Source organism: Falco cherrug, chromosome Z (genome assembly GCF_023634085.1).
Source record: "Falco cherrug isolate bFalChe1 chromosome Z, bFalChe1.pri, whole genome shotgun sequence".
NCBI classification, from domain to species: domain Eukaryota; kingdom Metazoa; phylum Chordata; class Aves; order Falconiformes; family Falconidae; genus Falco; species Falco cherrug.
The window spans coordinates 27,861,753-28,150,110 of NC_073720.1; the positions used below are offsets into that span (position 1 = coordinate 27,861,753).

General features: G+C 43.0%; 5 protein-coding genes across 14 annotated transcripts; 2 read left to right on the forward strand and 3 right to left on the reverse strand.

Annotated features, from left to right (window-relative positions):
- Window positions 1-52,308: 52,308 nt before the first annotated feature.
- Window positions 52,309-178,832, reverse strand: ARHGEF28 (Rho guanine nucleotide exchange factor 28). Of its 5 annotated transcripts, XM_055699162.1 has the most exons (37): window positions 178,487-178,757; window positions 170,560-170,638; window positions 169,879-169,922; window positions 150,169-150,316; window positions 148,051-148,344; window positions 136,226-136,409; window positions 134,794-134,974; window positions 131,354-131,426; window positions 127,368-127,414; window positions 125,760-125,820; window positions 106,260-106,390; window positions 103,574-103,875; window positions 101,046-101,190; window positions 99,654-99,765; window positions 96,264-96,309; window positions 95,559-95,682; window positions 94,052-94,184; window positions 93,631-93,686; window positions 92,072-92,123; window positions 91,330-91,474; window positions 91,106-91,227; window positions 90,093-90,233; window positions 89,423-89,673; window positions 88,419-88,541; window positions 87,910-88,027; window positions 86,781-87,035; window positions 85,731-85,807; window positions 84,856-85,034; window positions 84,073-84,167; window positions 83,022-83,204; window positions 80,268-80,399; window positions 79,464-79,549; window positions 75,899-75,937; window positions 75,762-75,809; window positions 73,490-73,969; window positions 70,158-70,458; window positions 52,309-53,582 (listed from the first exon to the last, which is right to left on the reverse strand). In XM_055699162.1, the coding sequence occupies exons 3-37, from the start codon at window positions 169,909-169,911 to the stop codon at window positions 53,422-53,424; spliced, it is 5,058 nt and encodes a 1,685-aa protein (XP_055555137.1). In that variant the 5' UTR covers window positions 169,912-169,922; window positions 170,560-170,638; window positions 178,487-178,757; the 3' UTR covers window positions 52,309-53,421. The 5 variants fall into 5 exon arrangements, with proteins under 5 accessions (XP_055555137.1, XP_055555138.1, XP_055555139.1 ...); XM_055699163.1 differs by lacking the exon at window positions 170,560-170,638 and having other exon boundaries at window positions 178,487-178,832; XM_055699164.1 differs by lacking the exons at window positions 150,169-150,316; window positions 169,879-169,922; window positions 170,560-170,638; window positions 178,487-178,757 and adding an exon at window positions 149,118-149,230.
- Window positions 178,833-191,624: 12,792 nt separating this feature from the next.
- Window positions 191,625-201,037, reverse strand: UTP15 (UTP15 small subunit processome component). The gene is made up of 12 exons (XM_055699616.1): window positions 200,739-201,037; window positions 200,256-200,348; window positions 199,986-200,170; window positions 199,423-199,601; window positions 197,980-198,105; window positions 197,223-197,358; window positions 195,987-196,071; window positions 193,559-193,708; window positions 193,289-193,390; window positions 192,955-193,088; window positions 192,414-192,472; window positions 191,625-191,905 (listed from the first exon to the last, which is right to left on the reverse strand). The coding sequence occupies exons 1-12, from the start codon at window positions 200,826-200,828 to the stop codon at window positions 191,700-191,702; spliced, it is 1,545 nt and encodes a 514-aa protein (XP_055555591.1). The 5' UTR covers window positions 200,829-201,037; the 3' UTR covers window positions 191,625-191,699.
- A 55-nt stretch (window positions 201,038-201,092) lies between these two features.
- Window positions 201,093-209,846, forward strand: ANKRA2 (ankyrin repeat family A member 2). Of its 6 annotated transcripts, none has more exons than XM_055699569.1 (9): window positions 201,093-201,177; window positions 201,924-202,320; window positions 204,094-204,252; window positions 205,619-205,684; window positions 207,170-207,267; window positions 207,423-207,548; window positions 207,937-208,003; window positions 208,096-208,176; window positions 209,251-209,846. In XM_055699569.1, the coding sequence occupies exons 2-9, from the start codon at window positions 202,032-202,034 to the stop codon at window positions 209,304-209,306; spliced, it is 942 nt and encodes a 313-aa protein (XP_055555544.1). In that variant the 5' UTR covers window positions 201,093-201,177; window positions 201,924-202,031; the 3' UTR covers window positions 209,307-209,846. The 6 variants fall into 6 exon arrangements, with proteins under 6 accessions (XP_055555544.1, XP_055555545.1, XP_055555547.1 ...); XM_055699570.1 differs by having other exon boundaries at window positions 201,109-201,167; XM_055699572.1 differs by having other exon boundaries at window positions 201,134-201,162.
- Window positions 209,847-223,011: 13,165 nt separating this feature from the next.
- Window positions 223,012-230,564, reverse strand: BTF3 (basic transcription factor 3). Its single transcript, XM_005440783.4, has 6 exons — window positions 230,409-230,564; window positions 230,041-230,109; window positions 227,270-227,383; window positions 226,873-227,074; window positions 223,782-223,838; window positions 223,012-223,291 (listed from the first exon to the last, which is right to left on the reverse strand). The coding sequence occupies exons 2-6, from the start codon at window positions 230,107-230,109 to the stop codon at window positions 223,245-223,247; spliced, it is 489 nt and encodes a 162-aa protein (XP_005440840.1). The 5' UTR covers window positions 230,409-230,564; the 3' UTR covers window positions 223,012-223,244.
- Window positions 230,565-240,308: 9,744 nt separating this feature from the next.
- FOXD1 (forkhead box D1) lies at window positions 240,309-242,583 on the forward strand. Its single transcript, XM_055699441.1, has one exon. The coding sequence runs from the start codon at window positions 240,793-240,795 to the stop codon at window positions 242,056-242,058; it is 1,266 nt and encodes a 421-aa protein (XP_055555416.1). The 5' UTR covers window positions 240,309-240,792; the 3' UTR covers window positions 242,059-242,583.
- Window positions 242,584-288,358: the final 45,775 nt, after the last annotated feature.

A 288,358-nucleotide genomic window follows, 5' to 3' on the forward strand; every position in this document is an offset into this window, starting at 1 on the left:
TAAAAAGGAATTACATTGTCATATTTCTGGAATTATAGTTAATTTGCAGAATTTTTGGGTAAAGAAAGGCAGCTATTCTTATTCTTTGCAGAAGATTAGACTTTGATTTAGCAGAATGTTACTATGGTGACAATTGCTGAAAGAAACATTTTATAGACAGCTAAATAGTTTTTTAAAAGTGAACAAAATTTATCTTGCTGGGAGCAGGCATAACCATAGTAATTTAAATAGATTGTTGTTGTTTTCAAGTCTGTAACGTTGACCTAGCGAGCGAAAACTGTCTGACTCAGAATGCCCTCTTGCTGCTCATCCTCCATTACTTGCTGTCTGACTGAAAGGGTAGGATAATGTGAAAAATAATCAAATTATAAATACTAAAAAAAAATAGGATGAAAAGCATTCTCACCCCTACAGTCTTATGCGAAGCTTTTAAGGACTGCAATAGCCATGCCGGGATCCTTCCATGAAATTGTTCTTCACACCGTGCCTAGGGAAATTGCAGTCGAGATGACTCAAGAGTTCTTGCTGGATCTTTCCAAACTGCAGCTTTCTGGATATAGACAGCACCTTTTAATCACCTACCCTGTCACAAGCCTTAAAACTTTTAAGTGTAGCAGGAGACTAGGTATCAGTTTCACCAAGGTAGCACAGTTCATAGTTATATTTATTTTGTTTACTCAATTAAAAGTTTGGGTGTGAGTGAAAAATCATTGCCAGCAGCAGCAGCATTGCACTGCATATAATAGAAGATATGCAATTACTATGTCTGTCTGGAAGTTAAGAGGATATCAGCAATTGCTATCAAAACCAGAATTCACATGGAGATCATTACAATTCAAACAGCTATTTGACCTGACTTTTCAAAAGACCAGAATAAAGTAGCCTGATTGGATTCCCCAGGGAATCTGGTGTTCAGCTGGGAGAGACTTTAGCTTTGTTAACTGTCTAAGCACTGGCAAGTGTTTAAACTGGAATAATAAGGTTTGAATTCCCAGGGTCAGCAGGCCAATGCAGAGAGTGCGCTTTTAAAAGGAAAACATGTTTTATTAAGCAATTAATAAAACTCAGACCCTAAGGTGGCATCTGTTCCATTTATTTAAAGAAAAGCATTGCAGAGTATCAGCAAATTGCCTTATTTCTTTGTTTGAGTTTTTTGAAAATGTATCTAATTGTACAAGATTCTCCGGGGGACTGCCATCAAGTACAGTAGTCATATGTGATTCTCCTGGGCTTGACTTTGTATAAGAAATTGTAAGATAGATTTTACTGAAACTGAAAGCCAAACCTGCTGTATGAGGGTGACGGTCACACATTCCCACTTTTGGGTAGGTTGGCATGACCAGACAAAGTGAGCTCTTGTGTAGTCCTAATTTATAAAAAGAACCACTAAGTCTTTTTCTGTTATTATTTTCCTTTTCTTTGCTTTTTAGTTATATTAATCCAGTAAGTGAACAGAGAAGAAGTATTGCTGAAGATACTCTTCCAAGACATCTCAGTCTGGCAAGAACCATAATTACATGAATGTAAAATTTTCCAAATCGGCTGTGTCTTTTCCTCCTGTGTTTGAAACATTAATCTCTGGCTTGGGAGTTACACTGTGACTTTTTTACAACTACCTTTGGTCTAATCATACAGATCCACTGTAAGTCAAAGGCAGCTTTAGGTTACCACAGAGCAAACCTTGTCCTCTTACATGTGCTGTAAATGTCACATAGCTTATATAAATCAAATAAACTTCTGGACATCGCCAGGATTTAGGCTTGTGCTGCTGCTCTCACTCTTCCAGTCTTGCAAAGAATATTTCAATCTCAAGGACTCAGCAGTTAAAATAAACAACATTAACAAATCATTACAAACTTGCAATGAAAAGTACAAAGCAAAATAAATATACATTCTTCATTTTAGAAAACTTTTGCTTCAATTTCCCAACACAGTTTGATGCACTATGATCACTTCTATGACTAATTTCAGTCTCTGATGCAGATTTAGTTGCACTGTAAATTTGCAAGTAAATTAACAACATGCAGTTATAACCTGACCTCTACACCAGAGCTTGTGGAAAGCATTAACATGAGAATCCTGCATGTGGGATCTGAGGGTCTGCACAAGTGAAGATCAGGGAGCATTTTCAGTGTTCCAGATGCTGCCCGCAGGATCTTCTTTTAAAAAAGGCATGGGTACCCTTCCCCTGCTAAACTCCATGTAAAAATGTACCAGAATATCACCTCATGTTTACCTAGTTGCTATGGTGATAGAATAAGATCTAAGTATAAGACAGTTAACTTGAACTTGTTATGTTAATGAAAGTGTTTACCCTGTTCTCATGACTGAATCATATCCTTAAAGGAGAATCTGTGCAACCAAAAAGTGTTATCATGTCCAGTCAAAAATTTTGTATAATAATTGATGCTAATAACTCTGCAGCAAACATGCATCACATGGAACAAACTATGCCTGAAAACACAAACATAAGACCTTCACTTTGAGCTATTCTGTAAAGTATAGCTAGAATTCAAAAAACAAAGGCTTGTTTTTCAAAGCAATTGAGCAGTAAAATCCTACTCCAGTGAAAGTGCTGTCAGTGTCTCAAGACTGTCTTTTTCCTTTTTCACCCTTTGAAGATAATTCTACTAATCTTTGAAACATGTCCACCTTAGAAATTATGATAGTTCAGATGTGTGAGAGCCTTCCTGGAAGCTTTAGGTTTTACCTGCTAGTCATAACAGTCTTGCAGGAAGCTGAACTCAAATACCCAAAGAGTAGGGAAAAATGTGATTGTATTTTTTAGAGGTGAGATAAATTAAATCCAAAGTAAATAAGGGGCATGGCCTTTCCATTGGTAACTCACTTTGTATCAATAGTTATTTCTCTTGTAATAGAGGGCTAATCCTGTCAGTGATGTTCATAACTCATTATCAATAGTTATTTCTTTGGAAAAATTGAATGTAGAGGGTCAGCTTTGTTCAGCTGTTTTCAAAATCTCTCCCTCTGGGTTTAGTTGATCAAAGTTGCCTCTCGTTTAAGCTCTGTGTTCATAAGAAAGTACAGAATAGCCTCCTGACATGAAACACAAAAGTACTCAGTGTTTCTTCTCCCTGGGGAAACAAACAGCTCACGCTTTTAGAGTGACCCAAAGGCCAAAGCAGGAGAGGTGAACTTGCCTCCACGTAGTTTCAATAATAACTGCATAGCACCCTCCTCATCCTCCAAAGGCAGGAGGACAGGATGCTCCCCAGATGTATCTGTCAGAGCAGAAGGCTCTTACCCTTTTGTCATCTCAACCAGTCATGAGGAGGTAAAGCAAAGGGCGTTGGCTTGACATTAAGAGCTGTGATTTTCAATCGTTATCTTCAAAGCAGGCAGCACCTCGTCACCTGCTGTCTGTTTTACCTGTTAATTAAGGTAAAAGAACTTCACTTTGATGTGTAACATTGGCCAGCAGCATAGCTTCTTCATGGCATTGCTCACAGTGTGAGGAAATGTTTAATTCAAAGCTATGCAGTGTTTATTAATAGAACAAAGGAAAACACACCCATGTACACCATGTTCTCCATGTACCTAAAGCATTACCATGGCATTGCTGACCTGTAAATTGGCTTCTAAATAGTATCAGTCACCTGGCTTTGGGGATAGGGAAATGTCACTGCAACTTCAGATCCATTGCTTCTCATGACCCTAGATGGACCAGAAGGAAGATGACTTTCAGAACAAGTACCGATGCAAAATGGAAAAGCCACTAGTAGTTTATCCTTGTGTGTTTTCCAGATGGTACTGCAGCGTCAAGGTTGCAATTGATTTCACAGCACAGATCAGATCACATCCCATGTGATCTGCTGTTATCTCATGTGAGCTGCTGCTTGCTCAGCAGTTTCCCAGGCCGGTCACTTAGCCACCCAGATGAAAATATAGAATGGTAATTTAAAATGAAAATTTCTAGGCACATTAGTAATACTACTTAATGATTGGAACCTTATTTGTCCTGGCTTCAGCAGAATAACTGTATCCAAATATGGAAACCTTTGATGAAAAAATGGTGTTGTCCCTTAAAGGCATATCCCTACATAGATAGAGGAGCTTGCACAAGATCTGTAGCGCTCCCACAGGATTGAGCAATGACATTACTAATGCAGAATGAAATGAGCTTCTGAACTATCTTTTTTATCCTGCCTTTTCCATTAACCACATCCTACAGCCAATGCAAAAAAATCCAGGGTTTGGCATGGATTTTTGTGTTTAGAGGATTCCAAGGGCCAGCAGTGTTCAGGCCTTGGGGATACCAAAGCTTCAGCTGTGGGCAAACCTACATACATAAGTGCAAGGACAAAATTCTTCCCATGTCCACTTCCTCCTACACACATATGTGAAAGTTAACCAATCCTGACTTCAGTTGGTTGTTGGAAAACACCAAGCACCCAGTCTCAGTCTCACTGTGATTACAACTTCTAGGAGAACAATTATCCATCCTTCCCTGTGTCCCATCTGGGAGAGAGAAATGCCATGTTACTTTCTGGAATGAAGCCTCCCCAACATGCTGTAACCTCTCTAGGAAAGTTCATGCTGGGGTATTTACAACCTTGGCATCACTGTGATAACTTTTCCTTTGAAATCTTCAATTTAAAGGAAAGAAATTGATACTTCATGCCCTTCAGCTCTAAACAGCAGATTTATAAAATGAGTTCCAGTAAAATAACCTGATAGAAAGAATTTTACAGGATTTGCTACTTCTGCCATATTCTATTACAATTATCATAATTTGATGTGTTAGACTTCCAGTGGTCCATAAGGAGTCAAAACAAGGAAAAGGCACCTGCTGAGCTCCACAGCACTCTCCAGTATAGCACAAGGGTCTTTTCTGCTCCAAGTGTTCTATAATCTAAGTAATGTTTCAAAAAAAGTATAAACTCTGCTGCTGAAAATAATGGTGAGGCATCAATACCTATTGTGTTCTTCAGCAGACAGTAAAGAAAGATTACACTTGATCTGTACTTGTCTTATTTGTACTCCCTCACTCTGTTTTTCTACAGTTCCCACTCCCAGGTTCTGAACCCTTAGAGGAAGCAGCAGAGTTATCTGTGACCTTTAACTCACCTTCTGCATTGTATGACATGTTAAGATCTACCATTAAAAATATTGTCCAAATATGTCTTGTGTAAAAAATAATGGTAGCACTCAAGTATTACGTATGTGAACATAGCACCTCAGTTTCCAAAGTGCTGCACAATGTGGAGAGAAATGAAACTTTACAATACTAACAACATAGGTACAGCAGGTAAATATTGTCCCTTACTCAATTATGGAAGTGAAGACAAAGTTTTTTGCATGCTGCAGCGTTAACACTAGTGGTCTGCAGCTGGTCCACAGAACCACAGCTCTCACAGTTTTATGATAAAAATGTCTTATGACCTTGAAGGAATCATGATTCTTCTTCCAGAACTTTTGGGAACCACTGATTTGTATAAAATCACACAACACCATGATTACACACTGTCCTGAAATTTTTGCTGTCTTGTATTGAAGATACTTGACTGTCATGTTTGGGAGAAGGACCTGATTTTTGTTCAGAAAGAGTTCAAAGAAAAGACAATCTATGTCAAACTGCTGTAGCCAGTGCCACAAAGCAATGGTGTGGTTAGACTTATTCCCTCTGCTGTGTCATTGATGTGTGAGGACCTCTCCTGGGATGTCTACAGGACAGTAAGCAGATCTCCCTCATGGCATTTGCTGTGCATTTCCTCATAATGCATGTACAAAAGGACAGATATTTCACCAAGTGAAAACTGCATGACTCATCAGGACTAGGAGTTCATTATTATTATCTCTACAGCAAATCACACTGGATATCATTTAAATCCCACCTTTATCTGTATGTCTGTAGAGCATCTTGTGTTTTAATTGTAGGAAGAAATCAATTTCACTGCAAGTAGTTTGGATAGTGGATTTTATTTTTTCAATGTTGTTACATTTGTGAAATTGTCGGCGGTGTTGTCCTTATCACTCATACTAGCTAGAAAGACACCTCACAGTCAAAAAAACAAGTAGCTATGAGATACCCTGGGAACTTGCATGCAAATGGATGGACTGGGAGAAGCACGACACTCTGAATCTCTCCTCTTGCCATTGAGGCTACCTGTGGGGGCGTGAAAATGCTGGTTGGGAATGGGCTGACACAGACAACCTTCAGTTCAGCCAAAAGAAACTCTTTCACTAAAGGCAAAATCTCCTTCACTAGCATGTCATATCATTAGGCTCACATCAATCAGACTTTCTGGGATGTAAAAAGTACAAAATTCCTGCATAACGAAAGCTGAGTTCTGCAGATTAACATACCCATTCATCTGGGAGTCACAGTCGGATTGTAGTATGTGACCGTAAGGAGGGAGACAGGTACCAAGAGATTGCCTGCCTCTTGGGCAGCTAGTTGTCCCTTTTCTCTGATTTGTTGTTGGAGTTTTCTTAATCACATTTTGAACTTCTTTTGAGGAATTGCAATATTGCAGTGAGAGCCCTCTCAGTGGCCTAATGTTTTAGGATGGTGACAACAGAAGTAAGTCAATACCTCCTCCTTCAATCATTTACACAGTGCCATGCTTCAAGAAAATGAGACAGCCAACCCTCCAAGCTAGTGCCAAATTCAAGACAACCCATCATTTTTGTTCAGCTCTTCTCTCAACATGAAATGTTGCTTTCCTTCTGTGGCTTCTACAAAACAAAGACCCTGGCCAATAAATAAAGGGGCATCCTTAGCACTGTACCAGCAGCTGTTTCCCCAGTAATGATGCTACATGGAGCTGGGAGCAAAACACAGCTAGTCCAGATGGGTGAGACCCCTGTTGCAGGCCATGGCAAGACCCACTGTCCCCCTGCCTGTCCTCACCTCTGGTGGGTGGCAGGACAAATAAAGTGCTGCCAGTGACTGCCCTGGGATGCTTGCCCCAGCTCTTGGGGCACATGCCCGGCTCTGCAACATCACCCATTTCAAAGCCAGGGTGACACTGATGCACCATGATGCTTGCAAGCCTATTTAATGGTCTCATTTTTTACACTGTTCGTGGTTATTACCATCCTACAGCCCTTTCAATATTTCTGTTGACTCTTAGTAAGACAACTTATTGCTTCATTCTGGCTGTGAAAGCTCCAAAATGGGGAAGACAGAAGCCTTACAATTGGCTGCAGCTGCAGCACTGTTGGCTGCCCTTAATGCACAGGCCCCAGAATGGGACTTCCTCAGCCTCCCCAGAGTGTCAGTGGCACACACCCACCCCAGTGGGATTCCAGGTGTGTGCATCACAACAACTGTTTGGTTTAGCAGTGAGAAAACGTAAGAAGCTCGAGCATCTGGTTGTCATTGGCGACTCCACTCTGAGAGGAACAGAGGGGCCGTATGCCGGCCAGACCCAGCCTCTGGGCAGCCTGCTGCCTCCCTGGGGCTGGGTAAGGGACGTCACCAGGACACCCCCTGCCCGGTACGGCCCTCTGATCACTGCCCACTGCTGGGCTTCCAAGGGGCAGCGATGAACTCCAACGCCAAGAAGTCTGAGGGCGACGGAGAGAGACCTCGGGGCTGAGGGAGGGATCGGGAGCACAGGTGGTGCTTCCTTCTGTCCTGCCGGCCGCAGGGAGCGAGGGGCTGTGTCACCGCAAGGTCCCACAGATCAGCACTGGCTCTGGGCCTGGTGTCAATGGCCAGATCTCGGGGGGGCTGACGTGGGTCAGTTCACACGGCAGCAGGCCTGCTGGCCACAGCTGGGGTTCACCTGCCTCAGAGGGGGAAAAGGATCCCTGGTCAGGAGTTAGCAGGGCTCGTCGAGACAGCTTTAAACCCGACTCAAAGCGGGAAGGGAATAAACCCGAGCTCATCAGAGATGAGCCTGCGGGTGGGATGCCAGGCCTGGAGGTGAGATCGATGGCACAGCCGAAGTGCATCTATGCCAGTGCCCGAAGCACGGGCAACAAACAGGAGGAGCTGGAAGCCATCGTGCAGCAGGAAGACCATGACATAGTCGCCATCACGGAAACACGGGGGGAAACTCGCATGACTGGAGTGCTGCAAGGGATGGCTACAGACTCTTCAGAAGGGACAGGCAAGGAAGGAGAGGCGGTGGGGTAGCTCCGTATGTCAGGGACTGTTTCAACAGTTTGTCCTTGTGAGGAACTTAAACTTACCAAACGTCCACTGGAAATACAGCACAGCAGATAGGACACAGACCAGGAGGTTCCTGAGTGTGCGGCAGATGCCTGCCTGACACAGCTGTCAGTGAGCCAGCCAGGGGAGATGTCCCGCTGGGCCTGCTGTTTGCACACAGGGAAGCGCTGGTGGGGGATGTGGTGGTCACAGGACAACTTGCACTTAGCGAGCATGAGATGATAAGAGTTTTTGATTCTTGGTGAAGTAAGGAGGGAGTGTCAGCAGAATGGCTACCTTGGAATTCTGGAGGGGCAACTTCAGCTAGTTTAAGAGCCTGGTTGACAGAATCCCTTGGGGGGTAGTTCTGAAGGGCCAAGGGGTCCAGGAAGGCTGGGCATTCTTCAAGAGGGAATTCTTAAAGATGCAGGACCAGGCCATCCCCAAGTGCCAAAAGATGAGCTGGTGGGGGAGAAGACCAGCCTGATGAACAGAGAGCTTTGTCTGGAACTCAGGGGACAAAGGAGAGTTTAGCGCCTTTGGAAGAAGGGGCAGGCACTTGGGAGTACTATAAGGATGTCACAAGGTTATGCAGGTAAAAGATTACAAAGGTGAAAGCCCAGCTGGAACTCAGGTTGGCTGCTGCTGTAAAAGACAAAAAATGTTTTTACAAACACATCAGAAACAAAAGGAGGGCCAAGGATAATCTCCACCCTTTATTGGATGCAGGTGGGAACACTGCCACAACAGATGAGGTAAAGGCTGAGGTGCTTAATGCTGCCTTTGCCTCAGCCTTTAATAGTGAAACCAGTTACCCTCAGGGTACCCAGCCCCCTGAGCTGGGAGACAGGGATGAGGAGGAGCAGAATGAAGTCCCCACAGTCCAGGAGGAAACAATTAGTGACCTGCTGCTCCAATTAGACATGCACGGGTCTATGGGTCCGAATCAGACCCACCCCAGGGTACTGAGGGAGCTGGCGGAGGAGTGTGCCAAGCTGTTCTCCATCATGGATCAGCAGTCCTGGCTAACTGGGGAAATTCCAGAAGACTGGAGGTTAGCCAGTGTGTGATGCCTATCTACAGGAAGGGCAGGAAGGAGGATCCAGGGAACTACAGGCCTGTCAGCCTGACCTCAGTGCTGGCAAAGGTTATGGAGCAGATCATCCTGAGTGCCATCACACGGCACATGCAGGACAATAAGGGGATTAGGCCAAGCCAGCATGGGTTTATGAAGGACAGGTCCTGCTTAACACACCTGATCTCCTTCTATGACAAGATGACACACCTAGTGGATGAGGGAAAGGCTGTGGATGTCGTCTGCCTGGACCTTAGTAAAGCCTTTGACACCATCTCCCACAGCATTCTCCTGTAAAAACTGGCTGCTCCTGGCTTGGATGCGTTAAAAGCTGGGGTAAAACCTGGCTGGACAGCTAAACCCAAGGAGTGGTAGTAAATGGAGTTTCATCCAGCTGTTGACCTGTCACAAGTGGTGTTCTCTGGGGCTCAGTACTGGGGCCAGTTCTGCTTCGTATCTTTATCAATGTTCTGGATAAGGGATTGAGTGCACCCTCAGTAAGTTTCCAGATGACATCAAGCTGGGTAGAAGTGTTGACCTGCTTGACCATAGAAAGGCTTTGCAGAGGGATCTGGACATGCCGGACCGATGGGCCGAGGCCAGCTGGATGAGGTTCAAGAAGGCTCCGTGCCGGGTCCTGCACCTGGGTCACACCAGCCCCACACAGCGCTACAGGCTGGGGCAGAGCGGCTGGAAAGGGCCTGGTGGGAAAGGGCCTGGGGGTGCTGGTCGGCAGCCGGCTGGGCATGAGCCAGCAGTGTGCCCAGGTGGCCAAGGAGGCCAGCAGCACCCTGGCTTGTGTCAGAAGCAGTGTGGCCAGCAGGGCAAGGGAAGGGACTGTCCCCCTGCACTGGGCACTGGTGAGGCTGCACCTCGAACCCTGTGTTCAGGTCTGGGCCCCTCACTGCAGGAGGGACGTAGAGGGGCTGCAGCGTGTCCAGGGAAGGGCAATGGGGCTGGGGAAGGGTCTGGAGCACAAGTCCTATGGGGAGCAGTTGGGGGAACTGGGATTGTTTAGCCTGGAGAGGAGGAGACTTGGGGGGACCTTATTGCTCTTTACAGCTCCCTGAAAGGAGGGCATAGGCAGGTGGGTGTAGGTCTCTTCGCCTAAGTAACAAGCAATAGCACAAGAGGAAATGGCTTCAAATTGCTCCAGGGAAGGTTTGGGTTGGATATTAGGAAGATTTCATTCACTGAAAGGGTGGTCAAGCATTGGAAGAGGCTGTCCAGGGAGGCGTTGGAATCACCATCCCCAGAGGGGTTTAAAAACCACATAGATGTGGCGCCTAGGGACATGGTTTAGTGATGGACTTGGCAGTCCTGGGTTAACAGTTGGACCTGATGATCTCAAAGTTCTTTTCCAACTTAAATGGTTCTATAATTCAGAAAAAAATGAGCCAATTTTAACATGATAATCTCAATCCCACATCACACTGCTGGGATAAAATAAAGACCTCCATTCTTAATTCCTGAAGATAGTGCTGCAGAAGCATATGTTTCATCTTAAAGCACAGTCTCTGCCCCCCAGCAAAGCCCAGGGAAAAGAAAAGATATTTAAAAAGCTCTTTACAGTCAAATGATTCTCAAAACAGGCTATTATGGCCTGAGCCCCAGAGAGTCCTAGACCAATCTAGAAGATGAGCTAATCTATATCCACTACCTATGTTGACAGAAAAACTATTTGTGGTGGGTTAAAGCAAGGCACATGTGGTGCTCCTAACAGCTTTACCAGTATCCCATGAGCAGAGAGGTCCCTTCCCATGGGTGAGTGTCAGCGTTCAGTTGCAGCTCTGCTGAGATGGAGGTGATCCATCTGATGAAGCCATTACCTGGTGTTTGCATTAGCTTTGGCTGCCTGAAAAGGGAGGGGAGCTCAGAATTTTGTTTTCTTGAGTTTCTGGGGAGAAGAAATGAGAAAAAAAATATGAGCAAGAAGAACAAAGCTCTCCCTCAAATCTCCCAGCTGTCAAATTTGACAGGGTGGCTAAGGAAAGGCAGGAGAGCAATCAGGAACCAAAAATCCCAAGAGTAGAACTATAAAATGTCCAGAAAATATGCTATCTTGGCCTGAAGTGCTACTGCCTCCCACACTGGGTATAAAGGAGGGAAACCTGCCAAGATATGTCTGTGCTGGAGCAGGGCAGTGGAGAATTCAAGCTTAGCTACTCAGTGATGGGTAAGGAGGTTTCTGACCATCCCAGAGCTGCTGGTTTTAAACAGGCTGTTCACACAGCACTGCACCTGACTTTACCACGCTGAGTCTCAGGCTTTGCCACTGTGACTTTGATCCTCCCTCCTGTGCTCTCATGCGACACATTTTCTCTCACAATCCACCTATGAATAAAATATGAAAAGGTGACCCATTCTTCATGCTGCATTTCTTTGCTTGATGTAGATACTTCAACGCATATGCAGTGTTTGGTCTGAAAGAACAGCCAGGAGGAAGGAAATAGGAGCTGTAAGTAATAAACTACCGTGCCAATGGCCTTCAAAGTGCACATGAATGAGATTTAGAGATTTGCTGCTACACATTCACTCTCATGTCAACCTGCATTACTCTTTTATCAATATTCTGAAGGAACCTGCCCTTCGCTTTTGTATGTGTGTGCCTGCATTGAACATCACCATACCCTTCCCTGGGTATGGCTGTAGTCAAGCATAATTATGCAAAGCAAACATGTCACCTTGCACAACAACAGCCTCTGAAAAAAGAAATCCCCGCACTTGCATCTTAGCAGTAGGAAGATCACAACTCTTTGGTGTTTGATTCTGATCTCGCACTCATTCCCTGCTAATGGAATTTCCTTGACTTCAAAGCAGACACGATTTACAAGGGAGTTAGATGCTTGTACGGCCCTGTGAGTGTAAACTGCTGTCACGTAGTCACACATACTGGTCCAACAGAATAATAATCAGTCCAGGAGTGAGTTATTCCACTACTTGCATAGTTGACATCCCACTGAAGACTTGTTAACCGCAGTGAGTGTATGTGTATCCTTCATTTTCCAGTGTCTGACATCACATCAGCACCAGTGGGATTAACACAGCAAAAATTACTGTGATGTCAGATTTTAAAACTGACCTCAATGCTGTGAGCTTAGTGCTCATTTCTGGTGGTGAGCTGAAAGGACAAACAGTCTTAGACAACAGTCTAAGAAGGGCTTAATCATCACTAATATTAATTGCAGTTTCCAGCTTGGGAACTATGGCTCTGTTAAAGCATCATTATGTTCTTAATCTATAAATAAATAAATAAATAAACAAATAAATAAAGCCTGCATGAATTAGTAATGGCAGGAAAGATTGGAAGCTCCTCCAGGTACCAGCAGAATAGAAAGTGCACAGAATTTCCTTTTTGTGTACATCATTTACAACGCTGAAAGACATTGGTCTACTGAAAGAGCCAACACTTTCCAAGGAAAACCTTTTAACGCTTTATTTCAGACCTATGAATAAACACAGGGCCATTAAGGAGATGGATAGGAAATATTGGTTTATTACTACTTTTAGATGCTGTGTTTTCTACACTGGAATTAGGGACATAAGCAAATTTTAGAGTCATAATACCCTTCCTCATGATGAATACGGACATAAATAGAAACTTTTCCACATAAACTATTCCACAAGTGAGTAAAATCTGCATCTAAATATTTGTTTGTTCTTTTAAAAAACCTCTAGGAATAGATGCTGATTAAAATGAGGCACTGGAATACCAATTTGAGACAACAATCAAGATCGAGCCTGATAGCTGGAAGTTTCCACAATGAAATTCACACCAACACTAGTTGCTTAAAAAGCAATGTGACAACAACACTGCAAGCTATAGGAGAAGGACAATAAAGGACATCAGAGACTGATTGTGAGGCTTCAGACTGCCGTCAAGGCCAGATGAGCCTGCAGGCAGCTTTCCAGACCCCACATCATGACATACAAAGACAGGGAAGTGCCACGCTCCCCAGGGCAAGAAGCTACCTCCTGTTTGTTGCAGAGCCACCAGGTAAGTGTGCACTGTTTTTGCAGTGCAGCTGATGCACTGCAAGCTCACACTCTGCTTCACACTGCAGTGACTTGTTCCCACTCCAGGAACTGCTTCCGACTTTACAACAAGGAAAGCCATTTGCTGACCACATGAGCAGCACACCAGTATTTCCATGTCTTTGCAAGCCATAAGCAATTGTCTGAGGGGACAGTCCCAAAGTTGTTTACGGGCAGGAGATGACAGGAGTGAGCTAACGAGGACTCGCTACATTCTCCACCCAGCCTCTGCAGAAAGCACTGCCAGGGCCCATGGGCTCACTGCCTCCCAAGGCTAGTGGGAGGGGAAACCTCTCCCCAAAGCTTTCAGGGTAGCACAGTACAGCCATCGTCACTTGATGAGCCTCCAGCCTGGGAGATGTACTTGTTCTCCTTGAGACCTGTGTGTTTCTCTGACACCGCAGCTGGCATCAATGTGGGAAAATGAAGAACTGATGTATTTGTTCTGGCTGAAAAGCAGTGGGGAAAACACATGATAGCTGGTGGGGGACAGCCAGCACAGTACTAACCCCAGTGTCTTGTGCTGGCTTTTCCAAACTGGATTAAGCTAAATGGCAGCAGTTCATCAGATTAAACTCAATGCATACTATAGAATATGCATAAATATTACATGCATTAAAATATATGCAGATTACATGGCATAGCAGGGAAGAAGCACAGGATCAACGTAAACAGAAATAGCTATTAGGCTTTTAAATTCCCATTTTCAGCTCTTCCACATAACAGTCCCCTAAATAACTTGTGTTGCCAAACTCATAAACCCAACATATTAAGCAATAGATTTTGTCAAACTTTCCCACTATCCTAAATTATCTAGGTTCGATATACCCTGATGATATCACTTTCTCCATTTTCCCACAGTGTCTCTTGGTGAGGAAAGGAAAAACCTTAACTTTCAACTACAATAGCCTTCTCAGCTTTTACACAAGTTTTCCCCCACCCGAACAGGTTAGAATTCAGCTTTCTAATATTGCTGCAAAAACAGTGTCCAGAACCACAGAACACTGAAGCCTCAGTTTTGTACTGCTGCATAGTGCAGTGGGCATCTTTTTTACACTGAGAGCCCCAGAAACCCCAGGGAATCTGTGAATTACCTCTATGGAGTCTGCAGAAGGCAACTAAGAAAAGTGAGACCATGTCAGCAGTCTAAAATTTGCTATATAGGTGTCTGTGTCTTCACTGAAGAAAAAAAAACTACCAAACTTGAAAACTGATATAGGACAAACACAAACTGTGTATGCAGTGTGTATGCACCTGGGACTTTGATTTTTCCTCCAAAGAGGAAACAATGCTTCACACATAAAACATAAAAAGGGGGAGGGTTTGGGGTTTTTTTGCTTTTTAAGACCATTAATAATCTACAATCCATATCATAAATGGATGCAGTATAAAATACAGAGGATCAAGAAGCGTTTGAGTTTTGGTGACACTCTCCTATCTATTTGGAGTGTTTCCAGTGTTTAGAAAATTACATCTGACCTGTGCCTCAAGGAGTCAGCATATGCTAAGAAGGGATGGATCAGTTACTCGACTGCTGTTTAGCTTGGTGTTGGAGTGGTCCAGGTGCTTTGAGTTACACTAGCCTAACATTGAACTGGATTCAATGCTTAAAAGACAAATGATTTGGAGGGAACTAAAAAAGCAAAATGGACACATTTTTTAACTCAAGCATTTTTCTTCAATTCAGCCTCAGTTCTGTCCATGGTTATAGCAATGTTATCATCAAGCATGCAGTGAGTGTCAGTAGACATCCACCACTGAAAAGGTTGCACTTTCCTTTGAGGAACTAATTTTTGCCTCCTTTTTCTACCCCATGCTGCTGCCTCCAGCTGCCTCCTCCTGCCCTGCAGCAGTCAGAGGTATAAGCATTCCCCCTCCCCATCAGCACAGTGTCCAACAGTCAGGTTTGCAGACAGTGTGAAGTGGGCACTGTGTCAACCAGAGAGTTAAAAATAGGAAGGAGGCTGGTTTGTTTTCCTCAGTAGTCTATAATATCTGCCTAAAATGTAGTGGCTTGTTCTTAGGCTAGTGTTTGCCAGCCTGTGCTTCTGTACCAGGCAGGTAATCACTGAAACCCATGTTTGTTCCCTTCACTTACCTACGATGAATCAAGCAGCCTGTGATACAGTCGGTATGTATTTTAGAGCAGGTGTAGGTTGGGAGATGCATAAGGAAAGAGTAAGCTGAATGCTAAAATTCATGCCTCCCTTTGTTTAAATACTGGTACAGAGGAGCTACCCATGCAAATACTTCAAAGTACATCAAGTGTGAGCCGCTATTCAGGACCAGTTAATGCTGTATTATTACAGAATGAGTAACAACGCACTATCAGGCAATATTAGCATTGGGTGGTGGGTGGCAGAAAGCCATTACAGGCTTTGTTATTATTAGTGTGTGTTGAACAACTTCACCCTTAACCTTACAGAAATACATTATTTCTATATATAGGAAACAAAATGCCCTCAGAAGCAACTGACACATTTTACTTGTGCTACAGCCCTTTTGACTTCTCTGTCCTCCTCTCCTCCAGTGATAGGGATATAGAGAGGAAGGAGTTTTGAGGATCTAACACTCTCAGACTGTGTAATCTTGCTGTCCAATTCAGTGTGCTACCACAAAGTCAAACATTGATATGATAATTAACCTCTGGCCCCTTTGCAGCCTGCTCTGCTGAACTCACTGGAGATTTTGAAAATTGGTGCTAGTCTTTCCCTCCTCTCATTACGGCTGTTGCTGTCTGAATGCTGACTTGCAATCACTGCCAAGTAGGAGGATGAGGAGGGACTGGGCATGCAGAGATAAATCAACCCAAATATTTTTTGTATCGCGTTAAATTTTTCCTGCCATTTGCTATATACAACAAGAAGAAGCTCTCAAATGAGGTAATGCACATGGAAGGCATTGATAATATATTATGACAGGTATAGTAAATTAATTTGGAGACAGCTATAAACAGTGTGAGAACATAGAGTTTATTGCAGTTTCTTCTGTGGAAAGATGGCAAAAATATCTCTTTTCTTAGTAATTTAAGAGACTCTAGTTGCTTCCAAAATTCTTTGATGAAAACTTCAGCTTCTTAGACGAGGGAGACTCCACTTGACTGGCCAGAGTCCAGCAGAGCTTTAGCAATTTAAACCAGCTGAAACCATGGCCCATAATACTGTGTTTACACCCTCAGCCCTGGAGAACATTTAAACAGGACAGATCCAAGTTTCTGCAGCCAGTGGAAAGACTAACATTAATTTCAGAGCTAAACTGAGCCATTAGTCAAACTGAGTTGATTTGTTTTAGGTGAAAGGGAGGCAAAAATAAAAACAAGTCAGATTTTCAGCTTTGAAAGCAAAGATTTCAGAAAGTGAACTGGTTAGTGAGCCCAGTCAGGACAAATATTTGTAAGGTACTTCAGCTGAAGGAGACCTGTAATTTATTTTCAATAAGAGCTGCGAGGAACTCTCTGGAATTCACTCTATAAAGAGAGGAGGAAAACTTGCAGGAAGGGGCTACAGACTGAAGTGGATGGAGAACCACCTTAGGAAGTCAGACACAGCATCCATTTGGAAAGGAGGAAAGAGCTAATCAGCAAAGAAAACTTCATTTTGGAAGCCAGGAAGCACAGGGCTGGGGTAAACATTGCCAAAAATCAAACTGAGTTAGAAGTTTGCAAAGGAAATTAAATAGTAATAATAAAAGGAAATCATGAAAAGTTATTTAGCTATTGAAACACAAAGTTTTTAAAGGAGAAAAGAACTGATGTTTTTATACTGAGAGGATTAGAGCTGGAGTGTAAGTGTGTGAAAATGCTAAATGAAACTCATCTTTGGTTTTCTGTAAGAACATTAAGATCTGGAGAAAAAGAGACAGATATGGGATGAGTTTCAGGAAATTGAAAATACCTCCTCGAGGGAAAAGCAGAACTCTGAGAGCTGGATGTGCTCAGCCAGTGGGGAGCAGATCCCTCTCCACAGGACACTCAGAGACCTGGCAGCCACTCCAAGTCATTTTGTCAAGCTGTGAAGGAGAGGGATCCACATGACTTGAGAACAGTAAATATAATAACCATAATTAAGAAAGTGAACTTGCATCTAAAGGCATGTTAGCTTGATTGTAATAGTATGCAAGAGTACAGGGCAGATTTTAAAGGCAAGGAATAATTAATTATGTAACGATTAATGAAAAATCAAAGAACAACAGCCTGGGCCTGCCAGCTGGAGGGTACTCACGCAGCCTAATGCCTTTCCTTGCAAGAGAGCTGAATTATTGCTTCAAGGAAGGTAATTGCAGACAAGCAAAGCTGTATGGCCATCAGAGAAGCATTCACAATATGGGAAATCATTAGTTAAAATGGAGGGTGTGCGAGGAAAAGAAAAGCTTACAGTGAGCAAGAAAGTAAGGAATGGCTTTAAAGAGAGATGGCAATGGGTTGTGCTCAAGGAGAACTTGTGGCATTCCCCAGGGGAACCAGACTCTTTCCAGCTGTTTCCATCAAGGACTATAGTTGAAAAAGTAGGTGCAAGTTAATTAAATTTGCTCATTAGCCACTTGCAGGAGACAACTTGGCAAAGAAAGACAGCTGAACATAGTACAGGAAGAAACAGATAGTAACTACAAGTCTGAAATAATAGCAGTAGCGTGAAAGTTAACACCCATTTCAAGATCATGCGTTTAGTATCTAACAAGAAGATTTCTGCAGGAGTCTGGGGAAGTGACAGAGAAGGAAGAAGAACAAGGAATTTTATTCACTTACAGGAGTTACTGTGAGTCACCATGGTGATATGGCTGCACAAAACGCAAATGTCATCCTAAATTTTGTTAGGGAAAGTGCTTCCAGTAGACACAGGGAAGTGTTCACAGCCTTGCACAGCACACTAATCAGTGTTACTTGGTAATGAGAACAAGACCAGCAACCCACATTCAGGAGAAAGAAATTCATATGGAGGAGGTAAGAAGAAAAACCCTACTCTGTCAAGGTACCGGAGGAGTTTAACTTGCTTAGCAAATCAAGGGCCCTAGCGTGCTTGCAATACTAATGTCTTGGTTAAGCAGAGCACTGTCGTCGTTTAACCCTGGCTGGCAATGCAACACCATGCAGCCACTTTCTCACTCACTCAGAGGGATGGGGAGAAGAATCAGAAAGGAATGTAAAACTCGAAGGTTGAGATAAGAACAATTTAATAGGTAAAGCAAAAGCCACCCACACAAGCAAAACAAAACAAGGAATTCACTTCCCATGGGCAGGCAGGTGCTCAGCCATCCCCAGGAAAGCCGGGCTCCATCACACATAACAGTTACTTGGGAAGACAAACACCATAACCCCAAGTGTGTATCCCCCTTCCTTCTTCTTCCCCCAGCTTATATACTCAGCATGGTGTCATCTGGTATGGAATAGCTCCTGGGCTATCGCCTGTCCTGGCTGTGTCCCCTCCCAGTTCCCCGTGCCCCTCCAGCCCTCTGGCTGGCAGGCCCCAAGAAACCAGAAAGTCCTTGATTTAGTATAAATATCACCCAGCACCAACTAAAACCATCAGTGTGCTGTCAGCATTGTTCTCACACCAAATCCAAAACACAGCGCTGCACCAGCTACTAAGAAAATTAACTCTATGCCAGCTGAAACCAGGACAAACATATAGCCCAATGGGCCTTTTGTGTTCAAAAAACAGGTATCCTTGCACATATGTCTTCCCAGGGCTCAGTCCTCGTCTTCTAGTCCTAGTTTCCTCAGAAATCTCTGGGTTGGTACCTACCTGAGAGAAGGTCTATACCTGATGGTGCCTATCTCCACCTCTGGTAAGATATCTCCTGTTTTCTATCAAGTTTGGGCTTCCTCACCTATCATACCTGGGAGGGGATGAAGAGATACCCTTAAGACAAAAGGGCGCAGTAATAAGAGAGGGTTCTTTGAAATCTGTCATCATACCTGGATTTAGGTACCTAAAACATCCCACTCTGGGTACAGGTAACCAGAGGCCTGTCCTGTAGAAGGCTAAAAGATAGGAAACACAAATTCTATATTAAGGGCTAGATCCAAGGGTGTGCTTTCTTACTCTAAAAAACTGAAGTAGGGAAACTTTTAGGGAGTGTTTGACATAATAGTTCAGTATCTAAAGTAGTTTTCCGGGCAATGGGAGAGGTGAGCTGAGTACCCTGCTTAGCCTGGAAAACTCAGACATATATTTTTCTACATTTCATAAAGGAGGGTTCTAACCTATAAGCTGTAGGTGAACCTGCGGTAGGGAGATAGTCCACCTTTTGCGTTAAAACCATGCCACTGGGCATCTGAAAACTAAGTATTTGTAAGGCTATGGAGGGAACAAACAAATGGAAATGTCACTTAAGAGGGCTTGACTGAGAGAAAGATAGGCAGGCAGGTACAACAGCATGAGCTTTGTTCCCTTAAGAAACTGGGATAAATAGTAATTAAAGAGTTTGCCTTTTCCTGGAGACAGGAACGCAACGTGTCTCCTGATCTTTGTTATAAACAGATGATAATTCCGTGGAAGACATGCATAAGATCATGTGGTGAAATGATGCTTGGATCACATTCCTCAAAGGACTTGCATGTAAAGACATATAGCTAGCAAATCCCAGGCACACGTGGGTGCTGAAATGGGTGCCCATCTGGCTAGCTTATCTGTCCATCATCTGGGTCAGCCCATTGGGTGGAATTAATCTGAGCTGATCAACATGGGGCATCAGTGGCAGCTAGTTTTCCAGGTGCCCCCATGATCAGTGAAAGGAGACAGGTAGTTCAGCACTCCTAACTGGTGTGCTTATCCCACACCAAGGCAGACCAACCTACTGCCTTCACAGGTATCTCTGCTGGTTAAGGGAGAGCTCCATAGCCAGCTTAGATGACATACCCTGTGGTTGAAAGCTAACACCACGTAGGAAAAATCCCACTAGGTGGATCTTAGCACACAAAGATCCAAGTTGCAGGGACTTGGGCACCTCTCATGTTCAAATGCTTTTGGGAATTGTACCTGGCAAAAGGCAGGACAGAGAATGAAGATCAGTTTGCCTATGAGAGACTTCAGGTCAAACAGCTGTGGATCAAAGAGTTTAATAGCTCCATTGGCAAAGATGATAGATTTTTGCATGTTCAGCAAAACCGATCTCTTCATTTAACTTAGAAAATTTACAGGCTCTCCTGGTGCAGTTGGTGGAGCTAGTAATCTTTGTGATCAGATGAAGTCAATGGAACTTACGTGTTATGAGTGCCAAGTAGTTCAGATGTTCCTTTCCCTCCCTCTTCCTTTAAAACAGCAGAAAAATAAAAGTAAACAACTACCATTAAGATTAAAAAATAGAGCATTCAAATCCCAGGAAATCTCCCAAATCAGAGATCCCACTGCAGAAATAATTTTGTCCCATTTATCTTTCTACTTGCTGTGAGAAATGTTTATCATCAACATGTAGCAAGACCACAGGGATTAGCATTGTTCTGCAGTTGGCAACATTCATTTCAGGAATATCTTTCCTGTTTTAGGGCTTGATTTCTCAACGTGATTTTTTTCATTAACTTTAATGCTTTGCTTTTCATTACCCTCCCTTTGGGAAAAGATTTGACAAAATAATTAGGAATGACAGTTTGATGCAAGAGTTCACTTACCTCACACCTACTCATTTTCCTGTTTACATTTGTGTAACAGGGCTCTGCATGTGTAGGTAAACAAAGAAGAGACCTGCAGGTCCAGGAATAAGTCAAATATAATGAAAGAAGCAGGTAAGCCAAGCTAACTCCTTATTGCCAAATAATTCTGAGTTTGTTGGACACATCAGTGGGTTAGAAGGAGCTGAAGTACATTAACAGGAAAAAAATGCTAAGAGGGAGTGTTATGTTGGGGTTATGGCTACTCTGCATCCAGAGGGCAGCCTCAGCCACCCCAGGGTGTGCCAGACACAGCACGGTGCAGCAGTCCTGGGGGAGGGTGCAGCTAAAACAAGCCTCCTGGGCACTTGGGACCCATGTGCTCAGACATCCCCAGTAAGTGAGTCCACTGCCTACACACAGACCCCTAGGACAAGCTACCCAAAGGCAGTCTCTCAAGCTGCCACTGAGGTGGGGTGGGATGGGATAGGGTGGTAAAGAGCTTTTGAGTAGAGAGTTTGAAAAAGACCAGCCTCAGAACACTTCACAGGGAAAAGCAATAACAAAGGCTCAACAGCATTTAAGGTAGAAATTCTGGTACCAGCTTCAGAGTTTTCACACTGTGGGGAGTCTGACCCAACACTTGGAATGGGAAGAGATTAGCCACAATCCTTTCCCTGGGCACAGATGTACCTGGCATTGCAAAGGTGCCATCAGAAAATAAAGGTGTCTTTCACCTTTCATTCAAATTTTCACCCTGCAGTATTGGTGAGGTGTTAAGCAACAGAGCTCTTGTGCTTTCTCTGACTCTTGTGCCAAGGTGAAGCTTTTGCTACAGAAACAACACCCTGAAACAGCTCCAGTATTTACAGCGCATTGTTTAACTGAATGGGGCCCAGGGCCATGGCAGTTTCACAAATACCCTAATTTTTTCCTGAAGGAGTAGTAAATATTGGCTTCTAGGAGTCAAGATCTGTGAATGTTTTCTGGAAGTGCAGGTGTAAGACCAAGCAGGTCATTTTGAAAAAGGAGCCACAGCCTTAGTGTTGTGACTTTTAGCTTCTGTCTGGGGTGAAACATGAGGTTGTCTGCACATCGAGGATGAAAGGTCTGTAAGCCATGTTGAGTACATTACTAAATTAGGACACTTGAATCTGGATCTGGATCGGCATCATCTTTTCCATAAAGTCCAGGAAAGATTATAACCAGGACTCCAGTTTAAGCTTGCCTCTAGAAAGTTTGTTCTTTGTTTTCACTGTCTAAACTCAGTCTTGAAGTTATTCCACCATTTTTCCTATGTGCTTATGCATCCACATGCATATATATATATATATATATATATGTATTTCCACCTTTATTAAAGAACTGCCACCTTTTCATAAGTAAAAATCAGGATGTACACCTGCATTTGATAGCTCACAACTGAAGAGCAGGCGAACTGGTTATTTTTTATCCCTATTTTACCAACCTCCTAAGAAAGCAAGTTTTTACTGCCTTTCTCTTAGGCCATCTTTCCTCTGAGCTTTTGAGCTCACTGCCAATTACAATCACATTTGACAGAGGGACAGAAAGTCTTCATTCCTATTGTTAAAATCAGTAATTAGAGGAGAAGATTAATTTCTTCAGTGAAGACAAGTTTTCAGGGTACCTATTCCTCCACCAGCTGGCACACTTCACCTGAACACCAAGCCCCCCAGCTATCTGCTGGTAGGACAACACAAGGAGCTGAGGAGGGAGGACTTGGCAGGGAATGTGGAGGGCAGAGGAAGGAGCTGGAGTCTTTCTGGGGACCATGACTGCGAGGCACTGGTAGTGTTGCTCTGAGGTAAAAGTGGGCTGTTCTCATATGCTGAAACTTAAGTTTTACCATATGCTACTCTCTGAATTCAGTAAGAAACACGCAGCAACCTAGCCACATTGTAAACATGCAAAGAAAATGGTATCATGCTCCCTTCAAAGAGAGTGTTCATGTACCTAAACAGTTCCCAGACGCTCTTTCTATTCTGCCAAACTCACATTTATCTCAGTGTTAGTGGGAGCAGACCAAGAATGTAACATTTGGAAGGGATTTTTCTATTTCTGAATTAAGAGAAATTTTGCCCCTTTTGTCTTCTGTATCTTCCTGGTTGGTTGGATTTACATAGAAGTGCCTCATACCTATGGCTAAAATTGGAATTAACCTATATGCAGGCCAGAAATCTCTCTCTTTGTAATATATTTCTGCAGTGGAAGAATAATAAAGTTCTCACTAGTTCCCTGATTTTAGCTATTTTTAGAATGAAGTGCAAGTGTCTTTCATGCCCTTTTGAAATGGAAGGCAAGAGGATGTTGCTGCCTGGTAGATCAGCTCCAGGTCAAGTCTTACAAACAGTACAACCCAATGTTACAGGATCAAAACTGCTTTTTTCTTTCATTGTATGAAAGTGGGTGCATTCACACTTGTCGTTTCTGATTGCCAGGCTCAAATCTTCGCAGTTGCTGTTCATGATAAGTTTTGATACACATCTAGGCATCAGCTTTAGCATTAGGGCTTTGCCCACCTCAGCACAAAGTTATTCTATTCCCCATCATTTGGACCCTAAGCACTTTTGCTCTTAGTGACATGAGGTCCAGCACAGGCTTCAGTTTTGCTTTCTTTCAGCAGGACAGCATTTTTCTGTGGACACACACAATCCTCCTGTAGAGACATGGAGCACACCCCATGGCCAGCTGTAGCATTTCTGCTGTGATGTAATTAATGCTGATGATAGGTGCTTTTATTAGGCATTCAGCTGACCCTGCAGGGTGAACCTCTGAAAGGAAGGTGCAGAGATTTGATCACAGTCACAATATCACTATAATCCCTTTCCTATTTCTGCTGTCTCTCCACTCTAGTACAGTTTTGTTATGACTTTTGAAGTTCTACCATATGCAAGTTTGTAGCCCACTTGGTCTGAATCAGTGACAGCTATGTAACTTGTGTGACAACTTGTTTTATTCTTAGTATTGGCTAAAATTCACCACCTTTGTTCCTAGCTGTGTACTCACATCAGGTTCTAGGCAAACATCTTTCTGTAGCACCTCAGGACACCCAGCAAACACATCTCTGGCTGTTCCCTTACATGCTGCATCCTGCCAAGCAGGAGCGTTCACAGTCATGAGTCAGGCCTCAATGCTGTATGTGAGTCTCCTAAAAAAAAATAATTCTTGGTAACTTTACTCTTAAGGAACTTTTGGAATGCTAGGGCTTGCAGCTTGCTTACAGAAATGTATCAGGGTCGGTATTATGTTTCTGTGAATGAGGTTGCCCCATCCCCATGGAAGCCAAAGCATCCTACTGCTCTCATTGCAACCAGGGTGAAGGCAACAGAAAAGTGCTGAAACCTCCCACAGCACTTTTTGCTCTGGCCTGCTCTTAGGATGAAGGCAAGTGAGATGATATGGTTAATCTTTACCAGAAAAGGCTAGAGAGAGGGTCCTGAGCTATCTAGCTGCCAGCTAATGCTGCCTTGGCAACAGTTTAACGGGCAATGGCCTGCACTTGAATGATTTCAAGAAGAGATGTAATCATTGGCTATCTTTCTTCTTTCCATTAAGTTCAAAGTACTATATAATCACTTCAATTTTCTTTCAGTGGTGATAAGGCTCATGTATAAACCACGAAGCCTGAACTCTCAGTCAGCCTCCATGTTTTATCCTGGATTTATCTTCAGCCATCATCAGGTGCTGTCTTTCTGCCTGACCCCATATGGAAACTGGCCTCCAAGGAGGGTCAAGTACTCATTTTCATACTCTGTGCTGAAATGCTTTTCCTGGCAAGATTAGATAAAGCAATTGCATTTCATTTCAGGCCATCCCAAGTAGATGCCTTATAAAAAATCTGCTTTAAAGCAATTCTTTTTCTCATTTGCTGTAGCTTTTCAGATTGAGACTGCGGCCAGGCTATTTTTATATTCACTGTGCCAGGAACAAAGCCCAGTAATTTACTCTGCTTGTAGAAAAAAAATTATTTTTATCTTAAAAAGGCATTTAGAGGATATTGCCAAAGACTCCTCTCCCACTTACTACCTGGTCAGAATCTGCAATATGATTCAGAGCCAGATCCAGTAAAAGCATTTAGGGGTGCAGTTTAATTAAGTCCAAATTAAGCAAAGTTTGTATTATTCCTGCATTTTATATTGAACAAGTGTTGATGAAACATAGAAGCAGTGTTGGCAACAGAGGCTGGGATTTTCCCTTCCCTGAGCCTTCACCGTGCAATCTTTCTCTTGCTCACTAGGCGAAGCTCAGTTTCTTTGCCTTGCAGCAGCACCAGCCACAGGGGAGGGGAAAGTGAAACATGTTTTCCTATAGCCTAGAGCAGGGACATCAGCTTGGGCATCAGTCTTCTGAGATGTGGGAAATGAGGGTTCATACCTCTGTGAAGAAAGTATTAAATATCTCCCTTCACATGTGAATGTCCTTGCCACTTGGCTCTCAGAAAGTTCATCATTTAAAGGTGGGATCACACTTTCAGGTGGTTTCTACAATATGCCTGAAAGACTGGGGTGCCAACACCTTGCGGGGGCTCACCCACCTGGTGATGCTCTGCCTGCCCAGCTGCTCCTCAGACACCCAAGGATGTGGTTGCTGAACCCCACAGCTCCTGCCCCAGACCTGCACAGAGTGGCTGCTCCAGCCCCCAGACCCTAACAAGAGCTGAGGCCATGCAGGCAGGCACTGGGAGTCGTCCTTCACCCAACAACTAGACAACCACCAGCTGATGTACATAACTCATGTCCTTAGCTTGGCAGTGATCCTGCAATGCTTTGAATGATGCTGCTGTCCCGCCTTTCTTTCCTGCAGCCCATACAAGGGATTTCCACTTCTCTGCATCTCTGATGCAGGGGTTGTGATGGCAAAATGTGGTCCAGCTGCCTCCCTCTTCCATGGCAATCCTTCCCACACTGCCTAAACAGTAGCCAGCATGGAAGCAGGCTCTGCCACATGCAGTGCGCTGCTGTTTTGACCAGGCCAGGCCTCTGCTTGAGGGAAATATCTGGACCCTAAGGTCATGTCCCCACCTTTGGTGTGGGAGGCACTGAGAAGGAGCTGCCCTGCGCAGCCAAGGGTACATCATCACCAGGGAGTGGAAGAGTAGGGTGAGACCCTGTGCCTGCAAGTCACTGTCAAACAGCAGGACACAGTCATAGCTTTACAGTGAAATCAGTCCTGTGGTAAGCATCCTTGCACAGGTGTGTGCATGCACACACATGCACGCATTTACCTGCATACACACTCACAGGTTTCCTTCTGTGCACAGCTAGTGAACCCCAGCAGCCAGAGTACACTTCAAAAATTAAATTGTACACTCCAAAAATGAAAGTTGTAGTTCAGGCACTTAAAATTCCGGAACTAAGGAAGATACGTTGCTTTGCCTTCATTAAAAAAGTATTCTTCAAGCTTTTTCTCTGAGCATCTCAAGGTGTCCTGTCACCTTTGGGAAAGATTTGACAAGCTGAGTAAGATTGCTTTTGCCCTACGCGTCTGCCTTCTGCCATACTGTGAAATCATTCTGAAATTTGTCCAGCTTGTAAGTTTAAAAAATCACCCCTACTGACTGGGGACCTTGTTTTTATCAGCCAGAATTCTGAAGACTGTTTAAGCAACACCTGCCCTGCACACATCAGGGAGTGTTCACACCTACAGAGCTCTTGAGGACTCTGTCTGTCCACTTCCAGCAGCTGAGTGACCAAGTCTAATGGGGGAACAAAGCTCTCCCTTCAGCCTGCCATGATCAGGGACTCAGAGCCCTGAACACTAGATACAAGCCAAAAAAGCCAATTTCCACCCTTCTCTGCATGTGCTACACACACCCCAGCACCTCCCCTCACCCTGCTTGGGATGGAGAGGACCTGATGAGACCAGGGAACCTGCTCTGGCTGAAGCAGGAGCAAGGGATGAATGACAAAAAGGGACCCCAGGTCTTAGAGGCACCACATACATGCTTGCTGATCTGGAACCTCACTCACCTGCATCTTAAAAGTACCTTTATTTGCCCGTTCTCTGGGTGGAAGGCCACTGCATATTTCTCAGAAATTTAAGCATCTTCCTTTAAATTAGACCCTACATATCTTTGTGGGAAGTCTGTAACTATTTGTTCTCATGCCAGTTCTGTCTTTTAACAGTGGTTTTCTTGATTGGATATTTTTTCTTGGTTCTGTTTGTAGGCAGCAATAATGTTGGTAGACTGAGCAAAGACAGAGCCAGGCTGAGGAGCTCAAAGGGGGAGACTGGAGGTTCAGTATGGGGAAAAAGCCCTGACTCCAAAGTGGAGGTGGGATGAGTGGCTCGGGGTCTAAGCCCTAAGCTGGAAGTGCTTAGCGTTCATCCTATACTAATTACAAAACAACTTCATATTTACCTATAGGGGATAAAAACCCTCCAAATTTATAGAGGATTAAAAAAAACTAACCCAAAAGCACTGGACTATAAGGAACACACTATTGTCATCTCGGCAGCAAAAACAGCATAGTACAAAATTCAGTACGTAGTCACAATCTGCTTTTTTCAACAGCAACCAGTGTGCAAGATACACCTACCTCAAGAGTGAAACAAATGTTCTTTCAATAACAACACAAAAAGTAGCTATAAATAGTCTAGTATCCCATATACTCAAAAATAAGTGCCTAAATTTCTAGATCTAGGGAATCCTTCTGACCCTAATCATTCTGTGCTTTAAATTGCCAGCTCTAAGAAGGAGATAACTTTCACCATCATCCTACAGAGCTAGTGGGAGGATATATTCATTATTGTTTGTGAAACATTCAAGCTTCATAATAGTACGTACTACAGAAAAGCCTATAAAGTAGTTAATACCTTCATCCTCACAGCAGGATTTACAGGGGTGAGTAACAAATAAAGCATAAAACCTGATATTAAATAGCAAGGATGGAATAAAACACTGAATAATTGCTTACTAAGGGGACTCATCTGCACAGTGCACTCAATGAGGCATAGATATATGGGAAAATTAATGTGTGATCTTCTTCAAACTGTGCACGCTGCATAAAGTATAAGAGCAACAGAGGTAAAAAAGTACAGGCAGTCTTTATTCTGGCATTTCCTACATTTTGGTTCATCGATATAGCAACCTTAATAATGTGCTTTAGCATGGTTACTTCTGTGTGTGTGTGTTGTGATACAAACACAGAGGAAAAAAGATCCTCATGCATTCATCGTATTATTGGTACAGCCTCACCATTGCTACCCTTTTACTCTTCTGGGCATCATTATACAGGGTTGCTGTATAAGGCAGCTCAGGTTTCCAATACAATATCCTGGGTTTAGGTGCTTGTCCCAGAGAAAGAAATGTGCTAGACTGGGTCTCAGTCTGCTCAGCAAACCAGAGGGAGAGCTGCAAAGCTTTAGACTATTAAAATCCTTGCACACTGGTGAGACATCTGCCCACAATGTACTTTTCAAATGCTGCAAAAATGGATGAATTATTAAAATTAGCATTTTGTCACTGCTTTGTCAGCAATTTTTTGCTGAGCCAGCAACTTTCCCAACACCACCCCCACTCTCTGTCTGTGGTGGATTTGCCAACAATAACAACAGCATGTGCGCACCTCAGCTGTGAAATGACTGATTATTTTTTCCCCTGCCTGATTATGGAACTGAGATTGGACATGAGATTTCTTACCCATGAAAGACCTTTTCAGCCACTCACTCTGGGTGAAAAATCTATGAAGGATTCAGCAATGGAGGTAACCGAGCTTTGTTCCCTGCTGTGCTGGAACACATGTGCCCATCCCACAGATGAGCCCCAGTTGCTACCTTGCTGGAGCATGGCATCCCCTCCACCCAGTACCAGCACCAGCAGGAGTGTGTAACAAGACTGCAGGAGGGCTTCCGTGATGACTGCTGAGATTTGCAATATCTAAGGGATGTCCTGTAGCTGTATGATGTCTCCCGAGTATTGCTCATCTCATGAGAGCTAAATAAATTAATTAAATGAATTAAAATAAAAATTAAAACGGACTGTACATTTTCATTTTCCATTAATATAAAAAACTTGCATTAAACATCAAGAAGGCCATAAATATAATACTTCATGCATTCATATGTAGATTTACATACATACACAGGATCATTCATATATGTTTCCGTGTTTCATGTGTAGCACAATAATAGCATGCATCCCGTTAAAAAGGTGGCACAATGTGCCCATAGTCACACAACAGGCCAAAGCAGGCTCCCTGCTTCCCAGGTCAGCCTTGTCCTAAGGACTATGCTACTTAGTATCATGGGAAACCAGCTTGTTAACAATACTAGCAGTGTGCAACTCAAGCAGCCTGCTGTAATTAAATGACTGTCTCCTCTGCTGCAGAGAAGGACTGAGAACTTGATCAGTGTGCAAACAGGAGAATTTCACCCTCACTAGCACGCACTGGACGTCAGGAACAATGAGGTGGACACGGCTGTCCAAGTACATAACGCTAGCTCAGGTTTCCAAGGCAATATCCGGAGCTTAACGTGCTGATGTCTCAAAGTACAGGTCCCAAGCAACCTAGTGCAGTAGTATAGATTCAACATTATATTTAAGGTCATTTTTAATATATCTTCTTTATAGTTGTTCTTTCCCTTTTTATTTCTTCTTCTGTGCTGGAATAGGTATTTCATGTGGTTTCTTTGTTTTCATTCTGAATTTTATAGTTGTGGCTCCTATTTTTTTTTGTTGTTGTTGTTGTATTGTTGAACTTCCTGCTCTGTTGCAAGTTATTAATTTATTCTTTTTTTTTACAGGGCAGCTTGCATGGTTTCCTCTCTCTCTCCTCTCTCTGGAGATCGGGGTTTGAATAAATACATTTCACATGGCTCTTACAGTGTTTCTCCTTTTTTATTTTCTACCCCGGACATAAAGAAAAATAGATCTGGAAATCAAAGAACACATCCAAAAGAATAAGTGAATAAGGGGAAAAGCCTCATTTCCTCTGGAGCAACAGCATCACTTCCCAGCAGCCCCTGAGCAGATCCTTCAGAACCAACACAGGAGATGAGGCATTTATAGCTAGCATCCCTCTCCCTTCTTTCTTTATGAGTTGCTGTTTGTGGGCACTTATTCCCTTTATTTCTGAGCTAGTTCTTTCAGGCTTCCCTCTCCCTTCTTTTTTTATGAGTTGCTGTTTGTGGGCACTTATTCCCTTTATTTCTGAGCTAGTTCTTTCAGGCTTCTCAATAATTTATGTTTCAACAGTGAAAACTGCCGTCCGAAGTACTCTCATAAATTCAGTAATGACACCTCAGCTTTTGAAAGCTGAGACCACAAAATCCTCCCAGTGATACAATTTAATGCCAAACTCCTACTAACTTCTTGACAGCTTTCTGAGGCTTACATGTACAACTGTAATTGTTTAGCCTGGCTGACTGAGCCCTGGATGTGGAAACAAAGCTCCCTTTTAGAGCTGTTCAAAGTTTCTACTGAGAACTGCCATCTGTACCAGGATGCACTGCAAAAGTCTGCACTTCTGTGGGTCTCTCCTCAGTCCTTTTTTATTATCTCCACCTTGGTAAGAAGAGCTGGCCATTGCCAATACAGTACAATTTCATGTTGTCTTCCTTTCCCTCATGCTCAGACACTGGTGAGGCCATTCTTGCAGATGCCAATTCAGATGACAAAGCTTCTCTGACAGAATAAAACACATCATCTCTGCAACAAAAAGTTGTGAGCGAAATAAATCTTTGTCCCAACTGATTCAATCAGGTGTATGAGGGAGAGATACAGAGATATAAAGGTATGGCAGGCTTCATGTGAGATGTTCATGCTGCATATTGCATGCAGTGTCTAATAAAATATGAAACATTTAATTACAGTGAGTGATTACTCTCATTTCTTCAGGACCCCTAGAGCTGTGGTAATTTGATGAGGGAAGATTTGAAAAATGTGTGAGAGCAAAAAGGATGAAACACTCTTCTTGTGAAAATTGTGTTACCTAAACAAGGGCACTGCAGTGCTTTTAAAAGAAACATCCAAGTTTTGATCCAAAATAAAAGCAGCTCCTTTAAAAAGAATGACATGCTTCTGCACCAAGCTACAACAAACACTGCTGGTTACACTTACAGGCTTCTCTATGGATTTTTTTTTTCAGGATTAAAACAGAATCACTGGTAAAACCCAGTGGGATGTGATCTCTGTGTTTAAACAAAATTATTACTTACTTGAAAGTCTCCTAAAGGCAGCCTCACTGTTTCATCTCTCCTAAGCCCTGCTGATGCCTTTAGACCATCAGGTTTACAACAAATATTGTTCTATCACCCATGAACATATTTTAAAAGGGACTTAAGAAATAACCAACTTGTTTGGCTATTTTGTGGAAAAGTTACCTTGTTCATCAGGGCTCATAGAAGGGTACGGAGGGCTACAAGCTGGGAAGGACACGGAATACCACCTTATGGTCCTTTGCAGAGAATCCACACTGATGTGGCAGCTCTGAGGAGATGGCCCCAGGAGGAAGACCAGGAAATGGAGTCATGAAGGATGTTAATGTTGCATTCACCTCTCTCTTTGACGAGCTTTGTGTTTCAGTCTCCCCTCTCTTTCAAGCTACCACTAACTGACGACAGCTGTTGAACAGCAGCACAGTCCGTTTCTTCACAAGTGACCATTTGACTTGTGTACGTTAATCTATTGTTGGGTACACAGCGGCAGGGCAGGGTAAGAACAGGAGCAACAACAATTCCTTTCAAATGCCAGGTTGCTTATTTAAAGGGGTAAAGCTGTGCATGCTCCTGAAGTAGCCCCTTTTATAAATGAGACTGGTAATGACTCAGCTTTGGAAAGAATGATGCAGCTGTGATGACACCTGTCCAAATGTCCTTAATGCTCATCACCTCCCAGTGATATTTTTTAGTTTGCCTCTATTTGTCTTGAGTTTGATAATTTTTCATTTTCTCTAGTCCTTCAGACAACAGGAAGGGCCACCTCCTCCCAGCTCTGGCAAAACACCATCCCTCAGCCCCTCATTGCCTGTAGATGATGACAGAGTTCATGCCATCACCTCTGGCTCAGGTGCAGACCTGGCCTAGCTTGTCTGTCTGTACAGGTTGCTTAGGCAGTGACAAGTACAGCAGCTCCCAGGGCAAAAATCTCATTGTACCTGTCATGATCCACTGGCTGTACAAAAGGGCTCCCCAAACTGCTGCAGCAATCCTGGGATATTAACTGCATTTTTGCCTAAAAATGCCATAAGCTCCAGAAATGGATGGGATTTCTTAGCCTGCCTTTTTCATTTGCCTCTCGAGTGGGAATCACATAGCTTAACTGATACAACTAAAAGGTAAATAATTTTTTTTAAAAAAAAGATAGTATAGGTGTACATCACAGGCAGTTCAACAGCTAGCTGACCAAAAGATGCTATTACAGGAACCAGAATCTGGAGTCTGTTATCAGGGAAAAATACTGAAACCACTGCAATGTTTTCATCAGCTATTTGCATGGGATTTTTTCTTTTTAACAAGACCAAAATCATCTCTAAAACATCTGCCAGATTTGATTTGTGAAAATATATCTCATTTTTATTGCACAATGAAAAAAGGCAAAGGGAAAGCATTTAACTTCACTCTTGCATTAAGGTGAAATATTTCTGCCTATATGCCTGTGAGCATAATATAACATTCTGTATAGAGTAGGATTTTCAGGAATGAGTTTCAGTGAAAAGTACCTTCTCTTTTACATAAACATAGATCAACAAACTTACTCAGTGTGAGTTTGACATACAAATAAGATAAACACACTTCAACCATATTGTTATTATTACTCTATGGCTATTTGATTATTATAATTCTATGGTTATTACTCTGTGTTATTGTAGCCCTTGTAAGATGGAACCCTGAAACAAGAGCCGTTTGGTGGGCACAGACAGCACAGACAAGCCTGATCCCAAACATCCGGCAAGACAAATATAAAAACAGGAGGTAAGAGGCATTGGAATAGGTGATGGGTACGGAGAAACAGGAAGGCATTTTTGGTCAAGATCACATACATGTGTTGTGGCCCACTGGCAACCTAGTAGATGGGATGTCTTTGCAGGACACCAGGGAAAAAAGGAGTTTTAAAGAGGTCTAGCCAAAATTTTAACTTGGACTGAAGGAGGTGGTTCTGCAGCACAGTCGTAGCTCAGGAAACATTGCAGAACTGACAGGATTAAATTTATGTTCCTGGCTAGGACTACTCAGAGCTAAAAGGCAGGGAGAAGCAAGAAGGCAGCCAACAGCAGAGCTGAGCAGGGTACCGCAGAAAGTTGACAAGGCAGCATGAGCATCCCCTGAAGGATGTACCTCACTGGGTAATTAGAGGGTGACAAATTACAAGAGAATCAGAGGAGGACATTCTAGTTCCATCATTAGTGTTAAGATATTTTCTTAAAATGAAAAAAATTAGTTTAATGGTCTGTTAAGGTAGTTTGTTGTGAGTGTGATCTCCTCCTACAGCTCCACGCCAGCAGGCAGTACCATCAGATTCTCTCACAGTTTCAGGGCAATTACAAAACAGAGAACAACCTGCAGAGAAAGGCTGGTTACTTATTTTTAGCATTACTACTTAGACTGGTCAGAATGAAAGAACTACTTACCCTCTAAGAGGGATTTTTCTATCGATTAATCCCAAAACCAAACATCTAAGGCCATTATTGGCCACTATGACAATTTTTTTCCTGAGCCTGATAATGTTCTCTTTTCATCCAAACGTTACAAGCTTCATAAAAGCTTATCAACAAGTTTCAAGCTGTTGTGACTCTATAATTTGAGATCTTGAGTGCTTGTTATTTGTTAGTCATGGGCTTCATTGAGCTAAATTTGCCTTACCACGAGGAATGTACATACCCAGACAATTTCCTCCCACCGCTCCATCACACGTCTAGGCAGGCTCCCAGTTTTGTGAGATGCTGGATTAGTCATGTGACGCTGCCTGTGGCTATTAGGAAATAACTCTCACATCTGTTTTCTTGGCATCAGACAAAAAAATGCACTTACACATCTGAAACCCAGTTCTTAGGAACATTAAAGGTGTGTTCAGTGTTTAAATCTAACCGCTGCTGTTGAGGCAGGTTTTGATGCTTCTCTCCCTTGGACTTCATGTTCCAGCTGTGTTTTTTGTCTAGTGGAAGGAAGCCTCAATCCCAGCACCAGTGCCTGCTCCTATTGAACTCAGAAGGGAATACACCATTGTCTTGGGCTAGAATCTCAAAGAGTATAAATCAGCACAACTTCTGTCTCCATGATTCAGGAGATACACCAATGCACACTGGTTGCAGATCTACTCTTGCAGGTTCGTACATCACCTGCTCTGCACTTTGCTGATTCCCAGATTAAGAATGGGAAAACAGGAAGATGCTCTCAGAGGTGATGGGTACCATTCTAGCACTGCGAGGCATGGTTATATTTACCTTGCAGTGCTAGACAAGCTGCAAGCTGTCAGAGAGATGTCATCCAGGAGTGAAAATCTGTAGGAATTTGCCAGCTTTCTAGTACACCAGAAGGGTTTACACTTCTCTTTCAGGTTCATTCATTCTATGACATGCCAACATTGGTAGACTTCAAAGTTTTCCCATTTTTCTGTGGGGATCAGCAGTTTCTCAGCTCCGGGTGGGATGAGTAATCAAAGCTTTGTAAGCATGCTATAGCATTTTCAGGGAATATAATTAATACATAATAATGTATCTATTCAGGTATTTGATTTCTGAGCTCTCTGCAGTTCTTGTGCCATAAAAGGAAGAGAATTAATGTAAAACCTGACTGATCTGATGTGACGTTCTACAGTCAGAGCTCACTCTTCCCAGAAGCGTAAATAACTGTGTGATACAACCAGGTGAATGATTCAGGTATACTACTGCAGGACTAAGTCTTAATGAATGCCCCATGAATGAAGCAAATTATAGCTGGCTCTGAACAACTTACTGCCTGCTTCAGCAGCAATTGCAATATAACTTCCAATTTTTAAATACCATGCAATAAGACACTAGGGTAAATTAATCCAGCACAACTGAGAGACACAATCTGTTGGCCACACCTTTTCCTCAGACCCAATGCTTGGGGTTTTTTCCCCCTGCTTACTTCATGCCAGCTCTCAGTCTTTGCATTTCCCTCATAACAGTCCATCCTTTTCCACGGCACTGAGTGCTAGTACTGGCAGGAGAGAAAATGTTGCCCTTTCAGTAGCCCCTTTGTCAGCACATTTCCTCAATTCAAGCTGGCCAAGATGTTTCATTTTGAGAACTGTATTATGCTGTCCATCCAGTAATGGAATCTGAATAACAGCAAATCTTTGCAGACTTACTGCTTTCATTTTTTTTTCCTGAAGCAGAATATGTGTGGTGACAACAATTAAATTACTTCAGGCTGGCCCCAGAGAAAACTGTTAAACAGAGTTATGGTAAAAATAAAGACTCGTGTCCTAGTCCCTTACAATGATTTAACCATGTGCAGAGCACTAAACAGAGGTATTTGCCCTAAACATGTCTCTCCAATTTTTCCAGGCAGGATTACCATTTTCTCAATCTATCCACCTCATCTGGGAGTTCTTCTTGCTTGGAAAGCACTGTTCTGATTCAGTCCCGGCTCCCAAAGTAGCACAGAAAGGGACACTTACTTCCTCAGGCTGGAACAAAGCTGGCCTGGCTTGAGGGGCTGGAAGCTGGTTTGCAAAACCGGGAGCCAGTCGGACGCAGCTCAAAGCTTTGTCTCTCCCTTTCAGGCAGTGGCAAAGACTCGGTCCCCGTGGAAGTGAGTGACAATAGTTTTACTGGCAATCTGAAGCCACAGTTTTAACCCAGCAGCATCCTAACCAGCCATTCATTTTCTAGGCCAGCAATCGAATACAAACACTATGCCATTCTGTCATGCTTACACAAGAGGGGGAAAGCTGATAAATAGGTTTAAAGAGCACTCACCTATTTGGAAAGAAGATGCCAAGGTGCAGGGACAGGCAGGCATGCTGCAAGGAGGTGGGTCAGAAAATATTCAAGCCCTGCCAGTACATGCCAGCACTTTGGACTCAGCTCCTGGTGTGAGGCAAATCTTTGTTATGGACTGAGGAGAGTTGATTCCTGGAGGAAAGAGGCCTCTGAATCATCAAGGACCCTTCCTAAGGTTCTCACAGGATCTGCTCCACCTCAAGGATATCAAGAAAGTCACACATCGACAAAGCAAGAGAAGAGATGCCCTGAAGGCCCTATGATCATCAAATTAAGAGTTAGCATTTTCCAGGACTTTTTAGTCTCTTAAGTTATCCTGGTGAGCAGGGCAAACTGGTGCTGGGCTTCTTTGCTGCTGTGTTACTTGTTTGTAGGGCCATGCCAAGCCCTGCCTTATCAGACAGAAATGATCCCACAGCCAGAGGTTCTCAGCCCTGAGCAGAAACACAGCCTCACATCCTTGTGATCAAGGACTGCAAGCTTACTCAGCTCATCCCTGAACCCGTGCAGACCTACAGCCCTTGATGTGAGCCTCCCTTCCTGCCTTTCAGCTGAGCTGGAAGAGCCAAAGCCTCTGTCTCCTCTCTGTGCAGACAGGATTTGTAAGCTGCTTTTCACTTCCTTGAGGAGAGGCTGCTGCAAAGCATCTGGTGCACCCTCCCCTGAACACTCAGTATGCAGTCACAGCTCCAAGTCTGCAAGGCAAAGAAACATCCAGGCAGCAAATCTGCAAAAGTAGTTTGTGGGAATGGGACCCGAGCAGGGCAGTAGTCGCCTGTTGGCAGTGTTACAGTTTAGACCTTGGGGTGGCGTAGGGGGGGATGTCTGTGCTGCTTGTGCACCCAGGAACAGCCCCACAGCTGAAAGGGCACAGCCCTGCCCCTGACTTCTGCTTTTCTAGGTACTAGATGGAGGCATGCTGCAGCCCTCAACTCAAGCAATTAATCATGTTCCTTAAACATTGTCGACAGAGGCTTGTTTCTCATTAAACCACCTGAAAGCAGATCTACTGACAGTCCCAGGAGGAAAATAAAGAAGAAAGGTATTTGTTTCCAGACACAGTTCAAAGGCAACAAAACTAAGAACTGCTGAAACAGAAACAATTCTGTTAATTTTTTTTCCACAGTCTGAGATAAATTCCCCAGGCAATATCCTATGGAGGGAAAGCAACACGGCAGAAATACTACTCTACTATTTCATGTCTTCCACAAATGGTGCCAGGAGAAGTGGCAGATTAGTGGGACAAAAACCTCACTCTCAACTCAAGAGATGTAGATGGGCATGAACTCATTGAGGTCAAGGATATAGTCACGGACTTATACCAGCATAATCAAGATTCGTCCCACAGCTGTTCAGTGAAATATGGTCAGACAAGCAAATACAGATGTGTTCAGACATTGATAGATAGAGCAATGCATCTGAATTTTCATGCCCGCCCTCTGCCAGCAGGTCCAGCTGACCCAGTGCAATACTGATCTGAATTAGTAGAGTGGTGAACACTTAAGAGCCAGAAGTGTCAGTTCTCTGCTGCAAATAGCAGGTTAAAACCATTGCAGCTGCTGGAAGTACAGGAGGCTTGATGCTGGCTGCAAGACCATTTTTCTTCTGATTTTTTTTTGTTGTTGTTTGCATGTATTCCCTCTATACAAGTAAAACGCACCTGTTTTTGTGAGAGGACACAGCTGCACTTCCTCAGTCTGGACTTTGATTTCATTGTTTCCCAGAGCGTACCTTATCTCTGTGCTTCCTTAAAAACTGCTGCAGTCTGGCAGCCAAAGAGCTAGGCTGTGATCAGGCAGAGAGGAGAGTCTTGGGAAATCCATACAGAACACCTAGCTGTTAGCCTTCTGGTGGCCTCAGGAGTCCATTACAGCTTTCCCAGGCCCTTGCTTTTCTAGCATACAGCACTCATGGCCTCCCAGTGGATCTGTGCTTGGGAAGTGCTGGCTGCACTGCCATAGGATGAACATGATCAGACCTCTGACATCGGTCACGGGTCTGCTGAAAAGTTTGTCCGTGTTTGGTTTGGTAAATGAGTGCTTCTTCAACTCCCATTCATAAAATGGAAATGAACTTCCCTTACTTCTATGACTGCACCCAGTTTGGCTCTGCAGCAAGACACTGAGGTAACCCTGAAAGCTGAGGAGTACTGATCATACCCCCTATTTCCCACAGGTAGCAAGCACTGGTGATGGGAGAAGGGACACATGAGGAATGGCCAGGATGAGTCGGAAATGAGGCAGACACCTCCATTCCTGCCCTTGGGCAGCCACAGAAAGACTGAAACCATGAGGTCTTTCATTCCCCACCTAGCACACAGACAGTTGAATGCCAGCCCGTCACTAAACCAGTTTTGTACCTTTCTCCCTTTCTCATATCTTTAGCCCACTTGGGTTTGTTGGGGCAGACGTGTGCAGCTACATTAGCCAGATTCCCATTAATCATTAATGTTTGTAATTTGTTTTTGTTTTCTAAATCATTTTTCCTGGCTGTTGACAGGGAAAGTCACTCAGATCCTTATACTAGAATATTGAAAGAAACAGTGGCATTTAAGAAACTGAAGAAATGGGTACATCATCCTCAGATGTGACAGGCGCCAGACATGTCCCCCTTAGCCTTTACTCTTTCCTTAGCAAGGCTGGAAAGAAACAACCAACTTTCATGATTAATGAGAAACAACATATTGAAAATATCAAATAATACGTCATCTCAGATCACTGCAACACTGACATCCTGCTCTTCATAGCGACGTGTATCAGAGGTGATTTGATTTTCGAAGAAATTTTACTGATTGTTCTCAGTCTGTCAGAAAACTTATTATCTCCTCTCTGCCATTATTTACTTATCAGCTGCATCCATTCCTACAGCCTAACGTTAAACCATCAGCTAAGAACACTGCAGCACTCAGATGCTGGAGTCTTTGTTGGCACGTTCTGACCCTTAGCAACATTCCTCAATGCCCATGTGCTAACTCCCAGTCTAGAAGGTGCACACTGTGGCAGGAGCAGTCTGAAAAATTTCTCCCCAGAAACTGTCTTAACACTCAGCATGCAGGAACTGGCATTCCTTTCGCTGCGTGGTGCTAGATCCAGCTCTCGGGCTTTCTGTACCAGCCCTAGCAGCAGTGGCCAAACATTTTATCCTCCTTGAGAAAGGAATGCCTTGCACGCTGCCCAGCTGGTCATTAAATGATATGGTTCCATCCCCTTCTGCCAGATCCAGATGGGAGCTGCGGATCTCCGTGTCACTCTTGGGAGGCAGATGCTCACCTCCCCCTGAGCCATGGCTGTGGGCAGCAGTGCCAAAGCAGCCCCAGAGTGGTCAGCAGAAGAAGGACCAAACACCCCTACCCTCTTTGTCACCCCCATGGATGACATGCTGTGTGGTCTGGCAATGGCTTTTGCACCGTTAGCCCTTCTGTCCCTGCTAAATAAAGGAACACCTGCATGTCTGGCTGGCACCTTTCCCAAACGCTCACAAGGGCATTTGTCCTGAGCCCATTAAAGCCAATGCAAGTCTTCCCCTTTATTTCAAATGGTTTCTTAAAAAGCTTAAAGAAAACCCCACATAACCTCAAACTATGCATCAGTGCAAGTTAACTTGAAATTCAGTCCTCTGTGTTTTAAAAACAATTAGTAGGATTAAAATTATTAAAAAGACACATATTTCTTTGAGCACGTATCATAGGTTGTGTGCAAATGTACATGTTAATATCACAAGGTTTCAGTGGCAAATTCTGTGTTAGCTAAGATTTTACTCTGTAGCTTTGATAAACAGCTGAAACAATGTGGTCCGACGTTCATCATGTTTCAGATCCTTGGTTGCCTTAGGTTTTACTTCTAGACAGCACATGAAGCCAAGGCTTGTGCTCTTCAGCCCAAGAAGAATATTTTAAGATCCTGAACCTACCACCTGCAGAAGATCAGCTAAACTGAAGATGAAACAAAACTCCATTTTGGTGTTGTACTTAAGGTAACACAGTTACATACTGTCCCCTACAGAGAGAATTGTGTTGATAGAAATGTAGAATTTAGAATTGTATTGATAAAAAATAATTCCAAGTAATTGCAGAGTGTGAAATTTGAAATGAGTAGAAACTTGTCTGTCCACAGCAGTAATTACCTGTTACATGCCTTCTAAGTCAGAATCAGAATGAAGGAGGTGGTAAAACCCAAATGAAACACCAAGGCTGTAATGGAGCAATGCAGACAATTAAGTTTGTATATGCTGGTAGATGGGATAGAACAGGACAGATTTAATAGTAATTGTCACAAAATCAGAGAGTAATTTGAGTTGAAGGGGATCTCTAGAAGTAGCTTATCTAGCCAGCCTCCTTCTCAAAGCAGGGCTAACTCCAGGTTAAGTCAGGTTGTTCAGGGTCTTGGCTAGATAAATTTTGAAAATATCCAAGGATGCACATGCCACAGCCTCTCTGCACAACCTGTCCTAGCATGTGTCACCTGCCATGATGATGAGTTTTACCTTTAAATGCAGTAGGAATTCCCCTTGCTGCTATTCATATCTGCTGCCTCCTGTTCTTTCACTGGGCAACTCTGAAAAAAGTCTGGCTATATCTCCACTAAATCTCCCATTAGGCAGGTGAAGGAAGCAGTAAGGTCCCAGCTCAGGTCTCTCTTCCACAGATTAAGCCATAGTGGTTGCCTTAGACTCTCCTTGTATTGCCTGTACTCCATCTCCCTCTGGACACCCAAACTCAAGTTTCCAGTAATTGTCCTGTACTGAGTCCCCGAGCTGGACTCTATACTTGAAACAACCTCATGGTACCCAATGGAGTGAAATAATTGCTTCCCTTGACTGGCTGGCTATGCTTTTGCAGCTCTGCCTTCCCCACCACAAGTTGCTGACTCAACTGGTCCACTGGAGCCCACCACTCTTTTTCTAAGTCTCCAGATCCTTTGAGTCTGGATCGCCCAAATTCCAGCCTCTGCTGCTGTCTAGCATTGCTCCAGCACAGATGAAAAACTTTGAATTTATCTTTATTGGCAAATACCCTGCCCAATTTCATTTCAGGAGTGATAGAAGCCATATCAAAAGCCTTGCTAAAGAAGTTAAGTCATAAATTCAGTAGTAAGTGCTAGGGAAAGAAATTAAGGTATAAATACAGAACATGAATGCCTATTCATGCCCTATTCGACAGTTTTACCATCAAACTACTCCTGAGAAAGCCCTGGGCTTTTTTGACGTGGAAGATGTAAAATGCCTTAACAACGTTCAACCTCTATTTCAACAAGTTAGTTTGGATACTACTAACACTTTGGACACAGCTGTATGGCACTCACTTCAGCTCATTCTCCTTGCCAAGGAAGTTTAGCACTTGTGGGGCCTGATGTTGCCACAGCTACATTTTGTCTAGTGTCCCAGCTAGTCAATTAATACCTAGCTGAAGGCTCTTCATGGTGTTGGCTGGTGTAGGCATATTCCGAGAACCTTCAGATACAAAAAGATCATTTCAAGAACTATCATTCAGTTACCATTTCATTAAGGAAGAGAGGCAATGAAGGACCTCAGGGAAAATAAAGATTAAATTAAAGGCCAGGAAGGGAGAATGGTATGTGAAGATGATCTAATAAGGAATTGTAGGAGGGCTTTCATGTAAATATTATAAAAACATACCAACATTTCACTGTGTCTTACTAATGAAAGGGAAAAATAGTTCTTGACAGAGAAAGATAGGAAATAACTTTAGGATCAGCCAATAAAACCCCAAAGCCAAGGAGCAAAGGCCAGGGGCAAAATGATACTTGGGCATCTACCTAAAACTGAGAAAACATCCAAACTGCCATTGAAATCAAGTAGCTGGTAACTAAATATATGTGTTCAGAAACTATTTATATAAGGGAAGTCTGGAGTAGTGTATTAGGAAAGTATGCTCTGGTTGAAACTGTTCTACGTGTCCAAAGAGACAAGTCTACATTAGTACAGGTTTCATTTGCTTAAAAGTTCAGGACTGGGGCAGAGACAAGGGTAAATTTACTCGAACTGAATTCACTTGAGTTTGATCACGAATGTGGGGACACTCCTGCTAGATGGTTCATTTAATTTCTGACTTCTCCTAGTGACATGGTAGCTTAATCAATACCTCCAGTCTATTTCAATCCTTTCTATTTAAAGGTTATCTATGTTTAATTTAAGAATATTCATTTGAACAAAACCATTCAGCCATTTCTGTTGATTTTTCAACTTTTTCTCGAGATTTATTTTTTCACTTTGTGTACTAGATTGTAATTTTCTCTCTGCGAAAAGGTTTTCTAAATCAAAGAACAAGCAATTGCACCTCTCATTAGCAACACGAAAAACAGAAATAAATCTAGACTTATTCAAAAAGCAGGCTGTAATCTTTTCTAATTATTTCCATAACCCTAAGGAAGCCACATTTCCCAAAAGAGCATCCCAGATAATCCTTGAATATTAAGAAACGAGCAGAAAATGCAGCAGATTTAACAGGCAAATTGGAGAGAGAAAGAGAGGATTGAGCACCTGGAAGAGACATGCTTCAGCATTCATTAGACAGGCTGTTAGTCCTCACAATGTGGAAAAAAAATCCATCACTTTTCACTCAGTCACACAGACAGTTCAGAGTTCTACACTACAGAAAATTCTATTTAAAAAAATAAGCATTTCAAATACCTGATCATCATATGAGCAACAGACAGGTATGAAATTCTGTCAAAGAAATTTAAAAATAGGATCCAGGATGAGAATTGTGCCACAGAAATATTTTATTTAAGAGCTCTCAGCAAGTTAATACCCTGGCTCTTGTCCTTTACCTCTTTAGACAAAAATGCCTAGTTTTGTCTTACTGCTAGGAGTGGTAGGAAGACATTTTCTAATCAAGAAATGCTGGACACTTGTCCTCTTAAAACATGGAGCTGTTGGGCTTTTGCAAAATTTCACTTGGGAACACCGTGAAGATGTTTCTTCCACTGTAGAAAATGTGTGCAGTTCTGAGAAGCTGTTTTCTTTCCAATGAAATACTCCCAGAAAACTGTGAGCATTTTTTGCATTTCTTTTTCAGGCAGCTGAGTCCCAGTGCAACCAATCATTCACAAATCAAGAATGGCTGCTCTGGAGTACTGCATTCCCTTTCTAAAGGCTCAAAAAACCAAGTCCAGGTAATGTTTTTTCCATGGGACAGCTTATCACTTTTTTCCTCCCTCCTGCTTTTGAAAATTTGGGACTGTCCACCTCCTCATGCAAAGGTGGAGGGAGAAGGAGTGGCAGTGGAAGAGCAGATGCCCACCACCACATCCACCTCCCTCTTCAGAAGGTGCTGCTCCCATGTGTGCTCCCTTATGCCCCAAAAACATTCCCTGTGAAGCTCAGGGCACATGTTGAAGCACCAGGAGAGAACTGGGTGCTACTCCTTTACTGTTCAGCAAAGAGGAAAGAATTTAATGCCATCTTAAATATCTCAAGCCCTGCTATAGCAATAGGGTAAATGCTCATTGAGCACAGGGAAAGAAAAGGGGGTTGAAATGATGTTTCAGTGCTTCCTTTGAGCTCAGCAATACCCAACAGACTTCAGTAAAACAGTAAGGAGGCCTAAACATGCATGTGCATGTGTATAAGCTATCCCCTCCCCTCTCCCTTCACATGCATAAATTTATGTATGCATACAAATGCCCCCAAAAGCTATGATATGTTTGAGCTTTCTAGGCTAACATTAAATGCTACTCTTCAATCTCAATCTATTTCACAGGTGAACCAGCTCATCTGAATTCCTGAATTTTATAGGAACAAGGAGGGAAGCTTGTGTCTTTGACTCTGGCATTTCAATGCGAAACACAACGACACAGCTAGATGCTGTTTGATAGTCTCATTTTTCTTTCCTTTTTTCATCTGAATTTTTAGCATGTGTAGAGGCATCACTTTTCATATACCAATAATTATTTTTACCTGAAAAGCTGTCACACACAAATTAAGGTTGTTATCTTTCTCCTCCCTTGTTTCCCACCCCACACACATGCACGTTAATTACAAGCAGAAAGCACAAATGACACTACATACTCCACAGCATCTGCTCAGGACTTAATTAATCCAACCTTCATGCAGTCCCCATGGCAACCATGCTCAACAGATTCCTGACTTGGAATATTCAATAGGGCATCTTACACTACATATTTTATTCAAATTATGGCCGCAGAATTACTTCTGTATTAGCAATGTAGTGTCAGTGTTGACAGGAACAGAATGAGTCCTTGCTCTACTTGACCCCTCCTCATGTGCTAACTCATTAAAATGTATAATGGTGTTCAAGCTAAGTCACATTAAAGCAGACATGTTCTTTTTCAAAGCCTAGAAAGAAACTCATTACCTCTTTTTTGTGTTTAAAAGAAACTCTCGGGCTTCAGAAAATTAATAGGAATATTTTGCAGTGCTGTGCCTGCAACTTCTATCATAAAGACAATTATGAAAATACCAATAGCAAAAAGGTATTTCTTTGGTGTATTCCCTCTCTCTCCAGTCCTTTTATCGCGTCAGCTTAGGCTCCAAGCACATGTTTTGGCAAGGTGTGATCCTCATTATTTAAACCACAAGTACCATGGAATAACAGCAGCTGTTACAGCTAATGGAAGAGCAGCTTATTTTGGTTGTTGGGTGGGCGAGGGACCCCCATTCCTGGGTTTTGGCAGCACCCTCTCTAGCTACACTTAATGAGGCACCAGCCTGGATGTCTCCACCACAATGGTGTCAGGCTGCCCTGCCAGCCCAGCACAGGACCTCCTGCTTCTCAGGAATTAAAAGCTCATCTCAGCCCCTGCCCCTCCAGCAAAGGCAGTCCTGATGGCCAAAGGCCAGGAGCAGCTGAGCCTCTCCCATAGCCAGCATGGCACTGGGAGGCTATTTCGAGAAAACCTCTTAGGCCAGCCTCAGACTGGGAAGCCTGAGCTGTCCCTACCGTTTTCCATCTTGCACATGCTCAGCAGGTCCCTTCCCCAGGGACGGCTGTGGGAAAGGGCCAGCAGAGGACCCCTGGGTCCCCGGGCCAGGCTCCCTTCATGGGGCTGGAGCAGGGTGCTGCGTAGGGCCAGGATCACACCCACCAGTTACCATTCTGAAAACCCACAAATTATCCCTGTGTGGAGAACCCCCAAAAAACTGTGACAAAAGACTCGAGAAGGGATTTGGATATAACAGCGGGTGGGGAGGAGACAGGAACAGGCAGCTTCAGGTCATGGCTGTGCACCAGTGACAAGTGGATGGCGGGCACGGTGGCTTGGAAAACCTCTGAGTGTTCACATCTCATACATTGCCGTATCTTTCCTCTGGGTATTAAATTACAACTTTAAACACTGACAGCATACACACAGAGTTGAAAAGAATTATTTTGCTATTGTATGCAACGTTGCTCTGAAGGTATGTACAAATTAAATGTTAATCTGAGTCCAGGGATAATCTAATTATCGCTTCCTTTTGAAGTAAGAAGAACAGTATTTACTGAGTAGATTATGGACCTCTAAAAGTAAAATTTGCTTTGAAGATTAAACAACACACATGTTGTTAGTTATTATAACCACACCTGACCCTTGTTGCTTTGTAAAAATTTAAATTAATTTTGAATTTTCACAGAGATGTTGCGTTTCAGAAGACACTACTTCATATCCTTGTCAAATGTCTTGTAACTGTAGCTGAAATCACAACATAACAGAAAGCACCAAATACACGAGAAGCTGCTCGTGTGATCTGTGTAGCACACAGCTACTCCGCAACACAGCAGAAATCCCTAATTTAGCATGAAGGGGACACTGGCAGCATGGGGAAACCATCCTCACCACCATGGGCCAGGCTTGTGGGCCAGCTCCCCACATGCTCACATCTCTGCCCTTCGGGAGACAAGCCCTAGACTGCAAGCAAGGGCCCAGAACATCCTGGGTTTGTGCTGGGGGTGGTGGGCAGGGGGATCACAGCACGGCAATGGACATGGAGACAAGACCTGGCACCTCCAGAAGAGTTTAGCAGCTCTGGCAAGACCGTACAGTGCCATCTTACACTCCTCTGCGGGTTGTGGATCCTCAGTCCATGAAAAAAAGCCTTTCCATGGATGGAGATAACCTTCGTGCTACCTAGCTGTGAATTCTTGCACCGTGTTAAACCCAGTCCATCATATTCAGCTTTACTTTCAGCACTAGAGCTACCCAGTAATTTAATTATATACTAAACCCCAGTTAACAAAACCCCCAATCGAATAATAACAAATTATTATTATAATAAAGTAATTTCACAGAATGCCTATACGGATTTTTTCCATCAGTAACTCCCTGAACACTATGCAGAAGAAGTGGTTTCCACTACTTCTTTTGTTGTTTACTTCCCCAATCACTTCCTTTTGAGTCTATATCTCTTTGCGCGACAGTTCATAATCTGAGTTTGAAAAATACCATCGTGACGTGAAGCATTTTGTCTCAGTCTTTCAAGCCTGGATTCAGGTCTGCATTTTCCAAATATATGACAGCCTTCAGATCTCTTTTATATTCAGCCCCATCTCTGTAATTACCCCAGAATCGCTGACAGAAGTTGCAGAAATAATATGCTGGAAACATCTGAGCAACATTTAGGGAAATGTTTCTGCTTATCAGAAGACAATTGGGAAATTAAGTGGCAAGCACTAATTGAGTTACATTTAATTGAAATTATAGACGAAAGGACTGCATTCTGGGGGATTTCAGTTGCCCACATGTTCTGAGCTCTCAGTTTCCCAGAAGGAAGACTATTTTGAGTTTGGTGTCTGTAAACCATGCTCTGCTAGTCGTGCTCGGAACATTTGGGGATGTTGGAGTCCCAGCCATCTCACAGGGCTTTTAGTTTGTAAGACTCCAACGCGGTCCTGCATGCAGGACAAGCAGAAGTGATTAACCCCTTACAAATAAATTAAACTGCTTCCCCTGTTTGGTGGTCTCATGCAATGCTGATATATTCTCCTTGAAAGCTGTTATCCTGATCTCTTTGAAGAATTATGCTGTAAATCAAATGAGAACAGCTGGAGTCAGAATTAGAAATGAAACTGTTTCTAATTCTGTCCATAGGGCACACTGAGACTTCCAGTAAAACGCTGATGTGCCCTGCCTTTTGCCAATAATTACTTCGTATTGTGAAATACCCTTCAGAGCTCAGCATTCGTTTTACGTGACACCAAGAGAGGTTTCCCAGGGCTGTAAGCCACCTTTCACAACCTGCACACAACCATTCAGCCTCAAGACAGGTACTGGAGTGTTGGCAGCCTGACGGGGGGAAGCGACCTGACTGATGCGCAGGCTCCCCTGGGACCCCACCACCCTGCTGTGACGCAAAGGTTGAACACGCAGCCAGTTCCCAGCGCCACCTGTGGCATCAGCTCCAGTGGCACCAAAGGGCTTGGTCCTCCCACTGCTACATTTCCTGGATTGCCAAGCTGCCCGCACCGCCAGCTGACAGCCATGCACCAGCCCCACGGAACCCTTCCCTCCACACCCACCACGCCTGTTAAGGGCCATCCAGAGGAATGTACCTGAAAACCTGGGCAGCACCTGGAAGGTAGTCTGATGTGTGTGTAAGATGTGTTCCATAGCATTCAATGGCAGCAACAGGATTTCCTGCAGTCTCATGACTTACTGGCCAGACATTTTTCATGGCTGTAGTTTGGATATCAAATGAAGGTTAGTTGAGGCCAGGACATCATTTCCATGGTGGGATAGAGTCATCAAACCATCTGAAAGAAGTAAGGGAATCTTACTCACAGATACAGCTATTCTTCTGTCCATAGGGCATCTAGAAGCACTGCCAGATCTCAAAGTAAATGACTGATTTGATGCATACTTCAAAGGAGGTCACATCTTAGCTTTGGATCTTCAAAGTTCTTCCTTCACCTGCACCATTGACACTGTCCAGCCTTCATTGAGATACAAGCTGTTTTGATATTACTCAAGTATCAGGCACTTGGAGATAATTTTATGAAGTCTGTGCCGCCTTGTCAGTTCACCCGGTGGCTGCACACAGATACAAAATCAGACCACAGCTGGTTATGTGGGGCTCTGCAAAGGAAAGCAACATCCAAACAGCAAGAAGGGAGGCAATTTCAGTCCTTCTGATGCTTTCCTTTTCACAGACAATGTAAATGCATCATTCTGAAACCTTGCTCCTTACACATAGGGGACACCAGTAGCACACAATCAACAGCATCAAAAGCTGGAAAGAGGCACCAGAGGATGGGAACAGTTACCCGCCACTGCCTGAAACCAGGAGATGCTCAGCCAGTGCTATTAAAGCTGGTTTTGTTCTCTTGACTGCCTTTGTACCTGGACTGGACTTGCTTTGGTGAGTTTGTAACTGACCTACTATGGTTTGTTGCAGCGTTCATTCAGCAATGCACAACACTGTGCATGTAGGGAAAGAGGAAAACCTGAATTTCAAGTGAGGCGTTACTTACTTTAACGGGGAGTGACATCAATTTCCCATGTTTCTTGCTCCACTTGAGATGAGCATGAGCAGGTCTACAGCTTGACCTGAGCATCCTCAGTCAGCTGAACACAGGGAATCCAGGTGTCCTGTTTGTTCACCTGCACAGGAGAGCAGGGGGCTCATGCTGGTCTTGACAAGACATCTTCAGGGGATTGTTCATCCGTGCAGGGCTTTGTTGTTAGCAGTGGTAACGTAGGTCAGCAAAAGGTTCACACCTCTGCATGGCTCACGTAGGCAAGGTTTGGCACTTTTATAGAAAACCGGTAAGAAAGTTCCCTTGGGCCTCTTAAGCAGCTTCCATCGGAGAAATTCTTTGTTTCTTCTTGCATGCTTCACTGTCACTTTCATAAATATCTGATCCTCGCTCCATCTGGCACTGGATTTAAAAAATATGGCATCTAAGCAGTTTTTAGATTATCAGTCTAACAAACAATAAGAGATGTGATAATTACAGGGAGGGTTTCTCCAAGTAAAAAGGCTTGTTTCATGAAGAAGCCTAGAAAACATCCCACTCCAGGGGACACTCTTCCTGCCTTCTCCATATCCAGCATGCCTTTTTCATGTTTCTTTTTTCTCTTCCTGGTCTCCATTCAGGATATTTCAAGACCCAACCTCAGAATTCAGCAGGTGCTGCAGACCTCCCTGTGGCAGAGCCCCACCGTGTAACACCCTTAACTGAGCCTGAGCAAGCGAGGAAAAGAGGGAGAAACTTCTGCACAGCTGATCCCTAGGATAGGAAACATAGCTCTGCAAATCTGGGAGCCAACTACCAACCTGGATAGAGCTGCTGCCAGCACTGCTCTGCATGTCAGTGAAAAACACTGACATTCCCAGGTAACATACCTGGACCATTTCCTCACCATGGCGCACAAAACACTTGCAAGTTTCTCCACAAATCCTCTTAGTCTTTGGTAATCTCCTGATACCAGAAGCCTAGCAGCCTACCGTCTGATGCACTTTTGCAGGCCGAAGGGCTGTATTACTGAGAACAATTTACACTAATGCCAGCAAGGTTATCCTTTGAGGTTTTTCCTTTATACTGAAGAAATGAAACACTCTCGTTTCACGTCAGCCTGCTAAAGGGAGTCTTTACACAAAATTCAAGCCATTCAGTTCAGGCAGTCCTCACAGTCATCTCAGAACCTGGCAGCAAGTGAGACAGGAACACCTTTATGGAGGTTAACATGTAGCTGTTGTTATGACCAAGATTACCAAAAATATTCACAGCTACATTTGCAATGGGTCTACATACAGATCTTTACTAGGGACGAGAACACAACAGATACATCCATTCACCTTGGCAAAAAAAGTCACAAAGTGACTGCAACTCTGCAAGAAAGAGCAGACATCCAACCTGTTACAGTATGATAATGCCCCACAATCTATGCTGTTTCTACCTCTGTAATACAAATTAGGCACGGTGAAGGCTTTGGGGTTGCAATTATTTTCCAAACAGAATATTCATTAGAAGGTATCTGAGAGTCACGCCATTTCCCCATTTGTCATCAAACGCATAAGGAAAACTGCCTCATCTGCAACTCTCCTTTGCTTTTAAAATTTAGTCAAAGCAAATTGTACACATCACGTACCACAGCACAGCCTCTTTGTTTTCTCTGAATGAACAACACCATGAACATGATTTAACTGGCATTATGGCACATTACTACAGGATTTGCACCTACTTGATTAAGATGCAGTGAAAAATCTTACTCGCTTTTTTAACCTAAATGGGTGGTGCATAAATTAACGCAGCCCACAGGGCACTCTAGGTAAAATGATTCATGTTCTATACGTGGTAAACATTAACAGATATCTTTTTAATCACTTTAGTAAACAACCTTTGGGGAGTTTTGCTGAGAGCCTAATCTGTATTTAATTTAGTCATTTGAAAATTACATGGATGAGCTTTGTGAAAAATCTCTTAAAACTGCAGCCAAGTGTGCTGTTTACCTTAATAACAGCAGCCAAGTGAGGCATTTTCTCTACTCTGGCCTCATTCTGTAAATGACTGTGTAAATCCAAGGTTCTCGATCCAGCCTATTGTAAACTTGAGCCCTTCCTGAATTCCATGTTACCATTTTTATCAATTTGGGGAAAAAAACTGTTTTGTGAGTTTCCCTTAAAAATCTCTCAAAGTCGCTTGATACGACAGCTTCACTAGCATACAACACTGAGGAGAAAATGCTGGACAAGTATAGATATTACAGTAGTGAAAACCCCCCTTCGTTAAATGGTGGAAGAAAGTTTAAAAAAGAAAAAACAAAGAGAAAGCCCAGCCCGGTGGAGTGGTGATTTGTGGTACAGCAACTGCTCTTTTAATTTAAACACTGAAATTAATGACTGAATTAGATTTTGAGCTTTCAGAGGCAAGATGCCTTGAGAAGTGCGGCAAAAAGAAAACACAATATATGGGATGAGTTAAAAATAATGGCCTTGCAAATAAGTCCACTTCAAAATAATGTAATAAAGGCGAAGGGGAGAACTTCTAAATATATTTTTCTAATTAAAAAAGAAGATGAATCATTAATATATGCCTGACAATGACTGAAAATGCAGCCTGCTAAAATGGCAGAGTCTCATTGAGGCTGCATTTACATTCTGCTAAGTATTAAGAAACGCCTAAATAATGGACAGAGTTTAGGGGTGCATAATACATCTTGTTATAAAGAGCACCTGCTGAGGCCATACTGGCCTATAGTTTAAACATTTTCTACAATTAAAACACCTAAATCTAGAGGCCACCTGTTTCTTGCCTTTGCCTTCCTCGAGTGCCAGAAATTTTACTGTAAACACAGGTGAGCAAAATAAAATGCTGCCTGATGTTAGGGGACTCCAGGAATTTGCAGAACAGCTGAAGTCCCAGCCAGCCGCTTTTCAACTCCCAGCCCCTCAATTAAAACTGACGAGAGAAGCAGTATCCTCTCTTCCTCTCCCAGTGGCAAAGCACTTACAGGACAATTCCCACACCAGGCTGGGACAGCAACTATCCATCCAGCAGCTTGGATTTGACAGTAACCAGTACCAGATGTTTCAGCAAAGTCATAATGAAATGCAGAAAGAGCAATTGTGGAGAAAACTACTCAGTTTTTCCCAATTTCCTGCTGGTTCCTGGGCCATGCACAAATACTGGGGCATACTGCACCCCAAGAAACAGGTCTGGCTATTCAGAAATGTGCCAAAAAGCTGTCCACATGGCAACCCTGAATTCATTGCTGACTGGTAAAATCAAGAAGCTGTGGACTGTCCTTACTGCAGGACCTTTAAAAGAGGTGGGATTCCCATTTTACTTTTAGCCTAACTGTGAAAAGTAAAGAGGGTAAAACATTAACAGAAATTCTTAAGTTTTTTCCGTTATAAGGAGACATATTAAAGAAGTGCTGTCAAGTCAGCAGGAGTCTTGAACATTGGAAACAGAATCTGTAAAATACATCTGCAGGCCCAGTCTTTCCCTGACATGCCATACCAATTAATACCAGCTGGGAATCACATCCTGCTCAATGAGGTCAGGTGCTCAGTTGTTAGCCCAAGATACCAACTGAACAGCTACTCTTGGCAGCCCTGTAAGATGCAACTCAGAAAGCTCTGCTTTTGAATACTCCCAGCGGCACACCTCAAAATCCCTGGAAGAGAATCCTCCACATTAAGAAACCTTTGCTGACGAACATCTACTATCTAGAACTCTGCCCCCTGCAAAAGATTTCACACAACGCAAGGCTTAGGGTAAAATGAAAACCACATGACGCCTGGGGCTTATCCAGACAAACAGGCAGGGGCAACCCTTCGCTCCTCTGCCCCGTGAGCTGGGCAGATTTGAGGCAGCTCTGATCCAGGAGCTGTGCAGCTGCATCCCTGCTGTGCTGATGATGATCCACCATCAGCCATGCTAAGCAACACCTGGCCAGTCCAGAAGGCTCACTGCACCTGCTCAAATAGGCACATCCTTGGTTTTGCCAGCTGAGGTCCCTGGAGCACAGCTTTGGCTGTGCTGGACCAAGGCAGGTGTATCTGCAGCAGGGCAGAGTGCAAACCAGGCAAGGAGATTTTATTTTTTTTCTTCCTTATTTCAAACTTCTTTGGAGGACCTAACAATGAATCAAAGTCACAGTTTTGCAGAAATGCACAGAACATTTATTCAATTCAACAGAAGTGTACAAGTATTTCTGAAAGGCAAAAAGGCATAAAATAGGTCCTGCTTTCTTACTGCCTAACACACAGGTGGTCTGATGAGCCTGAAAGCAGGAAGACAGCTGACTCCTACATGGGAAAGCAGTGGAGTTTCAAAAAGGTTTAGTTAACTAAAAGCCTACGATTTATCCCCTTTCTTTTCTTTTTGACCAGTGAGACAGTTTCATCTGGTAAATTTTAATGTGTAAGGTATCCCCTTTCTTTTCTTTTGACCAGTGAGACAGTTTCATCTGGTAAATTTTAATGTGTAAGGTATCCCCTTTCTTTTCTTTTGACCAGTGAGACAGTTTCATCTGGTAAATTTTAATGTGTAAGGTATCCCCTTTCTTTTCTTTTGACCAGTGAGACAGTTTCATCTGGTAAATTTTAATGTGTAAGGGCACTTACAGAAATGAGGTACAGTTATAATACAAAAACTGATTTACAGCATCTTTGCCCTCTGGCAGTAGTACCAAAATGATGATAAGCTTTGGGACATGAACAAACACCTACAATTATGCAGTATATTGAGAACATAAAAAACATCATCTTCTGAGCAGCCCCTGAGCCCACAGATAAAGAAAATGACCCGATAGTTAAGGGTACATAGCACATTTCAACAAAGACTATAGCCATCGTTCTTACATTGCTGTCTTCTTACATCACAACTACCACAAGCTTACTGATCCATACTCTGAAATCTCAAATAGCAGGCCCACCTCTCTTACATTGCCCTTTTAAAAAGAGGACCCAGGAGAAAATCAAAACTAGCTTTCACAACTCTCAACAGCATCTTTACAATTCAAAAATGTTATGTCTCCCCTGCTACCCATTGCTTCTTGCACAGCATTTGAAATCATGTCATAAATTAAAAGATTATAAAACAAAGGCTGCAAAATAACTTAATTTTTGTATTTATTATGGGGAAAAGCTTGCACTGAATATTAAATGCTACCCTTAAAGCCATTTGGTCATATGGAGAGCAACTATAGACATTTAAAAAAGCAAACACCATTATATTTCCAAAGTGCTACTGAGATTAGAAAATGAGCCATCAGAGGTAAACAATCTTCTCCTCCACTCTGCCTCCACTTTCTGCATCCTGCAAGCTCTCAGGCTCTTGGTTCAGCAGCAATGCGTCTACCCGTGGTGGCTGGATGGATCCCTGGTTTGGAGTGCTTGCTTGGGGACCCTGGGTCTGTGACGCGTTCAGATCTGTAACACACAAGAGAAGGATATATGACAATGCATCTTCTGCCACGCCCATACCATCATGAAGAGCAAATTTTGACTTTTTCATTAGCACCATTTTCTAGTTTGCTGGATCCATCTTGAAAGGAAAACACTGCTGTATTCAAATTACAGCCTGGTGAGAGGTACCTTGAAGAGATTTCAGTAAATTTGGGTAAGTCTGTCCACTGTTATCCAGGGGATGACCACTGTCAATGTTTTTATAATAGAAGCAATTTATACCCATACTTCACTGACCAGACATACAATAATGGAAAGTCATAAATGCTGTCAAGAGTTGGGCTGGGGAAAACATACAGCATATAAATAGTACCTTTACTAGTAATAATACAATTTTAAAATTAATACAGTTTCCATCATTATGCAGAATTTTATTTGCAAGCCTTCCTTTTATGGATGAAAAAGAATCAACTGAGTAAACCCAGTTAAAAGACTACTTGACCGGCACTTGCAGTCTGTATCAGATGTATAACCATTCAGCTTTTTCTGCCAAGTTTATCTGTGTTTATTTGCACAAATTATCTAATCTATTCTTGTTTCAATCCTTTAGGTGTGACATGGAGATAATACTTGCACACAAACACAAAGAAATTATTCTGCAAGAATTTTCATTTGTCATTTTTCTAATTTTCTCCTGCAAATGCAAAGAATCGGGTACCTGTTTTGCAGCACTGAGCTCTGTGAGGCTTCTGTGACAACCTGCACACTACTTTAAAAAAATAAAAAATAATAACCATGGTTGGATTTTATCCCTAGTCAGCTTTCTGTCCCACTTCAGGCCCTCAGGAACTACACCTTAGTAGTTGGCTTTTCTACATCTGTATTTCTGAAAAGTGATTTTTACCATAAAACCAAGCTGCATTACAAGAAAGCATGTATGCTCGTACCTAGGGATGAGAAAAGTCTGCAACAGACAGGCTGCAATACTTTTCACTGTAATCTTGGCCCAACCATCCTCTGCTGTTACATCAGGAGCATTAACATTTCATTCTTCCCTCTGCAAAAAGGACTCCACAGGAAGAAGGGGAACTTGGCATCTCTCCCACAGTATGGGTAACACCAGAAGCAAGCAAACCCAGCACAGAGGTTCTCTGAGCCTTGGTCATTCATGCAGAGAGCTAAAAAGACATTTCATGCCTGCTCTGGTCCCTACCCCTTCTCACATGTATGTGCAATGACAATCTATTATAAAGGATATAGTTGCGTTTTTACACACCATGTTGCTCTAACTGGTGGCAATTTAAAATGACACCTGCCCACATCTGGCATTCCCCCAATGCATGCGGCTTTCACCCGTCTTGTTCACTGAAGCGGGAGTTCAAGGCAAAACAAGCTTGCTGGCACCCTGCAAAGCTAGGCTTCCCGGCTGCTCCCCGCCACGGGGCGTGTGGAGCGGTGGGAGATGATTATGCGATGGGCATGTGGAGACACGTTGTGTCACTGCCTCTGCCTTCAGCATCTTCTCCTCTTCGATATTCACACAGCTGGGGGGAGCAAACAGGCTTTGGGGCTTCAACTCCCAGCATAAGCCACATGTATGTTATATACCTTCTGCTGAGACTGCTGGGTCAGTGGCAGGGGCAAGGTATTTTTACACAAATAGTGCTTGGTCATAGTGGGATGACACAGAATGTTAAGAAAATTAATTCCAAATTCCCTTTCTTTTACTGTTTTTACACTAGATTTAAAGGATCAAGTTTCAGTTCTGGTGAAAATCCAACTTAAGTCTTGATTGCACCAAGTTGTTTGCAACACGTAACACAGCAGGATTTGACTCCCTAACTTACTCAAACAGCCCTGCTTTGTTGCCTTCATTTATTTTTTATAGCCATATTAGAAAAATATTACAATTTACAGCAGCAAAAAAAACCCAGAAATACTCTACATCTGCTATTCTTTATGGAAACTGGATACTTCAGTTATTTATTTATTAAAAAGCCCTACCCATGAAAGATCTTCAACCTCTAAACACTTATATTTTTGGGTAATTTTACCCACATTAATATTCCTTTTAAGTCCTGTGAGTCTATTCACCTTAACAAAGTTATGTGCATAAGAATAACAGGCAGTAAGCACTTATTTGAAAGATCTGTTTCCAACATTTATGAAGTACATAATTGGAGAAGTCTAATTACAAATTTGAAAAAACCCAGAAAAGAAAGAGAAACACCTTACATGCAGTTATTTTCCACCACCAAAACTAAACAGTAATTGCTTCACCAATTAAAACAGTAGCTGTTTCCAAACCATTTCTCATTAACTGTTAGAACTCAAAGCAGCAGGGCTGAGCAGTGGAAACTGCCAGCATTCTGGAAAAACAAATCAGATTCTGTCACTATCAAGATAAATTATTTATTGCTAGCCTAGCTGCTTTTTTATTTGCTTTTTGTTGTTGTTGTTGGGGTTGGGGGTTTGTTTGTTTGTTTGTGTGTTTTACATTCTGTTGCATCCAGAGAACCTGAACAGCAGGAGAGCACCCAGGAGGTGAAAGCCCAGCTGCTGCTGGGGTGATGAGTGGCTTCTCAGGCTGGAAGGGTTGCGCTTAATCCAACCAAGGAGAGAAGTGGCTGGGTTTGGCTGCACTTGGGGTGGCACTCAACACAGGCTCTGCCTAATAAAAGCACAATGTGTCCCTGGGGCCAACATACTCTGCCTGCCTGCAGGGAGGGCGCCTGCTGTCTCCCTGCCCAGTGCCATGCTGGAAGCAGCGGAACCAGGAGACCAGCTGGTACCACAGGCAGCAGCATGATGCACCCCAAGTGCAGCTGGCCAGGGAGGCTGGAAGAACTGCCAGAATTTTAACAGCCTCAGGTGAAGGGAGAGGGAGGAAAGGGGACTGATCTGCCAGCCAGCATTGGTTCTTGTCATGCAGAGTAGTGACAGCTGCCAAGAAGTCTCCACTGAGCTCCCTGGGTGCAGCACAGCAGAACCAGCTGCCCTTGACTCCGAGCAGGACAACGGTGGAAGAAATCCTCCTCTTTAAACGCTCTCCCAAAACAGGGAAGAAACCTCTGGAACCAGCTGTGAAAGCATCAGCTGCTACCTTACTAAAGAACTCTGAGAGCTGAGGATGCTCACAACACCAAAAAGAATAAAACCAAACCTACTGTCCATGCAGACAGCAAGACAGGGGGGCTAGCAAAGGGGGCTGCTACTGGAAAGCAACAGCTGGGAAGCTCTCCCGTGCTCCCCAGGCAGCCAGGGCACCCCTGGAACCTCCCCAGACCCTCCTCCAGGCCCACACTCTGCAGCCCTGTGGCTGACAGAACTTGGTATGGAACAACAGCCTGGTAAATAAGGACCATTGGCCTTTTACAAGCTGCCTTTGTTAGGATCGCAACTCACCTGCCAACGTCTGCCACAAAATCACTTTTGTATTGTTCCCTTTCTTTAAATTCAGCATTTACTTATCCTCTCTTCTGCTCCCTTCCGACCTGCCGAGTGATGCTCGGGCAGGCTGTGCTCAGCTCAACAGCGCGCCCACCAGACCAGCACCCACACACCAGCAACCAGCAACGCGTTCCCACCGCCCCTGCCCGCACCCCTCCTGCCTGTGCTGGGCTCTGCCCCTGCCTTGATCCTGCAGCCCTTGCGCAAGAAGGACAAGCAAAGGTGACTGTACCTGGCCACAGCCTTCCCCTTGCTCATTTACACCTAAGGTACACAATTTTCCCTTCATATTTATGTAAGTGCAGAAAATATTCTGAGATTTCCAAAGCTAAGCTGTAGCTTAAACCCTTCTGCAGGCTTTTCTATGAGATTCCCTAGGTCCCCACTCCCTCCCACTTCAGCAGCGGCCAAAGCTGTTGGCATCTCACTGCATCCTGGCCCCTGGAGCTTATGTGCAAACTGAAATATCCTTTAACTGCTTCTCAGTTACGCAAAATTTATTTCTCCTACAGCACTACAGGTAACTCTCTCCTAAAGAAACGGAGCCAAATCCACAGCTGCACCATGTATACCCTACACAAAACAGAACAGCAGACCAGAAAAATCATCTCTTTCAATGTTGAGCTGGTCAAACTCCCTGGCAAGGAGTTGAGGCTGGAGACCAAGTATTAGGTGACCTGTGGTAGCATTTTAACATTTTGGGGCTGTGTAGCCTATTCAGCCCAGCTGTGCCACGCTGCAGTACAAAATACCACGTAACTCCAGCTTTTCCTCCTTTTTATCTCAGCTGAGAGCATTCATGAAATAAAGAAAACCCAGGCACTCCCTGTTGTCTCCCCCATCAATTTTCTCAAAAGGGAGTTAGAGGCTGTTTCTAACAAGTTCTGGAAAAAAATCCCACATTGTCTCATGCACATGGCCACATACTGCCAAATCCAACATTAAAAACAAATCCGACTTGTTCCCCGATTTCCACGAGTTTAGCTCCAGTACCACGAGGACAGGTATCAGAAAACTGCAGAGAGAGACTGCCCCAAAATAAAAATTCTAGGCAACCTAAACACACCAGTAATGGCAGCCTGCAGTGCATGGCTTTTCATGGAAGTTTTTGAGGGGACCTCTGTTCTTCAAACCGGGTCTGGGTCCAAACTCAGAGAAATGACAACCCATTGGCTAAAAACATGCTAATGTATGGGAAAGGAAGAAAAGCAGCATTCCACATCCTAACTACCATCCCCTACCCTTCCTGTCACACCAAGAGACAGGATTAGTGGCATTGCAGAAACTGCTCAGAAGGTGAAGGACAAAGGATAGGGCATTTTCAGGAATCTGAGATTAAGAGATACCAAAACAAACACAGCCCATGCTCCAAAGGTGGGGGCGGGGGGGGGGGGGGGTGCGGGATACAAAAGCCAAATAAACAACTCATTAGTCACGCTGATTCTCACCTTCTGTCTGCTGTCATAGGATGTGCACACTTCCACACCAAATAAATGCCATGGATTTTCCCCTTCACCCCTTCTCTCCCCCCCCACTCAAGGATCACAGCTCTGCAGGTAAGCCTGGAGTGCCCAGAGATGATCATGGGAAGGACAGGAAGACTTTATCAAGGCACCAGGAAACACTCCAGGCAAAAAAAACCTTTCAGGTCTCTGTGCTTTTAACAGAAAGCCCTTAGTTTTCCTCCTTTAGCTCATACCCTAATTTCACAGCATCGCAGGATAATTCAAGCTGGAAGGGATCTTAGGAAGCCTCTGAGTCAAACTCCTCCTCAAAGCTGGGTCAGCTCTGAGGTCAAGCCAGGTTGGATACTCGAGATTTTTCCCTTCCCAGTCGTATTAAAAAAAAAAAGGAGGGGAGGTTTGGGGGGAACTACCATACGGATTTTGCAGAAACTACATATAATACACTGATTTAATTTGCTGTGATTTTCAGAGATCTGTGTCACATGTTGGCCCTCTTTACAAAATAAAATTTCATTAAATGATGAGAGATTTATGCCACTTTTAGCAACAAATAAGTTAAAGATTCTCAAAACCATTACTTTTCTGAAAAAATTATATAGAGTTAGGTTTGGTTTTACCATTTATTTATAATAGCTGGTACCAGTTTTTATACCAAGTTCATCTGGACTGACAGCTGACAAATCAACTTCAGGCCAAAGCTATCTGAAATGGCAGAGCTGCTGTATTTCATCCCCCCACTGGCACTCATGCATAATGCAAAGCATAAACAGACGCCTAAAAACTGATGCTAAATCTACCCGGCCTGGGATATTCAAAGAAATTCAAGGGTAACAGGCTCTCATTTGGCATTACAGTTCAATAGCAAACGGCAGCCTAACTCCCATCAGCTCCACTGGAAGTCCCCAGCGGCAAACCCCATGGTACCTCTTTGTCTCTAATGGCGTTCCCAGTGGTTTCAATGCAGATTGGTTAGCGACAGCCAGTTCCCCGGGGAACTTCAGGCACCTCTGCCTCTCTCCCTTTCCTCCCTGTGAAAGGTACTATGATCATTTTTGCTTGCTTTTTTTTTAGTGCCTACTAAGACCTTCCCAGTTTACAATGGATTTTCCACACCGCAGGTTCAGTTGTTTATGGACCTGATGGTTGGAGCGAGAAGGAGAACACCACCACCCAGCACCAGCCCTACCATAGCAGCATAGCCTTCACGTGGGAACAACCGGGACTCACTGCTGCCACACAGGTTCAGACCACCTGCTACATAAAAAGTTCTCACAAGCTTTGAGGATCCGAGGACAACTTCCAGCAGTTTCACTGGGAGTTGAGATAGAAAATACCACCAAGAAACCAGGCCTTCACACCTCAGTAAATCTGATTTCATAGCGGGAACTGATTTTGGCACCAGGTCTCAAAAAAACACTGGGAAAAATATTTTGACCCTGAAGCTACCAAGGAAAGAGGAGCCTAATCCATTTCCCAGCTGACTGAACAAGGCAGGAAATCAATCTGAGAATTTTAATGCTGCTATTTACTTTCACCCAGCCCAACCCTGTGAAAAAGCAGCAGCTGCATTTCTTAGGCAAATAAGCACCTTCATGAATAGCAGGTCTTTTCACAAAAAGCAGATGAGCAATTAGATCATAATAGATCCTACATTAATTAGTCTTATCAGCTTTTGGTGCCTTTTTTTTTATTTTTGGTTACAAGACAAGACAACAAAGAATTCAAAGTCTATGATGAATAAGGTCTGCAACATAACTCTTCTTCATGTCTGTACTTTGGATTTCAATCATGGTAAAATTACTGGAAATACCATCATTCTGCACGTTTCTGTTCTTTGTTTAGTTGTTGGCTTAGGTAAAACAATGCAATTCAGTTTTCAAGTTTTGCCTCATAACTCTTTAGAGAAGTTGGTCTAGAGAATTTGGACCAAATTCTTGGCTGAGACAAAATTCACATTTATTCCAACAAAACTGCTTTATCATAAAGCTCCACAGTGGTTCCAAGTAACTTCTTTGATACTAGTCTTAAAGCTTCAGGTTCCATAGTCACAATGATGATGCGGTTGCCTTTTCTTTCAGTAAATCCCAGTAAAAACACTGTTTCTAACACTGGTGTTATCAAATAAAAGATTTTAAAAACATCCCAAGCTGCAACACTGCCAGTGATACCACTCTAACATCAAGTTTAACATCAAGCATGCCCCTAGGTTGAAACAATTAAAAATTTTAACCTACATACATGGCTATGTTATCAGTTGTGTTGGCTTTAAAGCACACAGCTTCTAAGCTATTTTTGGCATACTGTTTTTTATTGCATATCAATGAGAGACTTAAAAATAGGTCTGACTTATTATCATAACTTGTCTATGCATTAAATACCCACAGTCTCACCTTGGCAAGGCATACTGCCTGCCAGCTGTCTGCTTCGGTTTAGTATTAATTTATTTAGGAATGAATTCCCTGTTAAATTGTCTTTGCACTAAGCTTTGAAGCTTTAGATGGTCAATTACAGACACACACATGGTTCAACAGGTATTCTGCTAACAATGAACACATGTTTTATTGACCTACTTCTTTTCCAGCTCATTAAACACAGCTGCACTCAAATGATCAAGAGAAAATAACCATAAAACCCCAAGAACACCCTTCCTACAAAGGATCACAAGGAACATGACCAGCTGCCGACGCAGGGCCACTGCTCCACCCAGCACAGCAGCGTGCCCATGCAGGGCACCTCTCCAGGGGCAGGGGTGACCCGTCTGTCTGTGGACAACAACAGGGGGGAAACTCAGGGAAACCTCCGCAGCCTCTTTGTTCTGGTGTCTAACCTGGGTGCATCTGAAGAGGGCTGCAACTCTTTCCCCCCAGCCCATAATCTGCAAGAAGGCACGTGGCCAGCAGGCTGAAGTCAAAACAAATTGCATGCAGTGGGTAATGCTCCTGCTTTAATGGTTGCTAGAGAAATGGAAATCCCATGAAGTTACAGACCCAAACAGCATTTCCAAAGGCTGCAGGGACAATGAAACCAGCCCCCCTTTCTGTCACCAGTCAGCACATCCCCACAATTTGCACCCTGAAGGTAAAACACTGCAGTGAAGCTTCCCCTCCTTCCCTCCCGAAGAGAGAAACAGCATTAACCCTGAAAAAAGTGTCTCTGGCACATTAATTCACTCCCTTTGAGACAACAGGGGACATTTACACATCAAAACTATTCTTTTGAGCTCTCTGTTACCACAGACAGACATTACTGTGTTGATTAACTTTGCTTCATATTTTATGGATGGTTTGGGGTTTGTTATTTTTAAATTACAATTTTACTTTGAAATAAGCATTAAATCAAAGACCTTGGCAAACAAACGGTTTAATCCCCAGCTTTTGGCCAGTCTTTCAGGTGCAACACAAAGGACCAGTGCTCTGGACTTTGGGAAACATTTTCTTGAATAGCAGAAGGACGTAACTCTGTTACAAAGCTGAAAGGGAGAGGTCATTTATAAAACACTCCCAAGTCTCCTCCTAGGCACCTTGGTTTTACGTGGTAGTTTCCCAACAACAGACAGATCCATCACCTCTTACTCATAAAAGCCGACAAGATCAAAACTCAAAGTTAAGTGGCTGAGGAATACTAAGCCAATGTATAGAATTGCTGCAGAAGCGAAAAATAAGGCAAAGCACCTGTTTCAAATCAATTACATGCTAGTCTTACACTTTAATAGAAGCTGCTGCTTGTTGATTAATGCAGGAAAAAATATGGGCGTTACTGTAAGTGTGAGAGCATCTGAGAGAAGCCTCTTCCTGATAGTCACAGAGATACTTGTTCTCCCCTGAGCTCAAAACACAGGGAAAGTGTCACTGATTTTTGACTGCAGTTTGAGGTTTGCACAGCCATTTTTATCCGGTTTTAGTCAGGTTGGCAGGAAGTATATGCACTGATGTTTTCTTCTTGCAGTCATCAAAAAAACCCAGCAAAAATGGAGAAGCTGCACATTCCCCAAGTTTTGCATCTAAGCACAGGAAGTTTCAAGGTGCAAGCGAGTATTTTGAAATGGGTGCCCTTTTTGGTTGCTAGATGCTCTGTGAACATAATAATGACTGTGAAAACAGTTTGCATACAGTCTAAAGGGAAAACTGTACATCAAAGCCAGAAAAAAGCACAATCATCAAATAAGCGTGTACCTCCATCCCTTCAGCTGAGTGCTTTCCTTGAGTGCACGGAACATACTTGGATCCAGTTTCTTCTGCTCCCAGTTCTTTTTGCTAGGGGCAACACTGGTTAGGTGTTAACCCTTAAGCTCAAATTCATCACCATTTCCTTCTGCCTTGCCTCTACTACAAGCTGTCTTTGTCTCCAGTCCCGCAGCTGTGCCTCTGTAGACCCTGGCTCCACTTTGGTATGACTCCCTCTGGTGCCTTCCACCCCCTCACTTCATGTGCTGCAGCTCTGCACCAGCCCCATCCCACGATTCCAGAGAGTGGGCCACTACCCCACAGCAGGAAAAAAAAAAGTGATGCTGTTTCAAAAAACCCTCCTGCACTCATTTTCACCTCCAGCTCAAAACTGCCTGTGTGGAATGCAGAAGCCTTTCTTAGACCCTCAGCCCCTTCCATTGCCGCTGGTGCTGTAATGACAGGTTCCTTTGCACAGGAGACAGCTTCTCTGCAGTTCTTGCTGTCAGGAACAACTATTCTGCCATTCTCAGCCTCAATTAAAACAAAACAAAACAAATCTCTTATCATCCTTGCCAAATATACTAGCTTCCCTGTCTGTCACGTGCTCTTGAATGCGAAACATATTCAATTACTTTTAAAGGCACAAGGGTTTCTTCGATTTTTCTGTGGCAGACCCTAAACAAATACAGCCAAATCACATTTATTTTTGTACCATTTATGTTCCAGCTCTATGTCAAACTTCCAAGGGACACTCAAATAATCTCAGCAGGTGACTGTTGGAAGCCTTCCTATTTGATTAAACTGAAAGCAACTTCCATACCAGCATCAAGGCTCCTGCCCTCTACTGCCCCACCAAAAATTTACAGTGGAAAGGAAGTTTTCTATAGCAGAAATAAGATACTCCATGAAATTTCCTCTAGCAGTTTGGCTACAGCCAATATAATTTATGTGGAAGGCAAGTGGGTGCTCCTGTGATGAATGCCAGTAAAAGACAGACAGACAATCTTCCCCAGTTTCTCAATAAATATTTAACAGCAGATGCTGCTGAGGAGGTTTCCTATTACTAAAGCTTCATTAGTTTTACACAACACGCTACAGGCCATTTCCTGGAATATGTAAGGTATTATACTAAATAATTAAAATGATACTGTACTTTTCAAAATAAGCCAGACAGATATACTTGGTGATTCAGCTACATGATTTTACAGGGTGTGTTTGCATACTCAGTATCTTGCAAAATTTGATCATCCATAAGCAGCTTCTCCCAGCCATTAGGCTGCATTATTTATTCACACTTGCGCATCTGTGTCAGGCTCTAACTCCATTACAAAACGTATACAAAACATTTTTCATGTACTAAAGCGGGGCATGTGACCAGGTCTCCAGCCACAGATCACGTTACCTGAGGAAAACACGGACCTCCCAAGGTATCCTCCTGACATCAAACAATTAGGAAGACTCTCGCTTTGTGACTGCTTCTCCTGAGAGATCACCTCTTCGCCTGTGGACCTGCTGCCAGTGTCACAGCTCTAAGAAACCTTAAGCCAGAGCTGCTTCACTACAAACCAGTTGCCTGGCAAATGACCCCCTGCCCAGGGTCTCTGCTTCGAAACGTGCTCCTTTCGTTCCTTCTACTTCCCTGAAACCCTTCTCTATTGGAACAACCTTACCTAAGTAAAGAATAAACCTGCGTGTAACAGATATGGTCCAAACACTAGAGTTTCATTGATGCCAGTAATTCCACCGATTTCAAAAACCACTGCACTGAAGTCGCTGAACCATAAATACAAGAAAAATGAGAAAGATTTGGCCATCAACCTGTCGTTGTTTAAGAAGTCTGCAGGCAACAAAACCCTGAGCAGAGATTTACAGCAACACCAGTGGTACCTCAAAAGACAGGGATGGACAATCTCTTCACACCATTCATCACCTTAAAGACGTGCATTATTTTGAACTTCTCTCCCAATGAATGAGCTCTAAATGAGAAGGTATTAGAAAGAATAAAGTGAGACAAGCATTACACAGGAAACTCTGTGCTTACATTTGCATACAAAACAAAACCAGAATATCATTAACTGCTTTAATTAAAAGTTATGTAATACTGCTGCATCTCCTGTGCTTATGTTCAGAAATGAGAAAAAATATTTTGAGATGAGAAAATCAGTAACAGAACTATAAAACCCTAGTGCTGCAGAGCTGAAAAGCAAGTGTTACTTGAAATACACTAACTGCAGATGACATACAATGGCATATTTTTCACTTTGGTAACACACTGCCCTGTGATTTAATCCCTTTTGCCATCTGCCTTAAACCAATGACAATGTTATTCCCAAGGCGAAAAAAATGCTTCCCCTGTGATTCACTTCCACCAAGTATCCCACAGACACTGATATCTTATGGCAGAGCACAAAACTCTGTGTTCTGTGGTACGTAGAGGAGACAAATTTGCTGTTTACTGCAGAGTTTAAAGTAAGATCTTACTTGTTCGAGTAAATCGATGCAATTTTGAACTTGGGAGATGTGGGTGTTGATATTATTCAACTTCATATTTTTATATGCTTCTATTTAATTTTATTCTCATTATAACTTATGTTGAGCACTGAATGGGCTCTGTGCTCACCTATGCAGCCATCCATGCTAGGTGTAGAAGGTGTATGTTGAACACTGAAAGGGCAATTTGGAATTGGTTGCATGTTCTCAATTTGGCATCCATTCAATTAAAAAAGACAAGAAGTTTAAAATAGCTCCAACTACCACATCTGCCCAGGAGGCTCCCTGACAAACTAGGAGCCCCATGGTCATGTCAACCTTTACTTTTAAGAGACTTCCCTCCTTCCATCTTCTCAAGTGAAAGAACAGAAATAATTTGCTCACTGCGCAGGGCAAACACTGAAAAAATGGCACTATTAAAAATACTGTGAAACACATCAGAAAAAGCCAAAACAGGCAGAAAAGCATCTTCACACACCATTCCACAGGTGGTAAGGGGTGGGCCTGCGATGCGGTTTAAACAGGAGACATGTAAAGTGTGTTCTGTACGGGGCACAACAACATTCCAGCTCAGAAGACTAGCAGGCTGATGTACGCGGTAGTTCATCCAGCAGCAATAGTACAGAGATTAACTTACAACAGTCACATATGCAGACCTGTGATGACTTTTTTTGTGGGAGCTAGTAATTATTTAACTGGTTCCAAGCAATGAAAGTGATCTTATTCAACAAAGTCCTTAATAAGAGATCCCATTAACCACCTCCAGCACTGGCAGCAGTAGCTATGCTTATTTGAATAAGGCCCCGAGTTACTGAGCTTTGCCCCTTGCCAAAATCCTGTTCTGACTTGGAACCACAAAAGGAAAGATCTTGTATGTCTTCAGATGGCTTTTTAACACTGCAGTACAAAGCATATTTCACCTAGGTTTTATCACACTTGCATCAGCTTTACATTGCATACCTCTTCTGACTGCAACAAATTCATCTTATACAAATATGAGAAAAGAGCCAGGCCCATACAGCACCATCCTCAATGTCCCTGATACAGACATATGCAGGTACTTCTTCCACATAATGTCATTAGGCCATAACGAATGTTAAGGTAGCCAAAAAAATAAACCTCATCTCTGTTATCAATTGGAAACTAAAACAAATGAATCTGATCTACAGTTTTAAGAAGTTCAACAGAGCAATGACCATTAGCACAATCTGCCATAAGGACCAGGAAGGAATTTCTTATAAAGAATAAGAGGAGGGGAGGGGAATGCATTATAGGATACTACACATTGTTTCTGAGGCTTTGCTTTTTTTATATTGCAAATCAAATATTTTGCATCTCTATAAATCACTTTCTTTGATGAAAACTACTATAAATGGATTCTTCTGCAAAAATGACACTATCTCATTTGCTTATATGCATATATGTACAAGTTTCTGTCCTTTAAAAAAGATTAAAATCAATTAGTCAAACAGCTCTGGTTTCGCTCCCTGGTTTTGCACTTGGCTGTTTACAGAGATCACAGTTTTTTCAATGTTCCTCAAAAAGATTTAAATATATTTTTCACTAGATCATACATAAAGATCCTTCATGCTACCACTGCAAATGTCTGCAGAAAAAAACCCTCCAACAATCAAGTTTCAGTGCAGTTTTCCAGATCTATCACTTTTCAACTCTATTCCTAGAGTTACAACATCTGAATAAAACAAACAACAAAAAAAGGCAGTACCAGTGAACAATGCTGTTCACTTCAAAGCTTAAAAGAACTAAAACTGCACTGATTCCTGAAATCAAAGAGGTGAATTGATAGGTAAAACCTTAGGCATCACTTCAGCTGGTTAACCTGACATGTCAATTAAACGCAGGAGTAATTTATTCAATTCTCAGTCTAGTCTGACACAAAACCTGTACTTCCTCTCATTCCTAATTAGCCAAAGTACTTGTTTTCTTTCATGCAGATAATTCCATAACCATTACTGTAAAGCATTAACACATTTTTGTTTCAATCATATTTTCCTCCTGCTGACTGACAGACATTTCCTAGTGAGTGTACTTGAGCCAGTTTCAGCTTTGTGGGAACTCGCCCCAAGGTCTTTAGTGAAGCTCCCTCCCATACACATAAAACGATATATAATCATGATGCTAGCTATGTCAAGAGACACATGTCTTACCTTAGAAAATAAGAATGGAAAATTATGCACTGGAGAAATGTAGCCATTTCCATTTCAGTATATTTATGAAGCTAAATTGCATAGTACTTAACATATGGTAGAATGCAGCATGATTAACTCCCTGACAAGGTGTTCAGGTGGCACTTCTCATTAATTAATTTAAGGAGTTTTTGACAGACCAGACTTCTTACAGGATGCCTAGTAATTCTAGGAAAATTAATGAAAACCAAGAAAATCCTTCTGTGTGCGCACAAAACTTACGATATGCAAGATCTGGCCATGTCTGTATCTGGTACATGGCTATTTCCAGTAAACCATGCTCAGTATTTGTTTCTTAGTTCTACTTTGACTTACTATTTAGGAATGTTTTTTGAATGATGATTATGAGACTTTATATATAAAGCTAGTTGAAAAATGGAGAAAAATGCCATGAAACATTAATCCACACAAAAATATTAAGAGTTTCAGTTAACTTTCAAATTCTTTCTAGTCTTTCTCTCATTGCATCTGTGTTGGTTTTCCTTCACAGTGATTGAAACTGGCTATACCCTGCAGAGGTGTCAGGAAATGGAGACAAAAGGTCAGAGATCTTCTTAAACTCTGCTAAACTCTCTGGTGGAAAAGCATAGCCAAAAAAAAAGCCCAACAAAAAGGAAATTAGCTTCCTTGTATGAAACATTCACACTGCTCAGCTTGATTCACATTGCTTAGGAACAAGTGATTTACATCATTTCCATGTGCAGAGGCATTTGCTGGGGCTTCAGATGCCATCTGTCTTTCAGAGGGAAGTTCGGTGTTCTTCTCATTCCCTGCTGCTCCCCATGCAGTGGCTCCTGATGCATGACCAAAGCAAGTCTGAATTGTGCAGACAGTCAGAGCATAAAATCCCAAATCACAAATGTGACTGTGGAATGTGATGGCACAACTCTCTAGGGGAAAGCTCCTAGCCCTGCACTGAGTGGCTTCACTGCACCACCTGCACCATTGGGATACTGCAAGGATCTGCTGCACTGCTTTGCCAAAGGTGCCTTGTGACTCAATTAAGGCAGGCTTTACGGACATGACTTAGCCAGACAGACTTATTATTACTCTACCTCTTGGGCAGACTTTGTAGCCAGTGCTGGTCCCCAGGCTGCTGGGTCTGAACTGATGCCCTAATTACCAGGGCAGATAAGGATGCCTACACAAGATGCAGTGACAGCAGCTGAACACAAAGCTGGCCTGCTGTAAGTGAACGGCATCTTTACATACAGAAGCTCCACCAGCTTATCTTAGAATCAGTACAATTAAACTGGTACAAGCCAGTTTAATTAAACCAGGTGCTCTCATGTGGGCTAAGTAGAAAGTATCCTGGTTAACTTGCATCTGAAAGTTTGCCAGTGCAAGCTAATCCACTTCTAAGAGGTTTAAACCCACATATGTGTTCCTTTTCAAATTTGCACTAGCTTAGCTAACCCATTAATAAAATTACAACTTCAGTCAAACTAGAACAAGTTTCACCAAGCTAATTATTTAGGCATTTTTAGAAATATTAATCTCTTTTACTAATCAGCTCGGTTTGCTGATTGTGGTGATGAGACTAGCCTGCCCTACCTTTGATTATAAAATGCTATTTTGGGAATCCATGTACCAAGGACTAGTAAGGCTGTACTGTATGCCTGTTTAATATATTACAAGCCCAACTAAGAAGCAAGTTCCTTAATCAAGGACATTTTTATTTGGACAACTTAAAGATTTGATCTAAGACAATTAAAAACCATTGTACCTGTGTATGTTTCCAACTTCTGATACTGCTGCCCACTGATCTTTGCTGTGACCTGACCTCCACACAGCTGGTGTGAGGACAGCAGTCATCCTGCACTGCCAGCTGCAGAAAAGTGGGAGATCAGGTACTGCTGCAGCATTGACTCACCATGTCTCACCTTCAGTTCACAACTGTGCAGGAAGACCCCACCAGATTACTTAATCTGTTATATCAAAAGCACACTACTGTCCCCCTAAAAAGCCTTTTTAGTTGTGTTTTCACATGATGCTCTACAACCCTCACAATAATGAAGGAAAGAGGACCCCAAATCAGATCAAAACTAGCATTGTGCAACACGACAAATAAAACCCAGATAGTTAACGAGTTTCTCATTAGCGTGTTTTCAAGTCCTTCAGGGAATTTTCAGTACAATGCAGTGTTCAAATAGGTGGCCTCTTATACCTATTTTGATAGCCACTATCAACAACTCCCATGCAATCTATGTATCTTTGGGGGTTCTGGTAAAATGCAAGAATAAAGAAAGGTAATGCAGTAAAAGCTATTTTTACTAACATGGAAACTTACTGTCAAATATTATATTAATCTTTAGAAGTGCTGTAATTTTCTTTCCACAACTACAGAGTCTTTCAAGATATTTTCATTTCATTCTCAATGAAGAAAGAAGGGGGTGTTTGACCACTGATTACCATTTTAAGATGGTAAATCAAAAGTTATTCTAACTAAAAATCATCAAGTAATGTGTATTTTCTAAAACAGCAAATAAAATGCACTTGAAACAGCAAGAGTAACTTCAGCTCACAAAAAAAAAACAACTCAAAAAGCATTGGGAAAATATTTGGAGAGAACAACAGAATTCTGAGTACTATTATTCAGACAAAACAAGGGGTTTTGTAGGTTTTTTCCAAAAGCTTCTTGTACTTCTGATCTGCTTATTTTCTCACCTACCCTCACCAAGTTTGCAAAGTGGCATGCAATTTTTTTAGCAAAATCTACTGCTTCCACCACTACCAAGCTGTCTTCATTCCTAGGACTATTCATTCTGAGAGGCAGCAAACTGCCCATACTAATTGTTAATTAAATAAAGTGTTAATTACCATTATTAAAGGCATCCTTGTTGCTTTTGCAGGAAAAAGACATCTGCTGGTAAGGACCAGTGGATTCCCACAGTGCACTGGTTAATGCTGGCTGACAAGAAGTGTCCATTTCGAGGTCCACCTGATTGTCAGTAGTCCTTGCTATATTAGAATTTGAGATGTTCAGCCCACACACACCATCCTCATAAATGAGAGAAGAATCTGATCTGTTGAGACTGCTTAGAGACACACACACTACAGCTTCATTTAAGTAGAATGTATTTTCACCATGTAAGCTGTCCGATTGATTATGTCCCATTATCTGCAGAAAGGAAAAAAAAGAACAAAAAACAAAACAAAAACACCAAAAAACCAGAGAGCAGCATTTTCACCTTTGTCCAGCACCAGTATCAGAATCACAGAATATCCTTGAGCTGGAAGGGACTATCAAGTCCAACTCCCTGCTTCTTGAAGAACTACCTAAAATTAAACTGTATGTCTATAAGCATCATCCTGAAGAATCCTTTTACCAGGATACATAAAATTAACTGTTAGACAGAATGGGCACTCATAGCAAATAGTCACCTAATTTCCCAAAAGTTAACCTCAAAACATGTTTGATTGGGTGTGCATCCAGGATTAAACAGCAATACATGTTCAATCAGATGTGCATCCAGGATTAAACAGCAATAATCTAGCACATTTTGCTTTAGCTCCCATCAAAACAAAGGAAAATTCAGTAATAACTGCAGAATAGCAAATAACAAAGGGCTGCTACCTGAGGTGCACTGAGCTCTGTTGAGTCCTTTCAGGGGCTTAATATTTTGCCCCACAGCTCAACAAGGTACCACTTCACACACGTGAATCTGTGAACAATGCAATCCAAAAATAACACTGTACCTCACGTAGGCAGGTATCCATAGAGAACAGGTCTGCGGCAGCCAAACTGGGGATGGCGAGCAGCATTCAGCAAGCAGCCATCTCTCCCAGGGGGTCAAAATCCCTGCCTGCAGGTGTTTATCAAGGCTGAGCTCACAAAAAAGCACGAGTAGCAGTGTGAGTTATGCACTGCTGCACAAACTGCACTGTTTGGCCATCCAGAACTAGCTAGTTTCAGTGTAACAGCAAAAACACTGGGCTGGGAGTATCCACTGACTGGCATCCACTCAGACAGCTCTGCTGCAGCCAGGAGTATGGTAGTGGAAAACACAGGACGAAGATGATCCCGAGGCCTGGAATGCATCCAAAGCCATGTAGTTTACTGGAATTAAAAATACAAGTAGTCTTACAGGTGAAATAATAGATTAAGAACTAGTACTCTTTGACAGTCAGCATTTTATTATTTTGCCTGTCTGTGCAGTCCTGGCCACCCCTGCATCAAGCTACTGTCCTTCAACTTTCTCTCCTCAAAAGATCTCAGAAGTCCCATCCGTTAAAGCTGATGGGCAAGTTCAGTTTTGGTTTTATCATCCACTTCTTCGGCACTGCCAAACATGTCAAAAATTGTACTGCAAACTATACTAGTAAGAAGTGCCTTTGGTTTTTGGGCTGGGCAAGCATATAGGGATGTCATGTTCACACGGTGTTCAAAAAAGCTGGGTGAAAAGGGGGAGGTCAGAGGCCAATCCTTCACCCCCTCGTGTAGACACAGGCTTAGACACCGAATGGTCACTGCCTGTTATGGGTCAGTTGTCAACTGAAAAACGAGGGAGGTGATGGCCTGAAGAAATGCCCTGCAGATTTTCTTCTGAAAACGAACACCTTGGGGGAAAAAAGCTGTTTGGGTCAGTGAGCTTTCAATATACGCAAAAAAGCAGGCAAGGTGTTTTGATTTTCAGGTGCTTTAGAGAACAGTAATGAAAACCAAAACCATACCCACCAAGGCAGGGACTGAGGCCAGGTCCCACCAGGCAGGTAAGTACCTAGACAGCTGAGTTCAGGGTTAGCCTCTATCCTTCACCCTCAACAAAAAAAAATAATCATTTTTAGTATTAAATGCTTAAGCAGCTTCAGAGCTATTTTAAATTGCATCCCCTAACAATGACCATCTCCAAGGAACTATGCTGTCAGGGATGGAGCCATACCACGACCTCCTTCCCTGTGGGACTGCTTGTTTCAGGGGAGCAGGACAGCAGGGCTTGACACATGGGGTTCATGGCAGCCTCGTGTTTCCCACTCCCGAAGCAGCCACTTTTCCTCACTGGAGACAGTGCTGTTGTCCAGGAACAAGGCCAGCAGCTGAAGATTTCACTAAAAGCTTTATATGCCTCAGGCATTACCGTAATTTAGCTTTCCTACAAGAGGCAGGAGACACAACGTATCCTGCAAACATAACAGCAAAGCAGAATAAAACACAAACTTTCACACTTAAAATTTCCATCTTCTCAATTTAACACCCATTGGTCTGAGTTTGGCTTGTGTCGGGTACCCAGCTTAAAATTCACAAATAGTTGAGACCGGAAGGGACCTCTGGAGGTCATCTGGTCCAACTCCTCTGCTCAGGCAGGGCTAACCTGAGCAAGTTGCCCAGGTCCATGTCCAGATAGCTTTTGAGTATCTCCAGCGATGGAGACTCACTCCACAACCTCCCTGGGTTGTGCAAATGCTCAGTCACCTTCACAGGAAACAGGTGTTCCCTGATGTTCCGAGGGAACCTCCTGTTTCCATCTGTGCCCATTGCCTCTGGTCCTGCCACTGGGCACCACTGAAAAGAGCCTGACTCTGCTTTACATCCTCCACTTATATATTTATACACATTAATAAGAACCTCCATTAGCCTTTTTTCTCTGGGGTGAATAGTTTCAGCCTCTCCTTACACAAGGGATGTCCCAGTCCCTCAAACATCCTTCTGGCCTTTTGCTGGACATCTATCCCTCCAACTACCTCTATCCCCCCCCAACACATAGCTGTACATCTGTCTTGTACTGAGCCGCCAGAACTGGACAGAGTACTCCAGGTGTGGCTGGAGTAGAGGGGAAGGATCACCTCCCTTGATCTACTAGCAATAGTAGTAATGCAGCCAGGAGACCATTAACCTTATTCGCAGCCAGGGCACATTGCTGGCTTACATTCAGCTTGGTGTCCCGCAGGTCCTTTTCTGCAAAGCTGCTTTCCAGCTGGGTGGTCCCAGCATATAGTGATGCATGGTGCTGTTCCCTCCCAGAGGTAGGACTTTGCACTTCCCCTGATTAAACTTCATGAGGGTTAAACAAGCCCTTAGATATGCCCAAACGTCAGCTTCCCACATGCCCACTCAACCAACAAACCAACTCTAGACATAACCAGTCTATTCATCAAGGAAAGTCCCTCTAGGTCTGCCGTCAGGGATATAATTATGACAAGGAACCACACACCTCATAGCTCCCTGTGGATGACAACAGGCTACTTTGTTGACCATGCTTCCAGTGCCAGAGGAACTGTTTCTGCATTTTCACACTGTCTTTTTCTCTCTCCACCATTTTCTGGCCCTCCTGGAGCCTCTCCAGGCTCTGCTGGTACTCCTGCAGCTGCAGCGCCAGTCCCTGTCGGCTCCTCTCCAGCAGTTCCTCCTGGCACCTGCATTCCCTCTCCCGCTGCCCCAGCTGGCCCTCCCTTGCCTCCTGCTCCCGCTGCCGCTGGTCGCATTCACGTAGCCACCGCTGCTGCTCTTGCTGAAACTGCTGCTTCAGTTTGTGTATGTTGGCCAGCTCCACCCGTTGTTTTTCCAGATTCCGGTATTTTTCTTGCTCCAGAAGGAGGTTTAGCCGAGAACCATGGCCTCGACCAATCTTCTCGTTCTCTTGCAGGAGTAACCTATGGAGCTCTCTGTGGCTGTCCTGGATAGTTAGTGCTGCCTAGACACCGCAACAAAATCAGACACAAATTAAATATTAGCAGTAATCCATTTCTGTATTTTTACATAGAAGCATTATATAAAAATGCTTCAACCTCCTTTAATATCGACACTTAATGCTTTTTGGGAGGTTGTTCTTCATGCAAGTAGAGAAAATTCTGCATTCATGCCTTTGCCAAGAGATGTTTCTAAAAACAAACCATTTTAAGCACTTCTAACATGGCATCTACCTTACACTTAGTAGTATTATATATGTTTATGTTACAGCTGTGCATATGCACTTCAGTTACAGCTGGGGTCCTGTTCTGTCAGAGGATTTTAAGTAACACAGGAAAAATGATTTTCCATGGTTAAAGAGGGCATTAAGGCACTGGGAATGCTACTCTCACCGAAGTATTCCTAACACATATGTGACTTACTCAGATAAAACTATACTGTTTCCATTACAGCTCACTCCAGCCCTAAGGCTCTCTTTGCTAACCTGCAACAGCACGGTCCTACTAACATCAGTCCTACAGACACCTGCCAGCGTAGCTGTGTCATCAGGACCATATTGCTACAAGCTGCTGACCAAGATACCTGTGCCAGGAGAAATCTGCAGTGTAGTAATGATTTCAGGTTTGATGTTTCAACAGTATATTTTACAACTGAGAGTGCTATATTCTGTCCTTTACAAGGATGCTGTGGCACTGTTTGCTTTAAAGATTGTAACATCCTCCAATAACACAAAAATAAATAGCTGGGATTAAGAAGAAAGAAAAGCAGGAAAGCCCTAGATCTGCTGAGGCACTTACTGCACAGCCTATCTTCAAGAGCTGACATGGGAATCTACTTCAGCAGACATTCCCAGAGAATTCCCACAGCCCTATTACCCCATGCTGTCCACCCCAGAAAGTTTTTAACTTTATACAACATGCAATTCCCACTCTTCTTGGCTATTCCTCCAGTATTGGGTCAGTTCTGCTGATTTGTAAACAGGGCAAGGACAGGAGCTTCTGCTTGTTTCTCTGCACCTTACTGCTAACTCATGGTCTGAATGATTAAGGCATGATCCCAAGCCTTACTTTACTGCCTCTCTGATGTTAAGCTATCTGTTTTTCAGTTTTTCAGAAATTTTTCCTGGATTAAAAGGTTTTAATTTTGCTTTTGCATTGCTGCAATACACTTAACTTGTAAACCTGAGGGTTCCAGAGTTATTATGGAATATGCTAATGTCAAAAGGGTCTAAAAAGTAAACACACTCAAATGAAACATTTTAAAATAAAACATAAAACTGCACCTAAATAAGAAAAAAATAAGTCATAACGTTCAAACTTTGCATGAAAGAGACAAAACATTCAGACTAAGGCCCTACAGAATTGACCAAGATTGAAATATCTAAAATGGATTGAGTTCACTACCTAACTGGCAGAGGCACTGTTTACTAGTAGCCAAGAGAATATTTTAAACAAAATGCTAATTTTTTCCAATATCTGAACTGTAATTTCAGAACTCTGTACATGAAATTACATCAGTTCAGAGACATCACTAGATTTCTGGACTCCACACACATCCTTCTGCCAGGGTGGGGAAGAATTGATCTCCAAGCAAGCAAGCAAGTTTTAGTTAGTTCTTAAAAGAAACCCACCACTGATGAAGAACAAAAATAATATTATATGACAACTTATGCAACAGTGGGTAGAGATAAGTATCCACTGACATAACATCTAAAAGTAGGGCAACATGAAAAAAGAAACTTAAGAAGGATATTATCAAGACTAATTACTCTACAAAGCTAGCAGTGGAGTAGTCACCTGTATGCTGTACAAGAGACGCGTTAAGTTCTGGATTGCTTGTACAATCTAGAAAATAAGAGAGAAAGATTTTCAAAGGTTGGACCACTGTTAACTAAATAGTTATTACATTCTGTCTGGGGTTTAAGTAAACTCACCTCTGTCCCTGTAGGTCCTGGGAAACTCACACTTCCTCCCTAAAATAAACACAGGCTGCTTTAAAAAGTAGTTTTTAACTTTAGAATTGTATCATCTAGGTTTGGGGGGCATTGTTTGTGGGTTGTTTTTTTTAAACTAGTGGAGACATTCATATCACTAACATATGCAGTGCTGAGTCAAACCTTTTCGTGGGTATGTGAAAAAAGACAGAAGCAATAACCTGCACAGTCTAATAATTGATCAACGCTGGAGTTTCCAGGGAAATTACTAGAGATTCTAAGCACAACTGTAAAAACAAAAATATTTCATCCACAATTTTATTCCTCTCATGACTAATACTACACAGAAAAGACATTTCCATTCATTCATTGTTTACCTGACAGTTTTGAAATACAGTAACCAGACTTCTGCATATACAGCACAGTGGGTTTATATTACTTATAGTAGGATGAAACAGTACAAGGCACTTCAAAAAGAGATATATTAATGTAGCAAGAAGCTAGCAGAAGTCATGTTAGTGGGTCACTGCAAACACTTTAGAAGCGCTGTGAGGTGCTGAGCAAAGGCCGCGTGCCAGTGTGGTTATTATTGTCCACTACAGTGACGCTCAGCCATTTCACGCTTTCCTTTTCCTAAGAAGCTTTGTAAATTTATGGGGTGAAGCCACCCATAATCCTTTCACCATGAAGAACAGCTCCTCTGAGAAAGATAAGGTGAAACGGTGGAGAAATAAAACACAATTTCTGAGGCTACACTGAAAAGACTTCCTGTATGATTCTTCTCTTCTTTTTTTTTTCTTCAGAGGAGCAGAGGAGGGTTTGGGTAATATTTGCTCTCTCTCTAAGTTCTCTACCGAGTCTCATTTTCCACCACAAGTGAGCAAAGCAGCTGCTCCATTTAGCTGCAATAACTAAAAATGAAGGTGAAAAAGGTCAGGCCCCAAAACGCAGCTCAATGCACACAAGCTAGGGGGAAAGGAAGCACTGGCTACAGCATTTCCTCCACTCCTTTCTCTCATTATCTCCCTTCAGTATTTCCCTCCATTCCCTTCCCACATCTTCACCTCCTCCTCTGCTTCTCACTGCACCCAGGAGCCGTGTAACTGCTTCACTCTGCTACGAGGAGCAGAGGACTTTGCACAGATGCCTCTGTGCAGCACAAGGACCAACACAAGGGAGATGTGCTTTCCCTTTGCTGGGTGGCCAAGACAAGCAGTGGGCAAGGAGGAAACAGCAGGGCCAAGAGGGAGACAGGGGAGAAGGGGATGCTGGCAGGGTGAGGAAAAATGAATGTTCAAAGAAGAGCCCACATGCTGAACAAGAGTGGGGTTTCTTTCAGTTCTGGAAGCCCTTTTTAAATTTAACGAAGGAGGTGTTGAGGGGGATTGAAGGCTTAGCTGGCTTTGGTACGGCCAAGGGGTAGCAAGTGACCAGCCCAAGCGCCTGTGGTCTCCCTGCTGCAGCACCACTTGGGAGATGAGTCCAAGGCAGGTTTAGTTGAGCTAGCTGGGGTGACAGCGGCATTGCAGCTGCACCGCTACAGCCTCAGCACAAGCCCTGTAAGAAGCCCAGCTAGATCCAAAGCAAAATATTCAACTGTTCAACCTGTGCTGCAGGCCACCGCCACCTCCCTGCCACTCTCCCCTATCACCTTGGTTCAGAACAACGAGCAGCAGTGGAGATGAAGTCAGTCAGATCCCAGGGCAGGCAGTGCGCACAGTGCCTCAGACAAGCCTCCGGAGATGCGATTACAAGGCAGGAGCAGGGGGGACAAGATGGGGACCACCTCTCACAGCTGCCCACTTGGGACTCCACGTGTTGCACAGGCAATGCTCTCCCTTCTGATGCTTGGTCAGCATCTAACCCCCACGCCGGGGGCTTTCGTTCGGGCTGTCCGGCTCTTTGTTTGCAGGCTAGCTGGCCAGGCGCGGTGCTGCCGCCCCACAGCCCCCGGACCGCACACGCGCCCGCGAAGCCCTTCCCTGCCGGCTTTGTTTGCTCCTTCTGCCACCTGCTGGTAAATCTGGTTATGACACGGTAAGATGTGACACGAGTCTTGCCCAACTAACAGGCCAGACCAGAAGAGTAACTTAGGGTGGAAGAGCTTGCTGCAGAACCCCCTAGCCCAGCTGCAGCTCAAAGCTGGGCTCGCTCCAAAGTCAGAGGAGGTTGCACAGAGTCTTCTCCAGTCAAATCCGGGAAACCTCCAAGGATGGAGATCCCACAACCTCTCTGGACAATCTGTTCCTGCTTGATCACCCTCACCGTGATTTTTACTTACACACAGTCAAGCATTTCCCTTGCTGCAACTTACAATTTTGGATACTCATCCTTTTGCTGTGCACCTCCGAGAAAAGCCTGGTCTCTGTCTTTGCTATAACCCCAATGGTAGTGTTTTCATGTGGAGCTACCAGAACTTCTAACGGGGGTTTGATCTGAACCCCTCTATCCTTTATTAGGTTATTTTATTTGCTCTCACATAGCTTCTGTGCTGCCCAACTTGGAATTTTGTTTTCATCCCATTTTTTCCACACATACAGTTTCTCCTGCTCCCTTCTAACACAACAGTCTTGGTAAGTAAGGTGACCTAGAGCTGAACGTGAGGCAAGGTTATAGGGAGATTAGTGTATTAGCAAGAGGTTTCCAGAAATAACTAGAAAAAAAACCCCAAGGTTTCAGGCACACAAGCCCTCTTTCAGAGCTGATGCAAACACAATATGCTAAGGCTAAGTATCTCCTTTTCTAGTGAACTTTGCTTTCTATTTCAAGTCATGTATCTTCTGTCCTCGTCTCTCCCCTTTATTCCTTTTGTGGTCCTGCTTCTTCCCCTAAGGACTCCACAATCACAGTTCACTTTATTTCCACACAGTAATTCATACTGCTCTTACTCTAACACTGCTGCTACATGAAATTTGCCATTCCTAATTTTGCCCAGAACTGACTTTTGATTCTGCTTTTCCCCCACATTTGCTTATGAGTTACAGAACTTTGAAAAATGGGCAGTTTCTCTTCTACTCTCTAATTGCTCCATTTTGTTTTAATTCAAGATTCTGAAGCAAGCTGGTGTAAGACAATCCATCCTATTTTATGTGCTTGTTCTCAGGACGAAGCTCTTCCAATGCAAAAGTCTTCCTCGCATTAGCTGAGGTCTCTGTCATTGCAGAAGACTTTCATCATCCTGTGAATAGGAGGAGGGGGTAGAGGGAATACTGTTGTCAGCTCCATAGACATGGATGCATTGAATGATGACAGCAGAGAACCAGGCTCTTAAGTGGCCCATACGTAGTACAAAGACACTGTGGCTGTTATTACAACCCACCAATCTGTAATCCTGGCAGGAAAATTGTTCTGCTTCTAAACTGTTTATGATTGCTTTTTAAAAATTCATTATAAATTGCAGTGACCTCTACTAAATTTAATTATGTGGATTTGGGTGAAATGTGCCTATCACATGCTTGGTGTTTTGGAACGGTCTTTAGACACCCCATACAAATTTGGACAGCATTTACATTCCCAGTGCCCACAGTGCTATGTGCAACACAGGAAGAAATACCAGTTACAATACCTTATCTTCTAGACTGGCACTTGCCATTTCCTTTTCAACACTGAGATCAACTTCAGATGATTCTTCAGTTTCTTTTATTTCTGCATCTAACAAATAGAGCCCCAATAAAATGCAAGAGAAAGGTTTCAAAGCATATTCAGACTAGAGAAACAAAGGGCACACTCTTTTACAGTTACTCACAGGATGCTGCAAATAGAGATTTACGTAATGTGAAGTCACATAATGGATTCTAGGCTCCGGAGAAACAAATTTGTAAGCCACAATGAAACAGACAGGACGATGAGGTTTTCCTACCTTAAAAATTAGTGTTTCACTTAGGAAAGCTCGGAAGTAAGTATAGCCATATCACTAAAAATGCTCTGCAGCAATGGATTACACAGGACTTTATTTGCGTATTTGTTGTAATAAATCCATGCTACCTTTTACAGCTGAAATCACTGGAGTGTCAGTCCTGGTTTTCAGGCCTTCTGACAAAAATTGGCTAACTTTGGAAATGGCGTATACTGCAATATAGATTTGCTGTGGAGCTGGACAAGAAAGCATACGGAGATACACAAATCTGACTCTACGTTGCTGAACGCAGACATGTACTACAGAAAAGGTGCAGTGGATGCAAACCATCCATTTACTTCAGTTAAGTTATATGACAATTTACACTATCTGAGTATTTGCCCAAAGACAATGTTTATTACACTATTTTCTATTAATTCTGCCACAGACTGAAAAAGCTTTCCAACAAACCAAAATAATCCAGTATCAATTATTTTAGTATTCTGAATATGTAAAAGCACCAAATTTACTCACCATGAGGAACAGATTCCAAGACTTCATTGGCACTAAATCTGTGCTTCAGACTTGATTCCTCAGTACTTTTCTCTGGCGGCCTGTCTGTCCCACTCACTTGTGATGTCGTTACAGCAACATGGAGACTTTCAACTACAGAGAAGAACATGCAGAATTAGAGATGCCCCTTAAATAGTTCCTTAATTCATAAAACAGTGACACAGAATCATAGAATAATCTAGATTGGAAGGGACTTTCAGAGGTCATCTAGTCTAATGCCCTATGCCAAGCTGGTTCAACTAAATTGGGTTGCCCAGCGCCTGGCACAGACAAGTTTTTAACATCTCCAAAGATGGAGACATCACAGCCTCTCTGGGCAACCTGCTCCAGTTTTTGACCACCCTCACAGCATGTAATTTTTCCTTTCATTTAATTGGAATTGCCTGTGTTCCAACTTGCACCTGTTACCTCTTATCCTATCACCATGTGCCTCCACAAAAATCTGGCTTCTCTGTATCCTCCTATCTGGCAGCTGAGGACAGCAATGAGATCCCACCAAGCTGCCTTCTCTCAAGGCTGAACAGCCCAACTATCTCAGCCTTTCCTTGGATGTCACGTGCTCCAGCCCCCTGGCCATCTTGGTGCCCTTCACTGGATTTGGTCCAGTTTGTCCATGTCTCTCTTGTCCAGGGGAGCCCAGCACTGGTCACAGCACTCCAGACAGAACTCGGCAGGAGTCAGTAAAGGAAAGATCACCTCCCTCAACCTTCTGGCAACTCTTCTTCTAATGTCTCCCTAACCCTTGTGGACGCCTTTGCCACAGGGGCACACAGCTGCCTCATGGTCAACCTGCTGTCAAGTAGGACTCCAAGGTCTACTTCTGCAAAGCTATTTTCTATCTAGCCAGTGTCCAGCCTGTACTAACACACACACTTACTCCATCCCAGATGCAGGACTTTGCTCTTGTCTTTATCAAACTTCTAGGGGTTTCTCTTAGCCCATTTTCCCAATCTGCAGAGGTTTCGCCAGCACGCTGACCACCCTGCCTCATTTGGTGACAGCCAAATTGAATGTACTCCATCCCTTAGTTAACTTCATTAGTAAATATTGTGAACAGTATTGGTGTCAGGATCCATCCTTAAGGGAAGCTGCCAGCTGGACATTGTATCAGTGATCACAATCCTTTCAGCCCAGCCGTTCAGCCCATTTTCCATCCAGTTATGTAGTCTATATCTCACCAGTTCAGCTGTAAGGATACTATAGCCAATGCAGACAGTGTTGAAGGCCTTGCAGATGTCAAGGTAAACAACATGCACTGCTCTCCTCTTATCATAAAATCCATCAGGCTGGTCAGACACAATTTGCCCTTGATAAATCAATGCTGGCTGTTCCCAGTCACCTTCTTGCCCTTCATGTTCTTGGAAACGGCTTCCAAGAGGATCTGCTCTATCACTGTCTCAGAGACAGCAGTGAGGCTGACTGTTTTGTAGCTCCCTATATATTCCTTCTTGAGGAGGGGTATGATGCTTGCCGCCTTCAAGTCATCATGAATTTTTCCTGATGACTGTGACCCTTCAAAGAAAGCAGCCTGATAGTGACATCGGCCGGCTCCCTGAGCAGCCTTGGGTTTATCCTGTCTTATCTCATGGATTTGTGTACATTCAATTTGCTTAAGCACTTCCTAATTCTATTTTTCTCTACTGTGAGCAATGCTTTATTCCTGTAGAGACTGCTATTAGCAATAGACTATTTCTGCTCTGGAAAATGATCCCCAAAAATTGCCTACAGTGTAAGCAACTGTAAATTCCTTACAGTGTGCTGAAGAGTCCTGAAATTCAGGACACCAACATTAGCATGGGGGAAAGTGAAAATCAGAAGTGGGTAGAATGAGGTGTGGAAGTACTGGCTGCCATTTTAGCTAAAATGACATTTACTATTGCTTCACTGACATTCCCTACCCAAGTTCTATCAGTTTAATCAATAAAATGCAGACCTCATAATGATGATGGAAACCAACTTTCGCTACTTTATCAGTTGAAATGTGATTATTAGCCCACAGCTCTGTGTCTAGGTGATGCTAAAATCTTGTAGTCCTTCTTGAATAGCATACAGCCCATGCTGGACATGGCTCAGTTTACCAGGATTCTCTTCAGCTGAATTTAGCAGGAGTTTAGCCGAACTTCCAACCAGACTAGGTATCCACAAACACCACTCCCTTCTTTCCTTTGGAGGACAGTGTTGTAGGTAGCACAAGGTTATCATCTCTCTGTTAGATAGTATGCAGAGAAACCACAGCTCCTACAGCAATTCTGGCAGGCATTTCTTGGCAAATCTGCCAAGACCATCTGCAGTTTGGCCTGTATATGAACCTACATGATTCTGATCAGTCATCAAAGCAACCAAGTTAGGTGAAGGTTGGGGACTAAATGTAATACCATACTGCATCCTATGATCTGCTTCACAGGGCTGTACTGCAAGGATGACAGCTAAGGAAACAATCCTCAGTCGCAACCTAACACCTTGTCCCTACCTGCCTGCATATGATGTTATGCAATAAACATATCCCTTACCTTACAGTATGGCAGGTATCATCCCGTGCATCTGACAACTATAAACTTCAGAGACTTCTCTTCAATGCCCTTTACCAAGTTTTAACACTGACAGTTCTTGACACTTGCCAGAATCACAGTACAAGGCAATACCGCTATACTTTGTTCCCTTGAATTATCCGCCCACATGAAGAGCCACCTGTCTGCTCTACCCATGCAAACTCACCTTCTCTGAGCGCTGCTGCCAACAATGAAGCAGCCTGTGGAGTTTCTCCAGAATCAGGTTTTATAAGAAGATGAGGTTCTACATGAACATCCTCAAACCCACTCATATCTCCCAGTTCTGCATAGATATGCAACTTCTCTTCCAAGTAACTACAGATCTGCTGGTCCTGGTTACTCAGTGATTCTGTCAACCAAAATTGAAGACTCTATTAATAATCATCCTGCAGGCAAAGCATGCCCCCCAGTCACCCTTCTAATCCTTACGTCACATAGACATTGCTGATTCGAGTCAGGCCTTTTTTAAGTGGCCAGGAACCAAACTAAACCCATAGTCTGTCCTAATGAAAGCTTGCACAGACCCCAGCAGAGGGCCAGGCCACTGCCCTACCCTGATGAGGTGGCCTTAGCTGCGCTGGGCCCTCAGCTACCTCCTGTTGCACCCACAATGATCAATGCTGGAAAAGCACTTTGTTCAGGCAGCCAAGATGTGCTGATGCAGTGTCTTAACATCAAAGAACAGCTACTCTCAGTAGAGGTTGTCCTTCCCTGTAGCTCCCTACAGGAAGGACACTGCTGGAATTTCTCTCCTTGCAGCAATACAACAATGTGGAATTTAGGCGTAGGGGAACCAAGGAAGCTGAATTTATCCCTATTGGCTACACTTTCAGATAAAAATAACAGCAGCAAAGGTTGAAATGCCATAAAAAAGCACAACGTCACACAATTACTTAAGATTTGACATATTTTCACAAACGTGGAACTACCTGGCCCTGAGAGTAATCTGGGAAATTCAGTGTTTATTCTGAAAGCATCCACTTTTCTTTTTCTTTTTTACTCACGGTAATGCATGAAAAATATAAAGTGTTTGGAAGAAAAATGGTTCTCTTTCAATAAACTCACATTATACCATCAGATCACCAGAGCCTTCTCTTCTGTGACTCTACTCTACTCATTATGCACTCTGAACCCACCAGCCACTATGGGCACATGATTCATTCATCCTGAACAGTAAGGATGCAGGAGCTCTCAGAGTAGCAGGAAATGTACCACACCTTGACATTTCTGAATTCTGGATGCTCTGGCCTCAGCAATACGTCTGTCCTCATCAGATTCACTCATTTTTCCTTCTTCTTCTTCCTCGGGACAACTTCATTGTTGAAGGAAGATGAAAAACAAAGGTGGATAAAAAGCAAAATCTGCACATCATATATTAATCTTCAGTAACAGTTTTGTGTTCATAACAAACAGAACACAGCATCAGCACCAACTTTTGCTACAATCCAAAAGCATGCCATTTGTTTCTTTAAAAAGCAGTAACTGGACATAAACCAGAGTGAAGGATTCCTTTTAATTCTGGTAAGGCTGCACTATGCAGCAAGTGGGTGGCTCGCCCTCACACAGGTTTGCTGTGCTAAGCGTAAGCTTAGGTCCCATAAGGAACAATGCATTCCTTGCCATTCTAAAGGAGCCAACACCAAGATAGCAGGCATGATTGGGGATTTCCCCAAAATGGTTGTAAGGACACCTGCAGGACTCTGGAAAGCATCCAGTGCCAAAGGCAAAGGTGAGGGAAGCTTACAATGGCTGGTAAGGACATCTAATGAGGAGTGGAAAGGGTCTGCTAATTTAGTGGGAAATCAGAAGTAACATGGGAAGTTTGGCAGAAGCAATAGTGAGGTTTTGGGATCTGTGAATCCTGAGTTCAGCAGAAAACTCAGCCTCACGGGATGGATCCAGTGCAACGGAGAACAGAGAGCATGCTGCCATGAAAATATCCAGCTGCCTCCTGTCTGCTTTTGACTGGCAGGATGAAAACCAAAAGCCTTTTCCTTTACCTTTCCACTGCATCTTGAATATGCCTCATCCAGTTGTTACGTTCCTCTCTGGAGTTGGTATGAATCTCATACATCTCAGGCCCTGCAGATGAAGCGCTAATCAGAAACATCCCCCTTTCTTCGTTGGCTACTTCTCTTACTATGAGCCTCTGAAGGGAGATAACGGAAGGCTTCTGGTCCTGGAGGAAACAGTCACAGCACATGTAAATGATAAATGACAAATGACTCCCTTATAGAACATTACACTTCCAGAAAAGCATGACTTTTCAATTAATTAGACTAATTCTAGTCCTGGTATAGTCAAACTACGTATGTTCTCACCATGTGCAAGAAGCTGAGAATTCTGAGTTGTCAGGCATCTTTTTAAATTATTCTTTAATTTTAAAGAATATTACGGTTTTTATGAACAAGTAAAGCACTGGGTATGTGCTAAAAAGCAAATCCCAGAGGCTCAATGATACTGAGGCACAGTGTTCATATAATGTTTACTTTTATATAGTGTGGGTACTTTTCTCCATGAACTTTCATACATTTTATGTGTTTTTACTATTACACTTGCAGTTAAAATTATTCTTCTGTTTTGTTTTACGGAACCAGGAGTTAAAATTATTTGAGAGAGCCTGCTCTGCTTCCCACCTTCATAATCAGATGAGGCATGACACTAAAAATATCATTCTGTTATTTTCATCTTTCTTCCTAAAAAGATGATTTAATTTTGAAAATAAATTTAATTTTCCATATACTGGCATATTAATGTCCTGAATACACTACCAGGATTTTAGGGGGGAAAAGGCATTATGCAAAGGACCTAATTGTCAAGAAATATACAAATAAATGTGCAATGTGTATATTCAAACATCTGATAATATACTTACAACAGCTGCAAAGATGTATTTTTGGTCTTTTTCTTGTAAGAACAGTAGTACATCAGTTAGAAGGAGAGCTAAGATGTCTTAAAATTAGAAAAGGAAAAGAACGTTTTGTAATTAAAGTTATTATGATTACAAATAATTTCTTCTTTTATCCTTAAAATGGAAAAAAGCCCTGATCTGTAAACATCCCATGGAATTCTACAGTAAACTAAATAGGAAATATTTGGATTAGCCTATGGTCTGCATGAAGCAACTGCATGCCATCACTTTGTATATCCCAAGAAAGACGACACTTCCTGCTGTCTGCCCTCCTGCAGCACTGTGCTGGAGCACTGGGCCAGGGAAAGAGGAAACCCTCACTCCAATGTCAGTGGAGTCACAGGCAACTCACAAGCAACCTGACAAAGACTACCCCACATAAATTTTGTTTTGCTTATGCTGTAACATATACTCACTGCACAGTATTACACTGGTAAAAGTATTTCTGGAATAACGATGAACAGATAGATTTATGAAGTTGCACAGCAAATGTTAGTAAACTCCAAAAAATCCCAATCCCTACATGTGATTAACACCACAAATCGAATTCTGGGCTTGCATTTAAAATTTGAGCTCAAGCCAAATATGACTTCAGGTCTTCTTTTCCACTGCAGATGTCCCAGTACCACTGAAGAACAGCACATGATTTTTCATGCATCATTTTCAGTGGCCAGTACTATGAACAACATAAATGTACAAGTCAAGATTCTGTTTTATGGGATAAAAACTGCAAATCAATCAAGTAAAAGGAGGGGACTGGAAGAAGAAATGCAGCTGATGGCTTTGTACACAAACTTGTCTTCTTACCCAGATACACAGTGTATTATCCACAAACCCTGGCAGCTTCTGGAACTACTCTTCTAGCAATTAGTGGCATATTCTCAATACCATTATCTCAGAGAATCATGTTTGCAATACAGCATAATAAAGTATTTTCATTCTTAAATAAAAAAAAATCTTCATATCTTATTTGCAAATAAAGGGTTAAAGGACTTTACAGCTTGGACGGAATACCTTTGAAACGACCAGTTGCTGTCTTCCAGTACACTAAACCTTCATGAAGAAGTATCCTCTCCTTCCTCGTCAGGTCTTGCTTCCTAAAAACATGCCCATTTTTCAGCTTTGTATATGTTTTGTTTTCAGTTCTACTGAGAATTTCCAATAGCTTTTGCTTCTTCTCATATTCATTCACTTTCAAATCTACCGCTGCAATCACATCCTTAATTAGACCAAGGGCTTTGCACAGGTCTTTTTGTTCTTCTGTTCCTTCTGTATGAAATAAAAAACCCCACAATATGATAGTAGTCAGCATATTCAAGAAAAGATATCATTCCTTACTTTCTGGGAACAATCAACGTGACTCAAAGTTGATAAATATGTCATTTTCAGTTGAACCTGGCAACCAATTTACCAGAAATATTAGAGGCATCTACCTTTGTTTTACTTGCCTATTAAAAGATGACACATAGTTCAGATTTATTCATTAGTCTAAACAACACACTGAATGATTTCTGACATATTTGTGAGCTGTTAGCATTCAAAAAAAATTACTGGCCAAGTAAATCATACAGTATATTACTCTTTTGGCTAAGTAAAAAAAACTCTTGAAACTGGATTGCAGGCACAAAGAGTTTGAATTTGGATATGCAACCGCCTACAATGCTCATTTATTGCCCATTTGGGGGGACAATATCTCTATGTTATTAGTATTTCTAAAATGCTCTATGGAATTCCAGAGGTCATTCAAGCTTTGTTTGAAAAACTGGAGAGTAATTTACGAAATGTTTCAAGGGACTCACAAGGGACTCCACCAGAATTAATTTCAAAGAAGGTGCAGGTGCATGCCTGAATTAGTTCACATCCTCTAGTCAAGATCTTTTCCTAAAACAAGTATGCTCTTCTGGACTTCTGTGGTTTACCCAGCTAGAATACTGGAAATCTTCACAGCCCAGCCTTGACAAAGACAACATACACCAGACACCCTGTTTAGGTGACATTTGCCTGAAGAGCAGACATTTACATTGCCCTGGTTCTCCACTGAGCAGTCAATTTCATCTTTTCTTATACTGTAGCAGTGCATACTCCTGAAGTTAGAAACACACTAGGATTCCAGACATGATGCAACACTTTAGCTTTTATTCACCTTTTGAGTATTGCAATATCCTTTCAACCAGAACAGGGTATTTGGTGATTCGCTGGGTGACGAGCAAAATGCACTCAGGGATTCCTCGCCGTCGGGCCAACAGGTTACTATTTCTCAGCTGCACAGATACAAATATATACTTTAAGTAGTAAATGCATATTAAGCCACCAATTGACTAATAAGAAATATGATCTAGATCCATTACAATAAGCTAAAATAAAATGCTGGGTTATCTGAACCATCCCTAAGGAACAGGTGTTGCTCTGAAGGATGAGGTGTACTATAACAGGAACATGTGTGTAATACACACTGGATGCCAAAGCTTTCTAAAATTTGAAAGAAAAATGTAATTCACCAGCTCACTGGTTAAGGAGGAAAAAACTTTGACATTTTTATTAGCTATTAAAAGTGAGTTACTGAATGTAATTTCAATCCTAAATCTAAATAAAGGCTAAATATCTTTTCCTGAGCATTTTGTCAATAGTGACCATGTTTTCACATAAACTTACTTTAATAAAATTCTGAAACTTCTTGTTTTGTTGCAACTCTTTGAAGAGATTAACAGCTTCTTTTTGATGGCTGCAAAACTCTCCGTATATTTTCTTCATTTTAGTTGCATTTTCCTCTGAAAACTGAAGAAATTAATAAGTGAATTGTGCTCAACATTGCACCTAACAGGAATGTGTATTCCTTTAGTGTATTCTGTACAAATACAGAGCTTGTATGCTACTTGTTTCTCAAGTCCTCTGAATTTCACTAATAGGGCCTGTCACTACAGGATGAAAACAGGCTAGCTGTTTTTAGGGAGCAGGAAGAGGAACGCAGGGTGGAGAGAGCACAAGCAACCTCCACTACAGTCTTGCCAGTAACAGCTAGAATAATTATTGTAACAGTGTTTCCTGCACCTCTTTGCAAACACAGTCCCTTTGAGGCATTTGTCTGATTTCCACTCTGCCTCTAGACAAGACAACGGTTCAGGTTCTTTATTTCAGTGGAGTGAAAACTGACTGACCAAAGTTTGCAAGGAGCTGAAGTGTGACCAGCAAGCTGTTAGTTAGCTGTTCTACGGCTGCTGTAAACATGCTGTGACCACCCCTTCTCTAGTGAGCAGCAAGTTGAATGTGCCATGCCACATCACCACAAGAAATGAACAGGTAGTCTCTTTTCCATCATCAGTCAATTCTTCACACATCCGCTCAGCTGTTAAAAAAGTGAATCTTGCAGTCCATAGTATGATGGCAGCAGCCTTCTACTGTGAACAGGACCAAGTCCATCACTTTCCTCATCACTTTTACTATATAGATAGAAGTTCATCCCAAGTTCATCACAGTTACCTGTTACTAGAGATTTTCTCTCATTGCTTTTTCACCCTGCAATGATCTGGAGGGAACAGTGCTTGAATTTTATGAGGCAACCATAGCCCTCTTCCTGCCCACAAAAGTTTTAAAGTCAATAAATTTTTTGATTTGGGAACCTTGAGTACAGAAAGGATTAACAGAGCTGATGCCTCTACCTGCTGCACAAGGATGTCTCCAATTCTGCTGATTACAAAATTACGTTCACTCCCCACATCACATGATTCCTGACGTCTCTCCTTCATTCTGCAGAAGAATTGCCTGTGCATCTCTAGTAGCTCATCTAAGCATGGGAATATTCTGTCCACTGTGCTGTGGTCCAGCTGCAGTTCTTCCTTCATCCCTTTCCTGAATATTTCAGACATAATGAACAGGGTATGGATGTGATGCACTTCTGTTTGCATCAGCTCTGCAGTATAAAAGAAAACAGACTTCAGCAACATTCAAATACATAGTCATAATTTTTTCTGTGTGAGCTTCAAACCTAATAGGTTCTGTCAGTACGAAGATTTAATCTATGTGGCTCTGTCATAGTTCTTTCAGCTGTACCCCACTGAAAAAATTGTGTTTGCAACCACTTCAGCTGGGGACTGAATGAGGTCCCCTCCAACCTCAGCCATTCTGTGAACAGTGTAGACATGTTTCTGGTAGTCACTACTATTTCCTTAGCTCTAAGTCACATTGTAATCTGTGAAAGAAATGTTCTTTGAACCTTTTTATTATTCTGAACTGAAGCATTCATTCTTCTGGACATAAAATGTGTAGGTTCCTTCTCTATTTTCTATACCAAATTGTTTTTAAACCTACACAGAGCTTTGAAATACTGACCAAAAATGACATCCTGCCTCTTGATGACATCCTTTTCTTGCTTGCTACAGAACACTGGATCCACAGCAAGACTCCAGGACTCTGCCTCAAACTCTTGTGCATCTGTGCGGAGATCAGCCCACTGAGGAAAATCCACATCATCTATGACAAAACATGTACCTCATTAACACCAGGCATATGCACAGTAAGAGAAGTCCCTTTGCACATGCAGATCTATACATATAGTAAGGGGAACACATCACAGGGATGAACCACTGGTAGTGCATTTACAACAGAGAAGCTTGCCAGATGTCAGTATCATGACCAACATGTTGAAATGCAATTGTGAGAGCAGGGGAGAAGAATAAAAAAGACCGTGGTTCTCTTCTCAGATTAAACCCTTTTTATACTTCTTTGCTTGAAGAAACTTTTTAAAATTTAAAAATAAAATCTAACATTTTTAAAGTAGATGTCCAGTGAGGTATCTTCACCATTCTTTGTGAGTGAATGCCCCTCAGCTTTGAAATTCAGTCTCACACCTAGCTACAGAAAAAGCCTATTTCTATTCACTTCACAAGAATATGTAGCCATTTTAGGAGGGCAGTTCACCAGTGGGAGGTAAGATTTCAGGGCTACTGAGGAAATAAAAAAAAAACCAGGTTTATATTTTGCAGTGTAGACTGTCAATGGAAATATTTATGCTGCTCTGGTTCTTGCAAGGATGCCAAATACATTTACCCTTGTTATTTTAAAACAGTAACACCATACAAAATATTCCAAAAGTTATCAAAATGTTTTAAAAGGAAGAAATGAAAAGTTGTATTTTAAGGCTAATGTGTCTGATCGTACCATTAGCATGAGGGACACAAATGTAATTATCAAAAATAGGTGCTTTTATTTTGGCAGATGAAGTGGTTTCCTGTATCAACTAAGCAGTTTTTCTATTTTCCACTTTCCAGTACAAGTTATAAAATGCAACAAGTTATAAAAAACAACTATAAAATGCAAAGTTATAATAGCGCAATACTTCTCACCTTCCATCATAAAAGGATCCATTGAAGAAAAGGTCCCTAATGCTTGTAACATCTCTTCAGACTGTGACTTGGACCTCCAGGTGCTAGCCTCAGAGTCTTGTTCAGAAAATGGTGTAGATCTTCTAAAGCAGAAAAGAAAAATCCCACGTTTATTTAATGGTTTCAATCTTCTTAGAAAAGCTGAATGATGTATTTAGTATAGTTCCCCAGCAGCTGCCCTCTACCTTTCCAAACTAGCACCAGGGACACTTCTGGACAAGTGGGGCTGTTGCAAGGCTTCCCTCCTTCCAGCAGACAGTCCAGCCAGCACAGAGGAAGAAGGATGCACTGAGGAAAGCACCATCTGTGAAATGTCTCCAGGCAGGGAATCTGTGAGGCAAAGCACAACACACCATTTTGACCAACAATGTAGATTATGTCATCAACAGCACACTTAAACTGAGATAGGCTATCTGGTGTTCATATTGACCTATACTGGGTATCAAGAACGTCTGCTTGCTATGGTACAAGACCATGATGCTCTCCCACAGAATATGAAGATAAGCCTGTAGGCAAAGTGGAATAGTTCCAGCATGGATATTACCAAGAAGAAAACAGTCTCAAATCATACATGCTCTAACATTGCAATTCGAACATAGAAGACCCAAATACCTGTGCAGATGGTAAATGACATGCTCAAATGCACAAGACAGAACTGATTACTTTTGATTTTCATTCTCACTGGAAACAAAACATAGAAACTCACTCCTTTTAGTAGAAGACAGTTAATTCAACAGTAATTTCTTGAAAATATCCTACTCTTTAGAGTAGGTAGAGTACTCCTACCATTACAGAGACACACACTGCCTTACACATATTAAAATGAAAAAATAAAAATACAGAAAGTTATTGGGGAAGTTCATGTTGTCAGTTCCATTTTAAACAAGGTTTAACTTGGAAGTGCTAGGTTTACACCTCCTAACTTACTTGTTACACCAGCTTGGAGTTTGTTTCTGTTCTGGTACCTCTCCTGGGATTTCTAAAAAAAGAAGAATTTTATGAAATTGCAATGAAATCATAGCCAATAACACACTGAGTAGTCAAGTCAGTAACTCACTTCCATACATCATCACACAAAAGGGCTTCAAGAAAGTGGTCCTAAATTTTGGTCCTAATTTCTACCAATAACTATATAAATCCAAATTTATTAGTTATTGGCAGATAACAATATTCAAAGTAGAATTGTATTATTTGTACTACAATACAAAACTGAATCTGTTTATTCTAAACTGAGTCACTGAGTTACAGCATTCTACCTTCTCCATATGAATATTGCCTATGAAGGCTGCAAGAAAAGGAGTTCAAATTCAGGGCTTTACATTCAAATAAGCTCAAAGCATTTGTGGCAGGGCACTACCTGAGGAAGCCTGAGTATCAAAGGCAGAATCAATCCCCCTTCTGAAGTGGACTTTTGTAAAACTTGCAGTAAAAGCCTGCTGTGCTTAGGCATGTATTTCACTTCAGGTGTGTCAGTGAATATTTTCTGCACCTTACTTGTGTTGAGATGAGTTGGGGGTGGTGGGGGCTCTTGTCTCCTCTTGACAAATAAATCATAAGTCCCAGTAACTAAAACTGCCAAGTTCAGCTGTCCTAATGCTCTAAAGTTGCCCAGAAATTTGTGCAAGGTTATGACATGACAGCTATAACCAAAATAAGTAAAACCATCTGATTTATGTCCAGTTTAAAGTTTGTTTACACTGAAGAGTCTGTATGGAAACACATCATCCTTACAAGCCACCCTGATGCAAAACCTAGCTACACCAGAAAGACACACTCCACTAATTTGAAAAACTACCTGTATCATTGTGGCATGCTTCTCTGCAAGTGCTGTTTTATTTCATGAGGGCAGAAGCCTTAGACATTTTTTAAAATTATGTCTTTGTCATGGCAACCTCACCATGCATGTATACCTACTTAAAGAAGGCAGTATCCATCAGCTCTAGCGCTGATTTTGTCCTGTCTGCAGTGGCAGCTGAACACTGGGAGCACCTGCTGAGGCAGGCTGTGGAGTCTCCTCCTCCAGATATTTTCCAGAATGGGTCAGATCAAATTGTTAGCTAGAAGTGAGCCTGCCTGAGGGTGAGGAGATAGACTAGGTCACCTCCCAAAGCCCCTTCCATATCTACTTTCCGTTATTCCAAACATACAGAATTCTACACAAGGGGTTGTCTGTGGTTTTGAGAAGCCTTTCTTTTTAATCCCTTTTCCACTGCTCCAAGAACACCATTTCACAATTTGAGCTTGCAACTCTTCAAAAAGAGAAGTATCTCTTTAAATTAATTTTTGACCCTCTTCTAAAAATTGTTGGTCATGCACATTGCTTGCTCCATTGCTCACAATAGATATCTGACACCCTTGCATCCCTCTGCATACAGATAGTGAGTCTGGGCAGGCTCTGTGTACTTGGTTTTTTTCATCCAGGATGTTTCCAGGCCCCTTGGAAAGCAGATATGCTCTAGTAAGAACAGTGCGGTATAGGAGGTTACCTTGGTGCACACAGGAGCACACTCCTTGCAGCTCTTATGCACAATCACACTGCAATCTGAAAGAGAAGGCATATTTCAAAGCCTGGCACCAAACAGGGTCCCCAGTCTGCAGAAGATACTACCTTTTTCCTTCCTCCAGGTCTACTTACTAAAGTAGCCTTGAGGATGCTCTGGTGTTACAACCCCTAGCTATTAAGAAGCTTTTGCCTAATGTGCTGGGGCTAGGAGATGGCCATGCTCCCTTCTGAAGTTGTCACCTGCTGTCCTTCCTCTCTTTCCCCTGCCAACCTCAGCTCGTTACATAAAGGAGGTACATCCAAACCTAGGCAACGTTTCTTTTTGAAACAATACACTGAACCAGGATCTCAAAGCAGGATTTGGAGCACTATAAACTCACACGTGAAAGCCAGCAACTACTTACAAGAGCACTGCAGTGACTCCTTTCCCAGGAGGGCCTTTTCACAGGCAATACATGGGATAACTCCTGAGAACGTTCCATTTGTAAAATTGTGCCTGTTCAGTTTCTCTTTATCTTTGGTATCTTTATTTTTTGTCTTCATCCCCAACAGCAAAGGCAAGAAAAAAGAAAGAAAAAAAAAGAAGAAAAAAAAAAGGGGGACAGTAGAACAGAAGATAAAGCAATTCAATCTTAAAAACACTAAAACATTCCCTTTTAAGAGCAAATTATTGTAAAACATTTATTCCCCGTCCTGAAAGCCTTGTAACAGTACACTATATTCCCACATCCAGCATTGCTGAGGTCCTAAAATGATGCAGGCATTGCTTTCACTGGCAGCTAAGCCAGCAAGCATTATCAAGGAAGACTGGCAGAAATACATTTATAAAGCTACAAAAAGGGAAGGGACAGAAAATTAAATGTTAGAAGCATTACTGAATCGCTGCACACACAAATATCAGTGCTTACATCTCCCTGAGGCATACATGTAAACTCATGCCTCTGCAGTTAAGAGCTGCAGTTATATAAATTTAGACAACTTGTCTCAGAAGGCATTAGAAATAACCTATTTTAATAAGTGTAAATTCTGTCTGTTTTTACAGTACTTCTGTTGGTGTGATTATACATTTCTCTGAGCAGCCCTGGTAGTTATTCTTTAGGAGACCACACAGACACAGGCTAACATATGGCTGCTGGACCAGACATATATGTTCACAGCCCGTTTTGCCACTTTTGAAGATACTGCCTCAGCCAACCATCTTCACATCCATGTACATTAAATATCCTGGGGCACAGGAAGATATGCAAAGCCTGAGAAACTGCTGAAAGGCCAGCTGGAAAGATCCTGTAGGCCAAATCCACCTCTCAAACTGCTGAGAGATGCCATCAATCTCAATTTCAGATGTCTCAAAATTAAACCACAAATTATCTGATTTACCTTCCATAGTATGTGTTTGGCTGCACAGGCCCTGAATCTGCAACTCTTTGCAGTGCTTACTCGTGCAAGAAGTCCCATTAACTTCAAATAAGGCAAATTCAATTGATTACCTGCCAGTCTAGAAGTTACAGATTCAATTATTTATTGAGAGCAACTGCAAGAACAGGCCCATACCGCTTGATCTTATTGAACAAAGACAATTATTTCTAAAAGGCAATTCATACATTTAAGCTTTGGCTAAACTGTCAAATGAGATTATTAATAACATCAAAAAAATGGCAAGGGAAACACCTGATATTGTTCAGCTAAGGCTATTCTTTAGATGAAAAGCTGGCTTTTAATATGACACCCATTTCAGAATATCCTGCATATGTTTTAAAATTAAAAAATAAAGCTGTATGTTTCTTCTTATTACTTATGTAGTTTTCTAATAAACAACTTATCTTTACATAAAAATTTAGGTTCTCATCTACAATTCATTTAATTACAGTGACATAATTATATATAATAATATAGGCATAAATTCCAAATTACCTTGCACTTATTCCGTGTGCTGGTCATTCTGTTCATCAGAAAGCTGAAAGTTCGACTCACTTTACATTTTTCAGACTCATTTTTTGAGGGTACAATATATTTATTCCATTCCTCCTCCTGAATCCTAAAACAGACACCAGTGGAAAAAAACTCATTATGGTGGGAACAGTCCCTTAAAACAGCAGAATCTAGACAGTGCTTGTTACACCTAACATTTACAATGACATGTTTTACATCGTGGGTTTAGCTGATGTTCCTTAAAAGGCTGCGATCCTTCTTTATAAAAAGCAGTAACACTAGCCTGAGGAGTGCTCTGAATGTGCTATGTGTTACAAGTTTGCCTAGACCACAGTCGGTATCAAAGGTCCCCTTGCTTTTATCACTGTATTTCGGATATTTCTACAGCAGGTGGGCGCTCCCATGGTGGACAGGAGTACATCCCTACCGTGCGCGTCCCACAGTGATGCATGCCAAATCCCCGCTGAAGGAGGTGCATGGTGAGGATTGCACAGAGCGTGCCAGGCTGCACTCAGCACGGGCTTGAAGCATGGGTTTACAGATCCCCTGGGCAGGGAGTGCTCCCCTAAATCGCTGCCAAACACCCCGCTGCGAGTGGTGCTGAGGCCTCTTCCCTGCTCTGCTCCCTAGATGGCATTCTTGCACAGACCTGCTCCGGGCGCCTCAAAACACGGGTGTAACACGTACCCATACCTTTTCCCTCGGGACTGCTCAGGCAGACTGTACGCTCGCTCTGCAAGACATAAAGAGTTACTGGGCACTCAGATTGCAAGGTCGTCAGGTTTATTTGAAACACACACGACCTCCACCAGGCCATAAGCTTGTCATTAAGCGCTTGCAATGTCATTTGAAAATTGGGAAAGCAAAAACATATATACATTAGAAGTGGCTTTTCCTAGGGTAAGAGCACTGCCTACTAAGCTCTATTCAGTTGACAGAATCTTCCAGAACTGAGATGGATATCAGTGAATGCCAGTCTCTGCAAACAATGTTTTTAAGAATAGCAAAAAATATTTATTTGTTTTTTCTTAACAACTCTGACTTGAATGATTCACGCTTCATTTTGCTTTCGCATAGGTTGTTGTAAAATATCTTAATGACATTCCTCAAACATTTGCAACTACCTGTCTTATGCAGCTTTATCTATGGTATTAAAAATTTTAAAACCCTCTACATGAAGAGGAATACTACTAGTCCATGTACTGCACAGGATGTGTAATGTGTTACAAGTTTACATCCTAGAACAGTGAAGAGTACTCAAGGTGGTATTTTTCAACAAACTGTCTAAAAAGCAAAACAAAAGATAAACAATTCAGTTGGGTTGCTTGGTAAAAGAAAACCCCAAACCACAATAGAGATACACTCTACTATTTCCAAACTAGAAGCCACTCTGTTTCGTAGCCATTTTTTACAAAGCTACCACAGGTGGTTCAGAAAGATACTTGAACACCTGCCTAAGTCAAAGCATCAGACTATGCCTTCTTTAAAGTCAGATACAAACTTCAGTACACTTTGCTGAATCAGCATGTATTCAGAAACACGTGAACTTCAGGTTAATGAGAGCTAGAATATCTACCAAAGAAGCAGTGTGTCCAAAAGGACATTTCATTTAGTTGCCAAGCACAACCTGTGCTAAAGGATGCTTTCAGAAGAAACAAAGGTCATGTACCCATGGGAGATGAAGAGAGCCTCATACAAAACAGTGCCGTGGGGTTCGTACTGAGGCACTTACTACAAGGATGGAGCAGAGACATTGACTTAGACAATGAAAGGGCCTGAAAGAGGGATCAACCACTGTTTATGAGCACCCCATCTACAGAGCAGGGATAAATCCTTCACTGTTAACAGTCTGTATTACCCTCTCCAATAAAAGCAGGCAGCTGTTTTAAACCTGAGCATACTGAAAAGCTTCTATGGACGGTGATTTCCCACTTCTTTCTTGTACTTTCTGTGAGAAAGATGATCCTGTTGCCATCCTGCATTCATCTGCTTTGGCTTACATTTCCTTGCAACATACAAGGTTAGCTGCACCTCCCTCCTGCATAGCTACACCCTAAGCAAGATGTTCAAAGCACTGGCAGCTGGGCAGAGGGGAAGGGGCAGGTTTTCAGTGCACAGACACCTGCACAGACTGGGTCACAATCCAACTACTGGCCACAGAAATCAGGATGAACTATGTGACCTAGCTTCTTTGACCAAGCTCTTGGGCTAGTCCCATACCCAGATGCAACTGCTCAAAGCGAGCGCAGCTGTGCCTGCCTCACACAGCAATCACCACTGCCAGCTGCCAAACACTCTGTTCAATGCTCCCATCCCTGCAAAATGCTGGTAAGGAAGAGGCGAGGCAGGAGGTGCTGGTGGCAGGGAAATGCCAGCAGCAACCTCAGCAGACCACTATTCTCCCTCCCAGCAGCACACAGCATCTGCAGTGCAGGATGCAGAACAGCCTGTTTCCAGAGCGTGGACAGGGAAGGGTTTCCACCTTCCCCACAAGACAAGTAAAGGTCCAGCACTGCCTGTTCCAGGAGGAAGAGGAGAGAAAATGCTGGACTGTCCCTGCTGGACATGGGCCCGAGCCCAGATCAAGTCAGAGCAGGTATGTCTGGATGAAGCATAATGGGCTGTGACACCAACAGTCTCTTAGCTGCGAGGTCAAATGAATTCTGACTTTAAGCACACACCACAGGGCTTTGCTGATCTGCCATCCTCTACCTCTGTGACATACTTCCCTCTGTCTCTTCTGCCATGTTTTGCCGAAGACTTCTCACCTAATCTGTTGAATACAAATGGTTACATTACATTAGGTGATGTGGAAAAATACAACACAGTCACCTGCCGAAGGCTGCAATACATACTCCTCCTTACAAGGGAACATGAAATCTTAAAAGTGAATTTGAGCAACCACAAACAAGTTATTTGCTGTACTGCTTCACACAGTTTCTTAAGTAAAACTGATGTCTGCAATCACTCTATGTCTGCCCAACAGCTTTCTCCATCTCACCTTCCCAACAGCTTTTGAATTTTTTAACTGATTTCAAAGTTAACAATAACATTTCCACAACATTTTTGTGTTTCCACATTCAGTGTCATAGAATCACAGGAGGGTTGGGGTTGGAAGAGACCTTCAAAGACCATGTAATGTAGTGCAACCCCGCTGCCACGGGCAGGGACACCTTTCACTAGATCAGGTTGCTCAAAGCCCCATCCAGCCTGACCTTGAACACTTCCAACTATGAGGCATCCCCAGCTTCTCTGGGTGTCCATCCCATCTGGTTCACTGCAACTCACATGTCCTGCCTCTTGCTCAGGACTAGATGAAAGCTAAAGGTACACTGCAGGCAGAGACAAGCTGGAAGTACGGCAGTGGATGGGGTTATAGGGACAGAGGTCAAGCCTCTTGAAATGCAAATGTTTTTTAAGTTACATGATCTATATGAAAAGCACAGTACATGTATTTAACACTTTGCATGGTTTTCAAATATAACCTGTACCCTCATTGTGAAAAGTGTGAGTTGTCTTCTAAATATGAAACGATGTGTCTAGAAATAAAGCATGTTAGAAACTATTTGTAAAAAATTACAAGCTTCTTGCAGAGACATCTCCGATCACTTGTGCTGGAGAAAGTGGGGTTTGCTCCCCAGCCTCTGAAGATGACACAGCTCATCCACGTTTCAGAGATTCCCTGGGAAGCTGGGGCCACTTGCCCCTTTGACGCCTCTTGTGTGTCATCCTGAGCTTTCTCACCAGCTCTGTCGGGCACCCAGCAGGAGGCTGGAGTAAGGATCTTTCAAAAAGGAGATTGCTGTCCTTGCCTGCATTACTTTTTCTGACTAACACTCTCCCAGTTTGCATGCCCTCCTGAGGATCAGTGGCTGTATCAGGGGAGGGCATGACAGGCCAGTAGATGGGAGAAGAGCAAGGGACGATGGCAGGGGTAGTCAAAGGCAACCCAATCTTGCTTTCATGCATGTGGATGAGGTCTGTGTACAGGATAGGCCTGAGTAAAGCTGTCAGCACTGGGTCTGAAGCAGACACGCATGGGACAAGGCTCTGCAGGTGCAAAGCCAGAGCACTGACCTTCACTGGAATCCCCAACTGCGAAGTCCCGAGGAATGTGAGGTCTTCCTAATAAACCTTTGGGCGAGGAGCAGGAATAGGAGCGTGACCGAATGCCAGACAGTGTGCATTCCTAACGAAATTGCAGCAAATTAAAATTTATGTCATATTAGCAACAGAAACAAACCAATGACAGAAATCCTGAAAGGCAGGCAGCTGACCACAAGCATATGTCTTTTTGGCTTCATTAAAGCTTTAAGTTGAAGTACAATTTTTGACAACTTCATTTGAATTCTTAGGAAGTCTGTCATACTTCCACCATGAGAAATTCTTGTATATTAAAGGGAAAAATTTGTGGGTGCAAGTTAGACTAAGAGAAAGCTTAAATTCTTCTCCATTTTGGTGGCAAGTGCCATCCAAACAGTGTTGTTATCCATTATATCTGATGACCAAGCCATTTTCTTTTACCAAAGGAGTCATAAATCTTAGTACTTTAATACTTTAAGAACATTTTATGGAGACTAATGCCCTACCTTGGTAATTATTGATGTCAGAGTTTCCAGAGAAAGGAGTTAGCCTCTTTCTCTCTTCTCTCTGTGTTTATTTTTGTTGTACGTGGAAAGACTTTCTGATCCCCAAATATGTCAATGATAAGGCTTGAAAGGAAACCCCCTGATTTTTTGATACATCATTTACATTTCAGTAGAGCCTACTCCTAAACTACCTTACTGTTTTTAAAAGTATCCCTAAGAGAATTCAGTGTTTGTGCTGGACTTTTTCTCCCTTCATGTAATCATTTGCTGTAACAAAGCTCTACAGTGGCAAGAAGTCTGCCTAATGAAAACATAAGAATCCCTACAAACAAAAAATAACTATGTATGTGTCTGAAGATCTCAGATATGGCACCATGGTCTAATGAAAATAAATGTAGCCACGGTACTTCAGAAAACCATAATCAAGAGGAGAGGTTTGTACTGGCCAATGCATAAAACCCAACTTAATTTCCTTGAGTCTAGCTATTGTTTTAAAATAGGCAGTAACCTGGTTTTATACTTTACAAAGCTGTTACCCTTTCATATAACTACAGCTGGTTAAACATTTCCTCGCTGAACGTATTTTGGTTAGAAAATGCTGATTCACTGAACCTGAGATACTTCCTTTGAAACACTTCTGATAAATGATACTTTTTTTCAAAGCTGACGCAAATCTCTGACAGACCCTTCCCATGGTTACCGCTAAGCCCAGCCACAACCAGTGAGCTCCAGCTCTACAACCCTGTGCCTGCTGCTCTCTGGAGGAACTAGTGTTGCCAACAGGGAACTCATTTTTCACCTTCAGATTCAGGTGCTTCTCACATGTTTTCAGTGTTTTACTTGAAAGGAAAACAATGCAAACCAAGATAGTATCAAATACCTTGGGCTGCAGACTTGTAGGTAAGTCTAATCCATCTCTGCTACAAGGCATGGCCTCTGAAGAGCTGAGGGGAGGGTAGTGAACGTGGGATCTGTCCGAAACACCTCCACTTCCACCATCTACTTCAAGGTCATCGAGACTTGAACTGAAGCAGACAATGAAGTCTTTAGCTTGCACAGATTCTAGTAATAATCCATCTCAACCGTAATGCAACAAGCAAAGATACTGCTGTATACGCTGGTCAATGACAACCCTAAACACCATAATTATGTTAGGTAGGTCACGCTCTGAGTCCCTCTCAGGTTTGCAGTCACCTGGTCAAGGTACTCAGTCACTTGTGCAGGACTCATCTGACACAACGCTGTGGATCTGCAGTACAGACGTCTGCATCACCTGCAGTCATGTAGGCTCCCACCACAGCCAGCCACCAATGAAGGATGATTTTCAGACCTATGTTCAGCACCTCCCTTAAAATTTTTTTGTTCCACACATGTGCCTGTCTATATAGATGATAACAGAGAACTGAGACAACTAGCTCAAATTTCAGTATTAAGTTATGTGGGTATATATGGATATTTTGTGCGAGTATTTGAAAGATATGATGTGGATATTCACAGGTATCTTTTTTTCTATATCTGTGACTTGATGCAGGATGGAAGAGAAAACTAAGAGAGATGGAGGGTATCAGAGAGTTTATGAGATTCATTTGGAAAGATATAAACTTAAAAACATACAGGACTATAAACACACCAAAAAATCTCTGGCTAAATCAATACTTCAAACACACAGAGCCTACTTGATTGGCAAGGGCTCCTGAGCAAGGGTGCAGTAAAGTTTCTAAGCAGTACCAGGGTTTCCCAGGATGGGTCCCATTAACTGCAACAGCAAGTTCAGAGTCTCTTCATCAGAGTGACTGGAAGGAATGGTTGACTGCTTGCAATAACATTCCAGCGTTACAACATAAAACTTTAAATTATGTGTGGTATTTCTAAGTAGCCAGAGTTCCTACTCACAATAAAAGCACACCAATTCCTTCACGCACCACAACAATTCACTTTGTCAGGGGGCAAATTTATCAAAACTGTCCAAAATTACTTCCTTAATACAATCTTGGAGACATCTTTCACAGCGTTTCCTAGTAATAGTTATCTCAGAAACAAGTTATTTAACTGCCATTATCAGTTACTGTCACATTTTAGAACTGGAAAAGCAATACATGTCTTTGTCAACAGACTAACTTACCCAGGGAATTTTTCTGACATAAAAAGCTCATTTAAAGATCTGTTAAAAAAAAGGTGCTGCTGGAATTACATACTGGTAGTCTTATTTTATTTATAATATTTGGATCACTTACAGTGGACACATTAAGGTCAATCACATCTCTCTGAAAATTCATATAAGCTTTTAAAGCTCATACAGGTACCTGAGCTAGGCCTTAAAACAGGTGGGGATATCTAAAAATGTATAGGAGAAAAATGTTTATGACAGAGAAGATTATTTATAGTACATATATACATAGTCCCATAGTTAGCAAAAGTAAGAGTTTGTGGAAAGAAAACTCAGTCTGACACTTGTTGTCGTATCTGTGTTAAGACTCCTCCTAGTGGGACTTTATAGTTGCATAAAAATCTCAAATTAAGGTACAGAAAATGCTATTGCCCACTTCAGTCGACAACAGACAGACACTACTGCTTCCTTCCTGTTTTGATATAGATCTGATGTCCTTCCTCCAAATAATCCAAACATTCTTGAAAGGTGGGAGACAGATTCAAATTTCTTTCTGTACAAGAGGGAACTGATTTCATGTCTCTTCTATCCAGAGAAGAAATAAAGCCTTTTTATCAGGGAAATTTAATAGGTGTTAAAAATAAAAGTTATGATTTCATCTGCAAAGCTCTCCACATTCCTGAAGCCAACCTGTTCCCAGTATAACCTAAAGCCAGCTGGAAGAGGGTCCTCAGATAACTGGCTCTGCTGGAAGCAAACCAGCACCAGCAAAAGAGCAAATATCAGTTTGCACCTACCAGAAGCTCACACTGTACTCTGCACTGTGTCTTTTGAGGTAAAAACCAATATGCAGCCAGGAATAAGTTGGTCCTTCTACAAGGCAGTGCAAAGACTGGAAATATTCCCAGAGTTCAACACATTTTGGACTATTTTCTTAATGGAAATTTAACTGAGGAAAACTCGGGTGAAATTCTGGTTTCTGACAAAAATGCCACAATGGAAACTCTTACACTGAAAAGCTGATTCTTTTTCTTTAAAGAATACATACAAGAAAAAAGGTGTAAACATATAAATTTACATTAAAAATTTATTTACTTAGACAACACCTTTTATTTGTTAAAAATGTCTTTATAAATGTTTTATGAAAACAGATCATTAGGACAATTTAAATATTAGTGATTGAAAACAGTGATTGTACCTCAGTAAAAATATTTATTATTACAGATTCTGCTTCATATTTTGAAATAAAAGTTTATCATAAATAATCCTCAATCTGGCCATATTATCAAGTCAATTCATACCTTCTTTTTCTCATGTCAGCATAAAGTTGGCCCCGGTCCTTAATAAATCCATGGGTCTTGAAGGGAAGGTATGAATCTGCTCCATACAGAGTAGAAGGTGAAACAGTATGTCTTAAACTTGCATTTTCTCCATTTTTCGCTGGCCTTTGATTTCCTTCATTTGGAACATACATATATTGGTCATTCTCCTCAAGGGAGGGAGAAGAAGAGCTCTTAGTTATTGGGACTGAGCTGGTGGGATTCAGACATCTTTCACTGCTGACACCATCCCCATGAACACAATCAGTCTTTACATCTCCAGCCTGCAGGAAAAAAAAAAAGAATGCTGGTAAGACGTAGTGTCAGGGAACAAGGATCAAATTAGTTTGCCATTTTGTTCATGGTTATGTGTTTTGCCTTTTTTCTCCCCCCTATTACTTTTTACATGAATTGAAGGCAAGTTATACAGCTAAGAGATTCTAGACCTTGCATCATTTTTTTCCATAACTGCAGTAGGAATGAATTGGTATTTGCAAGTCTACTGGATGTCTGTCTCACATTTATACCTTTTGTTAAATGTATCAATTCATATATTTATAGCTTTGATTAAAAAATATCCTTGAATCAAGCAAAAACTACGCGTAATACATTAGTGTGGGAGACATATGGAGGAGAATTCAAACATTGTGCAATCTGGAAAAATCAGCCTACACATCATGTACTTTTTATTTTCCAGTACCAATTTCCTAAGTTTTGAGATAAATATACATGACTTGGAACAGAGGTTCTCCAGGAGACACAGGGAAAGAAATCTTGATTTTTTAGCCATTATGCTATTATGGGCATGATTCACCCCTCCTCTTGCACAAAGAAGGAACGGAGTTTGGGAATTATGTTTTCTCAGGTACAGGTATCAGGATTTAGGCCCTCCTAACAAATAATTCTTTGTGCAACTGATTTGAACTCTCTCCGTCGACGCTGCAGAAAATACTAAAACACAGTTTATTGTCAGTCTTTTGGTTAGATGCTGTGCTGTCTATTTAGATGGTGAATTATACTGAAAGGTCACATGGCCAGTGAAAACACCCAGCCTCCAAAAAGCACCTGTATAAAAGCAAGCATCTCCAAAGCCCTGGTCTTTAATACTGCTGACCTCCTCTTGTTCAGCCCCAGGATGTGTTTTCATCCCCATTGTAATGATGTTTCTTTTACTAAAAGACAGAAAGAACTGTGGGCATTTTTACGGCAGCCCACATTTGCTTTCAAAGCAACGCATGCAAGTCTGGAATTACTTCTGTTGTGTTGTGTATATAAGATGCACAAAGGTAAAATGCTTTTCCCAGGTCTCACACAGCTGCTCCTTCCTTCAAAGTTATTCCTGCCTAGGCAGCGTTTTCCCTCAGCACCAGAAAGGCCGCCTCTGGTAGCCATTCCAGCTCCTGCTGTGTGATGCTTAAGGGAGAATATGGCCCCAATCAGCAATTTAACAAAAGTTGAATGTGGCTATGTATTGAGTAAAGGTTAATAATCCAAACTGAAGGACCCTCCAGTAATACACTCAGGTAATATCTGCATTTGTAATGGAGCTGCACTTCTGCAGCTCTGTCCTTTCAACCTGGGTATTGTTAAAATCAATGGTTCACCAACTACATATATCATCTCCTGCCAGTTGTTCACTCCTGTGTCATTATTTCATGCATCTCTCAGTAACTTAGGTGCATTTTGAACACGCTGGCCTCTGATTGAAAAGCTGTCACAACGAACTGGACTGCAGTGAATGCAGTGGGAGAAGTGTTTCAGGAAATGGGAAAAAAAAACCCACACAAAAGAGGGGGAAAAAATCACACTTGCAAAATCTCAGCCTTCTTCTAACATTATGATCTGATCATTTCTTAGTCGTGTTTTCCAACTTTCACCCCAGGAAAAGCCCACAGCAGGTTACAAATAAATAAATCACTTCAACCATCACTCAAACACAGCTGCACGCCCCAAGAATTCAGCAGCTCTTTAACTACATACAGCCGCTACAAATGACGTTGGACTAGTACCCCCTGCCCATGTTATGACATCTGAATGTGACCATGGGGGGAGAGATTTCAGATGCAACATGGTGATGTAAAATATAATTTGGTCTGGATGCTGTGGCTCATCTCCAGTGCTGGTGACAAATAAATCAGAAATATGAATACCGAGTCAGGATCTCCAGTATCAGAATGCTTCATGTCAGCTGTAGGACATCAACTTCATCTTTTCAGCAGTATCTCATTTTTGTTGAGACTATTAGCTTAGCTATGAGCATCTAATCAACTTCTGAAATTAGCCAGCATCAGCAAATTCATCTCTATGGTGAATGCACATAGAATTCAGAAAATATGAAGTGTACAGGAACAAAATACATTATGTTAATGTTTCTCAGAAATAGGCAAATACAATTTAGCTCACAAACACACAGAAAAGACAGTAAGAGCTCCCTTAGAGTTCTCCCTACAGGGTAGGGAGAATAATTCCTATCATCAATGAATCTGTTAAAGTGACTCAGAAATAAGTTACAAAATATAGCTAAGAAGAGTAAGGTATTACTGTTTTTATTTTAGAGCTTTACTAACTGGCCACACATCACAGATCTAGAAGATGCTACTATCACACAAGTAAGTGACTTTAACAGAAGATGATGAAATATTTGCCAAAAGTTAAAACATAACCTTACTCGGTCTACTACCATGCAGTTTGCATATACTTCATCACTTCCACTCAGCATCGCAGAAAGTCTGGTTGCAGCAAAGCAAGTAGGTGGAGCCTTGAGTTTTCTGAGAACATCAAGAGTAGAATGTTTCTGCTCTGGAAAAAAGAAATTGTGAAAAACATGCCATTAAATCTCAAACCACTTTCTTCTCATGTATGTACACTGTCATAAAAATGGCCAAGTTAAACATTAAGCACCAAATCTTAGGATTACAGTTTGAGTAATATTTGTGTGGTGTCTCAAAAATCTGCCCATTTTGTAATTGCCTAACACTTGCTACATGTTCCAAGAAGTTTACAGTTGACAAAACTCTAAGAGGTACTACAGATTCATTCATATAACTCGTATAACTTAAAAATAAGTGTTCCTGTATCTTGGTTAGCAGAACCTTCTATTTTCCATCTAACCTAGAACTTTGTAGAGATCTGTGGTTGCAGAAGTACATAGGACAAGATCTATGGGCTGGGATGAAATATGCGTTATTCTGGCCTATATATTAAATACGTAACACCTGATACGTTATATGAACAGAATACTGTTCAATTGCAGTCAAATAATGACTCTCCTAAAGCATTCTACCTACCAGGAGCCACACAAATACTAACCTTAAACCAATAAAGCAGACTACTGTTTTTAAAGCAAAAAGCAGCAACAAAATTGTAATAGGAAAATACCACTGATAGTGTCTTTTTACAGAGTGACAGCAATCAATCAAGACCTGACCCAGGAACAAGATGTTTGGGATGAAGACTGCATCTGGTCTGGTCTTGGTACTGAAAATAGAAATTATCAGATTCACCAGAAATCATTAACAGAATTTCAAAGTTTAGTTTTCAATAATGTGTTCATGATTGCAAATATTATTAAAAAAATGCACAGGGTGACTACTTCATGGCTTTGAGCTGCAGAAAACCTAATCAAGCGTTACAGAAACACTGTCAGTCTGTCCTGCAGGCTCACTTCTCTTAAAGCTGCTTGTAAATATGAAAAGTACGCACCAATCCAGCATATTATCCTCTGACTGTAAAAGGAGCAAAATCTGACAAAGTGTAACCCAGCCTTGTCCTAGACTGTGTGAAAACAAGCTCAAAGAAAATTACAGTTGTAATGCAATTTTCTTTATTTTAAGATGCTGTAAGTCAAACATTGCCATTGGAAGTGAACTGAGATAGACTAGCATAAGAATGATGTGATAAAGAATCATACCCAGCAAACTATCAGAAATCAGAACTCTCAATAAACTTAATTCCAGTTTGTCTATTGAATAACTGAAAATTATTCCAAAAATTATTCTCAGTATGCATCAGACATTCATCTTTTCTGAAAAGGCTGAAAGGAAAAGATGCCACTAAAGACTTTTCCCAGGCTATATTCCTAAAGCAATGTAACTGCTTTTGGAAGATCACAGAATCATCTAGCACAGTCTGGGTTGGAAGGGAACTTTAAAGATCACGTAGTCCAACCCCTCTGCCACGGGCAGCAACACCTTTCACTAGATCAGTTTGCTTAGAGCCCCATCCAAGATACCTATGGCCATCAGACAGAAAGAAAAGTTATAATGAAGAAATGGCACTGGACGAGAAACTACACTTGTCAAGGTCTGGGGCATTTGTTCTTTTGGGGAAAAAAAAAAAAAAAAAAAAAAAAAAAAGAAAAAAAACTCTCAGACCACTGCAGAAACTGCAATGCTACACCATAGCTTTTATTTAATTTTAAGGTGCCATTTCATGAAGCCCAAGAACCGGAAGCTCTACACTTACAGAAAACTGGAACTCCCCATTTAGAAATGGCACACTAAGAATTATTTGGTTTCTAGTCCTGGCAGGTTTTGCGGGATCTCATACAATCAAAACATCCTTATGCTTCTCATTTTGCTTCTTCCTCCTGCAAGATTTTAACATGATTTTAGTGACTGCCATCTTGAGAATTGTTAAAGATACAAACCATTTCCTTATGTCTGCCAAGGTCCCAAAGCCTTTGTTTATAAATGGTATAAAAGCATTGTTTTCTACAGCAGTTCATCAGACTCTGGCAGCTAAAATCATATGGAAATGTGATTTGGCAAAACTGGCCGTACTTTCTTGTGGCCTGTAAAGCTTTCCAAAGGCTGATCTTAAACCAACAACCAGGAAGGAAAAAAAAAACTCTCTTGGACAAAATCAAGATCCTCTTGTTTCTTGGATGCTTACTACCTTCCCCAGCATGCACTCCCTCTCATACATAAACCCACTGGGTACAACTGGCAAGGGTGGTATTTGGCTCCAGTGCTATGCTGCAAAGGTTCAACACATATCCCTGAAACACAGCCCAGGTGTTAGGGAATCCCAGATCATGGCATAAATCCAAGCTTATAGGCACAGCTTCTTGACTTCAGCGACAGGGACCAATGCTGGGGTCTCTACAGTCAGTTAATGGACTGCACTATGAATTAAATATCCCAAGCCAAAAAAAAAACCAAAATGCCACTATTCTTTCACATTTTTATTTATATAGCAATTTTTAATACCACATTTTACATTATTTTAAAATTCATTAAGAAAATAACAACCTAAGTAACAACTCCTGAAGAAAGCTGCTGCAAATACAGCAAGTTACTTCAGAATGTATTATCTGCAATACTTTCTGTAGCTAAATTTTTACTGCTAAAACATGATAAATGCCGTATGTTTTTCTGACAATGTTCCAGTCAGTCCGTTGTTAAAGGTGAGATATCTAAATAAATATTCATTGAGGTTTCAAATGAACAGACAAAAGGTACCAGATTGTTTTGGGCTTCAGGTTGCAACATGATGCCACTGTACCTTCCCTAATCCCACTCTGCCCCCCAGTTTCAAACATGGGTGAAGGGAGGACTACATCAAGCTTATTTTGTAACAAGAGAAATATTTAAAAGACTGCTGAATGCAGGGGAAAGCATTATTAATTACACATTGACTGTGCTAGTAACTTACTTCCACTGGACAGGCCTGCATAGTTTAAAAAGTGACAAAACCATTGCAAATGTCCACATCACACACTGCATTCCTACAGCCCCACTAACTGCCTCCAGCCTGTGTTGCCGGCTACAAGTCACCTCGGTCTTACAGGGACCATCAGCAGACCTGCCAGGTTGACATGGCAGCAGGTAATAGCTCACTGCATTGCGTACCAGTAGTAACATGCAGCAAGGCTGTCCTTGCCTGAAAGATGAGGACTATCAACAAAATGCATTTGCAGACTGTCTCAAATCTCTCTCCCACCCATTCACAATGCTTATTGTCACTGCAGATGCAAAACTTCAGCACAGCTTATGAAAGACAGATAAGATTGCCAGGGCCACTGACACTTCTTTTGAGTATGAGTGCATCCCAAAGATTTTTAGCTCTGTAAGGTGTTGGCAAGGGACTTAAAGATGCTTACTAAAGTAAAAACAACCTGAATACAACATAGCAGACTTGGCTCTGCTACTGAAACAAGTACTGAGCAAGCACAGAGCTGAACATTCTCTGCCAGAGCTGAACATTCTCTGACTGTATACTGTGCCATGACCACAGAAAAAGAACAAAATAAAGGCATGTCTCCTTTAGCAGAGCCTGTGGCTCTCTGCCATCTACCTGGTAAACAGTCAAGAAAGATGTATGTGTTATTGAGATGTAGGTGAACAAAAGCCACAGTGCTGGGAAGGAAAATCTCCAAACATGGATAAAACAAAAGACTTTGACCCATGAATAACTAGGCACAAGTTCTCTACATCTTCTGTAGTGTTGTCATCAAAGTTATACAGCAAAGGCTGCACATTTTACCAGGCACAAAAGCTTATAAAAATACTTTAAAAAACCCACACAATCATCATAGCAGTAATTCAAAACATGCTTTATGTTGGCAGAAGAAAACATATAGCCTTGAATGACCTGTGTCAGAAAATGGCAAGAACATAACACTGAGTGTTTTTCCACAAAAATCAAAACTACTTAAATCATTCTATGAGAGGGCACACAGCAAGAGAAATTAAATACATCAATGTGACCAAGCTGAGAGCCAGGAAAGAAATTACAAATTCCCTTCTCTAGATACAATGAATAGTTTTCAGACAGCTCATCACATTTACCCCCAGCAAACTTGAGCAGGGGTTAATGTGTAACTGGAAGTAACACAGCTAAGAAGTCAGCGAAAAATGCAGACAGCTAAGTGCATGGGTCACGCAGGACTGCAGAAATACTCCCCTAAATCCAGAAGTGGTCACCTCAATTTGGAGAAAGAAGTTCACACATTCCTGGCGAGAGGCCAACCGAAGTGACATGCACATCTGTAGATGTGGACTACACAACCAGTTTCGATGAGGGACCTGCATCCCTGTATCAGGTGCCTTAGCGCTTCATTCAGACAGTGCCACTACTCATGAGGGCAAACTTAAACAAGTACATAAAAATGGCATTAACAGAAGGTAAAGTGAGGTATGTTTTCAAGTGCTGTTGTCACAAACATTTAACTATCCTAAATCTACAGAGTGGAAACTAAAGCGCTGCCTTTTCTATATACTGCATGGAAAGGATCAGGCATCTGAATGCTAGAAATCATACCATCATGTTCAAGATGTGGTCCTAAAGTTGTCCCAAAGAAACACTGAAGATAAAGGCACTTGTCAATCATTGACTTTGATCTTTGTCACCTAAACACGGGGTACAAGAAAGCGACACTTTCTCACATGGTATTCACAGCCCTGACCTTCCCCCCTGAAGCAGGCACCTTACCTACTATACAAATGAATATACAAACAGAACTAAGTTGGTGTCTCACTTTTATACAACAGCACAACAGGCAAGTATTTTCCCAAGATACGGAACACTCACTTTCAATTCCCACCTCTGCCTGAGTGGAGTCAGCACGTAACTCCCACCTCCCAGCACAGTGGGACAGTCTTGTCAGCAACAGATATTCTCAGCCACCTGAAGGCTGTTAAAGCCTCCAAAAAAGCTGTGAGAGTCACTGCCCCTGAACAGGTGGGACTATGCAGTGCCAAGGGGAGGGGAGCAGAGTACCTGCCATATGGCCATTTCAAATAAAATAAATACCATTAGGGGTCTTGCAACAAGGAACAAAATCTAGACCCTCTCCTCAGCCCACTAAGGTACAGTCACATTCACATTCCCTGATGAGCCTAATTTAGTTATGCCATGCACACGCAGCCTCAGCAGGAGGGAGGGAGTCTGCAATACCTGGCCCTGAAGGCACACAGCCTGCACTTGGCTCCTGCTGGTCCCCAGGAATTCAGGGGGTGGGCTGGGGCTCCACTACCCAGTCTGAGAAGACCCCAAGCAGGGACAACAGCTGACCTTGGGGCAACAGGGAACTTAAAACTTGAAAACACTGGTGTGTATGGTGCAAAGTGGAGTGTTAAGACTTCCCACTTCGGATTCTCCCGCTGGAGGTCTGCACAGCTCCCCTGCCTCCCAGGGGGAACAAGCCCAGACTGGGAAATTAACAGCCTGCTGGTTCAGAGGGCAAGGGAGGAGGCTGACATGTCAATGCCCAGATCAGCTGGAGCACGCTGTGCTGGTACACAATGACTTTATGGCCTTCAGAGTGGGAAGGAAGAATCCCGTGCTGCTTGGCACCAGGCACTACAAGCCTCTTGTTCACTGAGACCTAAACTCCTGCATGAGGGAAATGCAGCTGCAAGGTACACACCCCACACCTGCGTGCCAGCATCAACTAGCCATGTTCGGCTACTACCAGAAAAAAAGCACAGATCACGAGCCTGCTGTCCCCCTGCAAAGGCATTTCTCCCACCCCATGGGCAGCCAGGATTTCAGCTCCCCAAGCACAGGTGAACCCTTCAACTTTAGCACTAGAACATGCACATGCACCCAAGAGCACCCTTCTGCTCCAGCAGCCCCACATACAGTCAGCTGTGTGTGCAAGCCATGCGTGTTGGCATACTATTAACATGGCGGGAAACAAGATGCAATACTGTTAACATGCAAACACCAGATCTGTATACAGTGCTTTACAACAGGTGAAGGATTTTTTTTAAAAAAAAAAAAAAAAAAAAAAAAAAAAAAAAGAGCAGCCATCTAAAGGTAAAATTAATAACAAAAGTGCCATGGAGGATGGGTGTGCAGCTACAGCATTTACAGATAAAATGAACCCTCATGAGAGATGGAAAAAAAGCATACACTGTGCAACTTGCAACCCATTTCATCTACTTTACAAATTGCATGTGCATCCATACACATCACAGAAATTCCTATGCACTTCAGACATACCGGATTTCCCCATGAATAAAAGTAAAAAGTTCAGAAAGCATTCTGCACATTAAGATGTGCATTCTGTACACATTTTTCACTCTAAAACTAGGTCAAAGTTTCAGCCTGTGTAAACATAATTCTCCTGGTTCATTGACTTTAATGACACTGGTAGATCTTTTACTTGTTTTTTTCCCTTTCTGAAACACAAAAAAACTATTTATGGAAGGAAGCACAGATTACATTTTTTGCCATTCTTTCTCCTCATTAAGTTTCTTTTAGATGTACTAAAAATTTATCTTTCCTCATTAAAGCTTTCAATGACAATTCTTCATCACATAAACTTGCTGGTCAGCGCCTTTCAACCTCCTTAAAACCCCCTTTACCATTCTGACATTTACAATGCTTACCTCCCAAAGACTACTCAACAAAGAAGGACAATGTCTAACTGTGCAAAGACAGTAACTGACCCTTTTGCTTTCCTTTACAAAAAGCAAAATATTTCCCTCTTCATTCTGACAAGACTTTTGTATGTAATTCAGGGGGGAAAAAAAGTCCTGTTAGTAGTTAAGGCATATTTGAATTATCAAATTCCCCCTAAATGAAAACAACTGTAACCAGCAGAGCTTTTTGCAGCCGCTGCTGCGCTATGAAGCTCCCAGGGTTTCAGAGCTGCTCACTGACAGACACACATGCAACCAGGAAAAAAAAAAAGCCCTTAGAGAGTAAAGAAATAAAAACAATTTTAAACAACAGTACATAATTTGGAGAAAACATTTTTTTCTCACTTAACAAATTCCAACACCATTATCTACAAAAGCATAATTAACAGCGAGGTAGAGTTTTGATAGAAAGAAAATATACCTCATGCAAGCTGTTTATAGTCACCTGCATACAACCAGACAATGAAAAGGAGGCAGAGCTATTAAGTAAGAGTCATTTGAAATAAGACAACTTTTTCTACCTGATTTGGATGCCCTTCTTCGAATCCTCATTTTAGGTAAGGAAGGCCAAGAGTAATTAAAAGGTGAATCAGAGTCTGAGTCCATTTTTGTGCTAAATAAACAGAGAGCAGATTCCTAAAGTTGCACTTTGTTGTTCTCAATAGCAAGTCAAGTCTAAGAGTGATGTAAAATAAAGGAATGGACGAAGAAGGATCAAATTGCCCACTAAACACAGGGGAGGGAGAAGCTGTAAATGTTTGCTCTCTTCAGGCGTCCAGGCATGTAGACAGATCAGGCTGCAAATATTAAGGCAGAAGCAAGGAGGCTAAAGTATGAGAGCTTCGAGTGGAGCTGTTGCATCGTGGTCCAGAGCTATTTGAAAGGTCACTGTGTGCCAATGAATCATTAACTCACCTTCCCATTTTGATATAAATGAAAACAATAGAAGCCAAGTAAGGAATGAGAAAATGCGTCTCAAAAGTAAACAAACTATTGCAAGCTTTTTCAAAGCTTTGTTTCCATGTTAAAAGTGGGGCTTACAAGGACTCACAAATTAAGAACAGGCAAAATGCTGGAATTAAAGAAGCCAAAGATTAACTGGAAGCTAACAGCACTAATCAATCTGCTGGACCCTGTACTACTGCAGAGCAATACCCCTCCTCTCAGCATTTACAACTTCGGCAGACCTTGGGATCTTGCAGCTGGAAAAGATGCAATAACCCACTCAAAATCTGTCACTCCCATCTTTCTAACTCAAACGAACTTTAAGTGTTACAAAGAAAGATTACACTGTCATTAGAGGAGCTCTCTTTCCAATAATATTTAGTCTGAATAGTATTTTCTCCTTCACACAGTCACCAAGTTAGGCAGCGAATCATAAAGATTTTGTAGAGCTGGCACCTTTACAGCTCTGGTCTAACCTCACAGCAATGCACAATACAGCTAGTGACTAATTTACAACAAATCCTCCATTCTTATACAGTCTCCCCGAACAACTCATAAGCAATTAGTATTCAGTAGGAACTCATTATCCCTTCCCCCAACATCTTTACACTATGCAAACTACATTTTTTTAAACAGGCTCAAATGTGGCTATACAAGAGCTAACACAAAAATAACATGTCCACTGTTTCTTAACCAACTCCACCAAACATTTCCTTTAGTTACCCCACAACGTATGTGGTTTTGTATTCCACATAAAGGAGGAGAGGGAATGTGGATCAGCTTAAATGTCAGTTTTTGGAAGATGATGACATTTGAGCTTGTTAACATTCCTTACTTCAATTATTTTTCAGGCTGCTAAGGTCTGCAGCACTACTTCTGTATTATGTTTCAAGTGATTCTTCAATCCACATTTCAGTCAGAGATAACAACATATTTGTTGAAAGAAAATAATGCAATTCACATGCAAATTTAATTCAAAACCCATTAGAAGAATACCTATCAGGTTTTCAGGGATAAAATAATTATTATACAAGCACTTCATAAAGTGCACAAATTACATAAAACACAGTTGAAACACATAATTGTTCTGCCCTTCCCTTAACTGAAGATCTGCCAGCTTTGTTAGGCCTGAAAAGAATAATGTGACCCAGACGCTGGAAGCCTTAGACTTTCACTTTAAAAACTAGTCACTCCCATAGACTTTGTTTGATTTATATATATAATTAACAGCCCCAGGGAATTACAACAAACAATGGATGACTGAAAATACAGAGAGGATATAAATCCATGCTTTAAGCATCCATTTCAAAATATCTCCACTCCCTGGAATGTCAGGTTCAAATTGCACTGATAAATCCCCCAGGCATTGAGGAACGCAGGTGCTGACGTACACCTTCCCACCTGCACACCATCCAGGGCACTTGCTTGCCTCCCATCATGGCCACAGCTTGAGAGAAAAGGAAAGAACAGAGCATATTTGTTGGATAACTTGTTCACTTAGGAAATGTCTTCCCAGCTGCTCCCACACAAAAGATTTCCCATCTGCAGAGTGATTTTCCCTACCCAGGTGTGCTCTCTTGCTCATCAGATGTATTTAATGTGGAATACAAGTCTTAAAGTCAGAAGGTAGTGCTTCATGAGCAAACAGCAGTTTACATTTAGAGAGTGCCATATGTTTTACACTGGCTGTAAAATTTCTCACCTTTCAGCGTTAGCAATTATTCCTGTGGTCTGCTTTATGAGAAACAGTAAATCATGCTTACTTCTGCGATATCTCCACTTCTGCATCTTTTCTCTGTATCGACCAATTCTGGCTTTTTTCACTTATAAATTCAGCTACAAGGCACTTACTTCCATTGGTCTTCCTGGGCTTCTGCTTCACCCAGGGAGGGATAACTAGAACTGACAAAACACTCACAATGCGGAACTACAGCTGATGTATTTAATGGCATTAAAATATTTTGCATGCCAAGACATTTACTTTCCTGAATGACCTCTGTACACTGCATAAATGTTTTCACTGACTGCTCAGTTATTGCCTGCTCCCTCCCATAAACTAGTGGAGTTCATTTAGAACATTCTAATACAAATGAGTAATTAAGTATTGTTAAATAGTTTTTCAATGGCAGCCCTATTACATAACACTCAGAGAATCCAGCAACTAAATTTCTGCTGTGATAAAACCCTCATCATTTCCTCCTGCCACTTACCCTCTGTTTCTTGGCCAATTTCTTAGGCGTTTCACCCACTTACGGCCATCTCCCCTGAATAGAATCTTGCACAGGAATTTGTCAATGGCAGTCTGAAAGTGCAGATAAATTATCAGCCTTAACCCCTATTTCTGAAGGGTTAATTGAATATCACTCACATTATTTGCTCTGTTTAGGCCCTGTGAAAAATATTTTTTTTCTAGTTTGTAAAACTCCTTTATGCAGCTGCGAAAGACCTCATGCTGGTTTTTGCCACAAAGAAGGTGTTTGCCTTACAGTCTTTTTGCTAAAAATATTTTTCTTCCCTATTCTTGCACTTTATGGGATAATCCAACCCACTTTTCACCTGACATTCTTTTTTTCCAAAGTGGTGGCATTTGCATGCAGCTGGCACAGAGAACTGGCAGCTTACGAGATAAAAGGTACTTTCTAGCTGGAAAATATTAACCTTGCTTTCCGCTGAAAAAAATGTTTTCAATTATGTATACCAAGGTGTAGATGTGAAGATAACAAACAAACGGAGGGGTTTATGTGCATTACCTAAGGCTAATGCTTTTGATAAATAATGTAATGCCTTAAATACTTTCACCCAACGCTTGCCAAAACACATCTGTATGATGCAAATGTTTTTCAGAGATACTACAGTCTATTGTCTGACCATTCCTGTGACTGGTGGCAAGACGGAAGGAAGCAGAGGAATGTCACTAGCATCCGCAGTCTCCATGAAACAGTTGCACTGTTGCCTCCCCAGCGCACCCAGAGGACAGCCCCCAGGCACAGGGCAGGTGAGCTCCCTCTCCCCACACACTGCTAAAACATGCAACCCCTTCGGGCTCAGCATGCTCTCCCCAGATGGAGAAAGGATGTATACGGGATGGGAAGTGGGGCTACTGACCCCAGAAACAGGGCTGGGGAGAGTCACGATTGGACACAGGTGAGATGAGAGCTACCTGAACAACAGCTCTGCCAAAAATACCCTGCCCAGTTTGCTCTGGGCAGAGTCTCCCCGACATTAGGGATGAAGTTGGTTCCCCCCAGGCTGGTTCTGCCCCAGGACCAGCAGAGCCTACAATCATTTCCCAAAGCTGCAGAGAAAGCTCTCATAAGGAGAGATGGTGTAGAAAGGGCTACATGATTGTCTCCACCAGCCTCCGTGATTCACAGGCACATGTGGCTCTCCCACCTTCTTCACTCAATTGTTTTGACTAATCAGAGTACATCTTCCCACAGAGAGGATCAGCCAACATACCTGGACAAAGTATCTGCAACACCTCACATTAGACTTAAAAATTGTGTTGAAAATTCAGCAAATGGGAATTAAAGGCAACCGAAAGCAAAATGCTACCAACGAGATCCCACACACCAAGCACGCTCCCACTCCAACACCCCTTCTACCTGCCCACAACGACGCGATGGCTGTGCAGACTGCTGTCAGCAACAGCCGCACAGGTCTCATGGGATGCCTTGTCACTCACATTACCTTTACCACCTCTCTTCTCAACCTGGGTCTTTCTTATGAAAGTTTACACTGGAATAATTAGAAAAACTCTGCCACATCACTGTTCTCCCCCTCTCCCTTTCCCAAACCATTGATGAATTGATCATTGAAAAACACAGAACTATGCCCAGATCCTTCAGATGTTGGCAGATGACCTCTTCCACTTGTTTTTATGATCTTCTTTATTGCTAGATTTCTGACGGGTGGTTCATGCACTTGGTTTAGGGAACTGGCCCATTTATTTCCTTATTTTGTGAGCAGAGATCCGCTGAGGCCTCCCACAAGTAACATAGCAATTTGGGATTTAAACTGCTCAGCATTGGACTCCAAAAGGTCCAGGCAGGCAGTCACTGCCCATCATCACTGCCTGATATATGACAGTATTTGGTAGATCCCACCTCTCTCACTAGTGCTGCATGGCAGGCTCCCCATCCCACATCACCCAGAGGGGGACACGGCTGGGGAGGGCAGGGAGAAGGGCAGGGGAAGGAGGAATGGGTAGTTTCTTGCACTGCACACTTTCCAATGCAAACATGCCTGCTTTCCACCATTTCAACCCCAAGGAAGCCACAAGGCCAAAAATCATTAGCATTGAGCATCCCTGAAACTCTTCTCCCACTACCAGTTTGAAGTGGCCGGCTTTGCTCTCCCAGAAAAGTGTAGTCCTGGATGAATTCAGGTATCAAATCTGACTTGATATTAAACGGCCCTGACCCCTCCCAGCCCCCAAAACGTCCTGCTCACACCTCCCTGGGTGCATACCTCCCCTTTTCACTCTTCCATTCAGACAGCTGGTAACAAAATCCACCCGCACTAGAGACCCCTTTTCTGTAACAAGTGTCTCCTCTAGATGTTGGGTAGACACAGATCAGAAATATTAATGAAAAATACAAAATAATAATACAGTATTAGAAATTTTGGAATTAGAATTAGAAATTAGAAATTTGGGTCAATTTTTTTGTTGACTTCTTTGTGCAGTTTCTTGGACACTAGACTGGAAATGAACACAGAACAGCTGCTGCCTTCACAGACACCCTGCTGAAAGTGGCAGACCACCCTATCTGTCTCCAAAAACTCTGATCTACACCGACCCTCACGTTTACTGAAACACTGCAGTCACAGCAGGCTGCAGGAGATGCAGAGTCAATTTGTGTGTGCCACTTTCTGGATTGCTTTAAGCTAACATGCCACTCGAAGAGGTTTTACACTCCACTGCATTTACTTCCACATGGGTATTTCCTTTTACCAGCCCCAGAAAGGGCACGTGGAATCACAGTGCTGCTGCAAACCCTCCAGACTGAGAGCAGACTGTGACATCCAAATTTATACCAAACTCCTCGTTATTTCCCTGCAGGTATATTTCTAACTACAATCTGAATTATGAAATCGATTAAGGCTGGTTTTTTAACATTTTCTTTGAAATCAAGGTGACAACTACAGTTAGAACAGCTATAATAACACTTTCATGTTAAAAATGTCATGTTCATGATATTCAATGAATGAAGCATTATTTTACAAGGAGCTATTAGCAATACCTACCTCTTTTGAAAAGCAACTGTTTGTAAGTGGTGGTACTTAAATCTTGTTCCTTTGATAAACTAAAGGAGCAATGCATCCTTAAAAATCTAAGAGAAACAGCTTTGCATAAACTGTACTAGTACTGCAAGATCCTTGGAGAATACCCAAAAGATTGGGATATAGAAGGGCTTAGAATTTTTACAAAACTGAAGCAAAAGCATGACCTCTGCCCAATCCTGACTCAATGTAGCTCCAAACACCAGTGGAGCTACAGTGGATAATATCTCTCTCAGGCTTTGTCCTAAACTCTTTGTGCTGTCCAGTTCACTGTCCTGCTGTCAGGATTTCACAGTGTTCCTGCCACTCAGACCTTTCTGACGTCTGCTTCATGACTGATAGCAGATTTATACTTTTTTTCCTTTTTCTACCACACCATTCACCTGATGTGGTTTGGGATAACAAGCTCAGTTTAGGATAACAAGCTCATTAATACTACTTTCACATGACAGCGGTCGGTATGCCCTGACTCTTGAAACAACTACTAAGCACTTCCAACAAAGTACACAGAGAGATAATTTGTCTAAATGTTCTCGTCCAGTGTCTATTCACACTATAAGACTAGCTGGGATGTGCAGTACAAACGTGGATGGCAAGCTCGTCACTTTTTGTCCCGTACTCTGATGAAAAGCTCCCTTGACTTATTTGCAGAAGTCTGAGAACTAAGGGCTAGAGTCAATAATCATCCCCTCGTTTCAGCTCCACAGAGGCCTGTGCGGGCCCCAGCAACAGAGCGCACACACGATCTCATGTGAAGACAAACCCAAGTTCAACTAGGACCTTGCTCCTACTGAAGTTTCACCAGTGGCTTGGCTGTCAAGTCTATACTTACACTGACAGCCGGCACAACTAGTAAGTTCACCACTAAGACTTATCTCATTAAAAATCCAGTATTCCATGTCTCAGGGAAGACTTCAAGGGAAGGGCTGCCTCTCAAGAAGGAAGAAAGCTGAAAAACTTGGTTCATGTGTGCACTTTCAAGCCTGCAACTGTTTTCTTCAACAATGTATTTTCTGGATTATATTTCACATTCAAAGAGTAACTTGACATTAGATATATCCCAGACTGTTTATTTATGTTAGCCTGAAATGAGACCAGGCGGAAGACAGGCAAAAGAGCTTATTTAAACATCAGGGGGGAAAAAGCCTCTTTTTGAAGGATTATTTTGCTAAGCAAATTTGTTTTGGATTTTAGGCAGAGGAGGAGGGACAAATTCTGGGAAGCCAGGCAGCACAAGTTTGTAACTTGTTAATTTTTCTTTCCGTCTTCCTTTTGAGGTTAAGTTGAATTATAACATCTCAGAAAATCAAGAGCAGAGGAAACTCCAAGAAACAAGAACAAGCCTGTTTTAGTGTCTAATGCTGCTTCTTCCAGATTTCTCCAGAGCTTTTTAATTAAGCTTAGTTCAGGCTCACATCCCAGGAAGATTTTACCTCCTACCTCTTCTGTAGCTCAAAACTAAATATTGAAGATTGCAGAACAGTTATTTATAGACACTCAAAACAAATGAGAATATGTTTTATCTACTGAAACAAACTACTGCCATGTTTAAATATCATTTAAAAGCTGTTTCTAGCAGGACTCTGACAGATCAACACCAAGTTAAGTCTCTCTTCTGCAAGGTGCAAGGAACCATGCTGAGCTTTTGCAAAAACAGAAGCAGCATCATAAAAATCTTCGAAAGCTGCAGCAGAAAAGGGCAGAATGCAATTGCCACAGTCATTAGCTGCAGCAATAACTCTGCAATTTTCTTCAGCTATTATTTTTCTCTGCAATTTTCAGATCACCTACCTTTTGAATAAAGATGAGTTTTTAAAAAAGCCTTCTTTACCACAAACTGACCTTTCAGAACTTCTTCAGCACCAGTCTCAGTATTTTTACAACTCTAATCATCCAAGTATTACAGTGCCTCTTTCTCACCTCACTCTCTATGATCTTCCTTGTTTTAGGGGAAAAAGTGAGACACAGGGAAAAGATAAGGGACATGCCCAAGGTCATACTGTAAATCCGTTCTGGAAAGATACTGAAGCTGCAGCTCCTGGGCTAGAGATGCTACAGCTGGATCACCCACCCTCCCTCAAAGTATACATAAGGGAAAGATAGGATTGAAAGCTGCCAGCAAAAGCAAAAATGACCACACACAGAAAAGATCTGCATAGCCTTAATCACAGGACTCCTGTAACAGCCTCAAATAGACAACACTTAACATGTAACTTTCACTTTTCTCTATCAACAACCATAAAATTGTGTTCCATAGTTCCAATGTCAAAACAGGCACACTTGACTCAAAATACTTCCAAATGCATATGTTCTGCTCACCCAAAACCAAAAGCAAATGAACACTAAAAAAGGAGCGAAAGATGTGACTGCAGTAAGTAGGAAAACTAATCATTCTACAGACCTAACAAAAACTGCGCAAAGGCAGGTCTCCAGAGAGCAGGACCATGCTTTTTTCTATCTTAAAATCCCCTACCTTTTTAAGTCTTACCATTTAAGGAAATCTTATTAAAAAAGAACAAAAGAGCAACACTGAAACCAGATTTTTCTGCAGATTACAGTACAGCCCTACTGGTTTACATAGAGAAGATCATTATGTTCTGTTCCTTAAACTGATCTGTGATTAAACTGAGATTTCTGTGGAACCATGAAAATCAAAGGACAGAATCTACTAAAATGTTTTGTAGCTGCATGGTCACACAGTGAACTGCCAAAAATTTGGCATCAGTATTTTTATCTCTTGCAAAATGTGGCTTGCAGAACTTTTTTCACCACCGGCAGAGCACACAGAATAGATTAGACAGACACCACTAGGTCACTGGCACAGTAACTAGGACAGCAGGGAAAATATTTTGAAAAATTAACATCATCCTGCCTTCCTGAAGTTGGGGGGGTAGGGGGAGCTACATTTCCTTGGAAGAAAAACTGGGGGTTAGATTTTCTTATTGAAAAAAGAAAATTTTGCAGCTTTATAATTGGCCTTGTGAACATCCTCCTTCCAAAGCAGCTATGCAAAACAGGAAGGAATTATGTTTAAAAACACATGCCCAGCTAACACTGTCACATGCCGAACAGCAACAGCATTCTGCCATCACCTAGACTCTCTCCCAAAATGTACAGCATTGCTGACTCTGAGGATGACAATGTCTGGCAATAATACATGTGCTTAATATTGAAAGGCAGGGGAAAAAAATCCTTTTTTTTTTGTTGCTTTCCATTTTCTTTCATTCATTCACTCTCCCCAACTGGATATTTTATTTCTCTCTCAATCTTTCCAGTATGTTTTCTTTCAATGAAGGAAAAAAAAAAAAAAAGGGGAAATAAAAAGGTTTGGGTTTTTTCGTCTCTTGGAAATACAAGACGACAGCTCTTTAACAGTTTTCAGGGGAGACAGAGAGAGGGGCAAGAAGATTAGCAGGTGTGACTAGCACTGAACTTAGGAGTCCCATTCAACTCCCTATTCAGCCTGGTCTAGCATCCTGCTGTGACTCACAGTTTCTTCTATTCCTTTAATTCTTTAATATGTCAAACCCCAAAAAAACATTGTCTTCTTGGCTTCTTACTGGCCCACCCCCACACTGGCACTCACAGTGTAGGATCCCAGGGGCTCTCCAGCAATCCTGGAAGGTGAGGAGCCTCTTGCACAAAAAAGACTGAACTACAATTCCCAAAATCAAACTACAAGACTCAAATGGTGCCCAAGGCAGCCAGGTCCCAAACCAAGGATGAAGACAGGGAGCAAGGAGAGTTGTTGCCCTTTTATTACCCCATCAACTGTTGCAAGCACCCTTGCAAAGATACCCTCAAAACTTTGTTGGGTGTGGGGAAAGAGCCAAAACAGTCAATATGCTTGAAAGGGCAGCCTAGGAAAGAAAACCGGAGCCACCACTTCTTGAAAGGTCCCTTCCAACCCAACCAATCCCATATTAAAGCAAATTTTTGGTAAAGGTTTCTAAAAGCAAGAACCACATGGAAAAATAAGATGCAGAAGTGGGAGAATCTGTACCCATTCAAAGAGCGCTCACATTCTTGCTTTTAGGACCCCTCTTTGATTTACAAATCCAGCCTCCTAGTGAGTATCCAGAGCCTGCTCATTTCTATTCATTCTTCTTCACTCAACCCCTGTTAGCTGTTTTCTCTCTTCCTCTCCCCCACTGACAACCATTTCCATTTCTCTCCTTATCCCCCACTGTGTGCCTTTCCTGCCAAAAACATCGCCATTTAACAACATTGCCAAGCAAACAATTTTTTAAAAAGCTGTTTAAAACAATCCAGGGTAATAAAACTACGATATTTACCAATATGGTTATATGAGTCGGGTTAGAACATACACTGATTTTTACATTCAAATAAACCAATAAAACCAGCTTAAGTCAACTTACAAACTTCTGGTTGTCACCAAACTCTTATTTCCATCCCTCCTCATCCTTCCCCACTACTACCTTTTACTGCACACTTGACAGCCCACTCTCTCCCCAGCCAGTACATCAGCCCCACCAGATCTCACACATGGTGCCGACTGGAAGCCCTCCAGGCCCTGCTGAGGTCAATGGCAAAATCCCACCAGATGTCTATGCTATGTGCTTTCAGCCAGCCTGAGTACACAACTGGGAGATGTGCAAGGAAAGCCCACAGTGCCGCCGGCAGCGACTCCATGCTCCACTCCTTACATAGGGCAACCAAATAATTCAGTTACAGTGGGCGACTTCTAGAACAAGCAGAACCAATTTTGCTGCAGCTTCTCCACAAACAATTCAACTTCTTAAACATACTATAAGGTGATTGGAATGTAGCGAAGAGACAGAGGGTTGGTTCTTTTTCAAGTAAGGGATACAACAGGGAAATTTTCTTAGTTTAATATAAGCTGAGCCTGTGCTTACAACAAAAGGTATTTATATACATGTGTTTATGTACAGATATGTGTATATATCTACATATTTATATCCATATTTATAGTTTTACTTTATGTATACATAAGATGCCTAAGAAAATACATTTAAATCAAATTTCAAGGACCTAAATCTTGTTCCAAGTTGTATGCACATTCACCATTGTTTTTACCCAAAACCTCCTCTAAGAATCTGCACTTCACCACTCCTAACAGTATGAACCATGGCCAAAGTCATTTGCTTGCTCCCTGCAGAGGACTCGGGATCTGCTACTGCTGACCATCCAAGCAACAGAGAAGAGACTGAGCTGGTCTGAAGCCAGAGAGCCTGGCTCCTGTTCTAGTTGTCACAAGCAGCACTGTGCAAATGATACCTTAGAAGGAAATAGCATTTCAGGGGTAAGAAAGAGAAATATCAGCTATAATTTCAGAGTAGAGAACTTCCACTGGGTCAGCTTTTAAGCTACCTTATGTTCCCTCCAGATGGTATAACTGGAGCAGAGACGGAAGCAGATGTGGCTTCAGATTAGCAAACTGCAATCACTCCCCAATGGTTCCACACCCTCCTACGCTGAGATACAGTCCAATACTTTGGTCCTGCTTGACAAAACAGATTTGATCATATGGGCACTCACAGCTCATGTACATGCAAAGCATTTTTTAGCAAAGCAAGAACTGCTATGCTGTCCTGTGCTCAAAAGCACTGAAGTCAGGGTAACTGTGGATACTAGTATTTTTGCTACTACTCCCAGGTGCCTTAAGCAGCTCCTGTATTCCTTGGATAGGAGTGTGAGACAAACATCATTAAATGGCTGAAGTACAGGCACTTGGCGTAACTATGACTAGAAAAATAGACAAACGGATGATCATTTTAATGAGAGGTTATTAAAATAACCTGCCGGCTTCTAATCTTACAACTGCGTCTCTGAGTTTATGCCAGCTTGTTTCCCTCTAACATATACTGTCCCCATTCATGCACACATTTCCCCTCCCTTTATACACACACAGAGCGACTCTTCATTTTGCAGCCACCAAAGTTTGCATACGGGCTGTCTGAATGCCATCATCTGGGCTGCTCTTTCTGACTTCAGCATTGGACCACAAGCATGTGATGCCAGCCTGGCAGCCTCTGCCTGGCACAGCAGCTCCCATTGGCACAGCTTAGTTACTGTCTTTTTCTGCTTTGCATGAGCCCATGTTTGCACATTGCTCTTGGAGCTTTTCCCAAACTTGAAAATGCTCACCTTTCCATCTGAGCCCCCGTCTCTAAATGTACTGTCCAGCGCAACTGGCTATATTCTCCTACCAGCCACACAACTTACCACTGTGGCACCTAAACATTTCTACGTGTTTCATTTAATCTTCAGTCACAGAAATTATTCATTTCATCTTCACTCCATCAGAAATTATTTGCAAAACTGTTGTCCCTACAACAGTTAATATACTACTGAAAAATCCTAGGGTATCATGATACTGTTGGATACACCACCTATCTATACTACAGACACTTTGAAAGAGGTTCCCTCACTGACAGACATAAAACTGATCGATCTTGACCTTTTGCCAACCTAGGCTGCAACATCAGTGACCTTCACCTTTTTTAAAGAAACTGCTTTGTGTGTATTTGGCATCACAGTGTATAACAATAGCTTTTAGGAAGTCAAAATTATTAAATATTTCTTACCTATGCCAAACAAGACATGATCTTCATTTTCTTTAGAAGGAACCACAGAGTCTCGAAAAGGCTAGAAACAGAAAACTTGAGCTATATCTTTGAAGACAAATAGCTGCATTTGAGCTTAGTTGCAAGCTATGCTATAGGCTTTCAGAATACAGTTCAAATTGCTATAAAGCAGCAGTCACTTCATTTTAGCCATTTTAATAAATGCCACAGATACAGCATGCCACCCCCAGACACTAAGATATGCACATGAACCCTATGGAGTGAAACTCTAAACTTGATCAAAGAAGAGACCAAACAATATCTCATTTTCCATGCAAACTCCAGTTTTCAGCTGCTTTTCTCTTACAAAGTTTAACTGTGCCCTGACTAGCCAATATACAGTGCTTTGGAGGAAAGAGCAATATGTTTCTAAGATGCCTCCTTGTCTAATGCCTATGTTCACACCCACCTGTTGAAACTGAAATAGGTCAGTTCATTCTTTATAGAATCAACTATGGCCTTTCTGCTAGATCAAAGCAAGAGACAGTGAATAGGGTACCAGAACCTTTTCCCTCCAAACAAGACTCGTGAGCTGCAACACTCTGCCCCAACATATATTCACCACATAGACTCCAAAATGCATGCATACTGCAAAGATGTAATTCTGAGATGACAGAAATTACAGCAACAACATGTGACTCCCAAACAAATGGTCATTTTCTGCACAGCTGGTAATTAAAAAAAATAGACCTAAAGACGTCATCACTTTTATAATAACGACCAAACAAAAGTGGCAGTCCAACAACATTCCATTAAATTCAAATGTTACTAAAAAAAAATCAATAGTCATTGGCTATTGAGAAGATACCACCTTTACCAGATTTGCCAGATTTTACCAGATTTTGTTTCTCCCAACCTAAAGAATTATTTTTGCTTTGTACCATGTTGAGCTAATAATCAAGCTCTTGCTTTAAAAGGTGATTAAAAAAAAACACTGGGACAAAGATTCCCTGGTTTTGTAAACAGATACATATAAATCAAAAGCAGAATATAAGACTAGAGATCAAATACACCTGACTAACCATAATGGGACTTGGGACAAATATTTGTCCCCCAAAAAAGCTGTTAGATACCTCCATGTAGAAGACAATGAGAAGTACCATATTTTTTTACATCGAGCGTTTTTCCCATTTAAGTCCAGTTAAGGACTCACAGTTGCCTACAAGGTCTATCTCAGGGACTAACTCCTCAGATGTAATGAAGCATGCCATCGCAAGGATGAAGCTTGTGCAAGACAGGTTGTGGTCCCCTCAGACTGGTAGCCAAGCTGCAAGCTCCCTGAAGACACTAAGGTTCACCATAAACACAAGAGCTTTCTGGCCCAATAGCAGACCTTGCTTCTCCAACCCAGCTTTCTGGTCCATAACCACGTAACAGGTTTGTTCAAATAGTAATCATCTATATATGTAACTATTCCCACAGGATAGGAATGGGCAGCAAATGTTGTCTGTCAGGCATTAGTCACCTTAGTTATTTGTTAGGTCTGGGAGGTGCTCAGACAGCCAAGCAGAAGCTGCTTCTTTTCAGCCTAAACATAGCCTAGCTATTGGTATAAGGAGAAATCTGTACCTTTGTATCATCCTGGGACAATTCATCACATGCCAAGTTCACAGGACCTGTAAAAGCAAAGATTTAATAATAAGCAAATGCAATTTGAGTCTGCTTTGGTTTCTGCTGCTGGTCTTTCTTCTTTTTTCCAACAGGAGCGGGGACACAAGGGAGCAGGCAAACAGACAGGCAAGCCAGAACAATGGACATTGGGCAGCCCATGCATATCCCCATAGCAGCCTTCCCATGGGCAGCGTGCAAGCTGGATGCACAAGTGCAATGTTATTGTCACAGTTATGTTCAGGCTAGGCAAGCACAGCAATTGTCAGCCAGCTGCTGATTAACCCCACACGCTCAGAAAATCAACAGTTCCAGCACTGTGCCTCACAGCAACTCTGCAGAGTAGCTGGGCTCCACTTCTCTTCTGCAGGGGTTTCATGTATTTGCTGATGTCCTTCTGATGACCCTGCATTTCCACCCCAAAAAGTAAAAAATAACTTAATTTCTGTCACTTTTTTTTTTTTTTTAATGGTTTCTTCACAGAGCTGTGGGGAAGGACACAGCACATGCAAAGCAAGGACCTACTTCGCAAGTTTTGCGCAGACATCAACAAAGAGGAATAATCTGGCTTCAGCAATGCAAATGAACACCAGCATCACCCAGGCTTGCAGGAACATTATTCTTTAGTAAAGATATTTTACATAATAATAATTATATAGCCAGAGCTATTCTGTAAATATGTTTCATTTTATATTGAATCTTTCAACTCAAGGTTCACATCTTTTCTCAGATACACAAATACCCCTCCATTCTCCAGCCCCTGCAAATAAACTAAGTCTGAGTCAGCAGCCACTATAGAGTAGTTTGGGGGACTGCCTAGAGGAATGCATGGTTTGGGGACCTCTGTCCTTTCTTAGCACTGCACAAATTCTGTACTTAAGGGTTTTTTTAAAAAAAGAGCTATATCAATGTATCTTTGGAAAAACAATTCAAAGATTATCTATATCACACAATCTCCAGCAACAATGGCTGTACATAACCTGCAGGTCGCTGTGAGATGAAGTTCTGGGATGCAATTACGGGCCCGCTGCAACCAGTATGCCTGTTATCCCTGACCTCAGCAGTGCCCCTAGACGCTGGCAGGAGTCAGGACTGGGTCTATGCTGATCTTGATTGTTAATTTTTAATGAATCTACCTTCTTTAATTAACCTTCTGCAGTAGTCACATATATACCTCCCCTTGCATTCAAACGGAGTGCAATCACAGCACAAAGTCACTAGTGCCATCAAAGCATCCCAGGCTTTACCTTTCAGCTAGAAGGAACAGACTATTTCTTCTGTAACTGCAGAAACTTACTTTAATTGCCTCAGTGAGAAGATTTTTCACACTACTGCCATGCAGTTGGCATTATTATTATTCAGTCTCACAATTCTCAGAAATAAAAAGCTGTTCACTCTACACATAGCAAATGGCTTACCCTCCAGTTAGCAGTATTCAGTCAATTCATGGGCATTGGAATTTCAAGGTCAGAAAACAGAAAAAAAGCAGAAACTACTGAATTAGCCAAAATACCTTCTATTTCTTCATCGTTCTGCATCGTATTTGAATTTAATTAAGCTGCTATGGGAGATCCACTTCTAAGCTAGTAGCATCACCTTACATTGACTCACTGCTTTCATATGATTGCGTTTCACAAGAAGCAACATACTGCTATAGCAACCCCTACTCAGTAATAGCTCAGGACTTCTGATAGCATTGTGTTTTAAAGGTCTGTTGATCTTGACTTTAGGCCCACCCAGAAGTCAGTGGTTACTACTTCTTGAAATGGCAGCAGTCTCAATATCTAAGGAGGATCCTTTCACTACATGAAAGCACCAAATTAATGTCCTAAGCTTAGAGTCACTTTATAAAGGAGTTCACTGAATGCAACTGAGAATTTAGTAAAAAGTACTCTGTCAATCATTTTGTGTCATTTCTGCTTGTAGCAGCAACAATGTTAACTCAATCTTGAAAAAAGATCTCTTAAGTCTCCTGAATGCTGGCAAATGAAGAGTGTAAGACAGGCTACTAGTCACCAGTAACGATCATCCGTGATCTTTCATTGTCTGGATGAGGTGGTGCTTAGCAAAAGAGGCAAATTAAAAAAAGAAAAAGGAAAAAAAAAAAAGGCTTGTTTACAGAAATGTGGTAACCAATGACAATAAAAAGACCCAAGAAGATTAAAAAACTTTGCTGCCCATCAGCTTACAAACAACAGGCCCTTCATGCCTACAAGCAGAGACCAGACATTTTAATGTGCGAACATGATTACTACCCATTTGTTTGTATAGGCTCTGGGTACTACCAAAATTTGGCATACTTTTCTTGCTGTTGAACTGAAATGAGGGTTTGTGTTGGTTTTTTTTTTTTAAAAAAAAAAAAAGAGTACAAAATAGCTCTGATGCATAAAGGCACAAAAGCATACAGCTTCCATTGAAAGCACAAATAGGTAGGTGTGCCTATGCCAATATCCATGCCAAATATCTTTTGCATAAAGAAAGGAAAAGGCACTTTACAACCAGAATAAAAAATGGGGCTAGACATCCTGAACTGGTGGTTCTCTATTTGGCCAATCGTATCTACTGATGCTCATTATCCAAGCAGATAATGCCAAGTCAGCCTGAATTAAAACTGCTTTTAGTGAAAAATAATCATCACCTAGTAATCATCAACTGTAAGTTGTATTGCCCAAGCTACTGCCGCATATAGCACTACCAATTCAGGCCATTCACTTTCTGTACCCAAGAGGCAGCATAAAGACCACACTGGTCAGAGTACAGTACTTACATGAATACCCAGAGTCAATGCATTTGCACACTGTGTCATTATTCACAAACTTGGTATGGTAAATTGCTGCTTACACTTACAGTAACAGATACATAGTTTGCAACTGCTACCAACTGCTTATCATTTCCCTGCAAATTTACCTTCTAACAGCAGAACACTTGTTGCCTGAATGGTGCTGGATAAGTTGAGCATAAAACTCCTTTTCCAGGACTAAGTGAAGCAGCCTACATGTTTAAACCCAAGCTACATGATAATTGTGTCCCCATTTTATCCATTCACTTGAAGTTACTAGCTGATATCACCTGGAACTGCAGTCCCATTACTCTCCCTCAGTCTAGTCCTGACCCTGTCAGCAGTTTATGCAGATGTTTGCATTTCTGCAGCTCTCAGTAAGGCTACCTCCAGGACAGCTGCTGACCAAGACTGAGCCTCTTGCAGAAGTCACAGTTTTCATCTTGTTGCTTCATCCAAATATACAGTGCCAGCCACATAAGCAAATGGCCAACTGATGAATACTTAATTCCTTACAATCTTATATAAACACCGGAAGTGTCAGACTTCTGATATTGAAGAATGATCTTTTTTTGTGATTTTCCATTCAGCCCTGAGAGATGCTCACTTCATGGTACACAGGGATATATTCTGCTAATGAAAGAGAGTTCTCATGAGCAAGCACAGTCCCTCAATCCTTACAGAGGTAAACTGCTCACCAAAATATTCTAACTGAAACATATGGGAATTTTGCTGTATTAAGAAGTCTGAGCTAGATCCCAAAACTATTAAGACAAAATGTTGCTCTGCTGCTATCATTACTAAGTTCAGCTATTTGGCTTTAAGGAAATTTGCAGTCTGGAGCGTTCATTCAGTTAAACAGTGCCATCTCCTGGAACATCCGGACATTTTTCTGGCTATTACTGTAAAATCAGTTAAGGCTTTTCCAGTCACTATAAATGTCGCCATATTTTGTGAACAATTTCAATCTGACATCAGAAAACTAATGCTCTGTAGGAAATATCACAATTTACACAACTCTCACACTGTATGATTTGTGTTCCACTGTTGTCTACTTAGAACTCTCTGTCATATGAAACATGATCTTTCTGAATAAATAGTGTATGAATCTGTGCCAACTTTCTAAAGCTTTTAAAGACTGCAACATTATGGAATAAAAAAACTGTACCTTCTACAGAGCTTGTTGGACTGCAGGGCATTTTTGGACTTTCCACTGTCTCAACTTCATTTGAATTAATACTCTATAAAAAAAAAAAAATCAAAATGACAGTAACTGTATTTGATGTCCATGACATTTATCTGAAAACTCAAAGCCAATGTCAAAGACTAGCAAACAAATATGTTACAAGCAATATTAAAATGTTTGATAGAGATTCCAGAGAGTATTTAATCAGTTACCCTCCAGAGGAAACCAATAGCAATTCCTCAAGAGGGAAATGGATAAAGTATTTTCAACTAGAGAGAAATTACCTCCTGCTTAAAATACACAAGGGATCTAAAGGATGAGATTTAACATTTGTACTTCATTGTTTATAACCTCCTTTTCTATGAGAAAAGCAGCACAGCAGCTTTGCACAACAGCTCTATTCAGAACCATTCTAGTTAACCTTGAAAGCATCCCTATAAAGCAAGCAGTTTTGATGGATAGGCAATACAAAGAGGCTAAACCAGGACTAAACACTGACTACATGGTAAACCCTGCCTGGAAAGCAGGAGCCGCTCCCTCCCTAAATCCATAGCCCCTGGCTGCACTGGCCCCTTGCTCAGATACACACACTGACTGTATCACTCCTGCCCAAAAGGAAGAGGGTGCTAAGATTCAGTCCCTTATTTTAGTAACTTTCAAAGATTATAAAGCAAAGAGTGTAGGACAGAATGTCTCCTTTTGCGTAGTTTCATCTACAACTCTGCTTGCTTCCAGTCTTTCCCTCTAGTTAAGATTGCCTGTGTATTTGTCATGTACAAGAGCAGCAGAGGGGAGGCGTGGCAACCTGAATAGAAAAGAAAAAGTCAAGGATTATTCTGGCTGAATATTGCAGCCAAACTGATTTCAAAGCCATGCAGCTGCAAAGCTAGCTATATCCCCCACCCCACTTCAGCAGGACTAGTTGCATTTTTTTCTGCTCATCTGTTGGTGTGTGAGACAACTACTCCTACACCCACCAGGCAGAAGTAAGTCAGCTCCTCCCTGGGAAATTACTAAATCTGTCCACCACCAGACACCAAAATTACTTAAATTACCATAAATTATCTTAATCATTTTGGATTATTATCCTGGCTTGGCCTTTGGTTTTTTTTCTTATTCTCCTGACACCATTTCATATATGTCCATTAGTCCACAGATTTCTTTTTCTCTTCTAGAGGACCTCTCACCTGCACTGGCTGTGCTGCTTCCAGCAACTGAGACAGCCAAACAGACCACCTCCACACGCTGCTCAGGGTTCTGCTGGAGGTGGTACAATGAACCACGCAGCCTCACTGACAGATGCTGCTACCACCACACATTTTCTGCCCCAAGGAGGTTGCACAGTGCTCAAGGTTCCACACTCTTCCTCATCACCTTCAGAAATCTCTCTTCTGTATTGTCCAGGACAGCCACAAAACCTGTGGGTTTACACTATCTGAACTGCAGAGCTCCTGAAGGTTTCCACTAAAGGCACGGCTCCTTTATGGGTAACTCTAGCCTGAGTTTAACGACATCTTGTTTAACTTTTCCATTACTCTTTTAGACTTGTAAGGAATAGTCAAGGAACTAAAAGAACCCACAGACCAGGGACTGAAGAACATACTTGAGAAATACTATGAATTTCATGCATGAATAAATGCAAAAATAGTTTACGCTGCTCCCTAAGTCATCCATTTCACATGCGCAAATCCAACGCTGCATGCCACCATAATAGTGACAAGCTCCTTCTCCTTAGTCCATGCCTTTCTGACCCAAGCCTAAAATATCAATGTGGTGCAGTCTCAAGATACAATAAACTAGACATACAGTCTTAGTCTGCTGTAAATGAGCTGAATATTCCAGTACAGCAATAAATTCTAACTCTACTTTCAAAAGACTATGTATCGTGAAATTTCTAATGCCCACCTTATGCTTTGGACCCAACCGAGGGCTGCAAGTCCTTGTTTGCAACAGAAAAAATCAGTTTCACCTTACCTTTGGGGCACAATACATAGTCTAAACATGACAGTTTGCTTATCCCCCCACGTATGCTTCAGGATGGTAACTAAAGTTAACTAAACGATGTGATCTTCCCAATCATTCTGGCTTATTTCTGCTTTATTAAAAGCAGTGCAACACTGAAGCTGGGGGGGGGGGGGGGGAGGGGGGGGAATAGAGTCCCCACAACGGACAATCTAGACTGTTGCAACCGGGCTAATGAGCAAAATGGAAATGCACAAGTGAAAGGTAGTAGGCTTTTTCCTGCAAATACGAAGTGCAGAATTTTGCAGCCTTTAAGAGTCTTTGTCTCCAACAGGCATGCAAGCATCTAACATACCACACTTTTTTTTTCTATTTCAAGGACTGAAAGAACAACATGGGTTTGATGAGTGCAAGAAAAAGCCTGCATTCTTCATTAGTCTTGGTTTTGCTATTGGGTTTACTATTGTTTCCATGGAGAAGCCACACACAAATCACAGGTAGTCTGAAAGCTACAAATGCAGAATTAACTTCTTTGTATCAGAGCAAATCAAAATCTTGCCAGTGTAGTTACATGAGATTATACATAAAGACTACACAATACATCACACCTTAAGTTTGTGGTTTAAACATAACATGTGAATCACATTCTAAATCAAAGAAAAAAAACCCAAAATACCAAACACACAGAATGCAGTAAAGATAACTCAAGGAAAAAGAGTGCACAAATAAGGAAACCTTAAGTTAAGCATGGAAAATAAAAGCTGAATTTTAAGACCAGAAAAAGAAAAAAATCCTCTTTTTAGTATATTTTTAGTTCAGTAGTTTTATATAGTCATGCAGTCTCAAAAACATAAGTGGGCACCTACACTGCTGTTAAAAAACTTGTGCTTTCAAGTGTTCTCCTTACTTTACTGAAACAGAGATGTCCTGAAGAATATCACAGCAGTGCTCCTGATACCTTAAGTAAAATAAAGCCCACTACACCATAAGTAAACTCAATAGCAAAAGTCTGTACTCTGTATTTCTGCTGTAAGTAACAGACTGGGGGTTGGCTCTTGGTAAACGTTCCCAGGCATTACAGTGCTAGACAAAAAAATGGAGCTAAATTAAATATCTCAAAGTACCAATGTGAATACAATAGCAATGCAATTACAGACTCAGAGATTTCAAGGGAGTATTCACTGTAGAATCCACAATGATTCAAAAACAACTTGGGAGGCAAAGGAGGCTTTGATAAAGTTCTCAACATTTCTGGTCCTCCAGCTTCACATGTACAATGTGCTACACTTACACAAAGTAGAAGCCCACAACAGTTATCCCGCAATTACAACAGCCTTTAGTGACACAGGCAGCTTAAACTAAAAGACTGTTCAAGAAAAATAAATCCAGTCTGAAGAGTGTATGGCTGGAAATTATTGAAGAAAATCTGTGATAATGCCCTGAGGTAGATAGGTACCTACCTGGTAAAGAAGAGGTCTGTCCCAGAAGTATTTTCTGAAGAGCTTAATGTCAGACTCCAGCAAGTGCTGTGCTGTGTGGCTAAATGTCAGCGTCAGAGCTCCTGATGAATGAACAAACTGTACGCAAGTACCCTCGCTGATCTCCACTCTTGAAATGTCAAGTGACTGCCGGCCCTGGAAACTGGAACGACACACTCTTTAAACCAAAACAAACGCTCCACACACAGGTAGAACAAAAGCACAGCCACAGTGAGCTTCCTGCTCGCCTTCAGCACAGCCCGTTGGGTTCCCAATGCACCCACTGCAAAAAACAGCCAGAAAATCTGAAACATCCACCGAAAACACAGCTGGGCAAACAAATACTTAACCAATGACCCCATTCAGGCCTAAGAACTACTTCTAGCCATCGTTGGAGAAAAAACAATGTCAGCTCTAGATGATTACTCACTAGTAAAATAAGCCAGAAGCAGCAAGTTGTGACAATACCTATTTCTCCTTATTGCTGTAAATTAGCAATAGTACCTTTTCCTGTTAATGTTGCCATATATAGCAGTAGGACACGACTGGCAGCTTGCAGGTTTGTTATCCCACGACAGTGAAAAACAGAAAGTCTCAAGGGAATACACCATTGTTTGGACGTTACAAACAAATGAGACCTTCATAACATAGTGTACTGTACCAGTGTTCTAAGGTGATGTGTTTTTTTCAAACTGAAGTACGGATAAGCGTCACATAAACTATATGTTCTGTGTAGCCAGAACCAAAAGAGCCACATCCTGAAATAAAAATGCAACCCAGTTCTCATGTGTTTCTGTTTGCAAAGAAAAGCCAACAGTGTGAAGGGGTGTCTGATGCTGAATGCTTGGTACCCCAAGACACACACACACACACCATGCAGCTCCTCATGTCCCTACAGAGGAAACTCCAGATAGCTGAAACGTGCCAGAAAGCACTTGTCCTCTGAGTCATTTGTCACTGTGGCACTCTCCAGCAAAATAAGAGTCATAGCTGCAGCACTGGCTTTGCTGCTGACTCTCCTTTATCCATTCAGACCTAAGCTTTACAGAGGTTACGAAGTCCACTGAGATTATGTGAAAGTCAGATCCTATGGTTCTGTTTACATCTAAATACTTCTCTGTAGGTATTTACTTGCTTACGATGTGTCAGGATTCAGCTGCAATAGTGCTGGGTGAGGTACCTGATGGTGCAGCTGGTCCTCCATCACTGAAGAGACTGTTAATTGACTTGCAAATGTAATGAAGGATGCAAATCATAAACTTCTTTAATCGCAAATACAAGTTTACCACTTATAATGGCAAAAAGCAACAGACACCAACACAAAACAGGCAGCTCTTGAGAAAGACAACAGTACTCCCCATAGTCCTTAACTGATAGGAATTTTTCACAGGAAACAGCAAACAGTTATACTCACTTTGTGAAGACCTCAACAAGTTTGGAGTGTCCATTTTGTAAAGCCAAATCTAATGGTGTTGCTCCATCCTCATTAGGTAACGCTAATGCTGATGACCCTCCAGGCTGGGCTGCTAAGAACTGGGAAAGCTTAACCAAGCCCAATTTCATCACAAGGTGGAGAAGAGTTTCTTTACATTTAGGCTCTGAAAAAACACAGCAAACAAAACTGTCAGTAACAATAACCAGCATTTTATTTGCTAGGAACCATCAAAAGAAACTTGTTACCAGCTGCAGAAATACCACATCTCAGGTTCAGACCTGAAAAAGTACTTTGGCAGAATCTGTCTTTTGTTAAAATCAACAGAGTTAGATACTTAATTGCATCTGTGGAGCTAACCTAGGAAATCCAAATACCATCTAATTTCAGCAGTCAAAGAAAACAGTTTGAATTAGATAATTTTTGTATTTCTCTCTTTCTTTTCTTTTGTAGCGCTCAGCACAAGAGATGCCCAATATACTGCAGAAGACATTGCAGAGGCAATTTTCCAGCTGCTTTGCATTGCCTCAGCAACACAAAATATCCCTCAGCATGGCTAAGTACCTAAAGGCGGGGGAGGGAAGAAAAGAAAAAAAAAGAAAAAAAACGGGTGTGCTTTTTCAAGGCAGGCTGTTTTATAAGCATAGTGAGAGATCCTCAGTGGCACAGCAAGCTAGCCATAAGCTAAAAAACATGTGGGTAAAATATACAGGATAATTCTTCTGTCTCTTTTCAGAAAGGTGACCTCACCTGCTGATGCTTCCTCTCCACTTTTTAGAACATAATCATCAAGCTCAACAGTATGAAGCTTAAAATAAAAGAGGACACAATGATGACTTAGTCACTAGATGCTGATTCCCCACTCAAGCCCTTCCCTGGCCTTTATTCAAAGAAGGGTTTATCTGTCTACATACACTCTCAAACACAAAGCCTCCGCAATTTAAAGGCAATAAATAAAATTAAGCTCAAGTGCCACTCAACCTGTTCCTTAAAATGTTTTTTCGCTATGAAGTTAAATATAAGGGTACTTTCACAAGGGCCAAGTATTTAAGGGCAGTTACTCTACAGTTCTCTGAGTAACCAGCAGAGATCTAATAGGCTTCCACTGATTTACGAAATTCCATTAAAAGTTATCATCCTGATTCAATGGACTTTTTCTTCCCTGTTACCCAACCAGTTCAGTACATGTTACTGAAAATTATACACTTCAGTGGCAAAGGAAAGGTGAACTTCCTGAAGCGTATTTAGGTACAAGCACACATTTGTGTAAATAATACAGTTAAAACCAACAGCAAATTGCTGTCAAATTTCTCCTCTGTATCAATATTTACAAGACAAAACTCTCTGATGGAAAGTAATCCCCCAGCAGAGAGAACAGTCATGTAGCCAAAAAGCTAATAAACACATTTTTCAGAAACTCACACGCGTTGAGCAAAGGTATCATGTAGTTATATGCAATACAGTGGCTCATGGCTGACTCCTATTCAGTTTAAGTACTCCCCCTGAAAGTGTCAGGAGTATTTTATTTTATAGAATCACCAAAAAGCAAACCCTTGAAGAGTCCTCAAGAGGCCTCTAGTCCACACCTTGCCTTAACACAGGATCAGCTCAACCTAAATCACTCCTGACAGATGTTTGTCTCATCTGTTCTAGAGACCTTCCAATGGTGAGTTTTCATAACCTCTGTAAGGCAATCTACATAAGTGATAATTTCACCCTCACAGTTAAAAAGATTTGAAATGCTTAACCTAGCTCGTCCTTTCTCAGTGTAAGCCTGATGCCTCTTGCCCCATCCAAAATGGGTGCGAAAAATATTATTCCTTTCTCTTCACAGCTTCCTTTTGCATAATTGAAGGCTGCTGTAACAGCTCAGCTGAGTACATCCTCTCGCGGTATCTTAACAGAAGAGTTGCCTTCTGCAAAGCTGGACCTTTTGGAATGTCCTCAGCGGGGGCGGAGGGGGAACACGACACGGACAGCAAAATCATTAGCCTGCTTTGAAAATGCTGAACTTGAAGTGTTATAATATTTTTTAAACACTGTATCTCCCCATCTCATAAAGTCAGAATGGCAAGGAACATAAGGAACTTGCTCTACTGCTCCACAGGGAAAATTACTTCAGGATCTCCACCGGTGATCAAGATTCGCTCTGAATATTTGGTGGCAACCCATCCAGACTTCTTATCTTTCCATTTCAAGTGGAATCAAAACTGTGAGACAGAGACAAATCACAGAAAACCAGGGCAAGCTTCATTCAATAAATGAAACAAATTCCAGACATCAGAGTGAAACAGAGCTTTAGCACACAGACTAGCACTGCATCAGCCAGCAAACCTTCACGTCGCATCTGAAACCTTTATTTCACTGCAGTGCTAACAGAAGCAGACACATTACACATTAGCAAGATGCAGGGAGGATTCCTTAAACCAGAATATCACTAAACATATACATATTATGTACCTAATTATTTCTAGAACACACATAAAATGTCATGTCATTATTTTTTAAAAAATTAATCTTCAAACTTCCTTCTTACTTGTGACTAGCTTCCACGTGATCTGGTGCATTACCCATGCAACATTTATTTTCTCCCCAGGTTCTGGGCAATGAAATTGCTTCTTGGTCTCCCCACTTCAGATTCTAGGCAAAAATGTGTCCAGCTGGACACAGGATCTGCTGCAGGATCCTAGGCCACAGAGGAAATTAAGTGAACTATGGGGTTTTTTCCTCAAACGTCTGCAAAATAGTTATAACTTCAGTCTTTGGAGACAATGATCATCGCTGCATTTTAGTTACCAACACTAATATGAATTACAGTGTTTACATACCTATTAGATGAGATGGCATATATGATTCAAAGTTTTCAAATACATGCAACCTTTAAATTCCACTAAATCCAACTCAAGCATTTGCAGAACTGCTTTGCTGGACAGCAATACGGAACCATAGAATGGCCTGGCTCTGAAGGGACCTTTAACAATCACCTAGTCCAACCGCCCTGCCATGGACAAGGACATCTTTCACTTAGATCAGCTTGCCCAAAGCCCCATCCAACTTGACTTCGAACACTTTCAATAATGTGACATCCACAACTTCCCTGGGAAAACGGTTCCAGTGTCCCACCACCCTCATGATAAAATAATTTCTTCCTTATATCCAATCTAAATATACTATCTTTCAGTTTTAAACCATCGTCCCTTGTTCTGTTCTTACAGGCCCTGGTAAAAAGTCTTCCTCCACCTTTTTTACAAGCCCCCTTTTTTTATTGGAAGGCTGTAATAAGGTCTTCCTGGAGCCTTCTCTTCTCCAGGTGGTGTTGCAGCCCTCTGATCATCTTCACGGCCTTTGTCTGGACCTGCTCCAACAGGTCCATATCTTTCTTGTGACAAGAACCCTGGAGCTGGCTGCAGTACTCCAGGTGGGGTCTCACAAGAGCAAAACCCACACAATGAGTGAGCGTCTAGATAAAGTCAGCCCATAGGGAATATGGAGGCATGAGGATCTGACTCTAACGCACAGCTTCAAAGCCCAACCAAGCATTATTCATCAAACAGCCTCGATGTGAGACCACCCTCTACAGAAGAACACTTAAATGAGCAGGGCTCAGGCTTGCCAAAACCTGTCCAGAGATAGTGGAAATGATGGCTGATGTGCCACTTGAAAAATGGGAAACCCCTGTTCACCTTCCTCCTCAGTCAGATGGGATTTGAACCCACACACATCTTCAAACTTCCTCTGATCTCTCATCTCGTGAGAGCACACCCTGTCCCCTCTGTTGCAGAGTAATTGAAAATGGGTCATGCTACTGAGGGAAATCCAAGTGATGCAAGGCAGCAGACCAAGAAAGGAACAGGCTGACTAGCGGGAAGTCTCTGCTGTTTGGACATGGATGCATTTCTCATTATACTGGTATCAGACGTGAAAAACTATGTTGGGAGCCAGGGTGTCCCTAGCTATGTTTCTGAATAGAGATTGATAACATCATCTGTGCTTTGCACTGGCCCCAGTGCTATTCCTGTACTTCAGAGAGTCTGCCACGCAAGGACTTTAGCAGACTCAAGGCTATGCCACCAGACTGGACTTCAACCATGCACCACCAGACACCAGGCACCAGCACGCCCTTGTCCAGCATGCTTATATGTACACCAAGGAGTTCGAGTTTAGATGCCCAGGAAATGCTGTGATCCAAAATATAACCCCTGAATAAACATTATGTGTTTTAAATGTTAAAATGTTGACTAAAAATGAGCTTTCAGAATTGTTCCTTGGTCTACAGTACTTCAGTTCTGCTATAATGTCCCACTTTAGACATCCAAGTGGGTTCTTTGGATGCTTCCAACTAGACCATTTTTTCTATAAACAGCTTAATAAGCAGTCAGCCCCTAAGTCCATCTAATTAAAACACATGCAAATATATCAACTAGTATTAAGCACACTAAGCATCTGATTACCACAACCACACCCCAACCCTCAGATTAAAAACACAGGAGCAAAAAGGCAAACTTCACTCTGAACTCCATCCTCTGATTAAACCTTTGGCCTGGGGCCAAATATACATATTTCTGTGTATATTACAAGGTGAGACTAGGACTTTCCCACTCGGCAAAAAGGGAGCCCTTAGGACGCCTTCTCTAATGAGGGATAGCCTTCTCTCTACTCCAGCACTGCACCAAATAAAGTTTCTCTTCTGACAGCCAAATCTCAAAAACAATGCAGCATGAATAAGGCTGCCAGAAAAGAACCTAGATCTAAAAAGAATTAATGAACAGTAATTAATCTTTGTAGCCTTAAAACACCATCTATAACAATAACTTCTATTTATCTCACCACAAATATTCTAGCAACTAATTTTTATCTGCCCAAACTAACAACCTTCGCCTAGCCTTAAGTTAAATTTGCTCATGGCTAGCTTAACCACCTGGCAGCTTCACTGGCTTTTTTCACTCCTGATGCACTTAGTCAGAAACAGCACTCACATTCCTCCCCACACTTCACCTCTACAGACCATGCATTTGCTGGGCTACTTCCCTTACTACTGCCACCTGGCTTGCCCAACAGCGAGCAGAACTTGATGACACAAAGCAATTACTAATAGCTTCATGATACTAAAATCTGAAACACAAATTGTGAGATTGAAGGATAAATGGAAAAGTACATATGTTCTTTCGATACAAAGGAAGTATTTTTAACCATGAGGTCAAACACTGGGACAGGTCACCCAGGAGATTACAAACACTTCATCCTTGGAGGTGCTCAAAACCTGACCCTGAGAAACTTGATCCAACTTTGAAGCTAGTCCTGCTCCAAGCGGAGGGCAGGACCAGGCCACCTTCAAGGACCACCTCCACCCAAATTCTGCTGTGGTTCTATTCCAGGTTCATCAATGTCAAAGCAAAAAAAACCCAGAAAGACACAATGACTGATAATAAGCTTTATAAATAGACTGGCCTAAAACCAAAAGATTTGCACTAAAAAAAAAAGGAAAAGTTTTGAAACAACTGGGTTTTACCATTTTTTCTCTTAAGAACAATTTCCAGTTTTGATTCTCCTCTTTCACCACTACTTCTTACAGCTCCTCACTGTGACAGAACAAATGGAATTTTCCCACAGTTTTCACTTGCTTTTCCCCTTCCCCTGGAGAATTTTTCAAATGTGTCAAAATGGTGGGGAAAAAAAACCAACCAAACAAACAAAAAAAAGACAGAAACAAAAACATCAAGAAATAAAAAAATACATATGAAAAAACATCATCATTAATTTGACTGCATTCAGTGGCAAACAGGAAGAAAATAAGGTAAAGAAAAAACACAAGGTTACTTCAACATATACATATTTAAATGGTATAAAATACCATTTTCCATGAAGAAACAAACCCGACAATTCCTAAGATTTGAAAGACACACTGCTGGCTGATTCATACAGGGTCAGCTACTGTAAGGCAGGTGGTGCTGTAAAATACGTGCATTATCAGGACCTTTTGCATCACATCCTGATTCTCCAGCCAAGGCACTCTGAGTTACACAGAGCTGAACCAAACACAGTCTGTTTTAAACATTAAGTCAGTCCTTTTGTTCTTCCTTGCACTTGAATACTTTCCTATGTCCAAAACAATAAACTAAAAACAAATATTTCTCTCTGACAGAAATGCCTAAGCCCTTTCTGGGCTATGAATCTCATTCATTTCCTGGAAGGAGACTAAAAACCTCAGGACTTGCAACTTGAAAAGCAGGGGGAGACATCAAAACTGGCTGACAAATTCCAGCTTTTCCTGGCTTCATACTTTTATGTATTACTGTTCATTTTTTCGTTTTTCCTTTAGGTATGAGATCATTTATAAAGCCATCTTCTGTGCACCCCACCACTGCAAAAACACACACAAGTGGTTTTGTGACTAGACAGTGGCTGCAATGCACAAAGTTAAGTATATGAAAGCCGAGGGCTGCAGTGACATGTCCCCTTTCCACTAATTATCTGCAGCATCCCCCTTTTCTTTAATTAGTACCCATATTTATCATACCTTTATCAACTAACACTCAGAATGGTTCACTTCTGGCATCAATGCTGCAGAAGACAAGGAAGAGATGGGGTGGAGGTTTAAGCTCCATCACAAAGGTGGACTTCAGGGAGTCTAGCCCCAGCAGTTTTAGCAGCAGGATGATTAGAGAAGACTCCCATCCACCAGATCCATGCAGTAAAGGGCACACATGGTGCCACCACCTACACCATCAGGTGAAGTTTCAGTTGACTTTACTGCTCAGGTGACCTCAACAAAGACGCAAAACACTGTAGATGTTTACTGTTAGGAGAGGGATATTCCTCACTCTTTTGTACTACAGCCAAACATTCCCTCAAGCTGTCTGTGTTGAGCACCACTGCAGCACTCAACATCAAGCAGGGACAGCCTCTCAGCCAGAAGCAGAGAGCAGCTCTCCAGCTCACAGCCAACCCAAGGTTAGTCAGACCATCACTTCATACCTGGTCCCTCCTGCAGCAGAGCAGGCTCCTGAACCCCACTACTTACATACTGCCTTCAATAGGAAACTTGACCTTTTGTATCTCTTACAGTATTTGCTCTGTTGTCACTCTGTGTATCACCATCTCCTCCATGTGCTCAGGGGTTTTCCCAAAAAGCCCCTTCATGGTCAGGAGGATCTCAAACTTCTTCTCTCTGCTATTATTACCACTTACCAGGAGATGATGATCATACACTTGCTGAGGAACCACAAGTTGAAGTACGCTTGCCAATATCTTGTCCCATGCCACATGTTTCTTGGTCCGCAGCAGGCACTGGAAGCAGCATTCTCTGCTTCCCGATGCCCAGGCTAGCATCCTCCTCCCTCTGGCCTGCACAGTTTCCAAAGGGGCAGAATCCTACACGGCCAAAGATTGGTTTGTTCCTCTAACCCCCACCTAGCCTGTCTGACCAGAAAAATATTACCTCCCCTCACAAATGTCATCACACCTAGAAATATTTATCCGCTGCTCCCAGTGTTTTCCTAATTCCAGGAAGAAGAGACACTTTGTCCCCCTCTCCCTTTCCTTCCACAGGAAAAAAGAAATCTAAAATTCCAACCAAGGAAAACACACAGACAGAATTTTCTTTAATTTAGATCAAAAATATGACATGCATCAGCCAGTTTTCAACTGATGCAGCTTAGCAGGAATGTGTTCACACCAAGTGGGAACAGTAACAGGATTTACAAAGAAAAGGGCAGCGAGAGGGCAATAAAGTAAAAAATGCCACAGAAAATGGAAGAGTGTTCCCCAAAGGCAAACTATAAAGCTGCGAGGCTGGGTACTTCACGCCCCAAGACTTATTCGTAGAAAACAATTACAAAGCATTTATGAAATAAAACAGAAATTCTCCTTCTTCATGAAAGAGAATTAAACAAATACAGACATTTTCCCCTTCCCTATGACCCACAATTAATTCTCATAATTCAGGCTGTAATTTTATTGCTTCTACTAATAGCCTTAACCCTAAAAGAGCACTCTTTCTCTTGAAAATAACTGTAAATAGCGGCAAAGCTGGTAGCAACTGTTCTTGTGTGATTACCAACACAGTTAAGTCACCCAGACAACCTGAACTCACTCTCCCAGCAATGCCCTTAACAACTAGACAATGAGATGCCCTCAGCCTCCTGTGCATGAGGTGGATGTCTTGCAAGGTCCACGTTCCTGTGTTCCTGCTCCCCCTCCGACAGCCAGGGAACATAAGCCTGAGTGTGTCAGCAACAAAAAAGTTACACTGAAGATGCTCAGCCTATGGTTCTTGGGGGCTTCCAGCCCTAAAATATTGCCCTAACCTGATGGTAATAAGAGAGAAAAGGTTACTTGGAAGCATCTTCTCATCCAGACTAAACCGCTTCATCTTTCTTTCTTCTGTTGTTTGCTAAACTGAAATACTGTGGGAAGAGTCTCTTTTTTTTTTTTTTTTAGAGCAGCTAAACAAGTAATTTGGCTTAATATTTAATACTGATTATCTCTGTAAATTGAATAATCCAATTTTCAGAAGGAAAATACCCTTTATGAAGGTGCAATCAAAAAAAAAAAATCAGCTTCCCCTGTCCCCCTTCGCTGCTGCTCATTCCCTTCTTCAAACCCACCAACGAATTAATGTCTAACCCCAGCACCTCTGTTGGGTCCCCAGTTTCCTCCAGCAGCAAACTGCTTGTGGGCCAGGTGATCTCAACATCTGACCAGTCTGTGTGAGTGAGCAACTCCTGACACGGTTGTCACACAGGCATTTATTACAAGTGAGGATTACCAGAAGGTCCGTGCTTTCTTGTTTCTGTTGTTGAACTTTAAATAAGGTGGCTAACAAGTCCTGACCTGTGCAACTGCGCTGAATTACTGAATTATTTGTCCCTAGACAATCCAGGCTCTCTCTTTATCCAATCCTTTTCATACTTTATAAAGGGAATACAAACAGTTTTTCTGAATACCAAAACTCCTATGAATAAATTACTCTTCTGTCTTTCCATCAAACCGTGTGTCTCTAAATCCTCATAAAAATGAATGAGGTCCAAAAACACCAGATGGTGCAACGATTTTCTCCAGCAATGTATCACTTAAAAGTATTTTTTTTCCAATAAAAATAGTCCAGCAGCTCTGAAAACTGACAGAATCTCACAAGCATGAGGTCCTAACTAGTGATGGATGATAGCAACCACATCTTTCACAACACTGATACTAAAAAGAACATCCTGACACTGTCAAGTGTCAAGATGCCATCAGACCTTTGGGCCAAAGAGTTGTAGGCACAGCAAACACTGAAAGAAGGTCTCATCCTCTTTCTAAATGCTCATAAATTCCCCACTCCTCACCCATTTTGATCTTTCGGAGCATGGGGAAGAAACAGAGTGCTGAGATAACTCTTGATCACCTCATGGTGGAATATGATGAACCTTCTCCTCCCTCCTCTTCTCACCTGTGCTGAGACCTGAAGCCCCCCTGCCCCAGGCCATCCCCTTCTCCCCCCCTCTCCTTCCCCTGCACACACGGGGCTCCCTCAGTTGCATGCAGCCCTCAGCTGTGCTTGGCCTCTTGGCTTTGGGGATAAAAACACAGCGATAGGGACAGCACAAGGAAGCAACACGAGTCAGTGCTTCTCAAGAGCCAGGTGAAAGGAGAATACAGCTGTAAGAAGAATAAAACCTGTACATCCACAAAAGAGAGAGAAAGGATACAGGAGCCAAAGAAAAATGATACAAACTGCTTAGAGAACACCAAAATAGATGTCAGGCCTGGCCCTGCTTAGAGAACACCAAAATAGATGTCAGGCCTGGCCCAAGCCTGGACCTCAGAGAAAGACAAAAGGAATGACTGACCTCCTTGGACTGAAGGAGAAACTGTCTGCAGTTTTTTGGAGACACCCCCCCCCTCCACAAGGGAGGCCAGTAAGCACTGCCCAGGCAGGACTGCACTGAGAGCCCCTCACTTACCAGGCCCCAGGAATCTGAATCGGGTTTTATTTCTTTCAGAAACAAGGGCAGAGATCCAGCTTGTTTAGGAGCAATGACCAGGGTACAAAGGGAATTGTCACCTCTTCAGTTGCAACAGTGCCCATGAGGCAACTGCTAATGCAGCCTGCTTGTCTAACACATTAAATGTTCACAGAAACTTTGAATAGCAACTGCAGCATACGTCCCTGCTTTTCTGCTGTATTCAAAATTGTTTATGTATAATATTTAAATCTGAAAAGTGAATGAAGTATGAAAAAGGCATAGAAACAAAAAATACAATTCCTATAAAAGTCTCATGAGGGCACATACTCTTTTCCATGTGTTGGAAGAGCATGGAAATGTTGCAGTACACCTGAAAGTAAGAATTAGCATAACTAAAAATAAAAAAAAATTGCTATTTGGATAGCAGTTGTCCTGGCAGACCTTACTACCAGTGGAGCTGATCTCTGGTACCCAGCTGACCTGACGCCTGACCCACCACACACCCAGCATAAACTTCCCCACGTTTCAAGCGAGCAGGCACCCAGCTGGCTTTGCCCAAGCATCTCTCAGTACTGCTGGTATCCCAGCTTCTGGGCTGGGCTTCAACTGGTTTTGATGAAAAGCTTAGCCAAGTCTGTGAACAAAACTACAGCTGATTTCTTCAGGCTTTGAATCAAGGTCTTCATTGCTAAGATCCAACAGCCGTTCCAGCAGTTGAGTAATGTGAACAAATATTTACTACACACCAAAACGAAACAAGTAACGTGGTTTGGGTGGTTGGTTTTTTTCCTCTCCTGTCTAGGCAATATTTGAATGAGACTTGGTATTTGCTTTTACATCTCTTGAAAGAGCTGCTTACAAGGCAGACAAAAACCATCATCCTCCTGAGGAAGGCAGTAGCAGATTTCAAGCTATCTGTCATTAAGAATTATAAAGATTTAAGACGGGGAAAAAGCCCTCACTCAAAGAAATGGGCTAAGTGCTGGGGTTTTTTACTTCCCAAAGTCTTGCATGAAACTCTCTTTCAGTTTCGCTCATATGTAAACTGCCCATCCTCCAATTTTTAGCAATTTAAAGCACTAAAAGGAAAACAGCCAAAAGTGCCAAATTTTCAATGAAAAACATGTGCAGCCATTAAGTTTAACATTGTTTCCAACCTCAGCTATAAATCAGCTGGGCCTGCAAAAAAAATTACTCTTCAGCAAAACCTAACTACAGTTTTCTGTTTGCAATGAAACCTGAAACCAGGAAAATTTCACCTGATTTTGTTACAAAATTTTTCAATAGCATACCCTAATGTAAAGTTTCATGTATATTTTCATTCCACTTCCTTTACAATAAAAAAGCCACAAGTTGTTTTATGATACTCTCCCCGAAGAATGATCATAGTCATAAATAAAGCACAAACACTGACAGAACCATGATATAAATTATGTTTACACTGTACATCAGAATGTCTACAGTAACACATTCTTCTGTTTTATGACCATCTCCTTTTTGTCTGTGTAATTAAAATATCTCACTTGGTTAGAATCACAGCAGCATTACTTCACTTTCAAACAGATAGCTCTTTAATCTTGCAAAAGCAGGGTCTTTTATATACAAAAAACTGCATTCACAGTGAGTCAAGGCACAAAAAGCTTCTGGAGAGACCAAATTACAATAACCATTATTATCCTTTTTGAACCTCTACGCACAAAGCAAATCTCTGATTACCCCTCTCATACTTGAACAAAGATTTATCTTAGCACAAAATAAAGCACAAGGGTTGAGAACCTGAGATAAAACGGCAAGATACTCTGCCCTGAACTGCACACCAAACCGCTGTTAAAAGCTTTCCAACTTAAAACAAAACCTTACCACCTTCTGAGAAGCTTCCTAGGATGTTCCAGGTCAATGGCAATTCTTCATGAGCAACAGCCATCATCAAATCATTATCCAGGGACTGCAGATCTTCCCTCCTTAGCCCAAACTTATCCAGCAACATCTTGTGACTACTGGCAGTGACACATTCCGCATGATCAACCAGAAAGCGAGACAACTTGCAACACAGATTCTCTCTGTAAGTGATGGGACAGCTGCCAAGGACCACAGGTGAGTATCCCCTTGTGTACATTAACACAGAGACAGAAACTGCTTCTTGGCATCCATGGCCTGTAATTATAATGTAAATTAATCACTAACATTACCTATGTTCAGAAAACATATTAGTTTTTCCTCATTCCCCACAGGATCTAAGAGTTGTGACTGCTCATCCAGAATTATTTTATTCTTCCCTCTAATTATACCTATTTGTCATAGGGCATCCACGAACCATTTCTAGTGATGAACTTGGATTCAACTAGACTGCAAACAGTCCATCTTCCCAATTATACTAACATAATTCTAGAACCAGTCTTTCTGGGTAAAGATTTTTTAACCACAATGGAAAGAAGCTGTAGGCACATCAGGATGAAATCCCACAAATAAAAAAAAAAAAAATTAAGAAAAATAAGATGCTCATGAAAAGAGAGGCAGAGCAGCCTGCAGCATGACCTCTGAGTAATATACTTATTTATTAACACCCATTTTGTGCCTACCAGGGTCTCCATGTAGGCCAAAACCCAGAAGCTTTTAATTAATGCACACTTCATGCTTTTGGCAGACTTGACAAAATGCTCTGTCAGCTCTTAACTTACAGCTGGGATGCTCGAAGTCCAAGGGAATTTCTCTCTCAAACCTCTTAAGCACCTTGTCCACCTCTCCTTCTCCTTTGCCATCTGAGTGAGGGTGGATGTCATATATCTAAAAGTGGTTCAAGCAGTACCCCTTACTGGAGAGCTAACCATGATGTACTATGAGTGCAAATCCAAATTTTCCAAAATATCCCTGAATAACTAACAAGCATATATGTAGCTTAATAACTGCAGAAGGAAGCATGTACTTACCAAATCTGCAGTTGTTTTCAAAGTGCTCTGCACTCCCTTCTGTTTAATTTGGCCACTATGAAACAACACTAACAGCAGCAGGGCTATATTTTAACCTCACACGCTATTTTCATCTGTTCATGGCTTCCACTGGGAACAGCAGAGGATTAAGTGCTGCCTGTAGCCTCCTGCTTTTATTCCTAGCCCAGAAAAAAATCATTTAACAGTGTAATTTCAGGCCTCTTAAAAAAAAAAAGACTTTGCTATCCTGGAGTAAGCCTAGCATTGCATTTTCTCCAGTTGTAATCATGGCAATCATTTGCCTTTTACAGGATCAAAGGAGCCACCATGTAACAGCAGCGAACTTTCCCTTTTTACACTCAGCAGTTACTTTCAGACTCTAAATCCCTTTTAGAAAACAAGAACAAATAACAAGCAGATCCTATTGCACAGGTACATCATGTCTATAGCCACCTACTCACACAAATGAAAAGGTCACAAAGCACACAAGTAAGGGTGACAACCAAGGTTTATGTTACACCCATGATGAGGGCAACACCAAGGCAGAGCACCAGCTGGCAGGTAACTCAAAACCCCCCTGCTTGCAGCAAGGCACCCCTGGAATGGTTTCCCTGACACCTCTACACTGTGTCCAGCTCCAGCAGAGCTCCAAGCATTGCATACCTCCACCATGAGGGCCTTGCAAGCCAGGCTGATTGCTGCACCCAGGAAAGGCTCAGAAAAAAACATGACTTTTGCAGGTGTTAGGATGCCCAGGCGTGAATGGCTGTGACATAGAATTAATTCACATTAAAAATTACTCCATCCCTTTAATGCATACCCAACTATGCAAGCCCAGTAACACTGTCCACACCTGACACTGCTGGTGTGTATTGCTACAAAAGGCAGGACCTGTGGTCACTCAAACTCAGCATGGATCATAAAGGCTATCATTCAGTTCCTGCATTTCCTCTAAAACAGAGTTACACCAAGTTGTCCAGTTGTGCCCAGCTTTGAAAAAGGAGTAGGGTACAGCACAGAGATGAAAATGCAAACAGGAGTTAACGCTCACCTGGAACAATGGACCGAAGAGTGCTGTCACTAACTCGCTCAGCAAACATTACATGCCTCTTCAGGGATCCATCATAAACAAAGTAAAACTCGGCATCCTCTGGGAGGTAAATATCTCTGTCAAATTTTGCACGTATAGTCACCTGTCCCTGAAAAATGAAAGCACCTTCAGAAACATCCAGTAAATTTTTCATCTCCAACAAATCCAGTGATCTATACTTCAGATGTAAGTCTATTATACTTTCCAACTTTACTGTACAGATCCAATAACAAATCTGCAGTTTTCTGCTTCCACTTGGAAAATAACACTGGTTTTACGCCTGCACAAGCAAAGGTGATTTTTAAAACTGCCTTCTAAATAATGTCTTTCAACTAATCCCTTTCATCCTGACCCATATTAATATAACTTTTATATTTATATATAAAATTATACATATAATTATACAATATGACTTTTTATTTTATTTTTATTTTAAATGCATTAGAATAAGCGAGTTGGTAAACCTGAGTATTTAGCTATTTACAAAAGCACACTTTGTGTTAAAAAAATGTAAAAATTTAAAACCGCTTGAAATTATCTTAGACTCAGTTTACAAAACAAAAGCACTGATGTAATTCTACAACTGACTGTGCTAGTTTTAGAGAATACCAGTTCCCAGATAGCTGCCCATGGGTTTCTTTATAGTAAATAGAAAGCAACCAGCCAAGAAAAATCCATCACACAATAGCTTCAAAAAAGAACAGGAAAGAGATCTGAGAAGAAGCAAACAATAACAAATGTCTGACATGTCTGAGGGAGGAAATGTAGATGAAGTTGCATTTCCTCAAAGAGGAGGACAGTGTGCCTCACCACAGCCCCTGGATCCCACAGTTGCTCTAAATAAGACAGAATGCCCCGACATCTGGCAGAAACGGTGTTTTCAGGAAAACATGCTGCAGAAGAGTATCTCGGCCATCCACACGTCCAAACGATGCCTGCCCTGCCTCTATTCAAAGCAGTTACCACAGCACTGACTCCACCAGCTCCATAAACAAGTCTGGTAAACACCAAAGCACGACATGGCAGCACAAAAATTTCCGTGGTTGAAAACCACTTATGCCCCTGATCATCCTGACCAGCATCCAGCTCCTTCCCCTGTTCATTACACAGCAAACACACACTTTACTGCAGCAAGACTTGCTGCCCTACAGATCACATCTCCTGCCTTCCCCAAAGACAATCTCTCCTGTCACTTGTAACAACATGAATCCTGCATTTGGTTTCCTCTTAAATACAGACAGATCAATTGAACTGGGGATGAAAAGTCAAAGGCTAGTTTCAGGCACAAAATCTGCCTCTGATAGGATAGCTCCTTTAAGAATAGATGTAAACAACGTTAGGAGTCCAGTATCGAGAGTGAACATGCCTGTCATCCCCAGAAACTGATAAGGCACCTCCTTGTAGTAGCCTGAAGTGTTACTATACAGCTGCCAGGTGTTTTCTCCTATTTCTCCTTGGGTTTTGCACTGTTATACCCGGAATTTTTATTATTTTTTGCTATTATCAATTTATCATCCTTTTTTTAAATAATCCTTTTACGTTAGTTGTGAATAACCTGTTTTGTCTGTTGAGTGGAATATGGATGGCTATTTTGGAGAGACAGGAAGACGGTAAATCCCTGAAGACACTCCACAGACTGCTCCAGTGGATGTTCAGCTGACAGCAGCCTGGTACATGGGAGCGTATCAGAATTTCTTCCACACAGGCACTTGTGGCCACAACTCCCAGACCACCTCTATAATCTCTGGACTGCTAAGGCTGAGGGACTACACAGCCAGCCAGATTTGACATTGTCTTTGCACTAATTATGTGAAACAAGGGAGATATTTTGTGGCAATATTTTTCATTTCATAAGCCTACTCTTGTCAAAGGGAGGGGAATCAAGCTCGAATTGTAGCCATTGGCTTATACTGCTCATTTTTTAAAAATGTTATTTAGATGCAGTAAGGACAGAGGACTATCTTAAACTGATCACACTGCATAATGTAAAGGCATGAGGGAGAATTTCACAACTCCTTCTAACAGGTGAACAAAAAAAACAAAAGGGAAAAGATGGAGTAGAAAGCTCACCTATATATTATGAAAAGCAAGTTTTTCATAATCCACTTCTTACAACAATCCAGAAGAAGAAACTGCTGGTATTTAAGCAACATCTTACAGAAGGAAGGCAAAATGGTGACAAGATTGTATCTGGCCAAATAATTGATTCATTTGGAAAATCCCACATGATCCAAAAAGAGAGTTAAATTGTGTATTACTAGACAGCGATCAAAGATAACCAAGAAAGTAACTTTCACAGAGGAATATTAAGCTACACCTTTTCTGATACTGGATGGTTACTATACCTGGCATCAGAAACAGTTACTTCACAAAGGACAAGCTCCTATCAACTTCTCCAGCACTTCCCACTTGCCATCACATCCATCCAGTCTTCAGACGTTCTCATTTCACGTTGCTCAATGCCAACATCTTCTTCCTTGCTGCCTCTACTAAAACATGCATCAGTTTGCTGTTTGGATACCAAAAATGCCTTTTGCTCTAGCTTCAAAGTACTTTTTTTTTTTCCCCACCTACTCCTCTCCAAAATACCCTTGGTGCAGTTATGTCATCTCCCCCCCTTCTCACCACCTGAAAACTTTTACAATTGCATCCCACTACTGCTGGAATTCACCCCTACACTTTCATCCCTTCTTGTACATCCACTGCTTTGCACAACACTTGTTCCATGCAGCCACGGCCCGTGCCAGCCATGCTCTGCCTGCCCTCTTACAGGACAACTCCTATTCCACCACAGCCCTTCTGGCCCCCTCATCCTCTCCTCTGAGCTACAGCCTGAACCTCACTGGCTTCAGATCTACACGTGGCAGAGCCTAATCTTAGCCTCTGTTTGGGAAGGCATACTTACTGTACCTTGGAGACACTAGTACCAACCTCCATGGAAGCTTTGATCTTTATAAGGTAAGATATGCTAGTCCACTCTTTGGAAAATACATGAAAAGATAAAATGATTTGTGCTAAAGGGAACACCATGGCTGTTCAAATTGTATCTAAAACTACATTTAATCCTGAATATTAAAGCATATCATCCTTCAGCACCATCTTCCCTTAGCACCGAACTACATCTATTTAATGCCAGGTTTGAATGTAAAGCAATACTTCCAATAAAACCGTTAGGGATCTATATGCAGCAAAAGAAATGGTGTTCACAGGACACAGTGAAACCAGAAAGAAGAATCTCACACTATGTTTGATCAATTCCTTTCCTACATTTGCAAAAAACTTTCTTTTTCTACATTTTTTTACATTTTAATATAGTTATTGTACAGTTAACATAATTACTAGACAATATGTTGCACATGTAGCATTCATATACTCTACATCCTTCCATATATGCACTAATAAAAAAAAAAGATGCTGTAATGCAGCTAGACAATACCACAAAGAGATGTGACTGATGGAGAGCAGTGCACCCACAACCCATTTGCATTGCTGGCACAAATGTGTTTATTTGGCAGACCAGCCTTTCCCACTTTTATGATCACCTGCACTTCCCTCCAAACACTGCTGGCAGAGGCTCGTTCATTACACACATGAAAACAAAAATACCACTGAACTCTGAGGATGCTTTTACTCCTGCTGCAAGAGGTGTCCCCTCCATGTATGCCTATGCACACATCAAGGGTCTTTTCCCATTCTTTTTCACAGTGAGATAGCACTGCAATTAGCACCCTGTTCATTTCCTCCACGTAAAGCTAACTTTGTTACCAGGACAATTTAATTATTTTTTCTTCTTCAAACAGAGATCACTTGCAGTCCATTGTAGAAAAATCCTAGGTAGAAATATACTTAGAGAAAATTATGCATGTTGTGAGCCAGCCACCTCCAGAATTTGCAGCTGGAAAAGGCAGGATTCAGCCAGCTCATGAGCCAGACTAAATGCAGACTTTCAGTGTGGAGAAGGAGGAAAAACAAGATGAGGGAAAAGTCTGCCAGCTTATTTAGCTCTTTGCAGAGTTCTTGCACTCTGTTCTTGGATGTATGACCTTGCTTTTAGCTGCATTTAATTGCAAAGCACTCAATGACATTGACTTTAAACACGCTATCAGCTCTGCACACAGGCAATTCATTATTTTATTGAGAGCTGCCCATCTTACTAACAACAACTGTACATTCTTCCACAACTTTCATCACTGCATTGAAGAGCTTTGGGCCAAAAACCTCTCCCAAAGATGATACACCCCAGCATTTGTCACATGAAGGTCTGGGGAAGAAACTGATGCAAATAATAAAAAAAACGGAAAAAAAAACCCCACACCAAAACCAAAACCAACTTAGGGTGTCACAAGTCACATAAAAAAAAAAGCCTGGAAAGACTAACATACAAAGTGTTGAAAAATATACACATTGTAAACAAAAAACAAAAACCAAAAAAATTCAGTGCCACAACTACCTTGGTCAGACACTGGAACAGGCTTCCTGGAGAAGTGGTAAATGTCCCAAGCCTGTCAGTGTGCAAGAGGCATTTGGACAATGCCCTTAACAACACGCTTTAACTCCTGGTCAGCCCTGAAGTGGTCAGGCAGTTGAACTAGATGCTCATTTTAGGTCCCTTCCAATGGAAATACTCTATTCTATTCTACTTTGAGTTATGTTTTGTAGTAATTGTTAAAGCTCAGTGTTAGAGAAGAGCAACAGAGCTTCAGAAACATGTACGAACTTGATCTCTATCAGCTTCTTTGCACACAGAAAATCAGCTCACCTAGGCAGAAACCCAGAAGATCTATATTAGCCCTTTAAGAAAAGGCTTATTTTATTAGCTTAAATCTGAGGGGTAACCTCTGTCTTGCCCATTACACCCATTCCCTCAGAGGCATTTATTTCCTGGCTCCCTCAGGTAAGTCCAGTCCAGCTCAGGAAGCAGGCTGAAGCAGAAACTACCTGACCAGATCTTTCCTCTGCAGACAAATGAACTCAGAGAGTGACAGAAGTGGGAGCAATCCCAGCTCCATCGTCCTCCTCCTTTCCCAGCAAGGCATGCAGGAAGGAGGGAAGCGGACTGGATCCTGCAATGAGGCTCAGTAACGTATTCCTCCACTAAAGCGATGCCCCTCTGCTTCACGAGGCTTTCCTGGAGCTTTTTGGGAGATGCTAACTCCTTTGTAATAGAGCCTCTTGGCAGAGCCCTATTGCTCAATCCAGGCTCTCAATCAAAACATGTACCCACTACACCAGGAGTTTCATGAGAAATTCATACAGAAAACATTTGTTCAGCATCACTCTCACCACATCTGGGAAAAGCACTTCTCCACAGCTTCCCACCCCATTCTGCAGGGCATGACCAAAGTACCTTCTCAAGTCTGCAGAAAACCTCTGACACTGACGTATCACTAAAGCATGAATAGACTAAAATTACAGTTATCAGCATTTAAAGGTAGGTAACGAAGCCTTAATTCACTTATCACTACAAAATGCTGTGCTCCTACAAAGCAATGTTTGTTCTGAGTTTGTTCCAGACACTGAAGCTGGAAACACATCCCAACTGGCACACTTCTTCTGTACTTCTAAATATAGAATGAATTTAGGCTTAACTCTTATCCTCTTAGGTACCAAACCCCAAACTAGGTAAGTCACACAGGCACCTCATCATTGGAAAACCAGCCAACTGGCCTGAATACAGGGCAGCTGTCAGATCGTGGACCCAGAGGACTTCACTGGCTCAGATTCCTGACAATTTACCTGTTGCTAGGTGTCTTTGACACCATTTTCACAAATTCAGTTGTCCAACAACAGTTCAACTTCTCTCCCATTCCTTCCTCACCCTAAGCAGCTTATTTATACCCTCATGAACATGGAAGAATGTAACAGAGAGTTACAGGTTTATTTCTATGTGTAGGTATGTTCCAGCACGCCACTCAGGGTCCATGTGGACCTCAGATAACTCAACTCCCTTTTAATCGAAGCAAGGGGAAAGATGTGCCATTTCACCATCTTGGCAAATCAACACACTCCCGGTCACAGCTGTCTTCTCAGGCAGATTCGGGGGAAAGTACTTGCCCTCAAATTCAGACACTGTCAATTCTGATGGACTTGTAGAGAAAGCAAACTTTAAAGTCCCAGGGCACTTACTGAGACCAGCCTTTACCTCCCTTAGATTTACACCTGAGTGGCTCAGAACAAGTACTCAGCTCTACCAAACCACCACAGGGACAGGAAGGAACTGGAGGCCCCCCAAACACCATCCAGGCCTGCAACAGCAGAGAACTTCAGGCAGCCACACCAGCATCTCTGACTGCAAAAAGATACCAGATATGGTATAGAAGAAAAAGAGCATGGGAGAAACCCTTTGTCCATTGAAGCCAGGAAGAGTTTTGCCACCGATTTAATGACAGCCAAGATCATCATTGCAATCCTTGAAATAAAAACCAAAAAAGCATACACAAGGGTTTGGGAAGAGGAAGCTGGAGCTATGAAGGTATTAAGATAGACTGACCCAACTCTTAATGCATTAAACCTGTGGCTGAGCAAATGTTTGGCAGCTTTGACCTCTCTGGGCTCCATAAAGGAAAGGACACCTTTTATCACCAGTAAAAACACCACGCTGCCACCCGGTGCCAAGGAGATTAGGAAGGTTTGTGTTCTTAACAGGATTTATAGCTCTATGCATGCTTTCAATGTAACCAAACAGGTTTTTCCAATGTATGTTTTCCTTTGGTTTCTCCAGGGCACTCAAGAGCTGACCAGGTCAGGCCACAGCTGGTCCTCTGCACCCCACATCCCAGGCAAGGAGCAGCAAAGACCTGACTCCCCACAACCTCAGGAGAAGAGCTCCCACCTCCAGCCATGCTCCGACCCTCTCCTGCATCCCAGAGAGGGACTGCGGCAGGCTGCCCATGAGGAGAAGAGAAGGGAGGTAGCAAACCCTCACAGCTGAGGCACGGTGGAATCCAGGCAGGCAGGGGGGTCAAAGAGGCGACCGTGGCACTTCCAGCATGCCTGGTCCCTACTCTGCTGCAAGTCACCCCACGGCCTCACAAAAAACTGGCCCTTAACCTGAACCGAGCTTCTTCCACTTTGAATTCATTTAGCCACCACCAGCAACCTACCCCAGCAAAACAGGTGCGATGCAGGAAGACTTCCAGCAGGCTTCCAGCCCAAGGCCTTCATGCTGGCTAACAAACTTCCACGCCTGGTCCCTATCCGTGCATACACAGCCTGTATAAATCAATTCTCCCCAACAGGCTTTTACCATAAAAATAATACATCCTAAAGTCCACTAAAAACACCTTTACCAAACTATATAAGCAACATACTAGCCTGAAAAATAATATTTTATTCAGTGTTTTCAAGGATATTATCTGTAAATATAATGGTACAGTCACCACATGCTCCAAGAAAAATATACAGCGGTATAAAAACATACAGGAGTAAAAAAATTGCTTTTTTGCTCCCAAAATGCAAGTCCCAACATCTTGAAGTAAATGCAAATCCCCAAGTACTGGTAGTAATAATGGTGCTTTTCTCCTCTATGTAAGCTGTCACTAGCCACTACAATTTAACATAAATATTTCCTCACTGTTCAAAAGACTCACTTCAGAAAATCTTTACATTTTAAAGTGAATTGTTTAAATATATTTTACGTATGCTTAGACCAGAATAGTGGCAACATATTTCCCCTGAGCAACCATACCATTTTAATGACATTTGCTGCAACTTAGCTGCAACTACAATCAATCCTACACAAAAGTGCTTTTGTAATAAAACACAAAACAACTACACTCAAATCATTAATAACGAGGACAAAGCTATAAACATGCCTTTCTAATGTGATATTTTTATAATGTCCACCACACAGTTCTTGTAGACAGATTGCAGTAAACATTGTCATGGACTTATTTAAGAAAGTACGTGCCTTATTTGAATGGAATGCAATAGGATTCAAGGCTAAAGACACAATTCAGAAGCAATTACACCCAGGGAAGGAAAGCAGTAACAAACTGAAAAACTAATTAGGAGATAAAAGCTGAACAATTCTCTATAAGCATTAACTTTCTAACTGTACAGCTAATAACATCTTAAACAAAAATGGGTGGGTGGGTGTGTCCCCAATTTAATGACTTAAGAGAAAAAGCAACTGAGTATAACTGATTTATTTTCTATCCAGAGTAACAGAACAAGCATAATTCCACATGCAGACTGGAGACAAGGCACATGATCATACAGTCATATTTAGTATTACACATTGCCCAAAAGCCTACATGTAGATTTTTATAAAAATTAAATAGGCACGTATGGTTGCTTTGAGAAGAACTGGCTCTCTGCTGATTTACACAGTGCAAAACACCAGCACCCTGAGAACGTCACTCATTTGCAACAGATAGAACATGGATCTTCAGCCTCTGCTCCTGCACATAAGACATTGCCTGCCTGCAGGAAATGCAGCACAGCAGATTCTCAAAAAAAATCAGCTTTATGCACCAAATATTTATAGGTACTTCTTTGACATACAGCAGTTTTGTGAGAAATGTAGAAGAAACACTTGCACAGACACCTTTGGACACAAGTGTCTCCCCCACATTCGCTTAAGGCAGGACAGCAAAGGGAAGCCCAACAACTAGCAGCTGAGGCAGCCCTCCATTCTTGTCAAAAGAGTGACAGAAAAGTGTTTGGTGACCACTTGCATCCCAGAATATAATCTGAAGGATGATTCTAGCAAGATCCAGCACAACTTTGATGAGAAAAGCACTAATGGAGAAATTTCATAATGAAGACCAGTAAACTGTCCTCTTTTGATATGAAATATTAGCAAGTTCACCACTTTAGTTTAGATGCAGTGCCCTTTTGAAAGGAAAATAAGTGTTGGTAGAAGCTATTGCCACCTTTTTGACTGCTAAGTAGCCCACGTAAACTGCAAAAAAATAAAGCATTCTGTTACATTCAAACCGATGACAAAGCACACTCCCAGCAAAAAAAAAGAACAAGATGGAAGAGAACCCGAAAAGTCAACTAACCAATTCTCTTGCCTCAAGGCAGGATCAATGCTGCCTAAGTTATTCCTCAAGGATGGGTTCTGCCCACTCTGTTCTGAAAGCAGCTCCTGCAGGGTTAGCTAACTCACAGCACTGGGAACTTCTTCCCAGCCGAACAGTTCCCTATCTAGCCTCTCCCTCCTTCCACGGCTGGTACATATTTTGGCTTTTTTAAGGGTCTAAAAAGTCTTTGGCCTTCATAACATGATAGCTGGGTGATATGAAACGGCCAGCAAAGTGACAGAAAGCTGCAATAAATAATTCAGCTTAACCTCCGTTTCTGTACGACTGTTTTCATGCACAAGCTGAGCTCTATAGCATGGTGATGACTTCAGAGCTGGGTATTTTTTTTATTTGTTTTGAAGAGGAGGTGAGATGAAGGGTTGTATTTTATTTTGTTGGGTTTTAATAGATCAGCCTTAAATCTTGTGGGGTTTCAGTCAAGATTATTGCAATACTTCTCCCTTGGTGACAAACTGAAGTATATCTGGTGTATTGGGAGTTTCTGAAATTGCATACACTGGCATTTCCCTAAAGCTGATGCCTCAAAATAAGCTATACTTTCTGCCTCCTCACTAGCCTCAATACAGGCTCACTGTCTTCACGGACACAGGCAGAAGAACAAGTTTCTTATTGAGAACTGCAAGAATTGGCCCCAGGAAAAGGAATTAGAATCCAACAGAATTAAAAAAAAAAATGCAGGCATCTAAAATACTGCTTATTTACTGCAAAACCCAATACAATTCCTCTAAAAAGAGGAAACCCAGTAATAGGTAATAACACACAGGTGTCTCCAAGACTCTATGCTGCTCTGCACTGTTAAGTTGCCTCTTATGTTATACACTTTAAAAAGAAACACATATTAGACATTAATACTTATTGATGCATTTCATTCAGTGCACATGCAATACGCCCAGATGTTTCCCAGGTCCTTATAGTCTACAGCACCATCTTACCACAAAAAATTGCCCTCTTCAGTCCTGTTTCTACAGTTGCACCCTCTCAGTCAGCCTTTCGCTTTTTGTTTGGCTTCTGTCAGCTTTTCTGGCTCGCATTGCATTCATCTGTGCTGCAAAGTATCATCCCAAAAAAGATGTCAAGCACAAACACAGCAGGAGCTTATGGTTCACCCAGGTTGTGAGGGAAGTCTGGCACAATTTTAGGCCACAAATAAACAGTACAACATGCAGCAAGAAGGCAGGCAAAAAGGCATAACTCTGCGATGCGGGTACATAAAGCTTTCACACTGCACTGCTGTACTGGTATACAAGGTGGTGGCAGGGCAAAGGAACAACTAGGGTACTGAAGGGATTAACTCACAATGGAAGATCAAAAGGCACATAAATAAAATATAACTTGAACAAGCAGCCATTTCAGAAAGATACTCTAGTGCCAACTGGAGAAGCTCAGACACTTTATATGTTCACAAGTAGGTGACTACAGGAACTCAGCCAAGAGCAAGAAACCCCCCAATGATCATAAAATGAACAGAGTGAAAGCAACCACTAATTTCCTCCTCAGCACAGGCTGGCAACACTAATCTCTCATTTAAAGGTACAGTTGGCAGCAAGACCATTTACATGTCTCCATGAGGAACATCCAGCCACACTAACCAGACCCACACCAGATGTGGGCACGCAATCTCATTTCTGTTGAATCAGTGAGAGCACACAATACAGCGCTTATGCCAGCTTTGTGCTTTTTATGCCTGCTATATGTCAGCAGCAGGAAAAGAGACAGTACCTGATCTGGCTGCTGGTGCAGAGTTAATGAACTGATGTTTCCAAACAATCTGACCCAGAGTTTATAGCAAATTAGCATTTTGATTCACATGGCCAGTATTTTCTTTATCTTGTCGCCAGCAGTCTTAAAGCTGTGTTTAGTGCACCATCGAACTGGGACAACAGGTAAGGTAGAGGAAAGGTTTCAGTCTCCCACACGACAAAAGTGATTCATACTTGTGAAGAACTAGCTATCTTCTAATTCGGCAATTGCTGGATGGAAACAAAAATAGCCTGGAAGCATTTATCAGAAAGAAGGCAGGGAGGGTTGGGGGGGAAGGAAGAAGAAAAAAAAAAAATTCTTTTCAAGCATTACACAGTGCCAAAACATGTATTAACATTCTTGCTGTTCTGTCGTTAAAAATATTATTCAGTGTTTTGCTGTCAATGGCAACACAATTTGTATCGGTGCATAAAATCATACAGAGGAATTAAGAAGCTTGGGAATAAGCTGTTCACATACACAGGTCAGAAAACTTCTGCATATTAACAGTAAGGCATATTAACAGAAAATGAACATCCATTCTGACATGTAACAACTAAAAAGGAGCCACCTTTTTCAGTTGACTTGATTTAAAATATATAAATCAGATTACTTCCTATTGTCATATCCTATGTGACATCAGGGCTCTACTGTTGCAGACACTATACAAATACATGTAAGCACAAAGTCCCTGCCCAGAAAAATCCCAGTCTAAGGACTGAAGAGGAAAACAAGAAACGGAGGAAAAATAATACACCATGGGAGCAAAACATTATCTGACTGCTGACGGACATGCTTTGAAGTACCCATTCTTTTCCTTCATATCTTTTAAAATAGATCCCATTCTTTCACATGTACTTCCTCAGTCTCATTCTGGCAGCCAGTTTGCATCCAAACACAGACTAGCCTGTGCACTCCTCTGTGTGTCCCCATGCAAGCCACCCACAATGGACCTGACCAGGCTCCCACAGAGGTCAAGAACAAAACACTCATGACTCCAGCCAGCACTGGATCAGGCCAGCAAACACAGTTCCATACATTAGCAAGCACATGCTGGAAGCCCAACACACATTTAGATTTCTCTTTTGTGTTTTGAAATCGCTGTCTAAACAAGACGGTGGTTTCAGCCTGGCTGAACACACAGACTGGCCCGCGATACGGCCAAGCCTACCGCAACAGCGAAGAACACAAAAGCACAGGATGGCCAAGATGGGCTAGAAACCGGCTTCTTTCCACAAGGTGCTGGCTAGCAGAGACTGAACACATGCCAAGAGCAGAGAATTCAAAATCTGTATCCCACCATTTCCCTTCCTTTCCGCCTCCCTTCACATCTCAACTCCTTAGTTCAGCATGGAGGAACTGGGAAGGCACAGAGCTTGGCACGGTAGACAAACACTCACTTTGGGATCAATATGTAAGTGCTACTGCCACTTCCTACTCCTGTCATGCAAAAGCATACTGGAATCCCACATCAGTTTGAACTTCACACTTCGATCATTTAGAAAACAGAGTAACATTGTTGAATTATTCCTGTTAATTCTGTTTCCCAATACTCATGCACATGAAACCATGCATTTATGAAGAAGTTAACTATTACAGTTCATTTGTCCCTCCAGCTCTAACTATGCATACAAATAACAACCTTCAGGAAAAAAAAATTGGAATTTCTTCCTGCCAAACAAGATGATTCACAGCTTCTTAACTGGCTTACCAAGTGTTTTTTTAAGTCCCTTTACCTATGGACCTCTGAAAATTTTGCAGCAGATGTGCTCAAATTATTTATGGATTCACTGCTACAGTGCAAATAAAACCCTGTTTACTCAATCACCTTTTGCATGGGCCTCAGTGCAGAACTGAAATTTCAGAAGTGTTCAGGATTGTGTGAATATCAGAGTGCACTTTACCATTGCCTTCAGATGAAGCAACATCAACCAACACAGAACACTTCAAAGAACTCTCGACTTCGAGGTAAAAACAGCCCAGAAGACTAGAAGTTGCTGTCAGAGTACCAAATTAATCCAATCCCTGGATATGCATTAAAATCCTCTTTTCAAATTTCTACCACCCTTTGCTTTCTGATCTTTTCAACAGGACTTTGACTCCTAATCTGAAATTTTTGTCTTTAATTTCCTCTGTTGTAGAACAGCCACGCATATTCTGAAACAGGCCTGGAACTAGTTTATGCAAATTTCCATTATGAAACTCTGTAATTTAATTATTTTTCCCCTTCCATGCCACCGCTGTCAAGTGTGCAGATGGTACAAAATACCAGAGCTAACACAACAGGGGAGCACGAATGCCTGCACCGGGGCAATGCAGGATGGTCCCCGGCAGCTGGCTGGACAGAGCACCCTTGCTTCATTCCTTGGCCAGTGCCTACTGCCTTACGCCTTTTTTTACTAGATAATGAAATGAGCTTATTTGTCGTCTAAAACATTTCAGAATTCATTCTGTTCCACCGTGTTTCTCACCTATGTAAATCCAGGTGGTTAATTGTCAATCAATACAGCAGACTTTGCTTTAAAGAATCTTAAAAATCAGTCCAGGCACTTGTTGTTGTGACCCTTGGGTATGAAATATGCCCTTTATTTCACTTTCTCCTCTCTGTTCCTTACTCAAATATCTTCTACAGCCAAGGCACCTATGAATAAGCAGTCAAGTTTTCAACCAGGTCCCAGGGAATTATGCCAGCTCATCCTTTATGAACCACACAATCGCAAATTAGGACAACAGTGAAGATGCTAATGAAACTGGCTGTAGCCCTGGTGTTCACTCAAAAACTCCTGCAGGGAGGGTATATCCTTTGAAAATGTAAGAGAAGATCAAAAGAACTTCAAAATTGTTCCTTAATGACAGAAGGAAATAAACCAGCATGGATCCAAGGGATAATTAACTGAGGTTGTAACACAGACATACCCCTTTGTAGGGATAGGATACAGGTATATTGCATGTGATAAAAAAGCTGCCAGACTGTCTTGCCCACACCAGGATTTAATTCCCAATTCGCACTCCTGCTCTCTCCTGAGAGTCAACCTCTCGGGCCAGCAGTTAACGTGGACGCAGCAGGAGGGGAGCTACACTGTCATCCCAACTTGCTTGGAGCAAGGCCACCTGGAAGGCCAGCCACGGCCACCAGGCTGTGCTCACTCCTCCTCCTTCACTGCTGCCAAGGCTGAGCTCCAGCAGTGCAATGGTGAAGGGAAATGCTGGTGTGGATGCCCAGGTTTGCACATGCATATGAACTAGCACGTGAACTCAGGACACGGTGCCTCAAGTACCCCAGACGTTGATGGGAACAGCCCTTGGGCCTCAGTACCTCCAGCTTCACTGCAAGATGAGGGAAAAAGGTCAAGACATGGTTCCTCTGGCCTCCATTTATTCTTGGAGGGGAGACGGCTGTGAATGCAGGCTCGACACACCTCCCTCTCTCTGCCTCCGCCTAAGCAGCTGTACTCCTTTCTTTGGAACTGTAAATGAGATGGCATGCACCTCTCCGGATGGGACATGCCATGAGCAAACTGCATTAGAAGCAGTTTCCACTTACCAGAAAAGTAAAGCAAACTACCGTGCACAATTCTTCATATAGACTTACTTAACTTCTAACCAGGTTACAGAGGAAGGAAGCTGCCCCATCCTAGCACCCTAGGTTAGGATCTGAGAAACCTGGATGGATGTCCATTTCACCACACCTTTCTTACATTTTAGGCTCATTGCTGCCCTTACATCAACTCAGAACTTCTTTGTAGATGAAGTTAAACAACATCTCCTGGCTACAAAAGAGCACTGTGCGGAACAGTGCACTACAAAGCTTTATTACAGTGACGGAAAATGCAGATTCCTAAAATAGAGAGTATTAAGCCAGTATCACATCATCCAGAGCAAATCACCAACTCAAACACACAAATAGCCAGACAAGCAAAGAACAGGCACGACCATGCAAACCCTGTAAAGACCACATGCTGGACAGAAAAAAGTCTGGGAAAAGAAACCCTAGAGAACTTGACAAGTTTGGTACACTGCAGACCCAGCCCAGGCAAAGACCATCGCCAAGCTTATCCAAGGCAGAAGAGTCCCTAGGCACTCAGATGCTCTACAGCTGTGAGCAGTGAGTGCTACATCCTACTCTCAGCCCCTCCCCAACCCAGTTAAGAGGAAAACCTGCTAAGTCCTCACCATTTGTAGGAGGACTTCAATACATCAGTATTTAACAGTGAATACATAAGCATGCCTCCCTCTTGGCACCTACACTCCACCAAAGAAGCTGTAAGGGTGTCAGAAACAAAAACAACCCCAAACAAGAATAAAACAGCAGAGACACTTAAGAGGGAGAGACTTCATGCAGCAGAATACACAAGAAGTTAATTAAGCTTTGACCTCAAGCACTTTAGCCAATGCCAGTGGTTGTAGGCAGGAGCATGTGATGCCTCAGCAATGTACAGTACAGGACCAAGTGGAAGTTTTACTTTCCAGGAGAGAGGAGTCCCAAATCTGAGAGCCTGTGTTTCTGCCTCTTCCCAGAGAATTAACATCCAAATACTCTTTTGGAAAGACAGAATTGACATATAACCTCCAGCATTACCTCCTCAGGAGATGAGGCCCCACTGATGTCTACAGGGAACTGCTGTGGATATCCTCCATGGCTCAGCATCTCTTGATTTCCCTCTGCTGCTCCCACAGGAAACATTCATCAGGCTCTCAGCAGAGAATAATTTACAAATTTCTGAGATCACATATTTTCTGCTTTTGAGCACTGACTGCTCCCACAGTATGACTGCCCCATGGCAGCAAGACATTTATTTGCCAATGTCAAAGATCAAAGATCAATGTTGGTAATTTCTTTAAAACAAAAACAAAATTTCTTTAAAACAAACAAACAAAAAAAAATACAAAATCCAGTCACCTACCATTAAATAAGAGGGAATGATTTACCATGAGAGAGATTTGATTTTCCACGCTAGAAACTGCTTTCAATAGGAGGAAGGAACAACTACCATATATAAATTCTTCAATATATGAAAAGTGCTCCATGAAATATTTTGCTTCATCAAATATTTTGCTTTTTATCTTTCATAAGATAGCCTCTTTTCTGTCTACGATGAAACCAGTGGGTGCCTGAAGATAGCATCATCTTATTCCATATATTGCGTTCAGTACACTATGAAATGAAAAGACTCAGCTTGCTGCTCTCCTTACAGAAAGGACTGGATAAATACAGTTTTATTTGCATCAGTTAAAAAAACATAATTTAGGTAGGTAAAAGCTATCTAAATTCAAGTTCTACTTACTTAAACAATGTATTATTAGCATTGAAAGAAGAGACACAAGATGTACGATGTTTCACTTTACCCTTGGCTAGTCAGTCCTGAAAATCAGACTGGTTTATAAGGAATGATTTTATTATATGGTTAACAGTATTTTGCTGTCTAGAAGATGGAAACAGGCTCCTCAAATTAACTGAAAAGCATATGCTTCAAATACTTAATTTTCTGCTTCATTACCATTCATTTTTTAAACCCTGACATTTATGTGTGTTGTAATTAGATTTTAATGTATTGCTGCCACAAAAATTACATATGAAGAGAAGTGTATCAAAATAATACATTTTTAAATGGAGTAATTTCATAGAGTGTTTTTAAATTATATTTCACAACAATTATATTACCCAGCAAGGTCCCTGAGCTTTCCGAATGCATTCCCTCTTACATAATAAAAAAGAAACTGCTGTCACTCAGCCAATCAAATTACGCATGCTATTTTAGATTTGCAAAGAAATTCAGTACTGACAAAGTGTGACAGTTCAAACTAACAGTGCTGTATGGATGCATCCTCCAGCTGTGTAACAGCTGCTCACATACAGCAAGTCAACAAAGTATCTTGCATATAATCTTTAAAAATGTCTATTATAAACACAGAACTGCAGTTACTCAGATAATTTGACACAAAGTACAAGCCTCTCAGACAGACATCCTTGGAATAAAGAAGAGTGTAAAATCCACTTGATATAGATGCTAAGCATGATTAAACACAGCGTGAAAAGCATTCTAATTTTGGACCCAGCATACAGTAGATAGCTCTCTCTCTCTACAAACAAACCCCTATGCCTTCAGAGAGGTTGGAAAGAAGGGATTACTTCCTACTTTTTGACCACTTGCACTTTTCCTGTGGAAAATGTGTTATAACCATATGCTGACATTTTTAAAGCTGCATACAAACAGTATGCAATTGCCATGACCTGGCATTCTGTAGTTCCACCATGCCCTTAAAAGAGACGGGAACACATCAGAGAAATACCTGAATTCACTGCAGTGCAAATATTTGTCATGTTCCCTCAGTATTCCTAAAACCTGCTTCTCTACCCACCTCTGCTTAAGGACGAAGGTTCAACAAATTCTAGACAAGCTCATCTAGCCAGAGAACTGCTTAATGAAAACTGTCTAAGGAACTGTGTGATCAGAAAGGACTTTCACATCTAATTTAAATGCTGATTTCATAGTGTTCTCCAGCAAAGTCATGCAAATAAAGCAGGAGCAGTTGGAAAGAGTTTCCAGAACGGATGAAGTAATTGGACCCAGCTAAGAAAAAAGAAATGCCTTAACTCAAGGACTTTTTCAAGATGGAAAGACCTCTTTGATCTTGCCAGCCCCACTCAGAAGTACTCACATTAGGAACAATATTGTGATGGGCAAGATTGTGAAGCTGCATCACTTTCAGGCACTAGCTCACCAAAACAACCGTATCAGCGCCAGAGGATCAGTATAAGGTCTGTAAGACCTCTCCAAGTTTCAGATGGGGATTGAGAGACAACCTTTAATCTTTCTCAGTCCCCTTAGAGTGTTCACATAGCCCCTGCCCATTCCCTGCAGAAAGCCTGAAAGCTTCTCATATCCTGATTCCCATATATGCGTCTGCGTGCGCACGCACACACCTCTACACAAAATATATGAGGCTGTTAAAAAATTACTACAGTCCCAGTTTCTGGGAAACTCACCCTGGGTGCTCCCGCTGCAAGTCTCTGGAAGTCCATGTTTCACCACTATCCTCAGGCTTGGTACGACACTGGGGACCCAGAAGAAAGACACCACTTCCACCTGCTTCCCCCACAAGAAAACAAGTTGGTGACCACCTAATAGCAATCCAAAACACTCTCACTGGGTTTCTAGCAAGTTAGACTGCAACCAGCAAGTTACCAAAGCTCAGGTTCAGTACAGGCTCTTGCTTGTGCAAAGCTTAGGACAAAAATTCCCAACTAAAGTCACATTCTCACATCCATCACTCTACAAGTGACTAATACACCCAAAGCCCTCTCTGCTTCCACCTGATCAGTACCTAGTTCATAAGAGATGTATCACTATTAGCCCCCAAATGCCTAACTTTGTACCATGCTCTTATTCACTGGAGTAAATAAAAGGCAGGGAAATTTAATCTTTCCATGTAATAACTGAATTCTCCTCAGTACAGACCAATATTTCCCGATATTATGATGTCCACAGATGAACAGATACCACAAGCTTACATCTGGCTCTCAGGTTTATAATCAAAACGTTAAACAGAACTGGCCTTAAGTGTGATCCTTAAGAAGTATTACTGGTAGTATCTTCCTGTCTACCCTAATAACTGTTCTTGCAGTATCCATATATCGTTATCTCATTACATGAATCTCCACCTTCTTTATCTTCCATACGAATTTCCTGTGAGACACGGTACCAAATACTTCATTTTCAGCAACCTGGATTAAGCCCACTGCATTGCCCTTCTCTAAGCGATCAGTTATCTTACCATGGAAGGATATCAAATCAGTCTGACGCAGCCACCTATGACAAAACCATGTTGAATTTTATCCATTAGAACCATATCCTTGATTATTCTTTCTGTCAAAATTTGTTTTTGAAACCTTGCACCACACAACCAACATCACATAAGCAGGCTTTACAAAACCCTCCCCTCTGCCTCTTGTAAAGATACTGACTTTAATTTTTGTGAGCCTGAGGTTCCCACTCCCAAGCTGACAAATACAATGGAAATTCATGCTGGTACATTTGCAATCCTATACTCCTTCAGTACTTCGGGGTACAGATTATTTGTACTCCTTCATTTCCATCTCCATCTCATCACAATAAGCACGTAATTGTTTTGTTTCTTTGTTTCATTTTTTACCACCCCTTTGAAAACCACTCAGTGCCACCCTCCTAGACACTAACATTCACATACCCATGTTAATACCATTCTCATTGCAAACCACAGCAGAACAAGACAAAAAACACAACCATGGTTTATTAATGATAATGACTAGACTGCCCAGGTTTTAATCCTCACACTCATATCCCGCTGAAGGCACCAAGTAAATTAAGTTTATCTGAAGCATGTACTCACTGCTGTTACCACCTGGTTTTGAACTCTGAGTTCACCTATTTTAACCAAACACTTCAGGTTTTGCAGAAAATATTCCATTTGATTACAAATTTCAACTTACTCGTTTTCTGACATAACATGCAATTTCCTGATTTGATGAAGTGGAGAGAATGACAATTTGGAATTTTACCAGGAAAAAAACCAGCCATAAATTGTGGGAAAGAGAGAATGAGTTGTGCCTCTTCACAGGCAGTAAGTAGCTCTGCTTTTGAAAATTGCAATAACGACTACAGAAGGAGAAGAAAATAAAGATCATAAAGGGGAAATAATTTTAAACTTACTTCAAAGAACCGAGCCACAGTACTGAAAACCATGAACCCCACACATGCCTGCAGCAGACAGCAACATTCAACAGTCTGCGGTCTCAGACAACCGGAGAATGGCTTTTGGTTTCATTCACCCTGCCTTTGAATGAGCCATTACCAAAAAGAAAACGACTCTCCCAGCAGAAGCTTAGTGTTGTAGAACTTACGTAAAGAGGTACTTCAGTGCAGGTCAGCTCCATTTTCACAGCATCTAGAAACAGAATAAACCAGTGGAATTATTACACACCCATCAGGAGGTATCGGTATCATTGTACTGCATTCATGTCTGCAAATAAATTCAACATCTTCCAGAATTAGGGGGAAAAAAGGATATTAAACTTAGCAACCATCCATCTGCCCCAGATTTCCCCGGAATGAGGAAACGCTGGTGTAACAGTGCTCATGTAAGGCTGGAGGAGGGCTGGCTGGTCTTAGTTAGCATGCTGTGTGCTTTTCACACAATGGTCACAGTAAACAAAACAGGTCAGGCTGAGCCCAGCTGCCCAGACATTCATAGCTGCAGCAAATGAAGTAGTACAGATTTCAGCATTTCTTATCTCCAGAGGCAGAAACCGGAATTTGACCTCAAGATGTAGCTGCAGCAACTTTTACTCCACACCAATACCCAAGTGTCAGGTGCTAGTTTTTTACAACTTCATAGGAGATATGACCAAGACAGGTCACCTTAATTACCTTTAACAGCAAGCTACTGATACAAGTCACCACTGGAATTACCACAGTTACAGTCAATGTAGCAACTCTGATTTCCATTATTATATTTCAAACTCACTAAATCTTCAAAGTTCATACTGTAAAAATATTATTGCTGTTAAATGAGAAAAGCATACCAGAAGCAACACCACAGCTTCACAACAGCAAGGTGGGAACAACAACTGCGCACAAGTCTTCTACTTGCTCAAACAGACTCTGAAAAAAAGAGAATTTGTCTTAAGAGGAGGCTGTCTCAGCTCAGATGTGGCCTTGTTTTCACAGCTGAACAGTTTCCAAGAACAACACAGTTGTGCAGCTCACTGCTTGTTAATGCATATGTACAGCCTGCTATGAGTCAGATAGGATTTGAGAAGTTCCCTGCCTACAAACTGCAGAAATTAAATGCACAGCTTCAATCAAAACCAAAAATTACCCACCCACCACCCCAGCACACACTTCTTTTAAACCACAAGTTTGCTAATACTGATCTCCTTGTGTCCGTCAATTCATCTACATTCACAAGTACCTACATTCTTACTGTTTTATTTCATCATAATTTCAAAACAGAAGGCAAAATCACTGGTCACAAATGTTCAGCCAAAAAAAGCACAATTTTTGCACTGAAAGAAAATGGTATTGAGGCAAACGCTACTGCAGCTAGCCTAGTCAGCAGTGAGTCCCAGACACTGGGTCTTCTGATGTTCTGTGGTAGGGGGAGGCATCCTGCAGCTGGCAGCAAGGCATCTCACTTTGACAGACTGAGACAATGCTCTGCAGTTTCCAGCAATAGCATCATGTACCCAACCTTAAAAGCAGCAGCATGGGAAGTGCAGTCCTCTTTCTACAAAAGAAAACTGGGTTACAAGAGAAAGTAGAAACCATAACATTAATTCCTGTCATGTTTTAACCCCATCTGTCAACTCAGGCCCACGCAGCCACTCTCTTGCCCCCCGCCGGTGGGATAGGGGAGAGAATTGAAATGTGGAAAGTGAAAAAACTCGAGGATCGAGATAAAGACACTTTAACAGGTAAAGCAAAAGGTGCACACACAAGAAAAGCAAAACAAGGAGTTCATCCACCAGTTCCCACCAGCAGGCAGGCATCCAGCCATCCCTAGGACAGCAGGGCTCCATCATGTGTGATGGTTCCTTGGGAAGCCAAACGCCATCACTCTGAACATCCCCCACTTCCTTCTCCACTCAGCTTTATATGCTGAGTGTGACATTCTATGTTACGGCACATCCCTTTGGCCAGCTGGGGTCAGCTGTCCCAGCTGTGCCCCCTCCCAGCTTCTCGTGCACCCCCAGACCACTCGCTGGTGGGTGGGAGGCAGAAGAGCCCTTGGCTCTGTGTCAGCCCTGCTCAGCAGTAACGAAAACACCCCTGTGTTATTCACACTGTTTTCATCACAAATCCAAAACATAGCCCCGTACCAGCTACTATGAAGAAAATCAACTCTAACCCACCCAAAACCAGTGCAATTTCACAGGGAGTACTTTAAGGTGGGGCTTTTGAAACCCGTCACCTTACAGAACAGATGAAGCATATTAGCTTCTATCCCAGACATGTCACCAACTCACAATTACTACCACACACAGATTACATGTATATATAGGGCATCCCTTCATGGTGGGCTGAAACGCGAGACATGCCAGCCAGCTGTTTTACACCACTGCTCTATCTGCTGTATAAAATCCTTTCACCTGCAATGGTTCTCCCTCTTTAAAGGAACACATCCAAGATGAACTCCACCATCTCCTCCACAAAAAGGTATGAACACGTTCAAACCATTATGCCATACCAATAGAGTAAGACCTGCTCCTCTTACTTCTGTCATATGACAATCTTGACTTCCAGAGCCTCAAGAGACATATCACATCTTCCTGCTCTGCAAGAATAAGGCAGGTATCCAGTCTAGTCTACCTATTGTACTGCAAGTGTGCACAAGAAGGTACAATTTAGTCCGTCTTTTGGGAGGACATCATTGCACCACAAGTACAATAAACTTTTTTTGTATTGGATAACACAAACACAACTCATTGGACAGGTGACACCAGCCTGACTTCAGTTCCCTTCACCCTTTGCTTGTGTCACACTGTGGATCCCCTGGGAGCTTGTGCATTCAGAAATACTACATACCCAGCTCAATACAGATCCTGAGTGGATAAAAAACTTGGAAGACTTAACTCATTTGAAGCAATCAATTTTTTCCAGCACTGACTAAAACCATGCTGAAATACAGTCAGTACTTCCAAGATGCACTTCCCTGACAAACCAGCTCATAATGGTGCTTCCTGGATACAAAAGTCTACCCTAATGGTACTCTTTTTGCTTCCTGCAGAAGAACCCATAAATGTCAACGCACAGCACTAGGCAACCTCTTCTGCTTTTCTCACAGTCTCAAGAGCGCTCGTTGTTTAGAAAAAAGTTTTACACAAATGGCTCACATCTTTCCTCCATCTGAGGCTTACAGTAACTCAGCCTGGCAGCTGGAAGTGGCTGGCTGGGAGGGGCAGGAAGAAGAAGAGGATGCACGCAGGGAGGAAATACTCAGCTCTGGCTACTGAGCAGCTCCTGTGCAACCTCTGTTTGAGAGTGAGGGACTGAGGGAGACACCATCACATGCACACTACTGCTCAACTCCTCTGTACAGCAAAGAACTGCTCAGCTCCCCAAAAGTCAGGGACCCCAGTGCTCAAGAGGTACCACGTAGACAACCGCTCACGGGTGCTGAGGAGCAGTCCTACTCCGCACAGCAAAGGGAAGGTCAAGCTGCCCAACATGATGAATACACACCACAGAGCAACACCTGATCTCTTCCTCTGACACAGAAACCAGCAGGACAGGCATCTAACCACAGGTCCAGTTTCAGGCGTTGCCTACAAATATTGAGCTCATGCCATCAGCGGTAGCAGGATTCATCTATACAAATTAAAACCCCTTTTCAGCATCCAGTTTAGCAGTAAAATTAATGGAAGCATTTATTGTGATGTGCTGCAAACTGGGGAGACTTGCAGCGTATGTTTCAGAAAAGTAGTGGTAAATATACAAAAAAGAACAAAAGATCTTGAAAATAATTTTATTTAAGTAACTTTTTTTTCAATCTACAATCTCCCTTTGAACTTAGTGACAAATTCTATTGCCAGTCTCCTGACCAGCTCAAGTTACTGAGATGAACATAAGCAAGTATTTTGTGTTTTGTCAACGATCCAAGACATTTCAGTAATCCCTCCAACTTTTCCTCACCCAGTATTTTATTTATTGGTTGCCAATCATGGGACTCCCATGTATCAAATTTCTTTCAACATTACAAATTTTAGCATTTTATAGCATGGTTTCCCCAATTATCAAGACATGTTAGAAGGGCCACAATAATTAAATAAACCAATGTAAAATAAAACCATCAGGTACTGACTCAACTGCATTTTAATGGAAAAGACATCAATTATCAAACTACTTTACTCTGTACACACTGAAGAAATTAGATAAGGGAAACCATTATCTCAATCTCAGAAAGCAGAAAAGCATTTCTACTGGTTGACAAAGTGACCCTTCATCCAACACTGTGACTACTAAGTGGCTGTACCAGCACTGACTATGTATCAGCATTTTTCTAAATGCAAAAGGAGACTTCCCGATCCTACAGCAACCTGGCTTACAACTCACACCTTAACATTCTCCTCTTCACTGTAAATATAGCATATAACTGTGAGAGAGACACAGAGAAGGTGAAGCCAGGGCTCTGGCTTTGGTGCTGCTCTGTGATCCAGCAGCCACTTGTATGGGTATCACTCAACTCAAGGCTCCCCAGCTGTGGTAACAAGACTCCACGCCTTGTTAAGCAGCACCAGACCACAGTTTGTGCAAGCCTTGCAAGTGGCTGCAAAGTACAAGCAGTGGTATAAAATACATACTTCTCCATATATCAGTTCAAACAAAACACAAGGTCTTTGGACCCTGTTCCCTGCATTCTCCTTTCAGACCATAATCCCACACCTCTGTGCCATGGATCACTGCCTCTGTTTCATAAATCGTCAAACAACTGGCTGAAAGTCAAAACTGTCAAGCTATGTAAATAAACTTTCAAGGACGCTTTGCAGGTTCCTCAGAATTCAATTCTTCCTTTATTAATTATATTTCTTTCTGGTGATAGTCACATTGAAACTCATGTCTATAAAACACTGAGAATTACAGTCTTATTACCACCATCAAGGCAAGCACATTGAATTTGTATTTCTGATCAACGGGAGCAAGAGGAAAGCAAGGGTGCATCCCACCCAGAGGCCACTAGAAGGTAGGCAAGAATCCCCAGAGCATCATTTGTGATGCTTTAAAATCTAACATCTTTGTCTAAGCAAAATGTCTTCTGCATTGCAGAAGTCTAGCAACACATGTATATTGAGATGTCTTCTACCAAGCTCTCTTCCACTGGGTGACTGTATTACACGTCACCATTATCACTGTTCTATTACTTTTTACTGTGCAATAGTCCATAGAAAGCATCTGCTATGTCAACCCACAGGATAGCCTCTAAGATGGATACAAAGTATTGTACATACATAACTCTTCAAAACCAGTGAGATTCCAGTGTGGTCCTCAAAGACTGGCCAGCAGCTTCCACTAATAATGTTCGGCCCACTTCTTCCTCTCAACAAGCACAGCAACTGAATCAAACTGTATTTCTGAATTTACAGATTCCATCTGAGTTACATTATGCACGTAAACCCAAAGGCTCACTCACAGCTTCCCAAGCACTAGGAACTGCGCTGCACAGCTATCCGGTCTAACATGGTAGAGAACATTCTTTGACATGCAGATCCTTGCTCTGGACCTGATTAAAAGACCTTGGAAGAATTAAATGAAAGGAAAAAAGTAGGAGGCTGAAAATAACACACAATTACTACATTTCCCCCCCCCCCCCCCCCCCCCACTGGAAGCTGCTTCTATGAATATCAGAAGCATATCTAATCACCTCTTAGTGATTAGAGTTTTACACCTTTACAGATAAAGATCATATCAAGAACCTTCATTTTTACACTTGGCTCTCCTGAACATCTAGGGCACGGGGAATAGGGAGGGGACAAAGCAAAACCCTCTGCTAGCAGCTTCACAAGCACATTTGTTTACTGCCTTCTAACATTATTCAAACTGAGAGGTAAAATAAACCCTTGCCTATTAAATTTATAATGAAACGGCTTGCACTAGTGTTGATTACTACACCACACATTTAGCTGCTCTTGAAGAAAATGAACAGAAGAAATTAAGCTAAACACCTTTAAAATAGCTGCCTTTTCAACAATTTAGAACAAAAAGAAACTTAACTCTTCCTCCAGAACACATCACCCCATTCATGGCTATTGTATTTCTTTAATTTGTTAAAACCACAGCCATTTTATGCTTCTTAGCAGGGAAAATATTCAAGCAGTCTCCAAAAAGAGTAACATTTTTTAACCTTTTAAAAATAGATTTGGGTTCTAAAACACAAAAACAACTCTAGAAAAATGCCTCTTAGACAGAAGCCTGCTCCTGAGGTTGGAAAAATGTATTCTTTATGCATTCCTGCATTAACATTCTTCATGTAGCATTTTCATTTCAAGTAAAAATCAAATGGGGCTCTAGAATTTAGAAACCTTAGACATGTGGGTTATACATTACTGAAAGACAAAACTAGAACCAAATGTACATGTAAAGTCACTACAACAAAATAAAATCTGTATGATACCATTGCATCACCTCCTTTGCTCCTACTAATGCCTGTTTTGACTGAGATAGGAGCCTTCTAATGATGAATTTTTGTATGGCTTTTAGAATTTTCTACTCCCTAGTTTAGTGAAGCCATGACACCAGCGCAAAAGCAAACTCTTAAGAAAGAGTTCATGCAGCACAGTTGTACAGCTTACTAATAAGGTAGCAAAGAAGTGGACCAGAAACGTTTGGTCCTACAAATGCATTCAAAAGCATGATGATGCTTCATCATCCCTCAGGCTTGGCCATCCACCAAACTGCTATAACTAATGAACAAAGTTAAAGAGATACACTGTGCGTGATTAATAACACTTTTGTAATTTGCATTCCACCTTCATGAACAGCTAGACCAGTACAACAAACTCTACAGCCATTAAGAGCAAGAAACAAGTTTTTTATACCAGAAGCAATCAGATATGCTTCTGATATTCATAGAAGCAGCCTCCACTGAGAAGGGCAACTATTCCACCTTACAGCTCTCTTCTAATTACCAATGTAGTTTAGCAGTACCCACTTGTTTTAATGAAACTGAGTCTGAAAGATACAACTCACATAGCTCCACTAGTCAGGAGGAAAATCTGTAAATTGTTGAAAATCTGTTATTTTTTAATAATTGGCAGACATTGAGGAAAACACTGGCAAAATTCCTGAGACAGTGGATGAGAAGATGCTACAGATGTCAAGTTACTACAGAAGGAGGAGAGGAAAAAAAAAAGGGGGGGGGGGGGAAGTGTGCTCCAGTCAAAAAGTATGAAAGCCCCTGGTGCAAAGACTACTCTAGCTTCAATACTTGGGCACAAACATGCATGGTGTTACAAGTTCTGCTTGCTGCTCCAGGTAGCACCTTAGAACCTAAAAGACTTATTTACAGAAGACAGAGAGAATGTACATGCCTGCCCTAAGATTTCTGTATTCCCCATCTATAGATGGGAAATTGAGATGTGCAGGTGCCAACTGACTAATGTGTGGCTGTGCAGAGAGCTGGGTTTTGGCTGGCAATGCCAAAAATTGGAACTAGATCTTTTGAGTCACTACATTAGTCATAATCTATCCTTCCTACATCCTGGTGCAAATTCTCGCTCAATGAGTTATTCAGATGAAAAGAATGTCGGGCCATTTCGCACACCCTGCCCTCCTGAAACGGCCCCACAAAGGAAATATTCTTGGGTGAGACAACGGGAACTTCTCCCAAGTAAGAGCAGCAGCAGCTTCAGATCATACTCTTCCCTGACATTACATAAATGTTGGCAGAATAGTCTAATGTACATGTCAACTGAGAAGGCCAGATGAGTTTCCTGGTAGATTATTATTAAAATAGATTTACGCGGTCACTTTCTTTGTTGCACTGGGTATTCAAACACCACTTTGGAAATAGAAAAGTACTGAACTACTCAAATCTTTTCACCAGATTTTGTCCTGTTGATTCTTCACACCAAAGTCACAGAATAAAGTTCATTTTTTACCAATGTGGAAAAATCCCTCTTACTCAAATGCCTCCTTAAATCCTGTTTCCATCTTAACAGATGAGACAGGTTCTTTCTTTTGTAGAGATAAACTGCTTTCTATCCCAAGCGTGTGCCTTATAATGACTTATGAGAACTACCTCCATTCTTGTATAGGACCAAAACCAGACACAGGAGTAAGTCCATAAAACGAAGAAGGGCTTCACAGCCTTTTTTCTGCATCAGGATCACTGTGCAGGCTGAAAGCTGGCACAACTCTGTGCCACACACACCAGCGTCCCATCGAAACACCATCAAGAACACACTTCAGAAGATGTTTCTCAGCATTTTACTATCCAAAAAGTTTTCATTTCCTTTACATTTTTCGGTTGTGAAAGAAGTTAAAGTAAGTTAAGCACTTCTTCTGCTCCGGCTGAGAAGGGCAAGCACTTTCCTGATTAAAACCAAACACTCTGTCGGCTCAGGAATAAGAACTCGAAAACGCCTGAGCAGCTCTAACGGCACACAAACGAAAAACAAAAAACCCAAACACACAAATTTAAAAAACAAAAATCTAAATCCTCCCTCTGCCCGCTTTCGGGGCTCTGGGAGGTAACCGGCAGCCGCCGGGAGCAGCCTGCCCCGGGGAGAGCGCAGCCCGTCGGGGACCGCGCCTCCGCCGGCAGCGCGACGCCACGGCCGCTGCCCCCCGGGGCTGGACGTCGCGGCCCGGAGAACGAGAGGGCTACCCGCCGCCCCGGCCCGGCACCGCGGCCCGGCACCGCCCCCACCCGCCCCGCGGGGCCGGCGGCGGCCGGGCAGCAGGTGCCGCGAGCCGGGCTCCCCTCATCCACCCCGCGGGCACCGGCCGCCTTACCTAGCGGGGCGTCCCGGGCCAGGCTCTGCCGCCGCCCGCGCTGCCGGGGAGGAGGCGGCGCTGGGCCGCCGCTGGGGCCGCGCCTGCGGGAGCCCAGCGGGGCGCGCCCGGCCCCGCGGATGCACCGCCCCCGGGCCCCGGCAGCCCGCGGGGCGAGGGAACAAAGGCGCGCTGTGATGGCCCCGGGCCGGGGCTGGCTGGTGCTCTGAGCCGGCTCCCGCGGGGCGGCCCTGCCAGCGGCAGCGCTGGCTCGGCGGGGCAGGGGGTGCGGAAAGGCGGGACCCCCGCGGGGAGCCCTGCGTGGCCCCGACGGCGCCCCGGCCCCGGGAGCACCGGCCCCCGGCGCCTTTCGGAGGGGAGCGCTGCCCCCTCCCGGCCGGAGCGCGGCTGCAGGCGGCGGGGCGCGAGCCCCCGGCCCCGCCAGCCCCGGAGCCCTCCCCTCCCCCCGCCCGTCGGGCTCCGGTCCCGCGGCCCGCAGCGACCAGGCGACGGGCTGCCCGGTCGCTCCAGGCGTGTTTCACGCGCCGTAGTACTTTGATCCCGACGGACCACGGCGCGTTGTGCCTTTCCAGCTGCTACGCGTACACAACGCGTGACGTCGGCTGCTCCTGAAACCGTCTGTCCGTTGGCTCCCCGAGCCTGCGGTGACAGCCTGTCGCACCGGTAAGGACGGCAGAGCGCTGGAGGTGTGGTGTTGAGCATCAGATTCGGGGTAGGGACTTACCCAGCTCATTCCCTCAGCACTGTAATTTAATTCATGGCCTGTTTGCTGTAGATGGATGGCATAGTCTTTGTAACCTTTTAGCAGAATGCTGTGGGGATCAAAAAAAGTTTGTCCACGTAGTGTAAGCAATGCATGAAAGAAGTAGTGTTTCACTGTGAAGCAGTGGCTGGAACACTGTGAAGATGTGTATTTCCTTATTATCCCAAATATCTGGGAAACAGGAGAATAAAAGTAATCAGAGGAAGAGAAAACATAAGAGATGCAGCTGTCTGTCCAGTCCACAATTAGAGCTCAAGTAGGGTCTTAGTATTCACTTACAGAGCAGTGCTACCAGTTTAAAACTGACTAAGCCAATAGTAAAAAATGTTATCCAAGTCCTCCAAGAGTGTCATCCGAGATGAAAGCATGCTCTATTGCCATACCTCTTTTCTATCCTCTACTCTTTTTACCAGACCCCACAAAGATACTTGCAGGTCCTGACTTGTAAACTGAAAACCACTTACAATGAGAATAGTAAACACATTAACTTTAATAATCTGTGTTGATAGTTAAAAACTTGTACATGGGACACAGCAAGACAATTCAAACTGACATTTTCCTTAGCTGATATTCGATGGCCCACGTGTTGCATATTCAACCAATAGAAAAGGTGTAGCCAAGCTGGTAAATAAATCGAAAACTCCTAGTTAATCACATTTCATAATCAAAAATACCAGTCTCTCAGTTATTGTCTTCTTACCAGATGTCCTTAACGCAATTAAACTCCTCTAATTCACTTACCTTCACCCATCTAAATGCATGATAGTTTCAACAGCATTTTTAAAAAGGAAGAACATTAGACTGCTGCAACACAGCACATATCGTGAAGGTACCTCCCTGAAGGAGAGAAAGAAGCCAGCAAAATGCCATCACCACCCCTTGTGATGGCTTAACGTCACAGAGTCAAGCATCTGCACGGAGTACAAGGAAGCAGGGACTTTCTGTGCTCTGCTTGTCAGAACAAATCCACAGCTCTAAGATTGCAAGGGTACTGCACCTGCTGGCTATGGTGGAATTGGGACTTTGGAAAGTTAAATTTGCAAGCGGGAAAAGTAAGAGACACAGGTTGATGAGGTGCAGCCGGGCTGGGGTTGCAACTGTCTTACAGAACCTTTCCTCTACATCCAGCCCCAGTACACTTTACTGGAAGCATACATAAGGATTGCTTTACTTCAGTTGCTGTATTCACTTACCACTGACAATAGCAAGTTATCCAACTGCGTATTATGCAAGAAAAGAAGACAAGCAGAAGTGCATTTGCAGTCACTGTCGATCCTCAGGATTTCAATTCCAAATTTTCCTAACTGAAGGAGTTACAGAAATAACTAGTTAAGAGTTGTAATTTAATTTACATAATTTCCAGCACTATGTACTATTACTCTAAGACACTTACTTAGACCTCAGTTCAAGAGGAAACCACCTCTTGCATTTACATCAGGCAAACAAGGATTTAGGTAGGCTTTTTGTATGTGTTGGGACTATGCATGCAATATGGCAAGTAAGTTTTGCTAGACCACATTCAAATATCAAAGGAAAAAAAACCCCACATATACTTCAGAGACTGTCTTTGGATCACACAGATCATCCTGGCATCACAATAATGACTGTTTCCCAGGACTTATGTCACTAAATAATGTTTACTCAGTTTTTCATGATGCACAGAGCGTTTTCTGTTTGAATACACTGGCTATTAAAAACATCTTAAAGTGAAGAATCCATGATCTGCCAACTACTACCTTAATTAATAAGAACAGAAATGTTTAGATGAATGCTTAGCTTTTAACACACACACGCAAAAAATACTGTTACAAAATGCAAAGCATCATAGTGGCAGTGAGGTGGTTTCTTGACCTTACAAATATTACTATTTACTTAGTACATACTTACTATTGCTACTCCTACTCCTCTTCTTCTCAGCCACCCTGCCCTCTAAATGACACAGCTTGGAGAAATTTTTTGAAGTGAACTTCTGGAACTACAGTCTTCATAAATGCTTACTAAAATAAGGGAAATGCTGAAATAGTCCTTGCCTGAAAATCAAAGGTGGTGTTAGGAATCATGGTACAGTAAGCTTCGCAAAGCAAAGTAACTGTCATTGAAGACAAAAAAAAAAAAAAAAAAAAAAAAGACAAGACACTTGAAGTCATCTTCCATCAGAGTACATGATTATAGCTACAAACAGCTACATCAATAAGGATTAAAATCACAACTTGCATTCAAATCTCTTTACAACAGTGTTTTGACATTTTCTACATGCCTTTTCCTTCATTTTAAAAGAGAAATGTAAATGAAGTATCAAAAACTATACGAGAGGGTTTTGTTTCTTTAGTTTGCCCTGTTTTTCAAGTATAAAATGTGCGTGATCTTTGCTGAAATTTTGCTCTGTAGCTACGAAATTTGTATTTTAAATCATAAAATGCAGTATCCTGTAAAATCTGATACTTTTCCATAAAACCTCTGACTTCTTTGTTTTGCAGTATTTTGGTACTTTATGTCGCAGGCTCCAACCATGGAACGTCAGTGAAAGGTAGACTGTGGTTATCCAGAGCAAAATGAAAATGTTTCAGCTCAGCATTACAACTGTAACTTTTGCACAAACCTGAGCTCAAGTAGGAACCCAAATCAAAATCACCTAATTGGCAAGATTTGCTTGTGTTGCACAAGGATTGCTAGAGTCATTACAAACCCTTTTTGTTTGCTTCTAAATGCAGAGATGTGAAAAGGTCTGACAACCAACAACAGCTATTTGCTGGCAATAGCAATGCCAAATTCACCTTCAAGATGGACTTCAGTATAGGGAGGTTGCTTTGTCTGGCCAGGGTCAGAATGTTATTTCTTTGTTTGCTTGTTTTCTTTTAAGTAAGGGATGTCTCAAGCCTGCTTTAATGTGCTCAAAATCTTTCCTAACACAGCCCACTCCTTCACACTTAAGTCAACTCCTGAGATTTCAAACCTAAGGCAGAAATCCTTGGCAGAAGGTTGAAAGATCAGAAAACATCAAGAAACCTATTCTGCATCAAAACTTCAGATTTTAAGTGTGTAGTGTTTTCATTTACTGTTGTGAACACATGAACTGATTCATATTGTCTCAACTCAAGAATTCCATCAGTGATAAAATGACAGTGACAACTCTGTAAGTAGGAACTTATTTCATTTGAGAAGGGATGGAGTAAGCACATACCTTGAGACGGTAATAGAACTGAAACAACTCACTTTTGGCAGTTCATGCACTAAGTCATGGGGGAACTCAGCCTGGTACATACACAGCAAGAATATTTCCACCTTCTTTTATATCTATCTATTTCCCAGCACTTCCTGCCACATCAGTTATTCAGAAATTGTTTGCTTTATTCGTCACTTCAGTATTACACAGCATTGCTCATTGCCTTCACAGTTTGCTGTTTTCTCTGTGAAATTATTTATGGTTTGTATAGCACTGTTTTATCAACTGCCATTACCCATGCATCTTCACAAGTAGCATCACTCAGCCCCTTCCAGTAAAGGGTAGCGATGCACAATGCCAAAACAGCAACATTAATATTTTCTGCAACAAAAAAATAATTCAAATATCATATTTTATCTTATTTGGCAAGACAAGTTTATTTAAAATACATATATACTTACTACGCCAAGTAAACTTCAAAAACGTAACCCAAACTGTCTTATTTCTTACACTGATTGGCACCCTGGTGGGAGCAGTGATAAAGATGACCTGGTTAGAAAGGGAAAAACACTGAACAGAAGATGTCTGCTGAAATACTTACCAAGAAAGTGCCTGCTGGCCGAGGAACTAGAGTATCCTGGAGGAGCACACCTTTGAAGTGCAGTTGGGCACCAAGAAACTGGAGAAATCCTGAGATATCCCTGAAATGCACAAAACCAAGAAAATGTAACAGCAACTTATCATCTTCAAAGGTGAAAAATAGTCTGGAAAAATCAGGAAAAAAATCTGAGAAAGTAGGAATTGGTAAATGCCATTGGCTGTTCTGACTGAAAGATCAGGAAAATGGCCCGAAAAAATAAAAATTGATCCAAGAAAATAGAAAACATCATTATCTATTGTCTGTCTCATGTGATGGTGTCCTATGCCCCTTTATGTCTCTGCAATAAAAAAATTACTTACCTTTTACCCAAAATGAAGCCTCTCTCTATGAGAACTTCCCATGCACACGCCCTTTTCTATGAAATCTCTAGACAGGTCGGACCCTCATGGGGACACACCTGGCTGCCTCCAAACTCTGTGATGCCGATCATCTTTGAACCAAGAACTTGTCCATTCTTGATTGGTCCCACTTTTGATATCTGTTTCATTGGTCCCGATTCTGCGATCAGTTTATATGTGTGCAAATAAAGTAATTAATCGTAAGTGTATGTGCTGCTTTACTAGTGGTAATTTTGTAATAGCCTGTAATACTGAAATATATACCTGATTTGTTATTGATTGCCATTAATATTGATTGCCGTGACTGTTGAAATGTTTATTTGCTCTCCTGGTAGTAATTTTGTGGAAATTTGTAATAGGTTACCTACTTACTTTACTGATCATAAGCATACTTGCTTTCTTAGTGGCAGTTCATAGTGATATGTAAAACAGTACAGAAACTTAGGAAATAAAGCCTCCATGTGCTTGGGTATTAAGGAATCCTGCAAATCCATCATTGTGATCTCTGTGCACCCACATATGACCCTTTAAGGTCATGAGACACCCCCAGGTTTCACTGATTGTTTGGGCTCTAGGTAAATGCTCCTTTTCATGTGGTCACTGAAAAGTTTTATTTGTAATGAGTCATGTCCTCATTCACCTGGAAAGTAGTCATTAAATTCTGTAAGAAAGTGAACATACATAATCTATAAGAAAGCCACCTAGCAGATGCTACTTATAACTTCATCACTGAAACTCTTAATTGGTTATCAAACAACAGGTGCAGCTAATAATGCTAAATAAGAGAGCAAGCACAGTCCATTCCCTAGTCCTGCTTGTCTTTCTGTATGCAGGTGTCAAAACTGCATTAAACTTACAAACTTCTGGTATTTTATAAACAGTGATACAAACATGAGGTTGTAAAATTACTTTTCAAATGGTCACTCAACAGCCCTACATTACTTGAGAGCAAGCAAGTGTGCTTTATGACATAGTTATACAAGCTGCAGATGGGGATGGCAAACAAGACAGTGCTGCATTTAGGAAGGAGAAAAGTATATCCTGCTATTTTAATTACTGTTTTAATTTACACAGAAGACTGTAGTAAATTTTGTAACCATCTAAGAACAACTGTGTCTATTAAATTAAATTTCAGAAGCCTTCCATGACTGAGCACCGAGTCTTTAAACAGAACTAGTTCAGCTACAGTACAACAAAAACAACATGTCTAAGATGTAATAAGGAACAAAATGATTTTTAATCAGAAGTACAGAGAAAGCCAGCAATAGTAGCTGAAACCCAATACCTGATAAATTCAGATCGCCAAAAGCCAGAGCTAATCATCATCTATTTTCACTTCATTTGACAGTGAAGGATATGCAGGGAAAAACAGAAGTGTGTATAACAGTTTCTTCATAAAAACAGCTTTAACATCTTTTTGTAAATTCAGATAGTGATGCCACAAACGTACCAGATTGTAAGTTCCCTTTCAGCTGGGTGTCCTGGTTTTGGCTGAGACAGAGTTAATTTTCTTCCTAGTAGCTGGTGCAGTGCAGTTTTAGATTTGGTGTGAGAATAATGTTGATAACTTACTGATATCTTTGGTTGTTGCTAAAGTAGTGTTTATACTAAGTCAAGGCCTTTTCAGTGTCTCAGGCCCTGCCAGCAGGAGGGCTGGAGGGGCACAGGAAACTGGGAGGGGGCACAGCTGACCTGAACTAGCCAAAAGGATATTTTGTACCATAGGATGTCCCGCTCAGCATATAAAGCTGGGAGAAGAAGATGGAAGGGGGGAACATTTGGAGTGATGGCCTCGTCTGCCCAAGTAACCATTATGTGTGATGGAGCCCGGCTTTCCTGGGGATGGCCGAATGCCAGCCTGCCCATGGGAAGTGGTGAGTGAATTCCTTGGTTTGTGCATGCAGCTTTTGCTTTACCTATTAAACTGTCTTTACCTCAACCCACAAGTTTTCTCACTTTCCACCTTTCAGTTCTCTCCCCTATCCCACCGGAGGGGAGCGAGCAAGTGGCTGTGTGGGCCTGAGTTGCTGGCTGGGTTAAACCACAACACTGAGGAAGCAGCATCATAATTCACAAAATAGCTGAGGTCTGGGAGCTCATCTAGCAGCCATCCTTCCCCTCCGCTCCCACACATTCAGCTCCCTGAGCAGAAAGGCAAAGACAATTTAATAACCCCATGGTTACGTTAGCACTCCATTCCGTCTGCCAAATGAAAAGTGGAACTACTGACTCTCACCCACACTGGAGGGAGCATACTCTTTTTCTCAGTGTGTACTAGTGACGCTAACCCAAATCTGAGAATCATTCATGCGGAGAGGAACAAAATCAGCTGGGTGCAACTGCTGACATGACCAGAGTTTGCCTTCTGAAGACCAGAAGAGGTCAGAACAACTTCCTAGAAAGAGCAAAAAAGCACACAAGGAAAGGATTTCTCTAGAACTCCATTCCAGACCTTGTGCTGGAATGTGCAGTTAGTTAAATTTGAGGGTGACATCTTCAGAGCCACAGTCTGACCACACCTTGTTTGTCTTCAGTAAGCCTTAGCAAGGTAATGGGGGTAACATCAGTTTTCTGAATCCAAATATAAAGTACATACACTCACAAGATGTGGTTACACTCAAACTACTGAGTTCTTTCATAGAATCATAGAATACCTCAGGCTGGAAGGGACCCACAAGGACCATCGAGTCAAACTCCCTGCTCCTCGCAGGACTACCTAAAACTAAACCGTATGACTAAGAGATGCTCCTTGCACTCTGACAGGCTTGGTGCTGTGATCACTTCCCTGGGGAGCCTGTTCCAGTGACCAACCGCCCTCTCAGTGAAGAACCTCTTCCTAATGTTCAATCTGACCTTCCCCTGACACAGTTTCATTCCATTTCCTTGTGCCCTATCGCTGGTCACCGGAGAGAGGGGATCAGCACCTCCCCTGCAGCTGCCCCCCTTGAGGAAGTTGCAGGCTGCAATGAGGCCACCCCTCAGCCTTCTCTTCTCCAAGCTGAGCAAACCAAGTGACCTCAGCTGCTCCTCACAAGTCTTGCCCTCGAGGCTTCTCACCATCTTGGTCGCCATCTTCTCAACACACTCTGATAGTCTGGTGTCCTTATATCGAGGTGCCCAAAACTGCACACAGTGCTCAAGGTGGGGCTGCACCAGTGCAGCGTAGACTGGGACAGTCAGCTCCCTTGACCAGCCAACTCTGCTGTGCTTGATGCACCCCAGGACATGATTGGCCCTTCTGGATGCCAGGTCACACTGTTGACTCATACTTAAGTTGCCATCAACCCAAACTTCCAGGTGTCTTTCTGCAGAGCTGCTCTCCAGCTTCTCATCCTCCAGTCTGTATGTATAACCAGGATTGCCACATTCCAGGTGGAGAATTTGACACTTTTGTTAAATTTCATACAGGTGGTGACTGCCCAGCTCTCTGGTACACCCAGATCTCTCTGTAAGATCTCTCTCTACCCTTGAGGGAGCCCACAACTCCTCCTAGTTTATTACCATCAGCAAACTTGCTTAACATACATTTAATTCCTGTGTTCAGATCGTTTATAAAAACATTGATGAGAATAGGCTCTAAAATCGAGCCCTGGGAAATACAAGTGGTGACTGGCGTGGTATAACTCCATTTACTTTTAACTCTTTGAGCCTGACCCATCAGGCTCACCCCAGTTGCTCACCCACTGTACTACAGACTCGTCTAGCTTTGTGCTGGATAGGTTATCCAGAAGGATACTGTGAGAAATAGTACCACCAGAAGCTTTGCTAAAATCCAAAAATAATGCATCTATGGGCTTCCCTTGCTCAACTAGATGGGTAACCTTGTCATAAAAGGAAATTAAGTTGGTTAAGCAGGACTTGAACCCATGCTGCCTATGACCAATGACTGCGTTGTATCTCAAGTGCTTTTCAATACCTCCCAGAATAACCTTCTCCATAATTTTACCAGACACCAAAGTGAGACTGACAGGCCTGTTATTAGCAGGGTCTTCCTTCTTTCCCTTGAAAATTGGGACATTTGCCAGCTTCCAGCTGACTGGGACTTCTCCAGGCTCCCAAGACTGATGAAAACTAATGGAGAGATGTCCTGCAATGACATCCACCAGCTCTTCCAGTACTTTCAGATGAATCTCATATGGCCCCATAGAATTATGTGAATCCAGCTGGAGCAGCAACTCTCAAACAAGTTCAGGGTAGGCCGGGAGTTTATCACACACACACGCCAGTCAGCAACACAGGGCTCTGGGCATCCTGGGACCCATCATCAGTGTTGAAGGGAGCTGAAGGCATTAAACATGTCTGCTTTGTCTACATCCCTATTTGTGAGGTGATGAACCTCATCAAGCAATAGACCGATGTTCTCTCTGATTCACCTTTTCATCAGCCTGTTTCAGTTCATTTTTGAAACACTCCACACAGCTCAATCATAATGTTAGACCATAAAAATACTTCAGTATTTTCTATTTTCTCATCATTAGTTACTCAGCTTTGAACAACTTGAGCAATACAACTCAGTAAAATGTAGCAGCATGGTTGTCAAAGACTATCTGTTGAAATACAAAGGTATTTACCCTCAAGAAGTTAGAACGTGTAATTGATCTAGCAATAAAAGTTTCAATCATTAGCAGAATGAGTCCAGGGAAAAGAGATCAGTGTCTTTCCAGAGAAATGTTCAGTTGAAGGCTTGATAAAATCAACCAAGTGACCAACCAGCTCATCTCTCCCTTTCTCCCATGTAATTCAGGTGGGTGAACACAGGACAGAGGAGTGCTGAATTTGCTGTTCTTTTTGAAACCCAGTCTATTGCTGGTTGCGCTCAGTTAGAGAAGCCTCTTCTCTTGCAACTCTCCATTCTAACCCTGCTCCTGAGCTGTGACAGTATTCAGGGCTGGGGGGTATTCCCTCTTTCCAGTAAACAGCTGCAAGACAAAAAATCCTATGAAAAAGATGTCAGAAAAGTAACCAACGTGCTTTTTGTCTGTAAATATTTGCTCTTTGAAAAGATAATTTTAAACTATATTTCAAAGACAAATCAACCCAGTAATTCCCAAATGACCTAGAAGTCAAGGAAGATGCTATGTGCAATAAATCCCCACTTTTTTGCATAAGCAGAATATATAAAGAATATCCTTTCCCCAAACAGAATACCCAGCATTACATCCCCTTCAATCCAATGCACAATTAACTATTTTAATATGTTATTTACTATTAAATATTTCAGTTCATGACAGTCCACCTTAATACTTAAAAATATTAGATTCTGGGGCATAAGGTAATGCACAACTAGAAAAATAATTAATTTTCATTTAAACAAATACAATTTTTACCAGTAAAACAAAAGTATGCATTCCTGGCACTGCAGTAATGCATTTTAAACATTCACCAGCACAGAGAGACCACTGCAAACTGTTACCTGAAGGAACTTCTTTTCCTACTATTTTTTTCAACCAGCAGCCTATTAAAAAGCCAGAATTTTAAGTTTTATATTAATATTATGATTAAATAAAACCAGAACATGAACAACAGGCACCACAGTGGTAATGACAGCATCTTACACTGGCTGCTCTGCAACTTAATTATGTAGGTACTGAAGAAAAATCTGCATGTTCGAAAAAAAATCTTACTAAATGGAAAAAAAGATAAGTATTAATTTTCATAACAGACAAGACCAGAGACACAAAGAACTGACAAGTTTAGCAAGCAGACTGGGTGTCATGTAACAAATACTAGCTTTCAACACAGAAGTAATGAATCCAGTAGAATTTGTAATACAATCGGCTGCTTTTACTCAAGTGGCAGAAAATCAGTTAGCCAGTCAGATAAAAGTCTTCAGAATTTCATTTTAGTAGTCTTGTTAGAAATCAAGATCTTAAATAGCATTTGCTTTCCATGGTTTAATCAGGTTTCCATTTGTGTAGATGGTATCTTACACCTGCTTCCAGCTCTGCCTTGGCAAACTCACTTGGTACAATAGCATGAATGGTAAACATCATAATAAATCAAATTACCATAAGATCATAGAATCATAGAATGGTTTGGGTTGGAAGGGACCTTTAAAGGTTATTTAGTCCAATCCCCCTGCCACAGGCAGGAACATCTTCAACTAGATCAGGTTGCTCAGAGTCCCTTCCAACCTGACAGTGAATGTTTCCAGGGATGGGGCATCGACCACCTCTCTGGGCAACCTCTTCCAGTGTCCCACCACCCTCATCTTAAAAAATTTCTTCCTTGCATTTAGTCTGAGCCTACCCTCTTTTAGTTTAAAACTGTGACCCCTTGTCCTATCACAATAGGCCCTACTAAATGTCTGCCCCATTTTTCTTATAAACCCCCTTTAAGTATTGAAAGGCTGCAATAAAAGTCTCCCCAGACCCTTTTCTCCAGGCTGAACAACCCCAACTCCCTCAGCCTTTCCTCAGAGGTCCTCTCCTCTGACCATTTTTGTGGCCCTTTTCTGGACTTGCTCCACCAGGTCCGTGTCCTTCTTCTACTGAGGGCTTCACAGCTGGATGCAGTACTCTAGGTGGGATCTCACCAGACTGGAGCAGAGGGAAAGAATCCCCTCCCATTGACCTACTGGCCACGTCTCTTTTGATGCAGCCCACGACACGGCTGGCTTTCTGGGCTGTGAGTGAACATTGGCTTTTGGGGGGTATCATATGTATCCAGCTTTTCACCCACCAGTATATCCCTAAATTCTTCTCCACAGAGCTGCTCTCCCTTCGTCCCCCAGCCTGTACTATGAATACATTTCATGTTAAGGTCAGTGGTTCTGAAGCAATGGAACCTAGATTGCCAAGACAAATGTCCACCTTCAAGCACTACTGAAAGCTTATGGAATAAGAAGGCTCTAGGAACAGCCTTCCCCCCAACAGAAAACTCATTTTGTGTGAGGTCTCCCAAAAGATACTGCCTGATTAAGTCACGCAACTAAAAGTAGCACACAGATTTCTTAGCAGACACAAGGAAGTTCAGGTCTATTAGCAGAAATGAAATAAAAATGGTGAAGTAAGGAGCAAGGATACTAAAACTTTAAGGTTTCTATGAACATGGTCTTCATTATGATCTATTATCATCCTAAGTCTTCAAAACCAACAAATCCCCAAAACCAGGAAAATGTGTTGCTCACATGGTAATTTAAGAGCAGACCTCTTACACTGCTCCATACTTTTCAGTAAAGATTGTTAGGATTTTAGGTAGAACTTGCAAAATTGTTCAAGTTATTTCTACCACTGATACCCATCTTTCATGGCCACACTTAGGCAAATTACTTTTGTGGGACATTCATATTGTATTTCAAATAATTTCCAGACCTGGGGGAAAATGCAAGTCACAGGAAACAGATCAAGGACAAAGTTCTACCCTACTGTCATCCACAGATGTTGAGCAGCCTTTGGCACACTCATCTTTCCAAAGTATACCATCCTCCACCAGCACTGCCTGAAGTTAAAATAAATCATTACCTCTGCATTCAAATACACACTGATAACAACGTCGACTCAAATTGCATCTACTGTATGTACATTTAAAGTGACAGAATTACACAAAAATTGAGTTCTTGTATTCAGCTAAGGATTTCCTCACTGTGTTTAGTTTACTTATTCACTACATGAAATTTTCATTCATTTCCCTTTAGAAATAAGAATTACCTATTTTCTAGAGGATTATAATTTATAAATACATGTGCACTATTTAAAAAATGAAACTAGTATTTTTCAATATACATAAGCATGCAATTATTTTCTTGAGTAATTTTGCTGTTTCCTATGAATTCATGAAAGTCTGAAGTGGAAATGAAGCGGGCAGACAAAACACAATGTAGGCAAATTTTATCAAATTCACATATAGCTTTATTCCTATATTCAAGTATGTGAGATGGGGTATTAACCTTAAATAAGGACAACATCAAATTAGAATTAGACAAACATAAATTATTTTCTGCTCAATAAAAATCAAAGTGTTGACTGATTGCCTAAATCAAATAATGACTTAGTACTGGATGCATAAAACACTCTTTAAAAGCTACATAACTTTAGAATAAAACTTTAAAATCCTGTATTTTGAAAAATATTTCACTTAAGATCTTGAAAATGTTCCCGTTTCTCTGTCTTTAGCAATTAATCCTACTCAGAAACACAGTTTGGAAGACAGAACTTCAACACAAGTAGTTTATTTTCTAAGTCGCTATCATAAAAAATTACCAGGAGAACAAGTTACATATTTCAAGTCCGCTTTATTTTTGTGATAATTTGTTGTGATGGTTGTCAGTCAATTACTCCCTACTTGTTTCAATAACCTCTGTCAAGACCATTACTTTTGTTCTCTTCTAGATAAGTAGCTCTTTTCTGAGTAAAAGTAGCAAACAGTGTATCCATCATTCCCAAAACTTCTAGTAGTTCTTCTTGATAGTCAATCTCTTTTCCTATGGCTTCCTGAAGTTTCAAGAATTGTCTATCAACAATCGCTGACTGCCCAACCACAGGCTGATAAATGTCTGTAAAGAAAAAGTCATTTAAGAATCCACATGACTACAAAAATGTGAAGATTGTATTAGCTAGTTAGAGATGCATTTAAGGAGTCTTGCGCAAGTCCAACATCGTGGACAAGTAAGACATCTTTAATGGTGTTCTGAAAACAGTTTTAATTATGTATGTACTCACAGTAACAGTTAAAAAGTTAAACTAACAGAAACAGAAGTTTTTACAACCTCAAATACTATTTTTACCTCTCTGGAGAAGTGGAAGTCACTTGTACTGTGGAAGTATAGAAACAAGAAGTATCAAAGATGCTTAGAGACCATAACGAGCTTCCTGCAGCCACTGCCTATCAGATACTGACTGTGATCAGTTATTTAGCAGTAACTTTTTGAATCATTCTTTTGACACTTGAGTTCATACTTATAAACAAATCCACAAAGGTTTGGTTTCCTAAAAATGTAACATTTTTACATTGATTCCAAGTTAGCTACAGGGCTTTCAGAATCTTGTGTGTGTTGTACTTACCAGTGATCATATCTGCAACAGTCACCAGTACAGAAGTAAATCTAGGCTCAATCACACGCCTGCAAAATTAGAAGACATCCCAATTTTACTGGTTTTGCCAGCCATATTCCTCCCACCAACAAGCAGCTTTCTCATACAGGCATACAGATAACTTTTTCTTCATCATGGGACAGGAGTCAGAATGCAAGTCAAAAAACCCCTACATATGTGGTGTTTACCATCCTCCTTTCAGGAAGGCAGTGAGAGTTGGAGGACTGACAAACAACTCACATATATGAAGACTCGAGTTTCATCGAAGAGACAGAAAATAACAAGACTAAGAATGTCTGGCAAAGAAGTAAAAGATACTCTCTCATACTATCAGCAAAATTGTTTTGTGCTAACAGGTAAACTATTTCAGTACTATCCCAGACCCTGGTACCAGAAAACAGAAGGCATATGAGATTTCAAGAGTACCACTATTCCACCCATGACCTGTTGAGACTCTGTGGCAAAAGAAATACAGGTCTCAAAATAGTCAGAACTCAGGTTAAAATAATACCTTGCCACAAAGGTAAGAAGGAGATTAATTTGCTTCTCATCTCGGCCTGCAAGCGCACTCCTCAGTGTTCCTCTGCGATGCAGCTCCTGCATGACTGCAACAGTAACTTCAGGAGTATAAAGCCTGATGGGTGGCTGGAGATATACAAGAAGAGTTTAGTACCAAAGCAACATCTTTACACACAAAACAGGGCTAATATCAGCAAAACCAAAAAGGAATGCATGCAAGTTTGATTCCTTTCTAGTCATACACTGAAATAAAATCAGTTTGACATACAGAAAAAATCCACATGAGATGACAGCACACAACTCTGAGACAAAAACCAATGCCTTACCTCCAGTACTGCATCAAGGGCCTTGGAAGACTGAAAGCTCTTCAGCAGCTTGTCATACTTCCTCAAAACACGTTTTACAGGTTTACTGACACAAAAATCTTCCTAGAATTGAAAGACGAGTTCAGAATAAGACACATACACACATGATGGATTAGATGTATTACCGTATCTTCCCTCCCTTCCCTGTCTTCGACCTAGCACGCTCAAAAAAAAAAAAACCCAAAACTTTTTGAGCAGTACTTCAATATACATTTTCTTACCACCCCATACCTGTTTTGGCATGTAACTTCTTCCTTTCACATAGGTTCTATATGCTGGTTGTCTTTTCTTTTGAGACTTTTCTTTCCTCTCTTCAGGTTTTCTGTGTTTAACATTTAGTACCCCATTGGTCATACCCACAACTATGGTTTCATCTTCAGGCTGAAATGAAGAAATCACAGTTAGGAACGTAGTCTTTTATTTGATGATGCAGGCTCTATCATGCAGATTTTAAGTTTTTATGCTTCATGATAAAGTACCATGAAGAATATCTAATCACAGTATCATAGTAACTTAAGTTGGAAGGCACCTCAATGAAGTCCTGTGCTCAAATACCTTGTTCAAAACAGGGACAACTTCAAGGCTATGACTGTAAGCAACACTATCCATCTAATAAACCTTTAACAAATACCTAGAGGGACTACAGCCTGAGTAGTGAATCAAGCTCAAATATGCATTAACATCTTTGTGTAAGTATAATCTGTGACAGTTTTTTTCAACGGTGTACAGCTGCCCTTGTCTATTACATGCCATAGATCAGACATTAACATCACCGGTAAGAAAGCTATCATAGAACAGCAGAATTTTGAGAAACAAGTGAAAGTTGTTCAAAATACTAGTCACTGGTAAATTTCACCTACATAACAAAGGTTGCATGTATTTGATGCTAAAGATTATAATTTTAGATGATGCACTGGAGAAAAACACGGATCTGCTACTATTAACAGATAACTCTATGAAAACATTAAATGTTGGCTGAATACTCAACTGCTGGTGAGAAGAAAAAGAAAACTAAAAAGCGTTAGGAATTACTTCAGAAGAAATAAAAACTAGAAAGTCACTATGCCACTGAATAAATCCATTGTTTACCCACATCTTAAATCCTATGTGAGTCACTGTCAAAAAACAGTAGCAGTTTCAGAATAAAAGTATCAAAAAAACCCACGGAGAATAAAAGATTGGCTTGATTTGAGACAGAACTCTTCAATATGGGAAAAAAAAGACAATCGAGGAGGGATATGATAAAAGCCTGCAGAATTATGACAAGTATGGATGGAGATCAGCTGGTCAACGTCTCATTTAGGGGCATCAAATGAAGCTAATGAAGGTTCAAAAGAAAAAAAGGAGGCAATTCTTTGCTCAAGTAGCACAAAAGTGGAACTCCTTGTCAAGGAATCTAATGAGGTTTAAAAGTTTGTCCAAGCTCAAGGGAGACTGGGCAGGTTTATGTAAAAGAAATACTTTGAGATACACAGGAATTACACTCTGATGAGCTAATTTCTCATCTGAAAATTAGCCTGGAGGTTGGGAGAGTATCAGGAAACTTATCATACACACTTGCCCTGGTTTTAGTTTTCTATACACATCTACTTCTGGCTACAGCTGAAAGCAGCACCTGGAATTAGACCAGCCTTTGGTCTGACCCAGTTGAGCCAGTCTTATGTTCTCATGTGACCATTTAAAATTCAAGTGTTTTAGTCAACAGGAAACAAAATATTTTGTTTCAAAAGATACACACACAGCTTTAGAGATGCCATACTACAGGTACTGCACATTTTGCAGCTGCTTGCTGTAGAGGCTTCAACAGTACAGGGTTTTTTTGGTTCTGTTCCCTTCACTTAAACTAAAATAATTCCAAATTCATTTAGCTCTAGCTCCCTAAGGAACAAGAGAGGAAATGAAGAAAGGAAGACACCCCTTCACATACACGTTCCCCTAGGCTCCAGAAAAGCAGAACAATAGTAAAGTAGCAAATGTAGCAAAGATCCCTCACAGTCCCTTTCACATGTCCTTCAGAGACTACGAAAAAGGGTAACTACATGATGACAGCATTGTTTTAAAAATGGAGATGCTAGCCTCCAAATTTCTGGCCAGCAGGTCACTTTCCCATTGAAACTCAAAACGTTTTGAAGAAATGAGAATCTTGGTTTTCTGTTTCCGGGACAGTAAGATGCATGCCTTGGCAAACAAGTTTGTTTATCCTCATACCTCATGTCCTCTCCTCTCTTCCTCCTCAGAACAACCTGACACAACCTTTTAAGACAAATTCACCCTATTCTAAATTTCTCAACAAATGAACTACTTTCTTTCTTTTATCACTACCACACAAGAGGACTCACAAGGTTCCTTAAAGGCAAAAGATGACTATAAACTTAGTCAAACAACTTCCCTCTAAACTGAATACTTCCCCTATGATAAATACTGTCTTTGATAAATGCACAGTTTTGTACAGATCTGATCAAGTAACATCTGGTATCTGAATGTATTATGTTTAAAAACTTAATACATTTTTTACTCAGGAGGAATATATTCAGTCACCTCACTTTGCATGTACAGCATTCTGAAACACCCAACAGCAATGAAAGCAAAAATTAATTACTCCAGTGACTTAAAAGGTATCAGTAATTACCCTGCCTAAAAAAACATCTAATACACTTACCGACAATGCAAGACTGAGGATAGATGTTGCATAGTTAAAGCTGTGGACTACTTTGTAGGAAGTAGTACTGTAAATCTTCACATGCCTATAGAAAAAAGTAATGATTAAAACCTCATTACTAATGCCTTGTTGTTGACACTTTACAGGAATTTCATCACACTCAACTTCTATAGATCATTAAAGGAAACTGAGTATTTATTTATACAAAGCATTCTTCAGACTACCACTGAGTTTCTTAGCTATTACCTCTCCTGCAACAAAAAAGTTCCATTAAAAGATACACAGAAGTCAAGAAAGGATTAACCCCATCCAAGAAAGATGAAAATGGGGCAAAGGCAGAAGAAGAAATTGAAAGCAGATGTAGTGACTATCTGACTTCAGCAATGCTTATTATGAATTACTAAGACAGCATTTCTTCAAATTTGTTCTTAAATTTTAAATGTAAGATCTAATGGCAATGTCTGGAAGTAAATCCATAGATATTCTCACACATGTCTGCTCTTTAATGATTTCGTTGAAGGCAGGAAATATTAAACAAATGGGAAAACAAAACATTATCTTACAACAAGTATGAACTTCAGTGTTGTGAGCACTGAATGACAGCTGCACAGCTAGTGTGATCCTTCAGCTTATGCTTTGTAATCATAAAGTCTGAGGAAGCCTGGGAAGTACAGGAGGGAGGAAGAAAACAGACCACTCTCATTTCAGACCACTTTGTATTTCTGATGTTTCAGACACAACAGATTGAGTACTAGTACTCAGCAACTCAACCCAAACAAATGAACAAAAAAAGCACAGAGGACATATTTCACCTGTGCACCTTGGGTGCAAAAAGCAACAGCACAGAGACACAAAACCCAGGCTCTTTAAAGGTGAATACTAATACACTTTCAGTTATTTAAACTGTATTAAAGTAAAGTTAAAACTAGGTACTTCACAGAGACTGAAAAGGTCAGTTTAGAGATTCAGAAAAGTGAATTCTTATTCAGAAGTTCGCCATATATGCATCCTCAAACAGCACATGCAACCCTTACTAACGTTCAGGCTAATATGAGAAGGTTCATGTGTATTGCAGTATGTACCTTGGCCCAAAGGCATATTTTCAACTTATACCTCTAACAGCTGAAAGTGTTTTAAGTGCAAAAAACATGCACAGATTCACACATGTAAAATAACTTTCAAAGGCAAAAAGTCTTAAAGAATTTAAATCACAACACAGACACAAAATATACTAACCTGTCCAGGGATCCTGACAATAACCTTTGCCCAGAGCTGGTAAGGCATAAACAAGTTACAGTTTTATGGTGATTTTTAAGTGAAACTAGCAACTGTCCGCCTTTTAGCACATCCCAAACTTTGACGTATCGACCTCCTGTGAGAAGGAAGCACACAAAACTGTTTGACACACGTACACATTTACACTTCTCTGGAAAAGTTTTCACATAGCAGTACAGTGCCTCCTTTGTAACACCTTTCTGAACCTATTCACCATCCCCATCCATTGTGACCATCTCCTGGGACAAGACACATTACAAGCCTGCTCTAATTTTTTAGGTCATTCTGCAGGCACAGCTGAACAATTAACATACTCATTACCAAAAGAAAAATATCTAGATACCACTGGGTTACAGGTTTTCTGATGCAATGGCAAGAAGAAACAAAAAAACTTGTCATCATTAAAAAGGGGATACAGTCCCATCTTTCCAAAACTTCTTAAGTATGTTCATTCCTTCACTTTAGCACTGGGCTAATTAAAGTCTGTATCTTGTATTTAAGAATTATTTTATTGGAGTTTTTTTTGGACCAACTACAAGAAAATCAGATCAGAGACAAAAGGGCATTTACCTTCACCCTCCACACCAACACAGATTCCTAAAGATGATCTTTGAGAAATCCACCTGTTGCATCACTTACCACTTCATTACCGAAAGAAAACACACAAGTATTCCTCAAATTAGGGCCACAGAAAATAAACTCGATTTCACTGAAGTACCTGCAGATACTAGAAGCCCACCAGAAGGAAACAGAAGCACACTCTCCACAGGCTGACCATGTTCTATTGTCATGACACTACTTTTTGTTCGTGCATCAAACAGTTTCACAGTGTGATCATAGGAACCTGCAAACAACACCATAAATAGCTTCAGTTACATAATCTCAATTATTTCAGCAACTAAAACAGCTACATCCTATAATCTGAAGTAGCTCCTGCCAAACAGAAACAATTTTGAACCATAAGCTTAGAAATCCCTGTGGTTTACCTTGGTTAATTTGCAGCCTTCAAGCAATACAAGTCTTCTAATTCTACCCTAGCAACATGTCAGGCCTTAAAAGTAATTTAAGTCTGGATTTTATTTCCCTTCCAGTAATCAAGTATATTTATAACAATAATCATCACGCAACCTGAAGAAACCTAGCCTCTTGTGCCTCCTAAAGTAAGGAATACTTTTTTACACAGCAATTTACCACAGATTAATAGAAAGCTACTGCTAGGAAAATCAAAAGCTACTGGTTTCAAGTAACTCCTCACACAACCTTTCATTTTTAAGTCTGCCAGTTCTGGTCTATACAAACTACAATAGTGCTACTGTCCTCCTCCAAAACCGCTTAAAACAATTCAGTCAATCCCAACTAAAGGATGCATTCACAATATTTTCTTAAAACTTTCACAGCCCAGTCAGAACAGTCCCATTAACCTTAACAGGCTAAAGCAGTAATGTAGAAGAATGACTGCAGAAGCGTGGCCCTAGAATCTCTGAAGATCTGCACAATCCAGGCCTGGTATTAGAATAGGCCTGTAATCAGAATTGTACTGAAGTTGCTGTGCTGAAGTTAACAAGAAAGGTAGCCTTGAGCTATTCTTGAATCCTGAGACCAAGTAATTATGTTGTGCCAACAGGCCGTGGCTGTAACAAGCTACAGCTGCTGGCAAAGCAGGTGCAGGGCCAAGAAAGATAGGGACCGGTCTGGGAAAATAGGGAGTAACAAACTACAAGGCTGCAGCACAGCAACACAATTAGCTACATGGATAGAATGCTCATTTTAGTCATGATAATTAGGGGTGTGAGAACCGCGCATGTTTAGAGACTACTACCCAATTATATTTCTGCTTTATGAATATGCATGTGTATCGGTTCTATATAAGTAGTGTTAGAAACTAATAAAGTTGAGCAAGATGCATAACTCATATTGAGTGTCTTGACTCTGGCAAACTCTTCTTCCAACACAGTAAGATGTTAAAAATTAGTTCATTCAGATCTTCTCTACAAACAGCAGTGTCAAACTTAAAAAGCAAGCAAAAAGGAAACAAAGCAGGAATACAGGTCCTTCATATTTAAAATATAATAAACAAGATCCTACTGTATCAAAAACTATCTTCCTGCATTTTTCTTCAATTCAATCCAGAAGAAGCATATATAAAAAAATTGATTCAAACCTGTTATAAAGACATCTGCGTTCACTTTACTTGCACAGCCGCATCTCACATAGTCAGTGTGTTCACTGTAAGAGACGATGTCCGTACCACTTGGAATATCCCACAGATATGATGCATAATCATCACCACCAGAAAATATTCGGTATTTATCAGACAGGAAGCCCACTACATGAACAGGTCTAGAAACCAAAGCCCACAATATCCAAAGTTAAATTATATACTTGTTTCCAGAAGAATTGGTCTGTATGAAGAGCTTATTAAAGTATTCTCATCAACTTAAAAGTCAAAGCATTTACTGTTGGAATTTACAAAGCCTCTCTTTAGAGATTAAAAACACTTTAGTTTTTGTATTTCCAGCTAGAAAACGGTCATGCTGACCAATGCTTTATCTAGGCACTGATATGATCAGCCTTAAAGGTTTTACAGGTCTACTAGAAGCTCATTCAAAAGCTGTAATTTCTGCTGGGATCAGTATTATTCAGATTTTCAGCAACCGGCAAAGCAGATTATGTAAATACACCAAACATGCTTATGCACACAAAGGAAAAATAACACTGTCTTACTTAGTGTGACCATCAAACTGTCTCAGTGGTGCTCTTCCACTAACGTCAAAGAGGTGAATGCTACCTTCCTCGCTGCCAGCAACAAGCAGATTGCCATCATCTCTATACGTGGCACAATAAGCAGCATCTTTGAAGCGAGAAAATGTTTTCATTGGCTCCTGAGAGTAACGACCGTAAATGTGGATCTAGCAAAACAAGAAGCCGTTAAGTTTGCTCATATGACACCAACTGAAGGACAAGAAGATAAAAAACCTCAGAAAAACCACTTACCCTTGAGGAGGCTGTGACAGCATAGTTATATGGAGGAACTGGGGAGAAGTCAATCTTATTTATCGCACCAAACTCCTTTATCTGAACAGGTGTCTAAAACAATTGCGATAAAGATCATTAAATGCACATAAGCACCATCGAAAAATGAAAAAGGCAAAACAAAACCTATCCTTCCTACAGAAAGCTCCACTCAGAACCGAATCACGTTCCATTCACGCACTACAAGTGCCCCACTAACCGTGTGTTCTGAGGAAATGAAACACCTCGCTCGCTCACGCGTGTTTCAGAACGCTCTGAGCAGCTGCACGAAAGCGGATAACACGATACCCTTCAGCCGGTACCTGCGCCTGCCGGGCCCAGGCGGGGCGCCCAGAGGCCTGCTCCCGGCCCGCTGCTACAGCGCCGCTTCCCACCCAGCGCCGCCGAGCAGGCGCGGACGGGCACGCAGAGGCCGCCCCCAGCGCCCCGCGGGCTGCTGCCTACCTTGTAGCCCCGCCAGTACACCGTGTCCTGCGTGATCCGCTCCCCGAGCCTGGGGACCGCCGGGACCGCCACCGGCTTGTACGTGGCCATGGCTGCGGAGGAGCGGGTGGCGCCGGGCGGGGCGAAAGCCTGCGCAGCTCCTCCTCAGGCAGCGGCGGCCGCCGCGTTACACCCCGGCCTGGCCCGGCGGGTGCCCCTCCAGGAGGAGCTCGGTGTGGGCGCCGCCAGGAACGAGGGCCCACCGCACCCCGCCGCCTGCGCCGCTATGGCGAGCCCCACGCCAGCCGCGCAGAGAGCCAACACGTGTGGGCGATGCGTCATCAGGGGGCGACTCTCCGCAGCCAATCGCCGCCGCGCCGGGGCAGTAGGACGTCACTTCCCCCGCCCCTCCGCGGCTGGAGCAGCGGCGCCGAGGCGAGGTGCGGTGCGGTGCGGTGCGGTGCGGTGCGGTGCGGTGCGGTGCGGTGCGGTGCCGTGCCGTGCCGTGCCGGGAGCGGCGCGGTGGGCTCGCTCGCTCCAGCCGGGGGGTCCCGGGCGCCCGATAGTCTGTGGCGGGCGTTGCCGCAGCCGCAGCCCGCCTTCGGGCCTTTCGCCCCGGAGCTGGCGGCCCGTAGGGCGGGTGGAGCTCCGGGAGTGCCCGGGGCTTCCAGGCCGCTCTGCCTGCCCGGCGCTGCCGCGGAGCTCCGAGAGAAGCCCCGGGTGTTCTGGGGTGTTTTACTGTCATCAGGCTGAATGGGGTTTGTTGTTTGACCACGCGTCTGTTTGAAGCCACTTATTTTACTCGCGGTATTAGAAGGCGTAGGAATCGTAAGTGACATAAAGTCACTTAAACTATTCCTTCAAGTCTAGTGTTTTTAGGAAATAAAATAATATTCTCATTATATCTTGTTACTATTGTGGTATAAGTGTGATTGACTGTGGTGGGCTTTCTGTTGCAATCAAACTGATAATTTTGTGTTTAGATGAAACTCGTACTGCCTTCATTACAAAATTTGGCTTAAATATCCCCATGATAAAACTCCAATGAAGGATTTGATCAATAGCTTGTAACAGAAGTAAGACTGATATTTCAGCAGGGTTTTTGACTATCAAAGCCAAAGGCCCTAAGCTTAGGTGAAACCAAGTTTGGTGTATTCTTATGCTTTACTTCACCAGAACATTGTTAACCTGTGTTGTGTGTTGCAGGTTGCTCAAGCGTCTGGATCTGACTAGATACAGTTTGGTTGGTCAGAACTGCTCTTGGCTAGAAACTATGAAGAAGAATTTTGCATAAAACTTTTACAGACTAAGACCATGGCATCTTCAACAAATTTAGATATTGGGGCCCAGTTAATTGTGGAGGAATGTACAACTAGCTACAACCTTCCACCCATGCCAGACATTAAAGTGGAGCATCAGCTTGAGTCTAGCACGGAGGAAAGCCCAGCTCAGAGTGTCGCAATGGGAATGAAATTCATTTTGCCCAATAGATTTGATATGAATGTCTGCTCACGATTTGTGAAATCTCTGAATGAGGAGGACAGTAAAAATATTCAAGATCAAGTTAACTCTGACCTTGAAGTGGCATCTGTCTTATTTAAAGGTTGAACTTCATGATACAAATTACGTGTGGACTGTGTCGTTCTGTTACGCTGTTATGTTTTTTTTAAAAGAAAAAAAGCCTTAGCCTTATATGTGTGTTCATCAGTAAAAGTTTTCTAAAATTTGTTCCCCTAACACTTTTATTATATGCTTAATGGATTATTAACGCAAAATTAATTTCCCCAATATTACTCTTAGATGATGTTTTTAAACTTATTTTGGTTGAAAAAGTAGTGGCACAAAAAGTCTCTAATGTAGTTTAATAAGAGCCAATGCTGATTATGAATACAAGCTTACTTCTTTTGTATAGCACGTCCTACAACATGCTACACATGGCTGAATGTATGTATCTTTACAAAATACTACTGAAAGCAATATATGGTCATTTATTTCGGTTTCAGTAGCTTTCTGCAACATATTTTATCTTTTCACTGGTACAGTTACAAAATTAAATGTGGCTGTACAAAGCCTGTAGTTGTAGTGATTGGCTTACCAGTCCAGCTTCATACTGCTTTAAGATGAAGGTTGCTCTGATTGTGTATCCCTGCAGCTCATCTTGAGCTATTGCTGGCAGCTTCATCAGAATTGATCTGTGCTTTTTTGTGGCTGAGCATATCAATGGAGAACAGAATTGAGACTTCTATTTTCCCTTAACAGTTGTGGGTTCCAGTGCTCGCTGCCCTATTTCAGACTGTTAGTAATGTATCTTTTCCCCAAGGTTGAATTTGACAAATACAAAACACAGACCTGTTGTGGATTTTGATGGTTTCTCTGACTTGTATTGTTTGGCTTCAGTTCAGCCACTGTAAAAATCAAACTTTTTTTGATTTGCAGGCCCTAAGAGCTTACTATTGGAGCTGCAGACCTGAATGGCAAACTTAAACTGATCAGCAATAGGGTTGTTTTTTCTTGGGTAACATTTGTGGACCCCTTAGAATTAGTCCTGCAGATCCAGGGACCACAGGTCAAAAATCCTGGTAGGTCTCTTAATTTGATCAAGTCAGCTGTAGCTATTGGATTAGCAAACAACACGTAATTTCATTTTTGTCCTGTTACGCTCTAATTCTTTCAGTTGGTTCTCTCCCTGGATTTGCACTTGAGTTTATGATCTAGCTAGAAAAGTTAGAACAGATGAACAAAGCAGTACTGAATGACTTCTTGAATTCTACGTGGTGACTTGCTGTTGCATTTTATGTAAGTTAGTGTGGAATATCTCTCTTCCAGCTGGATAAGTATTCGTAAGGCATTCATAATGCAGTTAGAGTTTTATCCAACAGGAATGGAAGGAGTCCTTGTAAAGAAAATTAGTGAAGGTCAACTCCACCCATGTGGTGGACTGGTTAGGCAGTAAGCAAAGGAGTGAACTGAGCAGTTGCCTGACTGCATGGTTGACCAGAGCTGTGTCATGTTATTGTGCTACAGAGTGTTAGTAAGGGCATGTCAGGCTAAGTGAAGCCATTCTACCTGATAAATCCATGCCAGGTGTGTTGAAAACCTAGACAAAGGCTTACCTCATTTAGTCACCAAGGTGTCTCTGGGTGTCGTTATGCCATATAGAACATGGGGTAGCAGCATTGTTTTAGGCTAGAAATAAATACAGCCCTTCATTCTGCTCTCAGAATACACAGTGCAAAAAGCACGTCACAAAGCTTATTTAACATGGGGTTTATGGACCTTGTGAGTCTGGTGCTTTCTAGTTGACTTAGAATCTGTGGCTTGCTTTTAATGGTCTTACTAGCACTGAAATCCTGTCTGTTTTCTCTGTTCAACGTAGCTGAATGCAACAGCCATACTTCTCCTTCCCCTGGTATCCAAGTAAGACATGTTTATACTCCATCAACTACTAAGCACTTCTCACCAATAAAACAATCAACTACCCTAACTAACAAACATAGGGGAAACGAAGTCTCTACAACACCTCTGCTTGTAAACTGTAAGTATCCTTCTGTCTTACTGTTAATAATCATTTTGTGAACTGTGTGTCAGATGCTTGACAGATTTTTCCAATTTTTTCTTTGGTACGCTAATGAACTTTAATATAGGAAGAAAACATTGAGAATGGTCTTGTGTAATTTCACATGGTTCCACCCATAAAACAGTAATCTACTTGCTATATTGAATTAATGATTGAGGCATATTTTCCAGAAAGGATCTAATTCTTGATTTTAAAAATACAGGTAAAGATTTTTCTGACCCTTTCTATGCTTTAAGTTAATTTGTTTCATGTACTTGTTTTCAGAACTTGTGTATCTTCTACAATTTATTAAAATTAGATGATTGGCAAGTGCTACAGACTGCTGCAAATGTGATGTTAGTCACAGATCTTGAAAGTCAAAAAGGGAGTATTATTTATGGGGGTTTGTTATTCTTAATTGTCAAACATTTTCTTCATAAATTCTCTGTAATTTACTTCATCTATAAATTACTACTTCTACAAATTACAAATCCAATATTTAGAAAATGAAAAGGCCACTTGCGTGGGAAAAATTAATCTGGAGCTGCAACCTAGGCCTCTGAACAGAATATGCAGTCTTGCAGGAAAAAAATCATGTAGTAAATAGGAAGAGGGCAGTGAACACTTAGATGTTATGCAATCATCTAATTTTGTTGTTATATAATGTGGATAACCTGAGCACCTTTCAGATCTGCTCCAAGTTGTAATTATCAAGAACATGCACCTGTGTAGAGTTAACTGTGGGATCAGGTATTTTTTTCTTCATAATCTCTTAAGAATTCTTCTGCTTTTAATGCTTGGTACTTTTTATTAAAAACAAAATAAATGTAAAAACCCATTTATTTCTTCCCCTGTAGATGTCATGTTGTGTATAGTTTTGTAATGTCTGATCTGTTCCCCATTGTAGTGATTGAGAGTCACTACTGGCTTTATTGAGCAGCATGACAGGTCTCCTGATGGCATATGATCTCTTAGATATCATTTTTAAACTATACAGCCTTAATTTACCAGAAGATGCTTACTTTCATTTGATAAATGTTCTTAATGTGATCTTTCATTGCTGACTAAGCAGCAGAGAAGAGAGTGTGTTGCCTTGTAAAGATTCAGTGTAGGAAGTATCTTTGCTTTCCAGTATGATTTCTACATTGGTTAAAAATTTACCTAAACCTACAAAACTTTTTGGTTTTTAAGATAGTGATTCTCGTGAGTATAAGCTAAAACCTATCTACAGTCTCAAATGCAGTTTCTGTGCTGCTCAAGCCAATGGACATGTTATGCCCAGCTCCAAATAGAGCAGAAAGAAAACTGGTGTGTGTAACACATGCTTTTGCTTCCCTTTTTGCAGCTTTGTCAGTTCATCAACTGGCTGCTCAGGGAGAAATGTTGTATCTGGCCACGCGTATTGAACAAGGTGAGACAGAGGGAGGTTAAATGCCTGCCTTTTTGCCTTGGGGAATTTATACCCTGTTGTGCTTGACCTTTTCCCCCAAAAGCTGTATTAAAAAAAAAAAAAAAAAAAAAAAACAAAAACCAAACAACAGAACCACTCAATTCTGGTACAAATTGAAGGCCATTTGAGGTACCTGTTCTTTGCAGATATAGACTATTGTTTCATATTAGTCTTTATTTGCTCATTGCTATGATTTTGGGTTTCAAATTAAACATTAGCACTAATAGGAGTTGTAGGTAATTCCCTTCCTCCCCCTGCTCCCTATATAGCTATCTAGGTAATCCATGGACATGAGAAGAAAGCATCTATTAGTTCTATCAGAAGATTTAATTTTATTAACTGTGTAATTTAAAACACACTTCTATTAATGGTGGCTTACCTGTTCTATTTCATCAATCAACATATAGAGCTGTATGTTGGCTCACACCTGCAATATAATAGAGCTGCTCTGAGTTTTGTGATAGTCTTCAAGTGTGACATTTCTGTGTCCATAATACATATACAAAATTTCAACTATACATATTGTATTGAATTGAGTATTGTTAATAGTATATTCTTATTGTGTTATTAGCAATCAGCCATGCTTTCAGTGTATCTTTGTTGAAATGTTCAGTGATGCAGGTAATGAGTTGCCAAGTCTATATACTTTGTAATGAGCTGTGTATATGGAAAGCAAATAAGATTCTGAAATGTCAGTAACAGTTAAAAAAGCACATTATGGTGCTATGATAAGCTGAGGATTTGTTTAAGTACTTAAATCTTAGAATCATTTAGGTTGGAAAAGACCTTTGAGATCACCAAGTCCAACAATTAATCCAGGACTGCCAAGTCCATCAGCAAACCACGTCACTAAGCACTGCATCTACTACATTAGATATCTTTTAAAAATTTCAACTCAACTATTTCAGTCAGCCAATTGTTTTAAAAGTTTTTTTCCTTCTTCCAGCTGCACTACAAGTAGACCTTAATGGTTTCCACAAACACCCTGTTGATTCCATGAACTCTGAGAGGAGTGGAGTTGCTTTACAAATTTACAAGACTATGTGGCTTGCTAGTAAAAAACCCTCACTTTTTACAGTACAATACAGAATGTGCTACTTTGTTTCTCAAGCAGCCCTTTTCTTTCCAAAGATAAATTTTCTAGATTACACAGAACTTGTAATATTTCTGAGTAAAAATAGAGCTTGATCTATAGAGCTTAAAAAAAAAAATAAACCAAAATCTTAAATTTTACTTTAGTTAGTTGTATTTTTTTTCTTCTTTCTTGGACCATTGATATTGCACCACCATTGGGATAGAATTTTGGTTTTAAAGTTAACATGAGAACGACTTTTAGGACACACTGATGCTTCAGTCCATTCACCATTGACATGTCAACACATTTCACCAGCTCATACAATGCGCAGGTGAAAGGGATCACAAAGTTGCATATTTTTCTTTAAACAGAAAATGTAATCAATCATAAGGATGAAGAAGGATTTACCCCTCTGATGTGGGCTGCAGCTCATGGGCAGATAGCAGTAGTGGAATTTCTCCTCCAGAATGTAAGAAAAAAACCTACACTTCATTTTAAATTTCAGTTTTCCTTCCTAAGTTTTCAATGTTGCTATACACTTTAAAGTTGTAAAGTTAAGTTCTGTGTAAAATATCATGTTAAAAAAGGGCATGGTTAATTTGAAATTTTTTTCTTTTTTTTCAGGGTGCAGATCCTCAGATTTTGGGGAAAGGGCGAGAAAGTGCACTCTCACTGGCTTGCAGCAAAGGATACACAGATATTGTCAAAATGCTGCTGGACTGTGGAGTTGATGTCAATGAGTATGACTGGGTAAGACCCTAGCCTGAATTTATGTCGGAGGGTACTCTGGTCCAGAGTTTAAAACAGGGCACAGCACTGGCTTGGGTCTGAAAATTGTTCTACCTCTTCTGAAATATCTGAGAGTTTCAAAACTTAGATAGGGTAAGAGAATTTGTCCCTACTAGTTCTGACTTCTTGGTGAAAAGAGAATGAGCATAATGCCGAATCCTTATAGAAAGGTAAGTTTACAGTCTAAACAGTAGACAAAAAAAGATGGAAATTTTGAAAAAATAGAACATCATTTTTATAGAACCTCTGAAGTATGTTATTGATACATAGAAGTATACTGGTGTGTTAAGGAATTACAATTGCAGACTGCTCAATCATTAAGCGTCAAGGCTTTTCTCTGCTTTTGCAGAATGGAGGTACGCCTCTTCTGTATGCAGTACATGGGAACCACGTGAAATGTGTAAAAATCCTCCTTGGTAAGCAGACTGTCTAAACTGAATTATCAGTAATAACATACTATCACTTGTCATTGTCAGAAATACAAGGGTTTTTTTCCTGTTCTACATAGAAAGTGGTGCTGATCCAACTATAGAAACAGATGCTGGCTATAATTCCATGGATTTGGCTGTAGCTTTGGGCTTTCGGAGTGGTGAGTATTGCAAATGTAAATTCTTTGATTTTTATTTTTACTATTCTTTGTTTTTGTAGCTGCTGTAATAGCCTAGTAGCGGTTTTGCAGAAGATCCCTGTGCTAAAAGTCTTAATACACCTAAATGTATCAGCCCAAAATGGGTAGGAGCTTCTGTCCCCACCTCAGAAAGCCAGGTACCTAGTAAGAAAGCAACACTGACCTGGATTTGCATCTGTGGGCACAAACAGTGGTGTGTAGGGCTGATGCAGCCATGACCCTGACTGCTGCTCCCTCACCCTTGTACAAAGGAGTGTGTGTTGCTCTGGTCAATGCTAAAGAGGCCTGCTCTCTCTCTGGTCAATGCTAAAGAGGCCTGCTCTCACCCTGCTGCTCTTTTGGTTGACGTTACGTGATGTACTTTGCAAAACCTTCTTTCCCCTGTCAGACTAGCTCTAGTATATCTTGGAAGGAGACAGTAATAGTGCCAGGATCAGTGAATTAGGCAACCTTACTTGGCTCTGGAAAACAGAGGCAAAGAAAGAACTCTCCATTGTTTTTCCCTTCTGCTGCCTTCAGTTTGAAAGCTGTGAAATGTCTGCCATTACAGAAATGAACTGAATCAAAAAATAAGCCCAGCACTGCATGTGTAGCTTCTCCAAGCAGAGCCCTGTGCTTGTGGGGGGCAGGGATGGGCAGTAACTTCACAGATGCCTAGATGTAGGACCGCTTCAAGAGTTAAGTCTCAAAATGTTTCACAGAAGTAGTTCCTAATAAACTGGTTTTCCCTACTTTCCATTTATAGGCTTAAAAATTTGCTTTCCATATGCTATCTGCTTATTCAAACCAGAGAACAGATCATCACCTCCAAAAACAATCATCTGCCTTACTGGGTGTATTGTTTTTGCGTTGTATGAGGCTTTTATTTTCTGCAGGGATGCAAACTCTCTTCCCAGGGTGAATTTATTCCTGTCTGGTTTTCATTATATGATTGTACAGAACAAGCTGGCATCTTCCAGGAAAAAATAGCACAACCCTAAAAATGTGAAAAAAACATTGAACACTGATTAACCTGATTTTTTTTCTCTACTTTAGTTCAACAGGTTATTGAGTCACATTTATTAAGGCTACTTCAAAATATCAAAGAGTAGTGGCGGGCTCTTCTGCGGTTCTCAGTTCTTGGCTTGGAGATTTGACCTGCTTTTTAGCCCTGCAATCAGTGACAAGGGTTGGTTGTTTTGTAACTTTACCTCAGCTCAACTATTGGCTGGTTTTAGTTAAGCCTTTTAATATTCTTCCTCTTTTTTTCACTATTGTTCATAGAAATATGAAATGTTATCCTTTCCTTAAATATATTTTGTGTAATTTTAGAAGAAAAAGGCAGTTGTGCATGAAAAACTTTGTAAATAAAACCACTTTTGTCCATCTAAATGTTTACACTGAGTGCAGTGGGTCACACTGTGCTGTCATACTTTATCACATCACTGATACATACTCATGGGAATAAATCTGTTTAGATACTGAGATATATTGCCATAGAAGATAGATCTCTTCACTGTTAATAATATCAAAATGTGCACCATGTGTGATTGTTTTCCCAGACCCCCAGTTAATATTAATCTGTCAGCTTTTGTCTTAAGCTCCATCTTAAAAATCAGACAAAAAGTTGGTAATGAATTTAAGGACTCTGATGATGGTAGTTTAATTCCTAGCTCTTTCCTTTCCACCTGCCTTCCTGTTGTAGTCCTAAAATAAGTAGGCCAGGATGTCCGAGGCAGAAGTTTCTCTGGTGTAAGGAAGCCTAATTGCAAGTGCAGGATTCCTAGCTCCTAAATATCTGCCCTGCAGTGGCTGAAAGCAGACATCAGCTGTCTGGGAAGAGAAGCCAGAGCCTACTGCATTCCAGCATTCTTCAGCTGAAGTGCAGTCCTTTGGATCGCAGGTTGGAAGGGACCATAAGGACCATCAAGTCCAACTCCCTGCTCCTCGCAGGACTACCTAAAACTAAACCGTATGACTAAGAGATGCTCCTTGCACTCTGACAGGCTTGGTGCTGTGATCACTTCCCTGGGGAGCCTGTTCCAGTGACCAACCGCCCTCTCAGTGAAGAACCTCTTCCTAATGTCCAATCTGACCTTCCCCTGACACAGTTTCATTCCATTTCCTTGTGTCCTATCGCTGGTCACCGGAGAGAGGGGATCAGCACCTCTGCTGCCCACTTGAGGGTGTGGATGTCACCATAAGTCTGATGAGTGGCTGAGGGTGGGGACAAGACAGCCCTCCCGTTGAGTCATGATGTTTGGAAAGAGTCCACTTGCTTTCTGAATTCCTTCTCAGCGAGGAGTGTAGGTGCAGCTGGATCCAGTCCTAGTCTCGCACTTGGTCAGAAGTTTAAGTCTGAAGGATTATGTGTGCAGCCACTTGTCAGTGTTAATGTTTGCCTGTCAGAGTCCAGTTTAAGGACTTTCCCTGAAACAGGTTTTCAAAGCTGAAAAAATAGATAATTTATTAAAGTGACAGATAAGTTTGGAGCTGCTGTTGATTAAATATACCTACTGCGAAAATTAAGCTCAAGTTGAAAATTCAGTGCTTTTGTTAACAGTATCCTGGGTAACATCCAGTGTAGGTGGAGGCACAAATCTTAACAAAGAGGTGTCCCTGCTTGGGAAGAAGAGCAGTTCAGCCTGTTGACCTGTTTGGTAGTTAAGAATTCTGATCCTCAAAAAAAAGAATTTTTAAAATGCCAGATTTTACACTCATGGTGAGGTGGGGCTGTCGGTCACTGTGTGTCAACTGGCCCTTAGCAAGGTGTCGGTTGGGCCCGATGGTTCAGCGCGGAGCGGGGAGGATTGGGTGCGGACCCAGATTGATGGTCACAGCTGTGCGGGGTCTTCCTGGCCCTCACAGAAGCAACACCAGGCTGAGAGGCCCCCGCCGCAGCCCGGGCATCAGTCAGCTTGCCTGTTAGTCTGCATCTGTTAACTGCTCTGTGAGATACACACGCTGCTCACATCAAACTCCCAATGCCACTTGCAGCCAAATACAGTCAGTCATTGTTAGGACAGGATGGGGGGGCAGCGGGGGCTCCCTGCCACAATACACTACAACAAGGTAACTCCTCAACCTTCTCCAAGCTGAGCAAACCATGTGACCTCACCCGCTCCTTCCGCAAATTCTTGCCCTTGAGGCCTGTCACCATCCTCTGGACACACTCTGATGTCCTCCTTACATTATATCGAGGCACCCAAAACTGCACGCCGTGCTCAAGGTGGGGCTGCACCAGTGCAGCACAGAGTGGGACAGTCGCCTCCCTGCACCAGCTAGTTACGCTGTGCTTGATGCACCCCAGAACGTGGTTGGCCCTTCTGGCTGCCAGGTCACACTGTTGATTCACCTTCAACTTGCCATCCACCAGATCTCTTTCTGCAAGGGCTGCTCTCCAGACTCACATCCCCCAGTTTGGGGGGGATGTCCCAGTACAGCTGTTTAGTTACAACAGCAATTACAATTTTGCAATTAGTTGAAAAATCAGGCAATGTTAACCAATTTTCTGGGACCTCTACACTTAATCAAAACTACACTGAGTGATGGGATGTGTCATAGTTTCCCACAAATGATAAGCTTTTGAGAAAGACTTCTCAGAAGCTTCTCCCCCGACAGTACATAGGATCCCACAGTGTTTCCTTAAGCGTTTCTCCGTTGTGTCCACTAGAGGTCTGGCACCAGCTGACACACGCACACCCCAGTCCCTGCCCTCCTCCCCCGTCCACGCATAGCAAGCCCCATCTATTCACTTCCATAGTCGCTACATAGTGACTAATACAGTGTCACTTCCATGTTTTAATTTTTCTATTTGAAAATCATTCCATACACAAAGAAAGTAAAATACTGTTTAACGTACACACACATATACTGGAAGGCTGGGGAATAATCCAGCCAAGTTCTTTTAAGTCCGAAACAATGAATCCAAAATGATAATTTTGTTATTTCAAAGTGACTAAATATACAACAGGGGAGAACATAGGGAAAAAACCCCAGACCTACATAGAATAAAGCTGAATTTCTGACCACGTTTCTAACTCTGTACTGAAACATCTATGGTATATAGGTGTAAATCAGCTCAGAATTAACCTCTGCAAGGTTGTGTGAAAGCCAGTCCAGAGATCCATTCCTTTTATGAAGCCGAAATCCAAAATGGAATGAACCTTAAGGGAGGTGAAGCAAGAAAATGTAACTGATCTTCCAGGTGTCGGTGAAATCTTTGCTGCGTTTGAGTACTGTTTGTCACCCAGGCTTTGACACTTGTATTTTTATGTGGGGTTTACACCAGTTTTACTGTATCATGCATGATTAAATCAGATGAAAGAAACAGTAAATCTGACATGCCTTGGAAGCAAGAGAGGTAAATTGTTTCATAATCAAACTCTGAAAAGAGTTGTCTTAATTATAATTTTTAAATAAAAATACTTTTAAAATAAAATAACATGAACTGGCAATTACCATAAAGTTGTGTATTAGGAATACTGAGACTTTATGGCCTCTGTAATAAACAAATTTTGTTGAAAAGCAATGCAAATAAAATGCAGTCTGTGTCTTCTTGAATCACCATAACCTAAGCCACCATTTCTAATTAATCTTTAAGACATCTTCTGTACAGGCATGCTATATAAGTATGCATGAGGAACAGAATTTTCTTTTTCATAAAACTTCTTCCATCTTTTTGCTGTAAAATCTCAAGCAACTGTCAGATTGCCATCATCACACATCCTGCAAAAGTCAGTACAAAGGTGAAGGCAGTCATCTTTCAGAAGCTGTTTCCTGCATTAAGAGCCCTTCCTGTAGCATAACATTATGCTGCTCAGGCAATGAGCGTGGAGTTGAAGCTTTCAGTGACTCTTCTGAGGGCAGGGAACAATCAGTATTTTGTAAGCTATGATTCAGACACCTTGAGCAAAACTGAAGAGTTACAAACTGGAGCAGGGGGAGAATATATGCAAAAAAAAAAAAAAAAAAAGCTTTACTCACTGGTAAAAAAAGTCAAGAAAGCACAGACAACCGTTGATCATGCAATATTGACAGCATGCTTCACTCCACATACTTTGTGTTTCTCTGAGGCACAATAATAAAGTTTTGTTTCTCTTGGTGTAAATACTTCTCAGTATCCAGTTTTCTTAGTTTATAGCAGTAAAAATTGTAAAGCCCTGATTCAGCATTGGTAAGTGTTTTGAAACATCAGCCTGCTGATTTTGTTTTGGTGAACAATTTCTATAGCGTCTGATGGCAGGGAGAAGACATCAGGAATTACCTGCGAACTGCACCCATGGGTCTGAAGGCAGCAGTGTTTCCTTGCCACACCATGCCACAAGACCAGAGGAGTTCAAAAATTCTGCAGCTAAAATTTTAACTCCAAGTTGATTCTCTCCAAACCTTTTACCAGAAGCTCTTGCTAATGTAATTTCTTACGGGGCTGTTAATAAAATACCTTACATTCAAACTTGAATGACATCATACTGTATTTCAGAGCTTTAGCAAACAAGTTGCTTTTCCTAATTAACTGAATTATTTTTGCCAAATTCAATGTGGAGCATGTAATCACAATGTCATGAATTCTGCCTCACAAAGCAGACTGCCTAGCAGCTCCATGAAGTAGTAACAGCCAAATGCTTCAGAGCTACACAAGGTCTTTGTCTCATTGACTCACATTTGACTTTGCAGGGTATGCTGGTCTGTTTAACAGAGGGAGTACACAACAAATGAACTCTAGTCTGCAATGCAGTGGGTATGACATTTGTCAGAATTAGTATTCATTTATAGCTGCTACTACTGGCTACAACAGCTTACAAACTTTGCAGTGCAAGACAGACAGGCTTTGTCTGGCAGGGAGAAAAAAGCAAGCTAAGGCAGCAAGCAGCTCTGTTCATAGAGGGCAATAACATAGGTGTGAAATAATTCTACCAAGGAGAAGACAAAATTTGTACACATCCACTTAGTAATTGCTCAGGGAAATTCTGCCTCCTCACGGTTAGGTAATGGCTTAGAGGGAAGCTGAACCAATGAAGACAGTGAATAATAACCATTAATATTCGATCAAAAGAAGTTAAGATGTTGTCTCTAAAGCGATTCTAAGAGGAACTGTGACTTGAAACTACAGCTCAGTGCCATCACCATTCTACCACGAAGCCCTAAAAGAACCCGTCTGTCCCTGCAGCATCAGGGGACAGAAACAAAACTTTACCTCTATACATTTTCATCCAGACAGGATTCAGTCAAGTGAAGAGTTAATTAAGTACAATGTTAGCATTACTATTTGCATGTAAATTTGATGAGCACCTTGTAACACTCTTCCCTGTCTGTTCTGGTTTTCCCTGGGTCTGTGACTAGTTCCACTCTGTTGCCTTCTTTGTTCATGTGTCTTGTACTTTGAATTCCCCACTTGTACTCCTGAGACAGTTACAGAAAGCAGCAACCTCCTGCTGGACCTTCCCAGGGTAAAGCCTTGTCTCCCTTCAGCCTCCAGTGGGTTTTTCCTTGGTATTTAAAAAAAAAAAAAAAAAAAAAAAAAAAAAAAAAGAACAAAAAACCCAAAACAAACCCCCAAACAGTATCCTGCACCTCCTTATGCCACACAAGGAGCTGGTGTCCCTCAGCAGGGAGCCAAGGGATGGAAGATAAGGTCTGCACTCTACCTTTCCCAAGATTCATGCGAGGTGATTGCAGCTCCTCACTGTGGCACCAGAGGTAAACCTTGTCCCAGGGCCAAGATGCAAGGTTTCCACCACGGCACTCTTTCCCCTCCCCCCCGAGAATTCAGCAGTTGGTATGCCAATGGTATTGCTGCAGAAGGACTGTTCCTCGGCTCCAAAGAGATGGAAATCAGCCACTGAACCTTATCCTTACTTGGCTGAGACACAACATTGACCTCTGCTTGGGGCATCCACCAATTCTGGATTTGCAAAGCTGTTTTACTGTGCCTCGGTCCTACAGAATTCCAGTAACCTTTAAGTAATCTTGAAGCTTACTTCTTTAAACCCTGATGATGCTACTTAACTCACAGCCTGAAAAGACAGCTGTAAACTAAGGCCAGAACTACAATTTATTTTCTACAAGTGTTTTATAACAGTACTTGAGGACAGAAAGTATCCGAAGTAAAGCACCCATTAAACCTTATCCTAATTCCAGGTAACTTGTCCTGCCTAAGCAGTTCACATTCACAGCTCTAGCTAATCCCTAGCTTAAACCAGATGCAACTCCATATTCTGATGAAACTGTAAAGGATAAGGGACAGAAAAGGAAAGAAAAAGACTGTACTTACTGGTATGATAAACTAAAATCTGTTCTGCATTTTTTCACTAGGAAGCTGATTGTTACAGGCATTCCAGCAGAGTTTTTCCTGAACACTGTGGACCAGACTTTTTTCCCTCTGCAACAACAGTATAAATCACTGGAGTTCAGACACAGCCCATCACTAGAATGATCATCATTAGTATTGTTATAGCAGTTCCGCTTGCATGTGCCTCCCGCTGTGCAGCACATAATGCTTTCAGGAAGTACACTGCTCTGTCTGGCAATAAATGTATAACTGAGTGAATTAGGAATCCAGTCACTTGGAACTTTAAAGATCAAAGATATTGTTAGAGGTTAGTCCTAGGAATGACATCTGAATAGATCTTTCCGTTGAGGGTGATTTGTCACCAAATTAAGCTAGCAGCTCTCCAGGCATACAGGACTGTAAAGCATGTCAGTCAATCTACAGCAGATGAGCAGTGATGAAGCCAACCATGCACGCAGAAATCAGCGGGGAAGGTTGCAAAGCCTGACAGAAACAGAGACGTAAACTGCACAGCAACAAGGTGGATTACAGCTGTGGGGCTGTGCTGTACAGCTCATCCTTTCCTGCAAGAAGAAACCCAAGTAATCTCTGAAAAATCCTCTGGGGGAAAAAAAAAAAAAAACAAACAAAAAAACCAACACAAACCCAAACCTAACCTGCATTGTGGTGAGTATTGGTTTGATCTGCACATGCTCTTCCTTAGCACTGCTATCAAAACATGGCAAATACAGCCACGTGACAAGCTTTCACAGCCCATGGGTTTTTATAGCACATCAGCATTTCTACTTCATAAATGGAAAATACAGCTTACAGGACAGTATCATTTTCACACAAGTGCTAGCATGCATCACTTGCAAGTATTTCATGAGGATGGTATCATACCACCCAATGGCTCAGCTCAACCTATTTTACTGTCAGCTAGCAGACACTGGATGATGTGCAATCTGCAGGCAAAGTTGTGCCAGCACGTAGCCAGGCATCTAGCATAGCTGAGAAATGGGAAGCTCTGACTAAACCCTACAAATCCCTGCATCCTGCATTTTGTAGCTACTATTCTACACCTAGATTATCTTAGATGTTATAACCTAAAGAACTCAAAACACAGTTGCTTCTGAAAATGCATCACAAAAAGTTTGCCTAGCTACTCTGCATCTGTTGTATGTCTACTACAAACATAGGGTAAGATCACAGGCAGAACAACATTGCCATTGTCTCCAAGAAGGCTTTTGTTTAGAAGCATTATGCTTTTCTCACATAAAACATGAAGGTTTCAAGGAGATCCACAGGCTCCCAGAAAATACAGTAGTGCATCCTTTAAGGTTCAAGTTCCCCTTGGAATTTAACTTAAGAGCTTGCTGACATAGTTTGTCTGTCAAATGCACTGTATTTCCTGATGAAACTGGAGAGCTACTGAGATGGGAGCATAACTGAAAAAGCAGAAGTAAAAACAATTTCAGGTTTTGAAACAAGTAATAGTGGTTAATTTTCAAAGTACAAATAATTAAAATAGGACAATGCTAAAATATGAGGGAATATAATGGATGTAGAGGCCTGTTCTACCAACGTGAGAAGGCTGACACACTAAAGCAGAATGACAGTCCATCTAGTCTACAGTTCCTGACAGAGGTCAGCTGGACACCAGTGTATACGTGCATGAGGTCACATCTAAGCAAGTCTGAATTTTGTATACTGGTGGAAGAACATGACTCAGTGAATCCTGAGACCTGTAGGCTACTCCAGCTTCTAAAAAAACCACACACACACCAAAAAAATCTTAAAGATAATCACCCCCGAGTAGGAATTACTGGAGCATGAAACGCTGCAGATGTACATGGGAATTGTTTATCCAAATGCTGCCCCCAACATATGCTGAAGGCAAACGCCAGCTGCATGAACTGGCTACACTGGTTTCACACTGTTTAGGAACCTCCCTAAACCAGGAAGAACTGCACCATCTCCTGATTCCGAACACCGAGTGGTGCAAATCAGACAGAGGGGAAATAAATGAATTTTCACATTAACTCCTCCCTGCTGCTTTGGACATCAACTGTCCCAGGGACAAAAATTTGTAATGCACCCCTCAAATCAATAAGCCTGCCTCTCGGCTGCCACAAGCGTTCAGTTTTTTCACTTCATCTCGTTTAGTTTAGGCATGCATCCTACAAACACACGCTGACATTACCTTTACGGGATCAGGAGCCTTGAGGCAGTAGCTGTCTCTCACCATGTGTTTACATAAGGCTCATGCCTGGTGGGGGCAGATGAATCCCCCCAACTATAACACAACGAAATGTGAGTTGAGTGACCTGTATAGGTGAAGCCAAACCATGACAGAAATCAATGTGCATTTTTGCTGATAAGTAATACGCAGAAATAAAACAGTATCATAAAAAATATTGTAAAAGTGGCTCCTGCCCATTCAAGTCTGCTCACTATCACAGCCGTGTCACTCACTTAAGTGGCTCTAATGAGGCATTACCATTTCCAACTCCTGCTAGTGCTGAAGAAGCAGCAATGATCTTAATCACCACATGCACTAACCAACAGCATTCATTCTACCATGACTGCTGGTTACACTCAACAGGTATGCAATGCCACAGGTCTCAAACACTGGCGTCACAGATCTAGCAGAGATTTCAGCCCACATAACCATCTTTATACTATCTTCAGCCTGCACAGTCACAAGAGTGTAAGAAGCCCTCCTGGATCTCAGTTGGGTCTTCAGAGGTGGCAGCAGTCTTACTTATGCATAGTTATTAGGAACTCATTGCAAAACAGCAGCCCACAAAATGCTACTGCTGAGAGATCTGACCCTCAAGCCATACTCTGTTACCTCTGCAATTGCCTGATGCAGTTGCTGGAAATAACAGGGAAGCATAGCAGGACTAGCCACAGTTCCTGGAGCCATGGCTTACACCCAGAATTTCTCCCATTTCAGTAGATAACTTCTGACACCTTCAAATCTTGCTTAATCCTACTGCGTAAACCCTGGTGAAGCAGGTGCAAACACTGGGTACACGTTACATGTTGGTTGCAAAGCAGGAGGGTGCTCAGGTATACATGGCCGAAACTTTCAAAGATACCAGCATAAGCCTACTAGGGTTACTAACTCAGGTGCAGCTCCATAAACAACTACATAAGTCTCAAAATCAGAGGAAGCAAGACCTGTTCAACTCAACTTCAGGTGTCTCCTGAAAACTGGGAGAGCAGGACAAAAGCCGCATCTCCATTTTTCCAGTACTTTTAAAAAAACCAAACCACCACACCAATACTCATACTTAAGAAGAATGTAGAATAAGGATTTCATGTGCAGCAGATACTTCCACGGTTATCTGCCAATACCCTGCACAGCACATCAAATCCCTGGCTGAGAACAGCGTTGCAAATGTTGGTTGTTTGGTATCAAAAGCAAAAGCACTGTGCTGCATGACCAAACTGACCTTCAATCAAGCCAAGGATCTGAATAGCTGGAGCTATAAAAATGATTAGTGTTTATGCCATTACAACACTAATTGTTCATCAGCTGTTCTGATTTGTTCAGATTCATCACCAACACAAAAGGTTGTGCTGTAACTCATCTGTAGAAGCATTACTAATGCCTGCACCACACAAACGTTGTTAGAATGGCTTTTTCATTGTCAGGATACCTTCACTGCATTGTAAAAGCAATACATTAAGTTGCATCTGTTAAAGCTATTTCTCAGGGAAAAAAAATCCCAGATTATAGCAAGACAGTACAGTAACAGTATTACACAGTATTACATAAGCTGTCTTCCTTCTGTTCAGTAACATTATTTTCTTATAACTCATGCATGAAGGCAAAATAACAACAGAGCAATGAAAGACTTTCATGGTAAGACTGCAAGTAGTTCATGCTACCAAGAAAAAGTTGATTAGAATACACAGAAATAGTTATACTCCTATTTCTCAGATCTTCCACATGCATCCACTTCTTACCCATCTTTAAACTGGCAGAGTTCAACCCACAGTCGAACTAATCATGACACTCCCTCACGCTACATACTGTTCACCTTAGCTCAGTAAACTTGGCTTAGCTGCACTATCAGCTCCTTTTCTGTAAAAAAAACAAAACAAAACAAACAAACTTACACTCAGAGTCCAATCCCTGTTACAGGTCAGGAACTTTCAACTATTACATCCAGTGGAAAACATTTTCAGCAACTCTCACAAATTGCTAATGTGGCTGAAACTATAGATCTCAAAACAAAGAAAGAATACCTTAGAAAAAAGGAGCCACATTGCACGTATTTACATAAGCCCAAGACATGTTGAATACTTGTAAATGTTTTAAACTACCTAGCTGAAAAATCTCTCTTTACATACACCACCATCTTGCCAGTCACTTAAGGCTGTAATAGTCATCAACACAGACGGCTTTCCTATCTGCGCTGAATTATTAACTCTCTACTTACGAAACCATTCTCACAAACAGGACAATCAACCAGCTTCCATGTTCTGGCTTCTCAGCCTCCACCACCACCCCGCCCCCCCACCCCCCAGCCTCCCTTGGAAAAATCCTAACTTCCCCTACTCACCTCCCCCCACCCATAATCCACACACACGCACTTTTTTCCTAGCCACTGTTCCGATCACATCTTGGTTTTTCTTTTAATTCTTCCACCGCCTCTGACAATGAACACAAGCTATTATTTTAATTTGAAATATCCTTCGTTACTCTAAAAGTCACATTATGGCACAGGTGAGTTTTCAGCAGAGATACAGGAAATCACTTTAGGGAAGGTGAAACTTCTGTATGATGTTTCCACACACAAAACGCATGAGCAGCACAAAATCTTACAGAATGAAGTGGCAACTACATGAACTTTCCCCGCACCACCAGCGTATCAGCACAGTAAGATACACAACTATTGATTTATTATTTGAGGTATTGAGCTGTGAACATTTTAAACTCAAGTGATATTCCTTGGTCATATATGTTAAATATGCACTACTGATTATGTAAAATTCTCACCAGGAACACTTCCTAAAGGACACAACCTCAAATATATAAGACTCAAAGAAAGAAAGAAGAATCCAACCTGTAATAACACAAGACATCTTCTAGAACTTTAAAAAAAAAATAATGTTATTTTAAAACCATAGCAGGGAGCTTTAGATTTTTATATATGCACCACTCTAGCTTCATAAAATACGTTTCACAATCTTCCAAAAGGATTTTGATCTGTAATTAGAATATATTAATTTTAAACCAGAGCAAAGCCCTCGAAGCATGAGATTAACAATTATGAAGGCATTTCTAAATCTGTTGCAAAAATGAAAAAAATCTCACTAATATCCACTACTGCATTGGAGTCAAGCTGTGACAAAGCTCAATGTGAAAGAACCAGAACATTCCCTTAGCCTTTCAAAAATAAAAAGCTCAAACAAACCTTTGTTTCAACAGAAATGCAGGCATCTCTTTTAATTTCTCTATTGTCCAAGGTATTTGGAATGGAGATATGACACCATTTTTCTTGAGCAAGACTACAGATGTGAATCTGTAATGGCATAATCACAGTATGGTTACATAGAAGTTCAACCTAATGAGAAACATCAATGCAACCAGGAAGATCATAACTACTTCTTACCAAGACAGAGTAATCACAGCATTGAGTTCAGGACTGAACATTTAAGCGTTAAAACATGAAGACTACTATAAACTTTAAACAGGACAACTACTTCCATTTAGACTCTGCTATAATGAACAGCACATTTTGATTGTATCTTGATCCTCTGTTAGTTTGGAGACACAGAGGTATGTCAGTATTTCCTGACTGGGTGTGTGCAAGCACACCTAGCACTTAGACTTCCAAACACATCACATGGCACCTTATCACTGGATTAGCTTTATTTTGCATTTCAAAGGCAGTTTTAGAAAGGATCTTATTTTTGAAGCACAAGTATGTCTGTTAGTGGGGAAAAGGCTAACACTGTTTAGATCATCTAAGCAAGACACTAAGTCGCTTAATGAGACAGAAACCAGTATGAAACATTTCATATGTAAGGACTACACAATGGTTTAAAGGAAGTATTTCTGAGGACTTACATATTTGAACCACACAACAGCCATCACATTAAGATTTCTCAAAATATACCAGCACACATTTATTGACTCGACAGGTCACAGGAAGGGTGGTAAACAACTCTGTAGAATTTGTTTTTACCTTTTACAGGGCAATTCACTTAGTCACCCTCATTTCAAAACTCAAATTTGCATAGTGTAGTTTTTCCACCTTACTGTCACAACTCAATGAATGCACTTTAATTCAGTGCTGAAAGTGCAATTTACTGATAAAGTACTTGCAAACTAAGACAAACTGAAACTGTTACTGCAAGTTCTTGTACATGATTTCAGTCATGTCATGTTCACATCAGACTGCTGTCTTACCTCAAACCACGGGAGCTACACAGCTTGAACGAGTTCTTCCGCTGTTTCCCAACAGCAAAGAACACCAAGACAAACGTGCTTGGCAAGTCAGGCACAGCCTCACCTTTTCCCAGGCACAAGAACTTTGTTATCGTTACAGCGAAGTTTTACCCTGAATTTTACCCTGCACAAGCCATGATGAATTGCAACTTCTACCCCAGAGAGGACCTTAGAAGGCTGGTAGTTGAGCGCTCTTCTATCCCAGCTTAGCTTTTGTTATGGAAGTGATGTGATCATTATCACAAAAGACACCACCCCCGCCCCCCCACAAAGTTTAACCCTCACTCCTGGAAGCTCCAGCTATGCAAAGGGTCAGACTGAATTTAAGAATTCTTCTTTGTGCCCAAAAAGCAAATTCACTTTTTCTCTGGAACACAAAAAAGCAATAAAAACAACATATTCCTGAAATATCCAAATATAATTAGTTAACAGATCTGGAGATGCTGAATACAATCTTAACTAAAGAGCTATTATCAATTCTGTTAAGGCTTTTTCCCCTTCTCATACTTCATGCCCTCACACAACAGACATTCTAGGTAAGTAAAATTAAAATACTGGGAAAGTACAATTTGACTCATTAGACAGTTATACCCTGGAAATTGCTATTAAAACACTCCCTAAAGGTAAAAAATTAACATTAATATCAAATTCCCCCAAGATGCCAACAGCTTGCTGCTGTTCAAGACCAAGCAAAGTTCTCTTCCAACTTGCAAATTTTATGTAATATTAATCCACAAACAATTGTTTCTAAAACAGAAATTCTTAAATTCTGTACATACAAAGTGACTTAAGAGTCACTTAGCTCTGACCTATGAACACCGGGAATTCACCAATTAAGTCCAAAATGCTCCATTATGCACAGAAAAAAATTTTTAGAAGTTAGTTTTCCAATTCAGCAAGACAGTCTGCAGAAAAGCAAAACCTTTTACAGTTGTTTAATATTTATGGCTATTTTTTTCCTGCTTTTCTGACAAGAAGCCACACAAGTTTCTTTTATATTTTTATTGCATACCAAAGTTCATTAAAGATAGGATTTTGCTTGTGTACAAGTTACTCAAAAAATGTGTCTAGGCAGAGATTTGTTAGCAATCTGATTTATTTCAAAGCATATGTTTATTCTATCAGGCCACAAAAATAGTATTGTGTACAAGCAGTAACTAAAGAGCTGCAGGTTCAAAGGGTTTCCAAATATCACAGATCTTGATTTCTCATCAGGACGTAATAAAATGAAAGCAGTCACAATATAAAATAGCAGCTCCACGTAGCTTTTTCAAGTTTTAACTTTATTCAGAAAGTGACACTTAGTTCAGTTCAGTTTGTCTCATTCTTTGAAGCTTCATCGAAGTTTTCAACAAGATCTAGAAAAAGAAGAATGTTGAAATTAAAGACTCACTTCTGCTTTGCCAAACATTTTGGGTTTGCTTTTCCTTCTTCCCCCCAAAGTTTGACTTCATATGAAGTGCTTACAGCATTAAAAATGTTCAGCTGAATAAAAATATAGACAAAATAACTTTTAAGCGCTTCACAGTTCATTCTTCTGGCTCAATCATTTTATTTTTGGATGATTCATTATAAAGCACAATTCTAAGAGCATTTAACTTCAGTATACCCACACCTGGACAAAGTGATACCAAGAAGGTAGCTTCTTCCCACTCTTTTTGTTGCATATTAAATTATCATCTTAGCCATAGCTAGCTCAAACCAGTAAGTCTCTAGTTTGCCCACGGAAATTCTGTGACAGCAAGTGACTCGTCAATACTCTTACCACCCACGGCCCAATCTCATGCTATACATGTTAACTCTCAGTAAAATTCACTTCCTTTTCTTCTGTTGCATGCTTGTTCTTACCTGGAACTTCATCATCATCATCTTCACCAGTAGCAAGTGGTGCTTTGCCATCCACAGCTGCAAGAGCAAGTAGTTCAAAAGCATCAGTCAAGCTCACCATAGGCACACACACTTCGTGTTTTTTGAAAACATTACCAAAGATTCTGAGCTACACTGCAATGCTTTATCCAGTTCCCCTACTAAATAAAAATCTTCAACTAACCTGGGAAGTTCAGATTTCATTTGTTACTGATAATGCTCAAACAGCCCAGTGGGGAAATGAGAAGATGCATTATATACCAGCTTAACTAGTCACCATCTTGCATCTAGATATACCAGGTGCCTTTTGTGGTAAGTTTTCAGCTGCAAACGCAGGGACAGATTTTACAAATGTCTCTTAAAAGCAGCTTGGTTTGCTGACTACTCTGTGTTTCTCAAGGTTTACATTATCAGATTTTCAGGAAAAGAAAGGATCTGATGTTAGGATCCTAGGCCTTCAAAGAAAATCCAGGTCTAACTGGGAAGCTGCAGCAGACACACATGACTAGAGGTACTTAAAGGTTATTACTGTTCCCTGGCAAAGTCAGAGGAACATGGAACTGGATACACAATTTTACACTTAGGTGGCTGAGGTAACCCTGTGTTCTGGTCCACAGCTCTGCTGACTGAGTAATTTCTTAACTATTCCCATTACATTTGCCAGAGCTAGTCAGACTTAACCATATCCCCGGTAGCAGAACAACGAGCATCTGTTGAACTGCAGCAGTGTAACGCTAAGAATAGGTATCTCAGGTCCCTGGGTGCCTGTGCCACTACTTCTACTGCTATTCTCAGCAGTACTAGCAAGGGTAAGCTGTGTCATACTCTCTTATCATCTCAGTTTTATCCTAATTAATCCTTCCCAGTTTTCAACAAAAGCATGAGGGAAGAGGTGGGTTCATACTAGATCTGTATCCTGATTTCTAGAGAATGTAAACAGGTAACTGCACAGAGTTTGGTCTGGAAGGGCCTGGGACAAGGTCACCACTAACCCTTCCTTTTGTTTTGTAGCAGCAGAAAGCTACTCCAGCTTACGTGCATCTTAGCGTCAAATACATTTTAAAAGCAAATCATGTTACTTCTTCCTAAAATGTCTGCATTCTCTCTCATCACCAAGACCACACCAAGTTTACTTCAGCACCTGCAGTCATCTCAGACACTTCACTCTTCAAAGTCAGGCTTCCAAATCTAGCAGACAATGCTGAATTGGAAGTTTTGTGCAACCACTCTGGCATCCATCCAAAGTGGAAAGGAATAGTCACTTGCTAGGTCATACAAAGCAAGGACTTTAAACAAGCTTCCCTAATATTAAAACTGCACAATTCAGCTTACTCAGTACACACCAGCCTTGTTATGAGAAGACAGATCTTTGGGGATCCTTTTAAATCCTTCAAGGTTTTCTTTCAATCCTACCCAAGGAAGCCACAACGGAAGGACCTCAGCTGCACAGGAAAAGAAGCAGTCTGCCCCACCTCCTGAAGACTACTTCTAGTAGGATTTTTTTTTTTCCAGTGGAAAGTTGTTAAGAGAGAACTATCATCAACTTTAGGACGGAAAACAGAGGCTATCTTGTTGGCAGCAAAGCACAGGAAGAAAAAACTATAAACGTCAAGTTCAGAGCTACCAGAAGCTGTTCACAGTAAGCTTCTCCCATTTTCTCCGTATTTACATGCTCCAGACCTTGGAAGGAATGTGTTTAAGGTATCTCAGAAAAGTAGGAAGACTGTATATACAGAACACAAGGCATGTTCCCAATGTCAACAAGCCTGTTTTTCAATTCTCACACTGTAGCGGCAGCATTTTTTCCAAACACCATATACTTAGTCCCTCATCTACTTATCCCACACTCTTAGGAAAAACAGAAGTTCACATTCTTTTACTAATTTAAGAATGGAACAGGAAGTCAGTGTATCTAGCTTAATGTTCATGACATTCTCTACACTGTTCTACACATACAGAAATTGTAACATACATACTTACTGCCCTGGTTTCAGGTGGCATAGAGTTAATTTTCTTCTTAGTAGCTGGTGCAGCGCTGTGTTTTGGATTTGGTGAGAGAACAATATTGACAGCACACTGATGTTTTCAGTTGTTGCTGGGTGATGTTTATACTAAATCAAGGACTTTCTGGTTTCTTGGGACCTGCCAGCCAGAGGGCTGGAGGGGCACGGGGAACTGGGAGGGGACACAGCCAGGACAGGCGACCTGTACTAGCCCAGGAGCTATTCCATACCAGATGACACCATGCTGAGTATATAAGCTGGGGGAAGAAGAAGGAAGGGGGATACACACTTGGCGTTATGGTGTTTGTCTTCCCAAGTAACCGTTATGTGTGATGGAGCCTGGCTTTCCTGGGGATGGCCGAGCACCTGCCTGCCCATGGGAAGTGAATTCCTTGTTTTGCTTTGCTTGGGTGGGTGGCTTTTGCTTTACCTATTAAATTGTTCTTATCTCAATCCTCGAGTTCTACATTCCTTTCCTATTTTCCTCCCCATCCCTCTGGGTGAGGGGGGAGAGAGAAACCGGCTGCGTGGTACTTGGTTACCAGCTAGGGTTAAACCACGACACTTACAAATACCATGTCATTCCTCCTAGCTATCAAAAAGCCCATGCAAGAAACACCTTCACCACACCTTGAGGCAGCAAAGCAGCTGCAAGATGTCTAAGTCACTTTCCCCATTACTTATGTCCCCATTCAAAGTGTTGAAAAAGACATACTTGAAGTTTGTCTTCTTTTAAAACCTGCCTCTTCCACAGTAACCCATCTATCTAGCTTTAACAAATGGGGTATGTCAAAATGTGGTAGCCACACCAAGAACTAAAATATCACAAAATCAAGTCTGGCTTCAGCTTTCTAGTCCTAGACCAGCTGCAAGATATGCTAGCAGATGCCTCTGCTTTATTTGGTTATACTCGTCGTTGGATTTCAACTATAAGGAAGTTTAACAGTTCCATTTCTTTATAAGCATTTTATACGCTTGCAGACAACAACAGTGCACTGAATTTCACTGCTGCTATACAAATAAGCCTTGTGTCAGCTGTTAGCATGAAACGCATTCAAGTTTCAACTTACATTGCTTGGGAAGAGCTTCTGCCAATCTCCTCAGGCTGGTCAGACTGTCAGCTCCGAGCTGGTTTAAGATGCTAGGAAGCATTTCTGTCAGCTGCTTTGTCTCAGCATGACCAGTGATAGTGAAAGTGTTGGCAGCCAGAGATGCCTGAACTTTAGGGTTATTGAAGTGAATGACTGATCCCTGGTTGGTAAACATGTTTACCTGCAAGACAAAGAAACAGTATTTGAAGCAGTTTGGCAAGATTTTTCAACTTACCAGGAAACAGAGGTTCTTAAAGCTCAGAGAAGACCTAATGATAATTTACAGACATGTTTAGGATGTTACTTAACAGGAAACTGATTTAGTCACATTTTCTACTTCTATACAGAAATGTAATTTTTCCTTTGAAGCAATTACCTCTTCAATTCCAGAAATATTGTTGACCCCCAGTTTCTTCAATGAAAACTGAAGTTTCTTGTCATCTGCCGTAGCTGTTCTGTGGACAACCTTCTTCTTTCTGCGGGCAGTACCCTTTCCAAAAAACATTACAAATTAATACTTACATAGTTCTTCACAACCTCTAATCCACAGGGCTGTTCAACTACTCTGCAGTCATTTATAAATCAACTTAAGTTCTACTTCAGTGTTATAGCACACACAACCCCACCCCTCCAACTGCACTGCAGCAGTCTTTCCTTTGCTATAAGGCAAGCTTTACATGCCTGTGAGAAGCGAAAAGTTTCTGGAGGCAACGCACCAGAGAACATTTATTCCACAATTCTTATACAGATTCTGCAGCACCTTAGAAAAAAAGAATTGCTAGTCTACTCTTGCCAGTTATCATAGGCATAAAACTGAAGAATCAGCAGTTTTAGGTATTTCTGAAGCTCATGAATTTTTCCTTAAATCATCCTAAATTGTAGTCAAATTTTGGTAAGTTAGAAGCCATAAAGTTATCCACACATAATTAACAAGAAAAATCAAGAGACTCAATTTTTATTCCAGACATCTCCCACCTGATGGGCATACCTATTTGAAGAATTTTTGAAATTTTGAAGAATTTTGAAAATTTTCCTAAAGTATTTTATAAGTGTGTTTAAAAAAACACTTCTACATCGTATTCCAGACTATCCCTGTATAGAAAGCAAACAGAGCTCTAGATTTCTCCAGGGAAATCACTGTCCCATATTAGAAGATATCTATACCTACAAAAGAGAGGAAGGTATCATTCTGTATTTCCTTGCACAATCTTAAGACTTCAGTAAATGTTGACATAAGATGTGTAGGAATACATGAAACTAAGCTTTTTGACACACTGTAACTACTAATCTAAGTCCTCCTACCTGAGCTGCCCATCCACCACATGCTAGCAGTAAGCAAACGTGTTGTTGCCTGGCCATATGAATAGCTTCAATATCTTGCTGAGTTAACTGACATAAGTTAGAAAACTGGCTGGACACTACCACCTTTAAGGCAATCCAGTTAGAAACAATGAGGAACTTTAATGATGAAGTCACATGAAACCAATACTTGGAAGACCGTGACTACCCAGAAATTATGCCACATAAGGCATACATTAAGCCTCTCTGGACAAACAACCTCTCAAGTTTTAGAAACATAGTGTCTTGAACTGAAGGCTATGTAGGAACACGTACCTCCTTTTTACCCGTACTAAACAGATACCAAACTTCAGACAATCCGAGTTTAATTTAAATGAAGAGCAGCTGCTTTCATCCCCCCAGATTTAAGCTTCTAAAGATTACAAGTTTTTACTACGCAAATTCTATCCTGATCATGCCAAGACATGCTGTTCACACCCCTCTACCTCTATGATAGAGGCCTGGGTACAGCAGGCCATCAATGGAATAGCACAGACTCCTCTGCCACTCCTCTAAAAAGGTCTGGAAGAAGAGCCATGATATTTAGCTGTAGCTATACTCTATATAAAATCTCGAATTTCACACACAAAGTCCTACAGTAGCCCTCCACCTAAACATCATATTTAGCTTATCTGTAAGATCTGCAGCCTTGCATCATAAAAATCTTGCAGGTGAGGCAATGTGCAAGCTTTCCTCACAAGGAGTGGCTCTTCCCCCTCTGCCTCCTCCACACCAATCTTAACTTACACAGTAACAATGCTACAAAGAATCCCAGTAGTAATTTCTAGTTATAAAACAAGTTAAAAAGTCAGTTTCAGGCACCCAAAGTATTTCACAGGCCAATTTTAAAACAGAATGACAGCACCACCAGCATATTCTAAGCTCTGCTTAATGTCTCTAATTGACATATGTTGACCAGAAAACTGTTAAGAGCTGTAATCTGAATGCATGCTCTTCCATGACAAACATTAAAAGCCTCTACAGTCAATAAAATGCACTGGTAACGTGCAATCATAAATATAAAACAGCAGTTCTCTACTCAACCAGTAAAAAATCACCAAGCCAGTCAATCACTGCATCAACCCTGACTTAAGGCTGCCTAAACCTCCAACTACAAGCAAAAAAAAAAAAAAAAAATATTCAACACAGGAATCAAGGTTCCTGGAAACTGACTTTCTGAAAGAGTTCTGTTGCATCCTTTGTATTCTAACATACTTTGTGTACACTTCCTCGGGTATATAAAAAAAAAACTAACAAATTCTTGCCTTAAAACTGACATTGTTAATTAAAACGCTTACTACCATACAACGACATTATACGAAATCACACAGCTACACACAGTCAGACATTGTGACAAAATAAAAAGGTCTTCTGAGCACAATGTTAGTATACAAGTACACAAGTATGGCAAGTACAGAATTTCCAACTTTGTCCCGAAAGGCAAAAAAACAGACATGGGCATCTCAAAGACTTCTGACTAGAGTCTGGAACAGGACCCTTTACAATCTGTGATGAAAACTATTACTTAAGCTCACCTGCTGTAAGATCTACTCGCTTCAAACCCTACGTGCCTTTTAAAACAGCCTACACAAGAACAGAGGCTGCCAGTCTGCTGAAACGTATTGTAAAAATCTCAAAGCGCAAAGGCCGAACCTCCAGCCGCTACATACTGCTTCTACGACACTGTCCAGAGACCCCTGCAGCAGCACAGCCCCCCCGGCGGCTGAGCGCCCCGGGCTGCCCCCACCCCGGTGCTCAGGACCCCTCACGCCGGCAGGCCCGAGAGCAGGGTGAGGAGGCAGCTCCTACCTTGCCCCCGATGCGCACTTGGGCCTGCAGCTTGGCGAGCTTTTCCTGGTTCATGATTGTTTCTTTCATCTGTGGAAGCAAGCAGGGCGCTTATGGAACACGGGTCCGGAGCGCCCGGCGGCGAGGACGGTCGGCCTGAGGGGGTCGGCTGCCACCCCTCAGCACACGGCCCCGCACACACGTCCCCCCGCAGCAGGGCGCCCCAGCCCCGCACAGGGAAGGGGGCTGCTCCCGCGCGGCGCCGCTGAGGCGACACACGGCTCCCCGCAGGCCCCGCCCGTACCCGCCTTGCCTCGCCTTCCCCCCGCCGCCCCCCGCCTCGCAGCCCTCGGCCGCGCAACAGTGGCCCCCCGCCGCCCCCTTCGTACCTTCCCGGTGCGGCAGCGGCGGCGCCGGAGACGAGGGGAGGCGCAAAGGCGGCGGGCTGCGCGGGACCGGGCGCAACACGCGGGCCGGAGCGAGATGGCGGCCGGAAGGAAGCCGCCGCGCCCCGCACTGCGCGTGCGCCGCTGCCCGGGCGGTGCCCGCGGGGGGAGGGGAGGGACGAGGCCGCGGGCGGGTACGGGGTGGGTGGGCGGCTCGTCGGCCGGCGAGCGTGAGATGTGCGCAAAATGCGCAAGTATCCGAGAGAGAGAGAGGAGAGCGGGGGGGGCGATGCACAGCGTTCACGCGGCCCGGCCTCCGGGGAGGGGCGCCGTGCGTGCGTCACGCTGCGACGCACCGCGGTAAACTCGCGGAGAAGCCAATGGGTGATAAGGCGAAACGGAAAATTAATTGAACCGCGCCTGGCCTGCCCTAACGAGCACACCGAGAGATCCACCCCCGAGCAAAGAGAGCCCCCTGCTAACAAAGCCCCCCCAGCACGTGCGCGGCGGCGAAGAGCGCAGTCCCTCCGAACTGGGACACGCAGGGAAGACCCGGTGACAGCTGTGCCTGAACCTGCCCGAGCACAGCTGTGCGGGGTGTCCAGGCACGCGCTGGGAGGTGCGGGGTTGTGCGGACCCACCGCCCCGCCCCGCCCCCTGCGCAGCCGTTGCATGAGCGGGTGTCCCAGCCCCGCGGGTGGGTCCGCTCCCGCGCACCGGGCGAAGGACCCAGAGACAGCAGCAGCGGCCGGCCCCGCCCCCCCCCCCCGCGAGGGACAACAGCCTCCCGCCCCCGCCGCACCCCCCTCCCCTTCCCCGGCCCGCCCCCGGCTCTCCCTGCCGCGGACGGGTGCGTCCCCGATCTGGCGTTATCGTTATCTATTTAACTCTTGTTCTCTTCCTAGAAAACACGTAAGCGTTGTGCTTTCCTTCTGGCTTGTGGCACGCAAACCTCCGCCCGCTCCGCCCCATGGTTTCCCCTCCCCGCTCAGCCCCCTGGTAACCTGCCCCGCACGGCGCCGCGATGTGCGCTGCCCGGCCGCCCCCCTCAGCCACGCCGCTGGGGCTTTCTCTTTACTTTCCGCAAGGCTACGTGTCACACTGCCCAAGCGGCCACTCTTCGCTCCTTTTGCTCTCCTTGCACCTCGGGTGTCGGGTGCGTTCCGCTGTGCCTTTCCGTCCCTTTTGATGTCACCAGGCACACGCGTGCAGCTGTGCTTTGTGCTGGCCGTCGAGCGCACTCTGCTTGTGCTCCCTGAGCTTTTCCCCTGTAGCGGTATTTTCCATCACTGAGGCCTTAACGTGCCCTTCTCCTGTACTGTGTTCCCTGAACCCCATCCTAAGAACCAAATGCCCATCCCCAAGCTCCTAACCCAAGCACCTGCTTCTGCATTTGCGTATCCATAAACCCTGATCCTCAGCCCGTGTTCCTCAGGGCAGACAGGATTCACAGTCTTCAATGTCGGTCCTCCACAGGTGTACGCATGTGTTCCAGTTTGCTCTCTCCAAGAGCCTGGTGGGACTAATCACATGGTGATCAGGAACTTGCACGCCTGGCTCCAGCAGCTGTTCTCGACGTACCAAAAGCTCAGCAGCCTTTGCAGGGTCTGGGCCTGTGCTGCACAGCAAGGCGTAGGAGCAGATTTACCGGGGAAGAAATCTGGTGCTCCCATAAGTGCTGCACGTGCTCAGAGAGTGATGCAAGAGGGAAGCTTGTGTTGCTCTGTGATTCTGCCCCCATCGCCACCGTAACCGAACCCAATGAGCTTCCTGGCATCGGTGGTAATACTGCTGGCTTTGCCATCTCATCTTGTATTTTAATGCCTTTTAAAACAGTTCTTCTCTGGAGTATTCTCAATAAACGATTCCCTTTGTTCTTGTTTCTGTAAGACTATGTTAATAATTTATCCTTCTTTATTGATTAATGTTAAGGCTCCCATGTCAGTAATCCCCAGAGCCAAGGCTATGCCAAGGCAGTGCTTTTCGTGTGTGTGTAAATTTTATTTGCTCTTATAACTTTTCACTACACTGGAGCTGAGTGTTAATTTGTGCAAAAACTTCATTCGCTTTTAAACTGAGACATTTGTAATTAGTGAAAATGAATGATAAACCGGAAAGTACTCCATCTGGTGGTGATAAAAGGTCTCAGGGAAGTGATGGTTCAAAAGGGGCTGCTGAGGAGCAACCTGTGCCTCTCAGCAGACTAATATCCGAGCTGAAAATTAGAGGATGATCAAATAGCTATGAAGGATGGTGAGGGGATCTGCAGAAATTTGGTCCAGCATATCTGTAAAATTGAACAGTAAATCAGTTTGCTCAGAAAAGAGGGAGGGGGGTGGGAGTAGGGGGTGGGGTGGCCAATGTTACTGTACCTGAGGTAGCAAACCCAGTATCTAATTCAGAAGGAAAGAAACAAAAGAGATCCGGGTAAGGGGGGATTTGGGAGGACACTTTGTTCCGAACTAAAAAGAAAGCATAAAAATTTATTGCAAGATGCAATTGGCAATGTACCTGCAGCAAAGGGGAACAGAGCCAAGATGAGAAGGAAAAAAAACCCCAAACCCAAACCAAAACAACTGAATCACTGTTGGAAGTAAAAGCAATAAATACTTCAGCTTCAGAATTATCACAGTCTTCCATCAATATATAAGAAAGATTTCAGAATTACTAGGCCAATTGATGATTACAAACATGCAAAATGTTTTAATAGGCTGAAATACTGAAGTGAAAATGAGTCACAGAAAGATTATTCCAAGATAGAAGCTGTAGAAAGTGTTGTCCCAGCTGTCAGCCTGGGATTAACTGTGCTGAAGGTATGCTTTCATACTCCCTCATCTGAGATTTCGAAGACAAATTATGCTGAAAACCACATCACTGACTTGTATCAGGAATCAACCAAAGCAGTTCAAGAACTGCAGTTCAAGGGACTCTGTAAGATTTGTTTACATTTCCTGGAACAAATAGCAGACCTTCAAAAAACAAACTTTGCATCAGAGAAAAAGTATTTCAGAATGCTAAAATAGTATTGGCTTGTTTCCTCCAGTCCTTTTCGTGTAATTGCATAATGGGAAACATAAACCTAAACCTGGATTTAGTTGTAGCTGAAGAACTTCTGTTGAGAAATCAAACAGATCCAAAGCCACTGGAACAGAGTCTGAGCTCAATAAACATCTTTTCAGTTCTGAAAAAGGGTGAAAGTTAGGATCTCAAAACTATCACAGAATACACATTGCTAAAGCAAAGTTCCTTAGCTGCACAGAAGCAGCATAGAGTGAAAGAAGAACATTAAACTGGTTACTCAGGAAAATAGTCTCTAAATTATGTGGAAGTTTAAAAGCAGAAGAATGATAATATTTGCTGTCAAAATGCCAGTGGAAAAGTGCTCCTGAAAGACATGATGCATGCTGTGCAAGTAATAACAGGGTATGTTGAGAAGAGGTGTTAAGTTAGTGTTGTATTCAGGAGACAAATCACAGATCATAAACGTAAGTGATCAGGTTAAAGTGCAGTAATATTTTTCCTGATTGCCAGTGACCACAAAGAATGCTATGTATTTTCAGGCAGTGAAGGAAATCTGTCTGATATTAAAAATTTCATTAGGAAACATTTGTTAAAAAGAATGCCGTATTCAGCATCAGGACATGAGGTGGAAAGTACTAAGTTATTTGGACAAATACACATATACGTTAGTAATTTAATGGAGGAAAGTAGCAACATCATGGGGTACAGGAGCAAAAGGGTTGTGAGAGATACCAGTGGAAAAGAAAACATCTCTGAAAGCCTAGACAGAAGAGTCACTGAAGAGCTCTTAACTTTTTAAGAAATCTAAATGTATAAACACTGGATGGGAGCCCAGGAAAAATGAACTTAAGTGCAATGCTGTTTTCATCTCACATATTACAGTGTTGTACCGCATACTGGTGAGTTGTATAGGGTAATCCGTAATAGACTTCTGTGTCAAGGAAGAGACCATGCTACTCAGCAAACTGTCTTTTTCTCACCATGCCTGTAACCCTTATACTCAGCAACCCAAAATACCTGGGCTCCAAGCCACATCACAAGCCTTTCATGAGCTGTGGGATGCCTCTCTCTGTTTGTAACACCCCGCAGAGGCTGACGAGAGAGTAGTCAGAGCAGTGCTACATGAAGAATCAGTCCCCTGCCTTCACTGAATGTGGTTCAAACAGGCATTGCCAGATATTTGGGAGTACATGTTAATCAGACGGATGAAGGCTCGCCAGGAAAGGCTTTTGTGTTAGTCTTCATTAACAATTAAGGTCTTGCTAGAGAATAGGTAAAAGTCAGAAGTCACCACATTCCTCATTGGCTGTGTGTGAAAAATATGGTACCTAAAAATTACATGCAGATGTCAGAGAAACAAACAGATTATTCCTGAAGACATAGACATCCCATACACAGAATTCAAGAGCCAGGATCACAGAAATGTTTTCACCCCTGCTAAGACAATTAGTTACAAGTCAGAAACGTTAAAGACATGACTCAAAATCGGCATAGCTCCACCTGAGGATAGCACACGTAGGCCAGGATGAATCAGGACTAAATTTTTGCCACTTTAGATGTGTAGCTGTCAGTGTGCCACCTTTGACGAGTGTCTCGGTGGCTGTGAAGGTGTGATGCATTATGGATTTTGCCTTTGGCTTTTTAGGCTTGCTGGTCCAGCATGGTGCACAGCAGGAAGTGAGTACAGGTGACAGCAGGTGGGGAAGCTGGACATGGAAGGGCCTTCCCCCTTCTGCAGCAGGTAGCTGCTACTTCTGCTCAAGCCCTGGCAGGAGCCCACCACCCACTTAATTTTAGATGGAAAAATCAATCTTCTCTGTCTTTGATCACAGTATAGTTTATCCCCAAGGATTTCTAAGTGAACAAAGAGCGCACCTGTCAATACTCACTGCATTTATGAATGGGTTCATACTCCTTCGGGGCTTACTTGCATTGCCACAGAATTAAATGGAAAGTATCTGAAGTATCTGAGACATTAATTATGGGATCTCGCTCCTAATTTGCAAGAACTTTGTCTACAGCGAAGAATTCAAGGGTTATATGGCAAATGTTAGAAAGGTTTCCAATAATCAGTGGAGTCATTAAATCAAAAACAAACACAATTTGTTCATATAACAAGTACCCTGCTGTACCAGCACTGAAATCCTGTGCTCCATTTTGAAAATCAGGTATCCTGCATCCCTCCACTAGCATCGGGAATAGACACTGGCATAAAAAAGTAGAAATAATAAGTTGAAATTAAAACTGAAAAAGCAAATCTAGGCATCTCATGCTGTTCTGGAGGATTATTACAATAATAATCAGCCTGAACTGAATGAGAAAAGGTGGAGAGGATGGTGAGGATTGTCAAGGGTACAAGATTACTTCCGTGCTAATCCAGTTATTCTGAAGCAGAACCCCTCAGCCTGAAAAAGAGCTGACCAATGAAAATAATTTTGGTAAGATCTACAGCAGGGAGGGGGTGGTTAACAACAGCAGTTGTTGCTTGCCTTTTCTAGTACAAAAATGAGAGCACATTGGATTAAATGAGCAGGTGACTGGCTTAAAGCAAACAAAAAGAGACGCTTCATACCAGACGTGGTTAGAGCTGGGGAACGTTTCACCATAGAACGTGTTCAGCAGCGTAAATATACGTGATTTCAAAAAGTGACTGGGCAAATTCGCAGAAGAAATTCCATCACAGGCTGTTAAATTCCGATGTTATCTCTGGCCTAAAAAAATCCTGAAACCTACATTTCTGGCAGCTAGGAACCAATTTTACACACTTGTCCTGTTCCTGTATTCTTCCCTGAACATCTGGTATTGTCTGATGTTGAAGTGAGCTTACGCTGCCTAGATAGGGCTTGGTCTAAGCTGGTATAAACTCTCCATGTGCTCTGTTAGACAAGAAGTGCAGAAGGGTCCTGAGAACACTTAATCACATTTTATAGAAATTAAAGGCCCAGCCTCTACAGAAGGCTTAAGGGAAGTGTTACCTTCCCCCAAAACTGCACAGCAAGGGAACAGGGAGAGATAAAGCCACAAAAAAGTGGAACTGAAATGGTGGTCACTGTGATACTGGGCAATGGAGATGACAGCTATCACTGCAATGGTCCCTGTCATGGACACCACCTGTTGGAAGGTCATTGCTGGAGGATTTGTGCTTTCTATGACACAAGCAGTTTTGAATCCAGTCCAACCTTCGGCCCAAAGAACTACATGGACAAAAAATATAAATCATTCAAGAAATGGTTCTATTCAATAACAGAAAGTCCAGTTCTGCAGCTAAGACTCAGATCTGATTGTGGGGATGTATGAAGCCATGCCAAAAGATGTGCAGCCTTTGGTGTTGGAGTTTTGCAAAGTGCAGCAGGCCCAGGGAAGGCTCTTCATCCACAGCGTGTGTAGCGGGTGGCCAGGCTCTGCCTTGCTTTCCACTGGCTGCACCTAGCCAAACACTAAACAAATCACCTAGGGGTGCACACCACCTCCAGGCACCTGACCCGTGTGGTGATGAAGGTGGCTCTGGTATCCTTGTGCATGGTCAGGGTCAGCTCCAGAAAATCCAGAGCACCTCAGCCAGTGTACCAGTACGGCTGATTGAAAGTGCCCTAAACAGTACCCTAGGTACTCTTTGATTCTGAATAATGGGCCAGGAAAGGTCTGTAGGTCTATCCCCTGTCCCACGTGGGTTTCTGGGTGCTGGGGCACACGCTCCCCAGTCATAGGGTGTGTGGCCTGGGTGCTGCGTGGGTCACAAGGGACATCGTCCCCCAGAACAAAGGAGATGTTAAGGGGAAGTGATAGATCCATCCAGTTTGGCTCCTGCCCAGTGTCCCTGGACACACAATCTAATTCAGGATGCTCTTGGTCTGGCCACCTCCAGGAGCCAAGAGCTGCCAAAATACCCAACACTTTTTCATGTTTGGATCTGAGGGATGAGGCTTGCAGGGGAAGCTGCTGTACTCACTGCTTTGCAGGAGCTGCAGATGCCAGAGGCCCAGCCTTGCTGTGGAGGAGGAGCATGGGCTCAGGTCAGGAGCAGGAGCCACCAGAACCACTTGTATGGATTGCCAGCGTGCTTTGGTCCTATGCATGCACCACTCTGACGAAATGTGGGATGTTCTGGACACACGTGCAGGAATTGCATGTATAACATAATTAAAATTTATAATTAATATTAATAAACCCAAGCAATAAAAAGATAAACCCTACAAGCGTCCCTGTATTTCATGTCTCGCTTCTATGCTACCCTGGTTTGAGGTGTGTGTTTTACTACATCACGCACGAGCAGCAGGAAACCAGGGAAGACAGCTCCGAGGTTCCAGGCCCCGGGTGGCCGTTTCGCGGTGGGTGTGTGGCCCGAGGGGGCGGCCCCGCAGCCTTGAGGAGCGCTGCCGGGCTGCAGAGCCCCGGGGCGGGGGTGGGAAAGTGGTGGCGGAAATTCCAGCCTTTCCATGGAGAAGTGTTTCTAAGGTCCCCCCCGAAGCTTTTCCGTAGGGTCTCGGGGTCAGTTCCCGGGCAGGGGGGCCCTGCCCTGCCCCTCCCAGCCCGGGCGCCCTGCCCCAGCACGCGGCGCCCCGCAGCCGGCCGCCCCGCCGCCGCCCCGTGCGCCTTGCCGGTAGGTGGCATCCCCTGTCCGCGCAGCGCACCGCCGGCAGCGGAGCGGCACGCAGCGGGGCGGGAGACCGGGCAAACCCAGGGCCCCGGGAGCACCGAGGTCCGACCTGGGGAAAGGCCGCTGGTGGCTGTGCCGCCACTGCTCGCCTCCCTTCGCTTTTTTCTCTCCCTTTTGTGAAGGCACCTGCCGGGCTGGGACGGGAGCGAGCGGCAGAGGCACAGAAAGTCGCGATCCCCAGGGGCTGCAGTAACACCAGGTTTTGGTTGTCCGCACTGGGGACTGGCTCAGCTACCCCCCAGAAAGCAAGCCCTCCTCAGACTCCACCGCGGCGACGGACGAGGGCTTGCAGTATTGCCCAATTCTGCCAGGAGGGTCCCCAGCCCCGCCCCCCCCGAGGCCACCCTAGGCGGCCACGTCCAGGAGGACACGCGCCCCAGCCGGGGCCCTCCCGGGACGGCGGGACCACCGGGCTCCCGGCGTTTCGGTGCTGCCGACGAGCCGCCGGTATCAGCCTCTCGATGGAACACCAGTGTGCTCTGCGCGGTGTTAGCGGGGAGCGGCGGGCAGGTCCGGCTCCTCCGGTTTGTCGCTACAGCGGTGCTTCCCCATAAAGTTTCAAACCGTTCTTCCTATTGAAGAGCATGTTCTTTTGTTTTTGGGATGGTTTTAAAACGTTCAGGCCGGGAGAAGAGCAAGAATAAAAGGAAGAAAAGGAGAGTAAAAAGGAAGAAATACTCTTTGTGAAGAGGTGAAACCTCTCAGAGAGGAAAAGTCCTCTTTTCTGTCTTCCTTTTAGGAACTTGCCCTGGGACCCCAAAACTAATTGAAAGAGGCGTTTTACTTCCTAAGAACTATAAATCTCGAGCGACGTTATCAGTCTTTCTACAGGAAAAAATAGTAGTCAGCTACTGGGTTTGGGGGTTCTTTTTTCTTCTTTCTCTCTCACACACACACACCCTTTTGTAACTTTTGGTGGTATTCTCCTGCAGGCGCCTTAGTAGTGAACAAAATGTAAATAGGATTATTTGGAAATAGTAGAAAGGATTATGTTGTAAATCCATGGAACTGGGTTTGAAACAGAGTGGCTTGTAGCTTTGCAGTAGGACGATATATCGAAAATGTGCTTCCAGAAAATTGGGGGTGTGGGTTGTTCAAGAAACGAGATTTGAGCAGTAAGGACACTAGGCATCCGTCTGCCCTTCTCACGACGATTTCTGCCGGAGCACGAAGTGCTCTCCTACTCCCAATCGGTTCCTGATCGTGGGTTATCCTGTCAGAACTGGGAGCGATGGGAATTTTCAGTGCTTTTCTTTTTAAGACCGCAATAATTGCATTTATGTCCAAGTTTGGGTTTTTTCCCCTGACAGCCCTCGGGTAATGGGAGTCGCCGCGCCTCTGCTGTTACCGCCTGCATCACCTGAAACGGGGAACGGTGGGATTTAATTAGGAATCAGTCCTTTTTGTCCCTTTCCCGGGGGTGTTGCTCCTACACTTAGAGCACAATTCGCATTTTAAAGGCTGGTGAATGGTTTTCCTTTGCGTACGAAAGAGGTAACGCTAATTCTCTGCTGGTATTTCCCATAATAGAGGGAACTACTTCTCTCCCTTTATAAACAACAGCCTTACAAATAAATTGTGAGATTAGCGGTGTGCTTTGGAGGAAGTTCTTTGAGAGCTTGCGAGGTCGACAAGAGAGAAATTTGATTTCATTCTTAAATGAATTAAACTCGGGGGGGCGGGGGGGGGGCAGGTGTCTCTAAAGCATCCAGTGGACAGAACTCTGAAGTTTATTAATTCACCACCTCCCTCTCCGGCCTGATTTCTTCCCCGCCCCCCCCCTCCTCTTTCCTACGGGAATCAAGACCCCGTCCCTGGGGGGCAGCCCGAGAAGACGCCGGACGGCTCCTGGGAAGACGATCCAGCACTTTGGGACAGACTTGCACTTTTTTTTTTTTTTTTTGTTACCCGGGGAGGGTGTTTTTTTTTTTATTTCGCCTCTTTTCAACTAAAGACGGCCCCACTCGCCCCACGGCCCCTCAGAGCCCTCCTGGCGGGTTGCGGGTGGGGGGCCGGGGAGGGCGGCGAGGCGCCCCGCGGAGGCGGGGGGGGGGGGGGGCACGGCGCCGCCCGGGGCCGCCGCTCGCCCCTCTGCGCTCTGACGCTGGGAGCCATGTGATGGCCCCCCTCGCTATAAGGAGGGAGGAAGGCCGCCCTCTCTGGGACTCGGCCCCAGCCATTCTGCCGTCTTTCCTAAGGCCCGGCAAGCCGCCCCCTCAGCCCTCCCTCCTCGCCAGCCTCCTCCCCTCTCCTCCTCCCAGGACTAGGCGCACTCCCTCCTGCCCCGCATCCATTAATGTCTGGGGGCTGAGGTGAGGAGAAAGAAGGGGGAACCGACTTCCAGGAGCGGCGGCACAGGCCCCCCCGCCCCCCAAACCCCGACCCCAACCCCTTCCAAAAACAAAGACCCCCAAAAGAGGGGAGGAGGAAAAAGAAAGAGAAAGAAATCCTAAAAGCAGCAAAAAATACCCCGAAACAAAACCCGAAACAGCCGCCGCCTCCGAGCGGGCAGCGGGAGCGCTCCCGCAGCTCGGCGGCGGCGCTGGGGGCCGGCGCGGCTCGGAGCGGCCCGCCTGCCCGCGGCGGCGGCGGCGGCGGCGGGGCGGCTCTCCGCGGAGCGGCGCGGGGGCCTGGCGGCGGCGGGGAGGGCGCTCGCCCGCCCGCCGCACCGCGCCGTCCGCCACCGATGCGCTGCCCCGCCGCCGCGCCATGACCCTGAGCTCGGAGATGTCCGAGGCGTCGGCGCTGGCTGAGGAGACCGACATCGATGTGGTGGGCGAGGAGGACGACGAGGAGGACGACGAGGAGCCGCAGCCCCGCCGCCGCCGCCGCTCCTACAACGAGGAGGAAGAGGAGGAGGAGGAGGAGGAGGAAGAGGACGAGGAGGATGTGGGCGACCTCCACGACGACGCCCTGCTGCCGCGGTCGCCCGTGCGCGGCGGAGGCGGCGGCGGCGGCGCTGGGGCGGCCGGCGGGGACGGTGCCGGCGGCTCTCGGCCCCCCTCGCGGGGTGGCCCGCAGAAGGCGGCGGCGGCGGGCGGCGGCGGGGCAGGCGGCAGCGGCGGCGGCAGCGGCGGCGGCGCGGCGGGCGGCGGCGGCGGCAAGAACAGCCTGGTGAAGCCGCCCTACTCCTACATCGCCCTTATCACCATGGCCATCCTGCAGAGCCCCAAGAAGCGGCTGACGCTGAGCGAGATCTGCGAGTTCATCAGCGGGCGCTTCCCCTACTACCGGGAGAAGTTCCCCGCCTGGCAGAACAGCATCCGCCACAACCTCTCCCTCAACGACTGCTTCGTCAAGATCCCCCGGGAGCCCGGCAACCCGGGCAAGGGCAACTACTGGACGCTGGACCCCGAGTCCGCCGACATGTTCGACAACGGGAGCTTCCTGCGCCGCCGAAAGCGCTTCAAGCGGCAGCAGCTCCCGGGGCCCGAGCTGCTGCTGCGCGCCGTGGACCCCGCCGCCTTCCTCCCGCAGCCCCCGCCCCAGCCGCCGCAGCAGCCGCCCTGCGCCTACGGACCCTACGGCTGCGGCTACGGCCTCCAGCTCCAGCCCTACCACCCCCACTCCGCCCTTTTCGCCTTCCACCACCCCTCCCCGCCGCCCCGCCAGCCCCCCGCCGCCCCCGGCGCGGCGCTGCCCCCCGCCGCCGCCGCCGCGCCGCCGGGCCCCTTGCTGCCGGCGGCGGAGCTGGCACGGACGCCCTTCGGCTACCCGCACCCGCTGGGCCCGGCGCTGGCGGCCTCGCTGCACGCCGCCAAGCCGGGCAGCGGCGCGGCGCTGGCCCGCTCGCCCTTCTCCATCGAGAGCATCATCGGGGGGGGGGCCGGCCCCGGCGCGGGGAGCAGCTGCGCCTCGCAGTCGGCCGCAGCGCCGGGGCTAGCCCGCTCGCTGGGGAGCGCCGGGGGCGGCCTGCCCCCCGCCGCCGCCCTGCCAGCCGCCCCCGGCTTCGCGGCCCGGATCTCTAACTGTTAAGGGTTTGGGAGTCTTTCCGAAGGTAGGACCGGGGGTATCCCTTTCGGCGCCGCTCGCATGCCCGGCGGACGGCGCCCAGGAACTGCGGGCTTTGCATGGGGATTTCGTGGTGGGGCTCGGGGAGCATCCGCCGCGGTGGCGGGCCGCCCGGACCTGTGCTGGTGCAGACCCAGGTCTCGGTGCTGCATGGACAGGCGGTCACGCTGTTGGAAAGTTACTCGTTATCCTTAAAAAGAGAAAAATGGTGATAAATAACGTCTCTAAACAGTTAAAGTTTAGAGATTCTCAGGTCTAGGAGCTTGAAAACGGTAATGTACAGGAAAAAAAAAAGGCTTGAGGGAGGACAGCAAAGCAATACTTTTTCATTTTAGTACACTTGTCTCATGTACTTTTATAAAAGAAAAGATTAACATGTTTACACAGAAGAAAGTCAAGATTATCATTTCTTATTTTAACCTGTGTTTTGTATTATAATAGACTTACGGAGTTTTTTATTTTGTACTTTATGCTTATTCTTTACAAGGAATATTGTTAAAAATTACTGGCAAGTATTATTGTACCGTTTTAATGTAAAATTTTTACACGTTTTCAAAAATAAAATTTTTAATTTAAAAAAAAAAAGAAAAAGAAAAACCCAAAGACCAAAGGAGCCCAGCCAAACAATTGGCTTTGGATCTTTCCCTCCCTGATACTTCTCCCTTCTTTGGGACATTGATAGTTTTTTCTTCGGGATTAATAGCACAATAGCCAAGGAATTTTATAGTTTCAAATGTTTATGTCTGGATTTGATCGCAAAGAAGATCAGGATATGATCTTTGCAGTCAAACCATTGTTAACCCTAGCAGAGAAAGAAAGAGGGGGTGGGGGTGGGGTTGAAAAGAGTGTGGACAAAATAGGGAATAAATAGAAATAGGTCTGTCTCGTGGGAATAAAGCCCAGTTCTGTAAGGCTCTGTCAGGGGACTGATTAAAAAAAACGGTTTAAAACTATTTTTATACTTTTGGTTATGTTCTAAATCACAACTGCATCACAGTTTGGTTTGCAAGAGGCCCAAAGGAAAATACTATTAACAAGGGGCACGTACAGAACTTCAGAGAGATTTGTCCTAGAAACTTATGTTTCTGTGACGATAACAGAGACATATGTTTCTACTTTTCAATACATATAATATAAAATTAGCATTGGAATATCCTCGTGTGATGAGCTGATTGAGTGCAGGAGCTACTGAAGTAAGGATATGTGGAAGTGTACGGAACAAACCGTGGCAGCAACTTTTCTGGTTCTGAACTCTCGTCTTAACCCGCGTAAGGTCGATGGATATGTATTCCTTAAACTAAAATTATTTTTTAACCAAAAAGCCCTCCTCAAATACTCGGAGCTTAGGCATGAAAAGAAAATCGCAGGTTTTAAGAGTAGGCGTGTGGCTGCTTGTAGTGGACTAGGAACACGCGTTTTTCAAAACAGGGAGGCGCTTTTCGAGTACGACTGTACTTAGAACAATTTAGTAGATTCAGGGATAAATTATGTGAATTTTAGTCAAAAAGAAAAAAAAGGAGGTATGCCTTTTATTGCTCTTTGGAGTGAGGAAGGGAAGTTTGTGTGGTTACATGCTTTTACGTATCGAAGTACTTCGTTGCTTTGGTTTTAAGTATTCTCGTGGGTAGAAAAGTGGCGCTTTTCTGTTTTGTCTGTAGCAATACAGGGTTAAATTAATGGTTTTCAATAAGCGGAAAGGCTAGACGTAAAACCTCTGCTGGGCTTCATTTACAGTCTGCCAGCTGGAGGGCCAATTTGGGTGCCCGGGGTCCCTTACAGGACCAGGAAGCAGAGTCCCGTTTAATTTCTAAAACCAAAGGGAAAAGATCCCACAGGCATCGTGTACGTACCCCTTGGGGAGAGCGCGTCCCTGTTCACGAGGGACCGGTTAACTCGCTTTCCCCGGGTGAGGCGACCCGCCGGGCCACCGCGCCGGTCCAGCGCCGGGTACCGGGCTCGGCTGTGGCGCCCCTCGGAGACGCAGCTGAAATCACGCAGGGAAAGGCTTTGCGAGGAAGAAGGCGGCTGCAGCCGTGAGCGCGGCGGTGCCGGGCTCCCCGAGGAGGGATGCTGCTTGCGGTCTGTCTGGCGTCTGGCTGCTCGAGCAGCGGCCTGGGCCGAGGGGCCATGTGTCTCCTTGCGCTGCCCCGGTGCAGTTAGATGGGAAGAGCAGTCCCGGTGACCCGGTATTTGTTTCTCCTGGCTTCCCCGCAGCAGACCCTGGGGAGTACGGCGACCCGCCCTGCGTGGAGGCCGGCCGGCCCGGCGGGCGGTGGGGTCCGAACGCGCCCGCCGCCCTCCCCTCGGCTCCCTTCCGAGGAGAACCGTGCTCAAGGGTGTATGGCAAGGAAACTGCTCGGCCGCTTGTTTCTTCCATGCTTTATCCCAGTCGTCCGCATCTTGTGCGGACACCTTCACTTGGGAGTTCGCAGGGAGGCCAGCAGGAGCAAACTGCAATACGTGGGGTAGCTTTATTTTATTTATTTTTTTTTTAAGCGCTGAGGAAAGGGGTCGGAGAAGGGGCCGGTGGTGCCGGGGGGAGGACCCCTTCGCTTGCTTTCCCCGCGTGTGCGGGAGGCCTCTCGGCCTGGGCGGCGGGGCCCGCTGCCCCGCTCCCCGCGCGGCTCCGCCGGAGCAGGTGCCGCCAGAACGGGCGCCGTCCCCGCAGCCCGCCGAGGGGCTCGCCGCACCGCACCGCTCGCACGCAAACGGCCCGCCGCTCCCCCGCGACCTGCACGGCGAGCAGAGGGGACGCGCAGCCCTCTCAGGGACGGAGCCCAGACGAACAATTCCTCCAGAATAGGGTGGGCCCTGAAAACAAGCTGGTGGGACAAACGGGGATGGTGTCGCCTCCTTCTCCTCCTCCCAGCTACAAAGTGTGGATTCATTAACCCGTCTCCTTTTCTCATCATATCCCCGTAGGGCTGAGAGGCGAATTACTGGAGCTGAATTGGGAGGGGATTGCTCTATGAGGGGGCTAATGTTTCAATCAGTTCCTCCAGAAGGACCACACAAAAAGAAACTTTTTAGTTTATGGTGCTATTATGTAGAGTTTTAATCTAGGGATAGATTTAGCCAAATGTTATCTATTGGGAATTTAATGAAGCCCTTATGTATTCAATCGCTTTTTATGCCACACACAGTGTCTCTATCCAGAAACGTTTCCTTCCATATATTTCTTTGGTTCTGTTGGGTGATTTATATATTTGTAATTAGTTTTTTTTTTAATTATTTCTTTTCAAGCATCTTGTATAACGTTTCGCTCAAGCGGGACTGTGTTAGGTCCCTTCCCACATCCTCTATAAAAGAAGTTTCCCCTTCCCTCTCCCTTTGGAAGCTGATTAGTTTGCAAGTCCGCACACCGCGCCCTTCCCGCCGGAGCGCTCCCCCCGCCTGGTGCAGAGGGGCCCGACATCGCGCCGGCTCTGCCGGCACCGGTGAGGGCTGCGGCGGGCAGCGCAGCCCGGGGGTCTGGCCGAGCCTTGGGGCCCCCGTGCGCGGCTCCCCGGCCCTGAAGATGGTCTCCTCCCGAACCTTCCCCGTCCGCAGCTTCTTCGAACTGTACATTTTCTCCTGGTTATTTTTCTGGGGGCAGCGCGGTGTCGGCTGGTACCCGCCGTCGTCCCTTGCAGGCTGGTCTCAAAGTACCCAGGGCCAGGCCCGTCCCCGAGTCTGGAGGGTAAAAGTGGGGTCGAGGGCGTCACCTGCTCCCAGCTGTTCCCTTCCTTGCAGCGCTGGTGGCGAGGACAGGGCGCACGGTCGCCCCTGCCGAGGCTGAGGCCTGTGCGGGGGATCCGTTGGAAAGTGGATCTGGTTTAATAGCCCCTTGGCACGGCCCGGAGGCTACGCGCCGTATGTAATACTTTCCCTCATTACTTACAGCACGTACTTCAGTAGTCTCTGATAATGCTGTATTTGACAGAAATCATGGAAATTATGACCGCGGCCAAACGCTCCCCGCTCTGCGACTTGCTAACCAAAGCAGATCCGTTTTTCAGCTCGCTGCCAGCGGCTCCCCCATCCGCAGCGAAGTTTCTCCCACTCCCCTTTCGGCGCGGCGCTGGGCCGCAGGCACCGGCGGGACCCGGGGACCGGCGGGGACCGGCGCTGCATGCCCGCAGCCGGGCTGCTCCTGAGCCGGTAGGTGCCCTCTCGCCCTCCGCCTCCGCCGCCCGTCATCCGCACGCCCCGGTGACCTGCCGCAGGTGACTGCTGGGCTTCCCCGCCCTTCGCCGCAAATCCTTTCCCCTCCTCAGCCCCCACCGTGGGACCCACCTCGAGCAGCCGCCGTGGGCTTTCCACTCGCTGCCCCTTCCCACGCTAGGAAGCACGGCTGGGGTTCGGAGGGAAGATTCGGGCATAAATGTGCGTGTGTACGTGCGTGCGGGAGAATGACACTCCCGACGGTAACGAGATGCTTTCGGATCCGTGCTGCGGCAGCAAATGTGCTCGTTGCCTCTCGGCGCAGATGGGTGCACATCGATTTTCGTGGAGGGGGAGACCTGCAGGCGAGCCCCAGATCGATAAATGTACTTATTCCTGTTTTTCTCTTGCAGAAGAGCGCCGTGCCCCGCCGCCTGTCCCCTCCCGGAGGGGTGCTGAGGACTGCCGGCCCCGTAGCCTCGCCAGCCCGCACCCCGCCGCCCAGCCCGGCTCTCCGCCCAGCTCCCGGCGCGACCCAAGAGAGGAGAGACAACAGCTGAGGGGCTGGGGGGGTTGCAGGGCGCCCCGCCGCAACCCCTCGGCCCGCCCGGCTGCAGCAGCGCTGGTCGCACCGCGGGCCGTGCGCGGCTGCGCAACGGGGCGAAGGCTCCGCGGTCGCGGCGGTGCTCCGCGCCCAGCCCGCCCGTAGGAGCGGGGACGCACCCGGCGGCTGCTCGGCGGGAATCACCGCGGGAATCCCGCGTAAGATGCGCCTCGAACGAAGATGTGCCTTCAGGGCAGGGCTTGGGCTCCGCGGCGAGAGGCGGTGGGGGGTCCTGCTGTGGTCTGCACCTCGGAGGAGAGGAGAGACCTACTGGCTAGGCCCCGGAGTGCCCGCGAAGTCGCAAAAAACATGGACTGAACTGTACGGAAGGCATTTAAAAATTTTATTTTTCTTTAAATGTAGCGTCCAGCCGATTTCAGAAATTATATCCTTGAGATGGATTAAGAGGGAAAGTTGTGTTGTTTTTTTATTCAAAATAATTAAATTTGCCCTTTCTCCAAGGCACAGGAGACTTGTTGAATTGATCCTAAGTTTCCCTTTCGTTGATGGAGCAAAACGGCCCGCAGAAGTCTGCGGGGCCCCATATTTAGATGATAAATTATACAATTTATGTTGGAAGCAAAAGGATAAATAGAGATTTCAGTTGTTGCCTTAATTCGTTGTCTGAGACTGGGAAAGCGTTATCCACGGTTAATCCGAAGGTGTTTCTCTCCCCTCCTCGCAACAGAAAGCCATCTGTGTGCATCGAAGGGCGTGTGTGCCTGGGACCCGGTGGCTGCCACCGACCGGCACCCACGCAACCGTAGCTCTGCGGTGGCCGCTCCGGCAAACGCCGACGCTTTGGAAAGTCCTTGTAAAACCCAGGAATATGGCTTTTCCTCCCGCGGCGGACGTAGGTCTGTTTCTCGACTTTCATTACAGGAGGGCACATATACACCTGTATACACGGAATACATTAAATACACACAATCAAGATAAATGAGGTGTCTTCCTCGGGTTTTCTTTTCGTAAAACAAACACTGTCATGTCTGCTTATTCAGCAGCCGCTAGACGAAACCGATAGCTTTCTGATATACGCGTATACAGTGAAAATCCACCTGTCGGCTGCACGAAGGGAGAGGTAAAGGAAGGCAGTCTTTTAGGATCAGTAGTTCACGGTTAAAGGAACCATTGGTGGGGGAAAAAAATTGCTCAGCGTAGAGCGAGGAGAGGCGGTATGTCAGGTGATTGGTTTGCCCGAAAAGTGAATGGGGTCGGAAATTATGGGCCGTGGAAAATAATTTATGCTGTTGATTCCAACCTGCCCCTGACTGCACAAAATCCCGCCTGAGGCAGCTCGGTGGGCTCTGTCAAACATCCTCCCCGCTTTCCTGGAAGTCCTTGTCTTTCCCCGGGCGTACGGTGCTGCGTGTGGGGCAGTGCACACGAGTGTGTGTCCTCGTACTGTCCCGCAAGCGCTCGGCAGCCGGCGGCCCCGCTCACACCAAACTGCAGACCTCCTCCCCTCTGCCTCCCGCTTCTGTACGGGAAGCCAAAGGGCGGCCCTTCTCTGGAAATTAACCTCTTTAGATCGCTTTCAGCACGGCTCCCCGCGCCATGGCTCTTCTCCGGGTGTTCAGACATCTGCCCAGCGGGACACATTTTTCGGGGGAGACCCCGGCCCCACTCTCCCGCACACGAGGCAGAACCCCGTCCCGCGCACCGGAGCGGAGCTATCGACAAGCCATGTGGCTGTCTCTGCTTTCAAACCGACTCCCCTTCCCCTCCAGCCTCCTCCCCATCCAGAAGAATCCCTCAACAACTTGCTAACACACGGGCAAGACAAACCCAGCGCTCCCACAAGAGTTTTTGGACCCAGCCCCGGAGCTGCTGCTGCGCCTGCGGCTGCGAGACGGCGCGGTTCGCCCGTGTGAGCGGCGCGAACCTCCGCGGCCGCGGCGGGGCAGAGCCGGGGCGCTGCGGGTCGCCCGGCCGGAGGGACCGGCTGCTCCGTGCCTTCTCCCGCCCCAGGTACGCTGCCGCCCCGCCTCGGCGGCGCTGGGCACCCGGCCGCTCGCCGGCAGGGCAGCCCACGGCTGCAGCAGAAGGCGCGCCCCGGGCTGACAGCGCGCCCCGGCGGGGACAATCCGCCGCCCGGCCCGGTGCTGCTTTCGGCACCCACGCGGGGCGTTTGGAGACACCGTGGGGCTCGGGATGGGGGGGGGGCGGGCCGGGATGAGGGGTTGGGGGGGCGGGGAGCCCGGTGCCGGCGCTATAAATCCCTCGGCAATTGAGTTCTGCACCTTTGATTTGAAAAATCGGATTCCTTGAGTGGAAACAGTTGACAGGAACCTAAAAGGATTAGCTGCATTCCACACAGGATCATTTTTACTGGTAACATTTTGAAACGATTGATCCCTTCTAGACCATAAACAATGTCCAGAAAAATGATCTAACGAGACTTCCATTGTTTCCTTTTGTCTACGAATCCCCTTTCGCCAGCAGTTTGATTAAGGACTTTGACAGGCTGGGTCTTAATTCCACCACCCACCCGTCCTTTTCGCGAGCGAAATATTGAATTTGAGATCTCTCATAGTTCGGTCCGCAATCGCAATCTGCCAGAGAGCAAACAAGTGCGGGGAAATGAGGGTGTGCGTGTGTGTGTGGGGTGCGTGGTGGTGGGGGAAGCAAGGGGAGCGGGCGGGAGCGGAGCTCGGTAGGGTGCCGAGGTGAGAGCCTTTCCCTCCGCCACGCTTCTCCTGCGGGCTCTTGTGCCGGCCTGGCGGAAGGAAGAGAAGGGGAAAGCCCACCGGGTGGACGCGCTCGCCCGGGCGGTGGCCAGCAGAGGATCCCACCAGTGGCCCGCTTCCCCCTGCGGCCCGGAGGGACTCGCCATCCGCCGGGCCTGCCTCGTCCCCCATCGTCGCTCCCCGTCCCGTCTGCGGGCAGGGGACTTATCAGGATGACAGCAGGGGAGCGGGTCCAGAAGGCCCTGCCCTGCCGTGCTGGCCGACCGACTTTCCTTCTGTTTTGACACCTGCGCGCACTGCGCCATGCTCCTCTCCCTGATTTATCGCCCAGTTAAAGGTTCAGCCTTCCACGAGCCCCTGCGCTGCTTCCCTGCGCGCCTTCCTCCCTGCGAGGAGGAGGTGGTGAACTGGAATGTGGGGCGGAGACCCTCCCCAGCCCCCCGCCTGTCCCTGCACGCCCATCAGACCCTTATCACGTATCCCTGCGCAAACGCAGCCGCGATGAGGTCTCCGCGGATTTCGGCTCCCCGCTTCCCGGCGACAGCCTGGGAGGTGCTGGACCGAGGCGGGGACCCATTAAGCAAGCCGCTTCTGGGCGCCTTCCCCTTCCCATGCCTTCTCCGCCACGCGTGTGTGACCGCCGGGCTGCGCGACCCAGGGGCGAGCCGGCAGGGGCCAGAGCGGTGTCCCGACGGCGCGGCCCGGCCGGGGCTGTGCCGTGCAGCAGGGAGCGCTTTCAGCCCGGGACGGCAAACAGCCGAACCTACTGAGGGAAAACCCAGCCAGGAAAGGCACCTCAGTTAGGTGTCTCCCTCAATTAAGAGACAGCAGCTCCTGCCCCTCGGATTCCTCGGGACTTGTCATTGGTGTCAGGCTCCGGGATTCTCCTTCTTTCTCTCTTTCTTCCCCCCGCCACCCCCCCCCCTTTTTTTTTTTTTTCTTTTCCTTTATTTCTTTTTCCTCCCACAGAGAATAAGCCGCTCCACGGCGCAGATTGGCAGCATTGAGCATCTTCCTAACTTAACTCTGTCTTCCTTGCATCTATCAATCCACCTTTCTAATTAGACTAATTAGAAGATATGTGGAGTGTTGCTGGGTCCATAGACTAAACTGCTTAGAGCTTGTGAAAGGAAGGCTGAATGCCCGCCATGGGAGGTGGCCATTCAAGGGGACAGTAACTGTTGCTACATTTATCTCCTCCCATTGAAAAGAGCTCTGCTTAAAGCTCGATTAGAATGTTTGGAAACTAATGCCACCCTGGATCCCTCTCTAATTAGAGGGCCTGGATAGATCACCCTGAGCAGTCAAAAGAAACTCCTTCCCGGGCCTGGCTTTTCAGTTCACCAGAATTACTTCTCTCCACCACCACCCCGCCCCCACCTCGAAAAAGAAAGAGAAAATGAAAAAAGGGGGGAGACAGAGATAACGCGGCTATAAAAACGGAGGGCAGAAAAGCAGCGCTAGACCGAAGTCTTCCTCCCCAAGCCCTAAGTTATGCTCGGCCCCAGCTGTCCTTCTCGCAGGCCCCGGCTCTCCGTTTCCGGGATTTCTCGGCGGTCGGGATGCTCCCGACCTCGGTGGGGCGACAGGGGAGGGGGGCTGCCCTGGGCTCCACAGTTCGGGCTGTGCTGCCAGCGAGGAGGGAGCTCGGTGAAGGGAAGAGGCCGCTGCCCGGTCCCCCTCGCCCGGGGCTCCCGCGGGCGCGGTGCGGGCGCAGGTGCGGAGCCCGGCGCCCGGCTCTCCGCAGCGCCTGCCTGCCCCCTCCGCTGTGCCCGGCCCGGGAGCACCGGCGGGGTGAAAAAGGGGCGGATGCCGGGTGGGGAAAGGTCGCCCGCCGGGGGCTGCTCCTGCCTGCAGAACGCTGCCCGCGGGAAGCCCAGGAAGAGCAGCAGGTTCCAGCGGGCCGCCGGGCGGGGTGGGGGAAGGCGGCCTGGAGCCCGTCCCCGGGGTGTCCCGTGCCCCCAGACCGGAGCTGGGAGCACCCCCGCGCACCCAAGCAGCGCACACGCACTTGCCCCCCCAGAGCGGCGCAGGCCCGGGTTCCCCGCCGCGCGCCTCCGGGATGTGCGCGAGCAGCCCTCGGGACGCCCCGCTCCCGGGGGCCAGGCCCGGCGGAGCACTGCCGTGCCTTAGCACCTCGCAAATCTGCGGCGCCGCTTCTTCCCCCTACGATACAGGGATTTTTGTCCTCGTAAACGCGAATAAAAGATTGGTGCTGACGGGGGAAGGGAGGAGGAAAATATTATTTTCATTAACACCAGCTTGCTACACCCAGATGCTTTGATTTAAGGGATAGATACGAGCAAAAGCGCCTGAAAAAGAGCTCGCCCTCATGACCTGGCAGCCGAGGAGCCCCCGGCAGCCGGTGCCAAGGACGGCGCCCACCCGGGGGGCCGCACCCCCATTGTGCCGGCAAACCAGGCCGCGGGGGTGCCTGCGGCCCCGCCGGTGCCGTCGGGGGGGGGGGGGGGCGCGGTGCGGTGCGGATTTCACCCCGGGGCCTTTGGTGATTGCAGCGCAGCACGTGACAGCAGAGTGGGGTAAAGTTGGGGCGGGATTTTTTTTTAAATTATTTTTTTAAAAGAACGACTCGGTGGACCCTTGTGGAGAAACAGTCGTATCTGCCAGGGAAAGTAACTGCGTCCCGTTCTCCCTGCCCAGGAGAGGCCCCTTTGAGTTGCTGCCGGGTGGAAACTCATGGGAGAAAGACCTACAGGAGTAACAAGCGCCGAAAACGAAAGTGTCATCTTTCCTTTTCGTCCAGGCCTCCAGAGTCACTTTCTCCAGAGACTCTCTGCTGGGGAGGGGAATGGGAGAGAACTGGGAGGCTCTGTTACGTGTGCTTCTCTGCCCCAGCGATCAGGCGGCGGTGCCGGCGAGGGAAGGGCTGTCCCGGAGCACCGGGCGAACAGGCAGGTGGGACGCGGGGCAGCCCCCGCCGTGTCCCGGCCCCGCCGCGCTCTCCCAGGCGCGCCGGCCCCTGCCCTCGCCAGGCGGGGAGCTGCTCACGCTGTGTCACTCTAATCCCAGTGAACTCAGCAGGACGAGTCCGAAAGACAAACGCGATCAAATATTGCCCTTAGGGACATACGGGAGCTGCTCACGCTGTATCACGTCTAATTCCAGTGAACTCAACAGGACGAGTCCGAAGGACAAAACCGATCAAATATTGCCCTTAGGGATATTCTCCCCCCACGCTCCGCAACCCCCACTTCAGAACCGAGCGCGGCTGAGAGGACAGATCTGCTGGGCTGCAGTGAGCGCCTCTCTCTGCCACACGCTCCCGGAGGATGCCACCCCCGCTCCGCCGCGGCCCGCGGGGCCGGGGTACCCCGGGGCCAGCTCAGGGAGCGAGAGGGGACCCGCGTCCGCCCGGGAGGGAGAGCAGGAGACTTTCTCTCAGGGGCTGGCCGGGTCGCTGAGGATGGAGGGGCCACCCCCTCCCAAAAGGCGGGCTTGTCGCCTGTCCTGGCTCATGTCCTGGCTCATGTCCTGGCTGTGCCCCGGCCCGCACCCCTCCGGCAGGGACAGCTTCTGGGGCCCTTCATCCCGAAACGCAGCTCTGGAGGTACCCAAGGGACGGTTAGGAGAGGGTGCCCGACCTGCAAGGATCAAAGGACGGCATGAGGGGTACTTGAAAGTTTGCTGAGTTTTAGTCAGTTTCAGAGTTTTCTGAATTTTAGTGTGCGAGATCTTCCCAGGGCCAGTATCTGCATTTCTAGGGCCCCAGGGGAACCCCTGATGCTGGTGACCTCTCTCTTTTGGAAAACAAGTAGATGAGGGCTGAGGATGCTCCCTGTTCAGACCCAGGGGCAGCTGCAGCTGTGTGTGTGCCTTGTAGTCCGTCGCAATCAGCAGGTGGCTGAGCTGTTTGTCTACATTTTACATATTTCACATTTTTTTCCTCGTGGACGTTACATATCAAGTTTTCTTGTTAGCACCAGGAATTTGTATGTATGTATCTATTTATTTAAATCCAAATGGGGAATATTCTGCAAGCAACATGAACATGCGTCAGAGCTTCATATTGAGAGGTTTAGCTGAAATCTCTGCCCTGGCACCTATCTGCTCCTTTGCTCCTGTGAGGTCTGTCCCTATCCTTACCCCGGGGTTCCCTTGTGCAGTTATGCCATTTGCCCTGGGCTAGGCAGGAAGGCAGGAGAAGGGGGACTGGGTGTTTTGGGGGAGGGGAAGATGGGTTAAGCCTCTCTTAAATGCAGTCCTCGGTTAAAATCCCTTGCAGGGGAGGCGCAGGGTCAGAGCCTCCCCGTGGCCAGGGAATTTCACCCCCGGGGAAGTGGGAACCCTCTGCAATATAAGGAGCTGTGGAGTTCTTTGGTTTTTTTTTTATTCACACCCACCTCCCAACCATACTGCTTGCTCCGGATAGAAGCAGGCCAGAAAGTGACTGGGCAGTGGGTTGATGCAGGAGCCAACCCCCACCCCCCACCCCCACCCCCCCCCCCAGCTTCACCACGCTGGGGAACGGCCCTTCCCAGGGCCCCGGGGACCACCCGGGGGCCGCTGCCCTGGTGAAAGTGGGGCACAGAGGGTCAGGGGCTTTACTAAGGGGAATTTTGGAGGGGTGGAGATCTGACTGAGCAAAGGATTTTGCCTCAGAAATACATGTGTGAAAACATGCACGCCTCGCCATCTCCTGCCAAAGCACCTTTGAGATCTGGCCACCTCGACCAGCCAAAGCAAAGGCTTTCCCCAGATGTTGATGGCAGAAAGAGATAAAAGTGGAATTAAGATAAATATTTGTCCTTCAGGAATGGAAGTTATTAAATTAACACCCCAAAGTTTGCGTGATCTAATGAGTTTTGTCAAACATTATTTTTTAAAATGAAAGATCAAAATATGTGAAGTTTTGCCTTTGGCTGGTGCAATGGTGTGTAAGAAAAACCGATTAACGTATATCATTGAGCCATGCAAGACACTGCTGGACACGTACAACAGAAGGTAAATAGATTATTTTGTTTAACAATGCTGACAGCTTGTATGGAGCAGAATTTGAGAGGTCTAAATATTAATAGATTCATTCAAGTGGAGCAAAAGTTACAAATCATTAGCTGAAGAAAGTTGGCTTCCAGCCCACATTCTATAGGCGCATGAAGGAAGTGTAGTAACTATGCTGTTGCCGGCTACAAAAGGGCAATTTTTGTATATAATTTATTTAGATGAAGTGTGCAGAATGTTTTTATTTGTTCTACTTCTAGCTGTCTCACCTCTGTATGAACTCCCCAAACCCAGATCTACTCCAAATACTTCTGCTCCCCCTTCTGCACACTTCCCTCCAACGTGTTTGCTTTGGCAACTTTCATGTTCTTGCAAACAATTCTTCCAAAGATATCAATCACTCTTGCACCCAAAGAGAAATACTGTACACTCAATGCGATGACAAAATGAAACATGTTTGAAGCAAACCATGTGTTCCACTGTGCCAGGGATTATGTTATTTGTTCAAGGAACATGTTCAGAATATTTTAGGCTTCTGTTACTCCTGTGATAGTAAATTTTATTGTCTGCTGTTGGGATTTATTATTTCAGAGACAAACCAAATACCTCTTTACTCAGGGAGAGCTTCTAAAGTGGGAAGCCTATTCTGCCTCACCCTAGGGGAATTTATTGGCCTGGGGTATGTTATTTTCTAACGCCATTTGTCCTACGAGACACGCAGAAACCATGGCAAGTGCTCCTGGCCCTGGTGCCAACAGCAGCAGGGCAGATCCCTGATTGCTCCCATGCGTGCCCACCCTGCCCCATGTGTGCCCCACAGCTGCTGAGGGAGCAGGGCCCATGGCATCCTGCCATGGAAGCCCTCTGCCCGTGGTGGGCAAAGCTGAGGACAGTGGGACCTGCCTGCAGTGCCAGCACAGAACCCACGGAGCTGTCTGACAGGTAGGACCCCTACAGGTGGTGGCTGCCGGAAGCCCTGGGAGGTGTGCATGCAGACCCAGCTGGTGCATGGGTCTGCAGCCCCTATGCGCAGCAGGCAGTGGTGCCCACCTGCTCTGCCTCTTGCAAAATCATAATTTCACATCTTGATCTTGTGGATAGGTTGGGGTGGGTTTTCTTGTTTGTTTTGGTTTTTTTCCGCACTGGTTTCCAAACAGCCTTGCTCACCAGGGAGCGGGGCATTCTGGCTGGAGGGTCACTGCACAGGTGCTCCCACTTTGAAGTTTCCTTACTACCAAGCTGCATTGAAAGTCCTGGGGCATGGGTATCCCTGCTGTCACTGCTGCTGCCTTCCTCTCCCCTCTACAGTGGCAGAGGGTGCACTCGGCACTAGTGCCCTGACTCCACTCTGAAATACATCAGTGCTCCCAGCAAACTTCTCAGGAAACCTCCTGATACCACTGCAGAATTATTGTGCTCAACATAAATTGACTTCGTGCCCCTTCCCCCTCACCCTCCGCCATGTGTGTGCCCATACCCACAGCACCCTCACCCTGGTGTGAGTGATGCACTGGGCCTCCCTGCATTGCTTCTGAGAGTTCCCCCAGACCTGGCACCTGCTGTGCAGTGGCACGAATAGGCTGTCATCACCAAGTGTTTGGCCCCTTCATGCGGGTTGGCGTGACAGGGACCTTCCCCATCCATGCAGTCTGCCCGGCTGCCGGTGCAGCAGTACCAGCACAGGCAGGGGCTCAGGCTGCTTGAAGGCAACTGAGCTTCCCTAACTGCTGGAAAACCAGCCTGGTACCATCACACAACCCCTGCCATTGTCCTGGTCTCCAAATAGATCGGGCTGTCAGAAATATCAGGTCTGTTAGTCAGACGTCATTAAACTGTCGTGATTATGCATAAACCAGTGCAGGCGCCACATTTTCCTAATCTGGCATCGCTGACTGAAGTGAATATGATAGTGCCTTGGTTCAAAAGAAGCAGAGATGCTCAGGAGCAGAGCTGCCAGGTGAGGCGTGCTTAGGTTTCTGACTAAGAGCACATTTCAAGAGAAAAATAGACACGTTTCCCCAAAACTTATTGTTAAACTTCCTCTCACAGGACTCCCACTTGGCTTGCTGTCAGGCTGTACAGTGACTGCTTCAAACAGAATAGCTCTGACTGGATCCCTTAGGGAAATAAAATAGGCTGAAGGTCATTAAAGCAATAAAGAGGGTTTCGATGGCTTGAACAGACATGGTTCCCCCCTACCCCACCCCCCTGCCCCGATGTGCCGTGCCTGGCTTCTGGGGACAGAGCGGGCCTGCTCAGGGCAGGAGCAATGGCATGGCTCAGGGGAAATGTCTGCCCCTCGGGAAAGGCAGGACTACTTCCCGAGGGTACCTCAGAGCGTTAAATGCTCTAGGTGGAAAAAGGCTTCTTACAGTAAGGGACAGTGCTGATTCAGGGATACCGTCTCCCTGACTCTCCCCAAGGAAATAACATTTTGTGAAAAGTTTCAAGGGGGAAAGTAGAGTGGGGCGCAGTTTGGTACTGGAAACTTTTTACTTTGTACACACATTTCTTATTCCAGTAATATCTTTAGATGTCTGTGTGTGCGCCTGTGTTGGCCCTGCAAGAGTAAACTGGGAGGGAAATCCTGTTCTGAAACAGGTGACACCTTCCCCCCGCACACTCAGCCCAAGGACACTTGATGTTGAGGGTCAGTGTGTTTTCATGGCGTGTCAGGCTGCTTCCAGCAGTGAGCTTAAGGCGTGAGCCACCACCCTTCTCAAGGTGATGGAGAGTATCTTCCATCAGTACAGGTAAGAGTGAGCAGCAAGGACAGCCAGCATATAAGCTAGCACACGGTTTAGGTCCCGATTCCTTCCTTAATAAAAAAGTGCACTAAGAAGAATACAGGAAAGGTTGTAAGAAAGAAAGAAAGAAAGAAAGAAAGAAAGAAAGAAAGAAAGAAAGAAAGAAAGAAGGAAAGAAAGAAAGAAAGAAAGAAAGAAAGAAAGAAAGAAAGAAAGAAAGAAAGAAAGAAAGAAAGAAAGAAAGAAAGAAAGAAAGAAAGGTTTCCCCAGGCAGCTGCGGTTATATTGTGGCTTCTCCTGGTCTTGGCCCCTTCTCTGCTATCTTACTGCCAACACACTTTAAAGAACAGAAATGAGCGCTTGGGCCTGGAGGAAAGAGAAAGCCCTGCTGGGTGGTGACTGCCCAAATGGGGGGTCGCTGCCTGGGCTGTGGTCTGAGCACCTGAGTGTGCAGGGGAGCCTCGCGGCAGCCCTCCAGGGCAGAGCCTCCCTGTTGTCCCAGTTTGTGACTTTTACTGACCCTCAATGTGCAGAGCCTGCCTGGCCGCTGTACTTTAAACACAGCAAGGATGGGAACTGTGTGGATGTCCTTGTTTTCTGGATATGACGAAGGGAGGTATCTGTTCATGGGAGATTTTTCCTCTTGAGCAATGCTTAACTTCCTTCGACTCTGAGGAACACATGGTGAAGCACTCCAGAAAATGGAAAGAGACGTGTTTGTGACCGTTCATTTCATCTACCAGAGAAACCTCTCCCGACTGACTGAAATCTAGAGCCGAGGCAGAATAATGTCAACCACATTTGGTTTTATAGTAAATTAATACTGTAGTCTATATAGTTGAATGGGAAGTCAAAAGCCAAACCAAAACCCTTGTCAAAATAAATACTCATCAGCAAATACTTTGGTTATTTAAAAATGTTTTAATAAATGTCTAGCATTTCAAAAGAAAATTAAAAAAATGGTGAGAGAGAAGCAGAGAGTCAGCCTGAGTGCCATATGCTTTGCTAAGCATCCCCAAGCGAGGGATGAGACGTTGATTAGTCTGCATTGTGTGGGGCTATAGGAATAGACTTGTGAAGTTTCATTTGCTATTATCTCGTCTAGTGGCTCGCATGATGATCCAAGCCTCCAGCTGGGTCTGAGGCTCGGCACTGGGAAGGGCACAGATTAAAGCCAAGGTTCTGAAAACATCTCAGGCTGCCCAAAGTGGAGAAAATGCCCTTGTGTGTCGGGCCACGGGGGATTCAGGGTGTCCCTGGAGTGTTGGGAGGCTTGGCTGGTGCCACTACCCCCTGTTCCCAGGGAGAAGAAGCACCACGGCTGTCCCCCGCTTTGCCCCTGGCCACATAGGCTGCAGCACGGCACCGGTGTTTGCTCTTCCAGGGCTGCTATAAACAGACCATAGGTTTCTCAGCTTTCTGGTCTGCAGGGCTGGAAGCCTGAAATGTCCAAAGCTGGCACGGTGCATGAACTGAAACCTTTATAAACTTGCTTCCCTTAAAGTCTTTATTAACTACCCCCAAGGACCATGGCTGCTGCTGCTTCTGCTCTTGCACGGTGGTGGTCTGGCACCTCCACGAAGCACACATGCTAAACAGATTAACATGCTTCGGCTGACCCATACTTCACAAACCGGGGATAGAGTTTCTCTAGCTCCATGTGGAAATTAACCTATATGTAGCAATGGTCAGCTGCAAAGAGGGAGTTCCCAAGCAATCTAAACAACCTAAGGTTCTTTGTTACTTTTGGCCTTTCCCTCCCTTTCCATGATTAAATATTTATTAAAATAGGAAATAAAAAAGGGGGGGGGAAGGAAAACAAAAGGAAAAAATCCCTTCTTCCTCCCCCTTGGCCCCTTTTTCCGCTTTCACTGGGCTTATGCAGATATCTGCAAGAGCTTTTTGTGCCAGTGCTTTTTTTGTTGTAGAAACACAGGGCTTCTCTTTGAAAAACTTAAAATCTCATTCGCATGTCTTACTAAGTATTCTTGAAGGGCAGGTTAAATGCACAGATTTGGGAATGTTATAATTTGTGGAAAGACTTCAGTCTCTGATGATCCTACTCCTGTCATTTACATTTGCAAACACCCTGAGATACGGCTGTTTGCAGATACCCAGGAAGAAGTTTCCAGCATGTTAATTCCACCAATTTCCCCCTAATAGCCTCTTCACCTTCTGCCTTTGAGAGATCGATCCTACACCCTTGCCCCTCAGCTGCAAGGTCCTGATTTTCAGAGACTGTAAAGAACAAATACAAGTAACTGTTGGCTTGTGTCACACAGGGCTGTCATGGTAGTAAACACACGGCCTCTCCTCCAGGAATTTCTAATCCTCCCTGTGTGGCTCTAGCCCTGTGGATAATATCATTACAGGACTAAACAAATAAACAGCCTATCCGAATCAAGCGGGAGGCACTGGGGACCACAATTCCTCTCTGCAAAGATGATACAAGTAAATTTACACTCACGGCTTGGAGAGAGTCCAGTGGCTATGAATAGCTGCTCAGTTCTACAACGCTGGCTCTGGGCTGGGAAATGGTGCTGACCCTCCTGCTCTGTATTTGCTGCAATCAATGTGAGCTATTCAGGGCTCTGTTTTCCTTACTATCCTCTGCTGGGAACATCAAGGACTGCTAACACTTTTATGAACCTGGGCTCAGGGAAGACGCTTTAACTGCAGAACTAGAGTATTAAACCCAGTGACATGAATGGGAGGTTAACGTGCTTCTGCCATCCAGGAGCTGGGCTCGCTCATGCGATCTCCTGTTGTTCCGGGTGCTGCCTCATATTTGATAAACTCACTCACATGCCAGGATGCACAGCCACATTCTTCCTCATCTTATTAAAAAAAAAACCAAACCAAATGTAAAGGTGAATCCAGCTGCAGTCAAGATCCAACACAACCAAGAGATTTTAATAGCTCTCTACAAATTTTGGTCTCGAGTTGCAATACTTAACTTGAGTGGCGTATTGGGAACATTAGCATTTATACACCCAACGCCCCACCCCCTACCCCAAATACATATATCAAACTTATCTGTATGAATCAGGCTCCATGTCATAAAAATTCCAAATCCCTGGACATTTAGCACCCTTGCCCTCCACAAATGCCAATAAATAAATCATATTTGAATGCAGTTGGTTTTCCATGCACTTTAAGAAAGATTTAGCTATCTAAAGTGCTTTTGGGAAGAGACATGTTTTATTCCTTCTCAGGCAGAGAGGAATAAATTGTTGTTTTCTCATCTGTACAGTCTCTTTGCAATGATTCTTCTGAAATCTGTTTTCTACAACTGCAGATGGAGATGTTTAGCTCAAATGAAATCTTTCTGTTTTTATAAAAACAGAAATAGAAACATCACACCAAAAGTGTGTCCTAAAGCATGGGCTTCTAAAGAGCTGTGCTCTTTCAGGTTTTTAATTGACATTATTTTAGACTGTGCTGCAAAAGTCTTCTGTGCAGGAATTTCATATCCTCTATGGCTACAGCCTCCTTGGGAAGTGCTTTTCGGAGTGTACTGCTCAGGATGTGGTTTATGTGCTTGCCTCCTTGCTTGTGCCCACCAAAGGTCCATGAACAATCGGCCAACTTGGGTGACTGCTGACTACACTGAGAGTGCCTGGTGCTGAGCCTCACATCCCCAAATGGAGAGGGAAGTATCTCCCAGCTCTTCTGCACAGTAGGCTGTTCTTGGTGGAATTCCACTTGCTTGGTGGAATTTGTTTCCCAATGAACTGGCATTTCCCCCCTTCCTTCTTACCTGCCAGCCAAGCTCTGGCCTGTCTTGCTCCTTACCCTGATTTTACTCTTCTCTAATGCTGGCTTGGTCACTGAAGCAGAAGATGTCCCCCCAGCACTATCATTATAGTGGTCCATGGAACAGGTATCATTCCTGCTTTGGAGCACAAGTTCCAGGCATTTGCTGGCAGTGATAGTGACAGAGCAGGGAAAGGAGGAGTGGCAATGGCTAGCTGCCTTTTCCACGAATTTGGGTTCAGACTACAAAGCCCTTTTCCTCACCACAGAGGTGTGTTGAACCTGGGAAAAATGACCTCCTGATAAGCTACTTGGCAACCCCATGCCTTGTTAGTGCTGTGATGGACAGAAACATCCTGAAGCGCAGCTGTGCTGGGGAGAGGGCACAACTAATTTTCTTGGAAACTGCTGAAGATAGGACTAAAATTTGTGTTTCATTGTCCAGGGACATAACTCTTCTATTAAAGCCAAGGGGTTAGCAGTTCAGTCCCCAGGGGAGAAGAGCTCAAAGAAGAAATCAGATTTATTCCCTTATTAAGATGAGTTCAGAGAACAGGGATATTTTCTTAACATGGTTCCTTATGGCCATCAAATCACATGGGTGGTTTTGAGATCCACTTTGCCCTCCCCTAGCTGCGCAAGTTCCTCATGATAGTCCGGGGCTTCTTACTGAGGAGCTTATTAGCATGGGAAAACGTCTCACTGCAGAGGAGAGCCTGTAGCTCTCCATCCACCATGTGCAATTCAGGGGGACAGCAGTCAAAGGAGCAAAGCTGCTAGAGAGTTACTGGCTCCCACCGCCCTTTGCCATTAATACACCCCACCACGGTGCGAATGGCTCTGGCCTCCCTTCCATTGTCATAAAGCTGGAATCAAAGAACGTGACTGCTTTTATTGGCAAAACCCCTGCTCCATCAGTGACGTCAAAATGCAGGAGGCAGCTGAGGGTTCACGGGCAGCTCAGCGCAGAATGGGCTTTCTGGGTGAAAGGAGCCTTCTGTCAATGCCCCTCCTGAGACACTTAGGTTTAAGGAAATGTTTGTACTGCTCTAGAAAAAAAGCTGGCCGGGTGTTTTTCTTTTGTGCTTAGGCACTCTGAAAGGAATTCCTGTGGGCACAATTATCTCACATATGGCGAGTCAGAAACAAAACAAAACAAAAAAAAGGCCAAAGAGAAAAAAAAGGAGAGAGAAGAAGAAAAAATTCAAAGGTCACTTGCATGCTTTGCCCAGCACAGGAAAGGGGAAAATCCACCTTGGAGGATACAACTTACTTGAGGAGAGCTGGAAACCAATGATCAAAGCAACAGGAAGCTGAGAACAAGCAGTGGCCCAGTTAAAACCATTGAAACAAATCTTCTCTGCAAACTGTAGGAACAAGGTATCAGTGTTGCAAATGAAACAGAAAGTGTACGTGTGCGTATGTGGTGAGCTTCACAGGAGTGTATCTGCTGCACCCAACAGCTTATCTGGAATAAAACATAGGAACTTTTCAGGGAAAGAGGTTGTTAAGGGGCAGCCAGCCTTGCCCTACCTGCACTACTGCCTGTGCTGTTCACTGCCAGCTGCTCAACGGGATCCTACTTACATCTTGTGTGATGCTGCGCAAAACAGCACTTGGTCTTTGCAGCACCAGAGGTTAAAGCAAATTAAGACCTGTGCACAGAAGGGGAAATGAGGCTTCACCCCTAGCCAAACAGCCAGTCACAAGCAAGAAGAAAATCTACTGACTTTGCTCAGCCTCCTCTGATAGAAGGCAAAGCAGAATCAAGGAGAGGTGTTAAATTCAGACAGATTACCTGTGCAGGGTGGTGGTGCCAAATTGAATCCCAGTAACCAGTAGGGGTTAGTTCTTTTTCTCATGAAGAGGCTGTTACCTCTCTTTAAAATTCAAAGATCCCACAGTGACTGCAAAATTGAAAACATTTTTCAGAAGTATTTTTAAACCTTCATTTAAAAATCCATTGTAATTTTGTGATTAAGTAATTTATGTCAGGTCATAGCTTGATTAATTAGATGCTTTCACTAGTATTTGTGTTCATTCTTGGAGGATGACTTGGTTACTTTACCACATCTAGCTTGTCATACGAATGCAAACCTCTTCCTGCACTTGAATTCAAATTTGCAATTTGTCCAAAGTGTTTCAATACTTGCACACATTTAAGCATCTGTGCAAACTGCAGGGCTGGGAAAGGTGAGACGAAACCCTGAAGTTCCACAGCCTGTCAGTTCTGGCCACCATAACTCTTCCTCCACATGAGCAACAGCATCAGGCTTTTTCCCCTCCTAGAGGACATGGACTATGTGTTACAATGCACCGTGAGGCTGGTATCAGCACATGCATGGGCCAGGGACCATGTCTGAGCCTGTTTCCTGGGCTGTATTTACAGAATGGGTATGGATGAAGTTCCTGAATCAGAACATCACTGGGTGCATAATGTTCTGCCAGGATATATGGCTTCAGTGGGATCACACCAAGGATGAGGTGGTATAAGACCAGCAGTGGGGAATCATGGTGTATCATAAGCCTTCCTCGGCATTAACTCTGCAAAGGACGCTGCAGCATGTATGAATTCCCACTTAGAGCAGTAGGGGATGGATCATACCACCAGCTTCTAAAGCTTCCAACAGATCTTATTAGATTTGGTTGGTGGGGTATCTAGCACCTGGTACATTATCAGTTCCTCTGGCATTTTTTCCCCCTGAATGACAGCAAGGGAGAATCAATAGGTATGGTAGACACTTAGGCTGTCTGCATTTTTTAGAAAAATGTTTGTTCTGTTCCTTTCATTATAAGTAACAGAAAATTACAGATGTTTTTATTTGAAGAAAATATGAAAAGAAGTGCTGACTCACTAGCTAATTCATATGTGTTAGCGCTTGCCCTCCCCAAAAACCCCAAACCCCCAAAAACTCTAGCTTGTGCTCTCTAAAAACTTGATCAAGGGAACAAATAATGACCTGGAACATACATTTGTGCTGGCCACCCCACCTCCCTGGGTCGACCCACCTTCAGGGTCACACTCCCAGCGTGTCGTTGTTCCACTGCTGCATGTGCCACAGCAGAGAGATGAGCTTAGCCTCCTTCCCTTGCATGCCAGCTACTGCAGCCGGGCGAACAAAGCTGCAGAGAGAAGTGAAACTGCCCTGCTCTCAGGTTCCCAGGAGATGTGGTGTGCAGCATAACGATACACTTCTTGGGCTGTCAGATGGCATAGCGGCAGTAACCATTCATAATTCTTGGTCAGCTATGCCACCACAAAGCCCTGTGAAAATATTTTCATTAGGTCCAGTTTAGCTATGCCAAACTCCCCATTGCCAGGCCAAAAATCATCTTTGCTGTAACTACATTGACTTTGGGATGTGTGTGGTCAACCCACAGTCATTGGGCTCAAAGCTGAGATAAAACCAGATAGCACATTTACTTTTCTGTAGCTTTCTTTTGTTTGACCGTGGTGGTGTTCTTCTTTTGTTTTCATTCATTTTAGGAGTGTGAGTATCTTGTATCTCTGATCTCCTTAGTAAAGACCAGGGAAGATATGTTTATTATTATTTTTAGTACTAATTATCTGATTATTTTTGTTCTAGTCAATTAGTTTCTGATCTGACGAAAAAAACCTTCTGTGAGGAATTAAGCTGCATATAAGGAGTATAAATAATGAAGGCTGTGAAGCAAAGTCTATGGTGTAATTAATCTTCACTAAAGAGCTCCAATATGAAACACAAAGATTCACATTAGAGCCTCTCTGTTATGATCACTAAATCTGTGTACATCCACTGGAAATGCATGTACGATAGATTCATACAGATGCAATTGAAAGCAGAATTCGCCTAATACTTTTGTATCTTTGATCCTGTTATAAATATAAATTTCTTGGCTTTCAAGAGCAGCCTCCCAGAAATCATAAGATTGTATCCTGCATGTAACTACTGCGCGTGTGTAGAAAAGTTGTACTGTTTGTTTTTCTGGCACAGAACTTGCTTTAAAATGAGATTACTTAATTGAAGTAAGTATTTCCCGACATGTTACAAATCAACATTTGAACCAAATCTTCTCCTTTTGCGTAAGGAGAGGATAAGTGCACTCTAGCCTGTTTAATCCATGTGGAGCTCAATGAATTAATTTTAACCACTGAGGCATTTGATTGGTAAAACATAATGTAGCACAGTTTGAAGCAGCTTGCCATCAGTTAAACAGTTTTGCTCTGTCAGATTGCTTTGATAATTATTTGTCTTGTGGGGGGTCTTCAACAATTCCTTCATTTGGGCTCTAACTCCACAGACAGAGCAACAGACCAATATAGACAGGGAGACTAGTTTAGACAGCACAGGTCTTTATAAACACCTGTGGCCAATTGTTACAAACTATATTGTCATTTGGGCATACTTGATAAATGTTTATGTGAACTTTAAGTGTTTTCTAAGTATATACATATATAAAAATATAAATATATATAAAAATGCATGTGTGTATGAATACATATTTACCAGAATCTCTTGACAATAACATTTATAAATCTGGAATTGTGTTGCATTGTCTTCCAGACAACAGGAGGTATCAAAAGAAACACAATTTATTGAGATCAGAAGTCTAAATAGTATTAGTGCTACTAGTGCTAGAACGTATTTTCTCTGAAATCACTTCCAGGGAGTTACAGACCAACAGAAATAGTAATAATTTAGAAAATATCTGGAGAGTGGAGGTGATGGAAGCTGGGTCACCAAAGGGGATCTCGGGGTCCTGAGTCCCTAGAACATCCCCTGCATAATGTAACAACCCAGGCTTTCCCAAGGTGCTCTTTCTGCTGTCCTTTTCATGCCCTGTGTCCCCATTTTTCTGAAGGTCATTCTGAAGCATGCTGGTGTCTGAATGACCTTCCCAGCTGGAGGGACATTTTTGTTTCAGGCTTTGCCTTGTTTAACTGGTCATAAGATGGAGTCCCAAGAATTCATTTCTACCACTTCCTTTGTTATTGACTCAATTTTGAAATCTCACCCTTCCTGCTTCCCCACAGGGCAGATGGCAACAGCCACACAGAACTCAGTGAAGGATTCTGATTTCATGATTATAATCTTTCCACTACTCTGTGGAAATCAAAAAACAACTGACAAAAGGCATTGTAATTTTAGCACGTGCCTTGTATTTTCTTCTGTTAACCGTGAAACAGAGATGTCAATAGTTTTCACAATGTTATATCGCTTGTAGTGACAATAACCTGATTCTGTGATGTATAGATTCTGTTATGTATAGATTGCTTTTATACCCATGGAAGAGTCTAGTCAGCATTATTAAGTATCTCCACCCGTTTAGTATGCAGAGGTTTTGCAAAGGTGGAGTCCAGAAGTCAGCTACAGAAAGGAAGGTACATCGGGCATCATAACAGTTTGCTAATAGCAGCAGTTTCCATTGATTAGGCTACCTAATCAACGTAGGACAGCTATACCCAGTTTTCATCACCTACACCAGTTATTTAATATCTAATTTCTAATATATGTTTATTTAGGGCTGTATTAAACACAAAGGGCCTTTCAGCTTTTGCCACAAAGGGTTGTTTTTCAGTTATCTATATTCAGGAGTGAATATTAACTTTATCTGATGGTATTATACTGTTTATATTTTACAGAGGCATTCTTCCTACCAGCTTTTGTGCACATGGGCACTTTTATGCACACACATGTATACATGTATGCCGACAAATCATTCAGGCTTTAGCCAGATGTATGCAGCTACAGGCTGAAAAAGTATTTTGTTGGAATTCTGAGCAAATTGAGAAAGTAGAAGGGATGTTTTGTGTTGAAATTCCTTTCATCTCTTCATATGGCATTACTAGAAAAAAATACAATTCCTATGCATTAAGTGAATAAAATGGGTTCAGAAATATTCTGATATTCTAGGTGCAAAAGGTAAGAAGTAGTGACATTGTAAATGCTGTCCACAGCACAAAGTGGTGGAGGTTTTGCCTTCACCTGTACAGTTTTTTCCTTTCTAAACTTTACACTTTAATTTCCTTTAGCATAGTTTATGCTGAAAATTCCATACCATTTCTGCAGCTTAAGTTTAGAGTTAAGTTTACTGACAGAAACATTAAAATGTTTTACTGTGTGAACTCACTGAATAGAGTACTTGCTTTACCTGTGCATAGAACATGAATTATATGATTTCCTCATCCAAACCCTATAAATCAAATCTACTGCACATTAAACCACCTCCAACTCTCAGTAAATTAGTTACTAAAAAGTCATTCATTCTTTTAGTGCATAGACAATAATTCACATGGAACTGGCTAATATCTCTATAAGTACTTTATACTTGACTAATCTACTACATGAAATAATCATTCTTTAGGAGGCTATAATGAAAAAAAATCTGCCAGTCCAGATTTGTTACACAGATATAAAAAGAAGTCTAATTAAATAATGGTGTGGGGTTTTTTTTTTGTTTGTTTGGTTTTTTTTTTAGTGTCCTGTAACTGGAAGAAATGTAATCATTTTTGGCTTAAAATCTCCTGAAATGCTTCAACCCATCTTTGGGAATCTTATTCTCATTAATACATGATCTGCTAAAAAGTGTCATATCGATACCTTTTTTTTTGAGAATTGAGAATCTGATGTTTCAGAGAAAGTTAAAAACTTCTGTGGGACTTCCTTTAGTTGAATAATTCTTTAAATAAAGCAGCTGAGTTTCCCCCCCAGGTTATTTACTGATCATCTGATCACAGAGTTGTTCAAAATTTCCAGAGCAAAGTATAATGGCACTCAGGCTGAAAACCAGCTAGACCAAGGACTCTTTCACAGAAGGAAAAACTCAGTGGCAAATGTGTGGCAGGAAAAAAGCCCCAGTAAGTGGCTCCAAATACCCAGCAATGTGGGGTTGGTTCTAGAAAGGGGGCTGGTTTGTGATGACTCAGATTCAACTTCTGGCTCAGGGAATCTGTAGGATGCTGGTTACCAGAAGATAAAGGGTGCCAGAGGAGGATCGCTTTATCCTTGCCCTGCTCTTCATACTCTTTCGTCAGTATTTTCCTGTAGCCAGAAGCAGAGAGAGACTCCTCTCCCAGTCATAAAAACCTGTGGGCTCACACAGTATTGCACATCTCATATTCATGTATCTAAATAGAACAAAGTTCTGTACATTTTCCCTTCCTATCACAGATAAGTAACATTTCTGTGGTAACTAGAGCATTCATTTGCAAAGAAAAGTTGTTTTAGGAGAGTGTGTTTGTAGCTGTTTCTAATGCAGTATGTTTGATACTTCTTTGTATTTTTTCTTGTAATTTATTTTTCTTTGTTTCTTAATTCGTTGCTTTGGTGTTGGCTAATTGGGTTCCTCTGTGTATCTCATTCTTGCCTTGATGAATTTCTCATTTTCCCTATGCCAGACCTTACTTTGTGGTATTTAGCCACCCTGTATTCAGTGGTGGCTCCACTCCTGCTAATTAACAGTCCCCAAGAGACAGTGAAGCTGGATTCTGCAGAGCTCCAAATTTATCTCTGCAATGATGACAGCCAAAAACACAAAAGACAGCAAGAACTGCATGTTCCACTAACCCCACACCAGCTCCTAGCAAGTGACTGAGAGTCACATGCTTGGAAATTGTTGGACTGTTGCTTGGTATCATGGTCTAGCCATCATACCACAAAAAAAATGAACAAGTATGTCAAGTACAATCCTTGCTTTTCTACCTCTGCTGATTTTATAATATGGGGACAGCACTTGTCTTGCACTCTCTGCTTATTTTTGAGGAGTCATTAGTTAATTAGAAAATGAAAAATACTAATTGGTAATAAAAATTTTTCACATTTTAGGCTGAATATGCTTCTGCCAATGAAGACATTTTCAGTTCCCAGATGTTCCAAAAGCAAAATAATACAGTGCCATTGAAAGTCCTCTAATTACAGATGTAGCTCTTCTCAGTTTTCATGTGGCATATATTTTATAAGTTTAAGAGAGATCAGTAATTTTAAAATGCATTCCTTACTTGTAGTTTGATGGCAAAAACACATGAGCAAATTAATCAAATCCAACCATTCACTGCAATATGTTGACTAGCAAAGCGCAAACCTCATGCGCAAACCTATATAGCTCCCATGCAATTGATTGTTGTTTCTCAGAGTTATGATGGTACAAGGAGCAGTAGAAAATGTTTTCTATAAACATTTTCTCATCTTGCAAAATATCGTAACTCCTTCTGTCTCCTTGTCCACGCTCTTGCAAGGTAGCCCTTTTGTTTTCCAGAGCTTTACTGAATGAAGAATTATGCTTGTTTATTCCATTTTACCTCGATGTTATTTGTATATTTTCCTTTCCAAATCTGACACACAGGAAAGAACGGAGTATTCCAGCAGCAGCTGTTGGCTTTCTGCAGTGTCCTGAGACCTCTCAAACCTCTAAACTAGGGTTTAGAACTTTCGTCCTTTTTCCTGGACACAGGCCAATGTTTGCAAAAGTACTACGGGGATTGATTTCTACCTCAGGTGTGATGCAATTACACATTTTATCTGAAGTTTGTAGCTATTCCTCACTCTTTTGTTTCACTGTCTGTAACCATTCATCCTAACCAGTTAGCTATAATTTTTAGGGCCACAGAGGCGATACCATCCAGCTGGCTATAGCTTTCTCTTCCAGCAGGCAAAATGGATCTCATGCTCTCCAACCTCCTCTGTGTTACAGCGCTCCCGTTCCAAGTCCAATTTCAGTGACTGCAAGAGCAATCAAGGTAAGTTTTGAAGATCTTAGTTTGTACTCCAGTAATGCTTTACATGAAGTTCTTGCTATACAAAACTCTAGCTGCAGGGAAAATAACAGACTTCACAGCATTTATGAAACAAAAAGACACTTGTCTGGTTGTTTAGATGAACATATGTAAAAGGTTAGAAACAACAACAAACTACACCTGTGGCAACATGCTACAGAGCAGATGGGTACACCAGTTGCAGTATTAGAGGGCAATGGCACATGTTACTGTTAAAAGTCTGGGATCTTAAGACAAAGCTCCCTTTCTGACTTTGGCAGGTTCTTCTGTTTCTCACGCTGTTGATGAAAGACCCATCTATTACAGTATGACACAGAGATGAAGCAAACACATGGGTTGCACCAATGTACATACAAGCTGCATACTGTAATTTAGAAACGTCCGCTTCTTGTTAGATAAGCTCTGTTGGATTTTCAAAGTAAACAGAAGGGAAAAATAACACTCCTTTAGCATTACACCTAAGCGGGAGGTCTAGAACATCACTGGCTGACCAAAGCAAGCAGTCACGCTAGTGCTGCTACAGCCACTGACCAAATTTAGTCTTGCTAAATTAAACTACATTGTCCTACACTCAGTTGTGTAAGCAGCTTGCCTGTGTGTCTCAGTAATGAGACTGGAGACCTTGGTGCCCAGCAGAAAATTCCCAGTTCACTGGGGTGTGTACATTGACTTAACAGAGGCTTGTCTTTATGGCTTTCTCATTTCAACTTCAGCTATAAACATGATAATCATTAATGTTTTTCTGCTCAGAATACACTGACAGTCTTGTTCGTGCATTGTGTATTTGTGTAAGTTCAAGATGCTAATCAGTGATTTCAGGTCTGTAACCGGGACTGGTTACTAGTGAGTACAGAGAAAGTGAGCAAAGGAGAAAGGGATATTTTTTTCATGTTTATAAAATACAAATGCCTAACAACTCCCTTCTGTTGTTCTTTTTCACTATTTCATAAAAAAAAAGGGGAAAGAAAAGCCTTTTGTAACCGGAGAAAGAGGACCTTCTCTCTTGCTTTGTATTTACTATTGACTCTTACTCCAACAGTTTCACTTCCAGCCTCCGTTCCTGCGTTAGACTGGCCAGCAGTTTGTGAAGTCATGACATAAGGCAGCTTGATCAGAGTTTTCAGATATCCAACATCAGTTGCCTAGGGAGTGAGTTAAAAAAAACCCACGAGACGAGCCAGAGGTCTAAGCCTTAGACCAAGGTGAGTGAAGGAAGCTGGAGCCCCCCGTTTGGGACGGGAGGAGGATGTGCTGCAGGTGTGATAACTGGATGGTGTAGCCCTGCTCCCCACTTGGTGGGAGGGTCTGCTCTGAACCACTTGATGACAGCATATTGATCTGCCACTAGGGTGCTGGCCTTGTCACCACAGTTAACTGGGGAGGCTGGGGAAAAAAGGGAAAGCACATATGTTTATGCATTCACACACACCTTTAACTTGGTGTTGAAGTGTAGCTTTGGCTTCAGCTACACTTTGAGAGACACTGATTTATAGGAGGCATAAATCTAGTTCTAGAGCCATGTGATGTGAGATAAAGTTAATACACTGGAGGTTACTTCCACGTCCTTTGCCTTAGTGCCAAATAACAATTGTAACTAAATAGAGAAGCAGAAGAGATTCACAGAGGCTGCTGTGCCTAAGCCATATTCAAAGTGATTCTTGGGCTTTCTTCCCAAAGACACTCACAGGCTGTTCAGGAGGCCAGCGTGGCTGAAAGCTGAGACTGCCTATGCAGAAGGAGGGAGAGGGAGCCTGAGCTGAGAGGTGCTTGTTCCCTCTTTCCTTCCATGGGAATGCTGATGGTGTTGCTTAGGAGTAGCAGCTCAGCCTTGGGCCAATCTAGAAAAAAGTTAATTAAAAGATAACCTAGTCAGATGTGAACATGAACTTGATTTCAGAATTTATGTGGGATACGAGGTATGAAAACAAAATGAAAAAAGCGAAAGAGCCATGGGGTCAGGGGCAGATGCATTTAGCCTTTTTGCTTTCACTGCCAAGGAGAAGGGATCTGTCATAGGCGTTCTTCCCTGGCATTTCTGCTACAGCTGAGGTGAGCTGGGCCCCAAACCCACTGTCTGCTGCACTTGGCATAAAGTCACAAAAACACAAAATACAAGGTTTATGCAGTTAGACTAAAGTCCATCTAGTTTCATGTATTGCAACAGATGCTAAGGGAAGGATAGGAGAACGCAGCAACACTCCCATGTGAAGCTCCTGCCACTGGTTTGGCTGTGGATGACCTAATGTGAGCCAGACTGATCTGTGAGGTACCCAGGTAGGCAGCTCACCTGCCAGGCTACACTGATCATAGCTTGCCCTGTGCTCAAAGGATCCTGCCTCTATGGTGTTTACATGCAATCCAATTAACCTCAAGTTTCATAGTTGCTTCCCTGTCCTTACTCCAGTGCTGTAGGTCCCTTGGCCACTGGGAGCCTCAGCATGCTGTCGAGGAGCTTCTGCTAGTCCCTGAGCTGTCTGGCTGCTGAAGGTTGACCACACTTACATGAGCCCAAGCTCCTAGTTTTACAAAGGCCACCTGTTGGGCTTCACACACTGTTCTTTCTGGCTTGAATCATATTTTAATTCATGTAATGAGTGCATTTCAGTGATGGGGTTAATAAATAATCAAGTAATTAGGGGCTTTCTTCTGATATACTCAAGAGGCAGTGTTAAAGTTGTGCCATCATTTCACAATTTGGAGTCCTAGGGTTAGAAACATTCTTCTAGCATGACTATGCTATTCATTACTTTCTCTTATTTACTGAGACACCATAGGTTCCACTGTCTCTAATACTAAGCAAGCTGGAAAAAGGAAGCTTCATCATAATATTTTTCCATTCCTTTTTCTGAACCACCTTCCCAAAATTATGATTATAAGAATGGAACTTGTTTCTTGCAGGATTCCAAAGCAAGTGGATGCATAGTGAAGAGGACATGGAAAAAAAACACCTCCAGCACAACCATCTTCAGCTGTTCAGTGTTTTGCTCAGTATGGCTTCCACAGCATCTGCAGAGCCAACACAAATGAGAAAACCCCTGCAAAAGAGCTAATAATCCTACATATGACTTCTGACTGAACTTGTCTGACTAATAAAAGCAAAACCCTGTGCTTACCAAATCCAACTTGGAATAGTTTCTTTGGCCTCTAGTTCCCTGGCACTCAAATACTGCTGCTTAAATATCACACTAAAGAACTGAAGTAATTCTAATTTGCATCAGTTCCAGGCTTCCAATGACAACATTGTTTTGCATTGATTACTTTTTTGAAAGACTGTTTCTCTAGGATATATTGAGGCCAAATGTTTCTATGGATTCAATCAGCACAGCATCACTAAACCCAGTGATGCAGAGCTAGTTTGCCTCAGCTGATAATCTGCCACATTTATATTGCTGCCTACTTTTTATCAGATTAAAGCAAATCTAGCTGCTCAGGTCATGGCTGAATGCCTGTAGATGCGAAGGCAGTTGATCATGCCAGCCTAGGTCCTAAGGAACTAACTGAGGAAGCTTCAGAGCTGCTGTGTGGAGTGGTCAAGGGCACAAGGTGAGGGATAAAATACCCACTAGGTGAGAAAATACAGCACAATAGACAGCTCTTCAGTGATTTAGAGTATGAGCTTGCATCATTAGAAATATATTTGCCTTTTAAAAGCTTCATCTGTAACTTTCTAAGTCAAGATTTGCATCCTATTGAATACATGATTAGTCTAAAATTCAGCTGCACAGAAAGAAGTGTTTGGTCAGGGCAACAGGCCTGTCTTGTGAATGACATCACCAGTGGGAGCAAGGTCTTTAGCTTCAAATGAAGAAAAGTCAGTCTTCCACCAGGCATTTTACAACATAGACCTGGCACTGGTTTTTGGGTTTGTAATTTTTTTTTTCTCCTCTGGCAACTCTTGCTCTAACTTTTTCAGGAATTGCCGCTCCCAGTTGCTCACTCTGCTCCGGTGCTGAAGTCTACTGCCTCTCTGAAAGAGTCAACGAAACAGAGCATGCGTCCTCCCCTTGGCAGGTCCCATGCAAAGCCCAGTTACACTGCTGATGAAAGAGGGTTTCCCTGTAGGGCACACAGCAGCAGCAGTGCACAGAAAGCTGGTACCACAGCCATAGTCTAAATTTCTCTGATGCCAAATAATATCAAAGTTATTTGGTGTAGATACTGTTGCAGTATGTCAGTATCTCTGTGGTCAGTCCTGGGTGCCTCTCTGAGGTCAATTTTTACTCTTTTCTGAGTGGCCCATCTTTGCCCTCCATTCCTTGCCACAGATGATAATTTTGGAGAAATTACTATTATGAAGGATTCAAGTGACACCACTGTTCCCAACACCAGACTGAAAAGAAGAGGCTGAAACCAGTGCCAGCATTTGTGTGTACCAGCTTCAGTCTGTCTTGCACCAAGTGGAGGGGCAGTACCTTACACCTCCACCACTTCAGAATGAAGCATCTGATGCTGTCTGACCAGCTTTCTAACAGCTGTAGGGAAATCCATTGAACAGTAATAGTGATGGAGAAATGAGGAACTGGAAGAAAAAAGATGAGAGAGAGAAGGAGGGAAAGAGAGAAAGGGGAAGAAAAAGGGAGAGAAAGATTGTGCGCAGATTAGAGTGATTAACTTACAACTGTTGTTTTATTCATATCAATTAATGGTCTCCCTTCTTCTTTGGGGGTATAGCTCATGCAACCCACCCCAAATTTTTTCAAGTTTGCCCATTGCTCCAAGCACTTTCCTGATAACTTTTGAAGGCAGCCCTTGAAGGAAGGTTGAGATCATCTCCACAGATGTATGATGAGATTAAATCACCAGGTACCTCCTCCTTTCTCTTAAAGCACCTGCTTGCAGGACTTATGCTCTACTTCACCAGGGTGCTTAAACCAGCAAGATGAGGAGACAAGGCCTGGGCACAGGTGTTGGTGCACATTTTGTTGAGTAGGGTTAGCACGTTGGTCTGAGGTCCCATGCCAAGGGAGGCAATGAGGAGGAAGGTGCCAGCACCAGAAGTGCAGGCGTTGAGTGAAAACTGCTGAGGTCAAAGCTGACTCCATGCAAAAGGAAAAAAGGAAATGGAAGGGGAGGAAAGAAGTTGAGGAAAGCCAAAAAAAAAAAAAAAAAAAAAAAAATACAACCATGCACTGCTGAAGAAAAAGAAGTGCCGAGACTTCATGTAGTTTGAATATGGTCTGAAAAGCTAATAGTTTTCCCTCCCTCTCTGTAATGTTGTTTTTGTGGGAACAGGGCAGCCAATTAAGAATGAGGGTATGAGCATGGAAATTTGTTGCCTGAGGAGGAATGTGATTCAGAGACCACAAGGTGCTTTGGGAAGGGATAGCTTTTTCCTGATTCCCTAAGGAACTGATAGGTGAGACTGCACTTCCAGGTTATGGGATCCTAAATAAATGAGTTAAGTTAAATCAAATCTGGTAGCATCTGCCTAGAGGAGAGCAAAAGTAGTACTTTTTTTTTTCTTTCTTTTTTTTTTTTTTTAAAAAAAGGAAACTGGTAATCCAGAAAACTAGTCCTTTTAGTCTGAACCTCAGCAGTATGCCAGTTTTGCAACAAATTTCTGAGACAAGGATAGTTACACATATGGAAGTTACTGAAAAATAGCATTTGAGTTAGAATAAGGTGAAACATACCAGACTAAAATAATGACTTTCCTTGATAATTGCCTTAATAAACAAGGGAAGCAAGAGTGATCTATTTTATCTCAACTTCACCAAAGCATGTCACATAGTATTACATGAGAAATTAATCAGTTTATGTGGAGAAGATATGGGAACTAGTGGAAGATCAACAAGACAGCCAAAGGAGTTATATGGAAAGGGGAAGCATCTGGCTGGCTGAAGGTTATTGAGAGAGCTCTTAAAGGACTAATCTTGAGCTAAACTTGTTTAAGCTTTTAATTAATGACAGAAATAATGACTTGGTCGAAAGCATGGGAATGTGCTAATGACATTTGTTATCAACACAGAAGAAGGCAGTATGGTGGTGAGCCAGAATATACAAGAAAACCAGAATTACTTTGGGTTTGAAATAACAGAAACAGGATAACAGTCATTACCGCAAATTGCTAGATCATGCATCTACTGCTAAGTAATAGGGATTTTGCACTAAAATTCAAGCTTGTCAGTTGAAAATAATAGCTATGGGCATGCTATAGCAATTAATGACTCAGGTGTGGTTATAGTATACGTCAAAAGAGGCACTTCCACTAGATAAAAAAGGACTGTTGCTAATCTTTCAGGTATCAACGAGGGCCCTGCAATAAAATGTACCTTTCTGGGCACCTGTGTTTCAGGAAGAAGAATTCAAAGAGGAACAGAAGCCAAGAAGGGCTAACTGGGAGAACATTTAGGGGAACAGAGAACTGATCTTGCAGAAGAAAACTAGGGTCGCTTAGCTTGCATAGCCCAGCAAAACAAAGGCTGAGAGATTATCTGTTTGCTGCTCAAGAAACCAAAAGGGCTGTCACAGGAAGAAGGAAAAAATAGCTTTATGATAGCTTAATGGTACTCTTATCAGAAAGATACAAGTGTCTGAAACAGCTAGGAACAAGGCTAGGCTGGGAACTGGGAGAAGCTTCCTCAGATTCAGGGGTGCTGTGACAGGCTCCTAGCTGGAGCAGGAGGACAGGACCATACCTGCTTTTGGGGGAAGCTTGCTCAGATCAAGAGAAGGATGACCTGAGGGGCACCCCAAGACAGTTGGGGTAGTCTGAAGAACTTTTTCTTTACTCCTACCAGCTGATGCCAGCTGCTCACCTCCACAACTAGGGAGCAGCCCTGCGGAAGAGTATTTCTTAGACAGGCTCAATCTCTTTGGTTCTTCCTGTGTGGCCTTGAACTGCTTGCTATTTAGGGCATGTGGTGGAGCACCACAATCTAACCCAGGGCCTGTAAATGGTTTGCAAGAGGTTCCGTGAGAAAATTCTGTGTTTAAAATGTGAAATGTGTTTCAAATTTTGGCTGGGCACAGAGGTCATGTGACAACTGCTCTGCTTCCCAATTGGAAGAATGTACCTCCTAGATTTGAGTTCCGTTGCAAATACTTGTATTTAGGGTTCCAGCATTTATATTCCAAGAATATTCTGACCTATATTCATCAAATTTGCTGCTTCCACAAATATTCCTGCCAACAAATTAATTTCCTACTCTGAAGCCAAAAAAGGGTGTGAAGGCAGCACGAAGTAAAAATATTTTTTGTTCAAATGAATACACCTAGAAAAATTTTCAAGGAATACACTTAGGTCCTGGAAGGACACAGGAAACAGAGTGCTAGACAATCAGGAGGAGCAAGAAGAGGAACGGAAAGAGACAAATTGCATGAAAGAGCCTGAGGCAGGCTTTAAAAACAAGGACAAATTTGACTTGAATAGGGAACCAAGGAGGCTGCCTGAGGATAACGCAAAAGCTGATCCCTGACACTTTTGAAAGAGAGATTCCTGTACACACAGGTAAGGCCACACACAAGAAAATTCAACAGCTGAACTTAGAGGAGCCAAGACACTTGCAAGGTAGAAGCCCAGGCTGTGGAGTAGAAGGGTGAGATCCACAGCTACTGAGAAATAGACACAGAAGATGTGGAAGAAGGATTAAGAATGAGGAAACATGCCATTACAGCTGTCAGGAGGAGGTAAACCACAGGTGGGAGCTGAGTGAGATGGGAAGGAGCAAAGTTGCTCAAAATTTCAAAGCCAAACTGGAAAGATGGCTTTCAGATTGAAAGCATGTAAAACCACTTGCACAGTATGTCTATCACTGAAGGGTTGAAGCAGACAGATTTTTCAGCTCTGAACTGAGTTTTGGGGTTTTGATCAAACCACAAACCAAGACAGCAGTTTTGAGAGCGGGAGTGGGAAGCTAGGTTTCATTGAGAAAATTTCTCCTATCTGGAAATGATGTAAAGGAGTGGAAAATCACACTGTGCTTGTCTCTGAGCATTTTTCTGGATGAGATATCCTTTAACACTATCCCTTTTTTAGATGAAAGCTTCCCTTTGCCTCTGTCCCCTGCGGTTATGAAACACTTGTGCTCTGCCCATATCCCCCTGCTGTGAGCTAGGGAGCTCAGGTGACCACTCAGATCACTTTAGTTTTTGTGTAAATTATGAGTGCAGGTTGCATTTTAATTGTCCTCAATGCTCTTGCATTGAGCCACCAGCATCTAGTTTCTCTGGCCAGCCTCTCTTGCACAGTGAGGGGGATCTTTAGAGGGTCTGAAGAAAGCAAGAGGAGGAAAGGGAATGATGATTAGAGACTTCTGAAAGGGTCAGTGAGGAATTAGGGACTATACTCTTTGAAAATTTGTGTGACACTCCTTAACGGTCCCTGCCTCATTTTCCACTTGGCTGCTTTATGACTGAACTGTAAACTAAAAATGACATGGGCTCATTAATTTGGCAGCAACTGGCAAGATGTGGCCATTTAGCATACTCACAAAGCTATTGTTTAAGGCTGGGTCATGTCAAAGGGCAAGCTAAATATGACCGAACCACTGAAAGGCTGAGTCTAGGAGTCCTGGAGCCTAAAGTTTCTCCCTAACCTTTGCTTGTCTTCAGCAGTGTGATCAGCTTGGGTTTTCTAAGGAAGGCTTTACATAAAGCTGTCAAGTTACTAGCAATATTATGTCAGTTTGATTTTTTTTTAAAGCAGGCTCAATTATATCATCCTCTCTTCACATCTGACAAGCAGTGCAAAAGGTGTTTCCAATAGCAGCTTCAAGAGAAAGGAAACTCTTTGGTTGCGAGTTGCTGCTGCCAGTCCGGAGTATGAAGGGAATCTAGGTCCAAACACTTTAAAATGTCAGATGCCACAGAATTACTGAAAAATCCTTCAGGACACTGGTCTGATTGCATTTGTTTGGTTTAGAGGGTAGATGGTTGGTTAATCCCTACACTATTGTACTGGTTTTGGCTGGGTTAGAGTTGATTTTCTTCATAGTAGCTGGTACGGGGCTATGTTTTGGATTTGTGATGAAAACAGTGTTTAATAACACAGGGGTGTTTTCGTTACTGCTGAGCAGGGCTGACACAGAGCCAAGGGCTCTTCTGCCTCCCACCCACCAGCGAGTGGTCTGGGGGTGCACGAGAAGCTGGGAGGGGGCACAGCTGGCACAGCTGACCCCAGCTGGCCAAAGGGATGTGCCGTAACATAGAATGTCACACTCAGCATATAAAGCTGAGTGGAGAAGGAAGAGGGGGACACTCGCAGTGATGGCATCTGTCTTCCCAAGTAACCATCACACGTGAAGGAGCCCGACTTTCCTGGGGATGGCCGAGCACCTGCCTGCTGGTGGGAAGTGGTGAATGAATTCCTTGTGTTGCTTTGCTTGTGCATGCAGTTTTTGCTTTACCTATTAAACTGCCTTTATTGCACAAGTTTACTCACTTCTACTCTTCTGACTCTTTCCTCCATCCCACCAGGGGTGTGTGAGTGAGCGGCTGCATGGTCCTTAGTTGCTGGCTGGGGTTAAACCACAACAACTGTCAATGAATTAAACTGCATGGCAATCGGGCAGATCTCATGTGCGCAGGATGAAGGAGCCCATCTGAGTTCAGTATTAAAAACCACTCTGCATACTGCAGGCAGAGTATTCATATGCATATCTCCTTCAGACAAAAGAAGACAATGAGAATGAAAACAAATGGAAGAGAAAAAACTTTTTCTCCCCTTCCTTTTCTCTCACTCTTCTGCACGACTGTCCCTCAGGTGTAGTGGAAGAGATGTTCTTTGTGTGTCTTTGGTGTGATGGTTTGCTCTCACTTTCCCTTGAGCTGACCCTGATAGAAAAGGATGACATCCCAGCCCACACTCTCCCTAGCCAAAAGCTGCCATTTATTCAGGGGACTTGGAAGGAAGCCTTTCCCCAGCTGGTCCATTCCTGTTTGGGACATCTACATCTGAAAATAATACCTCTGCTATTTATGCACGTGGTCCTGTCATGACCTCGTCTACTAGGATAGATTAACCAAATTTCTCCAATGTTTTCTTTACTTCCTGATGGCCACTATTGACTTTGCTATGTGATGAAGGCTTTCGAAGGAGCTAAACATGCATCAGGACAGGAAACCTGGCATGCCTTAACTTTGGGGTGCCTTGTTATTCTGAGGGCTTTCATATATGATTTCTTCCCTTTTAAAATGGAGTCACACTAAAGCAAAAGGGGCAAATAACTTAGACTGACATTTCCTACTTGGTAAGCAGTCATCTTAATGAACTTCACAGAAGGCAAATCACAGTTTTCAGGTGTCAAAATTTAAGTTTGTTTATGAAACAACAAAAAAAAAAAGTTTGAAATTTAAATGGTGCGGACTGACTTTGTCCTGAAAAAATATCTCAGTCTGGCTTCTCATTATTGCATTTAAACTGAAAAGAATGTAGTAATAAAATAACCTTTTTTTTGTCAACTTCATATTCTGCTAACAAGCAAGCAAATTATTTTCCATGCTGCTTAGTTAAGTCACCTTGAGAAAAAACTTCTTATTTATGTACTGTACAACTTAAAGTCTTTTGTTTCTGCTTCTGTGTTTCCAGTGATATTCCTCTATATATTTCTACTTTTTTTGTTGTTTTGTTTTGGTTAAAAGTTCATGCAGGGTTGATTAATTTTAGCAAGTTTCCAAAAATGAACCGGGCTTTTATGCCTCCAGGAAAATTTTCTTTTTTTGACATTTAACAGCAAAGAAAACTATTTCCTCTCCCATTCAAAGCTAACCATGTTTAATTGGCCTAGAAGTCTGTTGTAGTTTGGAAAATGTTTGTGATATCCCATCTGTTTTTTCATCCAGCCATTTGAGTGGGCCTGTGTTTACTGTCTTGTTGGGTTTACACGTACAATGATGTTAATATGACAAGGTATTCCCTTGAAACAACACTAGATCTTACAGGCTGTGTGACTCTCAATAATACTTTGTTACGTAGGCAAAAATAATTCCATGGTTTTAGTGACAGTTTTGTAAGATCTCAAGTTTATTTTAACTTCTTGGAACCATCAGCTGCATGAATAATACACACAACATAGAGACATGCAGTCACACACAGCTGTGCTTTGGGGACCATTTGGAGTACTTAATGGGATCTATTTGTTTGCTTCAGTGCATTCAAATGAATAGTTTTGTATCTTTTGACCTTTGGTTGAAATGAAATGGTTTAATGCAACAAACAACCTCTAAACTCATAGGCTACCATTTGCATCTCCCCCTGTAGATCATTAAGAGACTTTAGACTTTAGGGTGACAAGCAATATATTTTGTAAAACAACAGGGATTTAAGATGCAGACACGTACAGATGTTCCTTTTTCCATACATTTTTGTGGTCAGATAGCAATGTTTGAAGATGTATGTGTGAGGTCATTTGAATTCACTTGGAGATGGGAGCTTCATAGGCACAGAGACCATCTGGCGATCAGATGTGGACTGCAGGTAGACCTATTTGTTTTTAACTGAAGTCACTGAGGAATGAAAATGTCAAGTACCCTAACACTGCAGAAAAATGATAATCACTAACCACCCAGCACAGCGTCTGTTTAACCAGTCTCAAAAAAGTAATCCAGTCAATGAAGTAGGAAATTGCAGGCATTACAGTATTTTTTTCTTTCTGTGTGTGTGTGCGCGCATGTGTATGTGTACATGTGAGTATGTATATCATGCCAAGTCTTTAATGGAGTGGTGAGATTTCTGGGTGTCTGCTCATGGTGGTCCACACAAACAAAAAGACTGGTAATCGGAGAAATTGCTCTAAAATCACTTAGCCTGGAGTGTCTGACAAGCTGCAATCAGTCTTTGACGTATGCGTAAATCCTAATTTTTTTTATGTTATTTGACTCTGGTGGTAAAGCTTTCTGGCTAACTGCTGTGCTGTTGGTTTCAGAATTGGAAGTTAGGCTGTGCAGAGATGTAATTCAGGATGTCCCCTCACACCCCTCCACCTACATGCCAACCCCAGCTTTCACTGTAGGTGCTGGCATGGTGGCTGGGGGTATTGCACTGCTGGCACACAGGAGCTGAGATAGGCTTACTTGCTTTCAAGGTGCCAGAGGCCACATCAAAGACAGAAAAGAATGAAACCACTGTGGAAAATGGGCATGAAGACAGCACCATGTTGCCTGAAGACAGGGACTCCCTCCACAGGCTTTGAATGTATTTTCAGACATAAAAATGACCCTTTCAGACTTGATTTGGAAGACAAAAAAAAAAAAGAATAAAAGAAAGAACCACATAAATTTATAAAAAATATTCCAAATGATGAATAACGTATGGCTTGGTGTGAGCACTTTCAGTACAAAAGCATAAATCAAAGCACAAAATTTGGCAACCTGTCTTGTATCTAACATTACTTTTAACACCTCAATATCTGAAAAGCTGCTTGAAATTTGCGTTAGTTCATTAAATAAGGGTGACATTGAACTCCCAGACCTTATGCCTCTTAATGTAATAGAATTTTAGTATTGCTGGGAAAAGATTTCAAAATCACACACCAGCTGGTCATGGAACAGAGCCTATTCAGCAAAGCTGTCAAGTGGCATCCTGGGCAAAGTTCAAAGTTTAGGTGAGAACAAACAGCTCTCAGACCTCAGATACCTCTGCAAGACTTTGTGGCAGATGCATGAAGTGCTGCGCAAATGCTGGGCAAAATCTAAGGCATGTTGTCTGTCCCCTTGTGCAAGACACTCCTTTAAAGTTTTCTTGTCCCCTGGGAGGGAAAGGCATTCCTTCCTTCCCTCCTTCCTTCCTTCCTTCCCCACTTCCTTCCTTCCTTCCTTCCTTCCTTCCTTCCTTCCTTCCTTCCTTCCTTCCTTCCCTCCTTCCTTCCTTCCCTCCTTCCTTCCTTCCTTCCTTCCTTCCCCCCTTCCTTCCTTCCTTCCCTCCTTCCTTCCTTCCTTCCTTCCTTCCTTCCTTCCTTCCTTCCTTCCTTCCTTCCTTCCTTCCCTCCTTCCTTCCTTCCTTCATTCCTTCCTTCCTTCCTTCCTTCCTTCCTTCCTTCCTTCTTTCCTTCCTTCCTTCCTTCCTCCCCCCCTCCCTCCCTCCCTCCCTCCCTTCCTCCCTTCTTGTTCAGAGTTACTCAGAAGCTAATAAGGTTTTGTCCCTTCTTGCTTTCCTTCCCTTAGTCTAGCTCCCTGACTCAGATCAGGGCTACATCTTTTGGAATTATTTTTGGCTCAAGGAAGAAACAGACACTGTACCCCTCCTTATGTCTCAGATGCATCTACCCTTCCTTCACATTCCATGTTGGTACACATATACCAACATATGGTTCACATATACCATGTTGCGTAATCTTCCTCTCTCAGTGATTTCAGTGAGATTAATTTGTTAATTATTGATTTCTTCTCCAGCTGTGCCTTTGAGCAGAATGAGGTTACCTCCAACCTAAACTAGAAATTTAACACTGTGGAACCTCTACTTCTTTTGATGGCGGAGCTTTCTTGATGACATTCGTCATAACTCTGAAATGCCTGACACTTGCAAGTCCAAAAAAATATATTATGACCTATATTACCACTTGGTGATAAATCACCAGGTAGATTATCAATAAACAAACCCCATGATATTCCTCCACAGCAAAGCAATCTAGGGTATGGCACAGAAACTGCAAAGCCGTTCTACCATCAAAGTGATGACATAAAAAATTTAATCATTTAGAAATAGCTTGTGGAAAATGCTTAAAACAGTGATTATGAAGCAAAAGAAAAAATAGAGTTGATAAGGATCTAGGTGTTTTCTTACTTGTCTGTTATAATAATAAAAACATGTCAAAACTCTAAGCTTTTAATAAATTATTTTTCTTCTCAGAAGATTTTAGTCTGATTTTTAGATATAATTAGTTCTTATGCAATTAATTTTATTACTAATTTTAAATAATCTGATTTTCTCTATGTGTAGCTGGCTAGTAATTGCTTTATCAGTAGCAGACAGTAAATAAATGAGCGGCCTGGACATACTCTCTCACTCTCTATTCTACCAAGTAAGGCCCCAGAGATGCAGATCTAGGCTGACCCACTAACACAGAACTATAGAATTGTCTAGCAATCCCTAATGGAGTTATTCCAGATTTATATCAGCACAATGACAAATGGAATGAAGCCTGAAAACCATAACCAACATGATGTCAGGCAGCCATCTCCATAACTTGTGGACTGTGGTCTTGAGGCCTCCTTTCAGCACAGGGTGATGAGCTTTGCGATGAAATGCACAGTCTCCAGGCAGACTATCAGACTTGCTGATCTCTGGCTTGAGACTGATCTGTCAGACTAACCATCTATATCTAATCTTTGTCAGATAAAACCGATAAGATAAATATAAGTTTGCAGTGAACATCAAAATCTTTTCTAAGTCTAGATCAAAAATTACTTGGGTTTGATTCTGAGTTCTTTGTACAAAGGGCATATCACAAAAATTCAGCACTTCAGCACATGCTTAAGGAGATGACTCCATCTAGACACAACAGAATTTACGTATCAATCTCCTAGGACACATTAACAACATATGCATTATATGCAAACATGCTCTTCTCACAGGAAGACAAGAATATTATTCCTTTGGGATGATTTCTGCCTTACTGAGGTTCATCTTGTATCAGTGTGTCAAACTGGCTGATGCAGGACAACAAAATTTACTTGGGACCTTCCCTTTGCTTTTGTGATGCTCTGTGTTGGTGTATTTGGCTGGAGGCAGGGTTTCTATCTCTGCATTTGGCTTCTGTACCCAGCCTTATATAGTAATGCTCTCATCTGGTACACTTATTTGTACAGTGTGTCTTGTTATGGCTTTTTAATAAAGAACGAGTTTCCTGGCATTTTCTTTGCTGTCCTTGGGGTAGGAACAATGGATGGATCCCGAGTTTTCTCTCATCAGTTGTTTGCCCACAGAAGGCTGCTTTAGGTGAATTGATACCTGGCTTTCACTAGAGTATGTCAACTGGGACTACAGTCCCAATCCTTTCATTTCCATACACACTTACGATGGTTTTTATATATTTTTAAGCTTTTAGTTACTTTACTTATTATGGATATAGAGTTCTTGAATAAGCTAATCTGAAAGCAAATACTTGTTTAAGTAAACTGAGAATTCATAGCAAATGACATACCCATTTTTTCAGGTTTTCTACAGTAATGGACTTGCTAGGACTGGCTAGTAAGGCAAAGATCCTTGATTGTATAAAGTGTGTCAGCATTATTCGTGGAAAGATGATCAGTGTATTTGCAGCTGAAGTTGTGTCTCATTAAATGTTATTTAATGGATAGTACAGAAAAGTAGGAGAAACATGAGAAACATAATTTTCATTAACTGGGAACAAAGGTATTAACATGACTCCCTTTCATAATTCCTTTGAAAATTATATACATCTAAGCAAACATACCCATTATTGAAACATTTCCTCTAGGTATATTCCACTCTTCTTGATGTGTTTTGGGACTCTACCAGCACCCACCATGATTTCACCATGTTTCTTTTCCACTCTTTCACATTGTCTGTGCACTAGACTGCCTTTTCTTTTGGATGAAGTGAGGCGGCCAGCCTGCTGATGAAGCCTGTCAGTTCTGCTCCCTGGATTTGTCAGTGGAGGTTGGGGAATTGTGACACCAGGCCCTTCCTCTGCTTGATCTGGGACTCAGTCTCGCCAGCAGAGTGCTGTTGTTATTAAGACACAGATGTGGACACTGTCTCTACACCCTCTCTGACTGTGCTGTTTGCCTTCCAATAAGGGAGAAAGCTCCAATACAAGGAATGGTTGAGCACCTCCAGCACAGTCAGTAGGAAAGCACTGGATGCATGACAGGGCATGAGTGTGGACTGCCCAGGCTGAGGAGGGTGTGCAGCCCACCTGTCTTCTTCTTCAGGAGGTTCCCAACCATCAGCTGTCATAGAAAAGGTGGGTGTCAACTCTTCCTTTTAGGCAAATTCAGGCCAGTCAAGGTGTAGGGTCCCTAGCCACCATGAGAGCAGAACTTATGGTATCTGTGCTACATGGTGCTGCATACTTTGGCATCTATAGATCCTTAAGAGCAAAGAAACTGTATGTGCTTTTGTGGTTAGCTCAATTTCTCTTTAGTGCCTAAATTCCACCTGAACTATCCTTTCAGGGTTCTTCCAAGAAGCTCATTGGGATCTCCAAGTTTGACCCCTGGTCTTTGGTGAGCATTTACTGAGAGATATCCCACTGTAACTTGGTCACTTTTTTTAACCACCTGTTTGTCCCTTCCAGATAGATACTGGATTGCCCTACAAATACCTACAAATACCCATGAACTCCACAATGCCTTGTCTAGAAGACACTCATAGAAGATTATCCCTCAAGAAAGGTTTTGCAGTATTCAGCAGAGCACCAGCTTTATTGCTAGGGAAAATTAGGTATTCAAACCCAGTTTTACTAGAGGATGTGTATCTGGAATTTTGAGGAACAAAGCTGCAGAAAGGTAGAACATGAGACGGGTTATAGGCTGCTGCAAAGTCTCAGCAACACCATGCGGGTGGCTAGTTCATTTCTGCCAACAGGCCACAGCCAACATGTGCTCCTGTTAGAGGTGGCTACCAGTCTTACTGTTCTTCATTTCCATGTCTTTTCCTGGTCTAGGTAGAGTGATCCAGCCTTGTTCTTGCTTTTGTCAGAATTTCTTTTCCTGTCGTGACTGTGCACTAGAACTCCACACAGGACTGTACAGGGTTAGGCCATCTCCTCCCCCTTCCTCATTGAAGTCTTTTGATTTAATTTCACTTGTGTATCTCAATAGGGATATCCCTGGCAGCGCTTCTTTGTTATAATCTTCTTAAAATGTAGTAGTAAACTGTTGTAAATTATGCATCATGAGAAATATTCATTGTATAAGCACCTTCTAAAGACTGATAATATTCAGCTAGTTCCAAGCTTCCCGTAAAGCCTACATGTGTCCTGGAGGACAAAAAGAGTTTTGAGGATGTGCTTGTCAAGACTGCACATTTCCATCCTTCCCTGCCTGCACATACCCACATATGCATACACACACTTCATTAGATTAAGAGAAGCCCTGGGGGATGCTGTCACAGCTGCCTACATCCTTTTCTTGTAACTAGCCTTCAGACCTAAATATGATTAATACTTTGCACAAACCTTGTCATACCTAGAGAGCCATGGACAAAAGATTGTGTTCTTTGCAGTACAAACCATTGTTGAAGACACTGAAGTTACATGGCAAGAGCACGAAATCAGAATCAGGCCCAAACTTTCAAGGTTTGCTCTGAATTTCCTGGCTTTTGTGGTTAGAATCCAGACCCTTAACATTATTTTAACATAGGTTTTGCATTTATATTTATAAACACAGAGTACTGCTGCCTATTTGAGTCTAGAATAGATTGTGGTATAAACATATTTCCTCTTTACACATTATAATCAGTGCACAATGGCCTGCTTTATGTAAAACATATCACAGTCTTTGCTTCTCTGCATGTGCTCGCATGCACATATAGCTTAAATTAACTAACTTAATATTCTCATGATGTATTCAAAGAGGAGATCTGTGAATGAGGTAGGGAAAGATGGTCTTGCAGTTCCTATTTTGGAGTTTGAGATTAAACACTGCATTTAGAGAAACATTTAATGACGATTCATTTTAACAGACTTTTGGTTGATGACTTATTTATAATTTCATCAACCAAACACTTCCCTTGACAGAGTATGTTTTGGCTCACTGTTGCTCCTGACAGCTATGTAGAACAATCCATAGTAAATGTGTCCTTTGGAAAATTAGCCAAACATCATTCCAATGCAATGACTCTGTAGGCGATAAGATGAAAATGATTAGTTACAGTTCACTGAATATTGCCCCAAACTTGTTCAAAACTACTGCTTGGCATAATCCCTGAGAGGGTGTTTTGGCTTTTTTCACAGCACCACTGAAAAGCAGTTGAAATCAAAGTTGAGTTTTGTTTAAAGGGTGAATCAATAAAAAATTGGGGGCTGAATTTTGAAAGTGTTGTCTGCAGAGTCTGACCTAATTCTGCAAGATATTTTGCTTAACTTAGAGCATGTGAATTTACTTTTGGGGATTAATCACACACTTAAGTTCTTGTAGTAAGATTTTTTGGCCGATGGCCTTGCACAGTAACTTTACTTTCAGTGCAAATGCACAACAGCAGCAGTCATAACAACAACAAAAACACCTAATTCCCATATAGCATTTTCATGTGTACATCTCACAGCATTTGGCAAGGCATATCTTTATCATAACACCCATTTTAAAGGAAAGACAATGGAGACAGAAAATTTCCAAGACACTAAAAGCTCCCTTCCAAGTGGAGCCAAAGAGCTGAGATGCCTTTAACTTCAGGCCACTTCAACACACCTTTACTCCAGTCTTGCTTCAGTTGAGGTTCCTGTGAGATGTAACAAGTACATTATTTGCTGAGCACCAGCAGGGGTGTTAGAACAGTGAAGTCTATAGCTGGGGTGTCACCTACAACACACAAATGGTGGCAGGATTGTGCAGTGCTTATGTCAGGCGCTGTGGTGCTCTCAGTCAGAGCAGCTGAAGACCAAAAATGCAATATCCTGTTGCCCTCTTTCAAAAAAGATAAAAAAATCCAGAGGTTTGGGACAAAGTGTTTATTTATGATCTCTGCTGGATGCCTGTTCCCAGCCACAGC

What these genes read in the sequence shown, in the direction of transcription:
- ARHGEF28 (XM_055699163.1), bottom strand. Translation starts at nt 169,911, where the DNA reads ATGGAGCTGACCTGCACTGAAGTACCTCTTTAC. An exon ending in ACAGACCTCTTCTTTACCAG is followed by an intron (nt 131,427 to 134,793) that starts GTAGGTACCTAT and finishes TTTTTTTTATAG; the next exon opens with AGTATTAATTCAAATGAAGT. An exon ending in CAAGGATGCCTTTAATAATG is followed by an intron (nt 53,583 to 70,157) that starts GTAATTAACACT and finishes TGTGTGTTACAG; the next exon opens with ATCTGAACGCGTCACAGACC.
- UTP15 (XM_055699616.1), bottom strand. Translation starts at nt 200,828, where the DNA reads ATGGCCACGTACAAGCCGGTGGCGGTCCCGGCGGTCCCCAGGCTCGGG. An exon ending in TGGGCTTCTAGTATCTGCAG is followed by an intron (nt 197,359 to 197,979) that starts GTACTTCAGTGA and finishes TCCTTCTCACAG; the next exon opens with GAGGTCGATACGTCAAAGTT. An exon ending in TTGTCAGGATCCCTGGACAG is followed by an intron (nt 196,072 to 197,222) that starts GTTAGTATATTT and finishes TTTTTTCTATAG; the next exon opens with GCATGTGAAGATTTACAGTA.
- ANKRA2 (XM_055699569.1), top strand. Translation starts at nt 202,032, where the DNA reads ATGGCATCTTCAACAAATTTAGATATTGGGGCCCAGTTAATTGTGGAG. An exon ending in GGCATCTGTCTTATTTAAAG is followed by an intron (nt 202,321 to 204,093) that starts GTTGAACTTCAT and finishes TGTTCAACGTAG; the next exon opens with CTGAATGCAACAGCCATACT. An exon ending in ATGTCAATGAGTATGACTGG is followed by an intron (nt 207,549 to 207,936) that starts GTAAGACCCTAG and finishes CTGCTTTTGCAG; the next exon opens with AATGGAGGTACGCCTCTTCT.
- BTF3 (XM_005440783.4), bottom strand. Translation starts at nt 230,109, where the DNA reads ATGAAAGAAACAATCATGAACCAGGAAAAGCTCGCCAAGCTGCAGGCC. An exon ending in AGAAGCTCTTCCCAAGCAAT is followed by an intron (nt 223,839 to 226,872) that starts GTAAGTTGAAAC and finishes TTGCTCTTGCAG; the next exon opens with CTGTGGATGGCAAAGCACCA. An exon ending in TGATGATGATGAAGTTCCAG is followed by an intron (nt 223,292 to 223,781) that starts GTAAGAACAAGC and finishes TTCTTTTTCTAG; the next exon opens with ATCTTGTTGAAAACTTCGAT.
- FOXD1 (XM_055699441.1), top strand. Translation starts at nt 240,793, where the DNA reads ATGACCCTGAGCTCGGAGATGTCCGAGGCGTCGGCGCTGGCTGAGGAG.